The sequence below is a fragment of the Solea solea genome, chromosome 21 (genome assembly GCF_958295425.1).
Source record: "Solea solea chromosome 21, fSolSol10.1, whole genome shotgun sequence".
Taxonomy (NCBI): Eukaryota; Metazoa; Chordata; class Actinopteri; order Pleuronectiformes; family Soleidae; genus Solea; species Solea solea.
The window spans coordinates 19124704-19409129 of NC_081154.1; the positions used below are offsets into that span (position 1 = coordinate 19124704).

Consider the following 284426-nt stretch of genomic DNA (forward strand, 5'->3'; position numbering starts at 1 on the left):
TTTAAAATACTTTAGTTTTTAATTTCATCACATTTTACATTTGTTTCATAAATGTAACTGAGTTATATTTACACCAGTGCCTTATTTTATTTCATGTAAAAAAAAAAAAAACCTTTGTCACAGTTTGTTCATTGTAAATGTAAATAATGTTTATTACAAACCAAAAGTCTGTAACATCTTTGAATTTTGAATACAAAGCAGTTTTATTGGATAAAATGTCAGTTTATTTAAACTTAAGATACAATTTTAATTGCTCTTCTTTTAAAAAGGATAATTGCCACTTCATTCATTCAAAAATGTGACTTTCATTAGAATATTTTACAATAGTTGTGCTGTATGTAGAAGTATCAAGCTAGTTTTTTTTCAAATACAAATTTTACAGCTTTTAAGGACATTTAAAAACAAAAAGTAGTACAAACAATGTTTATTATCCATCTGAGGACAGAGAAGAGATAAAAAACATAAATATAAGTAAATTAATAAGAGTTTTAGAGGTTGTTTGTGCAGTTCGTTTACTTTGTGTTTCTGTTTTTATTAATTTTTCCTGACATGAAAATGAAACTCAGCTCATCTATAAATCAAGTTAAGAACCTCGAAAGCCTCCACATCTTCCGCCGCCGACTAAAAACACATTTCTTCCGACTCTACCTCGACTAAGACGATAACGACGACGACAAAAAAAAAAAAAAAAAAAAAAAAAAAAAAAAAAAAAAAAAAAAAAAAAAAAAATGTATCGCACTTATGACTAGCACTTCATAGTTTGATTTACTTGAAGCTCTTACTTACTTCTAGCACTTATTTGTACCCAAATGTTTAAATGCACTTATTGTAAGTCGCTTTGGATAAAAGCGTCTGCTAAATGACATGTAATGTAATGTAATGTAACCTATATATGTTTATTTTTACCTAAAATGTTGTTTAAATGTTAAACCAAACAATATATTATATATATTAATTATATTATATATTTAATTGTAGTCGCATATTAAGCTTTCGGGTTCGAACTCGCTTGTCATTGTTCATAGAGCAGTACCGGGATTGAACGGCAGGTGGCTTGTCATTGTTCATAGAGCAGTACCGGGATTGAACGGCAGGTGGCGGTGTTGGCGCTGGAGTTAACAAACACACACAGCAGAAGAAGATGCGAGCTCCTCTGTGTTTTTAGCATCGTATGATTAGTTCGGTGGGGTTTTTTCCTTCATATTTCGTTAGTTTAAAATTTAATTTACGACGTTTTTTCAACAAACATCGGCGGAGCAGAGTCACCGCCGCTGCTAGCCGCTTAGCATCGCTGCAAACAGCTTAGCTCCGCTCTTGTTTGTGCGAACCGGGGCAGCTAGGCTAACGCGTAAGCTAACGAACATTACGAAAATAAACTGTGGTCAAGTGAGCCGTCATTCGTCTTCGCGTGGTCAAGTGAGCCGTAATTCGTTTTTAAGTGCGCCATTGTAGTGGAACTTACGGTCGACTGAGAATGTCAGCGCTAGTTTGATACCGAGCGAGATCACTTCCGGTTTTCAAAATAAGACGTTACTAATACAAGTGCAAGCAATCGTGCTAATTTTAAGACATTGGGTCACATTGTCCAGAAGCTATTGAACTAAATATTTTCCCTAATTTATTTAGATTTTTACTGTACAATAACAACACATTGGCCCATAGGTTCTGACACAATTGATCTCAGGAGCATGCTGACTACTCCCTCACTCATTATCAAACAATTTTACTGTATAAATTGTGAGAAATTAATCCTCAAATGTCTCTTTTTTTCTCAGAATAAGGCAGAAAACTCCAATTTTACTGTACAATAAAATCACTTTGGCCCATAAGTTCTGACACTGGTTGGTACAGTTGACTTCAGGGTCATGCTGACTACTCCCTCACTCATTATCAAGCTATTTTACTGTATACATTTTGAGATATTTAAAATTAGGTTTTCACTTTACAATGTTCACTAAAAAATATGAATTCTTAGAAACATGTTTTCTTTTAACATTATTACACATATTTAAAAATGTTGGCTAACATCTTATTTGTAACCTTAGTAAGACCGTTTTTTTTTACATCTAATAAAAAAGTTTTATTAATGAAAGTAACGTAAAATGTTTTTCTAATTTTACCACATTTTATGTTTAAGTAATATCATTTTTGTAGGGTAAGTTACTTGTTTGTAAATCGCAACATTTTAACGTTTTTATAGTAACGTCACTATTTTAATTGTCTAAATATGTCGTTTTGTAACATTATGAAATGTTTGATTTTTTCTTTAGGAATATATGTGATATTTTGTAACATTACATTTTATAAATATATATATACATATAAATATGATGAAAGTAACTTTTGCAGCATTAAGTTTAACTTTTCAGTGTTTTATATAATGTATGATTTTTGTAGCATTAGGTATTTGTTTGTAATATTAAAACATCCCAAATTATCCTCGATAACACCAGTTACCATTAGTTCCACCTTAAAACTTTCCTCATTGTTTCGTTATCAGACATTCGACTATTTTCTCCATTAATTGATCGTTACATTTTTTTTGAAAAATATCGATCAGTGTTTGTCAAATGTGGAAATGATGTCTCAAACGTCTTGTTTTTATCCACAAACCAAAATTTATTCAGTTTTAATGATTTTTCTTTGTTTTATGGAGCAAAGAAACCAGAAAAGAAATGTTTTTTTATTATTCAAAACATTTTTAGTCGTCCATAAATAATCAAATAATAGTAGCAGCACAAACTTTAACACATATTTAACACAAACACAAAATCAGTTAATCTGTAAACGATTAATCTGCAATGACATTTTGAGGGTGTTAGAAACACAGATAGTTTGACACAGCGTCGCACGGTCAAGGTCAGTTTGTCTCACTCTCCCACACCAAACCCCATAGAGAAAATCAGCAATTATAACATCACAGCACACAGGAGTTGTTGATCCACTGCTGCCTCCATCACTAAGTTCAAATGTCGGATTTTGTCACTTTGGTACTTTGGGGACACAGCTCCTGTGTCCCCAAAACGATCTAAAATCACAGATTTTCTCTATGGGGTTTGGTGTGGTATGGAGTGGAGTATGTGGAGTGGTTTACAAACTTCAGTTTCCTGTCAAAAAAAACTAAAGTAAAGTAAAAAATAAAGTGTCAAACATAAGATAACTTAAGATAACAACTTAAGATATCATTGTTAGCTGTGGTTCCACTGGCATCATTTAAATCCAAGTCTAGAGATTTTTGGTTATTTTTTTCCCCATCTCTAATGTGTTCTAGGTTGACTTAAATTTAACATTCGTAATAATAAATGTCTTTTGTCTCCAGAGAATCTTCAGATGTCAAACACTGACATACAGAGGACACTTTCAGCATGAACTTCCAGGAAACAGTTGTCGACATCAGTAGCGTTTGACCATGATGCGTCTTTAAGATGAAGGACATGTCTTGTCACATGCGGGTTCACATTGGCGAGAGAGACTGTATCTCTGTCTCCACTGCAGCTGCTCCTTTACACACTAATGTAACCTGGTCACTCACACGAGGAAACACTCGACACAGATCTGTGAAAAACTGAGACAAAACAACACTTCACCAAAATTAAAATCTCCGGTGTATTCTGTAAGCTTTTGTATTTATTAAACAGTTTTTAAATTGTTTACTGTCATTGCTTTTACGTAACCAAAGGTTCCAGAGACAAACTAAACTTCCGTCTAATCATGTGTTAAATTCACTGCAATAAAATGTCAGTGTTGTTAACGATGGTAAAAGTTAAGATGTGATCAAAATAAAAAGTCGTACTTGTTAAAGTACAGTTGACAAAAAAGTCATACTTTTGGTATGTGGTCCCAAATTTGACAAAAAAGTCATATTATAACATATTGTCCAAAATCACCCAAAAAAGTCATAGTAAAGTATGTCGTCCAAAATCAGTCAAAAAATGTCGAAATTTGACAAAAAAAAGTGAAATTGTGTAAATTATAAAGTCATTAAAAACAGAACATAAAACGTATCATAAGACGTTTAAACATGAAATATCGTATAATAAGTCAAATGCACTGTTTAAAAGTTAAGAAAAATCATTGAAAATGAAAAAACATAGAATAAGATGTCAAAAACAGTATAATACGAAACCAAAATGTAAGATGTTTGTATAATCACATGTCAAAACATTTGTAAAAACCAGTATAATAAGAAAACTATTGTGTTTAAGTGTTTAAAACAAACAGTTTTTTAAAAACTGTATAATACTACATTAAGTATAAAGAGATTTCAAATTATTTTAAATGTAACACATGTTATAATAATGTCAACATTTTTAACAAAAGTCAAAAATAACACTACATAAGACACTGTCAAAACATCAGAAAAACATGTTTTTTATATTTGTATTTTTTCTCTGTTGCTAAATCAAATCCAGGCAGATTTTTTATGGACACATGATCAATGATTCATACACACAATCATTCAACATTAATAACAACAGAGAGGACGAGACATGTCCAAATAAAGACACAGGCAGTTCTGTCCCGGACACATTTACAGTGCACATACGGCTACACCACAGGGACAAACTACATTAGTGAGACTTTAGCTGAAAAGAAACTGAAGTTTGTAAACCACTCACTCCCACACCAAACTCCATCGAGAAAATCAGTGATTTTAACATCACAACACACAGGAGGTATTGATCCACTGCTGCCTCCATCCTTAACTTCAAATGTCTTATTTTGCCAATTCAGCATTTCATATCCTTTGTTCAGATTGACCTCAGTGACACAAAGTGACCACACGAGGCAGCAGTAGACCAGCAGCTCCTGTGACCCTGCGAGCTAAGGTCAATTATCTTAAATCTAAATCTTGTTCTTTATTAATCCCCTCAGGTTAAATTATTTCTCTGCATTTGACCCATCCTAGAATTAGAAGCAGTGGCTGCCACACTGAGTAGCGCCCGGGGAGCAATGGGGGTTGGGTACCTTGGTCAGGGGTACCCCAGCCCTTTTGACCTGGTGGGGACTTGAACCGGCGACAAGCCAAGTTCCCTTTCCACTTGGCCACAGGCTGCCCAACTATGGGGTTTGGTGTGGGAGAGTGAGTGGTTTACAAACTTCACTTTACTGTTGGAATAGTCCAGTTTGTTTTCTTTTAAACAGCCTGACAAAAGCAGGTTTAATAATCACATAACATCAATATAATGTTTATTTTTTCATCTAAATTGTCCCAATCCTGCATTGAACTGTATGACAGTATCTCAGAGCTTTTACTTTATTCTCGCCATCAGATGGAGATTCAGCTTTGATGAAAGCATGTTAAATAAAACATGCAGTGATTATTATTATCTACACAGAGGCTGGAGGAGAGAGGACACACAGGACACACTGTGAGATGGTATAAGATGTTTACTTTTACAACAAAAACACACAAACTGCATCTGATGTTACAGAATTGACTCCAGGTTGATTTTTACTTTACATTTAAATATTAATTATCTTATTGCAGCTTAAAACAAAGCTACATACAAATGAAAAACTGCCAACAAATACCCAAACATGCCGGCAAAACTGTAATACATGCAAACATACAGTTACAATAAGACTATGAAATGACAAAAATATGTATTTGATTGGTGGTTTCATGTGTCCAAAGTGGCCAAATAAAGTGTAATAAGTTGTTTTTTTACAGTGTTTGTGTTATATATATATATAGATATAGATTCTACACAACTGCTATCTTTGTAACTCTGTTTAAAAGGCAAAGGTCAGACTCGTTACTCGAAGTACAGATTAGCGGGGACGCTTTCCTCCAGCGGTGTGTCTGGATAAGTGAACACTTCGATGGTTTTCTGGAAAACAGAGCAAAAAAAATATAAAATAAAAACATTGTGTTACCATAAATAAAAACCATATCACAAACACAGACATTAAACCGCCGACGTCTCACCGCCTCGCTGCTCAGTGATTCCTCTCTGGGCGCCGTAAGCAGGAACTGGAAGAGATTGTATTTCTGGAACAAACTGCAAACAACGACGAGGAGAGAAACACGCACAGATGAGACAATTCGGCTACAAAGACGTGTGGTAAAAAATAGTAAACATAGATACATAAATATGATCTGTGACCTGGTTTTGAAGTAACTTGTGAGTTCTTTGGCATCTTCTACGTCCAGAAGCGGAGAAGAATCGTCCTCCATCGGGTTCTGGCAGGCGGGAGCTAACGCCTTAGCAAACTCCCCCAGGTTCTCCACCATACACATGTGTTTGTCTGCAAGAAAAGACAACGACAAAAGACATGTGCTTAAGACTTGGCTGGGTAGGTAACATGTTAAGCTATCAGAAAGGTCGGTAGCTAGCTAGGATCAGTAGGTAGAGAGGTTACTAGTTATACAGTTAGAGCAGTCGGTAGACAGTCAGTTAGTAGCAACAATGAAGAGCTATTCACCCCCTAGGAGGACAGATAGATTGCTAACTAACTAGGGTCAGTAGGTAAAAAGGTAGCTAGTTAGCTAGCTAGAGCAGTAGGTAGGTAGACAGGTTGGCAGATTGGCAGCCAGGTCACTTGGTAGGTAACCAGGTTGGGCGGTGGCTAAGTTGAAGGGCAGGTAAGTAGCTACATACAGTAGCTAGGCAGGTATGTAGGTGCTAGGTAGATAGCTGGGTATCTCAGTAAGCAGATGTTAGGTAGATTAGTAAGTAGGTAGGTAGACAGATTTGTTTCTTATTGGTAGATAATTAGTTAGTTATCTAGCTAGATCAGTAAGAAGCAACAAGGAGGAGCTACTAGGCCTCTATGAGAGCTAACTAGTTTGGGTCAGTAGGTAAATCAATAGCTTGTTAGCTAGCCATAGCAGTAAGTAAGTAGAGTATGTAGTTAGCTAGGTCAGTTGGTAGGTAGCTAAGTAGAATGTGGGAAGTTGGCTAGATATTGAAGTCAGTAGGCAGATAGGCAGATAGAAAGGTTTAAAATCATCATCATCATCATCATCATCATCCTCCGCTTATCCGGGGCCGGGTCGCGGGGCAGCAGTTTCAGCAAGGGACCCCAAACTTCCCTTTCCTGAGCCACATTGACTAGCTCCGACTGAGGGATCCCGAGGCATTCCCAGGCCAGAGTGGAGATGTAATCTCTCCACATTGTCCTAGGTCTACCCCTAGGCCTCCTCCCAGCTGGACGTGCCTGATACACCTCCCTTGGGAGGCGCCAAGGAGGCATCCTCACCAGATGCCCGAACCACCTCAACTCACCTTTCAATGTGAAGGAGCAGCGGTTCTACTCCGAGCTACCCCCAGATGACCGAGCTCCTCACCCTATCTCTAAGGGAAAAGCCAGCCACTCTCCTGAGGAATCCCAGTTCGGCCGCTTGTACCCGCGATCTCCTTCTTTCGGTCATGACCCAACCTTCATGACCATAGGTGAGGGTAGGAACGAAGATTGACCGGTAGATCGAGAGCTTTGCCTTCCGGCTCAGCTCCCTTTTCGTCACAACCGTGCGGTAAAGCAAATGCAGTACCGCACCAGCCACTCCGATTCTCCGGCCCATCTCCTGCTCCCTCGTCCCCTCACTCGTGAACAAGACCCCGAGATACTTGAACTCCTTCACCTGGGGCAAGGAGTCATTCCCTACCCGGCAATCCACATTTTAAGGCAATCCACATCCACCGGTGTCCACCACGATGTTCGAGGGTTACCGCCCCTTGAGGCACCTAAAGCCCTGGAGCCACAGCTCTCCACTACAGCTTTCACAATAGAGTCTTTGAACACTGCCCATTCAGGTTCAATGTCCCCAGCCTCCACAGGGATACAGGAAAAGCTCCGCCGGAGGTTAGAGTTGAAGTCCTCTCGGACGGCATCCTCCAGACGTTCCCAGTTCATCCGCACTACAAGTTTGGGTTCACCAGGTCTGTCCAGAGTCCTCCCCCATCCTCTGACCCAACTCACCACCAGATGGTGATCAGTTGACAGCTCTGCCCCTCTCTTCACCTGAGTGTCCAGAACATGCAGCCTCAGATCCGATGAAACGATCACAAAATCAATCATCGACCTTCGGCCAAGGACACTCTGGTACCAAGTTCAGTTATGAGCGTCCTTATGTTCGAACATGGTGTTTGTTATGGATAGTCCATGACTTGCACAGAAATCCAACAACAAACGACCACTCTGATTTAGATCAGGTAGGCCGTTCCTCCCAATCATGCCTCTCCAGGTTTCCCCATCGTTGCCTACGTGCGCGTTGAAATCTCCCAGCAGAACTATGGAGTCCCCCGACGGAGCCCCTTGCAGGACTCCATCTAGGGCCTCCAAGAAGGCCGGATACTCCGAGCTGCTGTTCGGTGCATAGTCACAAACAGCAGTCAGGGCTCCCCCCACCCTAAGGCGCAGGGAGGCGACCCTCTCGTCCACTGGGGTAAACTCCAACACAGCGGCGCTCAGCTCTCGGACCCGACCCCAGTCGGTCTCCCTGCAGGTGGTGGGTCCACAGGAGGACGATGAAGAGGCCACGGGACTTGTTCGGGCTGTGCCCGGCCGGGCCCCGTGGTAGACCCGGCCACCAGGCGTTCGCTCACGGGCCCTCCGTCTGGGCCTGGCTCCAGGCGGGTGCCCCGGGCTTCCTCCGGGCAGGGTCACTCTCGTCCTCTGTCGTTGTTTCATGGGGTCTTTGAACCTTTCTTCCTCAGGCCCCTCCCCTGAGACCAATTTGCCTTGGGAGACCCTTCCAGGAGCACTAGGCTCCAGACAACACAGCTCTCAGAATCACAGGGACACTCAAACCTCTCCACCACGATAAGGTGATGGTTCCTGGAGAGGTTTAAAATCAGTGGTTACATAAGTTAGTAGTTGGCTAGGAAAACTGGTAGGTAGTTAGCCTGGTAGATCAGTAAGTAGCTAACTACTAGGAGGAGCTAGCCGGAGAGCTAGGTCAGTGGGCAGGAAAGGTCGTCCGTCAGTTTGTAAACAGTAGGCAGATACTTTGGTCGTTAGCTAACTAGCTGGTCTGTAGTTAGCGGACCTCGTATGTTCTCCAGCAGCGTCTGTAGCAGAGCCACGGAGAACGATGTCTGCGTGGGACTGAAGTTTGATTCCTTTGCCCAACTGAAGACAGAGCTGTAGAAATCCAGCAGTGCGGCTTCTCTCATGCACGTGTCGGGATTCTGGAGGTCGAGGATCTGCTTCAGCTCCCTGCACCGTTCACACACACGCACACAGATTATCAGAGGGGAATAAAATGGTGTAAAATCATCATTTGCTTGTTTATATCGTGGATAAATAAAGGATTTAAACTCACGTCTCCAGCTCGTCTTTGTTGCACTGCTGCAGCTCCGCGACGCTTCGACACGGCGGTGATTCATAATTCCACTGAATAAACGTCGCCTCTTTCTAAACAACAACAACAGTCACTTCACAGTCACATGACCTCGTTTACGGTCATCATCATCATCATCATCACCTGGAGTTTTGCATCTTTTCCTTTCAGCTGCTTCTTTCTTTTATTACGTCCAGCTGCACCCGGCATTTTATTATAATAATAATAGAAACAATAGTTTCCTTTAAGAGCTCAAGTTATTAAAGTGCCACAAAAATTAAAGACAAACTGTTCTGTTACACTATTTATAAGGACAGTATAATAAAAGGAATTTAAAAACATGATAAAAAGACAAAAGGACGAAAGATAAAGACGACGTCGTCCTTTTATGTTGCTTTAACAAAAGGAAACAGCATGAAAAACTCTGCGTTTTCTGATCAAATCATTTGTAGATTTATGGGACCAAAGGCACTGGGATTAAACACAGATTATTATGAACAAATAATAGATTTTTTTTTAATATTTCTTGAATATTAAAAATGTAATCAAATTTGTATTTATTTCTGACATCGTTTTATGAGAATGAGTCAGCGTTCCCATGGCAACAAAACAGAAAATAAAACATTAGAATAAACTTAAAAAGACATTTAAAGAAAGAGACTTGGCATTTATTGATAATCTGTTTAGATGTTGATTATTTTCTTTATATTGCATTTTCAATTCATTTTTAAATAATGAATTTAACAGTTGTTTTTTGGATACCAAACGTGAAAATTATCGATGATTAAAACTTTAATCTTAAATTTAATCTTAAAATTTAAATAGATGATTAAAACTGTAAATGTTTAAAAAACTGAACAAAAATGAAATCTAATGTCAGAGAAGATTTAGCAGCAGAGGTGTCCGCCATTTTAGGTTCGTTTTTATTTATTAACGTTTGTTTTCAATCAAAACGTGACGAGGTCAAAGGAAACAGTGGTTAGTGTTTAGGATACGACTTAAGACGCTTCCACCGATGACACCGCGGCAGTCACGTGACGTCATCACACACACACGCACACACATATACACACACGTGTGATCGATTATTACCTGTTGATGTTCATCGTTTTTCACGTTCAGCTGCTCCTTCTTCTCACGCCGCGTCACTCCGCCCGCCATGTTTGTTGTCGGCGACTGTGGTTGTCATAGCAATGTGCTTTTATTTTGAAGGTATAATGATTTTTGATTCCGGGCTTTTATTTTTTAATGATCTCGTAATTAACATTATTTTGTAGCCTTACATACTGTGTTTGCCATAGCAACATGCTTTTATTTTGAAGGTATACTGATATTTGTTGTTATTTATCTCTTAATTAACACATTTATTGATTATATTTATTGATTATTCATGATCAGTTGTCTTTAGGAGACACTTTTTTTGTTATGTTCATTTACTTTTAAAACTACAGTGGCCTTCACAGACCAGAAAAGATGTGTTTTTTGCCTTTAATAATTATTTACCCTTTACTGGTGTTACTTGTGACCCTTAATGTAAAGTTAGAAACAAATGTTTAGTATCTGAACCTGAAAAACACAATTATTATTATTAGTTAAAACATGAATTAAGAGTAAGTAACTGTTTATTACAGAATTTACTAACTGTTAAATCATTTACCCTGATTGTTACCAAATACCTTTATTTATATTGCACTGTTCAAAAAACACAAAGGACATAATGTATTACATTTAAAAATAAAGTAATGAAAGAGCTTCATAGTCAGGTTTTTTTTTTTAAATATATGAGAAATGAAAATCAAAAAAACTATGTAATAAAGAGCAAAGCGAAAAGTATGTGTTCAAGACAAATAGAAGCAAATTATGAACACATGATCATGTGTTCATAATTTATGCTAATACATATTTTTTTCTTAAAATACTACTAAGAATTTCATCATTCACAAAAATGAAACCATGACTCAACCGTTTATCACAATAGATCTTTATTTATAGTGCAGTATTATAAAATGACAGTAGGAGGACAGGGAGACGATTAAAGCTGTTGCACCACTGGGACACAACGACACATCACATGACCACGGTCGTCTCCTGTGGTTGGATGATCACATCAAAGCTACGTCACACTGGGTAAAAAATGTGTTTTAACGTGCGACACGAGACGTTTAATGATCGTTTCTGTGGCGACAAAAACTGTTTAAATGAGCAGAATGTTCTGCGAAATATTGTGAATCGGAAGAGTTGTTTTTTTCCGAAAAGAAAAACATGATTAATAATAATAAAAGTTTGAGTTTAGTGACGGGTGTTTAATACCATCATTAGTGTTGTTTTAGATAGAGAACATTGCGAGTTGTGACGTTTTTCACTGATATTTTCTAAAATGGCGGCAAGCATCAGAGTTTTTATCCCCTTTTATATTCTATATAATATTTTGGCTAAATCCCTTTACTTACTTATTGGTACTCACTCGCTAGCTGGTGTAGCACATGGTGTTCCCATGAAAATGCTAATTCACAATGACAAAAACGCTCTCCGGCTGCTAACCAGCTAGCTGCCGAACCAGCTATTAGCTGCTGGGTGTAATTAAACTAGCTCAGTGTGATAGCGCCTTCCATTTACTGTATATCGGAAGCTGAAAGTCGGAACTGACAGTGACTTCACCTCCGAGTTGACCGTGTTCTAGGACATGGACACAAACATCTCAGGATAGTAATATTTAGCAGTACCATTTTTATGACGTGTGGAAATAAGACTTTCAACAACAAGACATCAAATATCAATTGAAGAATCAGTGTGGTGATTGAAACATTGTGAAAAGATCATTAAAAAGAGATCGTAAGTGTTTTGCTCTGCCTCCACGGGCAGCCTGACTATGTAGCTTTACCGTTAGCAAGTGAAGTAGTAAAACACGCGGTCTCATGAAAACTAAAGCGCTAACCTCTTCCCGTTTTTGGTTTTTGCTAAAACAGACTTGGAGTCGTAAATCTCATGTTGTTGTTTTTTCTGCGAAATTTCAGTCACAGTAAGAGCACGACTTAAGGGGAGGCTACATGAAATATGGGCTAATGGGTGCTAATTTTTCTCCAGTCATTTCTTTGCTAACATTAACTTCATAACGACGAGGAGTCAGAAACCCTCGTACCACTTCACGAGATAGACATTTTTACCTAATTTACTGAAACATAATCACGGTTTAAGGGGGGGGGGGGCTCTTTGACGTTGAAGTTTGCTGATGATTTTCAAAAAACCTGAGTAAGAGTTTGCTCGATGCTACGACGTTGTCTTGTCACAGTGAAAACTGGTGCGTGGTTTTGGCACTGCACAAAGCTTGTGCTCTTACTTTGTTAGCACATCACACTTTTTCTCTTTTGAATGGAGGTCATTTACATGTTAGTGCAACTTTAGTCAGACGGGAGTCTGTTTGGCAGCATTTACAAGACGTGTCTCTATAAAACAAATCCTCTTTATCAATATCATTAGTCATCGATTCTGCAAGGCTGGATCCATAACAAATATATATATATATATATATATATATATATATATATATATGTATATATATATATATATGTATATATATATATATACACATATATGTGTGTGTATATTTATATATATAGCGCAAACACACCACATGTGAATGAACCTACTCATGCACTGTTTCACACATAAAAACACACACATGCTCACACTGAGTCAAATCTGTGCAACTCAAATTTGAGATAAAAAAACAAATAAAGGGGCAATGAGTAGAAAAATAGCTAAATCAACCAGTAGGGGACAGCATTTGACAGATGATTTATACATGAGAAAGCACAACTAGGGATGCACAATATTATTAATATTCACCGATATTGGCTTTAAAATGTATTATCGGATATCGGCAAGCGCGGCAAGATCCCCTGACATGACTAAAACAATAGGCTGCCACCTCTTGGCTTCTATGCTAGCGCCCTCTACAGCTCTTTTTTCATACTTTTATAAACTTCTACATCTTGTTACATGAGTATGAAAAATATTGAAATATATCTGTAATCGTCTGAAGCACTCAAGATATATATCGGATAAATTGTGAAAAGTCAAATATCGTGCATCCCTAAGCGCGAGCCATGAATATTTGGTCTTTGTCTTGCATTAAAAAGTGGAAATGGAGGTGTGTCTTCTTTCCCAGTCTCACTTCATGCAAATGTTTTTGCTCAAAATCTAATAATTCAACTTTTGTGAAACTGGTTGTTGGAAAATTGAAAATACAAAGTCCTGCAAAATGCTGGTCCACTGCATCAGCGATACTACAATTTGTCACATTGATACTTTTTTTGGTCGTATTTCATTTGGATTTCTGACACTGGAACGTTCTATACGACAGCAAAGAACCACAATAAGTCGCCATTGTACAAAATTACTTACATATTTCTCTTTTAAAACTGATCAACCCGAGTATTTAAAGGAGCATTCAGTGACACTTCCTCTTTGCATAAGACTTCAGGTCCACATGGATCTTGGATAACTTTTTGGTTTGAGTCCAAACCTTTTACGTTTGCCCATCAAAGAATCAGTTTGTGTTTAAAGGACACATTTTTGGGTAACATCCCTACTGTGGGTGGAAAACTTGCAAACCTTGGACAAGGATAGTAGAGGTCTTATCAGGTCTTACCCTGTGAAGATCATCTTTGTATTTGACCTGCTTGTACATGAACTGTTGGAGGTTGAGTTCTTCACAGTTGCCCTTGCACTTACTGTTGCCAATTCGCAGTCACCTTTCTCTGACATGGTCAGGATCTTCTCGGGTCCACTTGGTTGTTACTGGAATCTATCTAACATGGACCTGAACCCTTATGAATCTAGGCTTGGTTTTTGGTCTGGACATGTGAAGACCACTTGGTGGAAGACTGTGTAGCATAGGATGCAGGTAGAACATACAAACTCGACAAAATTAAAGAAGGTAAGAACTTGTGGGGTCAACGGGATCTTTTTTGCTGAGATATAACTACCGAGGTTCTGCGCCCACAAAGCAAGCCATAAAACACTGACTGTAACTTTAAACTGCATGGAGTAAAGAATTTAGCCAGCGTTAATTAAACCTTTATATTTCTCATAAAACGGACTCAAAACACACAAAGATAATTTTGTCATTAAAGGTTCTGACAGGTCCTCAGGAAACAAGGCCCAGATGGAAGATCAACCTGGGGTTTAAGGGCAAAAGTTGTGAAAACCACTTAACACTAAAGAAGAACTTTGAGGGCTGCTGTAGAGACCGGGACATACAAGCATTAGAAAACTATACAGTGGTTTCATTTTTCCAACGGCCAGTCCGTACGTTTCTTGAGGCTTCCAAACCAAACAGGTTGTCTTCCTGCAGACTCCTGTTTCTACCAATGGTTCCTCGTAGATTGACGCCGCCGTGCCGCCGAGGCAGAGTGTTTCTCGGGAACCCTTTCTGCTCCGCACTGACACAGAGATCATCCTTTTCTTTGTCAGCTGTCTTTGATGCGCAGCTGTAAGCATCGCGGTCTTGGTGATACTGGAGATTGAAGGGATCAGGTTTGTCGCAGAAGCAGCTCATGGTGGAGGAAGGATCAGCTGAGCTGTACATGTGCCACTGGCAGGTGTGGACCCCATGAGAAGGCAAGAGGAGGCTGTGACTGGAACTGATGCTGTCATGCATGTTGTGTGCATGGCTGTGGCCGGAAGGCATTGAGTCTTGTGTGCTGTGGCAGGAGGTCTGGCGTTGTAAGGTGTGGCAGGAGGCCAGCTGTTTATCCAAGTGAGGGCTTGGGCAGGGAAGCTGGAGTTCTGGGTGTGGGCTGTTTGAGCCTTCGTGGTGGTGTGCAGGACTGTCCAGGTGGGAGCTTTGCATACTCCCATCCACACTGGTGGAAATCATTTGAGAGCGAAAGTCCTGGAGGCAAGGACGAGGGCGGTTGAAGGAGTGTGACTTTGTTCTGTTAATAAGGCAGCTCTGGAGAGGCAGAACGGGACGGGGGAGTTCGTCAGGCAGTGACTGTGGGCGTGGTGAGGGCATTGGGTCCGCGAGAGGCGAGACAGGACTCATCACAGCCACACAGCATGGACCCGTATGGTTGGGTGTGGGGCTTTGGGGAGATGGCGTCATTTTGTTGTAGGAACTCTGCAAAAGGTGAGGAGAGAGCTGCTTTCCTGAGTATGTGGAGTTCAGGTGGCAGTGAGGCTGGTGGACCAACTGCATCTGACTCTGTCCACTGACATCTCCATCCTCTGTTTTGGGCTTTGACGGGCAACAAGCCCACCAGCGGTGCCACACGTCGTCCCGTTTGGCACAGTGCTGGATCAGAAGAAATAGTCCTAGAGTGACACAAAAAGCCCCATACAGGCAGCTGAAGATCATATCCAGGAAATGCCCCAGTGAAACTGCCAGTCCTCCTAAAGCCCAGGTAGCTAAGAAGAGGAAAAGAGTGAAGGCTGTGGCACGGAGCTGAGATTTAAACGAGTGCTCATTGGCCAGCACTGAAACACCTGTAGAAAATGGAGGACAGTCCCCAACTGATCCTGAGGCTGCACCAGCATCTATGTGACAGTGATGGTTTGAGTCACTGGACGATAACTGCTGCTGCTCTTCGCTCAGAACGCGCAGTTCGTACTTCCTCTCCGGGTGGCGCTTCAGCTGGACGTAGGTACACAGGAAGTACACGGACATGACTAAGACCAGAAGAGCCATCGGGGCGTAGAAACCTCCCAGACTTGGTTCCCATGCCATCCAGCAACTGGAAAAGATGGACATAGAAACGTAAACAATGATTGCATTTGCATTTGTCATAGCTGTCGTTCAGAAACAACGTGTACTTACTACAGAGCACCGTCCCTGCTGCCATAGTTATCCAGACCAAGTGTGGCAGTAACGCCAACAATTATGAGAGGGATTCCATCACTGACCAGATAAAATCTGCAAAAAAAGGGAAAAATGTTAAATCATATAATCCGGATTTTAGCTGGACCTCGACGATGTAAAAAGCCTCAGGTCACTGATGGGCGGATCTGATTAGCAGAGCAGTGTCTGTCCTGGCTGATTACTTAGCAAGAGCTGCTTAAGTGGTGGTGTGGTGTCCAACATTTTTGGGTGCACTTTGTCAGCCAAAAAACATCACCAACGAGGATGTGAAGTGTTTGAGCTGAACACATGAACAAGATTTGGTTGGCTATCATCTGCTGGAATGGTGTTGGTGTGATGAGTTTACCCGAGGATGGTTGGTTTGCTGCTGCTCTGGGTCGGACCGTTCCTGTCCTGGGCCCGTAGCGGGTCTTTGGACACATCTTTGCAGATGTTTCTGGCAGTGAACATCAGCCACAGCATCGTCGACAAAGAAGCATAGTGCAGCACAATGCCAACCTGTAACATGGATTTAAAATTGTAAATAATGCCTGTACCAGTTTTGTGTCTCTATTTATAAAAAAGTATAACCTCTTGGTTCAAGTTAAAAAACAAAAAACAAAAACGTACAATCTGACACACAAATGGAAGGTTGATCTGATTGATGCCTCCAGCAAAAACTCCAAACGTGAGTCCCGTGTGAAAGAGGAAGTTGAGGAGGATGTGCCAGCCGTTCCTGCTGATGCGGATCACGCTGCAAACAGAGTCACACGTTAGTACGATGTCGGATCAACATACATGTACGTATTAAGTCAATGAATATGGTTTAATATAGATTAGGCCGTGGAAACAAATTTGGACAATAAAGGATATCTACTTACCTACCCATCTAGCAACTACCTACCTCCCTACCTACTATCTATCTACCTACCTACCTACCCATCTATTAACTACCAACCTACCTACCAATTATCTACCTACCTACTATATATTTACCTACCCATCTACCTACCTACCTATCTAGCAAACTACCAATTATCGACCTACCAACTATCTACTTAACTTACCTACCCATCTACCGATAACCCTTTGACATGTGACCATATTGTGGACAGACAGACTTTAAAAACGTGCAGTGACCCTTTGACAAACCTGTGGTGGACGATGTAGGTCATGATGGAGACGAGCAGACAGAGCAGCATGACTGCGGTGCAGGCGTAAACCACTGGATGCAGGTAATCTCCAGGGTACGGTGGGAAAGACAACACTCTCTTCAAATCCTGCACAACCACAAACAAACACACGGTTTAACGCTCACACTCCAGGGGGCGACATTACCACCTTTTACTCACTGTTTACTAAATCTGGTTTAAGTCACTCCTAGACTGAAATGGGATCCAGAACTTTTACGAGTCATTACAGTATGTACAATAACATACTTCTTTTTAGCCTGGGCCAACTACAGAGTCTTTCGATTTAGCCGAGGCTTAGCGCTCTGGCGTTAGCCAGGCGTCTCTCCCAGAAAGCTAAAGCAAGCACGTTTGTCGACACATTCGCTCTGCATACGTCATCCCGATCACTGGTTTGTCGGACTGTGTACAGAGGCTCTTGAAAGTTCTTAAAATACTGTAAGTGAGTACTCCATGGACAGGTGTTTAGCTCACGGTCAGGATTTCTGCAGAGGATATACCATTCTTATATGAAAAGGTTATTGGACATCACGTTAGCTATGACTTAGCTCTTTAGTTTGTTCTTCAGGGAAGTGGGTAGTGAGCGGATATAACCGCCCGCGATCACGCAACAAAAGCCGCATGAACCTGACAGAAGAGCCGCTGTTGGAGGTGGACTCCAGTCTGTTAATGTCTGTTATATCGAAAATGAAACTAACGTCACCGCAGTTTTCCTTTTGACTCGCTCTCACTTCTGGCATGTTGGTGTTGGTGCTCGCAGCTGCATTAATGAAAACATTAACACATGTACCACCCCCTGCTTGTCACATGACGTGGCTGCAGCTTTTCCAGCCACACGATTGGTTCAAAGCACCGTTTCCTTTCATTGTCATTGGCTGTTGTTGGGTTGTCTGTCAAAACGTGGAGTTCTATCGAGTGTGTCTTGTTTTTATTTATTGAGGAAAAGTTCTATCGCGATATACTGTATATCATTAGCGTATTATCGCTAAGAGGACTCTGGTTGCACAAGCCCCTCCCCTCCCTAAAAACCATAAGAGTAAAACTTTGATTTAGGTGAGAAAAGAGTTTTGTCGCCATGGTTATTTGAATGGCGCGCACACAAAACCGCATGTTTCGATACGAGTTTCGAGTAACTCCTCCTCCACTGCTCTAATAATAAAGCTGACATTATTGTGAATAAAGAGATGATTTGAGCTGAGAGTTGCTGAACTGTGAGTCAAACAAACACGAGCTCGGATGACTGAGCAGTGGACGACTCACTCCGAGAAGAAGAGGAGGAGGAATGAAATGACTCATATCTACAGTAGAAGTGATGTGTGTCTCCAGGACAGCTCAAACAGTCCACGTCTCCGTCTCTCTCGTCTTTGCATAATTCAAGCTGCAGAATCCTGTGGAGGCAGAAATCAGGAGTGAACCCGGGCTCAGGCTTCACCGCCGTTTCTGTGTGTGTGTGTGTTTGCGAGGCCTCGTATTTTCGAGACACTGTCATGTCCTTTCTCCTCTCATCTGCGTCTCCGCGGGACAGCAGGCTCCCTCATCACGTTCCACTGAACATCCCCGGCGATTGGACGGAGCATGACTGATTAAATCCTACTGCAGATCCTGTGAAATGTAATGAAATGGAAAAAAAAAAAATCCCCCCCACACAAACACACACACACTCACGAGGAAGCGGAGCTGTGTCTTTATCTCACATGAACGGCCGCGTACCATTTAGTTTTTATGTTTCTTTGACTCGTTTATGAAGAGGATTTGATTTTTTATGGCGTCACAGAGATAAAGTTTATTCAAATATCATCACATGTGATTTCTTCTGTGGATTTAACTCTACACTACGTTTGTTTCACCAGTTTGGATATTATTTATTCAACCGAGTACTATAAATAATATATATGTTTACTAACCCTAACCCTATTATATATGGTGACATGAGACGAGATCTGGTCTTAGACTTTCGTCAAATCATCATAAAATATTTGTGATGACTTTTCCTGTTTTTTTTAAACGATGTTGCATTGATAATCATCAAATTTATTATTTTTAATAAATGTGTAAAATACACTAAATATATATATATATATATATATACACAAATATGTATACATACATATATATATTAAAAAGTACAAAATTATATTTCGAAATTTAATTGTAAGCCAAATTTTTTGTGTTGTATCAGAATTGTACCATATTTAGAGTCGATGTCATTGTTTGGAACACAGTGAAAGTGGGATTTTAATCTGATTTCAAATGCATACGTAATCTGAATACGTCCACTTAAATAATTTGCGAGTGTGTTCACAAAATAATTGGATTACAATTAATCACATAATCTGATTAAGACGCCTGAATTCATCTAAATTATGCAAACAAAAAATACATAATATTTAATATAAAATATAGTCAGATTGCACCTACTGAAGTAATCTGATTTCACCCATCATAGTAATCTGATGCATTAGAATAATCTGATTATGTATACTAAAATAACTGAATTAGATAAACTCAACTAACCTGATTAAAACCACTGAATTAATCTGATTATGTTCATTAAAAATAAACATTGACTGATTGCACACGCTGAGGTAATCAGATTTTAACTGCCTCAGTAATCTGAATTCATCCAACAAGATAATCTAACTACAAACACCAAATGAATCTGAACACATCAGTAACCTGAAAACATTCCCCAGAATAATCTGATTATGTTCACAGAAACAGTCTGATTACACCTGCTGGTAGAGTAATCTGATTACATTCAAGTAGTCTGGTTACACCAACTGAAGTCATGTGACTGTTTCTAAATATTCTTAATATTTGGGATAAAATTGTTGCGACTTTACGAGAACTCGCTCTAATGTTGGTAAATTTTGATTTGAATCTGAGTTAACTTTATTTATTCTTGTTTACCTGAACGTTTTGTTGTCGACAGAGATTTTAAATATAAAAAATGGACAAAGTTTTTTTTTCGGTTGCAAAATGAACTAAAATGTTTTAATAATTTTGTAAAAAAGTAAGTTATTGTCAGAACTCGATAACGTGCTCCGGATAACATCTGTAACATTTGATTTGAATTCACTTTAACTTCTATTTATCGCAAATGGTTTATGGGTTTTTTTCTCTCTTAGCTTCAATGAAGCAAAAACACGATGTGCTCAAAATAAAAAACAACCAAGACAAACTTACCATGAGCTTTAGTGGAGTTACACTGCTGTCTGTCTCTCTGGTGCCCCCTGTTGACCCCGCTAACCCGCGCCCTGCAGAGGCTCCATGAAGAAAAGACGTGTTTTTTTTCAGTCGGATTAACAGGGATTTTTTTTTTTAAGGTTCCGGATGATCGGATCACAGGAGCCCGGTGCTCTGTGTTCAGTGCAGTGACGGCCAGACTCGGTGTCCCGGTGCCGCCTCCTCCTCCATCATCTTCCTCTTCATCATCAGTTCTCCAGCTGTGGGCGACAACGCACGTGCGTGGGCGGCGGGAAACATCACGGACTCTCACGGTTCGCGCGCGCGTGCGTGCTGACGCAGCAGCTCCTCCTCTGTGGATGAGTGGATGATGATGGATGGATGAGGATGAAGGAGCTCTCTCCTCCTCCTCCTCAGCTCCTCTGATCCGATCTCGTCCTCATCATCAGACTGACGACGAACCCGCCTGTGACGTTGAGAAAGTGGGCGGAGAAAAAAAACCGAGTCCACCGAGGGGAAGGGGGCGGAGCGTGTGTGAGGATGTGGCGGTAGCCATGGCAACGAATGTTGTGTTTAGATTTAAACAAACTTCACAATTCACTGATTCAAAAACTAAAGAATTTACTAACAATAAACCACACGTTTCAAATGTGTGGTCCGCGGCCCACATCCGGTCCATCACACAGTGGAATTCAGCCCCGCTAGATAATATTTAAATTTATCAAGTTAACGGTAACAGATATAAAAGTTAATGTGGACGTTGAAAATACAGAGCCGGAACCAGGGTGGGGGTAACGAGGGGGCTCAGGGCCCCCTTTGTGTATTATAAACAAACTAAAATTAAGAAATATCACGATTTCCAACTCAGGAACCCCAAGTTCTGACCTCCGACCACCGATGTAAATGGAACGAAACAAACACTAATTAGTTTTTTTTTATTTACTATTTGGCTAATGTGGCTAAGTTCACATTAAGGCTCACAAGAAGTATTAATAAAGTTAATTTATGCTTAACTATAGTTCAGTATTGTTTATTTACTGCTATTAAACACAGATGAAGTGTCACCTTTGCAGTGACTTTAATTAACTGTCAGTTTAACGATTATTAAGGACATTAACAGTCGCTTCTTTTCAGACCCTTGAATGAATGCCTTTAAACATTAATTAACTATTGAATAGAATAAAATGGACATTAATAAACTCATAAAAAACAATGCAGTTAAATTATGATAAGAGTTGCTCACAAAAACAAGAAATATAACTATTTTTTAACTATTTTTAAAAAGTGTATAAATACATGAAAAATGATAACAAACCTGAAAGAGACAGAGTTAAATGACATGGAAAAAGAGTTATATTTATATACATTTTTAGTTGCCAGGGGAACTCTGTAGCGCCTCACAGAGGTCAAAGTCTCAAACTGACAGAAAACTCCTTTTCAACATTCTTTCTGCTGAGTTTTTTGGGGTTAATCAGTTATACTATATGCAGATGACACATGCCGTTTATGTAAAGCGTTACCAAATATTTGTTATTATTATCATTATTATAAATATTAATGTCCTGCCCTTCCCAACACAGCGCCCTCCTTTTCTCCCTCTTCCACAGCCACAGGCCTGAACCTCTTCAGCAGCACATAAGTCAAACATCATTATGCAGATATTCCTGATGTGAACGTGACCTATTTTTCATCCTTGCAGACGTGAATTGTTTGTTTGTTCTGCTGCTCAAACGCTGTGTGTACCTGCTGACGTTGTCCACATCTTTATTTTTATATATCTATATCTAGATAGATGTCTATCTCTCTCTATATCTATATATGTATATACTGTATATATATGTCATTATTTGTAATATTTGTTTATTCACAAACGCCCTCTGCTGCTGCAAAACGAGTCACATTAATGTCTCGAATGTCTTTTTTGAAATATGTAGAAATAAAGCCAATAAACATGAATAAAGTGGTTAAAAATTTAAAATATTCAGGACAGATTTCTTCAGATATTTGCAGCTGAGATCTTTTCTGATGACACACAAAGAAAACTTATAAGACCTACCCCTATAGAAAAGTTTCTCATTTCACAAATAAGTCATGGAGATAGGAAAATAATTAGTAAATTATATAATATATTCTTATCAACAAATGTACATACATCTGAACATACAAGATTGAGATGGGAGGCGGAGATGAACAAAAACATATCACTTGACACTTGGAAGGAGATATGTACTGAAGCACACTTTGCTACAAACTCGAACACATGGAAGGAATTTAAGTGGAAAGTAGTTACCAGGTTCTTCAGAACACCAGCAATAACATCTAAGATGGGACCAGCACATGGTAGCTCATGTTGGAGGAACTGTGGCACTGAGAATGCTAATCACACCCATATATTCTGGCTGTGTCCCAAATTGAGCCTATTCTGGAAGGAAGTTTTTGATGCTCTCAGAGAGGTTTTCAAACGGGATATTCCACACACCCCCATAATAACATTATTGGGAGCGATTCCTGAGGGGTTAGAAGGAAGGGATGTGAAATATCTCTTAAACATCTTGCTTACAGCAGCATTAAAATGTATAACCATCAGATGGCTAAAGCCAGATCCTCCTACTTACAATGTATGGATCCAGAAAATATGGGACATTTACCAGATGGAGCAAATCACATATTCATTAAGACTTCAAAAACCTATTTTTATTAAACGATGGAAACCTGTCATAGCTCTGCTAATACAATAAGTTTGTAGCCTTAGACTCTTGATCAAGTATACACATCACACATCACCATCACATCATGTCATTTGATACCTAGAGTGGATTTTCTCCTTTTCATTTATGTATTTATTATTTTATTTATAAATTCCTTTAAATTATTATTAACAATATGGCCATTTTTTGTATTGTATTTTATTCCATAATTTATCTCCCTTTTTTTGTATTTATTTATTTATTTATTTTTATTTTTGTTTCTCTTCTTTCTTTCTCTCACTTTGGATTTATGTAATTGATTTTGTTTTATTTGATGTTTTGTTGCGCTGCTTTAAAAAAATTTATATAAAGGGGAATGAATATGTTGTGTTGTCAAAATAAATAAAAATTAAGTTCTAAAAAAAAAAAAGTAAAATATTCTACTAATATTTGCAAAAATACACTTAAAAAAACTTGAGTTGTTTAATCATGGATGTTTGGTGTGCAACATTAAAATGCTGCATTTTCAACAAATACAGTGCTCATGGAGGGAAAATGCTACTTCCTAATAAAAATGTTCATTAAAAAAGTATCTTAATTTCAATGCAGATTGTTGACAGGTTTTTTGTGTAAAAATGACCAAATACAGTTCATGAAAGTTTTTCAGTTGACAAATCTGAGGGTGACACTGAGGAAAAATACTAAATAGAGCAAAAAATGTGAATTATTAAATATCTGGGTCAATATTCACTCTATTTTCTTACACAATGACAGCAAAAAAGAAAAGAGTCACAGGTCCAACCTCCTGCACTATCTTGTCTTGTGCTGCCCTCATCTGGATCCTTTTGGTACTGACGTCAACATGAGGGAACTGACTTTGTAATTTCACCTATGTTATATTTAAATCTTGATCCTGGTTCCTCACAGAAGAACCTAAAATAAGAAAATAAATTTGATATCATAACATTATTCATGATCAGTTACAGCGTGGATTATCTTGTGACCAAAATTTGGAAAGATCACGTAAGAAAATTTGAGTCTCCTCTGAGGATAGAATCACTCAGAGTTGGAGGAAATGTCTGAGGTTACAGCTGCTTTCATGTGTTTGTGTTCAGAGATTTTAGAGATGGATTATTTAGGAATCAGGAGTCAGAAGGAGAAGAACTGCAGGGAGTGCAGTGTCTGCAACATTTTCAGTACAACAGAGATTCCTAAAAAGTTAACCTTGTTCTTCGTATTCTTGTAATATTACAATATTACATTTTTTTCTCAATACATTTTGTTTGTCAGATTTGTTTTCGCGTAATACATATTTTCTCATAATATACTTTTTTTCTCGCGATATAATTTTTTTCTCGTGATATAATTTTTTTTCTCGTAATATTTTTCTTGTAATACACATTTTTTTCTAATATAATTTTTTTTCTCATAATTGTACAAATCTTTTCTCGGAATATTATGTCTTAATAACACTGAGGTGAATCTGTCAGTATTTATAGCAAAATTTTAAATAAAAAAAAACAAAAACCCAAATGTGTAATTTCCATAATATGTACATTTATTTAGAGGAGAGTGAAGCACTAAGTTAAACAGAACGATACAGTACACGTTGTCAACCTGCCAAAGGACGTTAGAGGCACTTAGCATGTGAGGAAAGAGAGTGAACAGGTTACTGTACATCATGAGTTCATCATCATCCCGACAGATTTTCAAAATAAAACCCATGTAGTAGCAGAAACCACTTTAACAGTGAAGAAGAAACCGATAAAAACAGTGTTTACATTGTAAAACTGGAAATTCAACAGCATTCTTGTCTTGTTAATAATCATAAATCAAATGTGTGACACGTTTTCACCATTTTAGCATGATAGCATCACAACGCCGACATATATTTGTTTTGAAATAAATTTTAAATCACAAACTGAGTGACAATAGTTGCAATGTCTTCTTATTTCAAGTAAATGAGAGCAAAACGTTCACATTTAGCCCTTTGACATGATTGAATTTGATCCCAAAAAACTGTTTAAAAAGAAAAACATAAACCATGTGAATTATTTTACGTGGTAATCTTAAATCTGTTTTTAAAAAAAATCTGAATAAAATTGCCTCTTGATGAAGCTAAAGGGAACAAAACATGACTTCAATGGTAAAACTAGCTTAGTGGAGCGAGCTAGCTAGCCTAGCAAAGTTGGTTGAACATTGTGCGAATGACACCAGTTTTGCATATAATTATAAATATTAACATCAGCAAAGTCAGCATATAGCCTAGTTAGCAGCGTTAGCGGAGGAATCTAACATATTTCCACGTTCAGTGTGGTTGATTTAATTATTAATGTTTAACCCTTTAAAAACAGTTATTTTTGGGAAGATGACATTTTCTGCCGCGAGGACCAAATGTGTCAGGTTTTTGTGAGAGATGACAATTCTAAATTTTTCCTAAATCTTTTAAAGGTTAAGTCACCAAAGACGCGACAAAGTACTTCTCTGAAAGTGTCTTTTTTAAGTTAAACTATTTTTAAAAAAAAGACACTATGTAAACTGGTAGTAGTTAAACTAGTAAAATAGCACATTTCTGTTAAATGCGATATTAAATGAACAAAGTCTTTAGGAGCCAAGTGTGAACGTACTTTTGAATATTTTTTAACAGAGCCGCATAAGCAGCTACTAAGCTAGGCTAACCACAAGCTGGCTACAGCTCTGAATTTGAAGTGTATCGATGAGGTGAAAAGTAGGTCTGACTTGACTAGTAACTCACCAATATTTGAGATTTAAGGGATTAGTAATAGGACTATCATTAGAAAATGGTTCCAATTTGAAAGATTTTGATTAAACTTTGCTGACTGGAGGGTTTAATTTAGTCAAAAAAAACCAAAAAAAAAACGTGGACGTCACTGAGGTTAGAAAGACAGAACAAGGAGGCTGGTGTAATTAAAACACAAAAACGCATGGCTTGCATTTCTCAGTCACATTTGCATATTGAATGGAATAAAACATTCAGGTTCCCACAGTCGGATCATCATGAAAGACAATCTTGAAAATACAGAGGTAACACTTCTTGTTACCGCAAATACGTCAAACGTAAAAATAAATGTATGTACAGCACACGGAAGTGGACGGTAGGTGGATTTACAGTATATTAATGCGAGTGAAGGGGAAACGAACATGAGACGCGTTCAGTTATCACAATACAAAGTCTGTCGGGCGTGGAATACAACATCACTCTCTATTAACTAAAAATAACATCCCCTATGGTATTTGGGTGAACTATTTCACAAATGATACATTTTTTTGATGTTGAAAATGTGAGATTTTGGGTTGATCCAGCAAACCACTCACATTAAAAATAAAGACCTCTAGCTTAATGCTGCGAATATGTTTGAACCGAGAGTGAACGTAAACTCAAGGAGATTCGTATTTTCAACTTTGGCTCAAACTTCACACCAAAATGTTTTATCTAGCGAGACGTTGGCGAGGGAGTCGGTCTGCCAAGCATGCACACACAAAAAAAAATGTTGTGGTTGCGAATGGCGCGGTGCAAAACTCGCGTTCTAGCAATCGTGACATTGCTCAGCAAGTGGTGGTCCAAGTGGCTCATACTGCGATATTTCACAGTGGGTTTATTATTTACAGAGATTTGATGCGGGCAACAATTTCTTAGTGTACCTGTGTGTGTGTGTAGTGTACTGTTAAAGTTTTCCAAAACTGTTTTGTCATATTCATGAAGAAACCTTGTTTAAATTTGCCGTCATCGAGGTTCGTTTTCCGGCACTGTCCATACATTCTGCAATAAAGGTCGTTTCCACATCATCAATTTAGTGAACATCATCATCCATGACATAAAGTAAATAATGTTTTTAACCATTGATCATGTATTAATCTATGCGGTATAACACCAGATGCTAATAACCAAATGAAACTATTTTTGGCCAGATGTTGAGAAGGGCTGCGACTATTACTCGATTATAAGTCACTAATAATCAACTGTTTTGATAATCGATGAATTAGTTTTCAACATGTTCTATCATTTTTACGGACCAAACAAGTACTCTATTAAATCGAGAAAATAATCCGAGGTACATTCTGAAAACAAAATGGTTTATCGTAAAATTCAGAAATCTAAAAACAGATCCATGACTTGCGTGCCATTAACAAAACTTAGTTTTACTGAAATTGCATAGGGTGTATTATTATTATTAGGGTTCGAGCAACAAGGTTGCAAGAACCCTATTGAAATGCAAAAGATTATTATTATTATTATTATTATTATTATTCCTAAAAGTAAATCGCATTTTTGAGGCCTTTCCCATACCCCAAAACTCACAGATTTTTGTGACCGCATCAATCCTGGTGTAAATTTACGTCTGAAAGTCGTTCGGGGAAAATGCGTGGAAAATTGGAAGTGGGAGGGGCTAAAAAGTCACGCAAAAAACTTCTATTAGGTCAACTCATGTCGGGTTTAACGTATGTGAACGAAACTTGGTACACACGTTCATTAGGTGGGGACGGTCAAAAAAGTCGATGACGACTTTCCTGTGAAACCTACAGGAAGTCCGCCATCTTAGGTTGATTGGCGATTTTTGGGCGATTTTGGCGAATTCGCAGCAATGGTATTTGAACTAACTCCTCCTAGAGTTTTCGTGCGATCACCTTCAAACTTGGTGAGGTCCCTGTGGACCAGTTGAGGAGCTCACGGTATCAAAAGTTCTTTCAAATGTCGCATGGCGCACGAGATAGGGGGCGGCAAAGTTCGTGATGATTCTGATGTTTCGCATCAGAAAAACAAAACTCTTATAACTTTGCGATGGAAGGTCCGATCCGAACCAAACTTGCTATGATTGATGATGGGCCATGGCTGAAGACGTCTATGAAAAAACGGTGAAGTTTGAAAACAGCGCCTTCTTGTGGTGAAAGAAAATACACAAAAAAAAAGTTTTTTTACGATTTCGGGAATAACTTTTACACAGATAATCGTACCGCACTCAAAATTGGTGACAACAGTCAAAACACATGGTAGATGATGCGTGATCAATATGACGACAAATCGTTTAACGGTGTTGCCATGGCAACGACGCAAAGTCGGATTTTTGGGACAAAAAATCAAACTGCTACAACTTCGTGAATCCTGGTCCGATCTGAACCAAACTTGCTAGGATTGATGATAGTCCGGCCCTAAAGACGTCTATATGAAAATATTCAATTTCGAAAACAGCGCCCCCTGGTGACAGCAGACAATATGACAGCTTGTATTTCAATTATCTCCTCCTAGAGCTTTTGTGCGATCACCTTCAAACTTGGTGAGATCAATGTGGACGAGTTGAGCATCAAAAGTTATCAAAAGCTTTTTAAAATATTGTATGGCGTACGAGATAGGGGGCGCCAAAATCGGAGATAATAATAATTTTTCATAACAGACAATGAAACTCTTATAACTTTGCGATGGAAGATCTGATCCCAACCAAACTTGCTATAGTTGATGATGGTTAGTTGCTGAAGACGACTGTATAGCTGAAACGGTACATTTTGAAAACAGCGCCTCCTGGTGGTGGTAGAAAATTCTAAAAAAAGAAACTGTTACAACTTTGCCAATCCTGGTCTGATCTGAACCAAACTTGCAAGGATTGATGACAGTCCGGCCCTGAACACGTCTATATGAAAATATTCATTTTCAAATACAGCGCCCCCTGGTGACAGCAGACAGAATTACATTTATAGTTTTTGATGCTGCTCCAACAGGGATTGTTGTATCCACTTGAAACTTAGTATGTGGGACCCCAGACCCTTCCTCAACATGTCCGTAAAAGGTCACCTCCCTACAGGAAGTAGAACGCCCGAAACAGGAAGTAAAGTCTTACATAGTACGATTGACACGAAACTAGATATGTGAGTTACGGGACCTTCCCTGAATATGTTTACGGAGACGCCGTTGACCGAACAGGAAGTCGGCCATTTTAAACAGGAAGTGCCTTCTAACTTTGCCGTACATTGTCCGATCTGCACAAAACCTTATATGTGACACCAGGGACCTGTCCTGAGCATGTCGGTATAAGGTCACCTCCCTACAGGAAGTGGAACGCCCGAAACAGGAAGTAAAGTCTTACATTGTCCGATTGACACAAAACTAGATATGTGAGTTATGGGACCTTCCCTGAACATGTTTCCAGAGACGAACAGGAAGTTGGCCATTTTAAACAGGAAGTGCCCTCTAACTTTGCCGTACGTTGTCCGATTTGCACGAAACCTTATATGTGACACCAGGGACCTGTCCTGAGCATGTCTGCAAGAGATGACCTCCTAACAGGAAGTGGAATGTCCAAAACAGGAAGTAAACTCTAAGATTATCCGATCTGCACAAAACTTGATATGTAAGACAAGGGAAGTTCCCTGAACACGTTTACGGACACGCACTTGACCGAACAGGAAGTCTGCCATTTTAAACAGGAAGTGCCCTATAACTTTGCCATACGTTGCCTGATCCCCCCCGAAATTTGGATCGACATGCGTGGGGACGCCGTTGAAAATAACTAGTACTGAAAATAACTAGTACTGAAAATAACTAGTACCGCGCGCGGTGAATGAACGGGTGAGAGCGCGAGGCACGCGGGGAGCCGTGGCACACGGCGACCCGCGTGGGTCGGCTCGAACCCGTTCAGAACCGCGCGCGGTACTAGTTATTTTTATTATTATTATTATTCTTATTATTCCCCCAAATGAATTGCCTTTTTGAGGCCTTTCCCATACCCCAAAACTCACCAATTTTTGTGACCGCATCAATACTGGTGTAAATTTACGTCTGAAAAAGGTTCGGGGAATGTGCGTCGAAAATTGAATGTGGGAGGGGCCAATAAGTGCGGCGCCACCTGTCCAAATTCACCATGACCAACACAAATATCGCACATGCACGAAATTCGGTACACATGTGTAGTGGGTCAGGATGAAGAAAAAATTACATTATGACCATGATCCAAACCCAACAGGAAATCCGCCATCTTGGGTTGATTGGCGATTTTTTGGCGATTTTGGCGAATTCGCAGCAAAGGTATTTGAACTAACTCCTCCTAGAGTTTTCGTGCGATCACCTTCAAACTTGGTGAGGTCCCTGTGGACCAGTTGAGGAGCTCACGGTATCAAATGTTTTTTCAAATGTCGCACGGCGCACGAGATAGGGGGCGGCAAAGTTTGTGATGATTCTGATGTTTCGCATCAGAAAAAAAAAACTCTTATAACTTTGCGATGGAAGGTCCGATCCGAACCAAACTTGCTATGATTGATGATGGGCCATGGCTGAAGACGTCTATGAAAAAACGGTGAAGTTTGAAAACAGCGCCTCCTTGTGGTGAAAGAAAATACACCAAAAAAAAGTTTTTTTACGATTTCGGGAATAACTTTTACACAGATAATCGTACCGCACTCAAAATTGGTGACAACAGTCAAAACACATGGTAGATGATGCGTGATCAATATGACGACAAATCGTTTAACGGTGTTGCCATGGCAACGACGCAAAGTCGGATTTTTGGGACAAAAAATCAAACTGCTACAACTTCGCGAATCCTGGTCCGATCTGAACCAAACTTGCTAGGATTGATGATAGTCCGGCCCTAAAGACGTCTATATGAAAATATTCAATTTCGAAAACAGCGCCCCCTGGTGACAGTAGCCAATATGACAGCTTGTATTTCAATTATCTCCTCCTAGAGCTTTTGTGCGATCACCTTCAAACTTGGTGAGATCAATGTGGACGAGTTGAGCATCAAAAGTTATCAAAAGCTTTTTAAAATATTGTATGGCGTAGGAGATAGGGGGCGCCAAAATTGGAGATAATAATAATTTTTCTCAACAGACAATGAAACTCTTATAACTTCGCGATGGAAGATCTGATCCCAACCAAACTTGCTATAGTTGATGTTGGTTAGTTGCTGAAGACGACTATGTTGCTGAAATGGTACATTTTGAAAACAGCGCCTCCTGGTGGTGGTAGAAAATTCTAAAAAAACAAACTGTTACAACTTTGCCAATCCTGCTCCGATCTGAATCAAACTTGCTGGGATTGATGATAGTCCAGCCCTGAACACGTCTATATGAAAATATTCATTTTCAAATACAGCGCCCCCTGGTGACAGCAGACAGAATTACATTTATAGTTTTTGATGCTGCTCCAACAGGGATTGTTGTAGCCGCTTGAAACTTAGTATGTGGGACCCCAGGCCCTTCCTCAACATGTCCGTAAAAGGTCACCTCCCTACAGGAAGTGGAACGCCCGAAACAGGAAGTAAAGTCTTACATTGTCCGATTGACACGAAACTAGATATGTGAGTTATGGGACCTTCCCTGAACATGTTTCCGGAGACGAACAGGAAGTCGGCCATTTTAAACAGGAAGTGCCCTCTAACTTTGCCGTACGTTGTCCGATTTGCACAAAATCTTATATGTGACACCAGGGACCTGTCCTGAGCATGTCCGTAAAAGGTCACCTCCCTACAGGAAGTGGAATGCCCGAAACAGGAAGTAAACTCTAAGATTGTCCGATCTGAACAAAACTTGATATGTAAGACAAGGGAACTTCCCTGAACACGTTTACGGACGCGCATTTGACCGAACAGGAAGTCGGCCGTTTTAAACAGGAAGTGCCCTATCACTTTGCCATACGTTGCCGCGATCCCCCCCGAAATTTGGATCGACATGCACGGGGACGCCGCTGAAAATAACTAGTACTGAAAATAACTAGTACTGAAAATAACTAGTACTGAAAATAACTAGTACCGCGCGCGGTGAATGAACGGGTGAGAGCGCGAGGCACGCGGGGAGCCGTGGCACACGGCGACCCGCGTGGGTCGGCTCGAACCCGTTCAGAACCGCGCGCGGTACTAGTTATTATTATTATGGATCGATTCATTTCCCCAAGTATTTGCATTGAGTGGTGAAGTTTCCCTGTTTAAAAAGATACAGTATTTTCTACTTTACGTCACTGCCAGACTAAAAAACGCAATGAAAACCCTCTACCTCCAACAAAAGCGTGAAACAGGTTGACAAAAATCCTACTCAGCTACTCCTGATAAGTATAGTGTAAAATTGGTATCCTGTTAAATTAAAATGTACATTAAAAAGGAATCATTTGGACAGAATATTTTCCATTATCCCACAAGCACAAAAAAAAAAAAAAAAGTCGAAAGTCTACAAGTCCGGCTGTACAACAACGGCTTCCTGTCCTTATGTGCAGGATAATAAAATATACAAAAAGTCCCTTAAACTCAGCCAATGCTTCTTTTTTTTATATATCTATATATTTATTTCTGCGCAAAAATGACAAATCAAATTAATGTGAAATCACCTGAGAAATTTAATCCAACAACCTCTGCTGATGTTGTCCCTTCCCCTCTTTTAACCAGTGCTCTTACAACTCCTAATTACAGTGTACCATTTTCACAGTTCAATGTGACCTGTGCATGCATGCATGATTAAAAAAATCATGCTTGCAGTACATCATTTACAAGAATATGCACCTTTTGAAAAGATAAACTACAATTCACTTAAGAATTATGTACGGACGTGAACAAACGCTTAATGGAAAGTCATTAAAAAATATACAACTTCAACAATTTTGTTCGACCTCAAAAAGGACAGAATATTATAAAGTCATTTAAAAGGTATCGGAAAACTCTCAAAACAGTTTATTCCAGTCTCTAGTTGCCTCCATGAGGTGGCGCTGGCCGTGACCAATCCAGTCTTCTTGGTTGTTGAAGAGACGACCACAAAACCAGCAGTCAAACGCTGCAGACACTCGTCTGCAACCCGGTTCCACAACCTCATATTTTCTTCTGCTTTTTTTCCTTAACTTCATTTTCAGTATGAATCGTTCTCGGACAGAACTCTGAACTGACCGAGGTCTTGGATCATCGTTATGAGATGAAGCACCTTTGGTTGAGTAGTTCTTCCCTTGAGCACCAAGTTCAGCGAGAGCTTGGACAGTTTTCTGAGACAGAGAGACCTTAGTGACAAAGCCTTTGTGCCTGTTCACGACCTTCATGATACTGGCTACTTCAGGAATGTCAGCATCGGGATGATTGAGCACCACAACAGGTTGGTACCTACGAGGACATTTGATCTGCTGTAAAGAATTGAACGGGGTAAGCCGTAGTGTCCTTTCAACGTCTTTGGCGACAGGCTTCCACAACACAGGAGTGTCTTTGTCAGTTAGCGCTCGATTTGAGAACCTTCTTGCTTTATGTAAAGTTTCTGGAAGCTCATCAAATAACGCTTTCCTTCTCCTTTTCCTTTGGCTTGGGGGCCGGATTGGCCTTGGGGCTAAAACTGGCTTCTCTGCTTCACGCAATTGCACCTTTACATTCATCTGTGGGCTTGAAATGCAGGATTCTTTGTGCAGAGTATTTTGGATGGTGATCAATTTCTTGACTCCATTGGAGAAATTTGCATTTGTTTTGTTTGAAGCCACCAGAAAACACTGGGTCTGAGGTCTGGTGGCCAAAAACAAAGGTTGACCACTTGAGGTGGGGGCACCACTGGAAGGAGTAACAAATTTAATTAGGACTTTGTTTGCAGAACTTTCACTGGTTTGGCTACACTGAATCCCATCCTGGTTATTCAAAATTAGGCCAGATTTGGGTTGAGAAATGTAGCGAAGCAGGAATGCTTGTCGACCAGACTGCAGAGCACTGGATTTGTCTGCAGCACTCGCAGGCATGGCCAGAACTGGCCTGGAGTTTGCTGGGAGTTGTGTACTTGCTAGTCTGAGGGTATTACTGTTAGGGGTGTGGACAAATGGAACAGATTTCTGTACTAAGTAACAGGTAGGTTGTGTCTTCACTGATTTGTCCTTGGGTGTATTATGTGATGAGCTTGAAAGAAGTACAGGACCCTTTAAACTGGGACTTTGGATGAGATAGTGATTTGAGGAGGTACCTAAACCTGGTTGAACAGCAGAGAGAAGAGTTGTCGCTTTTTCAGCAGTCCCTGCCTTTGGTGTTGATACAGCTAACCTCCTACTGTTTGGAGATAAAGTTACACCAGTTTGGTTACTTGATCGTTCTGCACTTGGCGTCATGTACGATACGTTAATCTGAGGATGTGCCGAGTTAGTGATCAGCTTGAAACCTGGGGTTGCCTTGACCTGCACTGGCATGGCAAATCGATTCTCAGCAGTCCTCAGGAGAACTGGCTGCTTACCGTCTGGCAGTTGAAGAATTCGCAAAGTTGTTTTTGTTTGTTTCAAAGCATCGTTGCAAGCACCTGAGGTTTTTACTCTATCCTTATTAAGTTGTTGGGAAATTATTGTGTCTGAATGTTCTTCCACAAAACTGCCAAAGGAACTACTCTTTGTTTCTGGAGGTTTTTTGGATATGGGAATGCAATCCTCTTCTACTTTAATTATATTAAAGTCTTGGAGAACCGAGTCAAAATTTTCATCCTCAGTGAGAGGATCATCAACACTAGCTACACACTCATCAACCTCAATGTCACTCTCTGACATATTGTCCATATCGTCTGAATTTTTCCGAGGTGTCTCTCCTGAGATTGGTTCTCGAGACTCTGCCAAGCTAAACTGTGATGATTCGCATGTACTTTCTCTGTCGGCAGAGAGTTCAGACATACTGCCAAAGCTATGGTTAGTGTTAAGTGAAGAACAAAACGTTTCCTTGGAATAGTTGTGAAAGGTAAATACTTCTTGACTTGGTGAACATTGAGTGCAGGATTCAGAGCCTACTGCACTCTCTCTGTGGCTAGCTGAATTGGTTGGGGATGATTCTGATTGAAGTGGTGAATTTGACGACAATCTTTTAAAATGCTGCTGTCCGTTTTTATGATTAAACTCAGGTCTAAACCCATTAATCTTCCCTGGCGTGCTATGACAAAACTGGTCATCGCTGTGTTCGTCGGCTTCTGAGTCAGTCAATGGTAATGAAGCAGTATTTTTGTGGGCTAATGTAAATTGCACCGTTTCCTGGGTAACTCTCGAAAATGATGACGAACCAGTGACCTTACCAGTGCTGTTTATTTTAGAAAAACTGTGGCTGGTTGTAGCAGAATTAAAAGTAGCAGAGAGCAGGTTATTATCTGAAGTACTTCTCTCAGAGCCAGATGTTTGACTTGGGTGACTTTGGTCACCCAAATCTTCATTTGTCAAGAAATCTGCACAAGTTGAGGAAGGATAATTAGCTTGAGCCCCGTTATCAACTCTCTGTGTGGTGGTGTCAAGGTTGCAAACAGAAGTTTCTTCCTCCTCAATCTTGACCTTCACTGCCATAATATCGTCTTCCTCCAACTGTAAGCAAGACCCATTTCTTGGTGAGACAGCATGGGTGTTCAATGGTGAACTCTTACCATCAGTGCATTCCCCATTCTCAACTGAGCTTTTGCCATTATCTAACGCAGGTTTTGGTGCCACGTCCTCAAAAGAGGGGTTGTTCTGGATGGTTGAATCTTGTTTTACTGTTGGTATTACTTTGAGGACAAGGTGTTTTTTACCATCAACCATTTTGAAACCCATCACTTTGGTTGTGCAGTTGGGGGGAAGAGAGATTTTGTTCTTAACCATCAGAACCGTGAGCCCGTTGGGATTTTTGTGATTTGCAACATCAGAACCTGCTGAGTTGTCACCGTCCTGTAACATTAACGAGTGCTCTAAGTTATGAGCAACTTTACTCCAGTTGTTGTCCTTTTTAGTCCGATCCACATTATGGTGGGTCTCCTCGATGGAAAGCTCTGGTTTGATTAGCCGGCCATTTTGATTTGTTAAATTCCCAGAAAGGCAGTTCAGTTTTGTTATCCTCTGGGCCTCCTGTGAGTTACCACTCTTTTTCAGCAACTGTTTTAAGTTTGGAGATGCCTGAGTGCTGCCGTCTTCGAGGTTTTTTAATGAATTCCTTTTCTCAACGTACCGTTTGTGAACAGCTGCAGTGTGTTTCTTCAGAATCTCATTAAGTGCCGCACCAAATCCGCAGATCGGACAAGTGAAGGGAAACAGCCCCGAGTGAGCTTCCATGTGCGTCTCATGATCCTCTTCGTTCAAGCTGATGTGTCTGCACTCCGGACACTTCCAGTGAGTCTCGTTGTGATGATGGATGTGCTGGACAAATGTCCCGGCATCCATGGTCGTAAAGTCACACCAGTCACAGTTGAAATGTCCGTTTTGACTGTGACACATCATATAGTGTCTGGTAACCAAAAGAAGGGAGTACTTGACGTCGTCGTTGCAGAGCTCACATGTAACCAGAGTGTTTCTGTGCTCGATTCGGTGGCGCTGAAGAGTAGGAAACTTGTTTGTGACAAAGCCACACAGGTCACAAGGGTAAGTCGGAAGAGTCCCTTCATGGGCCACTTGAAAATGTTTGAGGAGGTCATTGGGGCTGTACGTGAGATCATCTTTACACACCAAACACCCGAAACTTAAAATCTTTCCAGAGAAAAACGCCCCCTGCTGATTTTTACAATGTCCTTTTCTGAGAGATTGTTTATCTTTCTTGATAGAACTCCCGTGTTCTTTATGGGACAATTCTTCTACATTATGGAAGAGCGACCCATCAGTCACTTCTCTGAAATGCTTATACACAAAGTCCTTTACCTCTCCGTCCTCTATTACGGATATACCACCATTTTTGGCAGAATCATGAGGTATTATGAGGTCTTCCTCCATAGTTGCAGATTTCTGAAAGAAAAGAAATAAGGTGATTTTATTTTTATTTTTAAATGTGGAATGACCCCAGTTTTTTTTTTTTGCAAACACTGAAAACAGAACGATCCATTACCAGTGGAGGGGGACTGCAGATGGGCACTGACACAAACACTTAAAGGAATCATGGTACTCACCTGTGTGGAACTCAAGGTATACATCTTATATATAAGATAAATTACATAAGTATATTTAGTTTGTTTAATAAAAATACAAGGTATAGACCTGTTTTAAAGGAAAGGTAACCTTAAATGCCTTCTGGCTCTTAATAAAAGGTGTAAAAACTACTTTATTAACTGGTACTTGTAGATAATTAAGGTTGTGATATTGGTATCAGACATTAAAGTAATTTAATTTAATTTAATTTAATTTAATTTAATTTAATTTAATTTAATTTCTTAATTAATCCAACAACCTCTGCTGATGTTGTCCTCGCCCCTCTTAACCAGTGCTCTTACAACTCCTAATTACAGTGTACCATTTTCACCATTTCCAGACTACTAAAGTTCCTATAGTGTTGGCCTTCAAACTCCATATTTTTCCAATTATATCTTCATGGTGCGTTTAATTTGTAGTCCTAAATTACAATTTCCAAAGTTCAGAGGGTGTTCCTTTGATTTGGAACACACCTTCAAGTCGGATTTCCAAACTCGGAAAGTCCGATTTACCTCACATGCCCCGAGAAGGGCTTCCAAAATGGCTGCCACTTCTGTCAACCGCTAAACCACTCAGCTACTTTAACCGTCAATCGTACTTCTGTCTTATTTGTTTTACAATAAATCCGTTGTACACGTCGTACTGTTCAATTATTTCCATGGACATGTTGCTACACCGTTTTTGGGTATAACATACTATGTAGAAAGTTGCTGGTATTGCTAGCAACGGCTAACATTGACTAGCGCGTTGTAAATGTAAATTTTCTTTATTATGTAAAATAAATAAATAGCTGTAGAGGGCGTCAAATTCTTCATGTCAGTGGATCTTGTCACATTTGCTGAAACAAAAATACTTTCATTTAAAAGCCAATAGTTGCTGACCCCAATGGTGTGCCGATAATATTGGGCATCCACAGTTTCTACAGAATGTTAAAGTTAAAACATGAACATATAGACATAAAATAAAGTAAATAAATATGGTTAAAGCAGATTTATACTGCTTTAACTTTATACTTTTAGGAATGACCATCACACTTGAAGGAAATGATGGTTTTGCTCAACAGAAATGAAGATAACATGGCAACTGAGAAATGTGTAGACAAAACAGAATCACTGTGCGTTCCTGTGTTTTCACTCGTCTTGGTATGTGCGCTGCCGCCTCACTGACTGCTCTGTTATCACTCTAATTTTGCATAAATATCAGATCACGACAAACGTGAATTAAGCAACAAATTGCTTTTGCAAGATATTAATACTGTTCTTATAGATTCTAATATCAAAACAAAGCCTAATTAATATGTTCTGTTAGGACAGCAAACAGACTTCAGTGTCACAAACAAAATTAGAAAAGGTTGGTGGTTAAAGTACATTTAAATGGCAGTTATTACCTGTATTCCTTTAGGAAAACATCAATACAGAAGCTTGTAGTGTTGCCACGGCACCTGTGAGACAGAAACACAAAGTTACCGCTTTGTTTTCATGTTGTAAAATTCAACTTTACATCTAAATATAAATATATCACAAAATGTTAAGTGATTAAAACACAGGCAGAGTTTCAAGCAAACCAGGTTTGTAAACACAAATAAAAGAATGCTTTGTGAACATAAGTTCACAATGCATAAAAACATGAGAGGAAGCAACATGGATGACTGTTAACGCCACCTAAAATTCTAAATATAAACCCACACTCTGTGAGAGGAAAGCTCCTAACCAGCGGTAATCTCAGCTTTGAGTTCCCAGAGCCTTCTTAACCTCACTGTACTGTAGTAAGTAACAGGACTGGACTCACTACTGCACCCTGAGGCTGGAGGACTAAGAAAAACAATCCAAAAGTCCAAAAGGTGGGTGTCAAATGCAAGCTAAAATGACAGAATTCATCTTGATCTGTGTAGATGTCGCTGAGATATACACATCTGAAATTGGACTTCCCATATAAAATTTAAATTGCCTCCTAATCCATAATCTGGGTTAAATCTGGATGAAATTTGGTCTGGGGGTGGAGTGGCTCAGTGGTTAAGACCGGTACCATGTGTGCGAAAGACATCATGGTTGCAATGGTCGCAAATTCGACTCCACCCCTGGCTGATTGTACTCAATTCCATTGTAAGTCGCTTTGGATAAAACTGTCTGCTAAATGACATGTAATGTAATGTCTGGTGGTAGAGTGTTTGGTCCTGCGTATACATACAAATTCCGTTCAAATCCAATGACTTTAGACAGAGATATACATCTTTTTAATATTTAGTATTATTTACAGTTTTGCCCATTTTAAGAGACTGGGATTTCTTGCAAATTTTACTTTTTTGTCACGTCATCAGTGGGAAGATTCTTATAAAAACTGATTGAGAACATAGTTGCATGATGACCTAACCATCACAGCAAAATAGAGATTGATCGGTCAAAAAAGTGAATACAGGAAGTAGCTAACAGGAGGACAAACTTAGAAAATAAAGCGACACGGATGAAAACAGAATCTCCTTGCTGGAGGAAATAACTCAGGACTGAGCCAAAATTAATTAACAACAAACAAACCCAATAATGTAGTTTATTTTTCTTACACAGCACATTAAATGTTCACCGCTCATATAATAATAATAATAATAATAATAATAATAATAATAATAATAATAAAAAGCATAATCAGGTAAAAATTGACGTAAAACTTTTAAGGCACCTGAACACAACTGGACTCATACATGTTCATACATGCAGTGTTTGCATCACACACTCAAGTGTGGAAATTTAGAGTGTCAAGATCACACACGCACGCACACACACACACACGCGCGCACACGCACACGCACACACGCAGAAAACCCTGGACTTTGTTCTGTAACATTTATTCAATCTTCACACTTGTTGATTGGTCTTACTCGGGTTACACTCATATCATATGCATTCATACCTTTGCACAAAACTGCACAATTGCACTAAATATTTATTGTTGTTTTGACACTATTCTGCTTCAGCTTTCACAAATGCATTAAGACCCTGAAACACAGACGTACAAAATTGGTGGAATTCCCCTTTAAGATCAGCTAGTTTGAAAACACACAGGGTACAGGGTTACCTATAATTTTACCTTCATCAACATCTTCACACAACTGCAACTAACTATTATTTTCATCACTGAAAATCATCAAAACCACATAACACCACACTTAGCAGCAACAACCAAAACACTCCAACTAATTTGTATATTCAGGCGACTGTAGAAACATGGCGGCACAAAATGACCGCCTCTGTAAAGTAAGTCCTAATTTGCAAAAAAAGCTACGAAAACAAAGCGATTTAGATTGTACACTAATTAATACATACTTATACATAGCATCTTCCCTTTCTGTCAATAAAATGTAAGTTTATTGACAGAAAGGGGAGATAAAAAACATTATTTTTTAAATTTTTCACATATTAATCACAATATTTTGGTGATGTAATGACCCTGTCGTCTGGCTGCGATGATGATAGAGGCAAAAAAAAAAAATTCCACAAAAGAACATTGGTGTCCTAAGTAAAAAAGAATTTGTACCATTAGCAATGTTTTACAACATCACAACATGGAGTCTTTTAGCATATCAGGAATGATGAATTGTGTTTAGTTGGCAAGACGCAATACTCTGGGTAGTTTGTCCATTCAGGCTACTGTAGAAAAATGGCGACACAAGATGGCCGCCTTTGGAGCAAGTTACCTTATTTACAAAAAAGCTTTACTCGAATGCTTGTGTACAATAATAAAAACATACTAATAAGAAGTACTTTACATTTCTGTCACCAACTAACATCTAAAAGATATATATATATATATATATATATATATATATATTTTCCCACACCAAGGCTGAGGTGATGACAGGAGGGAAAAGTTGACAAGAAACGACATTAAACACAGAAATACATGGTAACACCTGGACAAAACCATGTCACATCTTCATTTCATCACGTAGCTTCTACTTTTCTCCAAGTGGGTCGCTCCATTCGACAAAGAATGCGTTGTAAAAATGGTAGTTAGTAAAAATGTTTTGTAACATAAGTAATGGTTTATAACATTAGAACATTTCATATTTTAGCATACCAGGAGGGATTCATTGTTTGTTTGTTCGTTAGTTAGTCAGTGAAACTCATGTACTAACTGATTTGTCCATTCAGGCTACTGTACAAAAATGTAATTTACAAAAACACTTAACTCAAATGCTACAAACACCAAGCGATTTTGAGTGTACACTAAAAAAACCATACTTATAAGTAGTATCTTCCATTTCTGTCACTAACTAACATAAAAAACATTTTTTTCTTACATTTTTTGACATTAATCACAATATTTTGGTCAGAATATCAATGACAGGAAATGTCAACGTCCCACACCAAGGCTGAGGTGATGATGGGAGGGAAAAGTTGGCAAGAAACTACATTAAACACTGTAACACGGGGTAACACCTGAACAAAACCATGTCACATCCTCGTTTAATTACGTGGCTTTTACTTTTTCCCGAGTGGGTCGCTCCACGGGAGTAAGTTTGGGTGGAAAACGCGAGGGGAAGCAAAGGCTGCTGCATCAAATACACACTTCACAGCAGCAACAACAACAAAAACGCTCGGGACTGAAAACACTCCGTGGAATTTGTGTCAACTGCAGAGCTCGGTACACACGGGGACACAACATGTCTGACAACCCGTGCAGGACAAGTGAGGAGTTTTTAACAGGCAGTTATTTCACACCAAAAAAAAAAAAAATCAAGCCCCCCTTCTCCACACCCACGCCAAGCTATTCAAAGTTACGGAAAATGATCCTGTTCCTTACTATGAACTCGCTGGAAGTCGAGGCGGCGTCCCGTCCGAGTCCGACATCACGGAAACGAGGCAGAGGTTTAAGAACACACACTTACACACTCACACACACACACACAGTAGAAACATTCGCCTTCCTTCTCTCCTCTCTGTGGAACCACAGCGACGGCGGCCATGACACTTCATCCGGGTACTTCCGTGCTCTTGACGCTCGCGCAGCAGCGGATGAATATGTGTTGCTTCTTCCTTTCGTCAAAACCCAAACTAGTGCATTTTGAGGGCATTTTCCGTCACATAAACACAGTTAGGGCAGCTTTTCACAACACTGTGGTGTTATATACTGATTTACGACACATTCGTAGGAGTACGGCGGTGTTTTCGCGGCATGAACCCTACGTCATTACGTGTGTGTGTGTGTGTCTGTGTGTGCTGGGTGGAAGAAGGAGAAGAAACGATAATGGCGGTTGTTACGCCATTTCCAATCGAACGCGTCACTATGATTTGACTCTGTTGATCTCCGATGCTTGATTGTCTATTTCTTGACATACTTTAAACACTTTTAACTTTAAATAGTCACAATCGTCCCATCATCAGCCCCTCTCCCCTCTGTGTCTCTGACGTACACACACACACTCATTGAAGAGACAAACAATAATGGAGGATGTCAGGCTGTTACCTCGTCACCCAACATTATCAGTGCAATGACAACACGTCCGCCATGTTGGATTGTTAGTTTAGCCAAAACACACACCCATATATTCAGTGTTAAAAGAGCCGTTTTTGTCTTCTCCACCCAAATAAAAGCAATCTGGAGCTGTAAAAACCTATTTGATCCATAAAATGAAGATAACATCATGTATAAAGTTTTATTTATTTATCTATACATATATATATGTATGTATATATATATATATATATATATATATATACATATACATATACATATATACATATCTATGTATTACATATACATAATATATAAAAATGTTTTGTTGCATCTATGAAAAAGACAGGTAGGTGTTGATGGGTTCTGGCACATTTTTGATATTGCATTTTGTTTAGGGGAATACATCTTATTATTAAATGTGGAAAAGAAGAAATATGTTGTCCTGTTTGTGACTTTTGGGACGTTGAACATGCCGGGCAACACATGTACAGACATACATGGAGTCTGATTGACTGTCTGATGCTGAAACATGTTTTTGTCAAAATGTCAAAAAGAAAAAGAAAAAGAAAAATGATGTATTGTACAATGAAAATATGTATTCTGTGGGAAATGGGGGCGGGACTAGATAAGCTTTGGCTTCTCCCGCTTTCCCTTTCGGTTATGTGTATTGTGTGAACTACACTAAGATGATGTGTGATGAGTGATCTAACTGACATGACCGAAATAAACACAAAATAAATAAATAAATAAATGACCATAATGAGTCATCAGAGATTAAGGAAACATGTTCAACGTGGGTGGACATTTCCATAGCACCAAAAAGGAGGACACAAGACTACATAGGGTTGCCAAGCGTTCCATAAAATAAGGATTTGCTTTCCATATTTGAAAGATAAAAGGTGTGTTTTCCATAAACAGTGGTGAGATGTAACGGTAAAGTGGTGACAGGAGGATACTGCTAACTGCTCGGGTGAAAAACCCGCGTGGAAAAATATAATAAAATGATTATATCGATTTTTAAACTCATATTTGAGTTGATAGAAAGTTACATACATAGAAATACTGTGAAACTACATCTTTTACTTAACTGTGAAAGTGTGTAGTTTGTGGGGGTAATGTAGCTTATGTAAAAATGCAGTATATCAGGTACATATGAAGGTAATATGTAAACAGAATAACTGAGTAGAGAATAGGATTTTTATTTATTAATGAAATTAATAGTTTTAATGACACAACTATATAAACTGTTACTTGGGACACCAACTCAGGCTCTTCTCCATACATACAGTTCTAACACGACTCAGTATATTTGTCTTTTCCATCACTGATAGTACCTGGTACCTGGTGTTTTTTTAGTACCTGCACTGACGAGGTTCCAAGCAAGCTGAGCCGATACTAAAATGTGAAACTAGAACTGTATCATGGAAAAGCACTATAATACAGTACCCTTTCAACATTTGCCTATTTTTGTGTATTTCTTTCTTTAATACTAAAGTATGTTAGTAAACCTACAGATTCACTGAACCTCATTCCTATCCAAACAACACCAAAGACGCCACTTCGTAAGTCAACTGCCAAGTTTGAAGGCTGTCAATCGAACCGTTGGACAGTTGTGCGATTAACAGACAGACGTTCCTTGCATTTCACTCATAGAGCTACAGTATGTGACGTCACACAACCAAGGTAGCGCCCCCTCTGGCAGGAAATGACGCTGTTCACAGTTGACGTATAAACTTGTCTCTTCTGTTGTTTTCATCATAAAAGTGAAGAGGGTGGACAGATGTTGGGCCAAAACAGCCAGAGACAGAATAACGGGAGAACATTTTATCAGATCCCCACAGATCAAGAGAAATGATGGAGGAGAATCACTCCTATAAAACTAAGAAGATGATCCATGGGAACAAACACAAGCAACAGATGTTGTGGTTCTCATTATAAGGACGGATATATTCAGTCAAGTTTTGCGATATATTGGTCGATCTCTGAGTCAGGTGACGTCTGGAGCTCTGCAGATAGATCGTGACATTGTTCACCAGTGTGAGGCCCTGATGTTACTCCTTCCTTCCTTATCCTGGACATCGAGTTTGATCTTTAATCAGCACTGATGACATAGTTCACTAAAACAGTTCCAAACACTTCAGAATTTGTTTTCTTTATTTTACATAAATTACACGGTGACCACACCCTCATGCATCCTCTCCATGTACATGTTTACAGAAACATTTATTGCACAGTACAGCTCCTGTTGTCGAGTGTCATGCTAGCCAACAGAGGAGGATATCATTGACGGAGACACAAACATGTCCCGAGGTCATTTTAATTTTTTCCAAGTTATTATTTTACATGAATAAAGTCATTGATTCTTCAACAGAACTCAATCTGTAGATACACATCCGTCATTGCACACACACACACATACGCTTCCTATGGTATATCTGGTACAATATGGCATGTGATTAAAATACACTGAAAGTCTGCAGAATTGTCTTGCTCATAAAATGTGTCCCGTGTTTAATTATCTGCCAACACTTTTATCGGACAATAGAGTCACAAGCTACTCTGTGATAATGTGCGTGAGTCCATAGCGTGTAAGCTAAGCTATCAAGGTGACGACATGAAAGATTTACTGCATCATTCATGGATGTTGTTCAGGCGGCAGAGCACATCTCCGTCACTGAGTGTAGTTAAGTGCTGTTTATCAATGTTAATTCATTTGTCTGTTACAAACTGACCCAGATCTCCATGTATTTGATGTTAAAAATATTCACTCTCTCAAACCAACAATAACCACCGCCAGATTTTCACTAATATCACTCTAACCCTTGAAGCTCATGCCAATCTTAATCCTCAAAATACTGTACTAAACATAATCTATGGAATGACTGGCTGGCTTACCTGTCTTTGACTAACAAACCGGTTGACCTGCGATCACCCTGCCGGACTCTTTTACGACAAGCTAGAGAGGTGTACACCACTGAAACTAAGAGAGGATAGCTAAAAGTTAGCAAGTTAGCCATTCACTATTCATTCACACTAAAACATCTTCAGACATCAATGTGAGGACATTCAATAAAGTTCAACACTGTAACTTCAAGTGTCATGACCACCTTTAACTTCATTAGAAGCACAAGACTGAAAGAGCCACCAGTTTATGGCGGATTGAGATATGGTCAATCACAGGAGGACCATGTCATATCAAACCTGACGCGGAAATAGGTAGTGGAAAGTAGATCTGAGTTTTCCAACCAACATTTAAGCTGTCTATAACTGAAGCATGGGCCACACGGAGGGGTAGTGACTAGCAATGTTGCCTTACAGCAAAGAGACCCAGGTTCATGGCCTAATTCCAACCGAGGGCCTTTCAGCATGGAGTTTGCATATTCTCCTCATTTGTGCGTGGTTGTGAATGTGAGGGTGAATGGTTGTTCGTCTGTGTGTTGGCCCTGTGATTGACTGGTGACCCGTCCAGGGTGTGACCCGCCGTTTGCCCTGTTTCTGTGATTGGCTCCAGCCAGCGGCCCCCATAACCCCCTTGAGGAAGATAAAGTGGCAGAAAATGGCCGCTGTGAAAAGTAAAAATGCTGCTGAGTAAGTAAAACAAAAGCAGCATAGCATAATTGTTAAAGTGTTTAATATGGAACCACCGTGATGTTCCTGAAACCCAGAAATCACAATGAGTTAAGAGCCACACCAACAAGCTCAAGTTTCTAAAGTGACCCAGGAATACTGATGGTGAGGGTTAAGGGAATTCAATTTAAATTCAAGTTACAGTCAATATTAATAATAATATATAATACTGAGTCATGTCACATGACATGCTGAGCTTGTGGTGACTTTGTGAGATCACAATCAGGAGATAAAGTGCTCCTCAAACATCAAGGTCCTCTTGTTTGACTTGAACATTCTGCTGAAGGTTCTTCTGAGCTCACAGACAGTGAGTTCAGTGTGTTTTCCAGCTGATGTATAATGAATGTTAAAGATGTCCATGATTCCTGGAGCCTGACAGGTCTTCAGCAGGACTAGGACTGTGTTTGCAGCTAGAGAGAACAGCAACATAAGGCAACAAGAAAACAAACTGATCATCTGCAAATCAATAAATATTAAACAGGATGTCCAGAGAAGCCTCGGCCCCACACATGGTACACGATGTTCATGTTTGCATGGCATCTCTCCTGTCCATTGTCTTGTCTTTGACTCGCTGCTGGTGTCCACAAGTGGAAAATAATCACGACAAGTATCAGATCTTCATACCCAGCTTTGCTTTCTGTGGGAAGACAGGACACATCGCAGAGACAAAGGTCACAACGTGTCCAACATCAGTGACCTACTACTGGTACAAAAGATCTGTCTGGAATTGTTACAGATTTATTGTAGAAATCAATCTTAACTTTCATCATAGCCTTCTTGGAGGTATCACTGAATCAAATTAGATAAGAAGCGAAGGTCAACTCACGATGCCAGAGGCGTGTTTAGGTTTGACGCTGTAGGAAGCTTTTTCCTTGGCCTGACGGAAGCTCTCCTCTGCTGCCTTCAACCTGCAGACACATGGTGTTACTCAGAGAAGAACATGAAGAAATAAAGAAAGAACAGATGAACAAATGAACAGATGAACAGATGAACTTACCTCTCCTTGAGAATGGTTTTGTTCTCTTTCTTCCACTGGTCCTTGAAGTCTGAGGAGAACTCGTGCCACAGGCAGAAGAAGGTGTTTGGAGACACTTCCTTCTCTCCTGCCTTTGCCTTCACTGAGAAGAACACGGAGAGTTCCAGGAACCTGAAGACATAAGAAATGAAGAACACCCGTCAGCTTAATCTGACTGTGGAGACACATAACTCACCATAGGGGACAGTTTGAAGCCAGGAGTCAGAACTGAGGTAAGGATTAAAGTGGTTCCTGAGTGTTTGGGACATATCTCTGTCAGTCTCAAAGTTACTTCAAGACAAGCCATTGTTTCTTGCTAAGTGTGGTCTGGACACTCAAATCTGAGTGTCTTCAGTGCAAGTCTCCATCTGTTCCTGAAGGTCTTCGGGACATGTATTTGAGAATCATCGAACAAACAAGTCTCTGAATATCATCTTGGGACATCTGAATGTAATCAAGACAAGTCTCTGTGTGTTTTATCTCTCTCTGTCCTCAAGTGTCTTTAATGCAATTCAATGTCTCAGAGTGTCTTCAGTTCAAGTCTGCCAGAGTTAATGAGAAAGGTTTCCAAATGTCTTTGTCTATAGCAGAGGAAGCCAAATCTCTGGGTATCTTCATGACACATTGTTGTCCCTTTGAAATAAGACTGTCAGAACATGTCTCCAAGTGTCTTAGGGTAAACTTTACTTGTGTTAAGTACTAGTTAAGTAAAAGTCTCTACATTCTTATATGATATGACAGCGGTTGTTCTTACAGTTTGTGAGTGCTGCTGAGTTGAGTGTCCAGTGTCTCCAGTTCACTTTTAGCTAGAAAAGAAAAGGAAAATATCAAAATATTAGACGTCAAAACAAACAAACCTCCAGGAGTCCACACTTTCTCAGACCCCAGAGTCTGAGAGGACGTTACCTTGTGACAGGAACTCCTCCATTTGGTCCTTGAACGGCTGCAGATTTTCCTCATCTGAGACATTGCAAACCTTTTCCACCTCCGACGTACAAGCTGAGAAGATAACGCAGCCCAGTCAAAAATGTTCTTCAATTGTTTGTTACCTCTTTAGGACGTTTTTTTCTGTCATAAACACTGACCTTGTCAGAACCAGTAGTCCTCATGGAGACCAAAACCTGGTCCTAATGAGCCAGAACTTCATTTCTGAGGAACTGGTTACGTTTACGACGATTTGAATTGTGGTTATGGTTAAGGTTAGGGTTAGTCATTAACTGGTTATGGTTAAGGTTAGGGACAAGGCTTTGGGTAGGCTATCCAAATGATTGGATGTCAATGCAGAGAGTAGTTGTGTGAATGTGTGTCACCTCTGAGGTCCTTCCTGAGTCGTGTCAGATCTTTATGAAAGTCTTCAAACTTCATCTGTGAAGCCTGGAACAAGTCGTGAGGCTCAGGGAGTGGATACACACACGTCTCCCTGCCGGCGTCCTACACACACACACATGAATAAACGTGAGTAATCGGGACAATCGTCAATGATAAAAACAGAGGGAACTCGATGATCTCACCTCGTCAAAGTGTCTGAGGTAGTAGGCAACGACGTAAGACAGAAGACTTCTCATGCTGTCCTGTGCACGTAGACAAAAGACAGAATCAGTGTTGCCCACTACTTTCAGTGTTCGATGGTCGTGAGACAGGGTGACCTTTGAACTCACGCTGCTCTTGACGTCTTTCAGTTTGGGCAAGATATCGAGGCTGAAGCCGTCAGCTTGGCCTCTGGTTCGATTCCCACCGTTCATGAAGTTACCGAAGGCCAGAACCAGACCCAGGATCGTCTTCACCGTCTTACTGTCCTGTAAGGTCTGTGGAGGAGACGAGCGCGCGTCCGTCAGCGTCTGGGCTGTTTTACTGGTTTTACTGGTTTTTAACAAAAAGGTGTTTTTGGACTCACCTGACAAACTCTCTGCAGCGTGTCCAGTTTCCTGGTGATGGAGGACATGCACTCGGAGAAGCTGGACTGGAAGAGGATGCAGAAAACTCTGCTGGAGAAGTTTGGGATCACCGAGAGCTGAAAGAGGAACCTGCAGCAAGATCACGAACAGATCAGTAACAAAACAGATCATCAATAAAAGTATAATCATCATAAACATCCACATCTGACTCTTTAGTTCTCCTGGTTAGTGAAGAGAAACCACTCACTGCTCAGGTTTATCTAGAGGTTTGGTGTTGTCTTTGTCTTTAGACGACTTGATGTGTTTCTCGATCTTGTCCAGCTCCTCCTGCTGGGCTCTCTGAAAATAACACCAACAACAACTGTAATATATGGTAACAAATGTAAATTCAGTAAATTCAAGCAAAATTCTACGTGTGCGCTGCTCACATTTTCATACAGAGCCTGCAGAGTCTCCAGGTCCACGACAGTGTTGTCCAGATTCAGGATGGCTGAGAGACACAGAGACAAAAAAACGTCTTGTTAAAAGAAACACGATAAAATAACAGGAGTAATTCCCAGGTCAGTAAGTGAGTGCAAATTCACTAAATGAAAGTGTGGACCTGCCATCTCCAGAACCTTCTGGACAGTTGTCCTTCACACTTATTCCAGATTCACTTTAGCATTTATCTAAAAATGCGTTCCCGTCACACCTGATCATAATTACTGATCAAACCAAATGTCCACATGTGCAGGCATGAGACGCTCACTCACCGTGTTGGATGTCTTTCATGTCCAGATGCAGCGAGGACATGAGGATTCCCACGGCCTGAGAGCGCTTGTTGTTCAGGAGCTTCACGACCTTCAGAAACAGAGACACAGTCACAGTTTTTTACAGCACGTCCAAAAATACACAGCGATAAATGTGAGGCTTAGGAAGTACAATAGAGGGATTCAAAATCCACAGTAAACCAAATAAAATAAAAAACTATTTGTATATAATGTATTTTACAGGTTGTTTTTTACTGTCCTGACTCAGTGTGTCGTGTCACATGACTCCTGATTGGTCATAGTCGCTCAGGGTCAATCAACTTCCAGGTCACTGATCAACGTTATTGATCAGAGTGACAAAAGTCATCAAGTATGGATCTACTGAAAACAATGCAGCGTAAAGTGCTATAATCAAAGCTGACACTAGAGGGCACCGTTTATTTTCACAAGTTCTGTCCGAAAACTGGATAATGTTTCTTCAACCTTGCAATTTGTAGTAAATGATAATATTTCACCAGTCAATCAATTACATGATCAATAAATCAGATCTGTTTGCTTCTCAATCGTCTTTTCAAACCTCACATTTTTAATTTAAAAAAGGAATAATAGAAAGAAAGGATTGACACACGTTTAAAATCACAGACCTGTTTTGTCTTGGACTTGGTGATGGTGTCGGACAGCGGCTGCTTCTTCACCTTTACAGCAGTTTTTGAGAACAACTCCACAAACTCCTCAAAGTCCACGTCAGGTTCGTCGATGGTGTCCCACACCAACGAAGAAGAAGAAGAAATCTCCCTGAGGAATGAGAAGGAGGGCTTAGTACATGTGTCTGTAAAAGGTTTTGATTGGTGAGATCAGTTGCTTTGTTACTTTTTGGTGTGCAGCTGGATCCGGGTCCAGTAGAGCGGCTTCATGGGTCTGGGCGGCTCCACCACTGCCTTCCTGGGTGGTTTCTCCTGAGTCAAACCCAGAGCGTACAAGCCGAACGGCAGAGGAGGAGGCAGCGAGCCCAAATTACCAGGAAGAGCTGGAGGAACAAAGGTGACCCCTGGAGGAGGAGGTGGAGGAGGAGGACCACAACCTGGAGGAGGAGGAGGTGGTGGTGGTGGAGGAGGTGGGCCTCCAAGTCCTGGTAATGGAGGAGGAGGAGGAGGAGCTCCAAAGCCACCAGGGAGAGGTGGTGGAGGAGGAGGTGGGACAAGGCCTCCAGGAAGAGGAGGAGGAGGAGGTGGTGGTGGTGGAGGTGGAGCCGTGCCACCAGGGAGAGGAGGAGGAGGTGGTGGCGGTGGTGGGATAAGACCTCCAGGAAGAGGAGGAGGTGGAGGAGGAAGTGCTGAACCAGGTGGTAGAGGAGGTGGAGGAGGTACCACAGACTGTCCCGGATGAGGAGTTGCTGCTCCTCCTGGAGGTGGTGGCAGAGACGCAGAAGGAGGCGGCGGCTGCTGACACGAACACTGGAAGCCATGTTGAGTGGGCAGAGGCTGAGACCCGTCTACACCACCTGCTTCACTACAAGGCACTTTGAACTTAAAGCTGTCGTCCATGGGCGAGGTCTGCACAGACTTGGCCTCCAGGACGCCCACAGCAAGCTGAGCCTCCGTCTGCAGATGGGCGTCACACACCACCCTCAGCAGACCCTCCTCCCCTCCACACTCCCTATCTGTGGTGGAGGTGCTGGGTTTGGTAATGTCCAGCAGAGGGGGCTGTTGCTCCAGCTCTGCGATCTTCGTCCTGAGGTCCTCGATGGTCTGCTCCAGCTGCTGGATGACGTTTGCGTGTTTCTCCTTCAGCTTCGATGGCGGTTGGACACGTTCCTCCTGCAAAGGGGGAGGAGACAATAAGTGGACAGCAAGTGATGACCAAAAAAAGACAACCAGACAAGGTGATCAACAAACAATCAAACACATTTTTCTTTGGTCTCAGACACTGATTCTTATATGACCTCAATCTGACCTCACAACTCTGACAAATGAACGGATCCAACATGACTGAGATGTTTGGTCTCACAGCTGTGATGTGTGCCTTCAGCGACTTCACCGCTCTTCATCATTATCTGAGTCAACATTTGAGTTTCCCGACAAAACCAGGTCAGTGCAGCAGACGAATGGTCCTGAAGGGTTGAACTCTAAATGAGTCATGAATGTGTGATTATGAAGTGGAACATGCACTGAACCAATCAGAGCAGGTGATGTTTCTTTATAATGGTTCCTGACGGTGAGAAACAGTTTCATGCTGAATTTGGTACAAAATAATTCCATTATTTGAAAACGCTAGGAACAGGCAAAAGAAAAATGCTAATTTCCCATATGACTTTGTAAAGTGACTGACCTCTGAACTCTCTGAGGTCTCCTGCTGCTGCTGCTGCTGTAGTTGCATGGCGGGTGCTTGGTGCTCTGCTCAAAGACACATCAGCAGAAAACAACAATAACACAGACAGTTAAGACTGATGATGTCACTGCAGGAATGAAACAATCAGCTGAACGGCATTAAATTAAAAACTGCCATTTTCACATTTTCCCAGGTTTGTGTCGGTCGACAGGAAACAACAGAAACTCAAGCTGCTTCCTTTAACAATCAACCATGAATAATTGACAAACATTTCGGGTTTGTGGCAAAGCATTTAGTAGCATCTAGAGGTGAAGTTGCATATTGCAACCAACTGTATTTACTTTGTGAACAAACATGGCAAACATTTTTATAAAAGAAAACACAAAAGTTCATTTTCTGTTTTTCTGTTTAGATCTAACCTCAGTTCTACAAACTGCACCTTTAAACTTTATACATAAGGAACATATTGAATCTATATAGTGTTTTCTATCTGCAGAATTATGACGTACACCGATTTTAGAGGACAGTTCAGAATCCATAAACCATGACTTCGTCACTGACCTTGATTGTCCTCAACGAATGCTGAAGAACGACGACGGGAGAATCCAGATTCAGCAGACGACCGGAAAACAACAGAGCAAAGGTCAGAGACACAACCTGAGGTCAGGTGAGCGGTCTGATCGGGATCATGTGTGCGTGTCATTTACCAGGGTCTGCGGGTTTGAGTCCAGTCCTGGAGTCTGAACCGGGTTTGGTCTTCAGCTGTCCAAGAGGCTTCAGGTCCAGTAGGTCCAGTGATTGTGACGGCTGGTTAACGGCCGCCCACGTATACAACTGGTCATGCTGAGGAGAAAATGTTAAAATGAGGTATTAATACTTTAAAGAGATCATGAATGTTTTTATTTTTAAGTGTGGATGTAGGAGGCACCAACACTACACTGCAAAAATAGATGTTTGAGAAGGTAAAACTCGTTTCTGAGAAATTGTTCTAAAAGTTTTGTACTAAAAATAATATTTTAAGATTTTATAGGATATTAAAAATTACTTTATGCTTTAATTACTAGTTACAAGCTAGAATCACAGATTTCTCTATTCAAATATTAGAAAGTCAGCCGGGAAAAATAAAGGCTAATTTAATGACTTCTCTATTAAAATTGTTTTAAAGAACATTACAGTGTGAAAGTGCAGATTTACAAGGTAGTTATAAGAATTCTAGACAAGCAAATGTTGCTTTTATCTCATTGACAGATTATTATTCTTAAAACAAGAAACTTTATATGTTTTTACAGTGTAAATATGGTAAACGAACCCCTGCACTGGAACTAGCTTGATGTTCGATCTCACAACAAAATGGCTGCCAGCAGTGACACCAGGAAAAACAGGTTTTAGCCACTTAACAAAAGACTTAGCTCATAAAATCTATGTGTGTTTAAGTCTACGACGTCTTAAGAACACGTTTGTAAACCACTCACTCTCCCACACCAAACCCCATAGAGAAAATTAGTGATTTTAACATCACAGCACACAGGAGTTGTTGATCCACTGCTGCCTCCATCACTAAGTTCAAATGTCTTATTTTGTAAAATTCTTTGTTTGAAATCCTTTGTTAAGAATTACTTCAGTTACACAAAGTGACCACACGAGGCAGCAGTAGACCAGCAGCTCCTGTGTCAGCGTGAGCTAAAATCACTGATTTTCTCTCTGGACTCTGGTGTGGGAGAGTGAGTGGTTTACTCAGCCAAAACAGACAAGAACATGTGATTTAACTGAGAGATAACACATCAGACATATTCTACAGATATCATAGACTTATGTTGACATATATTTTATGAGGTGAGTTTTGTTCAAAATGAAGCTGATCCTTGTGTCTGAAATGGCAGCCATGTTTTCACTTGATATGTCTTGTGAGAAAACATCTGTGACTACTTACGTCAAACTTTGTTGCCGGCGCGGTGGTGATGTGGGGTGTGCTGCCGCCCAGCTGCTCTCTGAAGCAGTCGGTGAAGGGCAGCAGGAGACCCATGGCCAAGATCCTGGAGCAGAGCCTCTCTGCCTCCTCCGGCTCCTCCTGCTGCTGCTGCAGGAACAGCTTCTCCAGCAGGGTTCGCCCTGGACAAGAGAGGAACCACGCTGGTGTGACTTCATGTCAACCTGGATGGAGACAGACAAGTGGGGACCGCACTAAACTCACCTGTAAAGACATCCTGAAAGCCACAGGTGGACATCTGTCCACAGGAAGATCTTCTGGTGGCACATAAAGGCTGGCTGCCTCCACCTCTGTAGGTGTCCAGATACTCTCCGGAACCACGGGAGCCTTCTCCGTCGTCCTCTTTGCTCCTCCATCTCCTGTCCTGCTCCCCTGTCCAGTCGGCCGAGCGGCTGAGACGCCTGGTCAGACTCCGAGAGCGCTGCCGACGGACCTGCTGACCCTCCGCCATCGCCCTGTCAACAGTCACATTTCTAGCTGCATCATACGTCATCTGGTTGTTCTCTGTTGTTTTTTCTGCCTCACAGACTCACTGCTTTTTACATTTTTCATATAAGGAATGAAAATGGATTTTGACGAACCTCAAACCTTCACTTTTCTTCACAAACCACATGCTCAGTCATGTTGCTGTGCATCAGCTTCACTTATCCAACATCACTGGACAATCAGGAGCCTTTCAACAGACTCTGAGGGGTCCTACATCTCACTGAACTAAAACCAGACAGTACCATTTGGCCTTGTTGGGTTTTCTTTCTTGTAGCCAATCATAAAAGTTTTAAAGGTGTTTTTACAAATTAGCTTACTGTGTATTCCTGTGTGAGTTAGGGGCTAAGTGTTAGCTAGCTAGCTAGCTAGCATTATCCTCACCCTTAACCACAGTTAAACATGTTGTGGGACAATCATGGGACATGTTAGCTAGATAGCTGGCATTGTTGTCACCCTGAACACATGTTGTGGGACAGTCACTGGATGTGTCCTGGGTCTGTTGGGGGCTAGACTTAGCTAGCTAGCATTTTGTCATGCACTTAACTAAGGTTAGCTAGCTCACTTGCAATATCTTTGGTGTGGGAGAGTGAGTGGTTTACAACCTTCAGTTTCCTGTTGGAAAAGTCTGTCTAACAGTGAGATAAAGATGTGAACATGTTCTTAAAAACATCGTAGTCTTAAGATGATTCTTTTGTTCGGTGGTTAAAGCTGTTAAATATGTTTTTCACTGAGACTAAACCTTTAAATCAAAGCTAACATTCCCAGGTGTTGTCCCTCAGAATCAGTATCATGCAGCGGCACCACAGCTACCTGTGGAGGTGATGGTGGACTCTGCGTGGGGACACGGGGCTGTGGGATGGGGACAGGGCGGGGGAGTGTCCGGGGGAGCTGAGCTGTCTGGTGGTGGTCTTTATGTAGGAGGGGAAGATGGGAGGGTAGGGTTTCACCACAGGGCCAGGGGAGGTGGAGGATTGGGTGGACCTGAGGAGTCTTTTGGCAAGAGTGGGACTCTCCTGGGGAGTCGGTGGTGTGAAGCAGATGCTGCTCCTCCTCCTGCACTGCTGGGTGGAGGGGGAGGCACTGGTGCTGGCTGCCGAGTGGTTGTGGTCAGAACCAGCACTTAGGCAGTCCTCGAGGGACTCCACGCTCGTACCTGACCCCAAGTGAACCTCACCTTCCTCATAGAGGATTCTGGACCCGAGCCCGTTGGAGGCCTCGGTGCTGGTGTGGCGGCTATTAGCAGGTGGAGGACTGATATCCACGTCCACCACTGACTCCTGCTTCTCCTGCTCCTCCTGCTCCTCCTGCTCCTCCTGCTCTGCTTCTTGTTCCTCCCCCGGGTGTTCCACCGCAACAGCCAATGTGTCATCGGGGAAGCTGTTGCCACTGGTTGTCACGGCGACCGGGCTGACTGCTGCCCCTCCCACTGTAGCCATGGTGACGGCTATGTGAGGGGGCTGCTGTAGCGGAGTGTGCTCTTTTGTGCCAGTGGCGACACAAAGAGGGGTTTCTCTCTCACTCTGTCCCTGCCCGTTTAGCTCCAGATGCTCCGCCTCCTCCACCTCCTCCTCCTCCTTTTCCACCTCCTCCCTCCTCTCCTGCACCTCCGTGGAGAAGGGAGGGCATAGTGTTGGAGGTGCAGAGTCTGAAAGAGTTCCCGTCTCAAGGAATGACAGGGCGTCAGACGCCACCTCTAACTCCTGGGTCAGGTCGGGCACCTCAGGAGGATTAACTTTGATGACTCCATTGCTCTTCCTCCTCTTCTCCTCTCCTCCTCCCCCCCAGCTGACATCTTTCTCCCCCCCTCCCTGTGAGACCATTGCCCCCTGCTGCTGATGCTGCAGCCTGATCGCCAGCTGGATGTCAGCGAGCAGATCCTCGTGGTCGGCCGCCGAGTGGAAGCTGTAAATGTCCGTGTCTGACCCAGAGCTGCCTCCTTTGTGTCCTCCCTCCTCCATGGGTGAGGTGGCTGCTGTTGAGGTCTTCCTCTGCACCTCCTGTCTCGGCTCCTGTCTTCCTCCACCTCCATCTCCATCCTTACCTCCCGGCTGCTGCTGCTGCTTCTTCTTCTTCTTCTCAGGGAGAGCTGCCTCGGTGTCTGAGTGTCCGAGCTCGTCCGCGGACAGATCCGGTGTTTTTGTTGTGTCCAGTTCGTCATGTTGGGACGTGAGGACGTCCTCCCTCGAGCCCGTCACTGACGCGTCTCCTTTTCCTCTCAGGTTGTTCTTCCTCTTGCGGATGGAGAAGACGGACGACTTGGACTCTGGTTTGTTTTTCTTCTTGCCTGGTCCTGAGCCATGCACCCCTCCTCCTCCTCCTCCTCCTCCTCCACTGTTGCCTGCTCCTTTACCTCCATGCTTACCCTGGAGTTTCTTTCCTCCCTTTTTTGTCACCTCCCCTCCCTCTCTCCATCCTTCATCCAGTGAAGGGTAGCTTCCATTCCCCGATGCAGCGGCAGCTTTCTTGTGCTTTGCCTCCTGGTTGCCCATGTCGATGATGCTCCTCAGGTCATGCCTGTGGGAGATTTTCCTTTACGGGGGGGGGGGAGATATTTGTTGTTGCCGTCTTGGCCTGATCTGTGGACACACGTCTGGTGGAGGAGAAGGAGGAGGAGGAGGAGCTGCTGATGATGATGATGGTATTTTTTTCTTCCTCTGTTGTGCGAAGCTCTTCGTCGTTGTTTTCCGGTGACGAAAGCTGGCGTGGCTGTGATGTTGGCGCTGATGCAGGAGAGACATGCAGCTCCCTCCTCCCCTCCCTCTCTCCCTCTCTATTTCCCTGCCTTACCCTCCCCCTCTTCCTCCTCTCCATCTGCTGAACGGTGTGACGTAGACTCTCTCTGGAGCTCTGACAGCAAGGAAACTGGAGACAAATCCAGTCATTAAGATGCTGCCAGCTACCGACGGACTAAAGATGCTGCTGAACACTCACATGTTCTGCAGCTTTGTACACAAGCCTTCACTACATTTCCCATAATCCCCTTCACCACTTCCTGTTTGCTGAGTCTGAGTTTTCAAGCCATTAAAAGCAAACTCTCATGCTGAGAACGTCCGAACAACAAACCCTCACTTCAACAGCTTCATTATCAATCGCGCTCATTGATTTTTCACAGTCCCACCCCCCCGGAGTTAAGTAGCAGCTTTCAATTATGTCACGTGATCTTCTTCAGCAGACGAAATTGCTATGGAAACGTAGATGTGAGGACCAAATATCAGAGGCTGTTTTTTTTTGTTTTTTTTAACACTTGAGTGCGACACAAACGTGTTTTGGCTGAGTTGAGTTCACTGAAGTGTTTCTGAAGCTTCATCAGATTTTCAAGTATCTACAGTATTAAAACATGAGATTAAAGGTATTTTATTAGCTTAAAAGAGAGTTTTCTGTTACTTTGGCCTAATAACATTTCTCATTTTAGGTGCAAGGGGGTAACGAAATGAAACTCCGCTTCAAGGGTCAGGGATTGCTTCGTAGCTATCTTTGACTATAGACATTACATGTCATTTAGCAGATGCTTTTATCTAAAGCGACTTAAGTACAACCTGCCAGGGGTGGAGTTGAACTTGCAACCATGAAGTCTTTCACATACAGGGTACCAGTCTTAACCATTGAGCCACTCCACCAGACAAAGCAGAGACATGTCATGAGACGTTAGAGGACTATTGGTGGACCAGGAACGTTGGTGGACTAGTTTATGGTTCATACAATGCAGTGCAAACCAGTTTAGTTGAGGTTAGCGTCGCTACACAACATGCTAACTTCAGGAGTAGATATAGATAGACAGATAACTGGACTAGCTTTAGTTCATTTTCAACCTAACTCCAGCTTACCCCTGAAGATACAATGACCCGGATGTCTCAGGGCCTTCACAGACAACATGCTACCTTGCTAACATTGGCTAACACTGTTTTAGTTTTCAAATCTTCAAGGTTTAACTCCTTATAATGACTTTAATTTTCACCTAAAACGTCTAAAAAAGGCCATACTCATATGACTGGAGCTCGATGTGCTGACACATTGGGGCCACAGCTTGAAGTCCTACTTAGTCCCATTCATAGCTTCATTGTTTCATATGGGTTCAATCCATATGTTCAAACTAACTAAAGCTCCTCCTCCTGAAGATACAATGACCTGGACGATTGAGAACCATCACAGACAACATGCTAGCCAATGTTGTAAAAGTTTCTCAGATCGTCAACCTTTAAAGGGGACATATTATACCCTATTTCCCCCATTCAAATAGTTCCCTGGTGTCCTAATGAACATGTCAGTGACATGCTTTGGTCAAAATACCATAAGGATGAAGCATCATAGCAGTTCAATAACCCTGCTAAACCCGCCCCTTTCAGAACGCTCGGTTTTGTGCGTGGTCCCTTTACATGCAAATGAGACACAGGCAAACACACACCCACTTCTTCCAGGGGGTTTCTAATTTGTCCTCTTTACAGCGCTCACTCGCTCAGCTCCTGTTCCCTCTGCTCCATTCGTCTCCCCCTCCCTCCACTAGTTCTCTGACAATATCAACATGGCAGCGTGCTCGGAAAACAGCGAGAGTGCCGTCACAGGAAGAGACGTCCTACATAAGGATCGAGCCGAACAGTGCCGATCAGCGGTGCTGCACTCTCTGTGCAGCGGTGCTGCACTCTCTGTGAAAATCCGTTAAAAAGACATAGGGACAGCACCGCGGGGCGTGGCAAGCACGAGCTGCCTAAACTGCTGCTGTATGTGACTGTATCAGACTGAGTCTGTGCTCCGGTCATGGAGGACGTACTGAGCAAATATTTTTAATTAGGACATGTCGAAATGGTCAGTTATGAGCTCTATGTGACCTTTTCTTAACAATGTGTGTGTTTGTACGTCGGTGAAATACGTTCGCTGACTAAATACGCCGACCGCTGGCCGCAGTCTGATGTGAAGTGGTGCGAACACACAAACACACGTTTGCTGACTTTATCCGGCACATTAGCTTCATATATAAAATCCTCTGAGGCTGGAAGTTTGTGTAAAACACTGTGCTCCAACTGTGCAGCCACCAACAGCACACTTGTCCCCTCCGCGTTGACATAATACCGCTCTGCCTCCCTCGCCTGCACTCTCGCAGGGACAAGGTGGAGCTAAGGTGTAGCTCTCGAGGTAAACTCACTGGTGGGCGGTAACATTGGCGGTGAAATGCGCATGCTGCCGCAGCAGGGAATTCAACATCGAGTGTTATATCGCCTATACTTACACTAAGGGGGACCACGAAAACATGACTGAGTATTCTTTTTCCACACTTTGGCAACTGGTAGGGCCTCCAGAGTCCCAAATATAAGTATTGAAATGGTTAAAAAGTTGATTTTGCATAATATGTCCCCTTTAAGTCAGAGAAAAAAGAAAACATGCAGTTCACTTTGCAACCACTTGATGGCGACATTGCACTGTTAATCTGGTGACCACAATCCAGAGCAACAACAATGAAACTAAATCCCATATTATTATATTTATGCATTTTAATGTATTTATTAATTTAGTTTACAGTAAAAATAAAGATTTTATTTCTCGTCCGTTCATATAAACACGTGAAAATGTCTGCGACAGATCTGTGAACGTATCACAAACAGATACTTAAGACTTATTTAAATAATCGCTGACCTTGAACGCAACTGGCCCAGAATAAATCTTGTTTATATACAGTCCTGTTTGGTGGATTCTTTTCCCACAGAAAATAAAGACATGAATAATTACAGTTAGAAAACATTTTTGATCCATTTGGGAAAGTTTTGTTGCTCATTCAGAAGAAGAAAGTTTACTTGAAAGACTAATTTCTTGCAATATATCCACAATATGTTTCACTAAAACAAGTTGAACAAAACAACCTGCAAAATTACCATAAATATAAGTTAATTTTAATTTGGTGTACCTAATTAACTATATATATATAATAAGTGTATGACAAAGCAACATTTCAATTAAATTAACAATAAATACGATGATACTTTTAAAACACAAAAAGCTACAATGAGAACAAAATCTGTTCTAATTGAGCTGAGCTCGTCATCATCAGTATTCAAAATCAATGAAATGTGCGCTGTGTGCTTTTATTTTGACAATTCCACTAAACTCTTAATAACCTTAACAACAAATTCCACTTCCTTAAAACTGTCGTCCCATTTGATGCAGAATTTTAAATGAAAACTAATTGGGGTTGACACTCATAGGAGTGTCCAAAACAAAAATGGTTTGTCTTGTGCAATGAGTCAAATAGTCAGTTGTTATTGTTGATCGAGGTTTAAACTCTGACGACACAGAAATCTTCTCAAGGTGTAACTGTACGCTCAATTCTGACATTCTGTTTGGTACAGGATGTTCAGAACTTCAAATTTGTTGATCAAGAGATCTGTTTTTGAGTCGTACAATAACTGGAGGTTAGTGTTACAAGGTGAGACCAAACTTATCAGGGATCATCTTTTGGGGACCTTGAGTATCCACGACAAATTTGACAGACTCAAATTTAACTTGCAGCCACTCCAGATACAGTATCATGTACATACAATGAAGCCAACAGAAGTTTCTGAGAACACAGTTCCGTCCAACATTTCTTGTCTCCTACGAGATGTCCTCTACATTAGCTCCTTCTTTAGCTCCTTCTTCCGGAAAGCCACAGCCTTCTTCTCTTGAAAGTTGGGCTTGTTCTTCCTTTGATTCCAATGGCACAGCAGGATATCTCGGAAGGTTGTTCGGAAGGTCTTGTTACAGAGGGCGTAGCACATGGGGTTGACGGTGCTGTTCACGTAGCACAGCCAGTAGCCCAGCGCCCACAGGGTCTCAGGGATGCAGTCCTGACAGAACGTGTTGACCAACACCATGATGTTATACGGCAGCCATGTCGTGATAAAGGCAAACAGAATAGCGCTCAGCGTCCGCGCCGCTTTCTTCTCGTTTGCCTTTCTTTCGTTCTTGCGTTTATTGATTTCTGTCCGAGCCTTCAAGGCAAAGCGTTTGGCAATGGCGGCGTCTTTCATGGTGATCGGAGCAGGGGATTGGTCAGAAGATGGTGATGCGGAGGCAGCGTTTGGTTGTGATTTATTTTGACTTCTGATGGAAGACGATGTCTGTTCATCCTGGTTCCCCTTCACCTTCCCTGATTTCTTCTGGCTTTCTTGACAAACACACTCATTGTCATTAAAACTAGCGCAGCCGTTACACTCAGTCTCGCTCACCGTAGTTGTGTTGGTGTTGTCCGACCTCGCGGATGCACGGTGACCTGGCAGCAGCGATGAAAACTGAAAGCAAAGCGTTCCACACTTCCCTTTGAATCCAGTCGTGTTGCAGTGGTTGTCCTTGTTCTTGTTCTCTGAAGTCGTTGACTCGTAGCTGCTGGAACTTTGCAAGCTCATCTGGCGCAGTATGGCCAATGACTTCTTGGACGAAGCTTCTCCTGTCTCCTGATTCTTAGCCCGGCTTGGGCTGTTTCCTGACCCAGATCCTTTGAGACCTTGCACATCTTTAGCTCGCTTCTCTGTCTCTTGATAGATCTTCCAGAACAGGATTGCCATGATAGTTACTGGCAAGTAGAAAGCAGCGATCGCGGTGCAGAATGTAATGATGGGCTCAGACAAGAACTGGATGTAGCACTCGTTAGGTTGCACTGTCCGCTCACCTACTATGTACTGCCAGAACAGGATAGCTGGGGCCCACAGGATGAATGAGCTGGACCAGGCTAATCCAATCATGATCATGGCCCGCTTGGTGGTACGTTTGGCCCGGTAGGTCAAAGGTCTGGTCACAGAGAAATACCTAAAAAGACCCAAACATATGAAGTAAGTGTTTGGTACCAGTTACACAGTGAGTGGTCCGGCGTCTCATCCTGTCACCTGTCAAAGCTGATGACGAGCAGGTTCATGACGGAGGCATTACTCGCCACGTAGTCGACTGTGAGCCACAGATCACAGACCACCGGCCCCAGAGTCCACTGGTCCAGGATGATGTAGGTGGTGTAAAGGTTCATGGACAGAGTTCCGATGGTCAGGTCAGCGAATGCCAAGCTCAGGAGGTAGTAGTTGTTCACCGTCTTCAGAGCCTTGTTGACCTTGAACGACACCAACACGAGGATGTTTCCAACGACGGTGACAAGGGACAGGGACCCAGTGAGGAAGACGATTATGATGATCTGGAGAAGAAGAAGGACCAAAGAGGGCAGTGGTCATGGTGTGATATTAGCATAATATCCTTCAGTTGTTTAGATAATTGAAATATTTGAACCCTTTGAAACTGACTGTGCTGTATTATAAGTGGTCGTCACCTGCCACATGGCGTGTCCTCCCAACACGTCCATGTCTTCACCTGGAACAGTCAACGTCCTGTTTCCTGGAGAATCGCTAAAGTTTCCTCCTGGTCTCCAGATGTGACTGATGTTTTTCTGCCACTCAGCAGCACTGTGGGATGACATGGTGAAGTCCTGGACAGAAGTACCTGAATATATCAATAAGATGATGGTACTTTGATCCAAATGATCTCCACAGACTTTTGAATTTATACAGAACTTTCTTGACTTAATTAACAGTTTTTCCTTAAACCTTTAGTCATTTTTAATCACTATTTGTCATATTTATCAGTTTATTTTGGTTCCTTTCCTCCTTTCATATCCTTCTAAATTTTTTCCAATGCTTTAATTTGTTGTTCAACCCCTGGCTCCTCTGGTTCCTGGACAAAACACTTGCTCCAGACAGTTGTGCAGCAGCGAGTTAACGGGTGAGTGAACAGGTGAATGATAAAACTGTGGCGTAAAGCAGCTTTGAATGGTCATGAACACCAGAAAAGCGCTATATAAATACAAACCATCAACCATTTATTGATTGGAAAGATTCCGAAGTGTCAGCCACCACCTACAAGTGGGCCCTTTGCAAAATTAGGGAAAATGACTAAATTCTAAATTTAAATTCCGAATTCTGTGAGGTTTGCGACGCTCTGATACAGATGACGTTATTGTTGGTTCCAGCACCTATGGCCGCCGCAGACATATTGTGTCTCATGTTGTGGACGAGATCAGAGCTGGAGCTCAGGTTCATGACGACCGACCAACATCTGGAAGAAAAGCCAAAAAATAAAATGAACATGTGTAAAATTCATTCTTTCATATTTTGACTCTTTTCACTTTTTCACTTACAAATCGTGTCAAATCGGAGCAAAGTTTTCTGCTGCTGCACGTACACGTCATGTACTGTCATGTTTTTAAATGATTCATTAAATTAACTCACTGCTCGGCTGACTCTGGCATCGATTAGCACAGCCTGTAAAGATTTAGACTCTGTACTAAAACAGGCTGAACTAATTAAAACCAGAACCATCACATCTTCACTCTGAGGTTCAACGCTGAAGAACAGAAAAGTGTTATTTATCTTCAGTCTTCATTCAATCAACATTTAAACTGGGATTAAACAGGAAGTTTCTTAATCATGAACATAAAGACGGAATTACAGTTAAATATGAGCCGTGACATTTGTTCTTTTTGGTTAGTTTTATATCTGATTAACAAGTTGAGTCTGAACAAAAGATATTTTAGCTTTAATTAGTTTTCATTTTGGGAGAAAAATTTAAATATTAAAGTTCGCAAAATCCAATTTTCCTTAACATTTCAACTTTTAACTATCAACTCTTAATGGGCAAAATTTAGTTTAATTCTTTATTCTCTCTTGTTTTATTCTTGAAATCCTGGATAAATTTTTCAAATAATAATCGACCGTATATGGTCCTAAAAGTCGTCCGTATAAAAAAACAACCCATAATGAGATTATGGTTATTAAATGAAATGCAAACAGAGAAGCTGCTTCAGTGAAAACAGAACTTAAAAAAACCAAATAAAGAAAAATACACAATTAAAAGTTGAGTTCAGTTTAGTTTAGCTGTTTTTTAAATTCTCACCTTTATACAGATATTGTTTTTTAAAAAAGTCCAAATAAGGAAAGTGACAATTTTTTTCATGTATATTCAGTTTCTGCAAACAATGAAAGTGAAAGAATATGAACTGAATTTATATTTATAACATGTTTATTTATATGTTGCAGCTGCACGAGAGACGTTTTACAGTATTTTACTGATTTATGTGAACAAAAACAAAACAAAAAACCTCAGTTCAGTTGAAGCTCTGAGTTTTTAACACTACAAACTCGTCATTATTCACTAAGAATTAAAGAAAAGTGACTTTCAGTGAATTTAAGTTTCTGTTTGTGATGAAATAAACGTACTCACAGGTTTTTCTCTGACGCTGAATCTGATGTTGACGTTGATGTGAGGTTCAGATCTGCTGCAGGTTTGTTTCTCTCTCACAGTCTGACTCTGACTTTAAGCTCCGCCTTCAAACACTCACTCATTCATAACGCTGTGAAAAAAATAATCCCTCTGGTCTGTGGAGTGAAAACCAAATCAAAATAATAAAAAAAAAACTCTTTACTTGTTATTTTACTTGATGTTTATTTAAAATAATTCATTTGATCACATGACGGAATAACTGATGTACATTAAAATAAGAGCGGAGTTCGCAAACAATGACTGGAGAGTTTACGAATCAAATGACGATCAAATTTAATTTAAAAATCAATTCAAAATTGTTTAGCCAAAACAAAAAAATCGTAGCAGGTGAATTTTTTCCATTTCATGTTGGGATTGAACACTTTTATCGCAATAAAGCAGTTTAAAGCACGTACAGTAAGTTGTTTGTTTTAAATTATTGTTATAAATAAACTTAAAAATTTCATGTGATGGATTTAAAAATGCTAGCTAATCAAGCTAGCATTATCTAACTAGTTATTATGTTTTTATGATTTGTAAAATATGAGTGTTTTTTATCTTCTTGACTGAATTTAAAAATGCTCGCTAATACAAATACATGCCCTAGTGCCACAAGGGGGGGCTGCATCTTCATAGTTATTTTGACCTCAGGATAAATTACCCTGTATTCAAACGGTGTTGTTTACCGTGTTAGTGTTAGCGATAAAAAATATGAACTGATTAATTCCAGCAGTTCAATATCAAATAAGTTTGTAGTCACATTAGAGGATCCTGTTCTCCATGTCTGTGTTTGTTTTTTGCTTGATAACTCACTGTAAGTAGCTAAGTATGTAGACAAGCTAGCTAGCACGTTTTTACAATATAAGATTCTCGGTTTACACTTTAGCTAGCTTACGTTAGCGTGCCAGCACTTCTTCTCTATTGGAAATTTGGACAAAATCATAATTTTGAGGCTTTGTTTTGCAAATGGAAAGACTATGTTCTTTTCCGATGTTTCTACGATGTGTGTGTATGTAAAGGTGACACAGCAAAGAAACGTTCTCTTTTTCACAATTTAATAAAGTTTTTATTTCAAAATCATGCAAATCCATTCATTTCTCACAGACTCCGCCCCCTGCTTTTTTTTACATTCTCATCTCAGAAGTAGCATCGACTGACTGCGTGACTAACAGAACATGCCCCTCCCCCCACGTGGTAAATATGGAAAATATTGATTTTATTTATTTGTACATGAGCAGAAAACAACGCAGTGACGTTTCCATTATCGCAATGTTAAAAAAAACATCGGCATGACATCGGCATCGTAATGAGGCAATGCTATTTACATTAGTGACACACGCTAACGTCTGGTGTCGTTACGTATGTTCTCACCTAACGTTAAAGGTGCATTTAGCTCAAAACAAATTTACGTGAAAACATATTTTCACTGAATTTGTTTAACTGACAAAACACACGGTTTTACACAAAGTTAACGCAATGGTGCAGTTGTTGAAATATGTGAACTCATGAACACAATTAGCTTTAGCTTTAGCCTCAGGAGAGTCATCACCATTGCTGGTTATGTCAGATTTCGCACCTCATTCCCTTAACTCAAATTTTAAGACTCAAAAACGTTAAAATACAATAAACGTAGAAATTAGATATGAAGTACGCAAACTGCACCTTTAAGATTAAGTGACGAACAAACTCAAATGTAATTCCTTAACGTTAAAGTTCAAAATGTTCTATATTTTAAGTATTTAATGAAATAAATACATTTTATTTTCAATGTTTTGTTTTTGTTGATTTTAAAACAAAATATTGTACCCTTTTTTTAAATGATTATTATTATGGGATGCAGCAAAATTAATCTGAGGAGCCACAAAGTTTTCCCAACAACAGCGAAAAACACAACATCGCGGAAATCTGAATTCATATGAAAACGGTCGCGCCGTAAACAGTGAATGTGTGAAGTTGTGTTGATTTTAGATTTTATTTTATTTGTTTATTATATTTTAATTTAATTTCATTAAACCCGCGTAAATAAACATGCAGTGGCATCTTTTTTTATATAAGTTTTCATACAAAAAAGAGAAACTATTGCATCAGATTATTGAACAGAAAACATCTGAACAAACACACACACACACTCACTCACTCCCACACGCACGCACGCACACACACACACACTTCCTGTAACTGAGAAAAAACTTTGTTAAAACAAGAAAAAAAAACTACGTAAACTAGCGTCCAGTAATAATTATTCTTTAAATAGATTAAATTATTTAGTTGTTTTTTTTCTCCGTATTATCAACATTTGTTCATTTGTGCATTAATCCCGACTTGGATCGTACCCAGTCCGAGCTTTCTTTAAAGGTCCAATACGCAATATTTTTGAGGATTTTTTTGTCGGGGAAAAAAAATAAAGATGGTAAGTTCAAAAGGGGGTATCGTTTACCACTTTGATTTAAACTTGTCACAAGTAAAAACAAGACGGCTGGAAGTCGTACGAAGAATCCAGCTCAAGGCGGCTCTCTGGATTTCTGCAATAAAGAGCTCTGCGAGCCGGTGTCATAGCTAGCCCTTCTTTTGCATGAACTGGACGTTATTTTAAAATGATGAACACGTAAAAATGGCACAATTGCTTACCTGCATTAACAGTCACAATATTTTTTGTTTGGGTCTTGACATGCTAGCTCAAAGGCGTGGGTCCTAACTTTTTTTTTCATATTGGACCTTTAATTAAGGGGAAAAAAACTTTCGTCTTTAATCTTAGTTCTCTCGTGCCTGCGTGGTTTGATGTTCTGACAGTTAACGAGCTAACAGAAAACTTGCATTCTGAAGCAGACGATGAGGTTTCCGATCCTCAGCGTCGACTCTTAACTGCTGCGTCCTCGCACCAAGCTAACTGGGACAAAGTTCATCATAAAAATGGCGCCATGTAAGCATCGTAAAACGACGAACACTGGTTAACGAACTTATTATGCATCGCATCGGTGATCCCGCAAAGATAGAAGTTCTTGTCATTAGCTTCAGTCACCAGACAGCATCTGGCGCAATCTTCCAGCGTCCAATGTTGTGTCAAAAATGTCGGACAAATTAAATTAAGATGCGATTATTTCAACATACATTTTGCGTCGTTTGGAATACATGAGTGAAAATGTTACGTTTGTGAAAATGGCAAAGTCTGGACTAAATATGGGTCGGGAGAATCTTCCAGCGCCCTGATGTCGGACAAATTTACCTTTGCCGTATGTGCGGATAGAGGGCGGGGCATAAAAATTGCTATTCACTTCTGAAAGACGTCTTGACTCCTTGATTCATGCAATCGAACACAGCTAGCATTAACACTAGCCGCAAGAGTGGAGTAGCCGGGTTGTTTACGATCTGGCTTGTCCAGTCGTGCTAAATATACGACGCAAAAAAAAGGTTTATTACGTTATTATGTATGTTGTTTATTATTATTACACGACTGTTGGATCACATTGACTTTGATTTAGCTACGACTGAATATGTGTGTGTGTGTGTTTACCGAACCTACCGATCGCATCGCACTCGATTTAACAAACGTAACAGTAGTAATATTTATACTTTATTATTTCACCGCTCACTACATTCAGACGGCGGCCATTTTCCCTCTGCCATGGGGTGGAAAAGCCGCGATCAATAGAATAACGTCATTTTCCTCGAGTGTTATGTTCAACTGAAGCTATAGCTAGCGTTCCTGGCTCCGGCTCCTCCGACGTCATGCATAGCTCATTCTTGTCTTATTAAGGCACTGTTTCCTCCTCCACCCGTTTTCCTTCATCTTTCACCCGTTCATCTGTCGTCCTCCTTCGATGCTAAGCTAACGATCGCGCACAAATATTCCGGGTTTTTTTGCTGCTTTGGTATTGCTTTTTTTGTTTTTTGTGTGTTTTTGTCATGTGACTGACAAACGTACCGAGTTAGCCCTAGTTACGTAGCATTTGTGAAAGATAAAAAGTCCCACCCACGATATTAGCGTGCTACGCTACGATGGAACTGGACTTTGCTAGGACGTTAATCGTGGATTAAACCACTTTGTTTCAGGGGGAGATTTAATCCTTTATTCATTTGATCTTTAAAAACAACAGATAACGAAGGATTTCAGGTCACTCTCAGCTCGTTGGCAACTAAAATGTGTTGCTAACAAACAATCGTGGAGCTCAGATTGTGAGTGTGCATCGATTCAACTCTTGAGGCTGCGTTTCCGGTTTGATTATTATGTCGCAGAACCGTTGAATCAAGACGTCGCGTCTTCGTCTCAGTCCACGACCTTCATGTTCTCTTCAGGGTCAGATTTGTCGCAGAGCCGTCCACGCATCCGCTGCCTGAACCCACATGCAAACGTGCATTTTACACATTAAAAGTCCTAAAATGTCCTCCGCCTAACGTCCCTGTGTGTCCTTCAGGGAAGTGTCCTTGCTTCGTCGTGAATCCGCTCTCCTCCTTTGTCCGTTTTTTGTTTTTATTTTGCTTGATACTGTGAAAGAAGATAAAGCAAAGAAGTCAGAATCTATTGTACAGAATACTATCTGCGATTTTTCTCTGTACAACGTCTTAGAAGCATTCCGAACAAAGTGTGCTGGACGTGTTGGGGGACAGAGGCTGGACGGTCTGGATGAAGACGAGCTGGGATGAAGGCTGTTGAACCTGTTGTTTGGTAGAACAGGGAGTTTTATGAGGAAATGTTTGAGTGGGAAGCAGCAGGAAGGCGGAGTGACTCAGAAATCTGCTGCTCCACCAACGACAGATCAGTTGAGCTGATCCTCGTACTGTTTCCGGAAACAGTCGCCGGCGGGGAAGAATTCCCAGCAACGTTCCTGGTACATCTTCCATACGTAAGACTCCTGTAGAGACAGAGAGAAGAATCTGTTTGAATCGTCTGCTTCATACTTGATTTATATGCAGACGACACAAAACTTTAGATCTAAAGATCTTTGCACACCGAAAATAAGTGAAAAAACATGCACGGACATAAATTTCCGCTTACTTTTTGAACTATATTTGAATGATAAAGAGATTTTCTTTATCATTTTGATATGCGATTGACGCAGTGATGTAGTTTAAACAGAAGTCACGTAGCATTTATTTTCACCATCAGCCAAAGCATTGTTGCGTTTCCATCTCTGTGATGAAATGTCTGCAGAGGAGAAGCCGTCGTCCTGTGAAACCACCACAAGACGACGGCTTCTCCTCTGCAGACGTTTCCACAAGAGATAAAGTCGTCGCTGGCGAGAATGACGTGACGTCATTCGGAGAATCTCGGCACTGATTGGACGTCGTTCCCATCGCGTCACAAAATGATCCCGGGGCGCGACAGACGCAACTGGCGTGGAACGACACGGCAAATCTCGTCCGGTGTAAACACAGCATAAGAGTTCAGAAAAAAAGGTGGAAAAAAACACATTTTCTCTCACTTTTTTAATGATATTTGAATATTTTTTTAAAGCTAAAACATTTAATTTGGAGTTCTGACAAACTCAAGAGCTTTGTTACCTGTCCTGTGTGCTCTGTTTCATCTTTGTTGATGAGATACATCACAAAGAATCTGAAAAACACACAAAAGACAATAAACATGAACATACATGTACATAAAGACTTAATGTTAGAGAAAAATCACATTTAAACACCACATTTTTGATGTAGCTTTATGGCGTGTATCAGAGAAGAGTAAAGAGGATTCCCGAGGTTTTAATCAGCGTTGATTATTAACAAACAGCAGCAGGAACAAGCAGGTAAACAGTGTGTACTCACAGGTAATTAGCTAAATTGTGCTCCTGTAGCGTGTGCGTCTCAAAGCCGTGTGGGACCGTGTCGAAGTAATCGTTCCCGATTCCACAGATGAAACATTTGGTCTAAAGAAAAACCACACCCATACATTTACAGACAATACACACGTTTACGTTGAATCTTTCTCTATAAAAGTGTGTGTGAGTGTGTTTTCACCTCCATGTCCTCTTTCACTTGTTCCTGTTGATCTCTCAGTTCTCCAAACGCATCGATGATCAAGCCTACGATCGAGAAAAGCAACAATCGACTGTTTGTCCAAGTTTTAGATTCATTTATAGAGCAAAACTAAATAAAACACTGAAAATAAGTTCAAGTAACTCGAAAGAAAAGTTAAAGGGAAAAAAATCAACTGGATCCAAAAGAACTTTCCGGATCTGCATGGAACTTAACCTGTTTATCGATGTTGCTTGTATTTAAATTCCTGCCAAATAATCCCTAATCTAGATCACATCTGGATGAAACTCAGTCTGTTGGTAGAGAGTGTGATTCTGCACACACGTACCAAATACAGAGAAAAATTGCGATATTTTGACAGTTTTGCCCATTGTAAGAGAATGGGATTTTTTTGAAGATTTGGTCACATTTTGTGACGTCATCGTTGGGTCAATTCTCACCAAAATTGAATGGCAACATTCTTGGGTGATCACGCACCCATCACCAAAATACAGACTGATCAGATAAATGGCCGTGCATGTGGACGCTCACCCTGGATGATGGCCAGCAGGATGACGATGACAAAGAAGAAGAAGGTGATGTCAAAGATGATGCGGTAGATCTCATACTCGTCGCCCGCCGGGTCTTCGATCTGGTCGCCGATGCCTCCGCCAGCTCTGACGCCGACGTACATGTGGAACATGTAGCACTGTGTGGGGACAGGAAGTGACATCAACAGTGAGTTCAAAAATAAATACATAAATGCTTTTGTTCTGCGTCTGAAAATCTACTTATAATTCCGACAGATATCGTCATGTATCCCTATATGATTGTCAATGAATATATCGATGATCGCATAATCGTGATATTATTGGTAATAGAAATTGGTGATTCACATCCTTACTTTATGCTTTTTATTGACTGTATTTTCGGCAGAATTTCCAGACGGCAGTGAGGTAGAACCACGCAGTTTAATCGACAGGCCTCGTTGTATCTTGATATTTTTGGTATCATATCATGATTCCCACACACACACGGACCTATGAACGAGGTTCCTCACTGTTGCTGCTGCTGCTGCTGTTACTGAGCCACACCTCTGGTCCCTTAAAAGGAAACAGGAGAGCTCTTGTGGAATGTTATGGACGGCTGAATACAGAGGATTAGAGAGAGAGAGCGAGAGAGATAGAGTGTGTCCTGAAATTTCCGGTTGACAGAATGCCGCCCTCCTCCTCCTCCTCCTCCTCTGCTCTATCCATCATGGAGACCTTATATAGTATTTCTGTCTTTCTTTCTCTCAGCAGCAGCAGAATGATGTGACATATAAAGGATCAGTTATTGGTACACTCATCAGTCATATAAGACTCACTACTGTGACGTGCTGACCCTCCTAACGCTCATCAGATCATTTGTAGTTTCTGTCCACTCTGCGCCTCTGACACAGAACACGTTAAAACCTGCTGCTGACTGTCATGTAACTGAAGGACTAAAAAAAGCAGCGGACTCAGCTGGAGCGTGGTCAAAAGCCTGAGGGTGAAAACACTGTCGGTCTAAAAGCTCTGACCCACGACTTTGGCTCCATAAATGGAGCTGGACCCTGTGATGACGGTTTATTATGAGACAGAAGAGCAGAGAACCACAGCGACGACAGGAAATCACTGTAAAACTGACCTTATTATAATGAAACATGACAAATATTTTCAGATTTAACCTCTGTACGACTAAAATAAGTCACAATGCTCTGATGCGGAGACTTTTAGACACTAGACGCTCACTCTCCCTGCACCAAACCCCATAGATAAAATCAGTGATTTTAACACCACAGCACACAGGAGGTGTTGATCCACTGCTGCCTCCATTACTATGTTCTAATTTGATATTTTGTCATTTCGGCTTTTGAGAATCTTCATTCAGATTGACCTCAGTGACACAAAGTGACCACACGAGGCAGCAGTAGACCAGCAGTGAGCCTCCCGTGAGCTAAAATCGATGATTTTGTCTATGGGGTTTGGTGTGGGAGAGTGAGTGGTTTACACCTCAGGTTCATTGTTGGAAAAGTCTGTCTCACAGTGAGATAAAGATGTGAACATGTTCTCTAGATATCATAGACTTAAACTGATGTAGATTTTATAACGTTTTTATTTAAAATCAGTGTTTTTTTTCTCTCATTTCTCAGTTTTAGTGAAAAGGGGAACTTCTAAATTCACACCGGCTTTAAAACAAACAAACAAACACACACCATCTGCGTCTGCGAGGCCCTCGCATCACTCACCGTCAGCATGTCGTCACACTTCATGTCGGGCAGTTCTCCGTCTTCGCTCTTGTTGTAGAACTTCCTGAAGAAGTTGAAGGCCACGACCGTGTAGAGGTAAACGACCACGGCTAACAGGCCGACGGTCAACACCAGCTGCAGATGCAACAACACAACCTCAGACCTACAGACCAACCTTTTTCTGCCTCCACTGACAAACATGCTATTTGTTGACCTTTGACATTGTGCCACACAAACGTAAACAGTTCGTCTTTGAGTTCAAACGAATTCTCCTGAGACGTTCTGAAGAACAAAGACCAAAGATAATGAAGGGACATGAGAAACATGAGGTCACTGTGACCTTGCCCTTTGACTTTCAGCTACCAAATTCTACTCATCTCATGTTTGAGTCCAAGTGAACGTTTTTACCCAATTTGAGGAAATTCCCTCTCTGCGTTGTTGAGATTATAACATTGAGACAAACGCACTGACGTTTCTGGCCACAGTTGGCACCGGCGCTGTCGTCACATGTGTGTGTGTGTAGATTGTCACCTGTTTGCCGTTGTGCGTGACGGACGACAGGATGGTTCTGAGCGTCTTGAAGCCCATGGCGATGTCGAGCAGATGAGCAGCAAAGAAGAAGTTGTTGTAGTGGCCGAGGATGGACATGGTCATGTACCAGGCTAGATACAGGAAGGACTGCAACACAAGAAAACACATTCACATTAAAATCATGGATGTTTGAACAAAAACACCAAAAAATAACATACATTATCTGTGAAGACGACGCCCAGTTTCCAGATCTGGTATTTGACGTCGATGGAGTTCAAACTGTGGATAAAAGAGAGTTCATAACTAATTAATCTGTAGATTCTTTTCTTTGTTTGGTAGATAAAATGTCCCAACATGTTGATCAGTGTTTGCTAACTTGAGTATGTAGACTTCCCACACCAAACCCCAGAGAGAAAATCAGTGATTTTTGCTCTTGGGACACAGGAGCTGCTGGTCTACTGCTGCCTCGTGTGGTCACTTTGTGTCACTGAGTTCATTCTAAATATTTCAAATGCTGAATTCACTAAAATAAGACATTTGAAGTTAGTGATGGAGGCAGCAGTGGATCAACAACTGCTGTGTGCAGTCATGTTAAAATCATTGATTTTTGATTGATTGAGTGGTTTCCTGTTGGAAAAGTCTGTCTCACAGTGAGATAAAGACGTGGACATCACACACACACACACACACACACACACTCACACAGCAGCCAGTGAGCTGTCTCTCCTGGGTTTTCTCTTCTTGTGAGCGTCACTGAAGTCCAGCGCGGCCTTGTCCATCCCCAGCAGCTCGCTGATGCGGTCGTGTCCGTAGAACTCGCCATATTTGTCCATGACCTGAGGAGAAGCAGAACTTTAAACTCTGAGTGAGAGGAAATGATCATTCCTTTCCTTATTTCTTTTTACTCATCTCTTCAAGAACATTAAAGCGCTCTGAACCTGAATCTACATACTCTCTCATATAATAAAAGAATATTATATGAATCTCCAGCTGCTCTGAGATTAAAATATAAATAAATCAAAGGATGAACTCAGTGACTGATGTGATTTATTTATGATGTGAAGCACCGACACAGTCACACTCACCTTCCTCTTCACAAACTTGTCCCAGTAGTTGTTTGGGAAAGATCTAAAAGTGATAGAAAAAAACATGATTTTTTTTTAAAGATTTTCCTTCGCCGACGTCATTAAATCCTGACCTTTCACCTCAGAGAGCGTCTCTCTTCATCTAAGAGGCTTCTTCAGTGTCAGAACTGGTTAAATAATCACCATAAAACTCATTTGTATGTAAATGTGCAGAATCTGTGGCCGAGGAACCAAATTTAGGGGAGTCTCTTTGCTACTTGAGTAAAAATAGTTAGAAATGTTGTCGTATTCACAAATTTATTCGTATTCGTAAATTGGGTCGAGATCGTTCATCATCTGTTAAAAGGATGCTAACTCATTTCTCTGTGACAGCTAATGAGTTTGCAGATTGAGACGCGGGTACGTCAGATAAACAACATCACACATGAACTCACTGTGTGTTGATGACCAGTCTGTCCCACTGTCCTTTGATGTCGTCCTCAGACGGTTGTTCTGTGATGTAAAGACCGTCAAACTCCAGCTTCCTGGCCACTTCCTTCTCCCGCTTAAAGATCACCAGAGGCACCTGCATCACACACATACACACACACAGATGATACACACCGTACACAGCGCCCTCTGGTGGAGAATCGACCTCAGTTCCTCATACCTTCAGACAGTAGTATCCGATGATACAGAAGAAGGAGATGACCGTGTGCAGGATGGCCAGGATTCGTAACATGGGCTCCATGTACCCGCTGCTCTCCTCCAGGACAAACCTGACAGTCACGGGTTTGTGCGTCTCCCCCGTCTCCTCCACCACCTCCTTCTTCGCCTCCACCACATCTGCTCCTCCCAGTGGACTCCACTGAACACTGCTGCCGGGCTGGCTGCCGGTGAACGCTGTGTCTCTGTCCTCAACCACAGAGGAGGACGTGGACACCTGAGCAAAGGGACGAATGTTTAAAAAGTTAAAAAAAGAAGGGGGAGGCACAGAGTCTTGACGTTTGTTGTTATAACTACGAGACGTCATTTCACTTCCTCATGCCAAGTTCGCCAATGTTTTACGACAGATGTAGATTGACTACTGGAAAGGAAACTTGGCTTGGAAAGCGGAGGGTTGCTGGTTCCAGTCCCTGCCAGTTCAGGAGCTGGGATACCCGAGAGCTGAGCAAGGTGCCCAATCCCCATTGCTCATTGTGCATTGGACACTTAAAATTACGAAGGAGGGGCCACATTCACACATGCTTTCCAAACTCGTACTCAGAGTATGCTAGTGAAAAGCCAAAGTCAGGGGCTCTTATTCTGAAAGCCAGGCTGATAGGAAGATGGTGGCATTGATGGCAAGTATGAAGAAAACAAAGTCCGGTCGGCTGTTACATCCAAGGAGCCTAAAGCAAAATGCAAATAAACGCTAACATATTATCACTTTATTTGAAAATCTAAGCAGAGAATTCCTTCTCTTTAAGCTCCATGTTAGGTTCATAAAAAGCAGCTTTGAAAAAATTAACCAATCCAAAAGACTGTGAACTGCAATCTCTCTGCTTTTACGTATAATTACCTTATAGAATAAGAGGATGAAGTTGATTGCAAACGCAACAAACAGGGCCAACATCCTCATGTTGTAGAAGTTCCTGGCAAAGTAGTTCTGCAGAGACAAGAGCGAGAATCAGCAAAGAAACTTAGCAAACTAAATGCGTCTGGAAGCTTAGGTTAGTATCAGTGAGGACGTTTCATGTACCAGCAGTTTCCTCTGGTAGGCAATGATCTTCTTGAAGAACGCAGACTCCTGCAGATCTGGCTCGTCAGACTTTGACTTGTGAAGTCTCCTCACTTTTGGCTTCACTTTCTCGCTCTTTGGTTGTTTCTCTGGTTCCTCCTCGTGTTCCGCCCTGAAATCACAGTGGATTCATGACATTCATTTGTACTTCAAACGTCCTCATGACTCTACAGAAAAAACATGACGTGTACATACGCTGATGTTTTCTCGGGGTCACATTCGGGCTCTGGTACCGATTCCTTCTCCTCGGAGGAAGATCCTTTTGACTGGAACAGAAAAACAACATCAGACAAACCTGTTTCACCCTATGCCCTAGGATTTGGTTGAAATTGGTAATTAGCAAACAGTAGCTTTAAAAGGAGTTGCTCTTACCTGATGCCTGTGTCTGAGCTCAGGTGGCGGCGCTGTGGGTGTAGTTGGCGAGGTAACGGGGGAGTTGAGCAGTTCGGTCAGACTAGCGTTGGGGTTGTGGGGTGTGATCTTGTACTGGCCTCCCTCTCTTCTTAAGTCCAGGCCAAAGATGTCCGACAGTAGATCCGTCTCGCTGGTGTTGACGGCCAGATCGGCCAGGTCCTCTTTCGCCGAGCTGCGGTCAGACGGTCTCTTCTCCCTGTCCTCCCCTTCCCCTCGCACCTCGTCCTGGGTGGGGTCAGGCATGTTGGCGAGCAGCTCTGACACCTGTGGACCAACACAGTTCAGGTGTCTAGAAACACCTTTTTTAAAAAACGGTTTCATATTTGAAGGACCATGAATAAAAACCTTGATGGTCTTGGCGCCCTCTACCAGATTTCCGCCCATGAAGGTGTTGTAGAAGATTCGGCAGAATCCTCGGGCCACGCTGAAGGCCACATGGAGGAATCCCAGTAACACAGACCAGTATACGGACACCAGTGTGGTAACCATGTCCTTCACCGTCATATTCTTTATCTTCTTCATCTGCTTCTTCAGGCTCTTCATGGACAGCACCTGAAAAAACATCGTATCAGTAAGTCCATGAATCCAACATTTGTCTCAAATTTGAGAGGGTTCTCTCTACTCTTAAGGTTTTGTGATATTCTTACACGCTCATCTTTGAGTCCAAGTGAACATTCAATTGTACCAAATTTGAAGGTTATTGAGATCGAACGTGTTGTAAGGCAGCACTGGCCCAGATCTTTGACCTTCCACCACCAAATTTTGACGCCAAGTGAATGTTTGTACTAAATTCCCTGAAGAGGTTCCTGAGATATCATGTTCACAAGAACCAGACATACCGACAACCATTGAACATTATCTTGTTTGTTTTACCCTTTAAAACTAACTATTTCTGAAGTACTTCTTGACAAATCCACATTATCCATCCATCCAGGAGTTTTCCAGCATCTCCACGATGTGACCTCTCACCTTTATCAGCATCATGACGTTGTAGCGCAGAGCTAACAGAGCCATGCACACAGTGGTGACAGAGAAAAAGCCCAGGTCAGGATTCTCCTCGTCCAGTTTCTCCCGCTCGCTCTCCTCTTTCACCGCCGAGCGCTCGCCTGCGTCGGACATCTGCGCGGCCAGCTGCATTTCAAAGATGGTGTCCTCGCAGAAGTTCACAAACAGCTCCATCTTCTCCTTCTCCCCTCCCTCATTCACCACGTCAAAGATGAACTGACGCTTGGATTCTTTGACCTGTGGTAGAAGGTGGAAAATTGAAAAGGGAGTGGGGCAGACGTCACATTCAGGGACTTGTACCATGAACTGTCTTTACCTGAGGTTTCTCCCACTGCGTCCTACTGGACTCACTGATCTCAAAGTAAACCCGCTCAATGCGTTTGGCGCTGCCCATGATCTCAATCCGGCCCAGGTAGGGTTGGAAGTAGTTGAGGACACTCTCTGCCAGCTCCAAGAACGTCTGCAGACGAGTGTCATGAGGCATGTGCTCCGACAGGTTGGTCAGCAGAACCGCCACGTTAAAGCCAATATCCTGCCACCATTAAAATTCAAGATAAGACTCTGTCCTCATTTATAACCTTGGATTTTTAGTCCAAAAATAACTGCTTGGAGGCTAAGAATCGTTTACCTTAGCGGGTTCATGAAAGCGCTCCACAAATTCTTCATAGTCCACTAATTCATTCTCATCGGTCTCAGCACAGGAGAGCAGGAACTCGGTCTCTGACTGGGTGTAGTGTTTGTGGCTCTCCATGGCTTTGTGGAAGTCCCTCTTTGAGATGACACCTGTTGAAGGATTCGTACATCATCAAGGATTTATTATCACTTTTCCCCCAAAAACGCAAGGGTTCCAAAATGCCAAGGTTAGGGTTAGTGTGGATAACAATACAAAACTTTTGTGGATTCCCCTAAACTTCTCCCATTTGTACTGACCCAAAGACTACAACCCCATCAACAAGGGACCAGGCTAACCCTTCCAACAACACTGATGAAACCTGGATCTGTTCGGAAGATCCTTCTACAATAACAATGACCAATGATTTCAAGAGGTTTACCTTTCCCATCAGGATCGTACTCCTTGAAGGCATCAGAGGAGGTCAGATCTTTAAGCTTAAGGAACATGTCGAAGAACTTGAGGATCATCTCCACATTGTTGGACGACTCCACCAACATGTCCACCATCTGCTTCCCAATCGTCCCGTTCACCACGTTACCTAACAAAACAAAACAAAGTGCAATAGGCTCAAACACACATCTACAGAAGAACTAATGCCAGGAATGATCTCTACGCCAATGACACGGCTCGATGTCCTGACACAGTGGTGATGAAACCTGATGTGGAGGTTTAAACAAAGCTAACATGCTACCCTCTCTGTTAAGACATCCAAGATGATCCAAAGCCTTAGGTCATACTGGTCATTTTATAAAACACAGCGTGCATGCTAATTTGCTCATTGGCATGTCCATACCTTCCAGCATGGACAACAGCATGACCACCATGTCTTTCTGCAGATCCATCAGCTCCTTCAACAAATCGATCTGACTGGAGTCCTGAGGTGAAGACAGGTGAGACACTTTTACTTCACTTACACTAAAACTGTGAATGTTTAGGGAATAAAAACTGACACACTGATCTGAACTCACCTGAGACAGTTTCATCTGCATATGAGCGAAGACGTGGAGAAAACCAACCACGGCGTCCCACAGACGACTGTGAGCCAAACTCTGCTGGTTACCCGTGCACGGACCCTTCAACGTCACGAAGAGCAGACGTGGTCACATCCAACCAAGCAAATCAGCTGAGGTTTACTTTAACATCAATGTAAATGCCTGTTCTACTGACAAAGATTCACTTTGAATCACTTTAATTCTACATTTAATGACTCAAACTGTGGTAATATTAAAATGAATTGTACCTGGATGTACTCAGTGAGAGTGTTGAAAACCTGCTTGGCCACATTTATGGCCTTAGAGAAATTCCTCTGTCCCTGCTCGTCAATAACGTCCTTCCCAGAGTAATACCAGTAGAAATCACTGATGGACTCCTGGAGGAATAAGAAAATTTAGAAATAAGAAAGATTATTCAGACTTATTAATAGATAATAAGAATCATGATCTCTTGAGTCCCAATTTTGGAAAATCAATAAGGTTGTGGTGGTGAACGGCAGGAACTGACCTGTACTCTGAGGAGATAGTCGACAGTAGAGATGATGATGTTCACGGTCATGTTGTTTCCCGTTTGTGTCCTTAAGTAGTTCTGGAAGTCTAAAACAGGATATTAAAAAAAGTGAGGTTTGTTTTTTCCTGAAAATATACCTGCCTGCCAAACCCACTACAAACACAGAGAAAGGCAGGGTTTATGACCTATACCACATCCAGCCACCAGGAGGCAATGCAGAGGATTTAGCTTAACTTTTGGGAGCTATCATGTTGTTCCTTTTTAAATTACAAGTTTATAAGGTACAGTTGTGGTGTGTGTGATTCTGGTGTGTTCCATTTAGAACTGGGAGTGACATCACCTCTGATTTAACCACGTTCCAGTTGAGAAGTCGTAATCTCAGGCAAACCATTGCTGCTACCAGTTGATAACAACGCTCTACACGGTATTTTGCAAACAAAGGAGAGTGTAATGGCATGTCCACGGATAAAAATTTAATCACTGATTTGCTGTTAAGCAAATAAGATAGAAGTCCAAAGATTGTTTTGACTTCTCATGTAAGTGGCAGCCATCTTGGATTGCCAGAGTGTGCCAAAGATGTGAGGTTGATCCAACTTTCTGAGTTGGAAATTTGACTTGGGAATTTTCAACAACTCAAATGCACCATAAGGTTATGTAATAGCAATTCCAAGCTAGCTAACCTAAGCCTCTAACAGTCATGGCACGTGTATACCATTTGATTTTGGGGTAAAGGTTACAGCTAAGGTTAAGGGTAATGTTAACTAGCTAGCTAGCTAACCTTAGCTCCAAACAGTTGTGGAACATGTATAAAAGGCACAATTTTGTGTAGTGTAAAGCAGCTTTGAGTGATCATTAAGACTAAAAAAGTGCTATATAAATACAGACCATTTACCATTTGAGATTCACTGTGAGTACAATCATGTGGCGACCACCTGTTAGCGTGCCGTAGTCATTTAGCGCTTCACGTACATCAATCATTTTCCTATGTTATCGGACACAGACAACACAAGCACACACCTGAGTTGTGTCCTTCACAGAGCAGCTGCAGGAAGCGGAAAAGGTCACAGGTGAACTCATCATCCTGCATGACCTTCTCACCTGGCCAGAGAGAAGAAACACACACACACACAAACACACACACACAGCAGGACCCCATGCAGGCACACGTATGCACAAGCACATACATGGGTTTGCACAAACGTACACACCACAGCGAGAGCATGTGCAAACACACACACGCACACATACACACGTTCATGTGAACAGACACACAAACACATAAAGAAGTCAGAAGGACAAAGGGACAAGAAGACGGAGAGTGAAGAACTTTTAAAAAGATGGAGAAAATGTGAATCAATCCTCAGTTTATGCTGTCAGTCAGTGAAAACACTATTATCTTTCTCTCTCACACACACGCACACACAGACACACACCAACACACACATTTGGATGAGCAGTGGGCAGCCACGGCACTCAGTGGTGGACTGAGGTGCACTGGTCTTTAAACTGCAGCATTTTACAGTCGGCACTGGAGTCAGGCTCTTTAGTTTGAGACTGTTTTATGTGTTAGGAGGATATAAGAATATTTTAGGTTCACATTTCCATTGTGATTTCTGCACTTTCTTTAAAAAAAAGAAAACCCCAGAGGAAGTTAAATGGCCACTGCTCTGACTGGGGCTAAAATGCTGCTTTGTACCATGCAAAAGGAAACAAAGGTCAGAAGAGGGCAGATGAGACACTGCACAATAACTCTGTACAATCACAACATGAACATCAACAGAATACATCAATAAAAAATGTGATAACAGAGTGGACAGAGCTACAGGAGGAAAATCTGTAGGCTGCGAAACAAGACTGAAAGTGCACTTTTTCGCTTTCTGTATCTTAAAATCTTAAATTCAGTCCCCTGAACAAAAACAGGGCTGCCAAGGCTTCAAGACGACCTATGACCCTTATATTATACACCATCGGAAGCAGCATTTAAACCCTGGTTGCGTCTCAGTGGCACAATGAAGCTGCTTTAAAAGCGCCCATCCATCCCCAAGCAATCTTTCTCAAGTCATCCTATCCTGGATTACATTGTACGCAGATGACATAACGATTTATAGCAAAGGGGGCCAAATTTAAACAAATGGTCTTTAAAACCTGAAATATTTGCATTTACAGATGAAAATGTTACTATTAGTATAATGTAATTATAGGAGGTATACATAGTATACGGGTGTAACAGTATGAACATTTTATGTCATTTGTAGTCATTTCAGTACAGGCACTTTCAAGCTTGTTCCCTACAGAGTAATAGACTGTTGAAAAGTAAAGAGATCCATAGTATATTTTTTGTAATTGTAAAAAAAATTAAGTATAATATGTGAGATTTTCTAAAATTGACAGTTTCTTCTATATATGGTGTGATACAATAGACAATTGTGACTATTCTGTTAAAAAAGCTTTAGGTAAAGCAATACAGTGAATAGATGTGTTGATATACATAATATACAACCACAACTCCAACTTTAATAATCATGAATCATGAATTTAAAGAAGCCAAAACACCAAAATCAGAGACAAGGACATTAGGTTATTCTAATAACGCTTTGTCTCGGAAGGACAAGTTTGCTGTGTGTAGTGGACACAGCTGAGGGAGGAAGGCAGTTAGAAATGATTAGTTCACCGTCCTCCACTCACAGAGGAGACACTATAACGTCCTCCACTCACAGAGGAGACACTTTAATGTCCTCCACTCACAGAGGAGACACTATAACGTCCAAATGCTCACAGAGAAAACAGGAACAGATGACAAACAAAGTAGGGCTGCAATCTGTTTTCATGAGACATCTGACTAACTGCTTATGACCTTTATATAAGAAACTCTGTTCTTCAACTTCCGACAGAGTTAATATTTGAATGGGGGAAAAACTAAGGGTCTGACTTTTTCGTTTTATGTGCGGCACTTCCGTTATTTGTGGAAACACTCGAAACGGGAGGACGTGTGAGGACATTTTTCATCATTTTGTGCTGTTGCTTTATGTGGACGATTTTGAATGATGAATTAATCAAAGTAGGCAATACAAAGCGGTTTTAATTAGACATCAACTGTTACTTGGAAGACTTCCACTTCCTCATTATTGGATGATCTTCCATTCATCTGTCCACCTTCCATTACTATCCTCCACATGAGGGTCGTGGGGGGCTCTGCCAATCCCAGCTGACATAGGGCGAAAGGGCGGGTCACATCCTGGATAAATTGGTTTGGATTTTTTGTCTTGTCATGATGTTTTTGATCTCCACCACCCCCTGATGGAAACAGGTGGCTATGACTGATGCTACGTCCACATTACGACATTATACCTAATCCTGGTGTCTTACTTAGCTGCCTAAGCTAGCTTGTATAGCTAAATATTTGCTGCTAACTTTAGTGAAAACATGATCCTGATTAGCAGCTGTGACTAAGCTACTTTAGCTAACTTGGCTTATAAAGTTAATGTGTTGCTAAAGTGAGATCAACTTTGGTCCGTACGGCCCTTGGGTCTTTTCCATGATGACTATACTTGGTTTGGTACCAGGCACATCGTTTTCATTTACTTCATAGTACCTCCTCAACGGTCTTGCACGAAATAAGGGTGGAAAAGGGGTATACAAGGTCTATAAAACCCACACACTATACATTGTTTTTAAGTTCTCCTCATGATGATCCTCTCTCTGTTTTAGCTCTGTATTTGGTCTCCACCACCTCCTAATTTATGCTACGTCCACATTACAACATTATAAAACCGGTGCAGTCACTCCCTGATGGACATCCAAGATAACACAGGTTTTCAAGAACTTCCACCTTGGCTTCAGTTTCTAGACCTGAAGGACTAAGTCCATTTGCTGAGAACTACATTTTAAAATCTAAAGTCAGTGATGGAGTCTTCTATATTTTCATTATTGCAGCCCTAACATGGTGAGGTTGAGGAAGGCTGAGAACACAGATGGGACTTTACACTGCACGACAGAACACCATAACCATCTCCGTTACAGAGACGACGACAACAACAACAGCAAACAACAACCAGCTGACTTTGGGTGGATCACATGACTGAGGAGGGGGCGACAGGCGAGGGTTGGTGTGGGGTTAAATACTCCATATATGTAGTATTTGAAATGTGCCAGATACTGTGCAAATCCTGAGAGGGAGGCAAAGATAGCAGCTACAAACAACTATATGGTTTGTTCCAGAACAATCCATCATAGTATCCTCACTGTAGAAGACTGACGGGACACGATTTTATACCGAAACTCAGACCAACTACAAATCGAAGCAGGGAGCGACTTGTATTTGGTCTCGACTGGAAAAAGAAACAGAACGGAGGGAAGGAAGAAAGAAAAAAAAGACAAGGTTTGAAAAGGTCTAACACTCAGGACCTGGACAGAACTGGACACAACAAATGACCAACCGCAGTGAGCAAGAGAGAGAGGGAGGGAGGGAGGGAGGGAAAAGGGGGAAAGAGGGAAAGAGGCCAACCAACACACAAGAAAATGGCAGAAGGCATAATTACCACGCTCATGACTGATGACTGAGGAAGGGAGGAAAGTGCAGTAAAAAACAAAATGAGAAAAGGAAAACAGGGGAAGGAAAGTGAGAAAGGAAGGAAGAAAGAAAACGATTACATATAGGGAAAAAGAGCTGTAAGAACTCCGAGTTTAGTTTGGTCAACATTGAACAAAAAGTAAAAAAAAAAGAAAATCATAAAAGACTAAATAACAGAAAACGTGCACAGCTGTGCTAACGGCAGACGATCGTCCTGTGATTTAGTTCTTTTCATCATCAGCATATAAAGAGATCAGTCATAAGGATAAAAACACAGTTTTAGAAATGACTGGTTTAAGAAGAGTCGTAAAAACTGCATACATTTAAACAGGTAACCGGTAAAGCACGTGTATTTTTCATGTCTAACACTTGGTCGTGTGTGTGAACGGCTGATTTTAATCAAACAGAACAGGCGGAACCAAAGTGATGACGGGGTAAACGGGACAAAGCAAATGAAAGAATGATGAGAACCTTCATGTGTTTACACCACAGAGTCCAATCCAGATCTAGTTTAGGTTTAATCTAATTATTACATATCTATCACCTCTTTTTAAGCTTCACTGTGACAACATGTTCAATAGTTATTTGTGTGTCTTGATATAAACATAATGTGTCCCACCTGATCCCTCCTCTGTCACCATCCCCAGTCCTTCAGCTTTGTTCTGTCTCTCAAAGGCATTTAGATCCAGGACACTGAAACACAGACCAGTTAGAGGACAGTTTCAGGAGATGGATGAAAACAGCAACACAGTTTAACTAAAGCTGCTGTCATTTAGCTAATGTTTGGCTAACTTCCTGGAAGAAACAAACAAATCAGTGAAATCTGTGAGAATATAAAGCTGTTTATACATTTTTAGAGATTATAACTTAATAATGTGTTGCTAATGTTAGTTAAATGTTAGTCCTGTTTGCCTGCCTAGCCCCTTTAACTAACTTGGCTTGTAGAGCTAATATGATGCTAAAGTATCACTGGTCCTAATTCTACTATCTTACTTAGCTGCTAACTTTAGTGAAAACATGATCCTGATTAGCAGCTGTGACTAAGGTACTTTAGCTAACTTGGCTTGTAAAGTCAATGTGTTGCTGAAGTGAGATTGTCCTTAGTCCCGATCACAGTATCTTACTTACTAAGCTAACTTAGCTTGCATAACTGTAAATAGCAGTTAAACCATGGTCCTGATTAGCAACTGTGACTTAGCTAATTCAGCTAACTTGGCTTGTGTTGCTAAAGTAAGATAAATTTTGGTCCTGATAACAATAAATGTCCAAGTTGGTTTGAATAGCTAATAATGAGCTGCTAAAATGAGTCAAACTATAGCCCACATTAGCAGCTGTGACTAAGCTACTTTAGCTACATGGTTTGTAAAGATAGTAATGTTTTACTAACTAACGTTAGACAAAGCTTGGCCCTGATCGCCAGCTCTGACTTAGCTACCTTAGCTTGTAAAGCTAATCATGTGTTGCCAATGTAAGATAAACCTTGGTCCTGATAACAACTGTGACTTAACTACTTTGGATAACTTGGCTTGAAAAACTCATGTTCAACAAAAGCTTGGTCTTGAGCTCTGACTTAGCTGCCTTAGCTTGTAAAGCTAGTAGTGTTTAGACAACCTTAAAGACCATGACCACTAGCTCACTTAGCTACTTTTGCTAATTTAACCTGTAAAATGTGCTAGCCCCTGACCTGGCTAGTTTAGCTACTCCTGGGGTCTCCACAGGGACAGGTTGTTTTTCCTGTTGACGTGTGAATCAGTGTTTTAGAGACTTAATTTATATATGCACCACTTTCGTTAGCGGTGGTTTAATAATAAAAGTTTACCTGCATGACTGCATGAGACCAGCCAGGCTCTGAAAAAATCCTACGTCCTTCTTGTTTTTCAGATAATCCAACATTTTCTGTCAGAGACAAAGACAAAGCTGTTTTTTCTGTACAGATATACAGTCTTTAAAACATGACGACATGTCTGATGACGGAAAGTGAGCAACTGCTATGGCACCTGCTGTACGGTCGAGTTTCCGCCATTGAGGATTGCGATGCCCAGCTTCAGTGTGGACGCCACCATGGGACCCATCTCACCTGGAGCAAAAGCAACAAGAGAAGGACTTTAGTCCTTCACCGACCTAAATCATGTCATGAAGAAGAAGAAGAAGAACGATCTCTTTGAGGATGTGGACGAACCCTTGCTGGCGCTGATGGTCTGGAGAACCATCTCAGCGGCGCCGCGGTCGTGAAGCCGAGCCTGTTGATACAACAGCTTCTGCTTCTCCATCTCCTTCTCCTGCTCGTGAGAGACATTGGCACAAGACACCAGCATGAAGACAGAGACAGAGGGACGGCGCTTCTCAAAGACAAGGATCCTTCCGACTCAGGTCCTACAAAGACGAGGAAAGACTCCTTCCTGAAATTGGAGGATCCTTCCTTGACTTTGAGAAGTACACACTGATCGCTCACCTCAAAACTCTTCACTTCTCCATCTTCATCTTCTTCATCGTGGCAGCTCTGAATAATAATCAGAGAAACCATCATTAATCTTCATCATCATAATCATCATCACCATCGTCCATAAATGTTTTACCAGAGTCAGACGTTTGTACCTTCGCCATGATGTCGGCGTAAGCCATGTACAGAATATCTTCATCCAGTTTACTGCGACAGGAAGAACAATTCACACGTTAACAGAGTTGTAACAACTTTATTAGTATTTACAACATGTGTGGAATTGCTGCAATCCAACTGTATGTTGTTCTACGGCGGCCATTTTCTCAATTCTTCTTCTTTTCCCACCATTTTGGACAATTAGCTAATTCCACATACGATATTATTAGTTATATTTACGTAATTTCATATTTTTTTTAAAAATATTCAACATATTTGGCAAATTTTTTTCTCTCTATGGAAAATGGAAAATGTCCATTTAAAACTTACTAGTTCCACATACGTCAATGTAGAAACGTCAATGTGAAAATATTCAGCTCAACTAGGACATTATTACTTATTCCTTTTGCCTAATTTTGACTATTCCATATTTTTCAGACTATTCAAGGTATTTAACCAATTTTTCCTCTAATAAGATGAATGAAAAACCATAAACTTCAGCCTCTTACTAGTTCCACTTACTTCAATGTAGAAACTTCAATCAAACTTCGAAAGGTTCCTAAAAAGTAAGACTTTTTTTCCTTCTATTCAGTTCTTTCATGACCTTCAGTGATTTTTCACCGTTACAGTTTAAACTTCATGGATATTTCAAGAGTTTTACATTGGTGTGTGTTGGATGAAAGCGACAGTAAAGTAGAGGATGTTCAAGTCTTTGCCTTCAAATCCACAAATTTTAACTCTTCATACATGTTTTTCAGACAAATTTGACACCAACTCAACGCAGCATTTGTCAGATTTGTCTTCAGCTCGGACAGAAGGCTGCAGTCTCCTCAGAAACTGCCTTTTCTAGTTATATATATATATAATGTAATAATTGAGTGTAACACGACCCACCACTTCTCCGTGAGCGCTGTTCTGCTGAACAGCTGGATGAGCTGATGCAGTGGATCGATGTGCTTCACGCCCTCCTCGTCCTCAGGCGGCTCCTGTTCACCGGGTTTCTGACATGAACACGTGGTCACAGTCAGAGGAGGTGGAGTCAGCGGTTCACACTGACATTATTATAAATGCTGTACAATCCTGAATGAAAATGAACTCACAGCCAGGTCTTCGATGAGTTTATCTTCAAAGTAGTGCTCCTCTGCCTCGATCCAGGACTTGTCATAGCCCTGAATGAACAGGTTCACAGCTCGGTGCCTGGTGTGAGGAGAGAAAAGAAGAGGAAATGACATTTTCACTAATACATCAGACAGTCTATCATACTGTGTTTGCTCACGGGGACACAGGAGCTGCTGGTCTACTGCGCTCACAGCTGAGGCTACTCGTCAGTACCTGATACAAAAATCTGAACTGTCCCTTTAACACGTCAGTGTGACTCACCTGGGCAGGTTATAGAGCGGCGCCATCCTGAAGCAGGCCACCACTGCTCGCTTCCTCTGTTTGGACAGGAGTTTGTGCCACACTGCTTTTTTACTGCGCTGAGGGTGTTCCACCTGCACACACATACACGTTTGTATAGCATTAATAATGAGGACATTAATTGACATAATGCATTCCCTAGGGTAAAGTGCCTAATCCTAACCTTTATCCTAACCCTAAAAACAGGTCTGATGCTGAAACATGTTTTTTGTCAAAATGTCATACGAAAAAGAAAAGAAAAAAAAAAATTAGTATGATGAAATTATGTATTGTACGATGAATATATGTATTCTGTGGTTAATGGGAGCGGGACTAGATAAGCTTTTGCTTCTCCCGCTTTCCCTTTCGGTTATGTGTATTGTGTGAACTACACTAAGATGATGTGTGATGATGAGTGATCTAACTGACATGACCGAAATAAATAAACATACATTAACCCTAAAAACAGGTCTTAACCCTGAAAAAGACAGGGGTGTCAGAATGTGATGACCAGCCAAAATGTCCTCACGTCCTTAGGTATAATTAGTTTTTTGGTCCTTACAAAGATACCCATACAAGAACACACACACACACACACACACACACACACAGACCTGGTCGAGGTGGAAGAGGACGTGAGCGATGTCCAGGACTCGCTCCACAGTCTTCTCTGGGTCTGCGGCGGCGTCACAGTGATTAGGAAAGTCTCTGTACAGAGCCATCTGCCAACGGATCGCAGGGTCTTCTAGCTGCAAAACACAAACACCAACAGTTTTACATTTATATAAAGGTAGGATTTACTTCCATGTTTGTACAGAAGCCCAGAATGGACAAATCAAACGCTGTGGCTATATGAAGGGCATTCTTGTTTTGTTCCCTGAATGCCACTTTACTTTCTCCTTAGACACAGGAGTGTAAAGCAAAGGATGACTCAATGAGTTGCAATTCACAGTCACGACACTAGAGGCCACTAACTCCAATACCCTGGTCCTTTAAGTCATGTGTCACTGCCAAACAGTTCAAATAAAACTAAACATATAGCTGTTTTCTTACCTTTCCGTGTAAATGCAGATTGTTCCTGATGATGTCACGGACTTCGTCCTCCGTGTCTTTCTGTTCACACAACAAACATCAGCAACCCGGGTTTACAACACAATTCAGACCGCCACTTTATAGATGTTCAAAAAAACACGTTTATAAGGACACAGCGTATAATCTTAAGTATTAGCATAGCCAGCAAGTTAAGGGTCTTGCAGCATGTAGAGTAGAAGAGAACAAGCAAGCTTCAGGTTAAAAGGCAATTCGCTCCACCACTGATCCAACGCAAACCTGCCAACTCTGAACTCGTAAACGCCGAAAACCTGAACATCTCCCGACACTCGACGTGTCAGCTCTAAACGTTTTTAATCCCCTCGTGTTTTGTGTCATACCTGAGTGAAGCGGTTCTTGGCCAGCGTGATGAGCTCCTGTTCTCCGGGCGCGCACATGTTGAGTCCGACAGGCAGGAGGCGCTTCAGAGTTGCCACGATCAGACTCGTCTGCATCGAGTACCGATCCCCCTTCCTCTTCATCTTCTTCCGCTCCTGGTCGGAAACGATTCCCTGAGGGGAAGATTCGGGGCGTCGTCAGCGTCTCATGCACACGGAAACACAACTTTCCATGTACAAACTTTTCAAGAAATGTCTTCATACCAAAGATAATATGAAGCTAATAAACCAAACTAACTCCAAACACAAAAAGAAAACTGCAAACAAAGGAAACCCAAGAGCAAGAAAGAGGTGGCATTTTCAGATCATTTAACCCGTTTTCCAGAACTAGCATTTCAACACTCCCAGAACGCCGGGTGCCTTGCGGATAAAGATCGGAAACGATACCAAACTTTGTGCCGATTCTCCTGAACTCGATCTCATGTGTCGAGAACTCAAACGCAGACGTGAGGTGTGAGTGTTTTTGTCGTGTATCTGGATCCTTCCACGATCCTCGTACCTTTGACATCTTACACTTGGTGTCGGTGATGAGGAAAGACATGTTGTTGATCTCATTCTGGACCACAAAGTTTTGCTCCTCCCTCTTGAAGTTCTGTAGAAAGAGAAGGAAAAGCCGATTTTGAGAGAAAACATCGACAGTTATGTTAGGATTAGCCTGGATTATCTCCACAGTCTCACTCTGTGTCCAACCATTTCTGAGACCGACAACCCGAGTCCATCCTACTCTCAGAGCCTAGTGTGCAATCTTTCCTTCATCCATCCTTGCATTGTTTCCTTGGTTCCTTTCAACAGTGACTTTCTTACGTGAGACTTGGCCCAGAAGATGAAAACCTCGGCCACCATGCGGAACAGTTCCTCAGCCCCGGGGTTGGACTCTTTCAGCCACCGAGCCCTGACGACACATGAAGACCGTGTTCACACAAACACACAAACAAACAAACAAACAAACGGAAGTGGAGACATGAGTGTACCTGTTGTAGTCAACAAAGCGGATGAGGAGCGGGTAGAAGGCGTACAGGTCTCTGACCAGGACGGTGAACTGGTCCATGATGAGAAGCTCCGTCTCCGACATCTCGCCCCTCCCCTCGGCTTTGCTGTGCTCCTCGTCCATCAACACGACCGCGGCTTTCTGCAAAAAAAACACCAAAATGTGGATATCCGCTCGAAGTTTGGGGCTAAAGTTCAATTTCAAACCTTAAAAAACTGTTTGAGTTCAAAATATACAGCCTAGAAACACATCAGACCATCTGACGTAATAACAGAGTGTTCCAGCAGAGGGTGCTGTAAGCAATGACTGTCCTTAGATCCACTTTGGTCCATCAGAAAAATAAGAAATTAATGTTTTGATGTTTTCAGGTCAAATTAGACACAAACTAAAATGTCCTCCTGTCTGGAGAAGAAAGAAAAGTTTATTTTTACCGGAAATTAATTGTTAAACATTATTTTTGCCAAATTAAGATGAAAATGGGGTCAGACAACAAGACTTTTGGATGCTGTCGTCCATTTCCTGGGGAACGGATGACCGCATCCAAAATCTGGTCTCAGACCTTGATCAGTAGTGATTTTCGGGCCAGATTATCAAGTAGTGTGAAGATTTTTTCTTCTTTTATTTGAAGACAAAAAACTAATCTGAATTATTTTTGGTCATATTAAGTGGAAAATAGGGTCAGACAACAAGAATTTTGGTTGCTTTAGTCTTCGGTCACCCAAAGACTAGATAAATCTGGTCTCAAACCAAAATATACAGCCTAGAAGCACAATTACAGAATGGTCCAGTAGAGGGTGCTAAAAGCAAAGACTGGCTCTGGATCCATTTTGGTCCATCAGAAAAATAAGTGTCCTCCTGAGACACCGTGACACCACAGAATCTGAAAATCAGCGTGTTAACAAATCTGCTGACTCACCTGTTAGCTTAGCTGTTAGCTACACCCAAGGGATTCAAGTTTCAGGAACATTACTCGAATACTTGAAGACAGATTTTTCCCCAAAACAAAATTTACGCTATGATTTTGAGGGTTAGACAGTTACGAAAACTCACTTTTTTCAGTTTCTCCATCAGAGGCAGGAAATGAGTCTTGAGCAGCTGAGCGTTGGCCTTGCTGATGATTGGCTGAGAGAAAACTACGGTTGGGACAGAGATGAGAAAAAAGACGTAAGTGTCTGTCTGTCTGTCTCGCGCACGTGTCCTCTCGGGCTACGCTAACATCGCCCTGCAGTGTTACCGGCGAGTCTTTTCATCCATGCTCCCTCGTCGATGCCAAGGTTATTGTAGATGATCTTGAGGATGTTCCCCAGCAGAGAGTTCATGTGCTCGGACGTCACCGCGGTGCAGCAGCTGTCGCATGTGTCCACGTGGTTCTCGGGTCCGTGTTCCCACCAGTGAGACATGTAGCTGCACAACATGGGCAGCACCACCTGCAGGAAAATGCCAGAACACACAGGGGTGTTAGACGCTTAACGATTGAAGTGATGATTTTATATTCGTCTTCTTTAATACGTCGCACCTCCATGACATGAGGCATCTGAGTGTATCTCAAACCAGACTCTGCCAGCTCCATGATCTCCTCCAGGGACTTGTCCAGGTTTGGAATCACAGCACAGACTTCTCCGACGTGTCCCGGAAGACCGAGAGCTGGAGGCGGAGAGAGAGACAGGAGTGTTTTCCTGGATTAAATGAAATGAAGATGAACGTTAAACACTGAGGTCTACACACGTACAGCCTCTGTCTTTGGTTCCTTTGCTGTTGTAGATGGAGAAGCTGTTGAACTTGTTCATGTGAGGCTCCAGAAAGGCGACGGGGAACGCCGCAGAGAAGGCGGCGAGACACTTTCCTAACGCCGGCCGCTGTCTGGAGGAGACAAGAAAGGTGAGATTAGCAAGGATTTTTTCAGTTCCCCAAGAACTGGGCAATAAATCTGGTCTTGAACCTTGAGCGATAGTGACGTTTATCCCAGATTATTTTATAGTGTGAAGATTGTTTCTTCATTTATTGATTAGTAATTGTTAAATTCAATAATATACAGTATATGGATTATTTATGATTAAGAAAGAAATAGGCTCAGACTACAAGAATTTTGATTGCTTTAATCTTCAGTCCCCCATGAAATGGACGATAAATCTGGTCTTGATCCTTGATTGGTAGTGATGTTCGGCCCAGATTATCTTGTAGTGTGAAGATTGTTTCTTCTACTTTTATTGGTTAATAATTGTTAAAGAAATTAAAAATGTTAATTATTTCATCAAATTAAGATAAAAATAGGGTCCAACTACAATAATTTCTTCAGTCTCCAAAGAAAAATGGACGATAAATCTGGTCTTGATCCTTGATTGGTAGCGATGTTCAGCCCAGATTATCTTGTCATGTGAAGACCTTTTCTTCTTTTATTGGTTAATAATTGTTAAAAAAAATGAAAAATATAAATTATTTGGTCTTAAATAAGATGAAAATAGAGTCAAACTACAATCCTTTTTGGTTGCTTTGGTCTTCAGTCCTTCGGGAAACGGAAGACAACTGATACATTTGTGGAGGAAACATCTGGAGATGATCGTGGAAGCGAGGGTGAGCGTTGCATGTGAGCGACACCTTTCTACGTAGATGCTTTTGTTGGTTCCCAGTAAGTAAAGACTGTTGAGGATTCTGTAGCAGGACACCTGGACATCATCCACTGCAAGAAAAAAACACAAGTTTCATGAGACATTGACCTACTTTTTTCTCTCTTGACAAGGTGTTCACTTACGTATGAGGTCTTCTCCGAACATGTTCTGCCCGATGTGTTCGAACAGCGAGGACAGGACAGGCAGGAGGGCGAACGTGGTGTAGTTGATGATCTGGGTGACGCCTCTCGGCTGCTCTCGGCTGTGAGTGAACTGGCCGAGCTTCAGGTTCTCCTGTGTCTTCTCCAGATCCTCTGCCGCGCTGTCAAAGAACGAGCGCAGCGCCACCTTCACCGACTCCAGGCCGGTCTTCATCACCGTCCTGGAGAGTCAAGGATTCAAGGTCTAATGACCAGTGGAATCTAGAAGCTAAAGGTTTCTCTCTTCCGATTGAAATGTCTTTGGATTAATTTTTATGACCTAAATCACTGGGTCAGGACCCAAAGATTGGTCGCGGGAGAATTGTTTTGGGTCCCCAAGCAAATTTGCAGAATTTTCCCAATATCTTAGTTAAGATTTACATGTTTATTATTTTAAATAATTACCATAACCAGGTGAAACTTATATCAGGTGTTACAGATATGGTTGTAAATTAGTTGCTACATTATGTACAAATAGTTTGTCAAAGTTTGTCAAATTCTCCCTTTCAAGTTAAATAACTTGAACAATTAAGGTTGTTTGGTTGAGTTTATTCAACCTATGTGTGTGAATAACAAGAGTAAACCCAGATAATCCAGCCGCAGACAAGCGTTCTTGACAAATGCTAAACAAAAATTGACTGAACGCGTTAATAGACAAGAAACCAACACACTAGGGATGGAACGGTTTATGAAAACCGTCCGAACCGTTCGGTTCGACTGTCTGGGTTTGATGAGAGCCATACTAGCAAGCATCTCTCTGAAGCACTGACTGAAGCAGTGACATAATTTATTTTCCGAACAGTCAACATATACCGAACCGAACCGAAAACCGTGACCACAAAACCGTGAACTGAACCGAACCGTTGATTGTGTGAGTCGTTCAACCCATACAACACACCGATGGTAAACCTCACATAATGCAGCTTTAAATATCATAAATAATGGACACAGACGCGTATGAAGATCTTTCCTTACCTGGCGTCCAGACTTTGTCCCAGTATCTGCAGACAGTTGACGATAGACGTGGCGTTGTTACCTGGAAAAACAGAAGCAGTCACATGACACACACCACGGTCAGAGTCTGAGCTTCTACCAAAATCACATCCACGATGTTTGACTTGTGGCAAAAAAAATCCAAAGAAAAAAGAGAAGTTTCTTTAAAAATAGAACAGAACGTCATCTGCGTAACTGAGTATACACTGTAAACTCTTTATTTTCACAGTCTAATTAGATGGAAATGGTACATTGCATTAATATTTTAATAACATTATGATGAGAAATAATCAGTATAAAGACTTATTATTTTCCACTTTTACCAAGGTTAAATCTGCAGGTGAACCTTTACTTTGCGGTGAATTTCCACAGTGAGTTTTTGTCGTTGTTGGCGTCCTTGTGTTTAGTCGTTGTTTTGAAAATATTTAAATGAACAAACACAATGAATTAAATGTTAAAAATTTAAGTAAAAAAGTGGGGAGAGTCTAATTAGAGCAAGAAATATAGGGCTTTGACATTTTCTCCTCTCTTATGCAGATGATGTTCTGTTATTTTTTAAAGGCCAAATATCATGCACGCATGCGCTGTGTTGTTGTTGTTTTTTTCTTCCTCGTTAAGTATTAAGTTCATGAACAGATATTAAATATTCAAAACATATTAAAGAGGTAGCACATGCTTAAACAGCGGAGGATCATTTTGCCACTGTTGATGATGAAACCTAAGACTTTAGCTTTATTTATTCTCTCCGAAAAAAAGAGGTGACATTTTTATGCGTGTCATAACTCAGACATATTGGAATGAAATTGTCCGTGGATGTAGTTTAAGATTTGGCTGATGATCTGGATTTTGGATTTGTTCGTAGGGGCGTCACGATTCTTTGTTTTTTCTCTCTTTTAGCACAGACGTCATTTTCAGACTTGTCTAGTTTAGTCCAGGATCATTGAATTTATGTCATGATCATCTCTGTGTTGCTCTGAAGGTCCAGCAATCACTAAAGGTGACCTCTGACCTCCAACACCATGATCACACATGTAAGGAAACAGCTTTGTAGTAAAACATGACCTGCTGTGTGTTCCGTAGCGTGGTTCCAGTACGTTAATGAAATGTTTGAATCCCAGGTTTTCCACCTTTGCTCCATGCTCTTAATGTCGTTCACACACCGCGTTTTTCTAGTCAACGACGTTCTCGTTCAGTCGAGATTGTGACGCCCCTATGTGTGAAGGTCGTGAGGTGGAGAAGCAGCATTCGCACAACATCCAAGAGCATGAAGGACGAACCATCCTTACCAAACAAGGAAATCCTATGTCTGACAAGAACTCCCAGTTTGCAGAAAAGACTGAAACGATTCCAGGGAAAGAAGAAGAAGAAGAAGAAGAAGAAGAAGCAGCAGAAGAAAAAGAGGAGGAAGAAAATAAATAGATGTGAGATTTAATTCAATGAGACAGACTCAGTGGAAAAGCAGGAGGAACATGAAGGCAAACCCTCTGAACAATCAACAATCACATTCACCTTGTCACCATCTCCTTCTCCTTGTTAGAGGCATGGCCGCCGCTGCTGATAGGGTGAATTGCCGTGGACAGGAAGTACAGGCGGTGGTTTTTAAAGTATTGATCCACCAGCGGCAAAACCACCTGTGAGTTCAACAGAAAACACTTTATTTACAGCACGCTTTTATTTTTATTATTTATGTTATGATAACGCTTTTCCACGACCCAGTTCCAGCTCGACTCAGCACTTTTTTTTTGGTTTTTCCATCAGAACCGACACAAGAACCAAAGCAAACAATTCTGAATTGTAGAGCAGGTAAAAAGAAAAGAAAAGATCTACTTATAATTCCAAAATTTGTAATTCCAAATTCTACCTAAATAATTTCAAATTTTAGGGTTAGTAGAATTTGGAACTATAAGTAGATTTTTTAACTGATCTACTGACTGCTGTCGGACGTCAGGTACTGGAACTGTTGAGTGGAGATGACGTTCACAAACTGACCTTCCCAAAGAACTTGATCTGCTGCTCGTGAGGAACATTTTCTCCCTTCAGTCTCGGTCCTGCGTCTAAGCGACAGAACAGAAACAGAGATATGGTACATGTATGTATGTATGTATAGTACAGAGATCAGTCAACAGGAGAAACAGCTCTCACCAAACTCCATCATGTGCTGATGAGCCTGGTCCACATATGTGATGAGCTGCTGCAGGAACGTGTAGGCGAATCTCTTCTCGATAGCCGGAGTGTCCAGCTCCTGGGATTTCACTCCTCTGTGACACAGACACACACTGTCACTGAACACACTGTACGTCTGTATTTATGTCGACTTTGCTGCCTGTCGTAACGATTTAGATCCTGTGTGCTATGAAAGAAAAATGAATAAAAAGTAAATAACACTTGTTTTTGTCTGAAATGTACAGGACAACATCTTCTAAAACATGGAAACTGTACAAATATATGTAGAAAATACATACATTGACAAGGTTGAGGAGGTATTTCATCCACTAGAGGGCAGCACAACTAACCTCAATCAATATTATCAATGAACTGAGCACAAACAAAAAAATCAACCACAAAATCAAAAAATACACAAATTGCAAATAGAACGTCGATGTAATTATTAAAAGTGATTGTATTTTATTTGGGCGGGGCTTTGGAGCGACAGGAAGTAGACACAAGCTTGGAGTCACTGTTTCTCTAGTGTCTCTAGACGTTTGTTTACCTTCTATGAAAAGGTATTTGACATTTGTTTTCAATCATCGGCAAATACAAATGAATGGATGAATTTCAAAAAGATTTGAGTGCAGGCGATAAATATGAGCGTAGGAAGTTACTGAAGAAGAAGAAGAAGATGACTGAAGAATTCTACTGTAATGTAACATTTTATTTTGTTAAAGTAAATAAAATTTTAATAATTTATTCTCAAAACAAGAAAATATAAAAACTATGAGGGGAAAACGGCACTTTGAAACAAAAAAACTCCTTGAACCAACAAGTATCTTCAGCCTTAATAAGTAAATAAATTGATAAATACACTGAATTCAAATCAATGACACAATTACATATTTGAATTTTGTGCTGTGTGTTTTATGACCGTGTGGCTTCACCGCCCTCCTGTGGTTTCTGCTGGTTCTGCGTCAGATTGAAGACGTACCTGGACACGGTGTAACCGTTGATCTGCAGGAACTTGAGGATGTCTTGTGCCTTTTCTCGGTCTTTGGATTTCTCTTTGGCCGTCAGCGTGTCGTACGGAACCAGGAGCGGGTGATTTCCTCCACCTGGACAAAAATAGGACGTAAACTAGACAAGAACTTCACAAACGTGACCTCTTTCTGTATCTTCACAAACCTTTGGCTTCCAGCTCTGTTTTCTTCTTCCTGGCCCAGATGTTATGATAATTCTCTGCGAGCAGTTCGGCCATCGACTGAAACAAAAAACACCCGTGTGTAAGAAAGAGACAGAGACGTGTCTGATGATCCTGACGTCCGTGACCTTTTACCTGCATGTCTCTGGACAGCGTGACGTTGCTCATATCGATTGGTCGTGGGCTAAAGGCGGGATTTCCCTCAAAAGACAACTGCGGACGATAAAATCACTTAAATCCCTTTTTTCTGTTTATCCACACGAACATAAATCCATATTTAATGAGTGTGTGTTGTGTTGTTGTTGTGTTGTGTGTGTGAACCTGGCTGGCCTGTGATATGCGTCTGGACTTGTTGTGGAGACTAGCCGGGTCTCCGTCTCTGATCCTGTCGATGCTCCAGCCCCACGACAGCATGGTCTTAAGAGACTCTCTGACCGACCAGCAGTACGACTCCTTATCCTGCAAACGACACAAAGTCAGAATGTTCCGGGGTTATTTTAGGCCGCGAGCAGCTGCTCAATGTGAAAAATGAGGACAGGGATTTAAAAAAAGACCTAGATGTGTAGATTTATGCAGAATCACTGCCTCACAGTTCTAAACATCCATTTCTCCACCAAAAGAAATGGATTAAAATGGTCAGTTAAAGATTTAGAAACCAAGTAACATCCTGTGTTGATGAGTTCTGATAAGAGTTGACTGGTTTAAACCATATTTCACTGGAATTTGCTTGGGTTAGGAGCCAAAGTTTGGGATAATTCTGTGACCTAGAAACTGGGAGAGACATCACACCCGAGTTGGTGAGCCATTAATGAGCGACTCAAACGCTCTCCTAAAGGATCATGTTACCCCTCGTCTTCTCCGTCTGGTGGTGCCAACAATGCACAAGACAATGCAGACTTGTTCCACGCGTGGAATGAACAGAACACGGGGCGTCCCTGTCTACCTTCAAGAAGCTCTGGAAGACCCAGATCTTCCAAAAGCATCTTCTGTCCTATCACTGACCTTTTACCCCCTACCCTGCACTATCTTCTTCTAGTGGAGATCTTTCCAAGACTTCTTCTGTGTCGCTTATTCCTCTTTTGTAAGTCGCCTTGGATAAAAGTTTCTGCTAAATGCTAAAATGTTAAAAGTTACCTGGAATCAGGTTTGGGTTCGGGATGAAGCCGAGCCATTGTTAGCATAGCGGTCAATAACAACGCTCGACATCAAACAGAAACACGTCTATGGATAAATATGTCACAGTAATAATCTGTAACAAGTACGACAGAAGTGCGATTAACGGTAAATGTAGCTGTGTCAGGGTTGGTGAGGTTTCACCGACTCCTTCTGACATGAGATCAACAGGTAATGGGTACTTAGTTAGTTGGTTAGTAGGGTTAGGGGTGACTCAAGATATGATCCGCGATACCAATAATATCATTAATACGACCTATAATCGTCACAGGAAACAGAATTATACATCTACCGTGTGTAAAACCATTCATTTTGCGACCTGATCGTAAAGGTACACCGTCAAAATGCTGTCATTTTGAACGTACGGATGTAAAGTTCATGCTTAAACTGTTATTTCTAGTTTAACTGTTAGTGCCTATTGAAGCAGTACCCCTTTAAGTCCACCAGAGGGCGTAAGGCTTTTACAGGTCATCATTATAAAGTCTTTAAAACTTGATTTTTACTAAAAATAAAAAGTAAATACTTGACTTCAAAGACAAGTAAACGCTGCTGCGTGTCGCTCGTTACCTTCTCGCTCAGGCCTTTGTACGGCTTCAGTAGAGGGTGACATTTGCTGATGTCACACAGCTGCTCACCGTGCGACCAGCCGCTGGAAAACTGCAAAACACAGAACACAGAGGAGATGATTTAAAAGTGTCAAGTGTGTGTGTGTGTTTGTGTACGTGAACTCACCTTTTCGATGCACCACTTCTCGTGGTTGTGCTCGGCGTATCTGCTGATGATGTAGTCCAGCTTCTCAGGTACGGTCACGCTAACGACGTAAAGAAACAAAAAGAAAATGTCTCACGTCTCACTGTAAACCTCCTGAATTCTGAATTCAGTTGTTTTCTGTTGTGTTTCTGTGTGTGTGTGTGTGTGTGGTGTACTTGGTGGTGTCGGCCGGCTGAGGAGTGAAGTTTCCCTCCGAGTCCATGGACGACTGTTTCTCCATCATGGCCATGTAGTTGGACTCCATGTAGTCCGGAGGCAGAGCGCCCGCCACAGCGCTGAGACACGGCAACGCCAGCTTAAACAGCTCCTGGTCGTAACGCTGAGTCATGGTAGAAAACACACACACACACACACACAGTTAGCTTCAGGACATTCATGTTCCCACAGAAACCATTCATCTAAATGTATTTTACTCAAGAAAACAGCACAGAAACATTGATCCCCAGTGATCTGTGTGACAACACAAAAAAGACAGAAGTGCTAAAGACATTTTAGAGTATTCAACAAGTCGTCCAGCAGAGGGTGCTGTGAGTGTCAAATAAATAAATAATAAATCAAACAAACAAACTAAAAATCTCCTCCTTAGCATCAATCACGACAACAAAGCATATGAAAAACAATGTGAGGATGTTTTTCTGATTCTTCAACGGTGAGACTATCAAAATCACATGAGACTTGACCACGATAGACTGTTGATCACACAATCACACAATACAATCCCAGTCAAGTCTCATGGAATTTTGATAGTCTCACGGGATTTCAATACTCTCGGATAGGCTCGCAGGTGCGCAAACTCATGAGACTATCGAAAATCCCATGATTCTGTCACAGTCCAGTCTCACAGGATTTCATTAGTTTCACGTTATTTTGATAGTCTCGCTTGATTTCGATAGTCTCACATGATTTCGATAGTCTCGCGTGATTGCGATAGTCCTGGGTTGGCTCGCAGGTGCGCAAACTCACAATACTATCGAGATCCCGTGAGACGTGACCATGATGGTCTAGCGTGATTTTCAATAGTCTCAAAAATGTACGCGCCAGGAAATGGAAATACCATATACAGTATTATAAGATCTTCCAGATCTTCCAAATAAAATCCAGCCCTAGTTGTGGGTTTGAATCCTGGGACTCACCTTGTGCGACAGAGCGTCAAAAATCCCCCAGAACAGTTTCCTGGAGAGATGAAGTTCTTCATCTGACGCAGCTCCAAAGTTTCCCCAACCTCCGACCAGGCAGTAATACTTCCAACAGCGCTCGTAGTGATTGGTCAGCAGCTGGAGAAGGTCAACAGGACCAGTATGTTTGTTTGTTTTAGGTGAATTAGAAATGCTGATGCAGGGATCGTGTTGTTTGAATGACAACCGATCAAATAAATGACCAGTTACTCGTCCGTGTGACGTGTTTCTCACCTTCAGAGGCATCTTTGTGTGTTCATTGAGCAGAGGAACGTCGAACACCAGCCTCCTCAGCAGATGCTGCATCATGGAGGGTCTCAGCTTCCTGTACACGATCAACATGACACTCACTGACAGTGTGAACACACAGAGAAAGCCACCACTCACACGTTAGTCGCAGCCTTACCCACACACGGCCAGCAGGCACTCCTCGATGGCGTCCCTCTGGGCCTTGGTGAGGCAGCAGCCCTTGGACAGACGGTAAACCGTGTGCAGGAGGGAATCAATCAGCGAGGCGAACGGCTCCGTGCCGGCAAACAGCGGCGCACACTTGGTGAGAAGAGGCAGCACGGCCGTGCACAGGTACCTGTTGAGGGCCAGGGCCATGTCTGTGGCACTGAGAGCCACCTGACAACCACAGAGACAGAGACAGAGATCGAGTCTGTGATCAGGTTTGACTCTGTGGAAAAAAGTTACCTGTAAACGTTATATTTTATATCATTTTATATTTTACCATTTGTAAAGTGCCTGAAACTGTGCTACTGTAACACAGAACTATTGACCTACTGACCTACCATTTAACTATTGACCTACTGACCTACTCATCTAACTATTGACCTACTGACCTACCATTTAACTATTGACCTACTGACCTACTCATCTAACTATTGACCTACTGACCTACCCATCTATTTATTTTATTTATTTATTTATATGTTTATTTCGGTCATGTCAGTTAGATCAATCATCATCACACATCATCTTAGTGTAGTTCACACAATACACATAACCGAAAGGGAAAGTGGGAGAAGCAAAAGCTTATCTAGTCCCGCCCCCATTACCCACAGAATACATATTTTCATCGTACAATACATCATTTCATCATACTAATTTTTTTTTCTTTTCTTTTCTTTTTCTTATGACAGTTTGGAACCTGCACGTCTTGTTGAGAACACTGTCGATCGCATTCAGTGACTTGGATCAATTGATTCTCCGTAGTGGCTCGATTCACAGGGGCAGCTAAATACTTCTCACGTGTTGACATTTGTGCTAATCAATGTCAGCTATTGTTTGGGTACATTTGCTTCTTGTTTTTTTGGGGGTTTTTTTATGTTTGAGGTGAAACGATTCCATGTATTACTTTCTTAATTAGCTTCATGGCGAGGTCATCAACATCCGTGGATGTTTTTGCTATGCATTTGTTGACCAGGTGTCTAATCTCTCTGTCCTTCACTGGGGTGAGAAACATTGTGCTTGGGTTTCTGTCTCTGTCCTTATCAAAGTGGTCCCAGTGAAGGAGTGAGTCAGGAATGTTCTTCGCTAGATTCGGCCCCACATTGACAAAGAATTCATTAAATCTTTCTGCTATGATTTCCATGTTATCTTCCTTCGTGTTATTATCCTTGAAGTAGGGAGGTTTTGTGTTTTTGTTTTTGATCACATCATTTAGAATATCCCATAGTTTTTTAGTATAGTTCATGTTTTCTGCTAGCAGATTACTGTAGTATTCTTTCTTGCGATCATTTAGGATGCTATTTAGTTTGTTCCTATATCGTTTGTATCTCGTTTCTGACTGTTCCGTCCTTAATCTTATGTATTGTCTAAACAGGGTGTTTTCTTCTTGCAGGCATTTATCAATGTTCTTGTTAGCCATGGTTTCCCCTCCTTATTCTGATTTGCGTGTCTTTTCTTTACAGGACAGTGTAACTATTGACCTACTGACCTACCCATCTAACTATTGACCTACTGACCTACCCATCTAACTATTGACCTACCTAATGGCCTAGCCATATACCTACCATCCCACTTACCTACCTACCTACTGACCAACACATTAACTACCTACTGTCCTACCCATCTACCTACAAACCTAATGACCTACTCACCTATCTCCATTTGTACCCAATGACCTACCTGTTAGATGCTTACCTACTTACTGACCTACCGACCTACCTTGCAACCAATCCTGACCACATTTAACAAAGCTAATTAGTAAAGCTCTGATGTTCCGACACACATCTGCAGAAGTAGCTCTGGACATTTTCAAAACATGGATGAAAACCAGGAGGATCCCGGATGACATGAACATCCACACACAGGAACATGTATAAGATAATTCCTTTGAGCTCCGTGTTTGGTCTCCACCACAGATGGACTAGCTACACACACACACACACACAAACACACACACACACACACACACACACTTACGGTGTCCAGTGAGGCTGCAGCTCTCAGGTCTGGTAAGAATCCCACTTCCAGCAAGTGGAGCAGGAAATTCTGGTCTTCGATACCATAGACCCGGTCCAGGAACAGAACCATGGCTGCTTTATGGTCCGGACAAAACCCGGCGGACATGTCGGGCTCCACCACCATCCCATCTGTGAACACACACACAGTTTAATGACGGTGTTTTCATCTCTGATGGTGATCCAGTTCAGGTCCAGTTAAAGTCCAGGTGTGTGTGTGTGTTCACCTTTAGCCAGACTGGGCATGGAGAATGGAATACTGATGACTCCCACCAGGTCTTCAATGGGGATGAGGGACCGGAGGATGGCTCGGATACGGATCGCTTCACCTTTACCTGCGTGGATCAGCTGATGCGGAACAAAGCCGGTTATCATGGTGACCAAAATCCTGAGATCTGAAGTTGTGTGAATATGTGTGTGTGTGTGATACTTACGTGCATCTCTGGAGCACAGCGCCCCAACAGGTCAATGAGAGCAGCGTAGAAGGTCATGATGGCATTTCCCATGTGGATGGTGTCGTCCTCCTCTTCCTCCATGTCACTGCTACACACACACAAATGAACACTTGATTTATTTTATCTTTATTTTTAAACTTCAGATCTCACAACTACAAAAATGTAGTTTTCCCAAAATTCACTTTAACTACGACACACACCAGAAAAGGTTAGCGAGGTAAGCTGCGTAAGTTGACCCTGTATCACTTTGTGCTGTTTGTTTGTCACTTGTTATGGAAATCAAAGCCAGTAAAGCTGGTAAATATGAGACCGACTGTATTTTTGGGGAGGCTGCATATAAATCACGGTGTCGTCAGCATAGAGGTGAATATGTGTCGTCTCACATGGAGAAAACCACATGAGACTTAACAGAAAACGCAGAAAATACGATGACATATGTTCTGTTTTGTGTTCGCATAATATGAAATGTATTTAAGAATGAATGAATGAATGAATGTTTTATGAAATAAACGCACACAATACGAGGATTATTCCGATTTCTGCTCCTTTCAATTCATGTTGTTTCAGATTTGCTTTTTTATGTGATTGTATTTGCTCTGTTTGAGGAATAAAATATAAAATTAGATAATATAATAAGTGTCTCACAGTGTTTTGCTGCTCTCAGACGTTGGTGAAGGACCGTCCCTGGTCGAATCCTCCGAAATCTTAATAGCTTCCTTCATTGCCGCGAGCAACCCGTCGCCGCCTTCGCCACGAAGCGCGGGTCCGAAACATTCTGGCCGACGAATCAGAAGCCTCACCACGACGTTGGCGTTCTCCTCCACGCTTTCACCTGAATACGGAGCAGCAAATAAGTTTGTGACTAAATAAACAGATGCGGAAACAGACGTTTGACAGATTCTTAGTTTTTACCGTTGCAAAAGACGGCAAATCGCAGGAAGTCCAGGTAGCGTTCGCCCTCCACAGGATTCCAGCCGATGTCAGGGTATCCTTTACGTACCAGCATCACACAGCTCTGCAGACCACAGCCGGCCAGGTACTGAACCACCTGAGGAGACAGGAAAACACGTTCCATTTACTGCAAATTGAACTGGGACGCCAGTCGCTGAACCTCACCTTCTCCAGGTCGGGTTCTCTCAGAGCCAGAGCCAACTCATTGTTGTCCATGACTGATGCTGCCGCCACATCCAGAGGAGTAGAACCTCGCATGGATGGAGAAGCTACGGTAGAAGAGCGAGAATGAGGATTAGTCTCATATTCACCCTCTGATTTTATTTATCCAAAACCTTTGAAACAAGACCACTCAGAGAGCACAGAACACTGGCCCACTGGATCCAGAAGAACTTTCTGGATCTGTATAGAACTTCACCTGCTTAGAGCAACGACCATCTTACATAAACATGACAAAGTTCATCTTGATCTGTGAAGATGTCGCCATGTTAGATTTACATTGGTGCCAAATCTGACCTTCCTACTTATCGATCTACCTTTCCTACATACAACATGACTTACCAACTGACCTACCCACATACAACTACTGACCTACCCACATACAAGATGACTTACCGACTGATCTACCCAACCAAGGATTGACCTACCCACATACAACATGACTTACCAACTGACCTACCCATCCAACTACTGACCTACCCACATACAACATGACTTACCAACTGACCTACCCATCCAACTACTGACCTACCCACATACAACATGACTTACCAACTGACCTACCCAACCAACGATTGACCTACCCACATACAACATGACTTACCAACTGACCTACCCATTCAACGACTGACCTACCCACATACAACATGCCTTAACAACTGATCTACCCATCCAACGACAGACCTATTCACCCATCTACTGGTCTACCTAAACATATAGATAATGATCTACCCAGTGACCAAACTAACCACTTACCTACCCACCCACCTACTGACCTACCAATCTACCCACTGACTTTCCTTTCTACCTACAGACCTAACCACCTATCTATTGACCTACCCACCCACCTATCTAATAACCCACTGGCCTACCCACATATAATGATCTACCCACCTACCTACTGACCTACCAACCAAATTTAAATTGCTGCAAAATCCATAATTTGGATCAGATCCAGATGAAACTTAGTCTGATGGTAGAGAGTCTGATCCTTCATACACAAACCAAATGCCCTTCAAATCCGTGAGTTCTGACAGAGATTTATGAAGTAATGATTTGTCACAGTTTTACCCTTTAAAAGAGATTGGGAATTTTTGACAGTTTGAAGATGTTCAGTGACGTCATCAGTGGGTCGATTCTTGGCAAAAATGGAATGGGAACAAGCTTGGGTGATCACCTACCAGATTGATCTGTCAAAAACTGTAGACAGGAAGTTGCTAAAAGAGGGACAGACTTTCAAAATAAACCCACGTCGATGAAAACAGAAGCTCTCGCTCATGATCCACTTACCAAGGCCGACGCTGCTGTTCTCCAGCAGGTAGCTGAGATGGTCAAACATGGCCTTCTGGTTCTGACGGCTGATTCGGCAGAAGTAACAGAGAAAGCGACAACAGTTGGCCACCATTTTAGGGAACGTTATTTCCTGCAACAACAACGACACACAGACAAACACAGCATTTAAAGAGTCAGACAGTTTTTATTCCAGGTGAGGTCGAGCTGTAATTCTTCTTTCTTGCTGAATGAACCTTTGAGTCTCCTCCGCTGAGCACGTTGACCATGACCTCCATGACGGTCTCGTGCATCCCCAAAGCTCTCATCAGGTTCGGATGCTGGTAGAAGACTTTGTTGTTCATGATGTCTCTACAGGAGAGAAGCGACAGGGTCATTAAAAGGTCACTTTGACGACTAAATCCCTGCTGACGCTTGACGGTGTTTTGTTTGTTTAGTTAGAAACACGTTTTTCTGAGAGGACACAGAGTCAGAAAAGAAATTTTTATCATTTCAAAGAGACTTTCAGATGTGATTAAGACGGGTTTTAAAGACAGGAACAAAGACAGAAGACGTCTGTGTTTGAAAGTGTGATGGACGTGCGCATGCTCACCCCAGCCCTCGGATCATTAGCTTCTCCTCCTCTCTTCCCATGCGCACACTCAGCAGAGATCTGATCTGACCCAGAGCTGCCAGCAGGTGGATGGTGTCCTCGATGGAAACTGAATTTATGGTGTAGGTCTTGGGAAGAGCCCGGACCTGAACGGAGACAGAGACACACACACAAAACACATTTCACACATCCTAAGATACATGGATGACAGATGATGAATTTTTACGATGTCTTTACACGTCATACACTCCCGTTTGAACGCAGACAGTAATGAGATGACAGGAAACAGTTTAAATGGTCCACACAAAGGTGACTCAGCAGATTTACTTCCAAAGAAATCCTTTTTGTGCTTAAACCTTAACCCTTCCAAGGGTTCAACACTTTGTAAAACTTGACTGTTTGTGTCCTCCATTTTGTAAAATCACAGGTCTGACATGCGTGTGTTCACCTTGTGAACGTGTTTTTACTTTATATTAAATCAAAGAAGACTGACCAGTCCACCAATGCCGTCATACTGACGGTGCAGCAGGACAAACATGGCTCGGACCAGTTCTGGGTCCTCGATAACCGACTCCTGAGCCCAGCGGACCATCGTGTCTGAAATGAGCTGCTGCAGCGTACCTGCGCACGTGCACACACACACGCACACACACACACACACACACACACAGTCATCACACTGAGACACACTCAGAGAGACAGGAGCAGGACATGGACGTGGACTCACTGGGTTTCCGGTCTTTCTTCTCGTTGGACAGGTTGGCCATCTTCTTCTTCAGGTAGGACACCTTCTCCACCAGCGACAGGAGACGACCACGTATGGTGAAGTCACTGTCACTGTCCAACCCTCTGTCCTCGTCCAACTCTATACCTGACAGAAAGGACAACTCAGCGTTCACGGGAAAACACGTTGGAGGTCGAGCAAGTGACGGCGCGGGGGTTTTACGATCTTTGGAATCAGAACGTTTAATGATAATATTTGGTAGAATAAAATAAAAACTACAACTTCATTCTATCCATGTTATTTTAAACATATACATGTTTCCTCTCGCACATGAATGTCTTGTCATTTTGCATCCAACAGATGAAACTGTAGTCTGTGTTTGTTTGTGTTTTGCAGCAGAAACCAGTCGTTTACCACAGTGTCTCATCAGGTCCTCGTGGAAGTCCAGCAGCTGTTCTCGGATGTCCTCGGCACAGGGACACTCCTGCTTCTCCTCCTTGAAGTTCAGCAGCATGTTGATCTGCACAAACGGGAGCGAGTGTCTTTGTACGTCCTTTATTTGACCACAAACACTCATAATCGTCTTCTTCTTCTTCTTACCTGCTCCTGTGGCGGCGACCTGAACTCTTTGGTCTTCTTGGCGGTCAGCGCCGCCGACATGTTGAGCGCCAGCATCACCTCGTTGTAGCGGAAGCGCTGGTTCTCCTGGAGACTCGCCACAAAGTCATCGGAGAAGGCGACGACCGCCTCGATGCGGTGACGCACCTGACAGTCGCACAGGTACTGCAGCACGTGACACATCTACACACACACACACACACACACACAGAAACATGACATCCTTATGTTTGATATTCAAGGGACACACAACGTGTGTGTTTACGGAAGGTTCAACAACCAACTTCATCAAAGTAAGTCTAATTATTCAGTTATTTCAATATTTATGTTTGATGTAAAAGATTTAACATGATTCTTGTGTAGAACTTACAGTGAAAGGATTTAAACAGATCAAAAATACACAAAAACAGCCACAAAAACAGACAAAATCAAACAAACAAAAAAAATCTAAACCCACAAACACAATAATCAAACAAACTCATAAGCCCCGCCACTCACCTGAAGCTTCACAGGCTCCGGCAGCTTCATCTGTAACAATCCTTCTTTGGGCAGGCTCCTCCCCCCGTCCACGCCTCCCTCACTCTCCGCCTCCTTCTGCGTCACGTGACCGCCGTCCCGCCTCTCGGAGAAGACGAACGGCTCGATGAGCTGCAGGATGTTCTTCAGGTCTCCGTTCTGGAAAACGCCCATGATGAGCATGGTGTAGAAGAGCTTGATGAGCGGCACGAACAGGAACTCGGTGCTGCCCCCTATGGGATCCCGCACGTGCATGCTTCCCTCGCGCACCGCCTCCGTCAGCATCTCGATGGTCTTGACCTTCAGGATCTCTAAGGGAAACTCGGGGCTGTACTGGAAGCAGTCGCCTGAGCCGCCGTTGTTGTGGTTACGATACAACGAGCCGGCCCCGCAGACGAAGCTCGGCGACGAGAAGTGCATTCTGGGTCGCAGCGAGGTGCTGAGGCCGATGCCGGGCAGCCCGTGCTTCTTCTCGTCGTCGGGGAACAGCGTGATGCTCTTGGTTTCGTCCGTCATGGGCACAATGTACTCGTTGTTCATCATGAGGCGCGCCGTGGCGTAGCTGCTCAGGTGGATGTCGATCAGGGTGTCGTAGTAACCGGCGCGGAGCAAACCTGCGATAAACACGGCGATAAAGACGCCGACAAAGACGGGAAAATGTGAGGTCAAACGCGACCAACAAGCAGCGAGGTGGAGGTGGAGGTGGAGGTGGAGATGGAGATGGAGGTGGAGTCGGAGGTGGAGTTATTTGTCTCTGTATGTGTGTGTGTGTGTGTGTGTTACCTGGCATGTACTTATTCTCGATGGCCTGCAGCAGCTGTGCTTCGTCCACATGTGAACACAGAGCGTGAGCCACGCGGTTGTTTCCCAGCGCACAGATGGCAGAGTACAGCCTGAGGGTGTGGTAGTGGAACTTTAATAAGTCTCTGCGTTCGGACAATTCCAGGATGTCCATCGACCTGGAGGACAGAGACAGACACAGAGACATTAGGAACGAGATGTACTTCCAAAAAACGTCCAAACCTTTCTGTGTGAGGATTATGTTAGAGTAAGGGGGTTAGGGAATGCATTGTGTCTATGATGTGTCCTCACTAAGATATAAAAACAAGTTTCTGTGTGTGTGTGTGTGTGTGGCTTCTCCACCTGTTCTCCTCAGGTATGTGCAGGGACATGAACTGCAGAGGTCGTTTACACTCCACCAACCAGCCGTGTCTGTCGTTCACTCTGGACGCCGACACCTGGGAAAACAAACAAAAACAACAAAACACTGTTTAATGTTCAAAAACTATCTGAGGCGATGAGTTTAAAAACAGAGATTCAGTCAAAGACAGGTAAACACAGAGCAAACGTCACACGCGTGAGATGCAATGACTCTCCAGATCAGCAGGGGGCAGCAGTCATGTCAGAGAGTAAAAATAGGAAGACCTTTGAGAAACTGTTGCTAACACAAAAGATGTTGCATAAAGAGAAGTCGTTTTAAGTAAAAAAAAAAAAAAAAGGTTCTGGACCTGATATTTCCTGTGGACGTGTCCTTACAGTATTTTTATGGACAAATTGTCTTGGCTGCTCTCTGAGTAAAGTCAATGCTAACATTTGACATGGAATAACCCAGCCATCAAAAAACCTAACTCTTTAAACTGTCAACTCGTTTTATTTAAAGTCATAAACTCATTCTAACAACACAAGATGGCTGCTCTGAGCATAAATCTGTATTTTGTATTAATATACTAGCTTGCTAGTTAGCAAAAGCATGCTTTAATGCTAACATTAGCCAGCATATAACCAAACTATTTAAGTTCTGAGTTAAGTGGAACACACTTAACCCGGGAGTGATTAGAACTGTAGCTTCAGTTGTATGCTTGTTTTTAGCATTTCTGTTTTTCTTTTACTGAGGTAAAAGTCACTCAGCTAACAGCTAATAAGAGAGTTTACTCTTTCACTGATAGCAGACAACCTTTGTCACTGATTTAAAACGCTAAATACAACAGACAAACAGCAATGACAAGGCCTTCTGATGCTAATTTATGCTAATCAATAGCCCAGCAAGCATGCCACATCTTGAAGACACACAAAGCAGAGCTACAGTCGATACCTTGAGGAAGTGGTTGGGAACTCGACTCCATAAAACCGGTGTGAGGAACTGGACGTGGAGACGTGGAGGACACTGAGGGACGGAGTTCTTCCTCTCGCTCTTGAACAGACCGGCTGACAGAGGCATCACATTCTGACAGAGGACAGAAGACAGAAGACACACGGAGAGTATGAGAACAATTTTCACACTTCTCTTCCCTGGTAACGTCACAGAATGGTGTCTCTCTCTCTCTCTCTGACATGACACAGCAGGAATTTATGACGCTATTATCACCTGAACAGAGAGTGTGTGTGTGTCTCACCTTCATTCGCCCCAGTTCAAACTGGAAGACATTGGGGCTCGTGGCTTTGGCGAAGACGGCGGGAAACAGTTTAGTGCTGGGCTCCACCTGTGGACAGGAGAAAGTGCTGAGTCACTGTGAGCAGAGGACACAGGAGAGGACGTGAAGGAAACAAAGCGTTTACCTGATAATATGAGCTGAGTTCTTTGCCGTTCGCCGTGAACGTCAGAAGTCCGTTTGTCGTGTCCACCAAACATCCGATCTCTAAGCCGTTGTTGTTCCTCCCCTGACCGGGACTGCTGCTCTCTCCGGCCCACACCATGTAACAGTTACTGCGCTTAATACTGAGGACACACATACGCGCCACGTTACTGAGGACACATGGACGCACCACGTTACTGAGGACACATGGACGCACCACGTTACTGAGGACACACGAATGCACCATGTTACTGAGGACACATGGACACACCACGTTACTGAGGACACACGAATGCACCATGTTACTGAGGACACATGGACGCACCACGTTACTGAGGACACACGAATGCACCACGTTACTGAGGACACATGGACGCTCCACGTTACTGAGGACATACGAACGCACCACGTTACTGAGGACACACGAATGTACCACGTTACTGAGGACACAGTGACACACCACGTTACTGAGGACACACAAACGCACCACGTTACTGAGGACACAGTGACGCACCACGTTACAGAGAACACACACAAACGCAACACATAACAGAGGACACACGAATGCACCGCGTTACTGAGGACATACGGACACACCACGTTACTGAGGACACACAAATGCACCACGTTACTGAGGACACACAAACGCACCACGTTACTGAGGACACACATACGCACCACGTTACAGAGGACACACAAATGCACCACGTTACTGAGGACACACGGACGCACCACGTTACTGAGGACACATGGACGCACCACTTTACAGAGGACACACACAAACACACCACGTTACAGAGGACACACGCGAACGCACCGCGTTACTGAGGACACACGGACGCACCACGTTACTGAGGACACACAAAGTTACTGAGGACACACGAACACACCACGTTACTGAGGACACCTGAACGCACCACGTTACTGAGGACACCTAAACGCACCACGTTACTGAGGACACACCAAGTTACTAAGGACACACGAACGCACCACGTTACTGAGGACACACGAACGCACCGCGTTACTGAGGACACCTGAACGCACGTTACTGAGGACACACAAACGCACCATGTTACTGAGGACACACAAACGCACAACGTTACTGAAGACACACAAACGCACCACGTCACAAGGTTTAATGTCTTATAATTGAAATAAAAATGATTGACAGCTGAGACTGACATGTGATTGGTCAGGTGAGTGAATGGGTGGGGCCAGAACAAAATGACCTGAATTTGGTGCAGTTGGAGGACATGAGAACATGGAGACTAGTCGTCCGTCTCTCTTTACACTCGCTGGTTGTGACAGTTCATCAGTGAGAGGAAATAATAATAAAACAAGCTCAGTGGAGCCGTTTATGTGAGTCATCAATCACAACTTTGAACGGTCACAGTCGATCTCAGGATCTGACTCATCATAAAACATTAAAATATAAACTGCTGATTTGTTTTAATTTGAAAGTGACAGGAAGCTGCAATGCTAAGAATCAATGAGTCATCAAAAAGGACTACACACTGAGGATGAAGTATTTGGTATTTAGTATGGTATATATTATGACATCACACGTTGCGATCCAGAAACGCCTACTCACCTCTCATGAACTTTTCCCTTCTCGTCTCCCAGGGTCACGGTGACTGTGCGGACCTTGTGCAGCTCGAACCCCGTGTCGTACTGATGGAAGTCGGAGGTGACCCAGCCGACCCAGACGCTGCTCGGCTCCTGACCCGGAAAGATCCGCACGGAGTAGTAATACTGCACAGAAAAGGGGGCGGAACCAGTCCGAATTTAGCTGCTTCACGTTCACAACTGTATAAATAAATGAAAACATATTTAAAAAATGTATTTAACTCTATTTAATTAAATTTCAAAGTATAAATAATTATATATAAATAAACAGTTCAAGAGCTGAATATCGTGTTTACGACGCACTAACTTTTTAAACACGCTTGGCGTTGGTCATGGAACATTGTAAACTTTTGATTTGAACACGGAAATCCCAGGTTAGCTTATTAGCTTTTATGCAAACTTCGTGTGGAAAATTCAAGTCACAATACTTAAGTAACGATACAATATTATCGCAATATTTAAGTCACAATACGACACCATCAAGATACGATATTATTACGATATTTAAGTCATGATACCACAATATCACAATGTTTAGGTCACAATACGATATTATCACGAGACAATATCACGATATTTAAGTCACAATACGACACCATCACGATATGAAATTATTATGATATATAAGTCACAACAGCTCGAGTGACAGTGAGCACTTGGCACGATCAAGTGGACTTAAACATCATTGGATTATTTTTATGCTAATTCACAAATAGTTTATCGCCGCACGAAATATCCGTATCGTTTTTTTTACATGAAAATTTGGCGTTAACTTTGTAGCTAGCATACAGATGTAATGATGTTTTAATAATAACGTGTGTTTACGTGAGACTTCACCGTGGAGGCTTGAAACAGGAAGTCGTAGTCGTCTCTGTCGTCGGCCATCACTTCCTCCGACAGCCGTGCGGACGTCGGACAGCTGTTGTCCGGTTTGTTTCTCTTCAGTGTGAACCTGGTGGATCAGAGCTGGCGTTTTAGTTTCAAAACAAACGGGAAGAATTATAAAAATGTTCCTTAAAACAAGGAAATGCGACGTTCACCGTTGCTTCAGTTTGGACGGCTTCTCCTGGTTGTAATCCTTATGGTTGTTGAACTCGTCCCTATCGGGTCCGTTGGGTCCACTGGGACCATGAGGTGACTTCATCAGGACCTCGAAGTCTGAGACGGTCTCAAAGTCCTCCAGCTCCTGCGGCACAAACAGTCAAACTCTAGGTAGTAAAATGCTAACAATGTGGGATGGAGACTAGAGCTGAAACAATTAATCGATTCATCGATTATTAATCAATTGCTAAATTAATCGACAACTATAACAAAGAAATCCTTAAAAGTAAATCTTTTTGGTTTGTGGACAAAACAAGACATTTGAGAACATCATTTCCAGGTTTAACGAACCCCAATCAACATTTTTTAATATTTTATGGACTAAACGATTAATCGTGAAAATAATCTACAGATTAATCAATTCCGAAAATAATCATTAGTTGCAGCTCTAATGGAGACTCTCCATCTTAGGCTCCACCCACGAGATCAGCACAAACAGATGCAAATACTTCATACACAACAGCTGACCCGATGGTCCTTGAAAGGCTCCACCCATATTGACATGTATTTATCATGCAACTCTCAATATTTATCTAAATTGTGGTGTTCCGCAAGGCTAAATTTTAGGTGCCCCAACCTTTCACTTTTTTTGGGGGGGTTCTGTTTTGGGTCAGATTTACCCAAAACTGTTTTTATTTACATTTTACTGAAAGGTTATTATGGAATTATTGCGTCAAGAATGTTTTACCCTCTTTGGTGAGAAGAGGCCACTGTTAGGCCTGGACCTGGAGAAGGACTCGGAACACTCGATGGGCATGCTTAGTCTGTAGAAGGTGATGTCCGTGTGACTGTTCTGAGAGCCAAACGACCTCTGCGTGACCTTAAGGCATGGACACAGCTCCACCGTGCCATCGATCCTCACCACCTGAGGAGGAGGAGAAGAAACAGAGACATTTATTTTCCCCCTTGCTTCATAACTGTCTGCGCCGTTCCTGAACTTCCTCACCTCAATGTGCTGGTGATTCGGAGGAACCGGCACAAACTGAGGAAGCCTCTTGCTGAGCCACATGGTCACGTCGCGGTTCATGTTGACGGCGAATGGCTCATAGCCTTCCTGCAGGCCGCAGATGGTGAAGTACTTCAGCGTGCTGACGTCTTTCCCAAAGTTCATCCTCCCCACCTGACCCACGCCCAGACTGCACACCGGGATGAACCCTGTATGAGACGAAGGGAACAATGTCACTCCACAGGATCCAGAAGAACTTTCTGGATCTGTAGAGAACTTTACCTACTTATAGCTATTGCCATCTCTGTCAAAAACTATAGACATGAAGGACAAACTTACACATAAACAAATAGTGCTTGATATTCGATATAGACGTGAGAACAGTCCTGACCTTCACCAGCTTCAAAGTCCTTGAAGGCGAGTTCAGAGCCCGAGTCGTCCAGCAGCACTTCTCCGTTCAGCGTGAACATCATGGTGTGCTCGTTCAGATCCACCATGCACCCGACCACGTCGCCCGTCTGCCACGCCCGCCCAAAGTGCTCGTTACCCTGGTGCCATCGCTGGACCTAAACATGATCAAGGAAAACAAAAATACAGATATACTAAACTCGCACGAGTGTCACAAATTATGCTAATGCCAGAAGTCAGTGTACTTTGGCCGGAAGAGCAGCGACTAGTTTACATCATCAACCATGACTGGAGCAACCAAGGAGCAACTACCCTCGATCTTGGTTTTGTGGCCTACTCCTGAACCTTCTGGAGTAGGTTATTCTAACATTTTATCATGCTAAGCTCAAACAGATTACATCTACAAACATGAACAAAAACCCAGTCACCTTGAATCCATCAAAGACGAAGGCCTGGTCATCAGACCCCAGCTCCTGGTCTGGGAGGCAGCCTGGACTGGCCCAGCCCACCCTCATCTCTCCCGCCGTCAAGACCTGGAGAAGGTTTACAGCACATGAAGTCTGGATTTCAACAACAAAAGCTGAGAACAGGCCATTAAGACAACGTTAAGTTATAAATGTTATTTATAAATGTGTTAGAAAACGCGTTAACCATCCACCACCATCACATCGTCTCACCTCCAGCTCAAAATACCACTTCCCTGCGTTAACACAGTAGGTTTTCTCTGCTCTGAAGATGCGGAACCTCTCGGCGGAGATGTTGTTCAGGTCAGCCTGAGCTGCTGGATTAAAACCAAGTAAGGATTCATTAAAGGGGGCAATTTTAAAAAGTTTAAATAATAATTTACTTAAGAATCAAAAAATGTCACTGTACCATGGTCCTGGTCAGGAGCTTCAAGGTTGTAACCGTATCCCAGCAGAGTCCTGACGGCCTCACGGAGACTATCCTTGTTGGACTTCTTGGTCCTCTCGTCCAGCAGAATATACGGAACCAGACGGGGGTTCCTGCGATTCTTTACGTCCTGACGTGCGGCAGAAGACAGAAGACGACACAGAAATAATCAGTCGTTCTGTTCGGACAGTATAGCTACTTTTTCTACCACGTTTACAAATCCAACAACTGTCACAGGGTTCGTGGCTGAGGTTCAGAGTAGGGCGTTTATGTTTTTAGCTATCTATCTACATATCTAGCCAGCTTGTCCACCATATTTGTCCACACGTATAAAACGTAATTTTGTTACCTGCTGGATGCCGTAGGTCCAGCCCTGATGGATGCGGTCTCTCGCCCACACGTTGTGTGCGTTCTCAGCCAGTTTGTCCACCATGGCCTCCTGGGTGGAGGTCAGTTTGATGTGACCCAGGTCCAGAGGAGCAGGTTTGTAACCGCTGGACAACTCGTAGCTGCACAGACAGAGTCGTTACCACATAACCACACAGCTGCTCTGATGTCATCAATAATCTGTGACATTGTAACTGTGTCGTCGTCCGCTGAGGCGGCGACTTACGTCGGCGACAGTTTCATCCTCCTGACTTTCTCCACCGCGTGTTCGTCTGCGAGGCCGACATGGCAACCCAGAGCCAGGAGAGTCCTGGAACAGTATGAATACGTGTTTGTCACTTTATCTTTCTCTCTGTAGAGAGAATATTTTCCACTTTCCAGCTCAATTCTCCCACACCAAACCCCATAGAGAAAATCACTAATTTTACATCACAGCACACAGGAGTTGTTGATCCACTGCTGCCTCCATCACTAAGTTCAAATGTCTTATTTTAGTGTGTGCATTTGAAATATTTCATTTAGACTTAACTCAGTGACACAAAGTGACCACACGAGGCAGCAGTCGTCCAGCAGCACCTGTGTCCCCACAAGCTAAAATCATAGATTTTCTCTATGGGGTTTGGTGTGAGAGTGTGAGTGAGTGGTTTTACAAACTTCAGCTTCCTGTTGGAAAAGTCTGTCTCACAGTGAGATAAAGACATGGAACATGTTCTGAAGACATCACAGACTTAAACTGACCTGTGTTCACTGAGCATGAAACTGATAAACACTCACTTGAGAGTCTCCAGCGACATCTGCAGGTTGTAGCTCCGTTCCTGCTCAGGAAGCTTGGAGAACTCGACCAGACACGGGTGCTGCCGCTTGTTATCGTCTCGCACCTGAGACACAAACACAAACTCGAATCACTGCTGACTTTTACTTTTTCAGAAGAACAGAACTTAGAAGCTTCCTTCAGTTCCGAAGAACCCCCGAAGAAGGGTTTGTCAGTTCTTTAGTTCAGAAGAAAAGAACGCAGAGGCTTCTTCAGTTCTGAAGACTTTTAAAAGAAGGCTTCTTCTTGGTTCTGGATGAAAACATAACTCAACCAAGTCCAGACTACGACCTGGACGACTGAGAACCTTCACAGACATTTTCTCTAGGCGTTCTGAAGACAAAGGGTTCATTGAGGTCACAGTGACCTTTGACCGGATACTCACGGCACCATAAGTCCAGCCCAGTTCTATCTTGTTCATCACCCACAGTTCATGGATGTTTTCTGCCAGTTTCTCCCTGATCCTCTCCAGGTGAGGAGGCAACACGATCTACAGACACACAGAAAAACACCTTTAACACCTTTTTATCTACATTTATTCATGCGTGAAAGTGTTTGAATGTCTCTGTGTCTCCACCTGGCTGGTGTCCACAGGTGTGGGTGTGAACGCTGCCTGGCTCAGGGTGACCGTGGGTCCCAGCAGCTCTCTGGCTGCCGTCTGATCCTGACTCGCCTCCAGCTTCAGCTTGTCCCTGGGCAACACTGCCTCGTAGCAAGGCGCGTAACCCGGGGGAGGGAGGAACTTGAACTCGCCATGACGACCGCCAAGGAGGAAACGCACCCTGCACAGGTTCAAATGGTCAGTCAGCGTCACAAAGTCACTCATATTCAAGCTTTGTTTTGTGGGACTTTTTCATGTCAAACCACTGACTTGACTCCGGCAGAGAAGCTGACCACGGGGAAGAAGAGGCCTTCAGAGTTGAAGTTCTCAAACATGCCCTGGACCGGCTGTCCGTTGATCCTGAAGGAGATGCTGGGCACGCTGAGGTCCAGGCAGCAGCTAACCACGTCCTCTGACCGCAACACGTGATGATTCGGCGAGCTGACGGTCCGAGCGATGCAGCCTGAAGAGGTACGATGGAAGCAGAGTGAAGACAGAACTGAAGTTTGTAAACCACTCACTCTCCCACACCAAACTCCAGAGAGAAAATCAGTGATTTTAGCTGCGGGGACACAGGAGCTGCTGGTCAACTGCTGCCTCGTGTGGTCACTTTGTGTCACTGAGGTCAATCTGAAGAAAGGTTTTCAAAGGGCGAAGTGACAAAATAAGACATTTGAACATAGCGATGGAGGCAGCATTGGATCAACGACTCCTGTGTGCTGTGATGTTAAAATCACGGATTTTCTCTATGGGGTTTGGTGTGGGAGAGTGAGTGGTTAACAAAGTCTGTCTCACAGTGAGATAAAGACGTGAACACGTTCTTAAAGATATCGTAGCCTTAAAAAGTGTGACTCAGCACTTCTCACAGCTCACCTGACCACAGGTGAAGTCCGTCAAAGCCGTACGAGTAAAGGTCGTCGCCAACGCCATTGCCACCCCACCCCTCCCCGCCGCTGGGGTAGGGAGCGTAGCCGCTGGTGTTGGCCCAGCCCACTCTCAGGTGAGTGGACTCCGCTGTGACAAAGGGCAGCGCCTGGTCCACGATCATTTCATAGTACCACTTCCTGTACTGGGCGGAGCCTTCACTGACGCCCAGGAAGATGTTTGGACGCATGCTGTGGGAGGAGTTTTATTTAAATAATAAAATGTGTGTGTGTGTGTGTGTGTGTGTGTGTTATTGTGTGTGTTAGTGTGTGTGTGTGTGTGTGTGTTTGTGTTATTGTGTGCCTGTGTGTGTTAGTGTGTGTGTTTGTGTTATTGTGTGTGTGTGTGTGTGTGTTAGTGTGTGTGTGTTTGTGTTATTGTGTGACCGTGTGTGTTAGTGTGTGTGTGTTTGTGTTATTGTGTGCCTGTGTGTGTTAGTGTGTGTGTGTGTGTTTGTGTTATTGTGTGCCTGTGTGTGTTAGTGTGTGTGTTTGTGTTATTGTGTGTGTGTGTGTTAGTGTGTGTGTGTGTACCTGCTGACGTGGCTGACGAGCCGGGTCTGCAGCAGCAGGTCTCGTCCTGGCAGCAGATTGTCACAGATTAAGTTCTGGTTCGATCGAACGGCGACACCGTGACACACACACAGAGAACACAACACATCCAGGACCTGGAGACACACACACACACACACACATAAGTCACGCATTTATACATTATTAGATTAATAAATAAAGAAATAACATCAATAAAAACATCTGCTTTTACATTTTTATACATATACATGTATGTATACATTTATTCATGTATCTTTATGTTTATTCCTGTGTTTTCTACATTTATTCACTGATCTACATTTGTCTCTATAATTCTTTCTTTTCTTTATAAATTTTTTGCAGTGTAATATTTGACGATGATCATCTGTGTTCCAGTTGTAGACAGAAGTCGGAGTTTCCCGGATAAGTCGATTTCCAACTGGGAAAGATTCATTCCGACCTCCGACCTCCGATGTAAAACAGAACGCAGCGACGCACAGGAACTGGAGGAGGCTGAAGTGTGTGAGAACCTTGTGGTTGCGTCCGTGTTTGTCCAGCAGAGAGATGATGGACTTGATGTGTCCTTCTTTGATGATGTTCAGCGCTTCAGGACTTTCCACTAGCACACAGTGAAGAACCTCCAGGATCCCTGGATGAAATAACAAATATACACGTAAATAAACCCGACACAAGAGCTTCAACACCATCATCTTCCTTTTTGTCCTCAAGAGTCTCCAGACGAGCGTGACTGTCCCTCAGGGTCAGAAGAACCTACCAGAAGAAGCCTCCAGCCGCTCCAGTCTGCTGATGAGCCAGTCCAGAGACCCCGAGAACTGAGCACAGTTCTTCCTGTTTCCTCTGATCAGTGCAGCTGAGGAGAGGACAGAGAAGAGACTTGAGTGTCCTCTGTGTCCATCTGTGTCCACCTCCACATTTCATGGAGATGTTCTCAATCGTCCAGTTCTCCAAACATCACTGAATCAGCAGCAGCTGGACTACTCTCCAGTTGTCCCACTCCTGCTGCTGACTCAGCGGTGTTTGGAGTTTTTGGACGTGGTTGTCGGAGGAGGAGGAGGAGGAGGAATGAAACGCACCCAGCAGCTGATAGAGGGAGTTGAGGATGGAGCTCCAGGCTTCTCCTGCTTCTCGTCCCACGACCTCGGCGAAGTGAGCGGCGCTGCTGTAGACGTGGAGGCGGTCGATGCACTCCAGCACCAGGCTGATCATGCCCTGCAGGTACACACATCACACACAGGGGGCAGCACTGTCACCATGGCCCCGCCCACAACCCCTATATTCACCACATTCATTGCAATAAATCGTTAAAAAAAAAAAAAAAAATTTTAAAACTCTTATACTAAATTTATCGTACATTTGGTAAGAATTGTTTTGTTTTATTTATTCTTTATAGATTCTTAAAAATAAAAAGGGCGGAGCCTACTGTGCATACTCTACCTCCATTTTGTCCTTATTTGAAAGGTAATGTTTAACGTTTGATTGAGAAGTCATAAAAACTAACATTTTACTGAAAAATATTATAGTGTCTTGGGGGCGGAGTTTTGACCAAAGGGGCTGGACATAAAGGTCCTAATTTTATAGCTGATATCGTTAATGACCACAGGGCAAAAATATTACATTACATTACGTTACATTACGTCATTTAGCAGACGCTTTTATCCAAAGCGACTTACAATGGGTATGAGCACAATCAGCCAGGGGTGGAATCGAACTTGCGACCATTGCGACCAAATATGATTGCGATAATCCTAAGAATCCACTTTAAAACTCAGTGAAATCACATTATCGTACGTGATTTTTATTAGGATACATATCATGTCTCCGCCCCCTTCACACACACACATATACACACACACCTCCTCCTGAAACAGGTTCTGTCGGTTCTTCAGCGCTCTCAGTCGGTTCTGCTTGTCCTCGTGTTCCAGGTGATCTCCGGGTGGTTGGAAGTAGCCGATCAGGTCCTGCAGACTCAGGCTGACCGAGTCGATTGGCAGATCTAAGGTGGAGCCCCGCCCCTTTTTCCTCAGCGTGTCCAGACCCCTGAACGGAGAGAGGAGAAGAGGAACATGACATGAACTAACAGGTTAAAAACAGGAAACTCTCCCACACCAAAGCCCATAGAGAAAATCAGTGATTTTAGCTTGCAGGGACACAGTCGCTGCTGTTCCTCTGCTGCCTCGTGTGGTCACTTAACGTCACTGAGTTAAGTCTAAATGAAATATTTTAAATGCCGAATTCATTAAAATCAGACATTTGAACTTAGTGATGGAGGCAGCAGTGGATCAACAACTCCTGTGTGTGATGTTAAATCGATGATTTTCTCTATGGGGTTTGGTGTGGGAGAGTGAGTGGTTTACAAACTTCAGTTTCCTGTTGGAACTTTGTCTACGACTGAGATAAAGACGTGAACGTGTTCTTAAAGATGTCGTTAAGACGTAAACTGAGGTGAGTCTTTTGTTTTGAAGACTCTGGACTTGACTTCCGTGCAGCGTCTCTCTCTGTAAACACAGTGTGTTTTACAGTGTGAGTAATATTTGCTTCTGCAGTCTCCGATGTTTGCTCTGAGCACACGACTTTTCCTTATGTTCTTACAGCTCGTGTGTCCCCAGAGACGACGTCGTCTCACTGCACAGAAACATGAGCTCGGCTCTGGGAATGAATGGTTTGGAAAGAAAACTACAACATATATATATATATATATATATATATATATATATATATATATATATATATATATATATACTGTATATATATATATACAGCATAGTACTACGAACAAGACTTTTTTCCCCCTTAAAATCATAAAGTAATCCTCAAATCCACTGTGTTTTTAGCCTCTTTTTTTGTCTACAGTTTGTTTCAGGATGTTTAAAAGTGTTCTAACGCTGTGTGACAATGTCTTTTGCACTCTCAGGCCACCGTAGTCACTCACCTGATGAAGAGGTTGAACAGAAACACCGTGCTGCGAATGACTCTGGCCGTGCGACTCTCCTCGTGCTGCGAGCGCGACAGCGTCAGCCCGTCGTCCATGTGACCCTCGTGATGCATGATCGCCTGAAAAGCAGCAGCGGAGTTTATGTCCGAACACGATCGTCAAACATCACAACAAAAAAACATCAAAGATCGGAAACGTGTCCTGCCGCGCTACCTTCCTCTGGACTCCGCCCATGCGAGCACACTTGGCGTCGACCGTCTGGTACGTGAGCCACAGACACGTGTCCACGTGCTGGACGTAACACACCGAGTCGCCGTATTTGATGTCGGGGACGCCCATGCCGTCCACCTCCTTCTTCACGCCGGGGTCCAACTTTTCCTGGGTTAAAAAAAAAGAAGGAACTCAAAGACGTGAGTTTGTCTCCACCTGGTGGTCGTTTGTAGACACGACGTCACGCACATTTTCACGTAATGTTTTGCGCATAATTTTTGTCAAACAGATGGAAATTCAACACAAAAACGATCTCCAGTGTTAAAATGTTTTTTAAATCTTTCCATTTAACATTTTTTGCGAACAGTTGCATGAACGGATGATTCATTTACTTCAGTTCCGTCCCCATGGTGTTTTTAAACGTACAAGTAGCGCCACCTCGTGTAAATTCTGAAAAATTAGCATATTTTCTTTGTCTTTGTGTTTTTTCACCAAAACAACGGCATTTATGTCGTCACGGCAACGTCGTACCTTGGACGACCTGAAGCAGAAGGCCGTGGACTTGACGTCGGCTTTCTCCTTGTCCATCAGCAGCAGAGACTTGTCCTCGATGAGACTCAGGTACTTCCCCGTGGTCACGTGTCTCAGTCTGAACGGTTGACCCCAGCGGATGTGGCTCCCGCTCCACCTGGAGGTTTATGAGACACGCACCCCCTTCTGGTTAAACATAAAACAGCGTCATTGTCGTCCATGTTTGATGTTGCACTTACACGACCCGCAGTGTCTCCAGCCGCCACAGGGAGCGGGCGTGGCTAGAAACGGCTCCGCCCTCATAGTGAACCGTCCTGAGGGAACAAACATCAAAAAGTTTGGACTCTTTCCTCGAATATCTGTTCTTTTTCATGTATTACACGCTATTATTTCCACATTTGTCATTATTTCTATTATGTGCAAACATAAAACAAATACAGATCAACGGGGACAGTTCACATCTTTTAAAGTAAGCTAGCGTGAGGTATTAAGCAGTTACTTGAGGAAAAAACAAGATTTTAGCCACAACAGACTCCACGTCTTTATCAGGAAACAGTAAAACTCACGTTTGTAAACCACTCACTCTCCCACACCAAACCCAGAGAAAACCAGCGATTTTAGCTCGCGGGGACACAGGAGCTGATGGTCTACTGCTGCCTCGTGTGGTCACTTTGTGTCACTGAGTTAAGTCTAAATTAAATATTTTTAATGCCACATTCACAAAATAACTTTTGCATTTAAAAATCTTCATTCAGATTAAACGCAGTGACACAAAGTGACCACACGAGGCAGCAGTAGACCAGCAGCGACTGTGTCCCTGCGAGCTTAAATCACTATGGGAGAGTGAGTGGTTCATGTACTATTTTCATGTTTCTGTGACAGCGGCTAATGATCACCTCCTCTGCTCGTCTCCATGTTCTCCAGATGGAACGGTCAAACACTCGTCCATGTGGCCATGAAGGAGACGCAGGACGTCGCCACCTATGAGGAAACCTGCAGAGACAGACGTGGAGGAGGTAAGAGACAGATGAAGGGGTGAGGGGTGGACACATGATCTATAGACTCGAGAGAAAGTGTCACGTTTGTTCTCTTTTGTCACTAAAACATTCATGTGACACAATAAACCTCATTTCACAGGTTATTATTAGTAGTAGTTGGCAAAATTGACAAAATATGAAGCAACTCGTTGAAATACATTCACAAAAACCCTCTTTTTTATCATAATGTTGAACAAAATATGAAGTCAAATCTAGTTTGGGACAAAATGTGAATAATAAATAGGATTTTCAAAGAAAATGTACTATAAAATATCATTTACTGTGGCATTTTGAACAGCTTTGAGGTTTAAGGATTAACTGTTGTTTTTAAAGAAAAGTTTATACCTTGTGCGACTTCACTTCCAGAACAGATGGGGGCGACGCTCCACAGCGTCTGCTGGAACGCTGCGTCCACGTGGAGGCTGCTGTTGCCGTAGGAGAGATGCTGCGGGAACATGATTAACATGATTAACATGATTAACACGATAAAACACACGAGAGAATCTGATTATTTGATTAATATGAGATGAATATATGGGGGAAGTCACTGAGGTCGTTTGAGAAGCATTTAATCAGTAAAATCATTTATAAAACATTGTTTTAATGTTATAAAAACTGTAGTTTCTTGCACATTTCTTAGAATATTATGACATTGATTGACATTTTATTAGGATGCAATAATAATAATGATAAAAAAGACTGTGATATCTGTACAGGACACAAGAAAAAGAGATATTGAGCCATCTCTAGATCTCTCACACACACACACACACACACACACACACACAGCTGCGACTCACCAGGTATCTTTCAGAGGAGACACTGACCAGGATGAGATCATCTCCCACTCTGACCTTCTCTCCCTCTGAACGCTGCTTTGATGCTGGATGGATGGTCCACCAGCACGCCTCGCCTACACACACACACACACACAGACACACGCGCACACACACAAGCGCACACACACACGCACACACACACTCTCATAGCAACAGCATCGTCTCTGGTTCGTTCCTCTTCTTAAGAGGACGATGATTCAATGTGAGTCACAGAGTCTGACACAGTGTAGCCAATTTAGCCAGGTTAATATTAGTAACTAATAACTATTCAGTTTGACTTTGATTCATTTAGTGAAAAGATCATAACATCGATTTATAACGTTAAATTTGACTGTTTTTCACTCGCTCTCCCACACAAAACCCCATAGAGAAAATGAGTGATTTTAGCTGGCGGGGACACAGGAGCTGCTGGTCCACTGCTGCCTCGTGTGGTCACGTTGTGTGAGTTCATTCTAAATGAAATATGCAAATTCAAATGCCGAATTAACAAAATAAGACATTTGAAGTTAGTGATGGAGGCAGCAGTGGATCAACAACTCAAACTTCAGTTTCCTGTTGGAAAAGTCTGTCTCACAGTGAGATAAAGACGTGAACATGTTCTGAAGACATCGTAGACATCGTATATATATATATATATATACATACATATATATTATATATGTATATATATACATATATATGTATATATATATATACATATATATATATATATGTACATATATGTATATATATATATATATATATATATACATATATGTATATGTGTGGAGGATTCTGTTGAGTGGTTAGAGTATAAATGGACAGACAGAGTCAGACAGAGATCAGTACCTGTGGTGTCCTCCTGCAGTCCAACATCAAAAGCCAGTTTGTCTGTGGACGAGCGGGAGGTGGACAGACAGCAGAGGTACTGAACACAGACAGACAGACAGACAGACAATCGCACACGTCAGTGATCATTTTATTAGGAACACCACAAAAATACAGCATCACATCAGCTCAAGTAAAAAATACTGTGTGTGTGTGTGTACGAACCATTCCACTGTATGAGTGTCTCAGCAGGACAGCGTGTCCATACAGCAAGGTACGATGACCGCCACCCTGAGCCGTCTGAGAGAGAGAGAGAGGGAGGGAGAGAGGGAGAGGGAGAGAGCGAGAGAGAGGGGGAGGGAGAGAGAGAGAAGAGTTACAAATGAAAAGGAAAAACACACAAAGATTGAAACACAACAACAAAACAAACGTCATAAAAAACAGCAGAGACTGAAAATATTCAGAGACAGAAGAAGAGAGGAGGGGGTGGGGCCAGTGATGTCATTATGAATATATTAGTTTCTTAAAAGGTTCTTGATTCACAGAATCAATACATGAAAACTTCATCAGTGTGTTATTAAAAGCTGCTCTTTGGAAGATTTATAATCAATACATGGATCAATAACACAATAATACATAAGTGTAAGTATAACTCTACTTCCTGTTTTATTCTGAAATCACTGCAGACACTTCCTGTCACTTCATACTCGGTTTCCTCTTCACAACTCACCTGTTTCTGTTCACTTCCTGCCCCTGCTTTTATCTCCAGGAAACCACTTAAAACAATCTGTGCAGTTTACCTGTGTAGTCTTACTAGTGTAGTTTACCGGTGTAGTTTACCTGTGTAGTTACCTGCGTAGTTTACCGGCGTAGTTGTACAAGTGTAGTTTACCTGCGTTGTTTTACTAGTGTAGTTTACCTGTGTAGTTTTACTAGTGTAGTTTACCTGCGTAGTTTTACTAGTGTAGTTTTACTAGTGTAGTTTACCTGCGTAGTTTACCTGAGTAGTTTTACTAGTGTAGTTTACCTGCGTAGTTTTACCTGTGTAGTTTTACTAGTGTAGTTTTACCTGTGTAGTTTTACTAGTGTAGTTTACCTGCGTAGTTTTACTAGTGTAGTTTACCTGCGTAGTTTACCTGTGTAGTTTTACTAGTGTAGTTTACCTGCATAGTTTTACCTGTGTAGTTTTACTAGTGTAGTTTTACCTGTGTAGTTTTACTAGTGTAGTTTACCTGCGTAGTTTGACTAGTGTAGTTTACCTGCGTAGTTTTACTAGTGTAGTTTTACCTGTGTAGTTTTACTAGTGTAGTTTACCTGCTTAGTTTCACTAGTGTAGTTTTACATGTGTAGATTACCTGTGTAGTTTTACTAGTGTAGTTTACCTGCGTAGTTTTACTAGTGTAGTTTACCTGTGTAGTTTTACTAGTGTAGCTTACCTGTGTTGTTTTACCTGTGTATTTTACCTGTGTTGTTTTACTTGTGCAGTTTTACCTGTGTAGTTTAACTGTGTAATTTACCTGTGTAGTTTACCTGTGTAATTTACTGCATAGTTTTACTAGTGTAGTTTACCTGCGTAGTTTTACTAGTGTAGTTTACCTGTGTAATTTACCTGTGTAGTTTACCTGCGTAGTTTACCTGTGTAGTTTACCTGCGTAGTTCTACTAGTGTAGTTTAACTGTGTAATTTACCTGTGTAGTTTACCTGCGTAGTTCTACTAGTTTAGTTTTACCTGCGTAGTTTACCTGCGTAGTTTACCTGTGTAGTTTACCTGCGTAATTTATCTGTGTAATTTACCTGTGTAGTTTACCTGCGTAGTTCTACTAGTGTAGTTTAACTGTGTAATTTACCTGTGTAGTTTACCTGCGTAGTTCTACTAGTTTAGTTTTACCTGCGTAGTTTACCTGCGTAATTTATCTGTGTAATTTACCTGTGTAGTTTACCTGCGTAGTTATACTAGTTTAGTTTTACCTGTGTAGTTTACCTGCGTAGTTTACCTACGTAATTTATCTGTGTAATTTACCTGTGTAGTTAACCTGCGTAGTTTACCTGCATAGTTTACCTGCATAGTTTACCTGTGTAGTTCTACTAGTTTAGTTTTACCTGTGTAGTTTACCTGTGTAATTTACCTGCATAGTTTACCTGTCTAAATTACCTGTGTAGTTTACCTGTGCAGTTAATCGTTGTTTACTTTGTCTCTTTGCATGTTGTAGTTTTTCTTGTCTATGTTTACTTCCTGTTTCTCTCAGTCATCAGTTGTTGTGTTTGTGTCACAATGAGACTCAGTGAGGTCAGTGAACGCATCATCAGTGTTTTTACACTGAACACAACCACGCGTCCATTGCTGGACAGACACGCTGGAGCTCGACCAATCAGAGACGAGGACGCAGAGAAGCCACGGATCGCAGGAACCACTGAGTAAAACAAGAGGAAGTGATGTCATGTGTGGTGCGTTTCCTGTCTCCTGGGTTCTGTGTGAGCGGCTCCATGTTTGGCGATCTTCCTGTGATGATTTAAACCTGGTGACGCTCGCGTTGACCTCAGGGCGGAACAATGATGAGGACGCTTCTTAAAGCAGTAAACATGTATATTTATGTAGACGTGTGTGTGTGTGTGTGTGTGTGTGTGTGGGGCAGCTCTGCGTCTCCTCTAACTGCTACTGACACTGACTGTAAATGTCAACATGAGGACGAGAACAAAACGGTGACAAACACAGACGGCCAGTGGACGTGCACCTACCCAGATCTCCACATCTACATGCTGTGTGGACATGAGAGAGAGGAGGACAAAGTAAGTCACATTGTCATTTTTACAAATGACACATAAAAAAAGAAAGAAAAATAAACCCCCATGGCTCAGAGATGATAGATTTAACTTTCAACAATAGACTCAGCTGATAAAATCTACGTCAGATTAAGTCTACGACGTCTTAAGAACAAGTTTCACGTCTTTATCTCACTGTTCCACAGACTTTTCCTACAGGGAACGGAAGTTTGTAAACCACTCACTCTCCCACACCAAACCCCATAGAGAAAACCAGTGATTTTAGCTCGCGGGGACACAGGAGCTGCTGGTCCTCTGCTGCCTCGTGTGGTCACTTTGTGTCACTGAGTTAAGTCTAAATAATATATTTGAAATGCTGAATTCATTAAAATAAGACATTTGAAGTTAGTGATGGAGGCAGCAGTGGATCAACAACTCCTGTGTGCTGTGGTGTTAAAATCACTGATTTTCTCTATGGGGTTTGGTGTGGGAGAGTGAGTGGTTTACAAACTTCCGTTTCCTGTTGGAAAAGTCTGAGTAACAGTGAGATAAAGACGTGAAACATGTTCTTAAGACGTCGTAGACTTGAACTGCCGTAGCTTTTGTCAGGCGAGTCTTTTGTTAAGAGGCTAAAATCAGTTTTTGAGAGTAAATGGAGAAGAAGCATGTGAAGTTAGATGTTGTAACAACAGTCAGGAGATGTTCCTCAGTGTGTTCTGGATGTTTGTGGTGTCGATGTGGTGTGATGACATCAGAGGAAGTGAGGAACCATGTGACGTGTGTGTGTGTGTGTGTGTGTGCAGGCGACACACTCACCCCGTCAGCCTTCTCCTCAGTGTTGGCCAGCATCTCCTGAAGCGCTCGCACCGACAGCGACTGCTCCAGGACGAAGGTGCAGATGGAAAGATCTGGAGGCACATTCTGAAACAACGTGACACACACACACACACACACACACACACACACACACAGTTTTTAAACGGTTTCACACATTCGCCTCGTTACACACAGGAAGTCACTGCCTCCGTCAGCGCCTCGGTACCTTGGAGTTGGAGATGGACTCGAGGAAGCAGAGTCTGTTTCCGAAGCCTTCGGCAGCCAAACACAGTTTCTGTTGCTCCTTATGGATCGTTGCCGAGCACTGTAGCACCACCTCATCGTCCTACACACACACACACACCCACACACACATTATGCTAAGAGAGCTTCCTCGTCTTCTTCATCAAATCAGTAAAGGACAATTAAGAATCATTTCAGGTGAAATTAAGTGATATTTGAAGGGTTTTTTGAAGTGTGGTTGTCTGAGGTATTGACACAGTCAGAGCTGACTGCACTATGAGCGCCCCCTGCTGCTGAGAACCAGCATAAGAAAGGTAGGAATGTTCCCAAACAATGACAAGATCAGTTAATAAATGACTCATATAATAAAATCTAGTCTCAATTTAAGTCTACGATGTCTTAAGAACGGGGGGGGGGGGGCAACCTCACATGACCTGGGAGCCAATGAGCATCTAGTCTGGTCAAGCGGGGACTGACATAGAAATGGGCAATATAAGATATTGTAGGCCCCCGGGCCACCAGTTTGACACCCCTGCTGAAGAACATGTTTCACGTCTTTATCTCACTGTTACACAGACTTTCCCAACAGGAAACTTAAGTTTGTAAACCACTCACTCTCCCACACCAAACCCCACAGAGAAAATCAGTGATTTTAAAATCACACACACAGGAGTTGTTGTGTCACCTCTGGTGCTAGCTGCTAATGTTAGCATGCATCCCTAACAACTAATAATATAACTCAGCATTCATTTTTTTAATACCATATTAGCATATTAGCACATAAATCACCTACTTTGCAGCCTGAGACACTAAACTTCACTCTCAGAGAAAACAAAATGGCTCACTCTCCCACACCAAAGCCCATAGAGAAAATCAGCTGCTCTACTGCTGCCTCGTGTGGTCACTTTGTGTCACTGAGGTAAATCTGAAGGAAGGATTTCAAACGCCGAATTGACAAAATAAGACATTTGAACTTAGTGATGGAGGCAGCAGTGGATCCACAACTCCTGTGTGTGTGATGTTAAAATCCCTGATTTTCTCTGTGGGCTTTGGTGTGGGAGAGTGAGTTTGTTTCTCTTTGTGTCCCCGCTGTCAGCAGCCATGTTTTCACTCAGGGGAAACCTCTGTGTGTCACTACCTCATAAAACCACACTTCAGAAAACCCCGTACTGTCCCTTTAAAGTCGGACCTCACATCACATGACACAGTAAATACAATAACTCATAATTAATGACTGCTCCAACAAACTAATAAACCAAAGAGATTAGAGCAGAAAAGAGCTGAGCCACAGAGTTATTATTTACATTATCACACACACACACACACACACACACCAGACATTCTCTCCCTCTGTGTGTGTGTGTGTGTGTGTGTGCTGCAGTTTGAATTCCAGCCTTCTATGGAGAGAGGGAGGGAGAGAGAGAGAGAGAGAGAGACTAACAGAATCAATGGAAGAGAGTAGGACAGAGATGTTAATAAACATCTACACTTTCTCTGCAGTTCCTCTCACAACCACTAGAGGCAGACACAACAACAGCAGAGACGTCTCACCTATCTGTCCATCTGCTGAGAGTCACATGACGACAGACGCCTGTGTGACACCTCTGCTAACATCACATGTCATTTAGCAGACGCTTTTATCCAAAGCCACTTACAATGGAATTGAGTACAATCAGCCAGGGGTGGAGTCGAACTTGCGACTCCACCCCTTAAGACAGGGTACCGGTCTTAACCACTGAGCCACTCCACCCCACAGCTAGCTATTTTTTTTAAAGAGATAATAAAACAGATTCTGATATGAACACAGAAACACACAGACACACACAGACACACACACACACAGACACACACACACACACACACACACACACACACACACACGCTATCTGTCTTTGTCCTTAAAACCACATCTTAGCAGTCAAACAGCTTTTAGCTTTTTTTCTGCGAGGATCAGACAAAACAACCTCAGGTCCCCACACACACACACACACACACACACATACACACATGCACACATACACACACCAAACAGAGTCGTAAAATGAAAACACAGCATCTTACACAACAGCTTATTCAACAGCAGCAGAGGAAACATTAAATATGATGACCTGCCTGAAAACAGAGACACAAGAGACAGAGGACACACACAGAGACAGAGGACACACACAGAGACAGAGGACACACGAACAGAGACACAAGACAGAGAACACACACAGAGACAGAGGACACACAAACAGAGACACACACACAGAGACAGAGGACACATGAACAGAGACACAAAAGACAGACAACAAACAACGACGACAGAAGGGGACACAAGACACGGCGACACAAGATACAGGGACACAAACAGAGACAGAGGACACGAGACACAGACACACAAACAAGAGGACATACAAGACAGAGGACAACAAACAGGGGCCGAGAGGGACACAAGACACAGGGACACAAAGAGAGACAGAGGACATGAGAGACAAAATACAGAGGACAACAAACAACGACAGACAGGGGCCGAGGGGGACACAAGACACAGAGGAGACAAGACACAGGGGGGACACCAGAGACAGGGGGACACAAACAGAGACAAAGAAAAACAGAGTCAGAGGAGGACACAGGACACACATGAAGACAGAGACAGCAACACATCGACATGTGATCGATCAGAAACGCACACATAATCAATCACACAAACAGGTGTGTGTGTGTCTGTGTGTCAGTGTGTGTGTGTCTGTGTGTCAGTGTGTGTGTGAGAGACAGGGAGCTGCATTCAAGTATCCAGCTTTGTACAGCATCAGGGATTTTGGAAACGCACACACACACACACACACACACAGGCGCACGCGCACATGCACACACGCAGTGGGAGGAGGGTTTTTAAAGCTTGGCAGAGAGAGAGTGGGGGAGGGTGGGGGAGGGTGGGGGAGGGGCAGTGATGATGTAATGATGTGAGAGAAGCACAGGGAGAATCTTCACTGATCAAATATTGATCAGAAACTCAGTCACAGCGAAACATGACTCAGCACATTTCACAATCCATTCATTTCACCACGATGACGAGCGTTCATGAATAAAACGTCGTTATGTAAACGATTATCTTCAATAAAATAAGAAATAATTCATTTTCTTTAGAGTTGAACTCAGAGAACAAGGTTCTCAAAGACGGATGTTAGAAGAACCTGCTGCTGCAACGAGCTGTTCCACTCCAGACCACCAGGAGGCAGCAACACCACAACCAGACAAACACGACAGCACCTCAGAAAGATTCTGGGAAACATTCTGCGAAAGTTTCCTGTGATGACAGAGAGCAAAGTTCCTCCGTAAAAAGTACGAGAAAGACACCTCAGCTCACCACTGAGCCACGGGGGTGAGCTGAGGTGTCTATCAACTGGAAGGGTGTAGGTTCAATTCCTGGCTCTGCTCGTCTACATGTGTCCTTGAGCAAAGAAAACTGTAATGTAAAGCTCTATATAAATACAGACCATAATACCAACTCTTCTTCTTCTGATGTTATTTGTTAGTAACGAGTAACAAAGAGAGTATAAATAATAAAGCGAAAGTACAGATACGTGACACACACTCACCCGTAACCTGAATACAAAGAGTTTTCTGTTCTGGTTCAAACAGAAAAGTAGGATAAAGTTTATGTTTCTTTCTGACCCTGCGTCGCCGACATGTTCACACAGAGTATTATGGTCTGTGTGCAGCGTCTCATTCATCATGGCTGACTCCACCAGCACAACTATTTCTAGGAGACACACACACACACACACACACACACACACACACACACACACAGGTCAGTGCTGCAGTGCTGCTGCTGCTGCTGCTGCTGCTGCTTTTTCTTTTTTTAAGATAGTCTTCAGGTCCCTGAGGCCGAGCGTCGCCTCTGAAGACACAACCCAACTCTGCAAAGTCCAAACTTCATGTGAACTGACCCACATATGACTTTACTTGGATGTTAAACAGGTAACTCTCCCACACCAAACCTCATAGAGAAAAGCAGCGATTTTAGCTGGCGGGGGGGGGCGGGGACACTGCTGCCTCGTGTGGTCACTTTGTGTCACTGAGTTCAATCTGAACAAAAGACCTTTCCTGTCTCACAGTGAGATAAAGACGTGATAAAGATCATTTAAGACATCATAGATGTAAGCTGACATCGATTCTTAATAGATCAGTGGCTAAAATCTGTTTTTAACACACACACCAAACCCCATAGAGAAAATCAGTGATTTTAACATCACACACACAGGAGTTGTTGATCCACTGCTGCCTCCATCACTAAGTTCAAACGTCTTATTTTGTCAAAATCGGCTTTTAAAAATCTTCATTCAGATTTACTTCAGTGACACAAAGTGACCACACGAGGCAGCAGAGGACCAGCAGCTCCTGTGTCCCCGCAGCTAAAATCACTGATTTTCTCTATGGGGTTTGGTGTGGGAGAGTGAGTGTTTTTACAGTGATGTAAATTTTAAAGATAAACGGTCACAGCTGTGTTGTTGTCATCCTGATGATTCCACGATCATTATGGGATGAGTGTCATCGTAAAGACAGACACGGATCATAATCAAACATGTTTAAAAGCTCTTGTCTCCTCCTCTCCTTGTCTCCTCTCCTTGTCTCCTTCTCTCCTGTCCTCCTCTGCGCTGGAACATTCCGCTATGATCAATCAGATTACATAAGAGCACTGCAGTGAGAAGCAGCGAGGACGAGAGACGCACACAAGTGAGAGCTGCCTCTTCTGTGCAGACACACACACACACACACAGAGCATCAGGTGTGTGTGTGTGTGTGTGTGTGTGTCAACGTCAGGTTAAAAAAAACTGAAAACCAAGATTTGTTTTGCTTCACAGGAAAAAAACCTGAGCTAAAATATGAAAAAACCTGAAAATCAAACGTGTAAAATGTAAAAATGTGAACGATGTCGACACGACAACGAGTCACGATTTATCGCGAAAAAAAACCCCACACAATTCGTCAGTTTGAGTTAAAAATGTGATTTATGTAAAGAGCCACAAGGGGGAGCTGTTGTTGAGTTCAGGTTAATGCTGGAACTGTGACTCACAGCACGACCTCTGTTCATCTTTGAACCTGAGAAAGGTCAACTTCAAAGCACCTGACCTCCCACACACACACACACAGTGACACTGACACACGCACACACACAAACACATACAGTGACACTGACACTGACACACACACACAAACACACACAGTGACACTGACACTGACACACACACACAAACACACACAGTGACACTGACACTGATACACACACACACACAGTGACACTGACACACACACAGTTACACTGACACTGACACTGATACACACACACACACACAGTGACACTGACACTGACACACACACACAAACACACACAGTGGCACTGACACTGATACACACACACACAGTGACACTGACACTGACACACACACAGTTACACTGACACTGACACTGACACACACACAAACACACACAGTGACACTGACACTGACACACACACACAAACACACACAGTGACACTGACACTGATACACACACACACACACACACAGTGACACTGACACTGATACACACACACACAGTGACACTGACACTGACACACACACAGTTACACTGACACTGACACTGACACACACACGCAAACACACACAGTGACACTGACACTGACACACACACACAAACACACACAGTGACACTGACACTGATACACACACACACACACACAGTGACACTGACACTGATACACACACACACACACAGTGACACTGACACACACACACACAGTTACACTGACACTGACACACACACACACACACACAGTGACACTGACACTGACACACACACGCACACACACACACACACACACACACACACACACACACAGACCACTAAGTTGTGGTCATAAATTAATTTTTCCTCATCAATTATTTATCTCTGGTGAGTTTGAGTTTGTTGTTTAATAAAATCTGAGCAAGGAAGAGGAAGAGGAAGAGGAGGAGGAGGAGGAGGAGGAGGAGGAAGAACGAGGGCAACAATCACTGACACACACACACACACACACACGGTCTTGTACAGCATCCTTAGTGAGGACACTCAGACATAAAGCATTTCCTGATCTTAACCCTTAACCTCAACCCTGACCATGTGTCTGGCCTGTAGGTGGCGCTGTAACTCTGTGACTCTGTGACTCTGTGACTCTGTAACGCTGTGACTCTGTGACTCTGTGACACTGTGACACTGTGACTCTGTGACTCTGTGACTCTGTAACGCTGTGACTCTGTGACTCTGTGACTCTGTGACTCTGTGACTCTGTAACGCTGTGACTCTGTGACTCTGTGACTCTGTGACACTGTAACTCTGTGACTCTGTGACTCTGTGACTCTGTAACTCTCTGTGACTCTGTGACTCTGTCACTGTGACTCTGTGACTCTGTGACTCTGTCACTGTGACTCTGTGACTCTGTGACTCTGTGACTCTGTAACTCTGTGACACTGTGACTCTGTGACTCTGTGACTATGTGACTCTGTAACTCTGTGACTCTGTCACTGTGACTCTGTGACTCTGTGACTCTGTGACGCTGTGACTCTGTGACTCTGTAACTCTGTGACTCTGTGACTCTGTGACTCTGTGACTCTGTAACGCTGTGACTCTGTGACTCTGTAACGCTGTGACTCTGTGACTCTGTGACTCTGTGACACTGTGACTCTGTAACTCTGTGACTCTGTAACTCTGTGACTCTGTGACTCTGTAACTCTGTGACTCTGTAACTCTGTGACTCTGTGACTCTGTGACTCTGTGACTCTGTAACGCTGTGACTCTGTGACTCTGTGACTCTGTGACTCTGTAACTCTGTAACTCTGTGACTCTGTGACTCTGTAACTCTGTGACTCTGTGACTCTGTAACTCTCTGTAACTCTGTGACTCTGTGACTCTGTAACTCTGTGACTCTGTGACTCTGTAACTCTGTGACTCTGTGACTCTGTCACTGTGACTCTGTGACTCTGTAACTCTGTGACTCTGTGACTGTAACTCTGTGACTCTGTGACTCTGTGACTCTGCTACAGAAATACAGGAGAAACTGAGAAGACGACGATCACATGACAAAAAAGAAAGAAGAAAATCAGGACGAGTGAGGAAAAGAATTAAAGTTAACGTAAAGAGTTAAAGAAAAAAACACAAGAAGACACAGACAGAGGGACACAGAGGCACAGACAAGAGACAGAGAGAGACACAGAGACACAGAAACAGAGACACAGAAACAGACACACAGACAGAGACAGACACAGACACAGACACACACAGACACAGAAACAGAAACAGACACACAGAGACACAGACAGACACACAGAGACACAGACAGAGACAGAGACACACAGATAGATACACACACACAGACACAGAAACAGACACACAGAGACACAGAAACAGACACACAGACAGAGACACAGACAGACACACAGAAACAGACACACAGACAGAGACAGAGACACAGACACACCGAGACACAGACAGACACAGAGAAACAGACACACAGACAGAGACAGAGACAGACACAGAAACAGAAACAGAAACAGACACACAGAGACACAGACAGAGACAGAGACACACAGATAGATACACACACACAGACACAGAAACAGACACACAGAGACACAGAAACAGACACACCGAGACACAGACAGACACAGAGACACACAGATAGATACACACACACAGACACAGAAACAGACACACAGAGACACAGAAACAGACACACAGAGACACAGACAGACACACAGAGACACAGACAGAGACAGAGACACACAGATAGATACACACACACAGACACAGAAACAGACACACAGACACAGAAACAGACACACAGACAGAGACACAGAAACAGACACACAGACAGAGACACAGACAGACACACAGACAGAGACAGAGACACAGACACACAGAGACACAGACAGACACAGAGAAACAGACACAGAGAAATGAAATCTAACATGAAAACAAAATCTATTTTTGGATCCATTTTCCACAGTAAACTGTTTTTTTTTTTTTTTTTATCTCTCAGAACGACTTTTCTGTGTCCATCAAAAGACAAAATGAGACAAAAACACTTTGGACGATGATTCCCCTTAACTTGTTCTTGTGTAAACGTTTTCACCGGGAAAAACAAAACGTCAAAGTCTTCTCACAAAGTCAACGTCTGTTTCCACCTTTCCCTTAACTTTCACCTTAACTTTAACAAGTCTTCACCTTAAAATTTTTAAGGTGAATGACATTTTAAGTTACATCTGTTTTAAATAAAGTTTGTACTCGCGTGTGTGTGCTGTCGTTTACATCTGTTTTAAATAAAGTTTACACTTGTGTGTGTGTGCTGTCATTTACATCTTTTTTAAATAAAATGTACACATGTGTGCTGTCGTTTACATCTGTTTTAAATAAAGTTTACACTTGTGTGTGTGTGTGCTGTCGTTTACATCTGTTTTAAATAAAGTTTACACTACTGTGTGTGTGCTGTTGTTTACATCTGTTTTAAATAAAGTTTACACTAGTGTGTGTGTGCTGTCGTTTACATCTGTTATAAATAAAGTTTACACTAGTGTGTGTGTGCTGTTGTTTACATCTGTTTTCAATAAAATGTACACGTGTGCTGTCGTTTACATCTGTTTTAAATAAAGTTTACACTTGTGTGTGTGTGTGCTGTTGTTTACATCTGTTTTAAATAAAGTTTACACTCATGTTTAACAGCCTGAAAATATCTCTGTTTTATGATCCACGGAAAAAAGACGAGACCATGTGACATCAGAGGAAACGTCTGTCTCTCTGTCCCTCTGTCTGTCTCTCTGTCCTCAGGTCAAACATGGACTTTGACTTGTTTGTTGTAGTCTGGATTCTCAGGGGTCTCAAAACTGTTGTCTGCCACTAGGGGGCGGAGCCGCTCGAGTGAAAAATACTACTCATAGGAGCTTCAAATTGACAACAGAATTTCAAAATAAAGCCTCTGTGTTGACGTCGTCCTCTGCTTTAAAAGGTTTAAGTGAAGACAATAAAAAAACGTCACAGGACATTTTAACACTGCAGGTTTCTCTAAATATAGAATATATAATATAAAATATAACATCCCGTTACTTCACGACAAAGTCGCGAAAACAACAGGCACGCAAACGTGTGGACGACGAGTTAAGACAAGAGCGGTCATGTGACTGAGGACAGGAAGACAGGGCGAGAGTAACACACACACACGCACGCATGCATGCGCACACACGCACACAGGGTTGATAGATGGTCGGGGATTGTTCGTCTCTGAGAGAAAATAACATTTATAAAACGAGGAGGAAATCATTAAACTTTCATACGGTGTGTGTGTGTGAGTGTGTGTGAGTGTGTGTGAGAGTGTGTGTGTGTGTGTGAGTGTGTGAGAGTGTGTGAGTGCGTGTGATGTCTATGTTCAATTTTTTTTTGAAAGCCAAGAAGTGGGCTGAGTGCAGGGGGCGTGGCCTGGTGGCGCGAAAAAAGGGGGGGAAACGGGAGGAGTCTGGGACAATGAGCCTCACTCTGATTGGACAAGAGGGTGACGTGAAAGTCAATGGTCAAATCTCAATGCAGTAGCTGGTGTTTCACCAGAGGGGGCAGTAGATACGAGTTATATTACACTTATACACTGGTTTAGGACCAGTGGTCAGCAACTGGTGGCCCACGGTCCAAAACTGGCCCGCCAGCATTTTAATATCCGGCCCGCTAGATTAAATAAAATTAGCCTGTTAGCCTAACAGTCTCCAACTGTTCTGGAACAACATCGATCCATATTCACGTAAATCTTAAAATGTTGGGAAATCTTTTTTTGTGGGGACCCAAAAAAATCTCCCGTGACTCCCCTGTGGGTCCCCGTCCCAGTGTTTGGGAAGCACTGCTTTAAATAACCTTGTACATTTTACTGTGTGTGTGTTAATAAGAGTGTGTTGTGCTGTGTGGGACAGTCTCTGTGTCCTTACAAGGAGGACGCAGCGTCCCTGATGAATTTAGGACGAGGGTGAAGTGGCAGAATGAGGACGTGAAGACAAACAAAGAGACAAAGACACACAACAGAGTCACAGACTCACAGACTCACAATATCACAGACTCACAGTATCACAGACTCAGTATCACAGACTCACAGTATCACAGTATCACTGACTCACAGTATCACAGACTCACAGTATCATAGTATCACAGTATCACAGACTCACAGTATCATAGTATCACAGTACCACAGTATCACAGTATCACAGTATCACTGACTCACAGTATCACAGACTCACAGTATCAAGACTCACAGTATCACAGACTCACAATATCACAGACTCATTATCACAGACTCATTATCACAGACACACATTATCACAGACTCACAGTATCACAGACTCACAGTATCACAGACTCACAATATCACAGACTCAGTATCACAGACTCACAGACTCACAGTATCACAGACTCAAAGTATCACAGACTCACAGTATCACAGACTCACAGTATCACAGACTCAGTATCACAGACTCTCAGTATCACAGACTCACAGTATCACAGACTCACAATATCACAGACTCAGTATCACAGACTCACAGTATCACAGACTCAGTTTAACAGACTCACAGTATCACAGACTTACAGTATCACAGACTCAGTATCACAGACTCACAGTATCACAGACTCACAGTATCACAGACTCACAGTATCACACACTCACAGTATCACAGACTCAGTATCACAGACTCACAGGACGTAGTAGTTTTACGACAATTTCGTTTTTCGTTTTACTGCTAAATTATCACAAAGTATCAGTGTTAATATTTACATATTTCAGATTCCTAACCTCCACTCTTTCCAGTGTGCAATATCTGTATCGTCCCGATAATATCTATATCATGCCGATAATATATCTGTATCATGCCAACAATATCTATGTATTGCACCAATACTATCTATATTGTGTCGATAATATCTGTATCGTGCCGATAATATCTATATATATTGTGCCGATAATGTCTATATCATGCCAATAATATCTATATCATGCCGATAACATATCAGTATCGCGCTAATAATATCTATGTATTGCAACGATACAATCTATGTATTGCACCGATACTATCTGTATCGTGCCGATAATATCTGTATCGTGCCGATATCTATATATATTGTGCCGATAATGTCTATATCATGCCAATAATATCTATATCATGCCGATAACATATCGGTATCGCGCTAATAATATCTATGTATTGCACCGATACTATCTATGTATTGCACCGATACTATCTGTATCGTGCCGATAATATCTGTATCGTGCCGATATCTATATATATTGTGCCGATAATGTCTATATCATGCCAATAATATCTATATCATGCCGATAACATATCAGTATCGCGCTAATAATATCTATGTATTGCACCGATACTATCTATGTATTGCACCAATACTATCTATATTGTGTCGATAATATCTGTATCGTGCCGATAATATCTATATATATTGTGCCGATAATGTCTATATCATGCCAATAATATCTATATCATGCCGATAACATATCAGTATCGCGCTAATAATATCTATGTATTGCACCGATACTATCTATATCGTGCCGATATCTATATATATTGTGCCGATAATGTCTATATCATGCCAATAATATCTATGTATTGCACCGATACTATCTATATCGTGCCGATAATATCTGTATCGTGCCGATAATATCTATATATATTGTGCCAATAATATCTATGTATTGCACCGATACTATCTTTATCGTGCCGATAATATCTGTATCGTGCCGATAATATCTATATATATTGTGCCAATAATGTCTATATCATGCCAATAATATCTATGTATTGCACCGATACTATCTATATCACACCGATAATATCTGTATCGTGTATCTATATCTATAAGTCTACTGTTACACAGAAAAATGTGTGTGTGTGTGTGTGTGATGGGTTTGAGTGACAGGTCCCTCTAAATGTCCTGCAGTCCAAACACAGACATTTTCTCTGCTGTTTGTGCTGAGACATCAACACTGACCTGTTACTAACTATTGATCTGCATTCAGAGAGCACTTAACTCTGCTGCTGCTGCTGCAGGAGGAGGAGCAAGAGGAAGAGCAGAAGGAGGAGCAAGAGGAAAAACCCCTGATGATATAACCTGAAGACTGTGATTATAGATGATATAATGAAGATGCATATAAATAAATTAACTGATAATCAATAACTTTCACTCACATTATATTATATCATATATATATATATTTATATGTATATTCTATTCTATTGATCCTCAGTCTGTAAATGCACAGATTAACAACATTAATCTGTGTCGATGTGTTGAAAATGAATGAATGAATGAGGGTTGAACTGAAACACAGAGATTATTGATCTGAGGAAACGACCTGAAAACAACAGGAAGTACCAACAGAGATGAAATCACTGACCTGAGTCTGGACCTGACACTCACTCATTCATTCATTTTCCAGCCTCTATTAAAGTTTAATGCACCTTTAGAGCTCCAGACTACAATAAAATGATTATAATCTCAATCTGACTCTTGTTTTAAAAGAAACAAGAGTCATAGAATAGTTTTCTATTTTAAGACAAAATATGAATTAATGAATTAATCTGACAATGTGAAACAAAACAGTCTGATTCTTACTGTGTCAGTAATCTGTTCTCATCCAGCAAAGTAATCTGAATACATACACCAAAAAATAATCTGAATACATACACCAAAAAATAATCTGAATACATGCACTATAAATAATCTGAATACATACACCAAAAATAATCTGAATACATGCACTATAAATAATCTGAATACATGCACTATAAATAATCTGAATACATACACCAAAAATAATCTGAATACATGCACTATAAATAATCTGAATACATACACCAAAATAATCTGAATACATGCACTATAAATAATCTGAATACATACACCAAAAATAATCTGAATACATGCACCAAAAATAATCTGAATACATGCACTATAAATAATCTGAATACATGCACCAAAAATAATCTGAATACATGCACCAAAATATCTGAATTAGACAGGTTTTCTGTCGAGTCTTTCTTCACGACTCAAACTATATTTACATTATTATTACAAATTTAATAAAACTGATAATCCACGGTTCTCGTTCAAGTGAGAACAAAACCCAGTCCCGAACTTCACACAAACAACAGCTTTATTTACATGAGCGGAACGTCTTAATTCACGATAGAGTTAACGATAGATATGACGACAGAGTTGACGATAGATACAACGATAGATACAACGATAGAGTTGACGATAAATACGACGATAGAGTTAACGATAAATACGACGATAGAGTTCACATAGAGATCGCAATAGAGTTCACGATAGAGACCACGGTAGAGTTCATTTCCTGCCAACATGGCGGCGTAAACAAACTGAGTCACATGACGTCTGGAGTTCTGCTAAACCTTTTCAGTCTCGGTGATCACTGAAAACTCTCTCTGGACCAATAGACCCCTGCAGCCTCGTGCAGCCAGCAGGGGGAGCTGCACCTCCTCATGCTCCGAGACAAATGTCATCATGCCAAAAACGACACATGTATTTAAAAAACATCGTAGTGCAGGTAACCATGGTGACAGAAACACAACCTGAGGCCTGTTGTTTTGGTTTTTAGTTGTGACCTCACTAAGAACCCTGTACAAGAACGTGTGTGTTACCTCGTTAGGACCTTGTCAGGACCAGGAGTCCTCATGTAGACCAAAACCTGGTCCTATTGAGGCACGAGGAACCTCATTTCTGAGTAATTTAGGACTCAGTTTTGAATTGTGGTTATGGTTTAGTGTTAGTCATTAACTAGTTGTGGTTAAGGTTAGTGATAAATGTAAGTCAATGCAGAGTGCTGAGAAGAATAGCTACACAAACCCGTGTGTGTGTGTGTGTGTGTTAAAAAAGTAAATAGTCAGGCGAAGCAGTGAATTCACGTGCGATCATTCACGTGACTTTTGTTGTAGAGCAACAGCTCCTTTGATCATCACCGACTCATAACAATCACACACACACACTCAGTGACACACACACACACACACACACACGGTGTGAGGCTGCTGATTGAGGTGAAGCAGATGCAGCAGCAGCATCACGCTCTGCACCGCACTGCGCCCCGCATCCACCCAACACACACACACACACACAGTACAGCTCCACCATAGCGAGACAAAACCACAGCGACACACACACACACACACACACACGGAGAGACATTCACACCTTCATCACCATCATCATAATCAGAGTCACAACTGCAGGAGGAGATGACTGTGTGTGTGTGTGTGTGTGTGTGAATGCGGTAAACTCCCGCGCCCACACACACACGTACACAGACACGGGGACAGAAGCACAGAGGGACACTCACGGTCCTCAGGAACTGGACCTCGTCCTCTTCTCCTCCCTCCGCGGACATGGCTCCGTGTTTCTTTCACGATCGTGGATTCTGCTGTGGATCAAGTCTGAGTCTGTGTGAAGCACCACACACACACACACACACTCACGCACACACACCGCGCCGCTTCCCATTGGATGGCGCGTGCTGAAGGAGGGAGGAGCTGCACAGGTGTAATAGAGAGAGCGCGCGTGTGCGCCACATTACACCCGCCCTCTTTGATTTAATTTGTGTTAAAATTAAAATTGAGTTTCATGGCAGTTATTAATTGACACATAATAATAAAAATAAACATACATTTGTAAAATTATGCACGTTTCACTTATTTGAAGCAGAAATTAAAAAACGATATTATCTCTCAGTGCCAGACTATAGTAGCTTCATGGACCAGCAGGGGGCCACACCCACTACACTTGAACAACATTGATACAGTGGGTTTCTTTCCCATTGACATAGAGTGGGTTTCTTTCTCATTGAAGTAGAGTGGGTTTCTTTCCCATTGAATTAGAGTGGGTTTACTTCCCATTGACGTAGAGTGGGCTTCTTTTCCATTGACGTAGAGTGGGTTTCTTATCCATTGACGTAGTGGGTTTCTTTCCCATTAGGTTTACCATTTAAGTAGAGTGGGTTTCTTTCCCATTGATGTAGAGTGGGTTTTTTTCCCATTGAAGTAGAGTGGGTTTCTTTCCCATTGGGTTTCCCATTGAGGTAGAATGGGTTTTTACCCATTGAAGTAGAGTGGGTTTCTTTCCCATTGATGTAGAGTGGGCTTCTTTTCCAATGACGTAGAGTGGGTTTCTTATCCATTGACGTAGAGTGGGTTTCTTTCCCATTAGGTTTACCATTGAAGTAGAGTGGGTTTCTTTCCCATTGATGTAGAGTGGGGTTTTTTCCCATTGAAGTAGAGTGGGTTTCTTTCCCATTGGGTTTCCCATTGATGTAGAGTGGGTTTCTTTTTCATTGAAGGAGAGTGGGTTTCTTTCCCATTGAAGTAGAGTGGGTTTCTTTTCATTGAAGTAGAGTGGGTTTCTTTCCCATTGATGTAGAGTGGGCTTCTTTTCCAATGACGTAGAGTGGGTTTCTTATCCATTGACGTAGAGTGGGTTTCTTTCCCATTAGGTTTACCATTGAAGTAGAGTGGGTTTCTTTCCCATTGATGTAGAGTGGTTTTTTTCCCCATTGAAGTAGAGTGGGTTTCTTTCCCATTGGGTTTCCCATTGAGGTAGAATGGGTTTTTTCCCAATGAAGTAGAGTGGGTTTCTTTCCCATTGATGTAGAGTGGGTTTCTTTCCCATTTAAGTAGAATGGGGTTTTCCTGTAAATTTTCATTAAATTGTCCATGAAAAGTCAAAAATAAAACAATTTTAATCTTTAAAATGATTCTACAACAATGACCTCATGACCTCACCTGCAGTAGTTTCACTGTCCACCAGGGGACGACAACACATCACTGATGCATGTTGCACTTCATAAATGAGCTCGTACAATTTTTGCCGAATCATGTTTTGTTGGTCATTTCTTTTTAAAGAACAAACGAACATGACTACACTGTAAAAAATAAACTCATACCGTTTATATGCTGGTTATTCACCGTCTACACTGCATTTACATTGATTTTTATGATTATAATATTTAACAATACAAAATGAATAAGAAACCAAATAATAAAACAGCAGAAATAAACACACACTGTAAAAAAACAGACACAGAATTTCAACGTGTATTCAAACTATTTATTTTTTCATAAAACACTTTTGTTGTTAGTGTTTCACAGTCTCTGCAGCAGCAACGTTATTTACGTACTTTTTTACAAAAATAAAGTAAAACAAACGTTTTCTTAACACGTGAAACTCACTTAAGTCCTTTTAAGTTTTTGTTTTTTCTGTACGATCCAGAAAACGTCATGAATTAATCGTAGTTAACCGTGTGTTTGCGTTTTTTCTATGACGACAAAGACGAAAAACAATAAAACCGTAACAAAGAGACAAAACATTTTTTATGTAAACTTTCTCTTAGACAAATTTAAGGGTTTTTTTTTTAAAGACAAAAGAGACTTTATACATATTTACTTAGTGTTGTTGATATCAGGGATTATTTCTTAAATCAATGTCCTGATTTTAATCCAAATTTAACCTTTTGAGAATTTTTAACAAAAATCGCAAAAATTAGCTTTAGTCCTTACAATTCTCAGCGATGTCAATGCGTTAACTGTCGATAAAGTCTTAAGTGAAACGGTGGTTGCGCTTTCTTTCCCTTTTCTGTGACATGATTTTTAACAGATAATTAAAACATTTTCTCTACAGAAACGCGATAAAAATCAGAGGTAATTTCATCTACGAGGGATTTTATTTTTGTAATTGTTCGTAACATTTTGAAGTAGTAACTTTGTTATACAGTTTGTTTTTTTAACCGTAAAAGATATTTTTGGATTTTTTTCCAACTGATAAATGCAAAAAAAAGGCATTATGGGAGCAGCAAATAAATAACGTACAATGTTTACGAACCTCGTGACTCAAGCTACATCCACGCCAAGTTTTTATCTGAAAAATGACAAAAACTTACATTACGTAAGAAATTGATTTGAATGAGTCTTCGCAGTTTGTTTGCGTAGATTCAGAACTTTCCGAGAACCACGACAAAAACTGAAACGAAGCGTTAACGCAGCTTTAATCAAGTTCCGATAAAATCCATACAGGAAGTGAATGCAGGAAACCGCATCATTCTAACCCCGCCCACACTGAAATGAAACTGAGATGCTAGCTCGATTATTCGAACTTTGAAATTTTGCGGCTTAATAACGACGTGATTGTATTTTTTAACGTAAACACGACGTCATAGTGTTGACGCAGCTTAGAACGTAGTCCACCTAGTGGCAGAAGTTGAGAATTCTTGAAGATTTGTTTCAAATTTGAAATGAAAATGTAACTTTTGTGTTTGTTTTTGTCGTGATCAAACTCGCTCTGGGACGCGTTCACTCCTCGCTGTCGTAGCCCAGCACGGGCGCTAACCACCGCTGCGTCTCCTCCACACTCAGCGCTTTCCTCCGAGCGTAGTCCTCCACCTGCACACAGGAAGTGAAGAAGAAGAAGAAGAGGAAATCCAACTTAATCACCAACTCTTCTAAACCTGATGAGTTTTTTGCAAAATCTCTGTGACCCATCTGTGGGTCCTCGACCCAGACTTTGAGAACCGCTGGTTTCTATAACAGAAAAATAATTCTTAATTCTTTGTTTTTCGTCACCATTTTGTGGTTTTGGAGAGAATCTATCCACCATTTTCTGACATATTCATAAACCTAACCTAATGTTGATGCTTATAAACTAAGTGTTTGTATATTCTTTGAAATCGGCTAAATTTTTTCACTCAAAACTCACCAATCATGTTTTAATTTAAAGACTAAAATGTCCTGTTTCTGGTTTATTCTCAAAGTCGTTAAAAAATTTATTTTTCGAGTGGATTTGAAGAAAACATGTTTAAAAAGAAAGAAAAACCCTAAATGTATTATAAATGTATTGTTACCTGAATATTTCAACTGCAAACAAACATTTATAGTTTAGTTTTTAAGCTTCTTTAGGAGTCAAAATCCTCAACGTCAGGCAACAGTGACACCGTGTGGTGAGAGTGGACATTACAACATTTCTCACATTACATTTTCCTGCAGCAAACCTGTGATGACACTGGATTATAAAGAATTATAGATTATATGTGGGATATTTTACGTGTAAAGAAGAAAAACATTGTTTGTTTTTAAAGACGTAGTACGGAAGTTTGAAACCTGCTCTTTGGTGATTTTTCCCACAGCAAAGTACGAAGCCTGAGGATGAGAGAAGTAAAGTCCGGACACGGAGGCGGCCGGAGTCATGGCCAGGGATTCTGTCAGACTGATACCTGCGCGCGCGCACACACACACACACACACACACAGATCTGAAGTTATTACACGTACACAACATAAAAACATGGTTAAATATCAGTCTGTGCTCTCACCAGTCTTCTCCTGGACTCCGGCCAGACTCCACATGGTGGCCTTCTCAGTGTGGTCGGGCTGGCTCGGGTAACCCGCCGCAGGTCTGATTCCCTGGTACCGAACCCTGTGGAGGTCTGAGGTCTGCAGGACTTCGTCTGCGCTGTAGCCCCACAGCTCCTTACGCACGCGGGCGTGGAGCTCCTCAGCGAACGCCTGAAAAATAACACACAGATTAATCAATTAAATCTACATCAGATCACTCTCCCACACCAAACCCCAAAGAGAAAATAAGATGGCGGGGACACAGGAGCTGCTGGTCTACTGCTGCCTCGTGTGGTCACTTTGTGTCACTGAGTTAAGTTTAATTTAAATATTTCAAAAGCCAAAGTGACAAAACAAAACATTTGAACTTAGTGTGCTGTGATGTTAAAATCACTGATTTTCTCCATGAGGTTTGGTGTGGGAGAGTGAGTGGTTTACAAACTTCAGTTTCCTGTTGGAAAAGTCTGCGTAACAGTGAGATAAAGACGTGACACACGTTCTTAAGATATCGTAGACTTAAACTGACGTAGATTTTATTAGATGAGTCTTTTGTTAAGTGGTTAAAATCTGTTTGTAACACACCACACCAAACCCCATAGAGAAAATCAGGGATTTTAACATCACAGCACACAGGAGTTGTTGATCCACTGCTGCCTCCATCACTAAGTTCAAATGTCTTGTTTTGTTACTTCGGCTTTTGAAATATTTAATTTCGACTTAACTCAGTGACACAAAATGACCACACGAGGCAGCAGCAGACCAGCAGCTCCTGTGTCACCACAAGCTTAAATGATTGATTTTCTCTGTGGGGTTTGGTGTTGGAGAGTGAGTGGTTCACAAACTTCAGTTTCCTGTTGGAAAAGTCTGTATAACAGTGAGATAAAGACGTGAACGTGTTCTTAACATAATGCAGATTTCAGATAATGTAGCACAGGGGGCGCTCATGCTCAACCTCACTTCCAAAAAAAACCGAATGACTGTACCTCGGCCAGTCGGTCGGCCAGAGCTTTGACCATGATGCTGCTGTAATCGTCTCCCTGCTCCTGAAACTGCTGACTCAGCTCCTCGGCTCCAAACACGCCCACGGCGAACACGCCCACATAGTCATCCACGCCGCTGTCGACAGGCGCCACAAAGTCGGACACGCACAGGTACGGCTCTGAGCTGGAGCTGTCCTTCTCCACCTGCAGAACATGAACGCATCAGAAACACACGACATCATCACTTTACCAGGATGACATCACACACAGAAGAAGCTTGTGTGACCCTCACCTGCTGCCGTAGGCCGTGGAGCGTGGCGATGGGTTTGGTGTCTCGGTGCACCTTGACCTCGTCGTCTTTGTACACTCGGATGTCATCGCCGTCGCTCTGGGCACGCCAGAATCCCACCAGGCCCCGCCCCTTCAGACTGCTGCTGTCAATCATGTGGTTGAGCAGCTGCTGGGCGTCGTCGAAGACTCGGCGCGCTTCCGAACCTTCAGGAGACATCGATTATTTACGCTAAACCCGTGTGCTCACAACACACGGCTACACTCTCCACACCAAACCCCATAGAGAGAATCAGTGATTTTAGCTCACAGGGACACAGGAGCTGCTGGTCCTCTGCTGCCTCGTGTGGTCACTTAACGTCACTGAGTTAAGTCTAAATGAAATATTTCCAATACTGATTTCATTAAAATAAGACATTAGAACTTTGTGATGGAGGCGACAGTGGATCAACAACTCCTGTGTGTGTGTGATGTTAAAATCCCTGATTTTCTCTATGAGGTTTGGTGTGGGAGAGTGAGTGGTTTACAAACTTCCATTTCCTGTTGGAAAAGTCTGTCTAACGCTGAGATAAAGACGTGAACATATTTTTAAAGACATCGTAGACTGAGTCGAGTTGTGAAAAAAAGAAAGGTATGAGCAACGTGGCAGGATTTTTGACTCAGGGTTCAGAGTTCATACCAACAGTCTTGTCTTTGAAGATCTTGGGGTAACCTCTGTTGGGGTATTTCCCTCTCAGCTGCCACACGTCAAAGAAAGGCTTCCAGTCGATGAAGTCCAGCAGACTGTTCAGGTCATAGCACTCGAACACGCGTGTGCCGAGGAACTGAGGACGCACTGTCACGAACACACACACACACACACACACACACACACACACACACACACTCAGAGTCTCAGACATAAATGCATCTTTAAAGACTCAGACTGATTGATTACTCTGAGTGGACTCACCTGGTCTGGGCAGCGAGGACCAGTCTATTTTTAAAGCTTTGTCTCTGGCCTGAGAGAGTGACAGATAATGACGATCCTGAGGAGAACAGACCAACACGAAACGTGATTATTATCTTCAATGACAAAATGGCTGCCTGCTGTGATTCAAGCCATGTAACAAAAGTTTAAGTCTTAAAGGGGACATATTATACCCTATTTCTCCAAGTTAAACTAGTTCCCTGGTGTCCTAATGAACATGTCAGTGACATGCTTTGGTCAAAATACCATAAGGATGAAGCATCATAGCAGTTTAATAACCCTGCTAAACCCGCCCCTTTCAGAACGCTTGGTTTTCGTGCATGGCCCCTTTATATGCAAATGAGACACAGGCAAACACACGCCCACTTCTTCCAGGGGGTTTCTGATTTGTCCTCTTTACAGCGCTTTACAGCTCTATTCGTCTCCCCCTCCCTCCACTAGTTCTCTGACAATATCAACATGGCAGCGTGCGCAGAAAACGGCGAGAGTGCCGTCACAGGAAGAGACGTCCTACATAAGGATCGAGCCGAACACTGACCAACTGTAAATCAGTTAAAAACACTTAGGGACAGCACCACTGATCGCCAGCGGCGCACGGCGAGATGCATAAACTGCTGCTGATCAGCGGTGGCGAGGTCTCCGGAGCACAGTCAGTGCTGTCCCTATGTCTTTTTAACTGATTTTCACAGAGAGTGCAGCACCGCTGATCGCCAGCTGCTGTATGTGACTGTATCAGACTGAGTCTGTGCTCCGGTCATGGAGGACGTACTGAACAAATATGTTTAATTAGGACGTGTCAGAATGGTCAGTTATGAGCTCTATGTGACCTTTTCTTAACAATGTGTGTGTTTGTACGTCGGTGAAATACGGTCGCTGACTAAATACAGCGACCGCTGGCCGCAGTCTGATGTGAAGTGGTGCGAACACACGAACACACGTTTGCTGACTTTATCCGGCACATTAGCTTCATATATAAAATCCTCTGAGGCTGGAAGTTTGTGTAAAACACTGTGCTCCACTGTGCAGCCACCAACAGCACACTTGTCCCTCCGCGTTGACATAATACTGCTCTTCCTCCCTCGCCTGCACTCTCGCAGGGACAAGGTGGAGCTAAGGTGGAGCTAAGGTGGAGCTAAGGTGGAGCTCTCGAGGTAAACTTACTGGTGGGCGGTAACATTCGCGGTGAAATGCGCATGCTGCCGTCATAAGCGGAGGGAATTCAACATGGCGTGTTTTATCGCCTATACTTACACTAAGGGGAACCACGAAAACATGACTGAGTATTCTTTTTCCAAACTTTGGCGACTGGTAGGGCCTCCAGAGTCCCAAATATAAGTATTACAATGGTTAAAAAGTTGATTTTGCATAATATGTCCCCTTTAATGATGTCTCAAGAACACGTTCACGTCTTTATCTCACTGTCACACAGACTTCTGACTGCTGCCTCCGTCACTAACTTTAAATCTGTGTTAAATGTCTTATTTTGTGACTTCTGTGTTAAAAACCCTCGCTCGGATCGACATCAGTGACACAAAGTGACCACACGAGGCAGCAGCGGACCAGCAGTTCCTGTGTCCCCGCAAGCTGTTGGAAAGTCTGTCTAACAGTGAGATAAAGACGTGAGACGTGTTCTCAAAGACATCGTGGACTAGGAGGGAACGTGTCTCCCCCTGGTGGCCGTCATCTACCTTCAGAGAGTCGTAGTGATCCTGTCTGACGTCCTCGTACTCGTCCTTCAGGTCATCGAAGTACTCGTCCCTCGCTGCGTCGTCCAGCAGCTGAGAACACTGAGGCAGGAGGACGAGTGTTGGACTATTTTTAAAATCATATTTACGTGTTTATATTTGATTAGAAACTCACCACCACCACACTCCTGGACGCGTCCAGGACATGGACGGCGGGACAACTGTAGCGCGGCGCGATCTTCACCGCTGTGTGAGTCCTGTGGACACAACACAATCACGTCTCAAGTCAAATCTATCGTTTTAATTCCGTTTGTTTCAGTCTCTGCTGTCGTGTGTGCGGTTACTTTGACGTGGTGGCTCCTCCGATCAGCAGTGGCTTCGTCATCCCCAGCCTCTCCATCTCTTTGGCCACGTGGATCATCTCTTCCAGGGAGGGAGTGATGAGGCCGGACAGCCCGATGATGTCTGAGCACAGAGACACAGACAGACACACAGACGTCAGAGCTGCTGCTGTTGGACAGAGGGACAGGAGGACCGTGTCACGTCATCTCAGGTGGGACTGTACCTGCTCTGTGAGTGACGGCCGCTCTGAGGATCTGATCACAGGGAACCATCACACCCAGGTCGATCACTCTGGAAGAAAACACATGAAAATGAAAACGAAAAATGACAGAAAGAAAATATTCACATTTAAGAAGCTGAAAAATCAGAAATCTTGGTTTAATTATTAAAAAAAAACAATGAAAAATCAGGAAAAACCTATTTTAAATCATTAAAAAAACACCTCAAACTGATGAATCCATGATCAAATTAGCTGACAATTATCACTGTTATGTGTGTTGTGTGATTCAGTTTTACCTGAAGTTGTTACATCCCAGCACCACACCTACGATGTTCTTGCCGATATCGTGGACGTCTCCCTTCACCGTGGCCAGGACGATCGTCCCCTGGTACGGATCCTGTCCACGAGGACAGAAGAGGTCGGGAGAATAAGAGATTTTAGACGTTTCTCAAACTGCACGAAGAGTCTCTGAAAACACACGCGTGAAACGCTGAAATCACACGTTCACGTCAACTCTCACCATCTCCTCGGTCGACCCGGACAGCGCCATCATCTCCTCCCTCTCCTTCTCCATGAACGGGATAAGATGGCCCACCGCCTTCTTCATGACACGCGCTGACTTTATCACCTGCAGACACACGGCGGCGCCAGAGTTCAGAACCTGATTCTGTCATTTTTCAGCTTCTTAAACGTGAAGATTTTCTCCTCTTACCTGCGGCAGGAACATCTTGCCGGCTCCGAACAGATCTCCCACCACCTTCATGCCGTTCATGAGCGGACCCTCGATGATGTGAAGCGGTCGAGTGTAGCGGTCGACGTGAGCGCGACACTCTTCTACGTCCTCCACCACGTACTTCTCTATTCCCTGGAAAGACACAGGTTATTATTCACAGCTTGACTGACATCAAATTCAAGGACTGTTCAAGGCTACGGAACAGTAGGTGGCGCCGAACAAACGAGGGAAAGACTTCACCTAATGTCGACTTCATTTCATTCTTGCACAAAATGCAGGCCCATGGGTCATTGAAAGGGCCTGCATTTTGTGCATTTTGTGCATTTTGTGCATTTTGTGCATTGAAAGGGCCATTTTGAAAAACAAATTTCCCCAATATCAACTTCAATTAATTCTTGCACAAATTCAAGCACTCTGAAGGCCATTTTCAAAAACCTTCAAGGAAGGGCCTTGAATTTTATTCCCCAAACTTTCAAGGATTTCAAGGAGCCCTTTGTATTTAAAAATCAAACAATAAACATGAAAAAACCTTAAATATCTTTAAATTAGATTGTACCATTTACTTTACGATCAGCTAATCTGATTTAATCTGATCTAATCTGATGGTTTTACCTTGATGAGGGCGTACTCCAGCCTCTCCTCCACACTTCCCTCTCTCCACTCGTCCGTCTGAACCACCTTCTTCGCTCCTTTCACGTTGTTCTGTTCACATCAGGAGGAAATGGGCAACAAACTAAAGCAGCCTGGTGTGTGCGCGCGTGTGTGTGCGTGTGTGTGTGTGTGTGTGTGTGTGTGTGCGTGTGTGTGTGTGTGTATGTGTGTGTGTGTGTGTGTGTGTGTGTAACTGTACTTGTGCGTAGGTCAGCAGTTTATCCGTGGCCTCCGCGTCTCTGTTCCAGATCAGGTTCTCACACAGCAGCAGCAGCTCTTTGTCGATGTCGTCGTACACCGGCAGGTTCCCGGCGTTTACGATGCCCATGTCCATGCCGTCCTGAGGACGACATGAGTGTCTTTAAATTCACTCATTCACTCACACTCACTGCGATCTACCGGACAAACACATACACAGGTCGAAAACCGGCGGAATGACACGGCTAAAACCTTGTTTCATGTTACAGCAGTGTGAGCAGGGCTCACCTTGATGGCGTGGTAAAGGAACGCTCCATGCATCGCTTCTCTGATGGCCTCCATGCCTCTGAAGGCGAAGGACAAGTTGGACAGACCTCCGCTCACCCGGGCTCCAGGTAATGTCTCCTACACACACACACACACACACACACGTCCTCACTGTCCTCACAGAGACACGTTTGTTTGACAAACACGTTAAACATGATCTCCGTGGATCTCTGTGGTTCTTGGAGAGCTCACCTTGATGAGTTTGGTGGCTCTGATGAAGTTGACCGCATACTCGTTGTGCTCCTCCAGGCCCGTCCCGATGGTGAGGACATTGGGGTCAAAGATGATGTCGTTGGGGTCAAACCCAACCCTGCTGACCAGCAGCTTGTAGGCGCGACTGCAGATCTCCACTTTACGCTCAGTGTCCGTGGCCTGGAGGAGGACGGAGTGCTGAGTCAGCATGTACACGCACCTGTGTGTGTGTGTGTGTGTGTGTGTGTGTATGTGTCCTCACCTGTCCCTCCTCGTCGAAGGCCATGACAACCACGGCGGCGCCATAGCGCTTCACGGTGGTGGCGCGGCTCAGGAAGTCCTCCTCCCCTTCCTTCAGACTGATGCTGTTGACGATGCACTTGCCCTGACAGCACTTAAGCCCTGCCTCTATCACGGCGAAGTTGGACGAGTCGATGCACAGAGGGACCTGAGACACAGGCGGGGGGAGGGGGGTGTAAAGGTCAGAGGTCAAGAGTAAACGTGGATTTTATCACCAGTTTTATTGCATATATTGTAGGATTTTGCGTCTTTATGTAAACATTTCTTTACACATTTCATTTCTTCGTTTTTTCCTTTAAAGCCAAGCTTTACATTACGCAATTTTCAGCCAAACAATCAGGCGTTGCACCTCGCTGTCGATCACAACCGCCCACAATTTCACCCAAGAATTCCCTGTTTCGACTGTGTATTTAGCGACAATCTGAGATACATACACACACACATATATACATATATATATATATTTCATCCTGATGAACGTCTATAAATTGTGTCCAGTGTGAACACAGAATAAAAGTCGCGTCGCGTGAACTCGTTACCCGGGCGATGTCCGGCTCGGAGGCGACGTAGTTGCAGAAGCGGGTCATGGCCGCCGGCCCCTCCAGCATCCCCTCGTCCACGTTTATGTCCAGCACCTGAGCTCCCATCTCCACCTGAGTCTTCGCGATGCTCAGAGCTTCCTGAAAACACAAATCAAATCAGGGAACAGAGACAAACAGAGTCAATATTTTCAGTATATTTTCGTGTGTCATTTCTGTCTCACCTCGTAGTTTCCCGCCATGACCAACTTGGCAAACTTGCGAGACCCGGCGACGTTACACCGCTCACCGATGTTCACGAAGTTTGTGTACGGGCCAATTCTGAATGGCTCCAGACCTGCAAAACCAGAGAAAACGTCCGTCTGTTAATCACATGACTGTCCAGCAGTTCACCTGACAGTCTTCAAACTTGGCAGGTGACTCCCTCAGGACACCAGCAAAACCAGTGCAGACTTTCAAGTTGTTTGGATAAAAAACGTGAGAGATATCAATGGAAAAGCGACAGATATTTTGTCTGTTGCTACGATGTTTGCTCGGGGGGAAGGTAAATCGGTACAGTGAAATATCGCAATACTTTGCTTGGCAATATATCGACTTATATATCGTGATAATATTGTGTATCATGACTTAAATACCGCGATAATATTGTTTATCGTGACTTAAATATCGCGATGATATTGTGCATCGTGACTTAAAGGGGACATATTACGCAAAATCAACTTTTTAACCATTTTAATACTTATATTTGGGACTCTGGGGGCCCTACCAGTCACCAAAGTGTGGAAAAAGAATACTCCATCATGTTTTCGTGGTTCCCCTTAGTGTAAGTATAGGCGATAAAACACTCGATGTTGAATTCCCTGCGTTTATGACGTCAGCATGCGCATTTCACCGCGAATGTTACCGCCCCACCAGTAAGTTTACTTCGAGAGCTCCACCTTAGCTCCACCTTGTCCCTGCGAGAGTGCAGGCGAGGGAGGAAGAGCGGTATTATGTCAACGCAGAGGGACAAGTGTGCTGTTCGTGGCTGCACAGTGGAGCACAGTGTTTTACACAAACTTCCACAGAGGATTTGATATATGAAGCTAATGTGCCGGATAAAGTCAGCAAACGTGTGTTCGCACTAGACAGCGGTCGCCGTATTTAGTCAGGGGACGTATTTCACCGACGTACAAACACACACACGTTGTTAAGAAAAGGTCACATAGAGCTCATAACTGACCATTCTGACACGTCCTAATTAAAAATATTTGTTCAGTACGTCCTCCATGACCGGAGCACAGACTCAGTCTGATACAGTCACATATACAGCGGCGAGCGGCAGTTTATGCCGCTCGCCACTGGCGATCAGCGGTGCTGCACTCTCTGTGCAGAGGTGCTGCACTCTCTGTGCAGAGGTGCTGCACTCTCTGTGAAAATCAGCTGATCGCCACCGCTGATCGCCAGCGGCGAGCCGCCTAAACGGCCGCTGTATGCGACTGATCGCCAGCTCCGGTGCAGACCGGTGACTATGCTCCGGAGACCTCGCCACCGCGGCACCGCTGATCGCCACCGCGGCACCGCTGATCGCCACCGCGGCACCGCTGATCGCCAGCGGCGAGCCGCCTAAACGGCCGCTGTATGCGTTTAGGCAGCTCGCCGCTCGCCGCTGGCGATCAGCGGTGCCGCGGTGACGAGGTCTCCGGAGCATAGTCACCGGTCTGATACAGTAACATACAGCGCCAGCTTATGCAGCTCGTCGCGCGCCGCTGGCGATCAGTGGTGCTGTTCCTAAGTGTTTTTAACTGATTAACAGTTCGGCACTGTTCGGCTCGATCCTTATGTAGAACGTCTCTTCCTGTGACGGCACTCTGGCTGTTTTCTGCGCACGCTGCCATGTTGATATTGTCAGAGAACTAGTGGAGGGAGGGGGAGACGAATAGAGCTGTAAAGCGCTGTAACGAGGACAAATCAGAAACCCCCTGGAAGAAGTGGGTGTGTGTTTGCCTGTGTCTCATTTGCATGTAAAGGGACCAAGCACGAAAACCGAGCGTTCTGAAAGGGGCGGGCTTAGCAGGGTTATTGAACTGCTATGATGCTTCATCCTTATGGTATTTTGACCAAGGCATGTCACTGACATGTTCATTAGGACACCAGGGAACTATTTTAATGGGGGAAATAGGGTATAATATGTCCCCTTTAAATATCGTGATTGTGCCTATTGTGACTTGAATATCATGATATTGAATTGGGACTTAAATACCATAATATTGCATATAGGGACTTAAATATCGTGATAATATCGTATTGTGACTTAAATTTATCGCGTATCGTGACTTAATCGAAAGATGAATGGATGATGAAAATCCAGTGCTGGGTAGTTTCAGTACCTGCAAGCAGCATGTAGTCGTGATAGACGTCAGCAGCAGGAACTCTGGGCTTCAGGTGTTTCACTGCTTCAGATATCGCTCTTATGACGAAGAAGAAGAGGAGCAGAAACATATTTACATTTTTATCACTCATAATAAACTCCCAAACATGTTCATTTCAGTGTCAGATTAACGACAGCCACCTGATGTGAGCTGGAGTTGTTCCACAGCAGCCTCCCACTATGTTCACCAGTCCACTGCTCGCAAACTCCTGTGAACACATGAAAAAAACTACTTAAATTTCCCTTAAAAAAAAGAATGTTTTCTTTTAGAAAATAACTTATTGTTGAGTCTGTGTTTATGTCTTTTATTTTCATTAACAAACACAGAAACCTTACAAAGTCAAGGATAACATACAGTAAACATTTCTATAAAATTTCAAAAATATTAATATTTGATACGTATATTTCAGGCGGAAGTATTTTTAAAAGATGGAGTCATTTAAAGTGAGAAAAATATTAATATATAACATTTTTACAGCAGTTTTTGGGGAAGGTGACATTTTCTGCCGCTATGAACAAATGAGTAAGTTTTTTTAAAGGAACTCTTAAAAGTTAACAACATTAAAGAAATAAACAGTGGAGAACCTTTAAACTGGAGGCTGTGACCTGTGGAGTTTCATCATAACCTCCAAATGTGTTAGGAAGACCTGGAAAAACAGAAAATCCTAAATCATGCTTTTATTTTTTATTTTCTGTTGGTGCGATGTTCACGAGGAGTGGAGTGGGGAAATCGGTGATACATCACTTTTAAGACATAAGCATATCATATTTTGTAACTGATGTCACAAATAAACATTCAATGTTTTTGAGGATTAGCATAAAAAAATACGTTTCAGTCCACTAGATGGCGCCAGGTGCTCACTTTCACGAGAGCTGTTGTGTGAGTAACATGATTTGGCAGAGTCAGATATTACGTATCGTGATTTCAATATCGTGATGTTTAAATCACAGTGGGTGTTATATTTAGTGTGTGTGTGTGTGTGAGAGTTACCAGCGTTAGGATAACATATGATAAAAGCTGTGGTGTTCTGTCCGATGGCCTCGATGAACGGTCTCATCTCTGTCGCTCCTAAAGCACAGTTCAGACCGATACTGCGGGGACAGACACACAGACAGAGACTGACAGTGAAGACACTGTGGACACCGAGTTACGGTCACACCCAGTGTAGGTGTGGTCAGGTGTGAGGGGGCGGGGTCAGTGGACTCACCACAGAGGTTTAGCGTGTGACACACTCACGACAAAAGCCTCTCCAGTCTGACCAGACAGAGTCCGTCCACTGCGGTCAACAATCGTTCCCGAGATCTGGACCAAGAGACATCAGGATTATTTAACCTCATGATAGGTTTTTCTATTTTGGGATTAATTAAATATCCATTTATCTATCTGTTTATCTCATAATCTATCTTTCAGATAATCTCTATTTAAACCAAATGTTTGTAAATTAAAAGCTGGTAAACGTCATTTTAACATAATAATAAAAACCAAACGTACAAATATAGGTTTTCTTTCGTAGCTTTTTTCAAAGAGCAGCTCGATGGCGAACAAGGCAGCCTAGAGAAGAAAAACAACATGTCAATCACAGATCATCCGACTCATTTGATCATGGATTTAAACAAGGTTACCTTAGCATTAGCGGTGTCAAAGATGGTTTCTACCAGGAGGACGTCGGCTCCTCCGTCTAATAAACCTCTGACCTGCTCCGAGTACGACTCCACCAAGTCATCAAACGCTGAGGAGGAAACAAACGTCTTGTTTTATGGAGCAAAGAAACCAGAAAATATTCACATTTAAGGAGATGAAAAATCACACATCATTCATTAATGAATGAATGAATGAATGAGTGAATGAATCTTACTGATGTTCCTGAAGTCCGGTCTCTCCACAGACGGAGACACAGACAGGGTTTTGTTCGTGGGACCCACGGCTCCGGCCACGTACCGTTTACAACCTGATCACACACACACACACAGATTACAGTTTATATAACACACACACACAGATTACAGTTTATATTACACACACACACACACACAGATTACAGTTTATATTAAATACACAGATTACATCTGATATTACACACACACACAGATTACAGTTTATATTACACACACACACACACACGCAAATATTACAGTTTATATTACATACACAGATTACATCTGATATTACACACACACACACACAGATTACAGTTTATATTACACACACACACAGATTACAGTTTATATTACATACACAGATTACATCTGATATTACACACACACACAGATTACAGTTTATATTACACACACACAAAGATTACAGTTTATATTACACACACACAGATTACGGATTATATTACACACACACACACGTAATGTAACATGTAAAAATCCACTGCACCTGTTTGTTTGGTGAAATCGTCAGCAGCTCTTCTGGCCAACTCTGCACTGGCTCTGTTGAGACGATACGCCTGAAACACAAAAATGATGATATATCAAGAAAAGCATATGTTTAATGAGATTAAAGGTGCAGTGTGTGACGTTTTGTATGGTGTGGTAATCGTGTCAACACACTGGACCTTTAAATGTTGCGACATCATCGTACCATGTGCTCCAGTCCGTAGTCCGCCTGAGCGATGGACGTGCTGCTGAACGTGTTGGTCTCTATGATGTCAGCGCCGGCCTGCAGGTAATCCTGTCCATACACACACACACACACACACACACACACAGTTTACACAAACACAAACACAGTACCGACTTATTGAGTACTGATTCACCTAAAATTAATTTGTGCCACATTCCGATACCTGAATACAATTTTAGAAGTTTGGACTTCTGCAACTGTTTGGCACCTTAACCATTGGAAACAATGGAACCACAGACACCAGAACCAAAGGAACCATTAAGCACTAGAACCAATGGAACCATTAGGTACCAGAACCATTGGAACCAATGGAACCATAGACACCAGAACCATTGGAACCATTAAGCACTAGAACCAATGGAACCATTAGTAACTAGAACCATTGGAATTAATGGAACCATAGACACAAGAACCAATGGAAGCATAGACACCAGAACCATTGGAACCATTAAGCACTAGAACCAGTTGGAAATATTTGGCAACGCAACCATTGGATCCAATAGGACACATATGTCAGAGTCAAGGCCCGCGGGCCGGATCCGGCCCGTGAATGAGTTATCTCTGGCCCGCGGGATTATATTTAATTACTATTAAAACTGGCCCGCAGTATTATGTGCCCGCAACACCATAATACTACAAATCCCAAGATGCACTGCGAGTGCATTGGCGCGTACCGAGTGCCCGCAAGCGAGCGAGATCCCGCGTCTTCTCTTCATGAGCAGCAGCACAGTCACAGTGGAGGACTAAACATCGCCGTCAATTTTCATCTCCCTCTCCCCCAAAATGGCAAGGTAGAAGGTAGACGTTGAAAACGGGGTTTCAAGACAGGTGGGAGACAGAATAATGTTCACCGAAGTAAAAGGAAAGCCTGTGTGTCTTGTGTGTGGAGACAGCATGTCTGTTATGAAAGAATATAACTTAAGAAGGCAGTATGAAACATCAATGAAACACACGGACGCACAGAAAGACAAATCTTGCCTAAGAAATGAATGCAACTGTTTTAAACTTTTTCAAGTTTGCACTAACTTTTCTAATTTTATTATAAAAGACGGACATTGGTGAGGATCAGAGCAGCACACTGATTTGTTTTTAATGCATGCTGTTTCATTTTTGCATTTATCTTGCCATTGAGCTTTGAAGGAAAATTACATTTTGCTGTTTACCTGTTAAAAAAAAGAAGAAGAAAAAACGTTTTCAATTTGTTACTGAAAGAGCCTTGAGAAAATATTGCAACTGATTTTATTTATGTTTTGCTTAATTTAATTTGATTTAATTTAATTTAATTTAATTTAATTTAATTTAATTTAATTTAATTTAATGATTAATGTTAAGTGCAATATAGGCTGTGTTATTGGTATTGGTTCAATATGTGCAATAATTGCGAGTTTTAATAAACATTGAACCAGCCCGGCCCTCCACTTGTACCATTTTTTTTTTATTTTGGCCCCCCCGTGTATTTGACTTTGACATGACTGCATTAGGACTATTAGGCACAAGAGCTGTTGGAACCGAGAACTCCAGGTACCGGTGCTAAATCAAATGTAAACAGTACCCAAACAAACCACACACACACACACACACGTGTGTGTGTACGTACCTTGTGTATTTTATAAACGATATCGGGCTGTGTGATGCTGAGGAGGTCGTTGTTGCCCTTCAGAGAACGTGTGTGCTCTTTAAACTCTTCCCCCCTGAAATGCTCCTCCTCCAGTTTGTGCTGCTGGACCATGGTTCCCATGCCGCCGTCCAGGACCATGATCCTCTGCTGCAGCACCGACCGCAGCTCGGACTCCAGGGGACAAGTGCATCCTGTAGCCAGAGGGGGTGAATTGTTTAAAAACACGAGGACGCCACCTAGTGGCTGCTTCATAAACAGCCCAAGAAATTCCAAGTTCTGACTACAAATGGGATGCATCCTAACAGTAAACTGCTAAATTATGCACAATTCCCTCTTAACAAATCCTTCCCTCTTACAATGTATCCATTTGTTTTTGTCACTAAATCTCTTTGAGAAGTACAAATTAGCTTTTTGATTAAAATTCATCTAATTTTTTCAAAAAACACTGTTTTTCTTTGTCCCATGTCACAAAGAAAATCATTAAAACTAAACATTTTCTGCACCAAACTAATATAGGTAACTTTCAAATGTAATTTGACCAAAATGATATTGATTGATTTCATTACTTCCACGCGATTTTACTTTTAAAATATTATGCGGTTTAGTTGCTTTCTCTCGTTCTGCCAGAGGTGGAGCTCTCATCTCGCGAGCCTTGTCAATCTGAGATAAAGTTCGTTTGAAACAAACATAAAACGAGTGCTGGCGTTAAAAATACACAAACATACTTTGCTCGTGTGCTAACTACCAGTTATACTAGTAACCAGTTAACTATTTTCAGAGGACGGGTAAACCAATGAGGTAGTTAGCTGTTTAACTAGCACTTGTCCAAACACACACACACACGTGGTCTAAAGAGTGCTCAGTTTACGTTGAGGCTATATGCTAATTGCTAACACGGGGGGGTGGGCGTAAAATGCATGTACCTGCTTCAGATGAAAACTCGCGAAGGACATTCGTGGGAGCCATTCTGTGACACAGCAGCCGCGTGAACAGGCGTGCGCGCGGTGTGAAGATCAAACCTTTAATCCTGAAACTCAAACTTTGTTAAAAAATTCGTCTCAATCGGGGTTTTTTTTTCTTGCTCTTCTTCTTCGCCGGCGCTGACACCGACACTTCCGGTTGGAGACAGTCACAGTAAAAGTTTCACCTAAGAAAATGTTATTCGTGTCAAACCACGGAAAAAAGTTAAATCATCACGTATGATTCAACTTTCTGTCTGTATATATAACATTACTTCTGAGATTGAAGTCAGAATTCTGACTCTTTTTCTCAGAACTCTGTCTTTAACAAAAATTGAGAATTCTGACTAATCTCAGAAGTCTGTTTTCCCAAAATGTTTTCCATTTAGTCCTAATCGTCTTCCTTATATATTAATATAAACACATTATATATATACACACAGATGTATCTTTTTCGTTTAAAAAAATGGGGAAAATTATTGTATGTACTTTTGCAACCTTTTTGTCCCAATAAAAATAAAGCTTTACTGTAAAATTCACATTGATATAAAAATTAAATTACAAAACATCCTCAGCTTATAGAGCTGAACCCTGAGGTCCAATCATTGCCATTATAACAATGTTTTTATTCAAATAAAACTCAAACTTCAGATTCATTTTTCTTCAGAAAATCTTCATTTCAATACATAAAGAAAAAAATATTCTTAAAAAGATGATTCAGTCCAGACACAGAGTGTCAGTCGTCCTGTGGCGCCCCCTTCAGGCTGGACCTCTGCTTCTTCTGGTCTTTCTGGCCGATGGCGCGGTAAAGCTTCTTACGCGCTTCCTTCTGCCGCTGCAGTTTGGCTTCCTCATCTTTCTGCTTCTGCAGCAGGAAGTCCTTGTGTTTGCTGTGCTGCGCACTGTGCGCTTTCCTCTTCTTGTGGTTGTGGACGGTGCTCAGAGCGTGGAGCAGCGCTGCCACCTACGGGACAGGGAGGAGAAATGCAACAGAGCTGAAGCTCGAGGAGAAGAGTGAGTTCATGTTCGCCCAGACTAAAATACAACCCTGCAGTTTTCAAATTGAAAGTCTCAGTTTATGTTTGTCCGCACAACAATGCAACTCTTTTCAAAAATAAAGAAAACTGTTTGTTTATCCACACTAAAAAAAGACATCCCTGCAGTTTTCAAATTAAAAGACTCAGTTTCTAACCATTCATTCACACTTAAATGTCAGAGATTTTCAAAATAAAAGTCTCAGTTTCTGTTCATCCACACTAAGACACAAATCTACAGCTTTCAAAATAAAATTATTTCCAGTTCCCCTTCGTCCACACTAAAATTCATCCTCAGTTTTCAGAATAAAAGCTTCAGTTTCTGTTTATCCATACTAAAATACAACCCTACAGCTTTCAAAATAAACCCAGTAACTGTTTGTCCACACTTAAACACACACTCAGAATTTTCAACACATCCACACCAAAATATGACCTCACAATTTTCAAAATAAAAGTTTAATTTTCTGTTCATCCATGCTAAACGAAAGCCCTGCCGTTTTCAAAATAAAAGACTCAGTTCCTGTAGGTCCATGCTAAAATATAGCCCCTGCAGTTTTCAAATTAAATCTCAGTTTTTGTTCGTCCACACTTAAACACACACTCAACACATCTAAACTAAAGTACGACTTCACAGTTTTCAAAATAAAAGCTTAAGTCTCTGTTCATGGCGTCACAGGTTCACGTACCTTCCTCTCGTGAGGTTCTCTGATCACAGAAGGACGCTGCAGGTCTCTGGGCGTCTTCCCCTTCGGCTGCTGTTGTTTGAGTTTGCTCTTGAAGGGCAGGGCCTTCTGCAGCTCTTTGGGGATGTGGAGACGGTTGAAGTGTCTTTGAGCTCTGACGACGGGCTGAAAATAAAAAAAACATTTACACACGTCGTGTTCACAGTGAAGGACTTACACAGGAACTGCTCGTCAGATCCAGACTGAACCAGACCTTGTACAAGGAGTCGGTGTTGGGTTTGTTGCGGATTCCCAGCTCGTGTTTGAGCTGCCCCAGCGTCCTCATGCCCGACCATGTGTCCTTCTGTCCAGCAGGGAGCAGCAGAGAGGTCACCGGGTTGTAGAGCTGAGGGATGGCCACGGGAAACCAGGAGCGCAGGAACACAATGTCTGGACACACACACAATCACACAAACAAACCACTGTGACCTTGACCTTTGACCTCCAAAATCAAAACAGGTCATCCTTGAGTCCACATGAACTTTCATACACTTTAAAACACAACTGCACACTCTGTTTGTCCACACTACAATATTTTCAAAATAAAAGTCTCATTGTCTGACTGCTCTACAATCTACACTCATATACAACCTCAGAGATTTCAAAATAAAAGCCACAGTTTCTGTTCGTCCATACTAGAGAACAATCTTCAAGTTTTCAAAATAAAAGTCTAGACTAAAATACAACCTCAGAGATTTGAAAATACAAGCTGCAGTTTCTGTTTGTACACACTAGAGTGTAATCTTAGAGTTTTCAAAATAAAAGTCTCACCGCTCATGAGCAGTCTGTCTTCAAACGTGGCTCTGAAAGCTCCCGTTGGTGTCGACAAAGCCTTCTTGATCTGACCTCTGACCCCGGACACCGTGCGTAAAGAGGCACCTTCAAATTTAGCGACTTCCAGCACCGTGTTGAACATCCCCTGGAAACAGAAATAATAAAAAAAAACATGTTTGATATTTTTCATGAAATGCTTTTACTTTGACATGTCAGCCTGTACTTAACCGTTTCTTAAAACAAACTAAAGGTCGACAGGAAGTGAGGAGCAGATCAAACGCAGATTCTTTACCTTAACGAAACTCGTGTTCTTAAAGATCTTGTACGGATAACCGATGAGTTTCAGCTTCTTCACCACAGTCACAGATTTATCCAGATCCAGGATCACGCCGGTCGCTGCGATACGGAAATTAGCCTGAAGACAAGAAACAGATATATATACGTCATCAGTCGAGATGTCATCATCAACAACATAAGGATTATTACGATTTCAGAAAATTATACGTTAGATATTTGTATCATATTATTCTCAGGCTGTGTCCACAACAAAAGTACATCACATGACTTTCCACACATTGCGTGCCAGCCATGTGATGTAAACAGGAAGTAGATTATCTGCTCTGCACATGCTTTATAAAAGGAAATACTCTGAGCAAGAGACAGGAAGGGGGAAAAGTCAGAGATTTCTAAATAAATCCTCCTTTTGTCCACACTGAAACAGAACCTAACAGTTTCCAAATTAAAATGCTTTTTAATGCTTTTTTCCACACTAAAGTAGAGCTGCAACTAACGATTATTTTCATAATCGATTAATCTGTCGATTATTTTCTCGATTAATCGATTAATCTGTCGATTATTTTCTCGATTAATCGATTAATCGTTTGGTGTTCAGAATATCCGAAAACATTAAAAAATGTTGAACAGTGTTAATCAAACCTGGACATGATGATGTTCTCAAATGTCTTGTTTTGTCCACAAACCAAAATGATTGACTTTTAATGATTTCTTTGTTTTCCAGAGCAAAGAAATTAAGAAAATATTCATATTTAAGAAGCTTAAACAATCGGAAATCTTGTTTTAATCATGAAAAAAAGCTTCAAACCGATTATTCGATTATTAAAATAGTTGTCGATTAATTTAGTAATCGATTAATAATCGATTCATCGACTAATCGTTTCAGCTCTACACTAAAGACAACCTCGGAGTTTTCAAAATAAAACTCCCAGTTTCTGGTCATCCACACTACAACACAACTCAGCAAATTTCAAAATACCAGCTGTTGTCAAAAATAAAAGTATCTGGGAGTTTTATTTTGAAAACAAAGATGTTGCATTTTATTGTGGATGAACAGAAGTTTGTGTTTGTCCAAACTACAATCCAGCACTACATCAACACTAAAACGCAACATTGTAGTTTCCAAAATAAAAGTCTCCAGTTCTGTTTATCCACGGTAAGACACAACCATGCACTTTTCAAAATAAAAGCCTATTATTCACTACATCCACAATAAAAAAACATCCATGTAGTTTTCAAAATAAAAGCCTAATTTTCTCTTTAATCGTAAACCAAACAAAGAAACTCACTTTAACTCCTGCGACCGTCTGCAGAGCGAGGAACCCGGTGCCCTGCGGTGTGATCGGACCTTCAACGACACACAAATCATCATCAGCAACACAGTCAAAGATCAGTGATCAGGATTATTCCTGACACATGCATTATTACGTCATCTCACCCCAGATGGAGGCGCCGCAGTGCATGTGCTGCGGCGTGTACTTCAGCAGACGGTGGCGTCCGTTGTGGTCCTCGATGTGGTACAGCGGCATGGTCTGGAAGCGTCTCCAGCCCAGGGACAGGATGAGCGGGTCGCGCGTCTTCAGGATGCGATTGTACCAGCGGTGTTTCTTCAGTCGCAGCTGTGAACACGGCACTGAGTTAAAGTGGACGTAAAGTCTCGGCGGGGACGGGACAGACGTGAAAGCCTCGGCTCATACCTGCAGGTAGCCTACATTGCCTTCACTGGAGCTCAGACCGCCAAGGATGATGGGATAGTGAGGGTCGAAGTTGGTGACGAACTCGCAGGGGAGCGAGGAGATTTCTAATCTGACGTACATGCCTGGACGGAAGCCTTCGTACTGCACTCTGGTCTCGTCATCCACGTCCTCAAACTCCGCCCTGTTCAGCTGAAACACAAACATGTGGTAGAATTTTAAAAAAAAACATGCGACTGTGACAGTAAATAAACAACAAACATTTACAAACCTCGGCCTGTTTCTGCATCTCCTCCTTCAGGTCGTCAAAGTAAGTCGGGTCCTTGTCATCGTATTCGGCGTCGAATCGCTCCTTCAGGCGACGCTTCTTATCCAGACGCTTGTTCTTCTGAGTGACGTCGTCGTCCACCTTCACCAGAGTCTCCTCACCTTCATCATCACCCTCACACTCCTCCTCCTCACTGTCCTGCAGGGGTCAAGGTACACAAGACACAATGTTCCAAGAATCCTCACATCTGTCACTGAAAATATCACAGCAGCAGCATCAGCGTATAAAAGCAAACAATTTACATCAAGAATACGCTCTCTTAAGAGAATTTAAGGTTCCTAAAAATTCAATAAAGAATTCCTGTGTGGTGAAGTAATAATCCCAACAAAGATCAAAACAGTTGTGATACCCAAAGTTGTGTCCCTTGGTGGGTGTATAGAATAGCTCACTATTTGGCAGGCACATTATTTGGGAGGTAGTCTCTTGGTGGGTGTATACAATAGGTCACTATTTGGCAGGCACATTATTTGAGAGGTAGTCTCTTGGTGGGTGTATAGAATAGCTCACTATTAGGCAGGCACATTATTTGGGAGGTAGTCTCTTGGTGGGTGTATCGAATAGCTCACTATTTGGCAGGCACATTATTTGGGAGGCAGTCTTGTGGTGGATGTATAGAATAGCTCACTATGGCAGGCACATTATTTGGCAGGCAGTCTCTTGGTGGGTGTACAGAATAGTTTATTATTTTGTCAGTCAGTCTCTCCCACAGCAGATCTTCTGTCTCGTCTCCAAGCCATACATCACTGCTTTTTGACTCATATGTTATAATAATGTCAGTGATTCTTAAATAGTCTGATGACAGTGAAAATCAATGTTAAAGGGAAACAGGACGAACCTCGGCGCGATCCTTCTGTCCTGTTTGACCCTTGTGGACTTCTCCTGTTTCCAGATCTTCAAAGTCTCCGTACATCTCCTCTAAAAAAGAAGATTATTAAAAAAAAGATAGTTAACGTTAAATTAGCTTTCTAAAAAAAAAAGTCTCAGATGAAGTTTGTCCTCCTGTCTCACCGTCCTCCTTCAGCAGTGTGGCTGCGTCCTGTCCCTCCTCCCACTTCCCTGTGACGAAACAGTCTCTGATGGAGTTCATCGTCTGTTCATTCACAACAAAATAAAATCAGCTTTTATTTCAGTGTCTTTTTTGCTTTTTTGGTGTTTTTATTTTTGGGTGAAAAATATGAAGTCACCTCTTCCAGGTCCCAGTTGTGGGCGGAGTCAGCAGCAAAGCGCGAGGAGTCCACCGAGTTCGCCATAAAACGTTTGCTCTTCTGAGGTCGACTGACGCGAAACAGGCCGCCAAGCTCCTCCCCTTCCTCCTCCTCTGAGTCTCCCGCCCCCGCTGCTGAACGCACACGCTCAAATTATTAGGAACAACAACACAACGACAGCTGAAACTCTTTTAATATAACAGATAATAACTCACCAGAACCATAAACCAGTTTACGGAGGTTGGGGGCGGATTCTTGTTGCCGTAGAAACGCAGCAGACGCTTTCTGCTGCAGATCCTGCTTCCACCGCAGAGCTCCTGAGGACACAACAGTTTACTCTGACGTTACCGTTGTTGTCCAGTTGTTTTAATCTCAGTTCATTTGAAAAGAATTGAAATTAAATAAGTGAATGAATGAAGTCTCACATTAAGTGACCACTAAGAAAAATGAAAAGACCAAAACACAAGTCTGAGGATTTTCGGGTTTACTCCGTTGATTTCTCATGTTTTTTATTTTGTATGTAGATTTTTTATCAAATTCTAAAGATAAATAAATAAAAAGAAAAAAATTCAACAAACAATCTGGAATTCAGGAACATTTACGGTCAATTTTTTCAAATCTTTTTTCCCCTACATTTATATTTTACTAACATTTTTTTGTACAATCTGGTCAAAGATCAGTAGAATTGTTGCTCATTGTGTTTTTATTTGTCAGTGAGTTCAGGTGAATGTTTGAAATTGTGATGTCGCGAGTATCAATCATCACTTTGATCAGTTTTCTGGTTTCTTTTGCTCCGTAAAACAAATAAAGAATTAAAAGTGAATCTTTTCCAGGTTTGGGAAAAATTTTCTGAACCAAAAAAAACCCAAATAGATTCAGAAAGAAATCCAGTTGATGATTTTAAATCTAGTGAATTAAAAAGTGAATTAAAAAGTAAACAAACACTGTGTTTACCCTCATCTTCCTCCTCCTCCTCCTCTTCTTCTTCTTCTTCCTCACTGTCCATTTCTTCCTTCACCGCAGCTTCATCGCCTTCCTCCTCCTCATCGCTGTCCTCCTCAGAACAATGTCCAGAGTCTCCCGCTCTCTTCTCCTCCTCCTCTTCTTCCTCACTCATCTCCAGGTCGTCCTCGCTGTCGGCAAACGCCGGCACCTCGGCGACTCCCTCCTCCCTCGCTCCTCCCTCCTCCACTCTCTGTCTCTTCTCTGGCGGTGACACATGATCGCCGCCAGACTTGGCTCTCGCCTCTTTAAGAAACGCGGAGAGGTGATCACCATCGCCATTGTCTTCGTCCTCCTCCTCATTACTGGAGCCGTTATCATCATCATCATCATCATCATCGTCGTCATCTTCGTCATCTTCGTCTTCCTTCTCAGAGAAAACCACCGCCCTCCTCTCTCTCTGGGTATTCGGATCCCACACGCGTTTCTCGTGAAGACGTTCGTCCTCGCTAACGCACAAAAACACAGAACGACAAAATAACACAAATATTCACAGATAGAGCTCCGGACGTCACATGACTCGGTTATTTTACTGCGCCATGTTGGCGGGAAAAGTCCCTTAAAATCCACAGAACAAGAAATATATCACAGAACCCGACAGGCTGAATATATCGGACTCTTATACTGCCCCCCGCTGGTTTTTAACAGTATGGCAACATTAATCCAGACCAAAATTTCCACTTTCTGATCCAGTTTACTCAAATCCACTTCCAAAAACTCTTACAGTGTGTTCCATTTGTATCAGAACTCAAAAATTCCAACTCCGTAAATTCTAAGATGGAAGATAGTATGTAAAATAAAAAATAAATATAAAAGTATTTAAGTGAATTAGCTTTGGAGTCTGTAAATCCTTATCAGCAGTTAAGGGGAAACTCAAGGGAAACAACTTCAAACAATCTCTGTCTCTCACCTTGTCAAATGGAGTAAAAGGTTTTAGAATTGTCAAAATACAAATAAAGACTTTACCGACACGCAAGCGGAAAAACACAAAGATCATAATAAGTTAATTTTCCCTTAAGTTTCCCCTTAACTGTCTGACTCAACTCCTATTCACCGTCTTCACTTTGTATCAAAACAGCCACTGAAGAGACATGATGTCTGGTTGATATGCTAACAAACTGGCATTGATGTGGTCACGTGGCGTCAGCTAACAGAGCTCCGTGAGACACATTTAAATAACCGTTTCATCGCGTTAGCCTACCCTCTCTGCTCGTCGATGAGTGCCGGGTCCAGTGAGGCCGAGTCACTGAACAGCGACACTTTACTCGCCGCCATCTTTACGTCCAGTGTGGCGTGTGTGTCGATGAGGGACTTGACGAGTTCCGTGGTCGGACGCACTTCCTCCTGAAACAGATCGAGACGACTTCACTTCCCACTGCGCTCGACGATACGCCAGTAATCAGATTTAAACGGATCACGTGACATGAAATCACACACACCTGCTGCTGCTTGACATGGCTGGCAGGAAGGTCGATATACACGGCGTCTTTGTCGTACACGACTCCGCCCACGCCTGCCATGGGCGCGTAGAGCAGACGCTCCTTCTCGTTTAGCGCCCTCTTCTTCTGAGCGTCCGGCAGAGCACACGGGTCGGGCAGGAAGTTAACGTCCGCCACCTGGAAGTCACCAACGCCTGCAGAGAGGGAACAGTCACATGGTGGAAACACATGAATCTGCAGGATTTAAAGTGTTTGTGGTTCATGAGGCAACTGTGCCCCGTTTGCCTGATTTTAAACACTTAATGTGGCGAAGCTACAGAACATGTCCACGTCTTTATCTCACTGTGAGACAGACTTTTCCAACAGGAAACTCAGGTTTTGTAAACCACTCACTCTCCCACACCAAACCCCCATAATGAAAATCAGTGATTTAAGCTGCGGGGACACAGGAGCTGCTGGTCTACTGCTGCCTCGTGTGGTCACTTCGTGTCACTGAGTTAAGTCTTAATGAAATATTTCAAATGCCGAATTGACTAAAGTAAGAGATTTGAACTTAGTGATGGAGGCAGTAGAGGATCAACTCCTGTGTGTGTGATGTTAAAATCACTGATTTTCTCTATGGGGATTGGTGTGGGAGAGTGAGTGGTTTACAAAACTTCAGTTTCCTGTTGGAAAAGTCTGTCTCACAGTGAGATAAAGACGCGGACATAATGTGGGTGGACCTTATGTTAAGTCCCTAGTGGCGGCTGTGGCACAGTGCAGTCGGCTCTGACTGAGTCTCAAATAACCACAATTCATAAAAAACCCTTAATAATCCTTTTACTTGCACTAAATATGAACTCATGAATGATTTCTCGTTCACGTACCTGGTATGTGGACCTGGCCTTTGTTTTTCAGAAATGTCCCTCTCAGGTAGCCGTAGAGAGACACGGTGCGGTCACACTTGGAGTCAGTCCTCACCTTCTCGGGGTCCGTCAGGTCCTCCATGCTGTGTCGACGCAGAGATAAAAGTCAACACAGCCGGAAAATGGAAAACAACTGCCATCATGTGACTCCAGGGGTGCGGCGCGCGTCACGTGACACTCACCGGTCGACCAGCACGTAAGGGTGAGACGTCTGCCACACCAGAGGACGGAACTTCATGACGGAGATGAAGCGACCGAGGTTCTTCACCTCCTGCGTCTGGTATTCGCCGTAAACCATCCCAGAGAGGTAGAACAGCTTTGCTCCCTGACACAGTCAAACACAACAAATGCCGTTGTCATGGCAACACGCTCTGGAGGAGACAGTCTCAGCTGTCAACTGCGAGCATCAAATTTCCCAGGTTTACCTGATAAACTTCGGTCCAGAATCGATGTTTGAGGTTTTTCTTCGTCTTCCTTAGGGTCTTGTTGTTCTTGAACGAGTCCAGGTGCGTGAGAACGCCCATGATGCGCGGGAAGCCGTGCACCTGGCAGATGTTCAGGAACTCAAACGTCTCCATCTCGAAGCCAAAGCTGGCGTCAATCAACATCAAGACCTGGTGGCAGAAAGATCAGAAGAAGAAGAACTCACACCGGGTTCAGGTTACGACGGCTCACATGCGTGCCACGACTGTAAGAACGTACCAGGTCGGCAACTTTGGCGAGGTCGATCATGGTGTTGATGTCGTTGCTGCACTCCATGAACGTCAGGCGACGCTTCTTTCCTGAAGAAATGACAAAGTGTGTTTACTCAATAAAAGAAACATATCATTTATCACGAGGATTGTCGAGTCCTTGTTGCCCAACTCTCTTTAAACGGATGAATATTCATCTAAAAGCTAGAAGGTAAATGGTGGCGATCCCCAAGGAACAAGTTTAGGCCCCCTAAATTTTTAACTTAAAGGGGACATATTATGCAAAATCAACTTTTTAACCATTTCAATACTTATATTTGGGACTCTGGAGGCCCTACCAGTCGCCAAAGTGTGGAAAAAGAATACTCAGTCATGTTTTCGTGGTCCCCCTTAGTGTAAGTATAGGCGATAAAACACTTGATGTTGAATTCCCTCCGCTTATGACGGCAGCATGCGCATTTCACCGCGAATGTTACCGCCCACACGTAAGTGTCCACCTTAGCTCCACCTTGTCCCTGCGAGAGTGCAGGCGAGGGAGGAAGAGCGGTATTATGTCAGCGCGGAGGGACAAGTGTGCTGTTGGTGGCTGCACAGTGGAGCACAGTGTTTTACACAAACTTCCAGCCTCAGAGGATTTTATATATGAAGCTAATGTGCCGGATAAAGTCAGCAAATGTGTGTTCGTGTGTTCGCACCACTTCACATCAGACTGCGGCCAGCGGTCGCCGTATTTAGTCAGTGACCGCATTTCACCGACGTACAAACACACACATTTTTAAGAAAAGGTCACATAGAGCTCATAACTGACCATTCTGACACGTCCTAATTAAACATATTTGTTTAGTACGTCCTCCATGACCGGAGCACAGACTCAGTCTGATACAGTCACATACAGCAGCTGGCGATCAGCGGTGCTGCACTCTCTGTGCATCGGTGCTGCACTCTGTGAAAATCAGTTAAAAAGACATAGGGACAGCACTGACTGTGCTCCGGAGACCTCGCCAGAGGGGCGGTCTGCCTAAACTGCCGCTGTATGTGGCGATCAGCGGTGGCGATCAGAGGTGCTGTGCCTAAGTGTTTTTAACTGATTTACAGTTCGGCAGTGTTCGGCTCGATCCTTATGTAGGACGTCTCTTCCTGTGACGGCACTCTCGCTGTTTTCTGCGCACGCTGCCATGTTGATATTGTCAGAGAACTAGTGGAGGGAGGGGGAGAGGAATAGAGCTGTAAAGCGCTGTAAAGAGGACAAATCAGAAACGCCCTGGAAGAAGTGGGCGTGTGTTTGCCTGTGTCTCATTTGCATATAAAGGGACCATGCACGAAAACCGAGCGTTCTGAAAGGGGCGGGTTTAGCAGGGTTATTGAACTGCTATGGTGCTTCATCCTTATGGTATTTTGACCAAAGCATGTCACTGACATGTTCATTAGGACACCAGGGAACTATTTTAATGGGGGAAATAGGGTATAATATGTCCACTTTAACCATCTTTTAGACACTTATTTAGAGCGTAGGTCGTTGTTACCAATGTCAGAAAACTACTGAAGCGATTGGAATAAGCAGCTGCTTCACAGGACAGCCGATAGGAGGCGTCCTCCTTGTCTAAACTGGCCTGTGATTGGTCAAATTCTCCCGTCACAACCTGGGTCAGATTTCTCCAAGGCTAGAAATAAAGTCCAGGAGGAGAAGAAGTTTACTCATCTTTCACGTGACGGAATTACTGCTCAATATCAACAAATAATGGTTGGTGATCACATGACTATGACAGAAAAGATTCAAACTGATTTTCTCTGCAGCAGGTTTGTGTTTGTGTTTCAAGGCAATCTTGTTGGACAAACTCACCAGAGACGATGGTCACAGGTCCACATATGTCCCCGAGCTTCTGCCGTGTGAAGTTTTTGATCAGGCAGCGGATCAGCGTGCTCTTTCCCACCTTCGGCGGCCCAACGACGACGATCACGATCGGCGGCGGCTCCAGAGGCGCCCGGTCTACGTGAGGGATGTGATGTTTTTTCGTCTTTATGTCCTGAGCCCTGAAGACGACGGTACACGGGGGACACTTGTTTGAAATCACTTCCTACATTGTGCGTCAGAGGAGAACGATGAAAAAAGATGTCACTGACCTGTGGAAGGTCTTGGCCATGCGGACCGCGGACTGAACCGCAAACGCTTTGGGGTTGCGTTTGCGGCCATCCTCCTCCGTCGAGGCGCCGTGCTTCCTCAGCTTCTTCTTCTCCGCCTGAGGTCCACTGTGTTTTTGCTGATGCTTCTTCTGTTTCTTCACTTTCGCGTCCATCCTGTCGACTGCAGTGCAAGAACACAGGACATCAGAGGACATAAGACATGCGTGGTTATTTAAAGCTGCACACACGCTGTTTCTCTGAAAAGGTTCTGCTTCTCACAGGCGAAGTGGAAATACACTGTAAATACACTCAACTACTGTTTATGATCTGTATTACATGATCTTAAAATACACTTATTACCTTTCATTTCAGATAATATCGGCTTTATTTCTTTAAATGAAGGATATTTACGTGTGTTACAAAAAATCACATTGACTATAAATATGGTCAAATTCTGCTAGAACACAAATAATTAGGCCTTAAAGTAAAGGTTTATTAAGTGACTTCTTTTATTTTTAATATAATTTTGTCTGCACTGAAACACCAGGACTTCAGCAATGAAACACCGGGACTCTGGCACTGAGAACACCGGGACTTTAGCATTGAAACACCGGTACTTCAGCAGTCAAACACTGGGGCTTCAGCACTGAGAACACCGGGACTTTAGCATTGAAACACTGGTGCTTCAGCAATGAAACAACGGGGCTTCGTCCTCACGATTACCGGGCATCAGTTTGTGAAATCCCGCCTCATAACCGTGTCTGTCCGCAGCAACACAAACTATCTTCAGCCTGAACAACAACAACACAAACGCCACAGCTACACGAACCCGCCGCCATTTTGCAGTTCAACCGTTAAAAACACGTCGTTATAAAAAGAAGTGAATAATATGAAAATAATTAGTTTATTTACCTGAAACTGTAGCCGCTGTTTTCTTCTTCTCTCACGTGTGTAACGTGAACTGTGACACGGAAGTGTACCGAGGTGTCGCCCCGTAAAAAAAACTCGACAGGAAACCAATTTTTTTAAAAACGGTTCCACACGTTGCTTTTTTTCCTTTAAAATATCAACTTTATTTTCATAAAAAAGACATTTAAATACATCAACAAAACGCGAAAACACCGGTTAATTGGAAAACACAGTATAATTATTGGTATTTTTCCCTTCATTTGGTTTTGAGTCTATGACACAGATGTAAAGAGGAAAGAGAAAATAAAACGACACAAAACGTGGAATATTGTGATTTAACATGGAATCAATAATAAAAATAAAACTACTGTTCTTCCATGAGAAGCATTTGGTGTTTAAATCCTTAGAAAATAACTATTAAATACATTGATGATTAAACGTGAGGGACGCTGGAGGGCTTACAGCAGGGGCATTTCAAGGAACTTTAGGGCCCACAGGTAAAGGGCGACCTGGGGCCCCCACATCAAACTAAACTGGTACATGTTTTTATCCTAATTGCTCGTTATTTGTCTCTTTGTTCTTGGAGTTTTTAGGACAGTTAAAATCTGAAATGTTCATGTTTCTGCCCTTTTCTTCATCTTTTCCCTGATAAAACAAACACATAATACGAATAAAACAAAATGACAAATTAAACAAATGTTATTTACAGAAACACAAGAACAATGTTCAAAGCAAGAAAAATGATTATACAATTATTATTATTATACTAAATTATCATATAACGTCTTGGGAGAGAATCAGTTTTTAATGATGACAATGTTAATTATTTAATTATATACATGCATGACAATTATTTTAAGTTTTAAGAAAAAAAAAACAACCCAAAGGTCTGGAGAGACAACAACAACATGAGGTCTCTGTCTGACGCTGAAGTGGCGACAGTGACTCGTCAAGATTTTTTATTATAAACAAAATAAAACAAGTTTCACTGTATGTGTCACTGATTTGGAGTCGAAATAACGAGGATAAGATGACAAAAAACGAAGGAACCACAGCATCATTTATTCATCTGTGAATGAAAACTGGAAACTGGGGAAACAAAGTCTACACCAGCTGTTCCATGTCTTCAGGTAATCGTTCCTGTGTGTTAACTGCACATCGACCACCATCTTCTACCGCTTTATCCTCCACATCAGGGTCACGCCTCCATTCAGAAAAGTCCTTGTTCTGACCGGGTCATGAACCAAAGTGTTATTTGGTTCCTGGAAACTGGAACATGGCCGGCACCGCGGCCTCGTTGCTGTAGCAGCTGTGTTCCAGCTTTGTCGGTGAACACGCCAGCGCGGTGAGAGCGGGCGACGAGGGTGACGCAGAGGTGGAGCCTGCACTCGACAGCTGGAGCCTGCGCACGCAGCAGCCCGAGTCCCGCGCCAGCCGCAGCACGTCGCTGCGGAAGCGCACGCCCACCAGCGCGTAGAGCACGGGGTTGAGGCAGCAGCGCGCGTATGCCAGCGTGCAGGTGACATACTCCAGCAGGAGGCCGCAGAACTGGCCCGCTATCTTGCGGGACAGCACCGCGGTGTACGGCAGCTGGAACGCCACGAACACCAGCACCAGCGCCACCATCAGCTTCAGCGTGCGCTGGCGGCTCCAGCTCTTCCCTCGCCGGTGGGCGTGTCCCTCGCACAGCACTTTGCCGATCAACGAGTAGCTGGTGACCATGACGAGGAAGGACACGCAGACCACGGCGATGATGGCGGCGTTGGTGGCCATTTTCACCGCCCCGCTCTTGAGCATGCCGCAGTAATACTGCCCCGTTTCGCCGTCCGTGGGCTCGGACACGCCGGAGAAGAGGATCTCGGGGAGGCTGAGGAGAACCGCGATGACCCACACGCCAATGGCGGCCATCTTCCCGGCCCTGAGAATCTGACTCCGCAGCCTGAGCATGACCTGCGCCCGCGCCACCACCATGTAGCGGTCGACACTGATGCAGGCGAGCAGCAGCAGCCCGCTGTACGTGTTGATGGCGTAGCAGGCGCGTGTGACCTTGCAGAGCGGGACGGAGAAGATCCAGCCGAAGTGAGTGTCCGCGGCCTGCAGGGGGAGCGTGAGCAGCAGGAGGAGGTCGGCCAGTGCCAGGTGGAACAGGAAGACGTCCGTCACGGAGCGGAGCCGCAGGCGGCGGTAGTGCGCAAAGGTGGCGATGACCAGGGAGTTCCCGACCACGCCCAACACAAAGACAAGGCAGAAGAGGCAAGTCTGGAACATCTTGATGGTGAGCTCGTGCTCGCCGGCCTCGCACCAGTCAGACGACGCGTTGTAACCGTCGTATCCGTCGTACCCGTCGTAACCGGAGAAGTTGAGAAGTTCCAAATAGTTGCCCATCACTGTTGGAAGAAAAAATGGATGGTTAGCGACAATCCGACGACTGTAAAGTTTAATCGTCCTTTAACGGAAAATTTAACGGACAGTTTTTGGTTTGTTGAAGTGTAAATAAAATCTCAATTAAAGATCTCCATCAGTTTAAGTCTATGATGTCTACGTCACATGTTCACGTCTTTATCTCACTGTGACACAGACTTTTCCAACAGGAAACTGAAGTTTGTGAACCACTCACTCTCCTACACCAAACCCCATAGAGAAAATCAGTGATTTTAGCTCGCGGGGACACAGGAGCTGCTGGTCTACTGCTGCCTCGTGTGGTCACTTTGTGTCACTGAAGGAAATCTGAACAGAAGCCGAATTTAAAAGCCAAAGTGTGCCTAAGCCTCTCTGCAAGTGAGGTGGATGCAAATTAGATTATTTATATGATGACGTGCTAATATGGCATCAAAAAATAATGCTTATATTATAGTATTATAATTATATTATATTATAGTATTATAATTATAGTACAAGTTATTAGGAATGCATGCTAACATTAGCCACTAGCACCAGAGGTGACACAACAACTCCTGTGTGCTGTGATGTTAAAATCACTGATTTTCTCTGTGGGGTTTGGTGTGGGAGAGTGAGTGGTTCACAAACTTTAGTTTCCTGTTGCAAAAGTCTGTGTAACAGTGAGATAAAGTCGTGAACATGTTCTTAAGACATCGTTAAGACTTAATCGGACATAGATTTTATGAGTCTTTTGTTAAGTGATTAAAATCTTTTTTGTCAAATGTCTGGTTCTTGGAACAATGGCGACGAACAAAGTCACAGAACTGACAATGTTTTGACATCATTTTTGTGCCAATATCACAATTAATTCCACAGAATGCCATGAGACCACCTGCAGTCAGAAACCTGTGACAAGAGTCACAATAAGAGGAAACAGAGGCTCAGGCGTGTGGCGGCGTGGCTCAGTCTGAATCAGCGGCCATCACATTTGAGTCACCGTGCAGCAGTTTGCGTGACAACGGCACGCGGTCGTTGGCACAGAGGAAACCGTGGGCAGCTCCGAGGATGACAGATCAGTCAGAGGCGCGTGCCAACAGCTTTTAAAGAAAGTTCCCACAATCATTGATCACTGTGTTCAAATCAGGCTGCCTGCCTCCCTCACTCACTCACAGCGACTATGTTCGTGATTGAATCTGACTTTTTAATGAATTTGACTGCAGGGGAGATTCTCCTGAAGGTAAGTGTAACGACCGGAGAAACACAATGTATGTGTTTGTTTGTTTGTTTGTTTTTATGTTAAAACTGATTTCCCTTACAAACCAAATCTGATTCTCAGAAACTGGGGAAAAAAAGAAGGCATTTTTGACACTTTCAAAACTTTGTTAGGCCGACGGGTTTCATTTCAAAAAGTATGAACTTGAAATTTAGAAATGTTTTCATTAGTCATTTTTCATTAGTCATTTTAAAATCTATAATTTGACAAAGCAGAAATTCATAACTTGGACATTGGACAAACTTTTTTAACCCTTTATCCTCCACACGAGGGTCCATTTTTAAAAATTTTATAATTTAAAAGAATTATGTAATTTTGAAATTTTGACATTTGTAATTTCATGACTTAAAAATTCGACAGATTGTATGTTTATAAATTTGTAATGATATACTTTAGAAATTTGGCAAATTAGACACATGTAATTCTGTAATTTAAAAATTTATAAATGTATAATTTATGGTTTTGAAATTTGACAAATTAGATTTTTATAATTGTGCCATTTTATAATTTACAAATGTAACCAATGTTTTTATGTAATGTTACAATGTTGTAGTTTGAAAAGTTAGAATGTCAAAGTAGTGAAAAATAGGATTTTGAATCTTTTTTAAATTATTCTTTAAATTGAATAAACTTTAAGGCATTGATTTAGTTTGCCCACATTTTACATTTTGATGAGGTTGAAAACATGAACATAATGAAGTAAAACACTAAAATCAACCACATATTTGTCATGAAGCTGAAAGGGGAAACGTCTGACCATGTGTCAGACGTTTATGACACAAACTGAAATTTACCCACGTTTTTATTTTAATATTTATGAATAAATATCAGCTGGAGTTTGTATATTTTATACAAATTACAAACATGTAATTTATCAAATAATGTTTCAGTCACACATAGTATTGACATAAATATAGTTATAAGAAAAACTCATTTCACACTGCCCACATTCACAGAGTTTCACTCACAGTTTCTCACTCGATATTAAATCTACACATATTCATCCTGTCATATTTCACTCGTTTCCTTCCTCTCTTTTATTTAAATATCATGTGTAATGTGTAATATGTGTCAAAATGAAACTATATACTGTATATATATACATATATGTGTGTATAAATTTCACGGTTATTGATAATGATGAATTATTCTGTACGCTTTTGTGTAATGTATGCATTTGTAATTTTTAAATTTGACAAGTTTGATTTTTATAAATCTTTAATTTATAATTTACAAATGTGATTTTTACAACAAATGATCACTTTTTTCAAAAAGTAATTTTGCAAATTTGAATTTAAATAATTTGCATGTTTCTATATACTGTAAAAAACTATACAGTACAGTGAAAAGGATATATCTTCAACATGATATATATTAATCATATATATGTAATTTTGTGTTGCGATTTGTTTTCAAATTAAAACATGTGTGATCTTTTAGTCATCGACGACAAAACAAAAATCATTACAAATCTGCATTTGAATGTTTTTACACTTTCACGCCATAAAACTCTTTAAATGTACCAGGGTTTAAATGTTAAATTTTAACTTTAATTTGAGAAACATTTAAAGTTTCTTCACTAAAAATACAATAACAAAAAAAATGAAAGATGATAACATTTTCAGTCATTCCAAATTTTAAATTTGTTATTTTAGCTTTTTTTTTTTTTTTTACAAGTCGCTAAAGTTCTACATCAGCAGCTCACATAGTGGCTCTTTAATTTTGTAAGTGTGAAATAAAAAAACATTTAAAAAGTAGCTTTTTAAAGTTGATGTGCAACGTTTGCGCATGTGTGTGAGACATGTCGACGACTTCACTTCCTGCTGCTGCTGCTGCTGCTGCTGCTGCTCGCCACAGAATTTTATAAAATGTAAAGCTCAACCTTTTTTCAGTAAAATTTGGTGGGTTTTTTTTTTCAACAATTTTACACATAAATATAAACATATACATAATAAAACCCTAAAAATGTGTGATCTTTTAGTCATCGACGACAAAACAAAAATCATTACAAATCTGCATTTGAATGTTTTTACACTTTCACGCCATAAAACTCTTTAAATGTACCAGAGTTTAAATGTTAAATATTAACTTTAATTTGAGAAACATTTAAAGTTTCTTCACTAAAAATACAATAACAAAAAAATGAAAGAAGCAGCGCTGTCCTGAATAACAGAAATATTAGTATAGTGTCCAGATTTAATGAAATATAATGGTGGGCGTGGCCTCACCTGTGCTGTTGTTCCCGCTGCTCATGTCCTCGTCCTTGTGTCTCTCGTGTCTCTGAGGGACAAATGTGACAAAGCTGGCACTTTTAAAAGAGACGGCAGCGATGACCTTAGTGTGACTTCTGCACTTGTTTTTATCATGGGGTGTTTCTGAAACTGGCACACACACACACACACACACACACACACTCTGTGGTTATTCATGTTCTTCTTCTTCCTCTGTTTTGTTTTCATCTTGATCTCTGCCCACAGTCAAAATATGTTTATTCCTCATCTTCATCCTCATTTTTTCCCATATGTGTGTGTGTGGAGGTCAAAGGTCAGGCAGTCAGCTGAGTTGATTGATCACTGGTCTGTTTTTCTTCTAATTCCTGTTTTATTTAGATTTTTTGTTCTAGCATTTACTGTTTTTCCACTTCCTGTTTTATTTGTCAGGGGTGTTTCTAGAAACTTTAGGACCAGGTGTGTGTGTGTGTGTGTGTGTACTTTCTAAATATTAAGCATTCAACATCACGACGAGCATTCATCTTGTTGTTAGCATAGCCTCTAGAATGGCTGCTAACACCCCCTGCTAACGGCGAGCTTTTATTTTTTGTTGTTGTTTTTTTAAATCTTTGCGTTCCAGTTAAAAACAAAGGCATAAGCGTAAAAAAACAAACGTTTTCATAATCTGGATTTTCAGTGTAGATTATTTCTGGACGTCCTTTCCTTGTGTCGCTGTTCTCTTCTTTTCTTGTTTATTAAAATGCAAACCACAGCGTTTGTTTCAGTCGTTTTTTCACCGTGAGAAGAAATCGTTTCTCTGGTTTTGGTTTCGCTGACGACGATGACGACGACGCTGTGGTTTTTCTTCTTCACCTCCTCGTGTTTGTGTTTCTGGTCATTTTTCAAACACTTGTGAAACCAGCGACCTGCTGCTCAACCTGCCAACGGTCATGTCGTCACCGTGACGACGACGACGACTATGTGAAGTCACTGATTTATTCATTTCAAATTTTTCGCTGCTTAAAAGCAAAATCAACAAAACTTGAATTAAACTTTATTTAAAGATACAGTACGTTACATTATTAGTGACATCATTAAATTTAGAGAAGATTTAAAATGAAATTATCATGATACATTTCTTTAACTTGAGCAGAAATATCATAAAAAACATTTATTGCAATTTTTACGTTTTACCAAATTTTTTACTTATGGTTTCAGGATTTTAATAATCGAAAATGAATTTAGAGATTTAATATGAACAGTTTTATAAATTCTTCACATTATGACCTCAAACTGAACATTTTAATTAGGTTTGCTTCATTTTATTTTATGGTTTAGAAGTTCAATTCACACATTTTTAGCTCAAGTAAAAAAAGTCTACATTTTAAGTCAACTGATTTAATCATATAAAAAGTATTTATAAAATAAAAAATTAAATGAGACTAAATAAAAATGTTATCTGCAGCGAAGAGTTGTGAGAGAAATCACACAAAAAAACTTTATTTTTTGCAATTTCTGTTAAAAAAGCTCACTTTTCTTCTCATAATTACTGGACATACATGGATTTAAAATGACAAACGTTTTGAGATCTGGCAAAAGTTTGAATATACCTGGCATTTGTTTTATTCTTTATTTATTTTAGGTTGCCGTAATTATGGGAAACTTTTGAGAAACTTTAGTCAGATCTCACAAAAGTTTCCTGGAAGTAAACGGAGGAAACCTTTTTTCTTGGATCTTTCAAGTTTAACGACATTAAAAACAGCATTTTTTTTTTAGATCAGTATAATTATGGGAAACTTCTGCGAAGCTTTTGCCTGATGCCACAAAATGTTTGTGAAATTATGCAAAAGTTTTGTATTTTCGATCAGTTTTCTTCTCACAATTCCTGGACTTACGCAGATTTAAAATGAAAAACCTTTGAGATATGGCAAAGGTTTGAATATATCTGGCATCTTTTTCTTTAGATCAGTGTTATTATGGGAAACTTTTGAAAGACTTTTGTCAGATCCCACAAACGTTTTGCGAGATCTCGTAAAAGTTTCCTGGAAGTGAAGTACGCTGATCTAAAAATGCAAAACTTTACTTTGACAAACTTTTATCAGATCTCTGATAAAAGTTCTGCGAGATCATCAAAAAGTTCATTTCTGTTTTGTTTTTTTTGTGTCCTGTTAAGAGCCTGCGTACTTCTGACTTTAGTGTGATATTTTATCCAGAATGTGTCTTCATTGCTAACTTGTTAACTTTTGTGTCTGTAGCAGCAGCAGCAGCAGCAGCAGCAGCAGCAGCAGTTTCCTGAGTGAAGGAGGAAATCCTTAAAAAAAAAAACGTTTCCACAGTTTCTGAGGAGGAGGAGGAGGAGCAGGAAACTGATTACTGGTGTACCACCCTCACTCTCACCCTCTCACCATGGCAGCAGATATGAATCAGTGTTTATGTGAGCGAGGACATACCAGCGTTTCCGTAGCGATGAGATGATCAGTGAGTGACAGTTTGTCTGAAACTAAACCTGTACATACCATACATATATATACATACATATACATGTGTGTATATATATACATATAAATACCTATATGTACATATATTTATATCTTCTACTTCTTCTTTTCCTTTGGGCTGCTCCCTTCAGGGGTCGCCACAGCGAATCAACCTCCTCCATCTCCCCCTGTTCTCTGTATCCCCTCTCTCACACCAACTAACTTCATGTCCTCTTTCACTACATCCATAAACCTTCTCTTCGGTCTTCTCTGGACCTCCTGCCTGGCAGTGGCAACCCCAGCATCCTTCTACCAATATACTCACTATCCCTCCTCTGTACATGACCAAACCATCTCATTCTGGCCTCTCTGACCTTATCTCCAAAACATCTAACATGTGCTGTTCCTCTGATTGACTCATTCCTGATCCTATTCATCTTTGTCACTCCCAAAGAGAACCTCAACATCTTCATCTCTGCTACCTCCAGCTCTGCTTCCTGTCTTTTATATACATATACATATATATATATATATGTATTTATGTATATATATACATATATACGGTACTGTGCAGAGGTCTTAGTCCACCATTAGATTTGTTGTTTTAACAATGCTATAACGACAGTAGAGGATCATTATTTCTATTTCACTTTACTGGAACACATCCAGAAAATATGTATGCAGTTTTTTGTTATTTTTTTTTAAAAAAAGAAGAAGAAATTTCAGAGAAAAATAACAAAAACATCCTGCACAGGTGTATTTATTTATTTATTTATTTATTATTTCGGTCATGACATTTAGATCACTCATCACATAACATTGCAGTTCACACAATATACATAACCGAAAGGGCAAGCGGGAGAAGCAAAGCTTAACTAGTCCCGCCCCCATTATCATCATACATTTCATTTCCTTTTTTTTTTTTTTTTTTTTTTTTAATGACATTTTGACAAAGAAAACATGTTTCAGCATCCGGTAGCACTCAGAGATATAGTCTAGCTCTAGACAGTCAACTCAGACTCCATGTGTGTCTGTACATGTGTCCATGATGTTCCATCGCGCCGTTGCACCGTTTCCCACAGTGTCTACAAATTTCTGTCCCTGACCTTTGTCATACTTTCCTTCTGTGTCATTCTGTATCGATTAATAGTCATCTCTACATACTTCTTTTTAAATACACTCAGTTTTGCTGATTTTTTCATCCCCTCATCCAGATTGTTCCACTGTCTGACCCCCGTGACCGATACAGTAAAGGATTTTAATGTAGTTCTTACCCTTCTCTGCCTAAACCTCATGTTCCCTCTTAGATTGTGTCCCTCCCCTCTGTTCAGGAATAATGTCTGTAGATTGTGAGGGAGGTTTTTGTTGGCAGCCCTTTAAATCATCTGTACTGTGTGGTATTTTATTAAGTCATAGAATTTAAGTATTTTTGATTTGGTAAATAGTTGATTTGTATGTTCTCTGTAACTGGCATAATGTAGGATTCTCAAGGCTCTTTTTTGGAGTATAAACAGAGGATAAGTAGTGGTTTTGTAAGTGTGTCCCCAGACCTGTGTGGAGAGACTAGTGCGCAGTACAACAAGTACAGTGCCTTCTGGTTTAATAGTTTTTGTGCCCTCCAAAGTATGGACACACTCCGGGCCAGCTTGCTTTTTAACTGTTTGGTGTGTGGCTTCCAACTTAACATGTCATCAATAATCACTCCCAGCACTTTATACTCATTAACCCTTTCAATGTCCACTCCATTAACTTGTATGTTAATACTAGTCTTACAGCCTTTTTTCCCATACAGCATATATTTAGTTTTCTCTAAATTTAGAGATAGTTTATTTATATTAAACCACACATGTAGCTTGGCCATTTCATTATTGACTGTTTCCACTAATTGGTTTAGGTCTTCCCCCGAACAGAAAATATTAGTATCATCTGCAAATAATGTTAATTTCAGAATATTGGATACCTTGCATATGTCATTAATGTATAGTATAAACAGTTTGGGGCCCAGCACTGATCCCTGTGGGACCCCACAAATTATGTCCAAGCAAGTCGATGTGCAATCTCCCATCTTAACATATTGAGATCTGTTGTGAAGATAACTCTTGACCCATTCCAGTGCTATGCCTCTTATACCGTATCTCTCCAGTTTAGCTATCAAAATATCATGGTTGATGGTGTCAAATGCCTTTTTCAGGTCTATGAATATTCCTATTGAATGTCATTTTTGATCAATGGCGTCAGTAATGGTTTTCACAGACTCGTTAAAGCTAGCGCCGTCGAGTGGTTTCTTCTGAATCCATATTGGCTATGGTATAGCAGATTGTGTTTGTTAATGAAGTTGTCTAGCCTATCGTTAAATAGTTTCTCCAAAATTTTTGACAATTGTGGTAGTATTGAGACTGGTCTGTAATTAGTAAATTCATGTATGTCACCTTTCTTAAACAATGGCACTACTTTCGCCACTTTCATTTTGGTGGGAAATGTCCCAGTTTGAAATGACAGGTTGCAGATGTGTGTTAAGGGTGAAACGATTTCAACTATTACTTTCTTGATTATTGTTTTTGCTGCACATTTGTTGACCAGGTGTGTAATCTTTCTGTCCTTCACTGGGGTGAGAAACATCGTGCTGGGGTTTCTGTCTCTGTCCTTATCAAAGTGGTCCCAGTGAAGGAGTGAGTCAGGAATGTCCTTTGCCAAATTCGGCCCCACATTGACGAAAAATTCATTAAATCTTTCTGCTATGATTTCTTTGTTATCTTCCTTAGTGTCTTCCTTATGTTTGAGGAAAACATTTAAAAACTTTTAGAAGGTGTTTTTTTGTATATTGTATTAATTCCTCTAATGGGTGGAGAACTCTCTCTCTCTCTCTCTCTCTCGCTCTCTCTCTCTCTCCCTCCCTCTCTCTCCCCCTCCCTCCCTCTCTCTCTCTCCCTCGCTCTCTCTCTCTGGTCACAGCTCGTCCTGACGTCCGTCCACCATGATCGTCTCCCTGCTCCTCGTGTTTCTTATCACAGGTTCGTTGTTTAATGATTTATATTTGACCTTTCCTTTTTTTCTTTCTTTTAAAATCTTTAAAGTTGTTGTTTCTTTCTCTTCTTCAGGAATTTCCTCTTGTTTTTTTTCCCTCTTTGGTTTCCTGCAGTTTTCCATGTTTGTCCATTGTTCTCAGGGACAGGGACAGGGGCAGGGGCAGGGGCAAGGACAGAGACAGGGACAGAGACAGAGACAGAGACAGGGGCAGGGACAGGGACAGGGACAGAAAATAAAAACCTCCTGATGTTTGAGATTTGTTGTTGTTTTCATTTAAAAATCTGTCCACAGGTGTCGAAGAATCACAACAAACAAACAACACAGATGTGACTCAAGCGGAGACAAATCAAACGTCCACTTTGTTCACAGACGGTGAGACACTTTTCACTCAGTTTGTCTCTTTCTTCAAAAATAACTTTAAATCAACAACAACCAACGATCAAAACTCTTGTAGTTGTTAAGACAAAAATCTACTTAAAGTTCCAAAATCCTGAAAACATGTTAATCTTCAACATTTGTCAAAGGAACATTTATCCAAAATAATCTTAGTAAAGTGATATATTGAGTTAGAGGAAAAAAGTATTTCAAAAGTTAGTGAAACTTTTCAATAATTGAGAAATCAAATATCAAACATGGAAGATTTGGATTCAGTGAAATCAAAAGTGTTTTTTTGTTTTTGTTGCAGCATCAAATTTGACTGTGAGTTTGGAAACGAGTGAAATAGAAGCGAAGCTTCAGGACAACGAGACGTCTGTGATCACAGAGGACGAAGGTGACTTTCTCTGCTTCTTCATCTTCATCAGGAACAGGAAACGGTTTTATCAGTTTCCTGTCGCTGCCACTTTAACTCTGCAGCACAAACTAATGCTCGTTTGACTTTAGTTCTCGTTTCTTTATCTCTGTTTGTGCTTTAAAATTCATCCTGATTTGTTCAGATGTCACTGAGATACAAATATGTAATCTGTGTCGGATTAAAGTGATGAAATTTACTCTATCTGATCATGTTCACACCAAGATTATTTTAGTTAAAATAAAATAATAATAATAATAATAATAATAATAATGATAAAAAGTAGATATACTAGATATAAAAAAATCGAAAACTATTATATAACTTTTATCAAATTTCATTTCCAGTTGATAAGTTTTTTCATAATTTATATATCTTTTTAACATTTTTTATAATTTTTCGTGCCGTTGTTGTTCTTTCGTAAAATTGAACGGGAACGTACTTGGAAAGGAAGTTGCTAACAGACGGACAAACTTACAAAATAAAGCCACGCCCATGAAAGCCGAACCCCCTTGTTGGAGGTAAAAGAAATAGTACAAAAAACAACTTGTTTTCTAAACTTCCCTTGTTGCAAAATCTGTAATCTGAATAAATTCTGAATGAAACTTAGTCTGATGGTAGAGAGTCTGATCCTGCACCCACGTACCAAATTCCATTCAAATCCAATGAGTTCTGACAGAGATATGACAAGTTATTTTGACAGTTTTGCCCATTTTAAGAGAATGGGATTTCTTGAAAATGTGATCTTGTTTTGTGACGTCATCAGTGGGCGGATTCTCACCAAAATTGAATGCGAGCATACTTGGGTTCTTACAAAAATAAAGCCCCACCCATTAGAACAGAACCTTCGTAGCTGTTTCCCTGTGAGTTGATGTTTTGTTTCCTTTTCACTCCGCAGACGCCTTCATGGAGCAGCCGTTTACGACCAAACGCTGTCAGCACGACCTGCTGCTGTCGTACAGTCACATCTATTGTGAAGATCATTTTGACCATCAAATGTTGGAGCTCGGCTCAGAGAAGTGGTGTCACCTGGACAGTGTCACCGGGTACGACGTCCCTCCCGCTACTTCCTGTGTGTTAATCTCTTTAAGAAATAACGGTTGGGAAAAAAACCTCCCATGCAGTTCCCACTTCCACCAGAGTTTTTAGAAATTTAGTGGCATCTAGTGGTGAAGCTGCATATGACAACAAACTGAATGCACCGCCCCTTTTTGAAGTGAATAGAAAAACTAGAGGTAAATTAAGCCATTAACATGTCTAAACATTGATCAATATCATGATTGATTAGTTTTTTTTATGACTTCATTTAAGGCATTTTTGAATACATAAACAGAAATTCCCCGTATTCCCTCCTTTGGGCCAAGAGTAAGAGAAAAAAAAAAGAAAGAGGTCCAGAGATACTGCAGAAGCATGACATCATTGATTAGTTTGACCATTGTTTGTTTTATAAAAACAAAGTTAAGTTCGTTGAGCGTTGAACAATCAGAGGAGACATCTCTCATCATCATCATCATCGTCGTCGTCGTCATAAGCCCCGCCCCCATAGCCCTCACCCAGGCCTGTGCTGTGTTTAGGTTCAAAGAGGAAATAGTTAAAACCACAGCATTCTCAGGTTTAGTGACAAACACACAGATGTTCCAAAGCTTCTTTGGTCTCACAATCGTTACCTCGAGAAGCTGCAGCATCAGTTTCCTTCAATCAAGACCACACTCGTCCTAATTTTGCTCTTTTTTTGCTCAGAATCTGCACCAAAATCTCACGGGTTCTTCTTCCCTGGTGCTGCCCGTCCTCCTCCTCCTCCTCCTGCAAACCAGACTGATGAAGCAAAATAAACGAAGAAAGATTTTCTCAGATAGTGCTGTACAAATCACAAATAGCTGTTTGTTAGCTTAGCTTAGCTTAGCATCAAGTCTGGTATCAGGGGAAACTGCTTGTCATGTTCAAATTACCCCTAGCAGTGGGTTAGCTTAGCTTTGTGTCGAGACCGGAAATGGCCAGTGCTGTTCACATTACAACTTGCAGTTGGTTAGCATAGCTTTGTGCCAAGACTGGAAACAGCTAGTGCTTTTCAAATTACATGTAGCAGTTGGTTAGCTTAGCTGAGTATCATGTCTGGTAACAGGGGAAACTGCTTGTCATGTTCAAATTACCACTAGCTGTTGGTTAGCTTAGCTTTGTGTTGAGACCGGAAACGGCTAGTGCTGTTCACATTACAACTTGCAGTTGGTTAGCTTAGCTTTGTGCCAAGACTGGAAACAGCTAGTGCTTTTCAAATTACATGTAGCAGTTGGTTAGCTTAGCTGAGTATCATGTCTGGTAACAGGGGAAACTGCTAGTCATGTTCAAATTACCACTAGCTGTTGGTTAGCTTAGCTTTGTGTTGAGACCGGAAACGGCTAGTGCTGTTCACATTACAACTTGCAGTTGGTTAGCTTAGCTTTGTGCCAAGACTGGAAACAGCTAGTGCTTTTCAAATTACATGTAGCAGTTGGTTAGCTTAGCTGAGTATCATGTCTGGTAACAGGGAAAACTGCTAGTAATGTTCAAATTACCACTAGCTGTTGGTTAGCTTAGCTTAGTGTCAAGACTGGAAACGGCTAGTGCTGTTCACATTACAACTTGCAGTTGGTTAGCTTAGCTTAGTGTCAAGACTGGAAACATTGTTAAATATGTCTTTACTTACTGGCTGCTGTTAGCATCACATTTAAGAAGCTAAAAATCCCAGAGACACTGAGGACTGTCCAGTCCAGATGAAGTCACATGACTTAAAACAGTAAAACAGCTGATGTCACCATGTTTCAGCCAAAGTAGTGACGTTATGGATTGTGGCCCCTCCCCCTTTTGTTGCAGAGCGTACAGTGAGGTCACCACCTGCATGGAGAAGCTCACCGGCCTGGTCGACTGTTTCTATCCCAACACTTACACTCAGGACTTCTTCCTCTCCGTCCACGCACGCTACTTCAAGAACTGCGGCAAAGACGAGCTGGTGTTTGAGGACGCGCCTCACTGGGTGATGATGGTCCTCACGCTCATCCCCGTCAGTCTCATCCCCATCCTCGTCTGCCTGGTGATCTGGAAGAGTAAAGTCCAGGAGTGAGACCCGCGGCAAAAACCCGAAGCTGAACCTGTAAATAAAACAAAAATAAATCAAAGTTAAAAACTGGTTTTATACGTGTTTAAATGATTTTTGTAGATCATCACACTCATGTTTGTCTGCCAATCCTCAAACTACAACCAGCAGTTAGTTAGCTTAGCATCAAGACTGGAAACAGCTAGTGCGATTAAAACTACAAGTTGTTAGCTTAGCATCAAGACTGGAAACAGCTAGTGCTATTAAAACTAGAAGTTGGTTAGCTTAGCTTTGCATCAAGACTGGTGCTATTAAAATTACAACTAGCAGTTAGCTTAGCTGAGTAGATGTGGAGGAGCTACATTAGCACAAATAGCCACTGTCTCTGTATGCGAGCACACACACACACACACACACACACACACACACACACACACACACTCACTCATTCATTCAGTTTAGTTACTGTAAAAGAATGAGAGTATAATATACGAGTACAAACAAATCTTTATTTTATTTAATTTAAAGAAAATTTAAATTTTGCACTTAAAATGCTTCATTTGGAAGTTTTTTGTATAATTAATGTAGTTTTTTCTTTTACCTTTGGGGGCGCTACTGCGCCATTTTGAACCACTTTTTGCACATTTACACCTACAGTATTTTATCATTTTTTCTTTTTTTGCCAACTTCAGTTTTTTTGTGCCAATTTTCGTCAGTTTTTACCGTTTAGTGCCTGAAAAAATGCAATCTTATTGGTCCTCACAGTACTGTGTGTGTGTGTGAGAGAGAGTGAGCATTGTTTGTTATTTCTCAGCTGGTTCATCCCATCCTTCCCAGCGTAAGCGTTGATTCGCCCGCGTTTCACAGACGTGGGTGGGGTCTTTGTTTGTCGTTTGTCCTCGGACATTCGTGACATCACCTGGTCAAATGTCCGTGGACAGACAACAGACAGACAGACAGACAGGACACAGGAGGACAGAGGAGGACAGAGGAGGATGCTCGTGTGGGACTGGAGTTCCGTCAGAATCAGACCTTTTGTTGTCGTTGTATCATCTGCATACAGAGACAGTCTCATTGTTCTGAGTGTTTGATGTGGTTTTTACACCTTTTCTCTTCTCTGTCCTTTGTCTTTTCTTCTCCTCCTCTCATGTGGTTTCAAAGGTGTTTAAAGACAAGACCTAAAAACCTCCATCAATACCTGTTTTTTTTCACTGTTCGTGTCAGAGAAAAAACTCTGGCAGAGGGAGAAACAAAAACATCACAGGTTTATAAATTAAAATAAATAAATACTTCTATCTTATTTATAATTTATATATAATTTACTGTTTGCCTCTGTGTTACATTTTGACACATATTAGCACAGAGTCAATTTTAATGTTTGCTTTGTGTGTTGATGTCGTTTAATTCTGAGGTTTGGGAAGCAAGTGATGAAGTGATTTGTTGTGAAATGGTGATCAATGGTGGATCAATAATGGGAAAACAAAACTATTGTTAGCTGCTTAGCTCCTGGTTTAAAAATAAAGGACAGACTTCGACCACTCCTGCGTTTATTTACGAGACAGATTTATTTATTTGTACGTTTGTTCAAATCATTTGTAGAAACATGATATACTCATACATTATTTGGATTATTTTGTAAAAATTCATGTTAAATAATTCACAAAAAAGTAATTCAAACACATACTTTACAGTATTTTAGAGTTTTGTGTTTTTTCTCATTCTGTTATTAACGGAGCTTTAACTTCTCACAGTTATTGATTATAGAGCAGTTTTATCAGAGAGGTTATAGGTTAAAGTGTCAACTGTGAGATTAAATAAAGTTACATTACATTAATAAAAAGATATCAAACAAATAAATCAATGAAAAAAAACTAATTGTCAAATGTATGCACTCTGTTGAATATACTGGACTATAATAACACACTGCCCCCTACTGGTTCAGTCAAGGTTGAATAATAATCTGAGAATGTGTGAGTTTCCTTCTTTAACTTGCAGGAAACACACACACACACAATCAGTGCTCATTGTTCTGCGCGAGATAAACTGACATCAAACTCAAGAGACCGTTATTATCACACAGTGATAGAGTGTGAGAAGCAGCAGGGGATTATGGGATGTTAAAACACAACAACCCTCAGCTGCAGCTTCACTCACTCACTTCACCAGAATCACAGTGTCTTCTCTGAGAGGAACTCACTAACACCAAATATCCACTTTATATATGTTTATATACACACAACGCTGAAGAAGTGACGTCATCAAAGGTGAGTCCTGTTTGTTTATTTACATGCTTGTGATTTATATTAATGTGTGAACGGCTGGGACTTTTAAAACAAAGATTCTCAATTTGTTTTCTAGCTAAAAAACTAAAGTTAGTTAGCTTAGCTGAGTAGATGTGGAGGAGCCACAAATAGTCACTGTCTCTGTATGCGCACACACATTAGCACAAAACATTCATGCATTCTACATGGAATTTTTTTGGCACCAGAAAATCGTTGATTTCAGATTTGAAAAAGAAAATTAATGAAGATAGTTAAAAAAAGTGCTTTGAATGTAAAAGTACAAGAGTATTTAAAGAAAAGTGTAAAAGTACAAAAAGTTAGGTTTTTTTAAGTACAAAAGAGCATTTTTTTAGTACCTTTTATTTACACAACTGTAAAAGTTCAGAAAAATTGGCAATATGCTTAAGTATAATTTTTTTAAGTATAAAATAATTAGCAAAAAATGTAAAGAGAACACAAAACAGACCAAGTATTTTTGGAAAAAGTACAAATAGTATAGTATTTTATGACCAATAAATAATAAAATATGATAAACACTAAAAATGCTACATTAGGATTTTATTGTAAATTTAACGTAATTTTTTTCTATAAAAGTACTTTAACAAAAATGGTTAAGTGCAGAAAAACCTTTGTTTTGTTTTTTCTAAAGAAACCATTTAAAAAATGAGTTGTAAAAGTATAAAAAATTTAAAGTATAAAGGAATTAGCCAAAAAAAGTAAAAGAACGAAACATTTAAAAACTACAGAAAATTGTACAAAAAATGGTAAACATTTAAATTTTGCTGATTTTGTGTCGAAGCTTTTATGAGCGATCACTCAAATAAGACATTTATATTAAAATATGTTAAACAGTTATTGTAAATTTAACATAGTTTTTTCTGTTCAAAGTGAGGTTTGTTGCCTTCTAAAGTTTCCATGTTCTTTTTTATTGTGTCACAGAAACAATGGTTGGTCATCAGCGGTTTCCCTGGATTAATAATCCAACACGAGCAACAGCAGCAGCTTCAGCCAAGCAGGAACACGACGACGTGTGTGAGTCAAATATCCATGAAAACTCAGTAAAACTCAGTTTAATGCACACATGTGAAGCTTCTGTTAGTTATCATTTTTGTCTTGAAAGGTGAAAAGGTAAAGCAGCCATTTCTGTTTGTTATTTAAACATAACATACACATATATCTAAGTCTGTAAAATGCCAAAACTTTGATGACGTCACAGCTGAGAGGAGAGAAAAGCAAAATAAAATCTAACTACAGATAAAATGTTGATTATTATCTGATGAATCTGTTTGTTGTTTGGTTGTTTCAGCGTCACGTTTCCTCCGTAGCAGAAAAACACGCACCTGTCGGCGTCCGTGTCCGATGGTCGGACTCTCCGCGCTCTGTTTACTGCTATTCGTGATCTGCGCCGCACTCACTGTCCTGTGTGAGTACAAAAACACAAACAAAACACACTGATTTCAGATATTCAGAGGTGTGGAGCTAGCATACACTAACCTAGCATGAAAAGGTTTACGCAAGAGAATGCAGCTAGCACGCAGCTAGCACGCACAACTCCAGTGTTCACACTTGGTGTTAGAATCACTCTTCACGGGGCCGCGTCTGTAGTGATGTGTATACTCAGTCGGTCTGTTGTGGTGAAGAGGGTGAAGCCCTCGATTTACAGATAGATCTACGTTCCAACCCTCACCTATGGTCCTGAGCTTTGGGTTAATGGCCGAAAGAACAAGGCTCCAAATGTACAGCCTTAGAGCCTTAGAGATAAGGTGAGGAGCTCAGGCATCCGGGAGGAGCTCAGAGGAGCCACTAGGTAGTTCGGGTATCTGGTTAGGATGCCTCCCAGAAGCCTCCATGTCTTTCTGGGAGAAGACCTTGGGGCTGACCCCTCTGGCCTGGGAATGCTTGGGATCCCCCCAAGGGAGATGGTGGAAGTGCCGGGGGGAGAGGGCGGTCTGAGCTCCCTTGTTTAGGGTGCTACCTCTGCAAGCTTTAAGCAGCTAAAAATTTTAATCCGTGACTTGAACTTTCAGATGCTAACAGGTCAAACAGGAAACCGGACATGCAGAGACTCTTCCGCTACCAGAACATGAGCGACAGATTCCTCGCTCTCACCAAAGTAAACGTTGACCTGAAGACGGACAACGAGGTCTTGAAGGCGCAAAGTGTCCAAATCAACGAGCAGAACAGACTCCTCAACAGGACGTCCGCTGACCTCGAGTCCATGAATCTCGCTCTCACTTTGGAGAGCAGAGAGCTGGCGGAGCAAGTCGTCAATCTTACCTCTACGAACGCACAGTTCGAGGAAGAACGCGAGCAACTGGTGGTGTACTCGTATGAGCGGGAGGAGAAGATGGCGAACATGTCGCAGACCGTCGATCAGCTGCTGAGCTCCAACGCTTGGCTGCAGGAGGAGAACCAACGAGTGTCCGAGACAAGTGACTTACTGAGAGACGAGCTGCTCCGAGTGAGGGAGAAGAATCAGGAGCTGGAGGAGATCAGCGAAGGGTTTCAGAGAGAAATTCAAAATCTGACCGAGAAGATTAGAGCCTTTTCGAGGGACTGCGACGAGAAGTTGACTCAGCTTCAAGAACAAAAGCAGAACCTGAGCATGATGCAGATGAAAGACCAACAGGAGGCAGCAGAGAGAACCAGAAGCAAGATGAAGGAAGTGGACAAGATGGTGGCGGACATACTTTCAGCGAAGGAGGCGTACCGCGCTTTAGACCTTTACTGTCCTGTGGTTAACCAGAAAACGAAAGGTAAAATACATTTACTCAAGTCTACAATATCTTAAGAACATGTTCATGTCTTCATCTCACTGTTAGACAGACTTCACTTCACAGACCACTCACTCTCCCACACCAAAGCCCATAAAGAAAATTAGTGATTTTAACATCACAGCACACAGGAGTTGTTGCTGCCTTCATCACTAAGTTCAAATGTTTTATTTTGTCACTTCAGCTTTTAAAATCCTTTGTTCAGATTGACCTCAGTGACACAAAGTGACCACACGAGGCAGCAGTAGACCAGCAGCTCCTGTGTCCCACCAAGCTAAAATCACAGATTTTCTCTCAGGGGTTTGGTGTGGGCGATATCGTAGACTTCATATGGGGTGCCTTCTGTGGTTCCCACTTGCAGCCACATTTTTACTGGTGTGTCTTATGATGGACGGGGGGCTGCAGGGGGTGCACAGACCTCAGGAAGTACTATTTGCTTTTCTTCTTTTTTCTCAACAGAGCGTTTCTGTAAAAAATGCCACAACAGCTGGAAACAGTTTGAGACAAAGTGCTACTACTTCTCCTCTCGCACACTGGACTGGAGCTCTAGCAGGGCCTGGTGTCGGACACAAGGGGGCGACCTGGTCATCATTAACAGTGAACAAGAGCAGGTGGAGGACCATACAGTGACAACACTGAATTTAAATAAAAGAAGGAATATAATATATCCTGAAACTTTCTTTCTTGCTGTGTTTTTTTCAGAGGTTCATGTTCGACAGCGGTCGCACTCTGGAGCCGTCCGGTGCTCGGCTGTGGGTCGGTATGAGCGACGAACATCATGAGGGACAGTGGCACTGGGTGGATGGAAGCAAAGTCACCTCAGATGTGCAGTGAGTCTCAGCACAGACGCACTGACAAACTGCCTGTTTGAACGACAACAAGAAAAATCTATTTGTAAAGATCTGTACAAAAAAACAAAACACTAACAACATTTTTTTATAATGACTATGGAGCTCAACACAAAATGTCTGTGGGTCTGAAATTCACTAAAGGTTTGTATTTTTGTGATATTTAAAATGGTTGACTTCTGGTCTTATGACATGTCTATAATACACTGTAAATCAAATAGTTGCTATTTTTTAATGAACCCATTAGAACATAAAATAGCATTCCATGTTCCACTCCTCTCTGAGGACCAGTTGTCCTCTGTTTGACATGTCATTTTCCTGGTAATCCAGCAGGTGGTGGTGATGTACCATCAATGGCCAGTGGAAACCTTTAATTTAAGATTGTTACATTGATGTTGGGAGAAAAATTCATATGGATGGGACATTTTTGGCAGTAAATATTGGCAATATAATATTGCATATTTTCTTTTTAACATGAAAAATGGTGCGGGTGCCTTTGAAAACTGGCATTTAAAGTATTAAAATTCTTTAAAAAAATCATGATTAAAAAAAGAAAAAAAAAAGAAAAAGTAATAATCCAGTTTGATGTCGCTTAAAATTAGCAATGTGAAGATGGGAATATATATGCATATATATGTATATATATATATATATTTATATATATATATATATATGTGAATATATATATATATATGTAGACATATATATATACATGTATGTATATATATAGTTAAATAGCTGTTTTAGGTGAGTGCATCTTTGTACTTAAGGTGATGAGTGTAACTTTTTGTCGCAGGAGGGAAGAGATTTTTACTTGTCACTCTAACTCATTCTGCAGGTTTTGGCTGAGCAGAACCGGAGTCGGTGCTGAGCCCGATGACTGGAACCTGGACGACCCTCGAGGTGAAGACTGCGGACACATAGACGTCAGTGAAGACACACTCAAGTCCTGGATGGACGGATCCTGCCAGAGAACTTACAGATGGATCTGCGAAAAGAACATTTAGCTTTTCTCATATTTTGTCAGTTTCTACAACGACATAATGCCAACAGTGTACATTGAACATTTTAAATTTTTATTTAGTAAAGTTTGTACATTATACATTTTTCATTCTTCAATAAATCAACAGAAAATCGGGCAGTAGAGTATTGATCAGAGAGTATTCATATAATAAAAAAAAATGTGTTTTTGAAAACTAAAGAACATTTTAAGGAACAGTTTGTTTCTCTGGAAAGTTAACAACGTTGTGTGCAGATGTTTTGACATATGTCTATGTAAATATCAAATATATTCACCTTTTTTTAGATTTTGTAATTTTGTGTGTCAGAGAGTCAGTTTGGGGAAATATTATGTGATATATTCTCTTACCAGTGGGGCACTGTTCCACTAACCAGTGTTTTGTATAATGCTACTTTATTTCCATTTGTTTTGCTCACAAAAAACAGAAAATATATCGTGTTAATGATACAATTTATTGCTCTGCTGGTTCAATTTTGGCGCATTTCCACCGGCTCTACTCGCCTCGCCTCTCCATGGCACGGTTTAAGTAGCGTTTCCACTAGCCTATTACCTGGTACCAGGTACTATTTTTAGTACTTGCTCAGGCGAGGTTCCAAGCGTGCTTAAAAGCAGGTACTATGCCATGATTGGTCAGACTGCCGGCCGCTGAGTCCCGTCACAGGGAGAGACCTCCCACACACAAATCAAGCCGAACAGCGCCGAACTGTAGATCACTTAAAACTACTGAACAATCCTAACAATGTGGGTTAATCTCCAACAACTACCAGGGAAACCTCTATATTTAACAGGAGTCTTTTAAAGTGGAGTAGTGATCAGTGGCGATCAGCACTGCTGATCGAGAGCCACAGACCGCTGCCGCTGTAGTCTGTGGAGTAGGAGGCTGTACTCCGGAGACGTGTGGACAGAAATCAAGCCGAACAGTGCCGAATTGTAGATAAATTAACTACTTAACAATCATAAAAACGTGGGTTAATCTCCAACAACTACAGAAGTGTGGTGTAAAGTCACTAGTCACTCGTGTGTGTGTGTGTGTGGGTGGGTGTGTGTCGTGTATAAAACGAAGTCACCGCATAAAACAAGTCACCGCAGTTTCACTCAGCCGTGGAGTGATGACTCCGCCCACGTTAAGTAGGTACTTTTTTGTAGTGGAGATGCAACCTAATCGTGCCGTGTCGTGCCGAGGCGAGGCGAGTAGAGCCGATGGAAATGCGCCATTTGTGTTATGTGTCACGTTATGTGGAAACGTTGGGGTTTTTCTCAAGGAATATGAAAATGTACAATAAGTCGTAAAGAGGTACAGAATGTACACACTTGGCACCATGATTAATACCAAATATGTCCACAAGAGGTCTCCAAAAATGGCCTTTGATCCTCTCACTGTCGCAGTGTTTAAAGATGTTGAGTGTTGTCTCTGTCGACCAGTGGTTGGACTACAGTGTGTCTAGCTCTGTTTACCCAGTGGCGCTGTGAAGTACCGCACAGAAAACATATATATATGTTATCTATATATATATATATCGATACATTAGCAAACAAGCAGCTGACTGTATTATCAACAGTGTTCAGCACTAATTATTGGCAAGACTCCACCTACTTTCAGTAGTATCACTGGCTGAGTTGGTGCAGTGAGCATGTTCAATTTCAACAGTCCGAAAGGCAGGGGGCAGACCAAAGAATATCAGCAGTATTTTGAACTGTACAGTTTAGCTTAGCTGTAGCTTAACCCCGACCTCGTTTTTTTGCTTTTCCATTCGTGATAGTACCTGGTAATTGGTACTTTTTTCGCATCTGCTCTGACGAGGCTCCAAGCAAGCTAAGCTGACATTAAAATGTGACATCAACAGACTGCCAGCCTCTGAATGGTCAGAGAGTGTCGTCAGTGAAGAGTCGTGAGTGCGACGTAGTTAAAAAGACTTAAAAATCACTGAAAACGTGTGTTCATCTACAACATTTAGCAAGGGAAATGTGTAAAATGTCAATATTTAATAGAGGCGTCAGCACTGCTGAAAGTCGGCTATTGTGAGCCCAATCACAACCACGTTCAGTAGCTCCAGTCATGCAGGAAGTACTGAACGATTCTGTGAACAAATCTTTTTGATCAACTGTTTCTAATGATTCAGTTACACCCAAAATAACTGCTTTACAAGTCACTACCAGTTTACCCTGGTATGGTGACTCCACTCGTGTTACAGGAATGGAATCAAACTGTGTAGAGTTGAGCCGTGCCGTGCTACAACTGTGTCGTGGAAAAGCGACATAAGATATATGTCGGGAGTTCCTACTCCTGCTTTGTTTTTCTCCTCCAGCACATTCGAAAGCACATAAATCGTATGGAGCCCACAACAGTCACTGTTAGCAACAACAGAAATGCTACCAAGAAGCATACAACATCCAGAGAGTGATATGTGTACCAGGGCATCTTGTAAGACTCGGTGCGCAATTGTGCAGCGCCTTTGTGCCTCATTACAAATTCAGTCCAGAAAACCGCACTCTCTAAAGGATGCATCGGTTTGTCCCGATGCTGTTCAGAGAGACGCTTCATGTTGTTCCTGTACAAAGGATTCTGAAGAACGTCTTGTACTGATTCCAGGAAGTATTGGTGTGTGATTTTGGTGACATCCACCAGCTTGGCAGCACCTCGTGTTTCTAATCTCAGAAGGTTTTCGAACTGATCAAACAGTAGAGGAAGACCGATGATTGGAACGCCATGGTAGATGGCCTCATAGATCCCGTTTGTTCCACAATGGGACACAAAGGCTTTCATCTTTGGGTGGCCCAGGAGGTCATTCTGTGGCACCCAGTCCACCAGAAGAATGTTATTAGCCAGATTTTTGGGGCGCTCGCCGACATGCCTCCATATGACCTTCTGAGGAATTTGAGCAAAGGCAGTAGCGATTTCATTGGTAATTTCCATTGGCAGACCTTTAACCAGTGTGCCAAGAGACATCAGGATGAACCCATGCTCTCCTGAACTTTGAACAAACTCCTCCAGCTCGGGTGATAAAGGCTTAGGAGGTTTACACTGAAACCCACCAATGTAGACAATGTTTGGCATGGTGGGTCTGGGGAATTCAAAGACAAAATCCACCCTCATGAGCCAGATGTCTGCCCCTTGTAGGAGGTGATAGAAGTCCACATCTGGACCGAAGTACCTGTCCACCACTTGATCATAGTGAGGACGAAAGCAAAACCTGTAAATGCACATGTTGAAGATGCTGGTCACTACATTCACCGCTCTTTGCCCAAAGGTCATTTTATCCGACACAATATGTCCTGTAAGTGGGACATAGGACAACGGTGATGGAGCGACCGCAAAGTGCGCTTCTCCACTGAGGATCCATCTCACATTATAAATAGTTGGCAGCTTCAGCTCATGGGCAACCAGAACCCCTACAGGCAAGCCTGGGTCCGTGAGAACCACATCATATTGAGCATCACGAATCCTCTGCATTAGAGCCTTGTTCTCAAACATTTGCACCACCATGCCGCTGGCCTGCTGGTGAATCCCCGACAGCCTGGTCAGCATTTCCCACCCAAGTTTCACAACGCTGATAAAAGACCCCTCTCTCTTGTTTGCCAGTGTCTGTGTCAGCAGTTGAACAAAAAACTCCTCCTCTTCTAAGCTGATGGCCTCCGGCAGGGTGACAGTGATAGAGCGGTAATGTGGTGCACTCTCTTTGATGTACCAGCTAGTGGCAGTGCGGACCACGGTCACCTCATGGCCTCTGGCGTGGAGGCTCTGGATCATCAGGTTCATGTTGATCCAGTGGCTGCCATCCAATGGGAACACCAGGATCTTTCCACCCTGGACACCAGCACTCATGAGGATGGAGAGAGACACCACCAGAGTGAGAAGAGAAAGTCCTGGGATTCCTGAAAAACTCTGATGAGGATAAAACAAACTCATTTAGGATCAGGAACTGTAGACTTCACACAGCTAGCCTACTCCATAATACTTAATACTTTTTTCGTTTCATTCGGCTTCTCTGTCTCTAGGGTCTCAGGGGCCCTGTAGGGATGATCCATCCACATTTGGCAGCACTAAATTCCGCTGGATGTTCTTCTTAATACAACCCTACCATCTATCCAGGCTTGAGACCGGCACTAGGAGTTTACTCGATGTGACGCCTGTGGCTGGGCCCTTTCTAGGGGGTGCCACAACAGATGATCCAAATATTTGATTTGGCAGAGATTTTTACGCCGGATGTCCTTCCTGACGCAATCGTCCCATTTATTTATCTGGGCTTGGGACCGGCACTAGGGGTAAACTGGATGTCAACCCCAGGGGTCCAGTTAACAATGAGCAGTAGAATTAGGATACTTTTCTCTAGCTCTTGACCTGCCTTCTGATCGGACATGGACTGCACATTCATAAGTGGATACACCAACTTGTGGTAATAGTTGATATTACAGAAATAGGGCATATTGGCGCTAAACGTTCAAGTATTTGTTGTGTAGCGTAGCAGGATGAGACTATCGGGACATTTGTTGGTGGTTTGGGGGACGTTCTGATGCGCTTTTATGAAGAACCTTTCCTTCCCTAAATCTAACCAGATAATATTGTACATCCATGGTTCTCAAAACTGTGGTACGTGTATCGCCCATGGTACGCGAGCTCCCTATGGTGCTACTTTATATAAAAAGTCTGAAAACGACTGGTTCACATCAACTGCATTTACACCAAAAGCACTAAATCACTTAACCCCAAACCCTAACCCTCTCACCCACAAGTGGTGACAATGCAAAGGAGTTCATGCACACACTAACACAGCCTGGTGTTACCATGGTTTCTAATCTCTGCATTTGCATTAAACAGAAGCCTTTTCTTTAACACTTAGCTGAGTGCAAACACTCCCACAGGCGAGAGTCTGCACGTTTCTGCATGTTCACTGTCGAGGATAACCGAAAGAGGAATCATGTTTGCACACACACACACTCTCTGTTGAAGTTAGTGTCAGTGGAATGACAGGGTTAGGGTTTCGTGTTTTGTTTGTTGATTTCAGGGAAGAGAGAAGTGTTGTTACTCACTTTACATTCCTGTAACTGCAGAAACATCCTGAGACTTTTCTCTGAGGGCGAAAGAAGCCGAGAGTCTGGACTGAACAGAGAAGATTCCAAAATCCAAACCTGATTGTTGTGTTTCATAAGGAAGAGTAGGAGGAGAAGGAAACACATGTGGGAGGAGACACACACACACACACACACACACACACACAGTTTTGTCCAGCTATTCTTCTCAGGTCTCTGCATTGACATTCATTCATTTGAACAGTTGAAACAAAGCCTTATCCTAACCCTGACCTTAACCTAGCCACAATTCAACCACTGACTTCCTCATTCTAATTCTTGGTTTGAACTTCAGCAGTTCATCTTCACCATGTCACGTGACGGAGAACATTGAGTTGCTATCAAACAGGTGTATCTAATGCCCAGTGATTGTTCAGCAAAGTAGAGAGAGACATAAGAAGACACAGGTGACACACACACACACACACACACACACACACACTCGTTGTCGTTGTTGCCACTTGCTGTTTTATTGTCTCTGTAAATGAACAGTCAACACAGGAAGTGAAGTTAGTGAAGTGTGAAAACAGCAGACTCTGATGTCATGCTGAAACCACTTCTGCTTTGTGTGCTGATGAAGAAACACTGAGCTCTGTGTTTCAGCGCTGAATCATCAGAACCAGAATGTCTCGTCCTCTGGCTCTGCTCGTGGTCGTCCTCGTCTCCGTCTGTGGACACTGGCGATTGGCAGCCGCTGATGTTGGGGACTTCACTCCTTGCCTGCAGTTCTTCTACAGGTCCTGGCCTCCTAAAGGTCTGACGGGGACTCCAATCTGCCAACGTTACGACAACCAGTATCGGTTTGCCACGCTGTACAGTCGAGCGCGACGCTCTCCGTGGTTCTCAGCCTATGTGTACACGCTGCCACAGGGAAAGAGGCCCTTGTCGTTCTGGAAGTTTGAGCCACAGGTGAGGAAGTTCACTTCACTTTGTTTCTGCTGCGTTTGGCTGTTGACAAATGTTCTGCTGGATCTATACTCATTAATCCAACCATACTTTCAGTAGGCTAACACACTGGGCCTTAGGCCCTCAAATTGACAATTTGGATAACGTGTTGGGGTTAGTGTAGCCTAAGGAACCCTAGAAAGATGTTATTTGTGTGTTTTTAAAACATTAAAATATGGGGATGAATAACGTAGTTGCAAAATATTGGGATAGTCAGCCCCCTGAGCCCTTGGGCCCCTGAGCCTCGGCCCGGTTGGCCCATTCGATAATCCATCCTTGCTAAACAGCAGCTGAAGCGCTAGCCAATCAAATGACATTCGTGCAATAAACAGTTTATGGTACAAATGAAGCTGTTGGTCTCACCGTTGTTTTTGTTCGATTAAGTGCACCTGACAATCACTTAATTGCTCCTAACAACTCTTGCTGCAAAGTCCGCCGTGACAAAATCGACGCAGCTAACTTTTGCACTCCACCTCAAGAACCAGGAATTAGGCTCCACTTCCTGTCATGCTTCAAAGCCACGCAAATGTGAGTGCAGTGCTAACACTCCATCAGAAGTCGGATATTTTGTGGCCTGGTTCTCTAGACAACAGTCATAGAAAGATGTGCTGAGAAAACTAGCAACAACTTGACAGCTCAGCTAGCGAGCTAGCATTTTATTCAATGAAGAACAAACTAGCTAGTGCACACCCATTGTCCTGAAACGGGTAGTGCCGTCAACCTTAAGAATCTGAACCCCTGTTTTGACACCCCCTAGTGGCTATTTAATAAAATGTATTCCCAGCTTGGCCTCATTCAGGAAACTGGAAGACTGTGTTAGCGCTAAATTACAATCTGGTTCTTTTTTACACTCCCAGTTAGCTTACGCAGGAGCTGCTGGCAACATGATCCGGTTCCCCCCGGGCCCTCTGGACCAAAACGTGGTGGACAGCCAGGCGGTGGAGCCAGACTACATTAACTCCACCTACTCTCGTGGTCACATGAACCCGAGCCTTCACCACCGGACTCACGAGGACCGCACAGCCACTTTCACCCTCACCAACGTTGTCCCGCAGAAAGCTGGCTCCAACGATGGGCCCTGGGCAAAGCTGGAGCAGACCGTCAACAAGTCCCTCGCAGCCTTCTGTCTCGGACAGGCGTACGTCTTGACCGGCGCCATCCCGTACCGGAGCGAGGAGCACTGGCTGAAGAACCACCGTGTGGCTGTGCCAGAGTACATGTGGTCGGCCTACTGCTGCCCCAAATACAACAGCAGCCTTCCAGAAGAACTGAGGAACACCTTCCCGACTTACGCCGCCATTGGCCGCAACGACTGCAACAGCAGCGAGGAAATCGTACCCGTGAGTAAGACAACAAAGAAAGAGTTCAGGGGTTACGACGTGAGGCGGATGTCGCTGGAATCGCTTGAGATGTATCTGAGGGACAGACTCAGTGCCGTGGTCAGTGTGTTTTACGAGCGATGTTCTGGATCACACTGATCCTGCACAGAATGTAGAACAGGGTTTCTCAATCCTGGTCCTGGGGACTGACTGCCCTGCTCCAACACACCTGATTCAAATGGTCAGCTCATCATCCCAGAATTCTTTTTAAAACTGTTAATTCTGTGGTTGGTCCCCCACCCAGCCTGCCAGTTGAATCCTCCCCAGACAAATGTGAAGAATTTCATAATCACTTTGTTAACAAAATAGCGGAGATTCTGCAGAATTTTAACACCGACTTCAGACAGATGGTAGATGACTCCTGCCCACTCTCAACCTTAACCCACTTAAGTGAAATCTCTCTGTCTACCCTAGAACGTACTATTGCACTTGCAAAATCATCCACATGCCTTTCAGACTGCATTCCTATTTGGTTTTTAAAAGCTGTTTTCCAGACGGTTGGTCCAGACCTCTTAGCCATTATCAACTGCTCTTTGTCTACTGGTACTTTCCCCTCCTATTTTAAACATGGCACTGTTTACCCTCTTTTAAAGAAACCATCTCTAGATCCTTCTCTTTTATGTAATTTTAAACCAATCTCAAAGCTGCCTTTTTTATCCAAGATTTTAGAAAAAATAGTCCCCACTCAACTGATTTCTCATATGAATGACAATCATATTTTTGAAAAATTCCAATCTGGTTTCCACTCCTTTCATAATACTGAGACTGCACTGGTCAAGGTCGCCAATGAATTATTGCTTGCTGCCGACTCAGGCCTCTATTCAATATTAATTCTCCTTGACCTCAGCTCAGCTTTTGACACAGTGGACCATAATGTCTTAATCAGCCGTCTGAAAAATGATGTTGGTGTCAGTGATGTGGCTCTGGATTGGTTCATCTCCTGTCTGTCCATCAGGTCATTCTCTGTAAGGCTTGGAGAAGCCTCCTCTTCTTGTGCCCCTCTCTTCTGTGGGGTCCCTCAGGGGTCTATTTTGGGTCCCCTCCTATTCACTCTTTACATGTTACCCCTGGGGCAAATCATACACAGACACAATATTGATTTCCACTGTTATGCAGATGATACGCAGCTGTATGTCCCACTGCAGCCTGGTATAAGTGATGTTCCTTGTATTTTCTCCTGCCTTGCTGAGATAAAAAGTCGATGTCCGAATATTTTCTGCAGTTGAATGACTCCAAATCAGAAATTGTTATAATGAGTCCCTCTGGCCCCAAAACTAGTGACATTACTAGTCTCTCCTCTAGTCTGGGCGCCTTATCTGACAATGTTCATAAAGAAGCCCGCAATCTCGGTGTCATCTTTGACTCAGAATTATCTTTTGATACTCAGGTGACTGAAGTGGTGCAGTCATGCTTTGCCCAACTGAGACAGCTAATAAAGATCAGGTCATTCCTGTCCTCTGCAGACTTAGAAAAGGTCATCCATGCTTTTATCTCTTCCAGACTTGACTACTGTAACTGTACTGTAATACAAAATGCTGCTGCTAGGTTTTTAACACGTACTAAGAGATGTGACCACATTACTCCAATCCTTGCTGCTCTTCACTGGTTACCTGTGAGTTTTACAACTGATTTTAAGATTTAACTGCTTGTTTTTAAAGCCCTGAATGGTCAGGCTCCTGCCTATATTTGTGATCTGCTCACCTGAGATCCTCCAGCAGGGCCCTCCTAATGGTTCCAAAATCTCAACTTGTCACTAAAGGAGACCGGGCCTTTGCTGTTTGTGCCCCTCAGCTATGGAACTCCCTGTCTGGAGATCTCAGGCAGGCTAACTCAGTATCCTCTTTTAAATCCCTTCTTAAAACTCACTTTTATCCTATAGCTTTTTCTTAATTGTTGGTATTGTTGTAATTATTTAAATTATGTTATATGTTCTATCATTGTTTGGATATTTAACTCATTATGTTATCTGTTTTATTGTAAAGCACTTTGTTTTTGAAAAGTGCTATATAAATAAAGTTAATATTATTATTATTATCAGGAAGCACCGCAGAGGCCTGATAATGACCCGTTTATTTGATTCAGGTGTGTTAGAGAAGGGGAACATCCAGGGACAGTGGTTCACCAGGACCAGGAATGAGAAACCCTGTAGAAGATCCTGGTTAAAGCTGCAGTAGGCAACATATATTTGTCATTATAATCAATGAATCTAAAGAATTCTTAGAAACTATCTAATAAATCTGCTGTAAAGTTCTTTAAAACGTGGGGAAAAAAACCTGGAAAAAACGGGACAAAAATAACATATAAAGAAAGTTTGTCATGGAGGAAGTTTTTACTTGCACACCAATCTGTGACAGTGAATTTAACTTCTGAATTTAACACAAACCATTGTTTTAGCTTGATACTGGTAATTATACCTCAATGTGAGCTGTTATAATGAAAACGAGGCTAGATGGTTTGTCTTAAAATTAGATTATTTGTCTTGGGCTGGGCTTTTTTATGCTGCAAAGAAACTTAAAGAAATCTGAGAAAAATCGTATAAAAGAGAGTCAGAGTAAAGAGTAAAGGGGGGCCTCAAATTGAGCCTTGAGGAACTCCACAATTCATCTTTCACCGAAAAGAGAAGGAAGGACAATGAACATAAACAAAAAAATTGTCAGTATGGGCAAAGCTGTTACAATTGCCACAGGAGTTGTTGATCCAGTGCTGCTAAAATGTTCAAATGATTAAATTAAAAAACCTTGGTTTAGATTGACCTCAGTGACACAAAATGACCACACGAGGCAGCAGTAGACCAGCAGCTCCTGTGTCCCCGTGAGCTAAACTCACTGATTTTCTCTATAGGCTTTGGTGTGGGAGAGTGAGGGGTTTACATACGTCAGTTTCCTGTCAAAAATATCCGTCTAACAGTGAGAGAAACTGACCGAAATGTTCCTAAGAGTTCACATAGACTTAAGACTGATGTAGACTTCAAAGCAGAACTGAAACAACAACACGTACCTCACAGGAGAAAAAAGTCCAACTCTGATTGTTTTTGACTCAAATTGTAGCTAAGATTAAAATTTACACACCATGTGAAGGAAGAAGAAGAAGAAGAAAGATGCAACTCGAGTCACACTGAGTTTAAAAAACAATCACATTTGGCTCATGATCCACGTACCTCAATACTGCAATGCTGCTCCCACCAGCAGGTGGTGCCCTCGTGCAACATATACGCACATGTACAGTGACTGTAATGTCGTGTTTAATCTCTATATCACACTGTTGCTGTATTAAAGTGGGTGTAAAACAGATTTTTATAAATGTAAATTAGAATTCTTGTAATAATCCAGCAGGTCTTTTTTACAGATTAAATGTCATATATGCTTTTTTAGGTAATTCTTCTACGTTCATGTCATATTTAACATAAATTAATCTGTGTAAATGTTGTTGATCCTGTCATAAATTCAAAGTTTTTTTTTTTATTTACCACTGAAGATTTAGTCGTATGTTTAAAAACTACTTGTTATTTTTAGTTTTTTTTAACATTGTGTTTGACAAATAAACCAAAAAGTTACTAAATCATTCAATTTATTATTTATTTATGTATTCATTCATTCATTCTTTTATTTATTATAATGTCATTTATGGTCCTCCATACACTTTAAGGTTGTTTTTTTAATGTTTCTTACTTAAGTGTCCATGTATCTTCAGATATTTTTAAATCTGTGCAAATTATTTCAGTAAAAAACACAAAAATTTCAGAGTTTCTTTGTTAGAAATTCAGTAAATCTGTTAAATTTGAATGTGTTTAGTTTAAAAAGCTGCCATCACTGTTTCAAAGAGTCACAAACGGCACAGATGACTCACTCTGACACAGAAACCCGTTCTGCGAGTTGGACTCGACTTTTAAAGAAACCACTTTTTTTAAAGGTTCACAGCGATGAACGAGACTCGTGTTCTTTCACGTCAGGTGTTTGTTTTTATTGCATGAACAGATGGAACAGAGGGTTAAACACTCGCCGCTCAGTATTGCTGGTGCTGCGGCGGCGAGAAGAGCTTGTCCCACACCTCCACCTTCATGATGGCCCGGCCCATCGGGGACATGGTGGCCTTGATGTCCAGGCTGGAGCCCTCGAACGTGAGCCCGGAGCCTGTCCCCTCCTCGCGCTTGAACCCGTTCTGCTCCTTGTTGTTGTACATCTCCTTGTACAGAGCCTCGTTGCACTCCTTGCCCTGCGGGTAAATCCCCAATGCAATCCAGTTCTTGTAGATGTTGTAGTCGTAGGGGACGGAGAACATGATGGCCAGCGTCTCCCGGGCGCTGTTGCTATTCCTCTCGAACAGGTCGTAGGTCAGGACGCCCACCGCGCCCGAGGCCTTGGCACTGGCCTTGGTGAAGTTGCACACCTCGGTCTTCTGCGGGCGCACCGTGGGCTGGGGGGGGCTGTGGCAGTTGCCACTGTCGAGGTAAACCCTGATGTGAAGGGAAAACAAAGAAAGAAAAAACAACAGGGAAAGTTTTACAGTGTAAATATGGGGAAAAAAATGCAGTTTTCTGTGAAAAATCAACGACTGAATTTGTCTTTAAAGAGACAGTTTAAATCTACGATATCTTTAAAAACACGTTCATGTCTTTATCTCACTGTGAGAAGTTTTGTAAACCACTCACTCTCCCACACCAAACCCCATAGTGAAAATCAGTGATTTTAGCTTGCAGGGACACAGGAGCTGCTGGTCTACCGCTGCCTCGTGTGGTCACTTTGTGTCACTGATTTACATCATAACGAAGGATTTGAAATGCCGAACGGACAAAATAAGACATTTGAACTTCGTGATGGAGGATTGGAGTGGATCAATAACTCCTGTGTGCTGTCACCTGCTGTGATGTTAAAATCACTGATTTTCTCCATGGGGTTTGGTGTAGTGTGTTAAAAAACAGACTTTTGCCACCTAACAAAGGTTTAGCTAATAAAATCTACGTCAGTTTAAGTCTACAACACGTTAAGAACGTGTTCACGTCTTTATCTCACTGTTACACAGACTTTTCCAACAGGAAACTGAAGTCTGTAAACCATTCACTCTCCCACACCAAACCTCATAGAGAAAATCAGTGATTTTAACATCACACACACAGGAGTTGTTGATCCACTGCTGCCTCCGTCACTAAGTTCATGTCTTATTTTGTCACTTCGACATTAAAAAACCTTGGTTCAGATTGACCTCAGTGATGCAAAGTGACCACACGAGGCAGCAGTAGACCAGCAGCTCCTGTGTCAACGCGAGCTAAAATCAATGATTTTCTCTATGGGGTTTACATGTCATTACATGTCATTTAGCAGACGCTTTGGTGTGGGAGAGTGAGTGCTTTACAAACTTTGTACGTTTAACAGTGAAATAAAGACGTGAACGTGTTTTTAAGACATTGCAGACTTAAGTTTATTATTAAGTTGCTAAAGCTAAAGCCATGTATCTGCTGAGCCACAGGGGGGCGCTCACAGCACCACAGTCCCAGTGTTGACAGTGTTTCCAGTTACTCAAATAATTATACTTTAGAAAAACACTATGAACTGTGCCTTTAAAGTGTGTGTTGCACTCACTTGGGGTCCAGCAGACAGTAGTTGTTGGTGAGGTTGGTGATCTCGATCGTGATGTTTCTGCGGCTTTGCTGGTTGGCAGCGAGAGCCTCTGCTGTTTCACTCATGGTGTCGTTTGTCGGAGCTGCGGCGCAAGTTAAAGGAACAGTTAAAAGAGCACTTAAAGGAGCAGTTAAAGGAACAGTTAAGGGAACAGTTAAAGGAGCAGTTAAAAGAACAGTTAAAAGAACAGTTAAAGGAACAGTTAAAGGAGCAGTTAAAGGAACAGTTAAGGGAACAGTTAAAGGAGCAGTTAAAAGAACAGTTAAAAGAACAGTTAAAGGAACAGTTAAGGGAACAGTTACAGGAACAGTTACAGGAACAGTTACAGGAACAGTTAAAGGAGCAGTTAAAGGAACAGTTAAAGGAGCAGTTAAGGGAACAGTTAAGGGAACAGTTACAGGAACAGTTACAGGAACAGTTACAGGAACAGTTAAAGGAACAGTTAAAGGAGCCGTTAAAGGAGCAGTTAAAGGAACAGTTAAGGGAACAGTTACAGGAACAGTTAAAGGGACAGTTAAGGGAACAGTTACAGGAACAGTTACATGAACAGTTAAAGGAACAGTTACAGGAACAGTTACAGGAACAGTTAAAGGAACAGTTAAAGGAACAGTTACAGGAACAGTTAAAGGTAAAAAAGTGTGTTACCAGTGTGTGGACCTCAGGTTTGACTCTCACTTGGGCAGTGTCAGGTCTGAACACTGTCTTCACAAACTCGGTCCAGGTCTGGGAATGTGACACGCCCCCCACCCACACCTGTCTCCGCCCCCCCTCCCCCCTCCTGTGAGGCGTTCACACTCGGGGTATGTGAAGATTGCGATGATTGTGATGTTAGGGTGTAACCAACAACACAACTGCCATAACCTGTAGCTTTTTTCTGTCTCATCGGTCTGGTTTGTTCAGTTTTTCCTGCGACGCTGAGTCACACGGTGCTGTCTCGACTGTGGACACGCCCTCTGAATGTCGGAGAAAAACACGCCGTTTGTTGTAGTAATTTTACTCAAAGAAAAATAGACTTTTGGAGGCCGAGACGGAGACTCACCCTCTTTAAGTTTATTTTAGTTCAAGTCTACGACACGTTCACGTCTTTATTTCACTGTTAGACTTTTACAACAGGAAGCTGAAGTTTGTAAACCATTCACTCTCCCACACCAAAATCCATAGAGAAAACCAGTGATTATGGCTCACAGGGGACACAGGAGCTGCCCGTACACTGCTGCCTCGTGTGGTCACTTTGTGTCACTGAGGTAACGCCAAACAAAGGATTTCAATAATCCGAAGTGACAAAATAACAATCCTGAACTTAGTGATGGAGGCAGCAGTGGATCAACAACTCCTGTGTGTGATGTTAAAATCACTGAATTTCTCTATGGGGTTTGGTGTGGGAACGTGAGTGGTCCAGTTGACTTGTTCATGTTTGTAGTTTATCTTAAAAGTATCGTGTATATGTATGTGTCTTTATATACACACACATACATATATATATATACACACACACACACACACATTCCAGAAATGTACAATTGGATGTTAGAAATATGCAAAAAAGGTAACTTTTCAATAATATTTGCCGTCATTTTGTAGCAGGGATGTAAAGACATGGTCACGTCATCTTATTTTCTCACCTAAGTGTTAACATTTTTTCTTCTGAAAATGTTTTATTCATTTGCCAATTCTCTCTTTTTTTTCCCCCAAACAAAATTAAACAAAAGTCAAAGACAAAGAACTCATTGAATTATTTTTTATTGACTGACTGACAGATGGACGGACAGAAGCCTTTGTACAAACACATTCATCTGCCCATCTTGTCGTAGATCTCCAGTTTGACGATGGCCTTGCCCTCGTCGGACATGCAGCCCCTCACGTCCAGCATGCGGCCCGCGTACTTCACGCCGGAGCCGTCGGCCTTGTGACGCACGAAGTTGGTGAAGTCCTTGCCCTCGTACATGTCCTTGAACAGCTTCTTGTCGACGCCGTGCGTGTGCTCGAACACGCCCACGCCCAGCCAGTTCTGGTAGAAGTTGTAGTCGTAGGGCACGGAGAACATGACGGCCATCAGCTCGTTGCAGTGGCGGCTGCGCATGTCGAACAGCTCGTAGGTGAGGACGCCCACGGCGCCCGACGCCGTGTGGTCGTCCTTGGTGAAGGAGCACACCTCGGTCTTGTTGGTGCGCACGGTCGGCTGTGGAGGACTGAAGCTGAAGCCGCTCTCCATGTGAACTCTGGAGGAGGAGAAGAAGAATTAAGACTGCAGATACCACAGAGTAGAAATACTCAAAATCTACGATATCTACGTCACATGTTCACGTCCTTATCTCAGTGTTAGACTTTTCCAACAGGAAGCTGCTGGTCTACTGCTGCCTCGTGTGGTCACTTTGTGTCACTGAGGTAAATCTTAACTGAGGCTTTTTAATGCCAAACTGACAAAATAATACATTTTTATTTAGTAATGGAGGCAGCAGCAGACCAGCAGCTCCTGTGTCCTCACGAGCTAAAATCACTGATTTTCTCTATGAGGTTTGGTGTGGGTCAAAGTAACTCATAAACCATCCTGACTTTAAAAACATGTGAACTCTCCCTTTAAAGAATGAGAAGCAGAAGAACTGGATCTGTGGACCAGAAACTGGTCCTGTGACTGATGTTGTGCAACGACTCAGTGTGAGACTGTGTCACGCCCTTTTTAATCTGACGTGGTCGTCAGATTATTGTTCATCATGATCAATACATATAGAGAATTAAATTATTTGTTTGTTACAAGTATTGTTTTTAAATTTTATAATTTAAACCCACTATTCTCGTTATTCTCGTTGTGTTGCTGGCAACTGCATAGTCTTAATTTACCTTCTGGGATTAAATTTATTCAGTTATCTGTCTATAAATGGATAAATTAGAGACATTTAATTTGAGAGTCAATGTTTCACCAAAAATGTTTAGATTAAAAAAAAAAAATTACTGAAAGTATTTCAGTATTTGTGGAAATTCAGTTGACTATAAATAGATCTTAAAAATAAAAGTCTTTCTTTAAAGAGGATTTTAAGAATAAGAAAATATTTAAATGTAACTCTCACAAAATAATTAACTTCATTATAGTTTATTTTGAATGAACTTAATTAAGGTGCTTTTTTAAGTTTATAAACCATATTTGTTGTTCTTGTGTAAATGTACGCATAAAATAAAAGTGATGTTTTGATACTGAAAAAAAAAAAAAAGTTCATTTCTGCATTGCTGTTATTTATTTATATTTATTTGTTTGTTTCCCAAAGTTTCCATATAGTTAAAAAAAAAACCAATATATTCCGACACCAAATCACAATATAAATAATCACGAGAGTGAATCACGCTTCTGTCGCCTCATTTACGGCCACGTCTGTAACATCATGTAAAGTGATAACCGTTATTATTTGGAACTTAATTTAAAACAAAATATACTTGAAAATCTTCAATACATTTGTTCAGGGACCCAAAGTTTCTCTCCTGTGACACATCTGTGGGTCCCCGACCCAGACTTTAAGAACCCCTGCACTAAAACACAAAATTTTCACTTTAAAACAAACGTTAAAAAAAAAACAAAAAAACAGAAAAACCAGGGAATAAAACTCACGTATGCGTGTGTGTGTGTGCGTGTGCCTTACTTTGGGTTGATGAGGCAGTAGGTGGCGCTCACATTAGTGATCTCGATGGTGCAGTTACGGTTGGTGGTGAGGGTGAAGGAGTGCGACTCTGCATTCTCGGGCATGATGACGTCTGCTGGACGAGGCTGAGCGACTGTTCAGGGCTGACACCACAGAATATGACATTTATATAAATATGAAAATAAAAGTTTCCAGAGTCTCTGAAACAAAGGTGTAAAAATCACAAGTGTACTCACTGGAGTTTGTGTCACACGCAGGACGACAGAGCTTCCACTGACTGACAGTCCCGAGTCTGGTTTGAGAGCCAGTGCGTGGACACGCCCACTCTGCTACGCCCACTCGCCTTCACTGGGCGTGTCCTGAGATCTTTCTCAGTCAGGACACGCCTCCTGTCATCGGCGAAGGTGTGGCATCAGCGTCCTACAGGTTCAACACCTTATGGAAAAATACTCATCATCATCATCATCATCATCACCAGGCCTCAGGGTGGAGGAGAAATACCAGACTGTCTGTTCAGATTAAAAAAATAATCAGCAGCAACAAAAACAATAGAAGCAAAAACAGCGGCAGGAAAATCAGTAACAGAAGAAACAGTAGAAGCTAAAACAATAGAAGCAAAATCAGCAGCAGGAAAATTAGTAGCAGAAGAAACAGTAGAAGCTAAATCAGTAGAAGCTAAATCAGTAGCAGAAGAAACAGTAGAAGCTAAAACAATAGAAGCAAAATCAGCAGCAGGAAAATTAGTAGCAGAAGAAACAATAGAAGCTAAATCAGTAGAAGCTAAATCAGTAGCAGAAGAAACAGTAGAAGCTAAAACAATAGAAGCAAAATCAGCAGCAGGAAAATTAGTAGCAGAAGAAACAGTAGAAGCTAAATCAGTAGAAGCTAAATCAGTAGCAGAAGAAACAGTAGAAGCTAAAACAATAGAAGCAAAATCAGCAGCAGGAAAATTAGTAGCAGAAGAAACAGTAGAAGCTAAATCAGTAGAAGCTAAATCAGTAGCAGAAGAAACAGTAGAAGCTAAAACAATAGAAGCAAAATCAGCAGCAGGAAAATTAGTAGCAGAAGAAACAGTAGAAGCTAAATCAGTAGAAGCTAAATCAGTAGAAGCTAAATCAGTAGCAGAAGAAACAGTAGAAGCTAAAACAATAGAAGCAAAATCAGCAGCAGGAAAATTAGTAGCAGAAGAAACAGTAGAAGCTAAATCAGTAAAAGCTAAATCAGTAGCAGAAGAAACAGTAGAAGCTAAAACAATAGAAGCAAAATCAGCAGCAGGAAAATTAGTAGCAGAAGAAACAGTAGAAGCTAAATCAGTAGAAGCTAAATCAGTAGCAGAAGAAACAGTAGAAGCTAAAACAATAGAAGCAAAATCAGCAGCAGGAAAATTGGTAGCAGAAGAAACAGTAGAAGCTAAATCAGTAGAAGCTAAATCAGTAGCAGAAGAAACAGTAGAAGCTAAAACAATAGAAGCAAAATCAGCATCAGGAAAATTAGTAGCAGAAGAAACAGTAGAAGCTAAATCAGTAGAAGCTAAATCAGTAGCAGAAGAAACAGTAGAAGCTAAAACAATAGAAGCAAAATCAGCATCAGGAAAATTAGTAGCAGAAGAAACAGTAGAAGCTAAATCAGTAGAAGCTAAATCAGTAGAAGCTAAATCAGTAGCAGAAGAATCAGTCACACCCGTCACAGTTGAGATGAACTGAAAGAGTTCACACATTCACTCAATTCACGTCTGATGTTCACACAAAGGCCGTTTCTCAATATCCATACTTGTGCGTACTTGTGCGTACTTGTGTGTACTTGTGCGTACTTGTGTGTACTCGCGTACTCCCGTACTTGTGAAAACGTCATCAGCCTCAGTCCATGTGCTGTTCCAATTCTCAAGTAAGCGAACAGTGAGGACGGTTCTCAAACCCGGAAGTGTTCTCGCTCCGCCCATTTTTACCAAGTATGCATCGGAGGTGACTTAAGCGTACTTGCGATGGCCATGTATCCCAGAATACATTTTGGCGGAGCATAGCAGCAGATAATAGAAATATAAATCTGAGTCCCGGAACAAAGTTTTAACATCATTTGAGGCGAGAAATGAGTCATTCAGAATTCTAACATGTGGTTTGTGTATGAAGATATGAGGTATTTATAGTTTGGCAGAGGTGATAAGCTCCGCCTCTGCGGACGCTTGGCGCTCACTGTGCCCGGCACAGAGCAGCGTTACCTCGTCCTGTCCTGATGACATCATGATGTCGCTGTCATTAGATGCTCGGTGTGATCCATAGATTTGTTGTTGACGTGTTATTTTGGTTTTAATGGAAACGTTTTGACCTGACAGTTTGAAGGTTTGTATATTGTTAATGTTTTATTTATTTTAACTTTGAATTTTAGATTTATATTACATACATATACATATATATATATATATATTTAAATATAGATAGTATATATAGTAGTGTGTATATATATATATTTAAATATAGATAGTATATATATAGTAGTGTGTGTGCGTATATACAGTGGATATAAAAAGTCTACACACCCCTGCTCAAATTCCAGGTTTTTGTCATGTAAAACAATGACATCAAGATAAATCATTTCACAACTTTATCCACCTTTAATGTGACCTATAACCTGTACAAGGCAATTGAAAAACAAACAGAAATCTTTCAGGGAGGTGAAATAAAAATAAACAACTGAGATAATGTGGTTGCATAAGTGTGCACACCCTTTTATAACTGGGGATGCTGCTGTGTTCAGATTGAACCAATGACATTCAAACTCATGTTAAACTGGCGTCAGCACACACCTGTCACCAGTGAAAATGCCTCTGATCAACCCCAAATAAAGTTCAGCTGTTCTAGCAGACTTCTCCTGACATTTCTGTAGCCAGCGTCCAGCACAAGCCATGGTCTGCAGAGAGCTTCCAAAGCATCAGAGGGAGCTCATTATTCAAAGATATCAGTCAGGTGAAGGCTATAAAAGAATTCCAAGGAATTAAATATACCATGGAACACAGTGAAGACCGTCATCATCAAGTGGAGATGAATATAAAATATGGCACAACAGTGACATTATCAAAAACAGGACGTCCGTCCAAAATTGAAGATAAGACGAGAAGAAAACTAGTCAGGGAGGCTGTCAAGAGGCTGACAGCAAGACTGAAGGAGCTGCAGGACTGGCTGTGCAGTACATGTGACAACAATCTCCCGTCTTCTTCATATGTCTCGGCTATGGGTTAGGGTGGCAAGACGGAAGCCTTATCTTACAAAGAAAAACATCCAAGTCCGGCTTAATTTGGCAAAAAGACATCTGAAATCTCCCAAACACATGTGGGAAAATGTGTTATGGTCGGATGAAACCAAGGCTGAACTTTTTGGACATAATTCCAAAAGCTATATTTGGTGCAAAAACAACACTGCTCCTCATCAAAAGAACACCATACCTACAGTGAAGCACGGTGGTGGCAGCATCATGCCTTAGTCAGAGTGGAGGGAATTATGAACCGTTCCAAATACCAGTCAGTGTTGGCACAAAACCTTCGGCCTTCTGTTAGAAAGCTGAAGAAGAAGAAGAAGAGGAACTTCATCTTTCAGCACGACAATGACCCAAAGCACATCTAAATCAACAAAAGAATGGCTTCACCGGAATAAGATTGAGGCTTTGGAATGGTCCAGCCAGAGTCCAGACCTGAATCCCATCCAACATCTGTGGGGTGATCTTTAGAGGGCTGTTCACAGGAGATGCCCTCGCCATCTGTCAGGTTTGGAGCAGTTTTGCAAAGAAGAAGCTCCTACCCACAAAGACTGAGGGCTGTAATAAAAGCCAATGGTGCTGCAAGATACATATTATACCCTATTTCCCCCATTAAACTAGTTCCCTGGTGTCCTAATGAACATGTCAGTGACATGCTTTGGTCAAAATACCATAAGGATGAAGCATCATAGCAGTTCAATAACCCTGATAAACCCACCCCCTTTCAGAACGCTCGGTTTTGTGCATGGTCCCTTTATATGCAAATGAGACACAGGCAAACACACGCCCACTTCTTCCAGGGGGTTTCTGATTTGTCCTTGTTACTGCGCTCACTCGCTCAGCTCCTGTTCCCTCCGCTCCATTCCTCTCCCCCTCCCTCCACTAGTTCTCTGACAATATCAACATGGCAGCGAGAGTGTCGTCACAGGAAGAGACGTCCGACACAAGGATCAAGCCGAACACTGACCAACTGTAAATCAGTTAAAAACACTTAGGGACAGCACCGCTGATCACTGTATGTGACTGTATCAGACTGAGTCTGTGCTCCGGTCATGGAGGACGTACTGAACAAATATGTTTAATTAGGACGTGTCAGAATGGTCAGTTATGACCTCTATGTGACCTTTTCTTAACAATGTGTGTGTTTGTACGTCGGTGAAATACGGTCGCTGACTAAATACGGCGACCGCTGGCCGCAGTCTGATGCGAAGTGGTGCGAACACACGAACACACGTTTGCTGACTTTAGGTTTGCTAAAGTTTGCTGACGTTAAAATAATACCGCTCTTCCTCCCTCGCCTGCACTCTCGCATTTTATAGGGACAAGGTGGAGCTAAGGTGGAGCTAAGGTGGAGCTAAGGTGGAGCTAAGGTGGAGCTAAGGTGGAGCTAAGGTGGAGCTAAGGTGGAGCTAAGGTGGAGCTCTCAAAGTAAACTTACTGGTGGGTGGTAACATTCGTGGTGAAATGCGCATGCTGCCGTCATAAGCGCAGGGAATTCAACATGGCGTGTTTTATCGCCTATACTTACACTAAGGGGGACCACGAAAACATGACTGAGTATTCTTTTTCCACAAGTTGGCGACTGGTAGGGCCTCCAAAAGTCCCAAATATAAGTATTAAAATGGTTAAAAAGTAGATTTTGCATAATATGTCCCCTTTAAGGGTGTGCATATTTATGCAACCATGTTATAAACATATTAAGTTTTTTTATTTGATATTTTTCCCCTTTAAAGGTTTCAGTTTGTTTTTCAATTGCATTGTACAGGTTATAGGTCACATTAAAGGTGGAAGAAGTTGTGAAATTATTTGTCTTGATGTCATTTTTTTACATATATATATATATACATATACATATACATATATATACATACATATATACACATATATATATACACACACATATACATACATATATATACATACATATATATATACACATATATATATATACACACATACATATATATACATATATATACATACATATACATACATACATATATATATATATATATATATATATACATATACATACATACATATATACATACATACACACACATATACATATATATATATATATATATACCGCCACCTACTGACCCGGGGTGTGGGTCAAGCTCCGATCTCCCCTCCTACATTTCTACGTACATACATCCCAGATCGAGGTCCTTTCCCCTCATATTCTCCCGCACACTCCTACACTCTTCAGAAACTCGACTCAGCGCCTCCACCCTCACTTAGAATATCTTTCAGTTCAAATCCCTGCACCCCAACACCCCTCAACTTGTCCCTCATCACCCTCCTCTGCTCTTCATATGCCCTACACCCCAGCAGTACATGCTCCACTGATTCCTCCACCTCCCTACATCCCTCACACAACCCTGTTTGATGCCTCCCTCCCAGTTTCAATGTTTTATTAAGCGTCCCAGCCTCAACCTCATCCATACTATCTCCTCCCTCCTGCGGTCTCTCCTGACCCCCCGCCCCTTAACACTACGCTGCACCTGGTAAAAGTGTTGAGCCTTCAGTTCCTCATCCCACCAGAAGAGCCAACATTTCCACAGTGTACACACTCTGTCTATCCATTGTCCTCCTGTTGACACCCCTCACCGGAACAGCTACCCCAAACCCCGAAACCCCGATACCCCTGCATCTGGATCCGTGGAACCATCTGTGTAAACCCGGGTAAAATCTGAGACTAAATACTACACACAGGTGAAACTAACGAGACACAGGTGAACGACATCAGGGGCGGGGCCACACAATCAGGACAGGAAGTGAAACTCAACAAGGTGCACACACACACAGGAAGTAGTACAAAATAAAACAGGAAACCAGAATCAGAACTAAAAAGAAGTAAATAAAGATATCCTGAATAATCCAGAGGTCATGACAGCGACATAAAGAAAGAGACAACTGCACTCATTCACTCATTCACTCATCAACTGTCGCTTTGACTTTCTTTCATTTGTACAACTTCAGCGCCGTCTTGTGGACAGGATGATTATGACATAGGTTTGAGTTATTTCACATCACTTTATTTTGAAAAGACAGTGGACGACATGTTCCTGTAATGTTTATTCAAACATACATATGTACACAAATATATATGTATGTATATATAAAACTGTATGTGACGATAAATAAAGAGAAAATATTCATTTCATTTTAAGTAAAAATGGGATTTAAAGCGACTTTATTGTTAATGTTAGACATAAAATAAACACACACATGCACTTATATACATTTAAACAGATTAAACAGCTGGTTTAACGCTGTCAATCACACCGTAGTCCCACCCCCAAAGCTTCCCCTGCTTTCATCAACCCTAAAATGGACGTCCTGTGTGTATAGAAGAGATTAGAGATTAGAGATTAAGACCATTCACTCTTTAACTCATGAGAAGCAGAAGCATTTTGCGCCTCACTCACTCACAACTCTGTTCTAAAGTGAATTCACAGCTATCTGCCACCACCTACTGACAAAACCAGGGGATTACATGACACTATGAACAGCTCCTGCAAATAATCTGACGACAAACTGATGTAAATCCATCAGATTTTAATGCCTTGGTGCATTTTTAGGATCTATTTTCAGCTGCATTTGCTAAAGGGATAGTTCAGGGTTTTTTAAAGGTGGTTGTGACACAAAAATATCGACATCATTTTAAGTCGACGATATCTACGTCACATGTTCACGTCTTTATCTCACTGTGAGACAGACTTTTCCACCAGGAAACTGAAGTTTGTAAACCACTCACTCTCCCACACCAAACCCCATAGAGAAAACCAGTGATTTTAACATCACACACCCAGGAGTTGTTGATCCACTGCTGCCTCCATCACTAAGTTCAAATGTCTTATTTTATGGCATTTGAAATATTTCATTTAACCTTAACTCAGTGACGCAAAGTGACCACACGAGGCAGCAGAGGACCAGCAGCTCCTGTGTCCCCGCAGCTAAAATCCCCGATTTTCTCTATGAGGTTTGGTGTGGGAGAGTGAGTGGTTTACAAACTTCAGTTTCCTGTTGGAAAAGTCTGTCTCACAGTGAGATAAAGACGTGGACATCGTAGACTTAAACTGATGTAGATTGTGGTTGTGTCTCCATGTGTCAAAACTGAGAAAATAGATTTAAAAGCGACAGCAGCTTCACGTTCACTTCTGTGGGAGCGCGGCTCCGACCCTGAGGCCCGTCTTCTCCTCGATCCACTGCTTGTAGTTGGTCACTTTGGCGTAGACGCCGGGTCGCAACTCCTTGGCACAGCCGTCGCCCCAGCTGATGATCCCGAACTGGAAGAGCCTGCCGTCCAGCTCGCACACCAGAGGCCCTCCAGAGTCTCCCTGTGAGGACGGAGACAGAGAGGGGAAGTAAGCAGCAGCAGTGCTGTGGCAGCGGCGCGTCCTCCAGTCCAGACATGCACACATACTTCGCAGGCGTCCTGGCTCCAGTCGAGTTGCCCGGCACAAAACATGTTGTCAGTGATCAAGTTTTCATAATAGTCCTTGTGTCGACACACGTCGTCGGCGAAGACGTTCACCCAGGCTTCTCTGAGATACTGAGACTTATACCACAGACCTGCACACAGGAAGTCGTTAACATACACCCAGACTTTGTTTTATGGTTTGTAGGATAAAGTATAATCAGAGGTAATTATATTTACTTAACTGCTCTAATTCAGGGTATTAAAGGCTTTTAAGGTTCTTTAAGTGTTTCCCCCTTTGAAACACGACTTTGTTTTCCTTCACATTGTTGATGTTACATTAAAGGGATAGTTTGGGTTTACTGATGTGTGCTTGATATGAGACACTGACACAGACTCAACACTATGAGCTGACAGCTGTTAGCGGTGCTAAGAACCTGCAGGAGAGAGTCTGCGAAAAAAACACCTTTTAGCAACTTAACAAAAGACTCAGCAAATAAAACCTACGTCAGGTTAAGTCTATGATGTCTGCATCATATGTTTACGTCTTTATCTCACTGTTCCACAGACTTTTCCAACAGGAAGCTGAAGTTTGTAAACCACTCACTCTCCCACACCAAAGCCCATAGAGAAAATCAGAGATTTTAGCTCACAGGGGACACAGGCGATACTCTACTGCTGCCTCGTGTGGTCACTTTGTGTCACTGAGGTAAATGTGAACAAAATATTTGAAATGCCGAACTGATGAAATAAGACATTTGAACTTAGTGATGGAGGCAGCAGAAGACCAGCAGCTCCTGTGTCCCCGTGAGCTAAAATCCTTGATTTTCTCTATGGGGTTTGGTGTGGGAGAGTGAGTGGTTTACAAACTTCTGTTTCCTGTTGGAAAAGTCTGTCTAACTGTGACATAAAGACGTGAACGTGTGACGTAGATATCGTAGACTTAAGCTGACGTAGATTTTAGTTGCTGAACCTTGTATGGACACATTGATATCAGTATTTCATAACAGTCAACAATCTGGCAGGAAGTGGATGAAGCCATTTCCTGTCGTCTTCACAGGAAGTTCCTCACCCTGTTTCTCTTTCCCGTATCCTGCGATCTCACAGGTGACGCCGGGTTGGATGATCTGCTGAGGCGATGGCAGACACACAATCTTCACCGATTTACTCTCCGCTGCACATTTACCTCGTCTGGGCTTCAGCTTCATCAGGGCTGAGAGAGGATGAGAAGACAGGTTTAGTTACAGCGCCCCCTGAAGTTGTAATTCCACGTAATCAACTCGTGTCAATTCAAGATGGCCGCTCTGAGCGTAGCATAGCATAGCTCATGGGCTTCTGTCAACATGTTGCTTTACTCATTTTATGTATAAATGTCATGTGTTTACCTTGCTACTAAGCTGACTTTACCTAGCTGTAGCGCTAAAATGAATCACTGCTATACGACCTGTGAAATTGTGTGGAAACTTGATGCTAAGCTGTTTTTATGTGTAAATTAATGTATTGATCATATAGACCAAATTAGCATGCTAGTTAGCAAACCTATTTCACTAAAATTAACCACCATTATTCTTCATATGAAATTCTGTGAAAACTATTTTTTGTTTATAAGATTATGTGTTTGTCATATGGACGAGATTAGCTTGCTAGTTGGCAAACTATATCACTATCACCAGCTGCTGGACTAGATTAGCTAGAACACTAACATTAATCACTATTTGAGGGTTTCGTACCCACGTCGTTGTTAAAGTTGCCCTCACTGTTGTCGTAGTCCTCGTGGACGATGATTTTCTCCACCCTGAAGTTCTGCTCCACAGTCCGGTCCGTCTCGTTGAGAGCGTTCTTCCCCAGGGTCACAGAGAAACGCCGCGGTTTGTCGTGGGAGCTGAAACACAAGCTCACACAAATCAGTTCCAAATCTCTTTCAGCGCGTTACCTCGTTACAGCGATGACCTCACTTCCTACCCTTGAGGGAAGCAGTGAGCGGCCGTGAGGACCCAGCAGGCGGAGATCAGACTCCCGCCACAGCGGAAAACCTTCTCCTTGGATTTGCTGCGCACAAATATGGCAGCGATCCACGGGTGAGATTCCACCGTGGAAACTTTTCCACCAACGATCTTCAGAAGCTTCTGTCTGCTGCGCTGACCACATGTCCACTCTGCAGCTGTGGGATTAAAGCAAAGACATAACAATGGCAGGCAAACACATGGGAACGGGATGTGGTAACTTTAACGAGATGCCAAGAATCAGGAGCAGGTGGTGTTGTGTTGAAATAACACAAGGATAGCACTAACTCTAACCACTGGTTCCACATGGTTCCTTCAATGACATGAGAAGTTCTAGCTCCACTCGGCTCATTATTACCTGGTACCTGGTGCTTTCTTTAGTTCCTGCTCTAACGAGGTTCAGCTGAGCTGATACTAAAATGTGACATCAACAGACTGCCGGCCACTTCTGCTTTAGCATCACTAGCTAATATCACCTATTCAGGTGCGTGTGAGACTCACCTGGCTGTGGCTCGGTCGGTGCAGGTAAAGGCGGAGCTGGAAGAACGAGACCAGAGAAGAGTTTTACTTTCAAACACCATCAGCACAAAGTCTGGATACAACTTTCTCTGAAGAAGAAGAGGAAATAAATGTTTACGTGAGTCTGAGCCGCAGCGCGGGATAGTGCAGTACTCCCTCACCAGCTGCTGGTTCCTCCACACGTAACACCACGGACGCCGTTGGTAGAAAAGGTTTCTGTGAGAAAAACAAACATAAAACACTTAAAAATAACCTTTAAAAAGATGGAGGAAAAACACAGGAAGAGAATGTTTGTTTCACGTAGCATAGCATAGCTAGCTAGCTACAGCAACTAAATTCCAACACCAATGAGCAATGAGGTCCATAAATATCTACAAAATTGGCAAATCATTGTTAAGTTCTGTGGAAACGTATCAGATGGACTTGATTAGCTTGCTAGTTAGCAAAATTTGCTATAATGCTAACATTACCCATTGTTAACCAATTTGTGAAGGCTGTGAAAACTTGACCTACACTGTTTTTATGTGTTAAATTATGTATTTATCATATAGACTAGATTAGCTTGCCAGTTAGCAAACCTAACGATAATGCTAACATTAATAACTGTTCTCTTACTGGTGAAGTTGTGTGGAAACTTGTTGCTACACTGTTTTTATGTACTGAAACAAGCTAAAATGTATGAAATGGACCATGTTAGCTTGCTAGTTTAGAAAATTAGCTATAATGCTAACATTACCCATCGTTAACCAAATTGTGAATGCTGTGAAAATTTCTTTCTACGCTGCTTTTATGTGTAAAATAACACATTTAACATATGGACTTCATTAGCTTGCCAGTTAGCAAAACTATAATTCTAACATCAACCACTGTTATTATGTTGACCCAAAACAAATCTGTGTGAATGTTTCCCATGTTTTTAATCAGAGATTATAATCTGAGATTACCTGCAGTAGTTGTGTCTCCCTGCGTTGACGTCTGAGGACAGGTAACGCTCCCTGATGTCGGTGTCCCATGTCTCACAGGTCAGTCCACTCTCTGATTTAGACTCTGAGCCTCTGTAGTAGAGGCCGACGCCCTCGTAGCACTGACCTCCTTTCACTGAGCAGACAGCGAGGGATTTTATTTTGTTTATTTCAAATCAAAAATGTGGAATGTAGAATGTAAATAAAATCAGGTTTGAATGTCAGAACTCACCTGTTTCACAGCGGCTTCCCTCAAACCCATCAGCACACAAACAGAACATGTGTTCACCGCTCGTCAACGACGGAACTGATGAACCTCCGTGAAGACAGAGTCCATCTGACGACATAACATCGCACATGTTTAACACAGCCAGGGGCGCAACAAGAGACTTCAGGGGCCAAACTACCAGAAAACACGAAGACTCACGTAATAAAATCTATGATATCTACGTCACATGTTCATGTCTTCATCTCACTGTTACACAGACTTTTCCAACAGGAAGCTGAAGTTTGTAAACCACTCACTCTCCCACACCAAACCTCATAGAGAAAATCATCGATTTAAGCTCGCAGGGACACAGGAGCTGCTGGTCTACTGCTGCCTCGTGTGGTCACTTTGTGTCACTGAGTTAAGTCTTAATGAAATATTTTAAATGCTGAATTCATTAAAATCAGACATTTGAACTTAGTGATGGAGCCAGAAGTGGATCAGCAACATCACTATGCTGTGATGTTAAAATCACTGATTTTCTCTATGGACTTTTGTGTGAGAGTGTGAGCAGTTTGCAAACTTTATTTTACAGCCAACAAAGTGTTTCAAACACTGTGAGATGGACTGTCAAATTTAGTTGTAGGATAACATTATTCTAGCACACTGACACACTAACATAATTACGCTCCGTTAAAGCTCCGGGGGCCCTGGGGCTATTTGTAAACCACCGCCACCAAACGTCCAGGAGCAAAATTGCAAAGTTTCTTACCTGAATTTTCAAAGGAGGAGGAGAATGAAGACGATGAGGACCAAGACGACGAGGAAGAAGAAGAGGAAGAGAAATGTGAACGTTTTACCCTCCCATTGTTCCCGAGCATGGCCTGAAATTAAAGAGCATGAGATGAATTCATACGAAAAGAAGACGAGCAAAATGAGAAAGTTAAAAATGTCCTTAACTGTCTCCGCTGTCGTCAGAGCGACCAGCGTCCACATGAAGACTCCTGCACTCGTCATGTCTCCTCACTGTGGACTGACTCTGTCTGCATGAGCGTGCATGTAGACGAGCTGAGGAGGAGGAGGAGGAGGAGGAGGCGTGATTGGATGAGCTTTGGTATTTGATTTTTTTAATGTGAGTGAATCCTTGTTTGTGAGTGAGTGAATGACTCACAGGTGTGAACACACACACAGGAATCCTGTGGTTTTTATATCAGCTGTCAAATCCTGCATTTGTTTGAATCCTGATCATCTGCTCATTAAACGTCCAGTCTGTAAGATTTACGAGGACAAACTTTGGGTCCTGATCTGTTACAAAAAAAAACACGGAGTTTGACCACTTCCTGTTCCTGCTAATGTTCTACGACAGTTACAGAACAACGACTAAAACTAAACATTCAGATTATTAATGTTAGCATTAATGCTAGGTTTGCAAACTAGCAAGCTAATCAGGTTCATTTAATATGTTTCCACGGAATTTAGAAATGCTAACGCTAATAAACACAACTCAACAAAAGAACTCAGTCTGGTGTTGGAATTGAGTTGCTGTAGCTAGCAAGCTAAGCTAAGTTAACGTGAAACAAAACATTCTGTTCTTGTATGTACGTCGCCCCGTACTGGCTGCTCAACTAAGCAGCTGTATTTACACGTAAAAAAACACACCTAAACTAAAATGACCATAAATGTAATAAAACATGTGTCCATGTGGGCGGAGCCTTTCAGATTTGTCACGTGTCGCAAATGTGGAGTGGGAGGAGCTTAGGAGAGCGGAGAACCCCCAAATGTAAGTATGTTTTCGCATTTTACTATTGTCTGTTTTTTTCAGTGTTCTCGCGTACTGCAGCTTTAAACCCTGTGTGTGTGTGTGTGTGTGTGTTTAAATCTGTGGGATTATGATTTCCACACTGCGACGCGTCTGAGGGCATCAACCTAACCTCACATCACCGTGACAACGTGACCGCGTGTTGAGAAACTAACAGAGACATAAATGTTTACAGGAAAACGAAGTTTAGAAAACGCTGAGTCAGCGTTTGTGAGGAAAACAACATTGTCATTTATGTTCAGTTTTATATTTATATTTTTAATCTCAGCAGAACTTTGTTTATCGTGAAGGTGAATCTGATTCTGGCTCTGGCTCTGGTTCTGGTTCTGGCTCTGGCTCTGGTTATGGACGAGTTCAAACACAAAGTGATGCAATGACAATAAAAATACAAGTCAAAATATTAAAAATATGAAGACAACATTCTGATATTAACATCATAATCTTATCTCAGAATTCAGACTTTCTTTGCTTTAATCTGAGAATTTTGACTTTTTTTTACTTTATTCTGAGAATTCTGACTTTTTTTTACTTTAATCTGAGAATTCTGACTTTTTTTTTACTTTAATCTGAGAATTCTGACTTTTTGTTTTGCAGAATTATGGCTTTAATCTTTAAAATATGACCTTTGTTTTAATCCCCGTTTTTATTTTGTATAAATGAAGTTTGACTCAGTTATAGCTTATAAAACTAAACAAACACACTTAAATTTAAGTCTTATTTAAGTGTTTCACGCCTGTCCTTTACTCAGGGCAGGTGCGAATCTAAACGTTACTGCTTGGATCCACTGGGTGTCGCTGTTGTTCCATTTATATAAAACCTTTATTCACTTTGGTGAAAAATGAATAAAAACGAGTGAAAAAATGTTGAATAAACATAAAAAACAAACAAACTTTTTTTTAAAACTTCAATGACGAAGATGATGATGTTTTTTTATACGTAAGTGACGTAAATAATTGACGTAAACGTGTCAATTATTATGTACGTAAATATGTACATAAGGAACCCGGAAGTGGCTTCACCTGGATCCTGCTTCTCTCCACGGTGCGTTTAAGGACCGTCGGTCTATTTTTTTAATTTACACAAAAATGACAGAAAAAACGTATTTTATTATTTTAATGTAACGTCTTTGTTTGATATTTAGAAGCTGTTCTTTACATGATGTTATTAGTGATTTAAGTACCTTCCTTAAATTTAAATTAAGTTTAGCATTATTTTAAGTTTTTATTGTTTAATCTGATTTGATTTAGGACCAGAATCCACCTGGGGTTATTTTGTGAGTTTGCTTGTTTTTTGACAATAATAAACTCACACAAAATTACAATTTATTACACTTTAAAAAGTAGTTGTTTATATCCTTCTTTTAATGTTTCATTTAACGTTATTTGATGTCTCATATCTTTTTTAATCTTCTATCTAAATTATTGTTGTTGTTCGTTTAAATTAAAAGATTCATTTTGCAGCATAAATTCTATATAAATGTAAACTTTTTCTCTATTTTATATGAAATATGATCATAAATGTCTTTATTTTTCTCAAAAAGTCAGACTTTTTTCACCTGTCCTGCCGCCTACTGGCCAAACTAGACACTAAACAGACAAATGAAGTGTGTATCTAAGAATAATCCTGACTATTTCACGTCGTTTTTTGTCATTAAACTCGGTGTTTTTTCCGAGCGTCCGTGAACGCAGCGTGAGTGGAGGAGATGATGATCAGTGTTGACGCGGTTCCACAGAGAGAGGGACACACAGGGACAGACAGGACAGACAGGGACAGAGGGACAAACATGGGAAACACCGACTCTAAACTGCACTTCAGGAAAGCTGTTATCCAACTCACCACCAAAACTCAGGTAAACTGTCATTTATCGTTTTTAAAACCCGTTTTATTTTGAAAATCCTCCAGTGTTTTGATAATTACGTGTTCAGTTTGTGGAGATAAAAGTTCCAGCTGGCAGCACCTGCTTCACCTGAAGCTTCAGTTTCTGCTTCATCACGAGAAAAACACGACAATCTTTTCACTTTGAACGATTTTCACTCTAAGTTTTTATTATTTCCTCATATTTTTACATTTTTCTTGCACTTTAAAAAGCTGCTGATAAACAAATATTTAACCGTTTGTGGTTTATTTTTCCGCCAAATTTGCATTTAAACGACTTAATTTTAATTACTAGGTGAATTTGAGGTGGAACTAAACAGTTACGTTATTGTTGTTTCTCTAAAGAACTTAAAAGAGTGTAAAAAATAACATATTTACAGTTTGATGTTAGTTATCAGTGAATTAATTGGCTAAAGGAATTGTTTTAATGTGTTTTCTTGGATAAAATTATGAATTTTCAAAGGAAAACTAAAGTTTGGAGGCTTTTTTTAACTTAACATTCTTTTAATTATTATTTTCTTGTATATTTTCGATTAGTTGACACATTTCTCTGTGTTAAAGAAAGAAGATTTAAGAACTCATGAAGGAAAATCATGATCTTATTTCCTGCTGCGGCTAAAATCCCTTATAAATCCCTTTAAATCTGTAAACATCGCTTCTTTTCACACATTTATAATAATGTGAGAAAACCTTAAAGTCACCTGCCAGGTTTAATGCAAATTTAAGTTATTTTAAAAGCCATATTGTGTGTATTTAACATATTTAAATGTTATTTTGTGAAAATAAACCACAAACAGTCAAATGTTTGTATTATTATTTTGTTATATATTTTTAGTTTCACTGTTTTCTACGACTCGATCTACGTCGATGATTATTTGTGCATATTTCGTGGTTAATTACAGTAAATATGCAATTTTTTTGAGTTTGGAGTTGATTTGGAAACAAACTGATGCTCCAAAATCTCTTGAAACGCCCCTGCAGACCGCAGATGTTTTGCATCATGGGTAATTAAAATATAGTTTTTGTTCGTCATCTTATTCTTGTTCCTCTTTAGCAAGAATTTCAATGTGAAAATCTTTGAAAACCCCCCACAAATTGTACCTTTTAAACTGCGTCTTTAAACCGGGAATGTCGTGATTTGATGTTTCTGAGTGTTTCACGGAACCGTGATGAAGAGAACTGTGAACATTTTTTGAAATTGATCGCTGGTGTTCATGCGCCGCAGCCCGTGGAAGCCACAGACGACTCGTTCTGGGATCAGTTCTGGGCCGAGACGTCCACCAGCGTCCACGATGTCTTCGCTCTGGTGCCGGCGGCCGAGATTAGAGCCGTGAGGGAGGAGTCTCCGTCCAACCTGGCAACCCTCTGCTACAAGGTGACACACACACACACACACACACACACACAGTGCAGGAAGTCGTTGAGTGTTTCCAGGACAAGAGCAGGAATGCTGCTGCTGCTGTTTGTTGTTCCCACACTTTAAGTGTTAAACTCAGTGAAGGTTAAAGGTCGCGCACGTTAAAACTGTGGGACTCTATTTTTTAGACGCAGAAAACGAGGAAAATGTCCAAAAACAAAAAAATCCTGAAATCAGATTTCTGTCTGAGGTCAAGTCTACAACACGTTGAAGGTTGTTTGGTGATGAATCTCGTGACTATTGTCTGTTTTTTCCAGTGATTTCGCGTACTGCAGCTTTAACCCTGTGTGTGTGTGTGTTTAAATCTGTGGGATTATGATTTCCACATTGCGACGCGTCTGAGGGCATCAACCTGACCTCACATCACCGCAGTACGTGAAATCAGTGGAAAAAACAGACAATAGTCGCGTGACTATAAAACAACGGTGTTACCACAGCAACGGTGCTTGCAAAAATTACCAAACAAAAACAGTCCTGAGAGTCGACGGAACGTCAACAAACAATCGTCAACAACAGCAGACTTTTGAGTCGGTCACAGGATAAACCTGTGCTCAACAGCGCCCTCTACAACATTTAAAATAAACAAACGGATTCACCTACACACGTTTATCAAGATATGATCAAGAAAAAAAAGTCTCTTGGGCCTTTCACTTGAACACAACTGGAAGGCGGCCATTTTGGATCAAATTGCAATTTTTGGGGCCAATTTTGGTGATTTTGCACATGTGTTTGAATGAACTACTTCTACAAGAGATTTACCCTCGACAAGATACGGATTAAAAGTCACCAAAAGATTTTCTTCGTGTCACACGATTACGGTCGCTAGGGGGCGTCAACGTTGTGGTTATTTCTGCAAACTCACCAAAAAATATCAAACTTTGCAACTTTTGCAAAACAAAAACAACTGTTTTGTTTTGAAAGTAAAACAAAACAGTAGTGGGCCTAAATTTTAGCCTTGGGGAACACCACGATATAATTTTATGAGCATTAACGAGCCTAAAAGAAAGTAATGTAAACATTGATGCAGCACTTCCAGGTTTTAGTCCTGAAGTTACAGAAGTCGGCTTTTAAAAGTAGGGGGCCTACAGTAGAGCCTTGTGGAACACCACGATTCAACTGTGTGTGTTTGTGTCCTCAGGCAGTGGAGAGGTTGGTCCAGGGCGCAGACTCAGGATGTCCGTCAGACAAAGAACGTCAGGTCGTCCTCAACTGCACTCGTCTTCTCACACGGATCCTGCCGCACATCTTCGAGGACGCAGACTGGAGAGGATTCTTCTGGTCCACTGTTCCCGGTGCGGGCAGAGCCCGGGTACGTACCATCCTGACAGGAAGTGGAAAAAAACACAGCTCTTATTCTGTTGAATGTTGGAAAAGTCTGTCTAGCAGTGAGATAAAGACATAAAGTCAACATGTTCTTAAAGATATCGTAGACTTGAGTGAGTGTCGATTTTATTTGGAACACTCCCTGCACCAAACCCCATGGAGAAAATCAGTGATTTTAACATCACACACAGGAGTTGTTGATCCACTGCTGCCTCCATCACTAAGTTCAGATGTCTTATTTTGTCAATTGACACAAAGTGACACAAAGTGACCACACGAGACAGCAGTAGACCAGCAGCTCCTGTGTTTCCACGAGCTAAAATTGCTGGTTTTCTCAATGGGGTTTGGTGTGGGAGAGTGAGTGGTTTACACACTTCAGTTTCCTGTTGGAAAAGTCTGTCTCACTGTGAGATAAAGACGTGGAAAACGTTCTTAAAGATATCATAGACTTAAACTGACGTAGATTTTAGAGTCTTTTGTTAAGTGGTGAAAATCCATGTTTTTCCTTGTGTCTCTGCTAAGACTGAGATAAAACTACACTTAAAAAAACAACCTCTGAGAATCTTTGGTTTAAAGCTTTAGCTCAGGTTTAAAGTGATGCTCTGATTTTTAGAGTGTGAGCTGTTGATGTTGTCGAGGTCACTGTCCGACCACCATCACCCTCCTCATCCTCCTGATGCTTCTCTGGTTACCTGGTCTGCAGGGGACTAAACACTGCCCATATTGTGTGTGTGTGTGTGTGTGTGTGTGTGTTGAGTGTGTGTGTGTGTGTAGGATTGGATGTCGTGTAATTAAAGTGTGTGACTGAGCTGCAGCAGCAGGAACAATCTGATGGTTTGTTTGTGACTCTGTTCAGTTTTAACGTCAACTTATGAATTAATTAATCAATTAATAAATTCATTCATTCATGATTCATAGATCACGGGATGTGTCCAGTAAATCCATCCGTTTCCTTCTCCTCTTACTGTATTTTAACGTGCGATAATTGCTTTGTGTCTCTCGTCCTGCAGCATTTGGACGAGGACGAGGACGCTGAAGCTCGGCCTCTGGCTGAGTCGCTGCTGCTGGCCGTCACCGACCTTCTCTTCTGTCCAGATTTCACCGTCCAGAGCGACAAGAGGAGTGGCCAGGTGAGTCCACAGTTCACTCTGTCATTAAAGCTGCAGTAGGCGGCACACGATTGACGTCACTGACCATTTTGAATTAAACATGAGCAAATTCTGGTTTTCGGTCTTATAGGGAGACTTATGTAGACCAATGACAGAGCAGTTTAGAGAGAGGGGGAAGGTGTCACCATATGGTGCAGCCACTGCGTGGCGATGTAGAGTTTAACACTAAAAATAATAAAAAAACATTTTCATTGTGTCTGTCCAGATAAAAAAAATGGTTTACAAAGGTAGGGGGCCTATATTTGAGCCCTGAGGAACACCACGATTCAATTAATTTGGTGTTAAACACAATTGAACATGTGATAATGTGGGTGGAGCCTTTCAGAAATGGAAAAAATTGCCTTGATATGTTTGCGTCTGTTGTTTGCATCTGTTAGCATTGCAAATGCAAATATCATCTTAACATTTACCTTTGTATATGCCAGTGGTGTCAGTTTAAAAATAGTAGGGGATCTACATTAAAGCTTTGGGGAACACTACGATTCAATTTACAACTTTTAAATATATTTAAAAATATGAATATTCATCAGTTTAAAAGAGATTATAATCCCAACATACATGTGTTAAATGTGGGAGGAGCCTTGTATAAATGTAGAGTTTGCCTCAAGAAATTTGTCACATTTGAAACGTGTGCATTTACATTTTATTAATTTTTCTTAGCCCTGAAGCTACAGCTATGTTGGTTTAAAAAAAGTAGGAGATCTACATTAGAGCCTTGGGAAACACCATGTTTTAATGTATATCTTTTCGATTAATATTTGGAGGAGGTGTGGGCGGAGCCTGTCAGAAATAGAAGGACGCCTCCAGGAATTTGTCTCATGTGAAACGTGTGCATCTGTTAGCAATGCTAATACAAACATGAACTTAGCATTTGTCTTTTGTTTTTAGCCCTAAACCAACATCAGTGTTGTTTTTTTTTAAAAGTAGGGGATCTACAGTTGAACCTGGTGGGACACCGGGATTTAATGTACAGCTTTTAGATGAATATTCATCAGTTTAAAAAAGTTTGTCTGGAATGATCTGTCGTGTTTGAAGCATGTGCATCTGCGTGTGCTCAGCTGAGCCTCCATCCCATAACTTTGCTATTTAACAACCTGGAGACGAGACCTGAAAATGTCAAAGTGTTTCGCTGTTTCTTTCCATGTGAAAAAACCACTTCAAACATGAAGTTAGTGTTTACGTTCTTTTAGCCCTGAAGCTACAACAGTGAAACTGCTGCTGTTTGTCTAAAGTGTCTGTTACTTCTCGGCCCCCGCGGTGGTGCAGCGGGCCGTCACCTCCTTCACTCGACCTCGTTGTCACAGGCAGTCGCTCCAGTTAATGAGTGACTCGGCCGGAGACGGACAGAGGGACAGACGGAGGCGTGGCCGTGTTTGTTAACTGGGCTGATGGAGTCGTGTTGAGCAAACACGTTTAAAGACGTGGTGGAAAAGTCACCACCTGTTGTTGTTGTTGTTTAGTCGTCACAGCGGATTTGAGCCTCTTAAAGAAGTCTCTCACTTCACTTTTGCACCTTCTTTAAAACTCAAATATATTTGAGGTTCAATAAGATTGATTTTAATGACCAGTGCCATTTTTTGAGAAATGAAGTCAAATTTTTGGCCCATACTTTTTCTCCATCTAATAAACTAGAACTCATAAATGATAACAAATAATACAAAACTTCGGTAAAACTAACGTTCTGTCTCTCCAATCTCACATTTGTTTACTATTTATAAAAATATAATGTATAAACTAAATACAAATACATGAAATAGGTCATTAAATACTAATAAAGTAAAGTTTTTAATTTTTTTGAAAAATTAGCTGATTAATTAAAAAAACTAATCGAGCAATAACAATGTTTTAAAAGTTGTAAATAAATATCAGCCACATGGCGGTGCTGTAATCAAGACTTAAATGTACATTGTATATTGTTGAAAATAGAATAGAATTTAGGCCCAACAAATTGGGTTTCTGGTCCAGATCAGGAAAAGACATCGGGAATATGTTTGGATTTTAGTAAGTTCATATGCTAGGAAGCATTTTTTTAGTCAAACCCGTAGTGGGCGCCAAAAACATAACAATAATAATAAGAATAATAATAATAATAGTAATAATAATAAAAGAGTCTGAACTGTTGTGATGTAACTTTGTTTACGTGTTAATATCTGAAGAATTTTCACACATAAACACGATGAAGAGCGTGTGAATTTAACGTTGGTTCTGTTACGTAGTTTTTTGCGATCAATAGTTTTGGTTGATTTGATTAATTTTAACAATGAAACAACCGTAAACTATTTAATTAAACAACAGATATTTTATTCATTCACCAGCACATACTGACACCATTCTTCACCCGTGTGTGTGTCCATGCTTGTGTGTGTCCGTGTCCTTCACGTCCCTCGTGTCAAATCTATTCATAAAGCTGAACTTATCTGCACTGAGGTGTCGCACTCAGATTATTGTCACACATAGAGAACACGGTTCCTTTAGTGAGTCAAAGCAAAACAAAACTACACCATCTACATCGATATATACTGTTTATATTTATATATACAGTATATATGTATATATGAACAGTATATACAACATGTGTGAATGTAATTATGAGCATACACTGTAAAAAAAAGAAAAGAAAAAACAGCCAGATTAGAATGACAATGTTCTTGTTTTAAGATCAAATGTTTCAGCTCTGTTTTATATGACGAGGAAAGAAAATGAAGAATGTCCTTCATGTCCTCACTTGTGTCTCTGCTGCAGGACACAGTGGAGGACGTCCACTCCATAGACAGCTGTGAGTACATCTGGGAGTCCGGGGTCGGCTTCGCTCAGTCGCCTCCTCTGAACTACGTCTATGACCTGAACAGGTGAGATTTGTGGGCGGCGCCTAGTTCATTAGTTAAAGCCTCGTCTTTACTTTTGCAGATGAACGATATGATCCACGCGATGTAGATGTTTTCATGTGTACATTCATGTGGACACAAGCAGGACCTTCTTTATCTGTGAAGGTTCTCCATCGTCCAGGTTTTCTTCAGTAGTTCACTGGAAACTGGACTTAGTTAAGTTAGGTTTAAAGATACTTTACCTCTCAGCAAAGAGCCTTCTTCAGTTCTTCTGAACTTCTGAATTCTTCTAAAGAACTTATTAGGAACTGAAGAAACTTTCTTCAGTTCTAAAGAACTAAAGTGAAGAAGGCCTCTCGGGGTCTGTAGAACTTCTAAAGAGATCCAAAGGGTTCTGAAGAACTTCTAAAGAAGTGAAGAAACTTTCTTTATTTCTGAAGAACTTTGTTTGGGGACCCAGAAATAATCTTCCACGACCCATCTTTGGGTCCCTGACCCAGTCTTTGGGAACCACTGATCTACAGTCTAGAGTCTGAAACCATCACAGCAGAACAACAAAACATCACTGTCTTATTGGGCCACGATGGCAGTCAAAGCAGATCTGCTGGACCACACAGTAGTTACTTCAGACAGTCTGATGCACTTCAAGGTTATTTCGAACTTGAACAGGTTTTTATGGTTCCACAAGTCCAAATGGAAATCAAAATTTTGGATAAAATGTGACCTTTGAGGCGGTACAGGTTTGATATTTCGATGTTTGCTGGTGTTTCTTCAGGACGGAGCTCCTGAAGCTGCTCCTCACCTGTTTCTCTGAGGCCATATACCTGCCTCCGTTCACTGACGCCAAAAACCTCAACCCCTGGGTCTCCTTCTTCTGCTCCATGGAAAACCGGTAACACGTTGATCTAGTGGCCGTTACACGCCGTCACGCGTGACTTCTCCGTGTGGAAACCTGACCACTTATCTTCGCAGACACGCCCTCCCTCTGTTCACCTCCCTCCTCAACGTGGTCTGTGCCTACGACCCCGTCGGCTACGGCTTCCCCTATAACCACCTGCTGTTCTCTGACCACCGGGAGCAGCTGGTGGAGCAGGCGGTCCAGATCCTCATCGTCACCCTGGAACACGAAGGCGGTTCGGCTGCCGGCACCGCCGTCCAGGTGCTGGACGCCACTGCAGCTGTGTCCACGGCGGAGGTGAAGCAGAATCCATGAGTTTAGAAATGTTACTTTAAATGAAAACACTGATACTGATCCGGTTTTTGTTGTTTTCAGTCCGTTGGACCTGACAACCTCTTTGTGAACTATCTCTCTAGGATCCACAGAGAAGAGGTAAGCTGAGACGGAACCCTGAGCAGACTCCCGTCCTCCCACGTCTCACAGTGTGTCTTTGTCTCTTTGTTCGTCAGGACCTCAGCTTTATTCTGAAAGGACTGGCTCGGCTGCTCAACAACCCGCTGCTGCAGACATACCTACCCCGGTCCACGAAGAAGATCCAGTTCCACCAGGAGCTGCTTATCCTCTTCTGGAAGTTCTGTGACTTCAACAAGGTGCGTTCATGGAACTAAAGAGTAAATTACAGCAGAAACAAACATTTAAAACATGAATCCCAAAGAAACGGTTGGTAAAAATGTATTCAGGGGCCCAAAAAAAATCTCCTGTGACCCATCTGCGGGTCCCAACCCACACTTTGGGAGCCGTTTCCACAGTATACAGTAATGCTATTGAACCTGTTGATATATTTAGTCAGTTTTGAGTTTCATCATATTTGTTTACATACTTCACTCTGAATGTTTAATGTGATTTTCGCCCCCTGGTGGCCGGTCAAGCATTTCAATCATTGGTGTTTTGGCTGAACTTTTTTGGACCCAATGACCCACTGTTAAAAAATGTCTACTATCGTCACGCACGGTCCAATTTTCCAATTCAGAAAGTGCGTCCGTACAGTTTTCACTAAAGAATCATTTTAGCATTTTTAGAATACTTTTATATTTGCATTAGAGAATTCATTTATAAAAATGTAAGTTTTTCAGTGAAATTACTTTTTTTTTTTGTTTTGAAGAAATTCCTCTTCTTCGTGTTGAAGAGCAGCGACGTGTTGGACGTGTTGGTTCCTGTCCTGTTCTACCTGAACGACGCCAGAGCGGATCAGTGTGAGTCACGTGAACGTTTGTGTTTGAAGATTATAAATCAGCTTTGATTAAAAGTCTGTTTCTGTGTCTGCAGCTCGCGTTGGTCTCATGCACATCGGCGTCTTCGTCCTCCTGCTGCTGAGCGGCGAGAGGAACTTTGGCGTCCGCCTGAACAAAGCGTACACGCTGCGCGTTCCGATGGACATTCCCGTTTTCAGCGGAAACCACGCCGACCTGCTTATCGTGGTCAGAAATTAATGTCAGAAACTCAATATTACCCTTGCATTTTCTAATAAAAATAATTATTATTTATGACATTTTCATGTTCAGATCTTCCATAAGATAATTACCAGTGGACACCAGCGTCTCCAGCCGCTCTTTGACTGCCTGCTCACCGTCATCGTCAACAGTGAGTATGGAACTGCCGCCTTCTGGTGGCTGAACGGGAGAAGTACAGTATATTTAACAGTTTCACCTGCATGTAAAAAACAGGATTTTGATGACCTCTGGCCGGGTCTCTGACCTCACGTGCGAAGTTTAGAGCAGATTTGTCGATGTACGGCAGAGTTACAGGTCACTTCCTGTTTTGTGGCAAAATGGTCAAAATGTGTCAAAATTCTGTTGTTTGCTGTGGCCACGCCCTTTTGAATTCGCAAGACCTGTTCGTAACTTTTCATCTTCGATGTGTCCAGAACCAATTGATGCTGTTTTTTTCATGTTGGTCTGACTTATGTTCTCATACAAGTTCATTCTTTTACAAAAAACGCACAGATTAAAAGCCAAATTCAAAATGGCCGACTTCCTGTTGAGTTGGCGTCATGGTCCCAATTGACTTTTTTGTTGGTCTTGACCTGTTATATGTTTTCACCAAGTTTCGTGTAATTAGGTGTAACTTGTTTCATGCGTTATGCATAATGAACACATGAACTTCACAGTGACTCCCTCCACCCTCCCACAGTTTCACCGTATCTGAAGAGCTTGTCCATGGTCGCGGCCAACAAGCTGCTGCACCTACTGGAGGCCTTCTCCACGCCGTGGTTCCTGTTCTCGTCTCCTCAGAACCATCACCTGGTCTTCTTCCTGCTCGAGGTCTTCAACAACCTCATCCAGTATCAGTTTGACGGTGAGAACATTGAAACATCTACGATGTATAAAACCTCTCCTCTGATTCTGACCTGGAAATCTTCACCCTTTCACTAACAGGAAACTACAACCTGGTTTACGCCGTCATCCGTAAGAGGAACGTCTTCCACCATCTCGCCAACCTGCCGTCCGACGGGACATCCATTCAGAAGGCGCTGCAGAAAACCAGGAAGTCAAAGATGAGCCGGAGCAGCTCCACAGAGAACGAGTCCATGCCGGGTTCTAGACCGGCCGAACCTGCCGAGCCCGGGAAACTCAAAACCAGTTTAGAAGCAACGCCAGGTCTGAAGTTTATTTAGTTTTCAGGCGTCAATGGTTGTGTTTAGCTACAGCTACAGCTAATGCTAATGCTAATGCTAATGCTAATGCTAGTGCTAATGCTAATGCTAATTTTTCATTTTTCATTTTTCATTTTTCATTTTTAAATTCAGAAAAAAAAACAATTTTTTTCTGAAATGAGACATTTTTTCCAGGAGAAGTGTAGTAAAGTGACATAAATTTAATAACTTACTCGCTGAGCTTATGCTCCGCCCTCTCTCTGTCTCTCTCTCTCTCTCTTTGCTCATTGTCACTTGCTAGCTTGAGTTATAATCGTAGCTGGTTTAGCATCGCAGGTTTTCAAAGATTTTCGTCAGAAATCTGTAAATGTGTGTTTCTCGTGGCCTGACTTTAATGAACCAATAGAAAGCAGCTGTTTGCCAATGCTAAGCTAAGTTAGCTTGCTGTTAATTCATCATTTAGTCTTTATTTGTTCAAAGATTTTCCTGAAAATTCATGTTCAGTCTTTTTTCCGCAGGAATCGACACGATAACAGAAAAGACGCAAGTGAGCGAGAATGGCCTCCTGGTGGTCGTCCCTCACTCTGCGGCCGTGGACGTCGGCGCAGTGGGCGGAGCCAACGACACAGAGTCCAACTCGGAGCGAGACCCCGAGGTGGGCGGGGCCAACAAACACCATGACACCACTGTCGCTGTTTTTAAACCTGTCTGATTTTAAACGATCGTTTGTTTATAAACAGTTTTTTATATTTGTTTATGAACAGGTTTTTATGTTTGTTTATAAACAGGTTTTTTATGTTTGTTTATAAACAGGTTTGTCTCACAGACTCAGAGTCGTGCAGGAGTCAGATGTCGAGCGTGTCGTCGTCAGCGACGACGTGCAGCGCGAGCTCAAACTGGGTGACATCGTGGAAAGCTAAACTTCCTCTGCAGACGATCATGCGGCTGCTGCAGGTGTTAGTGCCTCAAGTAGAGAAGATTTGCATCGACAAGTGAGGAATTCAATTATTACAAATGTTTGGTTTTGTATACAAAAAAAAAATTGTTTGAAAAGTGTGTGTGTGTGTGTGTGTGTGGAGCAGAGTGCTAGCATGCTAATGCTCTTTATTTTTTATTTATTTTTTTTCTAATAATTTATTTGAAATAAGTCCCTGGGGGACTTTTTTATAGGAAATATAAGTGGACGTTTACGGTCAGTGCCCAATTTAAATCTCATTTAATAATCATTTATTAATCAGAAGCTCATGTTCATGTTGTTGTCGCCCCCTATCACTGTTCATCAGTCACTTTTGCAGATTTTCTGAATGAATGAGACTTATTTTCTTCATTTCTGTCAGGTTTTTTTTTCTTTTTTCTTTTTTTTTCTATGGGAATAGTAATTATGATCCTTCATGTGAAGAAGGTGATTATTAAAATCAAACTCTTATTAAAGGTGACATCGAATGCTTGTTTCACACATATATGTTAGTTATGGAGGTCTACTTACATATATTAACTTGTTTTAATGGTCACATATATGTTAGTTATGGAGGTCTACTTACATATATTAACTTGTTTTCATGGTCACATATGTTAGTTATGGAGGTCTACCTACATATATTAACTTGTTTTCATGGTCACATATATGTTAGTCATGGAGGTCTACTTACATATATTAACTTGTTTCCATGGTCACATATATATATGTTAGTTATGGAGGTCTACTTACATATATTAACTTGTTTTCATGGTCACATATATGTTAGTCATGGAGGTCTACTTACATATATTAACTTGTTTTCATGGTCACATATATGTTAGTTATGGAGGTCTACTTACATATATTAACTTGTTTTCATGGTCACGTATATGTTAGTTATGGAGGTCTACTTACATATATTAACTTGTTTTCATGGTCACGTATATGTTAGTCATGGAGGTCTACTTACATGTATTAACTTGTTTTCATGGTCACATATGTTAGTTATGGAGGTCTACTTACATATATTAACTTGTTTTCATGGTCACGTATATGTTAGTTATGGAGGTCTACTTACATATATTAACTTGTTTTCATGGTCACATATATGTTAGTCATGGAGGTCTACTTACATATATTAACTTGTTTTCATGGTCACATATATGTTAGTTATGGAGGTCTACTTACATATATTAACTTGTTTTCATGGTCACATATATGTTAGTTATGGAGGTCTACTTACATATATTAACTTGTTTTCATGGTCACATATATGTTAGTTATGGAGGTCTACTTACATATATTAACTTGTTTTCATGGTCACGTATATGTGAGTTATGGAGGTCTACTTACATATATTAACTTGTTTTCATGGTCACGTATATGTTAGGTATGGAGGTCTACTTACATGTATTAACTTGTTTTCATGGTCACATATATATGTTAGTTATGGAGGTCTACTTACATATATTAACTTGTTTTCATGGTCACATATATGTGAGTTATGGAGGTCTACTTACATATATTAACTTGTTTTCATGGTCGCACATATGTTAGTTATGGAGGTCTACTTACATATATTAACTTGTTTTCATGGTCACATATATGTGAGTTATGGAGGTCTACTTACATATATTAACTTGTTTTCATGGTCACATATATGTGAGTTATGGAGGTCTACTTACATATATTAACTTGTTTTCATGGTCGCACATATGTTAGTTATGGAGGTCTACTTACATATATTAACTTGTTTTCATGGTCACATATATGTGAGTTATGGAGGTCTACTTACATATATTAACTTGTTTTCATGGTCACGTATATGTTAGTTATGGAGGTCTACTTACATATATTAACTTGTTTTCATGGTCACGTATATGTTAGTTATGGAGGTCTACTTACATATATTAACTTGTTTTCATGGTCACATATATGTTAGTTATGGAGGTCTACTTACATATATTAACTTGTTTTCATGGTCACGTATATGTTAGTTATGGAGGTCTACTTACATATATTAACTTGTTTCATGGTCACATATATGTTAGTTATGGAGGTCTACTTACATATATAAACTTGTTTTCATGGTCACATATATATGTTAGTTATGGAGGTCTACTTACATATATTAACTTGTTTTCATAGTCACATATATGTTAGTTATGGAGGTCTACTTACATATATTAACTTGTTTTCATGGTCACGTATATGTTAGTTATGGAGGTCTACTTACATATATTAACTTGTTTTCATGGTCACATATATGTTAGTTATGGAGGTCTACTTACATATATAAACTTGTTTTCATGGTCACATATATATGTTAGTTATGGAGGTCTACTTACATATATTAACTTGTTTTCATAGTCACATATATGTTAGTTATGGAGGTCTACTTACATATATTAACTTGTTTTCATGGTCACGTATATGTTAGTTATGGAGATCTACTCACATATATTAACTTGTTTTCATGGTCACATATATGTTAGTTATGGAGGTCTACTTACATATATTAACTTGTTTTCATGGTCACATATGTTAGTTATGGAGGTCTACTTACATATATTAACTTGTTTTCATGGTCACACATATGTTAGTTATGGAGGTCTACTTACATATATTAACTTGTTTTCATGGTCACATATATGTTAGTTATGGAGGTCTACTTACATATATAAACTTGTTTTCATGGTCACATATATATGTTAGTTATGGAGGTCTACTTACATATATTAACTTGTTTTCATAGTCACATATATGTTAGTTATGGAGGTCTACTTACATATATTAACTTGTTTTCATGGTCACGTATATGTTAGTTATGGAGGTCTACTTACATATATTAACTTGTTTTCATGGTCACATATATGTTAGTTATGGAGGTCTACTTACATATATAAACTTGTTTTCATGGTCACATATATATGTTAGTTATGGAGGTCTACTTACATATATTAACTTGTTTTCATAGTCACATATATGTTAGTTATGGAGGTCTACTTACATATATTAACTTGTTTTCATGGTCACGTATATGTTAGTTATGGAGATCTACTTACATATATTAACTTGTTTTCATGGTCACATATATGTTAGTTATGGAGGTCTACTTACATATATTAACTTGTTTTCATGGTCACATATATGTTAGTTATGTGGTCTACTTACATATATTAACTTGTTTTCATAGTCACATATATGTTAGTTATGGAGGTCTACTTACATATATTAACTTGTTTTCATGGTCACATACATGTTAGTTATGGAGGTCTACTTACATATATTAACTTGTTTTCATGGTCACATATGTTAGTTATGGAGGTCTACTTACATATATTAACTTGTTTTCATGGTCACATATATGTTAGTTATGGAGGTCTACTTACATATATTAACTTGTTTTCATGGTCACGTATATGTTAGTTATGGAGATCTACTCACATATATTAACTTGTTTTCATGGTCACATATATGTTAGTTATGGAGGTCTACTTACATATATTAACTTGTTTTCATGGTCACATATGTTAATATATGTAAGTAGACCTCCATAACTAACATATATGTGACCATGAAAACAAGTTAATATATGTAAGTAGACCTCCATAACTAACATATATGTGACCATGAAAACAAGTTAATATATGTAAGTAGACCTCCATAACTAACATATATGTGACCATGAAAACAAGTTAATATATGTAAGTAGACCTCCATAACTAACACATATGTGACCATGAAAACAAGTTAATATATGTAAGTAGACCTCCATGACTAACATATATGTGACCATGAAAACAAGTTAATATATGTAAGTAGACCTCAATAACTAACATATATGTGACCATGAAAACAAGTTAATATATGTAAGTAGACCTCCATAACTAACATATATGTGACCATGAAAACAAGTTAATATATGTAAGTAGACCTCCATAACTAACATATATGTGACCATGAAAACAAGTTAATATATGTAAGTAGACCTCCATAACTAACATATATGTGACGGTGAGACGGAAGGTGAGAGTGTGGCCTGAGGGATCTATGTCTGCACTGCAGGACTGCTTTGAATGCACTGACTGGGACATGTTCAGAGAGGCTGCAACAGACAGTCAACATACAGATGTGGAGGAGTATGCTGCATCTGTGACCGGCTACATTCAGTGGTTCATGGAGGAGGTCACAGTAGAAAAGACAATAGTCACACGGGCCAACCAGAAACCTTGGATGACTAAGGAGGTGCGCACAAGACTGAGGGAGCGTAATGCTGCCTTCAAATCCGGTGAAGCGGAGGCACTCAGAACAGCGAGGGCCAATCTGAGCCGGGCCATCAAGGCAGCAAAACGCGCCCACAGCCAGAAGGTCCAAGGTTTCTTCCATGACCCCAGCAACTCCAGACAACTGTGGCAGGGCATCAAGACCGTCACAGACTACAAAGCCACACCCCCACCCTGCCGAGACGACATCAGCTTCCTCAATGAGCTCAACAACTTCTTTGGGAGATTTGAAGCTCTTAACAACACCCCCGCGAGGAAAGCCACCCCCCACCTCGATGAACATGCACTCAGGCTCGAAACTACTGCTGTACGGAGAGCCCTGAGAAAAGTTAACGCACGGAAAGCATCTGGCCCTGATAACATCCCAGGACGGCTGATCAAGGAGTGCGCAGACCAGCTGGCCTGCGTGCTCACAGACATCTTCAACACGTCACTGATCCAGGCTGTTGTCCCCCCGTGCTTTAAGTCTGCGATGATCATCCCAGTGCCCAAGAAACCGACCATCACATGCCTTAATGACTTTCGCCCTGTTGCACTAACAACGACCATCATGAAGTGCTTCGAGCGGGTGGTTAAGGACCACATCATTTCCATACTGCCTCCATCATACGACCCGCTCCAGTTTGCGTACCAACCTAACCGCTCCACTGAGGACGCCATCTCCACTGCTCTCCATCTGAGCCTGGAGCACCTGGAGGATAAGAACACCCACGTGCGGATGCTGTTTCTGGACTTCAGCTCAGCATTCAACACGATTATCCCCCAGGACCTGGTACACAAACTGGGCCCGCTGGGCCTCAACACCCCCCTGTGCAACTGGCTGCTGGACTTCCTCACAGACAGAACCCAGTCTGTCCGTGTGGGTAACAATACCTCAAATGTCATCTCCCTGAGCACCGGTTCCCCACAGGGCTGCGTCCTGAGTCCCCTGTTGTTCACCCTGATGACCCACGACTGTCGTCCCAGGTACAACACCAACCACATATGCGGACGACACAACAGTTGTGGGCCTCATTCAGGACAACAACGAACTGGCCTACAGAGAGGAAGTGCGACATCTGGTGGACTGGTGCAGGGTGAACAACCTGCTCCTGAATGTTGACAAGACAAAAGAAATCATCGTCGACTTCAGGAGATCCCGTCCCAGCCACACACCACTTCTCATCAATGGCACAGCGGTGGAGGTCGTCAGCAGTACCAAGTTCCTGGGAGTTCACATCACAGACAACCTCAGCTGGTCACTTCACACCACGTCCCTGGTGAAGAAAGCCCAGCAGCGCCTACACTTCCTGCGACGGATGAGAAGGGTGTCTCTCCCCCCTCCCATCCTCTCCACCTTCTACAGAGGGACCATCGAGAGCCTGCTGACCAGTGGCATCTCCGTCTGGTCTGGGAGCTGCAAGGCCTCCGACTGGAAGTCTCTGCAGAGGGTGGTGAGATCAGCGGAGAGGATCATTGGGACTCCACTCCCACCCATCTAGGACATTGCACACCAGCGCTGCCTTACAAGGGCTCACCAGATCCTCACCGACCACACCCACCCCCACCATGGACTGTTCTCCCTGTTGGCGTCTGGCAGGAGGTTCCGCAGCATCCGCTGCAGAACAAACAGACTCAAAAATAGTTACATTCCGATGGCCATCAGACTACTAAATTCCAAATAAGGAATTTGGAATTTGTTCCACGATCTGTGCAATATTTACCTGCTATCTGTTTTGCTGCTCACAGGTTTCATTCCTGTTTTTGTTGTATTTTTGCACTTTATATATATATATAATACAAAAACATTTATTTATTTCTTTACTATTCACAGTACACAATAATCTACCTCGTCAATGCTATGTGTTGGTTTTTTTATCTGCTTGCCAAGCAACGTAATTTCGTTGCCAGTTTTCACTGCTGTGTTCTCTGTGCAATGACAATAAAAGGAAGTCTAAAGTCTAACCATGAAAACAAGTTAATATATGTAAGTAGACCTCCATAACTAACATATATGTGACCATGAAAACAAGTTAATATATGTAAGTAGACCTCCATAACTAACATATATGTGACCATGAAAACAAGTTAATATATGTAAGTAGACCTCCATAACTAACATATATGTGACCATGAAAACAAGTTAATACATGTAAGTAGACCTCCATACCTAACATATACGTGACCATGAAAACAAGTTAATATATGTAAGTAGACCTCCATAACTAACATATGTGTGACCATGAAAACAAGTTAATATATGTAAGTAGACCTCCATAACTAACATATGTGACCATGAAAACAAGTTAATATATGTAAGTAGACCTCCATAACTAACATATATGTGACCATGAAAACAAGTTAATATATGTGAGTAGATCTCCATAACTAACATATACGTGACCATGAAAACAAGTTAATATATGTAAGTAGACCTCCATAACTAACATATATGTGACCATGAAAACAAGTTAATATATGTAAGTAGACCTCCATAACTAACATATGTGACCATGAAAACAAGTTAATATATGTAAGTAGACCTCCATAACTAACATATATATGACCATGAAAACAAGTTAATATATGTAAGTAGACCTCCATAACTGACATATATGTGACCGTGAAAACAAGTTAATATATGTAATATATGTTAGTTATGGAGGTCTACTTACATATATTAACTTGTTTTCACGGTCACATGTATGTTAGTTATGTGGTCTACTTACATATATTAACTTGTTTTCATGGTCACATATATGTTAGTTATGGAGGTCTACTTACATATATTAACTTGTTTTCATGGTCACGTATATGTTAGTCATGGAGGTCTACTTACATATATTAACTTGTTTTCATGGTCACATATATGTTAGTCATGGAGGTCTACTTACATATATTAACTTGTTTTCATGGTCACATATGTGTTAGTTATGGAGGTCTACTTACATATATTAACTTGTTTTCATGGTCACATATATGTTAGTTATGGAGGTCTACTTACATATATTAACTTGTTTTCATGGTCACATATATGTTAGTTATGGAGGTCTACTTACATATATTAACTTGTTTTCATGGTCACATATGTGTTAGTCATGGAGGTCTACTTACATATATTAACTTGTTTTCATGGTCACATATGTGTTAGTTATGGAGGTCTATTTACATATATTAACTTGTTTTCATGGTCACATATATGTTAGTTATGGAGGTCTACTTACATATATTAACTTGTTTTCATGGTCACATATATGTTAGTTATGGAGGTCTACTTACATATATTAACTTGTTTTCATGGTCACATATATGTTAGTCATGGAGGTCTACTTACATATATTAACTTGTTTTCATGGTCACATATATGTTAGTCATGGAGGTCTACTTACATATATTAACTTGTTTTCATGGTCACGTATATGTGAGTTATGGAGGTCTTCTTACATATATTAACTTGTTTTCATGGTCACGTATATGTTAGGTATGGAGGTCTACTTACATGTATTAACTTGTTTTCATGGTCACATATATATGTTAGTTATGGAGGTCTACTTACATATATTCACTTGTTTTCATGGTCACATATATGTTAGTTATGGAGGTCTACTTACATATATTAACTTGTTTTCATGGTCACATATATGTTAGTTATGGAGGTCTACTTACATATATTAACTTGTTTTCATAGTCACATATATGTTAGTCATGGAGGTCTACTTACATATATTAACTTGTTTTCATAGTCACATATATGTTAGTTATGGAGGTCTACTTACATATATTAACTTGTTTTCATGGTCACATATATGTTAGTTATGGAGGTCTACTTACATATATTAACTTGTTTTCATGGTCACATATATGTTAGTTATGGAGGTCTACTTACATATATTAACTTGTTTTCATAGTCACATATATGTTAGTTATGGAGGTCTACTTACATATATTAACTTGTTTTCATGGTCACATATATGTGAGTTATGGAGGTCTACTTACATATATTAACTTGTTTTCATGGTCACATATATGTTAGTTATGGAGGTCTACTTAGATATATTAACTTGTTTTCATGGTCACATATATGTTAGTTATGGAGGTCTACTTACATATATTAACTTGTTTTCATGGTCACATATATGTTAGTTATGGAGGTCTACTTACATATATTAACTTGTTTTCATGGTCACATATATGTTAGTTATGGAGGTCTACTTACATATATTAACTTGTTTTCATGGTAACATATATGTTAGTTATGGGGGTCTACTTACATATATTAACTTGTTTTCATGGTCACATATATGTTAGTTATGGAGGTCTACTTACATATATTAACTTGTTTTCATGGTTAAAAACCTCCTAATCGCTGCAAACGAGCCGATCAAAATATCTCCTCACTGACGCCCTCGTCAGCCGCGCTGTTTCAGACCAAAACCACACCCCCAGAACGTGGACTGTGTTGTGATTGGCCAGCCAACGAGAGCTTTCCTACTGTCCTGTGATTGGCCAGGTACCTGGAAGTGACGTAATAGATAGGCCAGCTCTCAGATACACAGCTCCCCCTCTGGCACGGTGGATGCTCTGCATCTCAGCAGCTACAACGAGAGTAGTTCTTCTTCTTCTGCGGTTGAATGTACGCAACCGGATGTGCCCGGACTAGTGCCGCACCAGGAGGCGCTACGGTGGTGAGAGGAGTGGTGAGGATTCTGATGACGACATCAAATTAAGGAAGTGCCGATCCGCTTCGCAGAGCCCAGGAAAACAATGAAACACTATTTTCTCAGCAGTGGCTGAACTGTTTGTTCTGAAACTTTAGGGTTTCATAAACGAAGTAATGACGCAGATACACACACAAACGCAGCGTTAATTGGAGCTTCCGGTCTATGCGGGCTTTAAGTCTAAGTCAGTTACCACGGTGACGTACAGGCACGTACAGTCCTTGAATCTGCAGACGTTTACGTTCGTCAGAGATGAATTTGTATTTTATTTTTATAATTCCATCATTTCCTCTGCAGGGGTTTGACCGACGAGTCAGAAATCCTGAAGTTCCTTCAGCACGGCACGCTGGTCGGCCTCCTGCCGATCCCTCACCCCATCCTCATCAGGAAGTACCAGGCTAACGCCGGCACGGCCGCGTGGTTCCGCACGTACATGTGGGGAGTCATTTATCTGCGGTACGACAAAAAAATTACATCGAAACGTACATTTGTCCATTTTCTTGTGTATTATTTGTTTTTAATTCTCCAATTCTCTGTTTCCATAGCAACGTGGATCCTCCAATCTGGTACGACACGGACATCAGGCTGTTTGAGATCCAGAGGATTTAAAGATTCTCGTGTCTTTATTTAAAGAACAAGCGGCGGCCGTCTTTGTTTCATTTTAAATGAATTACTGCAAGTTTTTTCTTTTTGCCACAAAAATGCTGGATTTATTTGAGTTGAAGCAGAAAAAAACTTTTTTATTTTTACACATTTTCAGGACTTTTTCCTTCATCGTCGTCGCACATGTTATAAATCACTGGAAAAGACTTTGATTCACATCAAACACAAACATGGACTGAAATAAGAGACTGAAAACATCAGAACATCCTTTTTTTGTTCTCGCTGAAACATGAACGTGTGAATATGGTTCATGTTACATTCTTCAGAATTAAAAACAGATTCTATTCATTAAATAAACATCCTGGTGCCAGTGATTCTTTACTTTTTAGCACAAGACAAACGCGAGTTCAGTGTCAAAATTAGACAGTTTACGTCCTTGTTTTCTATTTATTTTAATATTATTATTATTATTATTATTATTATTAATAATATTGTCTGACAACAAAACTTATGATCAGATTTACCTAACGTGTAAATTCTGCTGTTTTTAAGCTGCTCTCAGCGTTCAGCGCTGTCTCTCTTTAATGAACTTTTGGCTAAACTCATGTAATTTCATTGTTTTCTTGTGTTACTGAGCAAAATCCATCCACGTGTTTGAATCTGTTTCAATAACATCTGTCACTGATGTTTTTTTGTTAGTAGACATTTGGCTAACTTTGAGCTAACTTCCTGTCGATTGCTAACTTCTCAATGTAAATGACAACTTTCATCATTTTCTTATTTTAATAAACAAATTCAGTTATGTGTTAAAACGTTTCAGCAACATTGGACTTTAAAAAAAATGCTGTTGACGTGATGTGGAGCAACCTTTTGCTGTTGCTGAGTTTTAAAAGAAGAAAAAGAAGAATTTCCACATTGAAACTTTCCGTCAGTGATGCCGTGTCTTTAGCTAACTTCTGGCAAACATTCTGTTCATTGCTAAGTTTACAAATTTAAAGATAAAAGCTTTTCTTATTTTTGACAACTGACTTAAAAGATGCTGTCACTGATGTCGGTTTATAAGCCTAACTTTGGCTAACTTTAAGCTAACCTCCTGTTTTCAAATGAAAATGATAGCTTTAAAGACACAGGTGTCATCATTTCATCGTTTTCTTATTTAAATAAACAAATTCAGTTACGTGTTAAACAGTTTCAGTGAAGTCTGACTTGGTGACGTTATGTTGAGCAACTTTTTAAGGTTTAGCTAACCTTCTGTCTGTTGCTGATTTTTCAAAGCATCAGCAGAAGAATAAGAATTTTCACATTGAAACTTTCCGTCAGTGATGCCGTGTCTTTAGCTAACTTTGGGCTAACATCCTGTCCATTGCTAAGTTTACAAATTTAAAGATTTTCTTATAAAATGTTCTTAATTTTAGCAACTGACTTAAAAATTCTGTCACTGCTGTCGGTTTATTAGCTGACGTTTGGCTAACTTCCTGTCATTTGCTTTTTTGTTTTTTGAAGCAGCGGCAGAATTATTTTCAAAATGTGAAATTGTCGTCTTTTGCTAACTTGCAGCGACCTTGGGTTCCGTGAAAGGCGCTCTATAAGTCTAAGTTATTATTGTTATTATTATTAACTTCCTGTCAGTTGTTCACAATTTCAAAAGAAAACTTTTTAGATACAAGTGGCATAAATTTCATGATTTTATAATAATAATAATAAACAAATTTAGTGACATGTTTAACTGTTTCAGTGAAATCTGAAATGCTGTGAGTGATGTCATTTTGACCAACTTTTTGCTAACTTTTTGCTAACTTCCTGTCCATTACTGTTTTTTTTCCATTTTAAAGATAAAACTGCCATCATTTAGTTATTTTTCTAACATATCAAAGCCGCTGGCAGTGATTTTGCTTTATGAGCCAGCTGAAACGACACCTTTCACACCGAGCTAACAAACCATGGAGACAGCGCAGCGTAGCGAGTCCACGGCTCACACGTGTGTGTGTGTGTGATGATGTTTCTGTGTTTGGTTTTAACTCTCTTTTATTCTCCGTTTCTCTGTCACGCAGAGATCAGCAGCTCCATCAAAGCTCCCACTGAGTGCATCCTGTAGAAGACGCTGAGCGGCTGACCCAGATTCACCAGGACAAACCACACGCTGAAGCCAAAGAACTGCTTCCCCACGCCGTTCTCAAACTGAGGGTGAGCGCCAAAGGCAGGAATGATCCACAGCTGCAGGGGGAGGAGGAGGAGGAGGAGGAGGAGGAGGAGGAGACAGACTGTCAGGTGAGTTCAGCAAACACAGCGTGACAGTTTGGTCTTCGTCGTCTCACCATTATATTTGACAGGATGAGAAAAGCACAGATTTCCTGTGTTGCTGTTTTGTGCCAGGACTTCTTCCCGTCATGACCAGCAGGGGGAGCCGACGCCACGGTGACTTCCAGCAGTGACACGTTCACCTTCTTCTCCTCCTCTGGTGTCGGCGCAGTGACCTTTTTCTTCAGCTGAGGGAAAAGTTTATCATCAAACAAATCTTCCACGCCCGTTTACTTTAAGGCAAAGTTCATGTTTTGTTTTAAATGTGTTTGCATGACTCATTAAATCTGTGTCAGATGAAGTCTACGATATTTTAATAATATGTGTGACACAGTTAGACAGACTTTTCTGACTAAAACTGAGGTTTGATAACTGCTCATTCACACCAAACCTCATAGAGAAAATCAGTGATTTTAGCTGCTGGGGACACAGGAGCTGCTGGTCCTCTGCTGCCTCGTGTGGTCACTTTGTGTCACTGAGGTAAATCTAAAGTAAGGATTTTAAATGCCAAATTTTAAAGTTTTTTTTTAAGTGATGGAGGCAGCAGTGGATCAACAACTCCTGTGTGTGTGATGTTAAAATCACTGATTTTCTCTCTGAGGTTTGGTGTGGGAGAGTGAGTGGTTTACAAACTTCAGTTAGGATATCGCAGATTTAAGACGGCATAGATTTTATTCGGTGAATACTAACCTTAAATATGTTCCTGCTCTTCTTCTTGGCGAGCAGGTCCGGGTGCCGGTGAAGGCCTTCGATGATGAAGATGTTCTGCAGCACCAGCTCCAGGAGGCTGAGGATGGAGTAGGACAGGTCCAGGTCTCCCAGAAGACCGCTGGTCCCCAGAGCCAGGGCCGCCACCAGGGAGAAGTAGGAGAGGGCGAGCTGGCCCAGAGCGGCGGCCACCAGGAGGAGCACGTCCAGGCTGCGGGCGGGGTTGTGTCCGCCCTCGTGGGCCCTCCTCTCCAGCCTGTGGACCACCATCCCGGCCAGCGAGCACAGGGACATGATGGGCATGACGGCTAAGTGGTAGCCGTAGAAGACGAGGAAGGCGGTGGGGCGGAGCTGCTGCTGGCTCACCCACACCTGGTAGAGAATGAAGACGGTCACTCCGGCGAGCAGGACCAGGGCGCCGAGCACCAGGCCGTAGATGATGCCGCCGTGGTACACGATGCGAAGGGTCAGCTTGTGAGCGGCGTGGTGACCCGGGCTCACCCTGCGGCCCACGTTCTTCCACATCACGTAGACCATGCATCCCGCCATCAGGTAATACTCGATGTTGAAGGGGTAGAGGATCTCGAAGCCCTTCCTGAAGATGAGGCAGGTGGCGCTGGCGCTGCACCGACACAACGTGGCGTTATCTGACACACGAAGAAGAAGAAGGTTCATTTATCTCTGAGGAGTCTTTGGCCGTTTCTCAATATCCATACTTGTGCGTACTTGTGTGTACTTGTGCGTACTTGTGTGTACTTGCGTACTCCCGTACTTGTGAAAACGTCATCAGCCTCAGTCCAAGTGCTGTTCCAATTCTCAAGTAAGCGAACAGCGAGGACGGTTCTCAAACCCGGAAGTGTTCTCGCTCTGCCCATTTTTACCAAGTATGCATCAGAGGTGACTTAAGCGTACTTGGGATGGCCATGTATCCCAGAATACATTTTGGCGTAGCATAGCAGCAGATAATAGAAATATAAATCTGAAATAAATATTTTTCTGTGTCCTGGAACAAAGTTTTAACATCATTTGAGGCGAGAAATGAGTCATTTAGAATCCAAACATGTGGTTTGTGTATGAAGATATGACGTATTTATAGTTTGGCGGAGGTGATAAGCTCCGCCTCTGCGGACGCTCGGCGCTCACTGTGCCCGGCACAGAGCAGCGTTACCTCGGCCTGTCCTGATGACATCATGATGTCGCTGTCATTAGATGCTCGGTGTGATCCATAGATTTGTTGTTGACGTGTTATTTTGTTTTTAATGGAAACGTTTTAACCTGACAGTTTGAAAGTTTGTATATTATTAATGTTTTATTTATTTTAACTTTGAATGTTAGATTTATATAAAAGTCGCACAGTCATTGTATCTGTATTTAAATATAATATTAGATATGTAGAGTAGTATATATTTGTACACGTCATGTATATATATATACTGTATATATATATATGTATATATATATATATATATTATATATATATATATACATATATACTGCTCTACAATGCTGTAATATATCTATTTTTCACATTGTATTATTTGTATTGTATATTTTAATAGAAATAAATTAATAAATGAAGTTAAATATTTAAAATGTAAAAATAATAACAATATATATGCATTTATTAAAAGTATTTCATATGTTCATTTATCAACACCGTAGGTGGCGGTAATGAGGCTGCAGCACTTGGCACCAGCCACCATTCAAACAGCAGAACAATACATACATACTTGTTTACTTGAGTATTGAGAAACAACCCATACTTGTGTACTCCTGTACTTGTCAAGTATATACTCCCAGCGTACTTCTCAAGTATATACTTCCCAAGTAAGCAAGTACATACTTGTTTACTTGAGTATTGAGAAACGGCCTTTATCTCACTGTGAGACAGACTTTTCCAACAGGAAACTGAAGTGTGTAAACCACTCACTCTCTCGCACCAGTGATTTAAGCTTGCGGGGACACAGGAGCTGCTGGTCCTCGCTGCCTCGTGTGGTCACTTCGTGTCACTGAGTTAAGTCGCAATTAAATATTTCAAATGCTGAATTCATTCAAATAAGACATTAGAACTTAGTGATGGAGGTGACAGTGGATCAACAACTCCTGTGTGTGTGATGTTAAAATCACTGATTTTCTCTATGAGGTTTGGTGTGGGAGAGTGAGTGGTTTACACACTTCACTTTCCTGTTGGAAAAGTCTGTGTCACAGTGAGATAAAGACGTGACAGACTTGAGTTAAAAACACCTGTGAGCTCTTGGTCGTCCTCAGCTCTGTCCCCGTTGCTGAACCTCAGTCCGTCCTCCTTCTCTAACTCGATCTCCTCGTGGATGGTGTCCTCGGTGACGGCGCTCAGCCACAGCAGCAGGTCCGTGGACAACACGACCATCAGCCCCGACCTGCGTCCAGCATGTAAACATCAAACAAATCATGAATTTGCACAGATACACACACACACACACCTGAGGCCGGGAAATATGACCATTTTCCACTTTAAATCCAAACCTCATGTAAATGAGTTTTAAATGTCAGTGAACATGTGGAGGGAGAGAGAGAGGGGGAGAGAGGGGGAGAGAGAGAGAGGCACCTGGTGATGATCTTGTGTTTGTGGACACAGTCTTTACAGTGAGCCCACAGTAAATACGTCTGCAGGAAAAACAAGAAAAAGCACTTTTTAGCCACTTGACAAATGACTCCGCTAATAAAATCACTGAGTTTGTAACTGAACTATAAATCTATGTCAGTCTTTATCTCACTGTGACACAGACTCTTCCAACAGGAAACCACTCACTCTCCCACACCAAACCTCACAGAGAAAACCAGGAGCTGCTGCTCCTCTGCTGCCTCGTGTGGTCACTTTGTGTCACTGAGTTAAGTCTAAATAATATATTTGAAATGTTGAATTCATTAAAATAAGACATTTGAAGTTAGTGATGGAGGCAGCAGTGGATCAACGACTCCTGTGTGTGTGACGTTAAAATCACTGATTTTCTCTGTGGGGTTTGGTGTGGGAGAGTGAGTGGTTTACACACTTCAGTTTCCTGTTGGAAAAGTCTGTGTCACAGTGAGATAAAGACGTGAACGTGTTCTTAAGATGTCGTAGATTTTATGAGGCTAATAATCAGTTTATTTCACGTGAATTCTCTGTTTCTCTGGAAAAAGTGAAGTGATTAATTATTATTAAAAGACAGTTCCGTGATGTATTCGCTCGTGTTTATGTTTAGTTTTGTTTTCGCACTGAAACATGAAGCAAACCGATACTGGCGCAGGTGAAGGTTCACGCTGTCGCGTCATTGTTCGACTTTTGATTGATGTGTTTCACACTAACGTTACGTCACTGACGCTGCGTTCCGTCGGTGTTCCGTCGACCACCGAGCTCTGGGATGCAGGAATCACACCGTGTTCCACGTGTTTGTTTCACATAGAAATGACGCGTGGAGGCGGTGTTTACCTGCAGCACGAGGAACGGAGCCTCCGTGAACACGGAGAGGAGTCTGGCGGCGGGCTGACACTCCCTCACGCTGATCAAATAACCCATCCTGCAGACGAAGAGCAGCGCGCTGAACGCTGCGAACACGAGCAGCGCCACTGACGCGGAGGAAAGACACGTTCAAACATCCACGAGGAAAAACTGTGGAAATGTTGAGGAAAAAACTGTGACTCACAGACGACGGCGATCCCACCGGCGTGGTGGTCCTTGTGTGGACTGGTACCAGGCTGGTTCCTGGCCCACAGCAGGTACCACAGCATCCAGATCAGGCTGACCCCCATCAGCAGGAGCATGAACACCTGAGGCTCCTGGTGCTTCAGAGCGTCCGGGTTGAAAACCTGCCCGGCGACCAGAGCTGCTCCCAGCAGGAGAACGTTCAAGCCCAGCAGACCCGAGATCAGGCGCCGGCCACTGGGGACCCAGACCAGCACCGGGTCCAGCTCCTGGTCCTGGCTGTGGTGGTCTGCTGGTTTCTCCGTGGTGGTGGCATCTGTGTCTCCAGGATCAGGATCCGGATCCATCTTCTCTTCCCTGGTAAACATTCAGCCTCTCACTTCATCTCTGACATGTGAAGGCATGAATGTGAGCGTTCCTCCGGACCCGCCCTCCTCTCACAGGTGTGGCAGAGTGCCAGAGCTTTAGAACCAACAAACCCTGTTGACTTTTGCCACACAAATAAAAGTTTCTTTCTCACTCTGCACCTTCACTTTTCTTAATCCACGTCTTTTACTCTGAAGGTCTGTCTCTGCTGAGCTCTCAGCCCGCTTCGTGTCACTGTTTGTGTTCGTTCTACACCAGGAACTGACTTCTATAAATGAGTAACTCACGTTTATCAAATGCTTCAAAGGAGCAGCTCATAAACTCTGCAGTCAGGGCTGATTAGCAGCTGTTAGTCATCATTTCTGTCTCTTACTTTCACTCTCAATCAAACTTTTTTTTATTCATTTTGGTACAAACGACTTCCAGTAAAACCAGTTTTTCTTATTCTGCAGAACAAAGAACTCGGAGCAGACAAATGAAAACCACTTACTGTTTCTGCGATGCGGCTCGTTTCAAAGACGACGGCGAAAACACCAGACGACAGAATCGCGATTGCTTTATAAACCAACGCGTGTGTTTATTTTTCATAAATGTGACGGGAAACGCACATGTGTTTGCTTTAATCAGGAAAATGAAGGATTTTATGTTCACAGTCATTTCCTCACCAAACATAATCAACGTGTCAATAACTGTCCATAAAACAACTAGATATATATAAATCAATAAAATGTCAAAATTAATATCCAAGATTTATATCTGCAGTTACACCTCAGAGCCACACGAGGGACTTTGTTCATTTTCCACCACATTTCTGCTTTAATAATGCATGACTCAGCAGATTTAGCCAAATAAATGGGTGCGCTTAGCTTAGCTTCAGAACAGATCACAGTTAAAGTTAGCATAACTGTCACCCAAGTAAGCTAGCATAACGACGGACATGAACAGACCGCAGCTTTGTTTAAGAACAAACGTTTAATTTTGCCATAGATGCTTACCTTAGCCTGACCATAGCTGCTAACCTTAGCCTGACCATAGCTGCTAACCATAACCCAATCTTGGCTGCTAACCTTAGCCTGACCATAGCTGCTAACCCTGCAGTTTAAATTAGCCAGACTTTACTACCTGGTTTGGTGCTTACTTATATCCTAAACATAAGGAGTAAACATTTATAATCATCACTTTAAAAGTTACATAGTTGTTTTTGGTGCCTATTTGTTTCCCAGATATATTAGTGTGTGTGTGTGTGTGTGTGTGTGTGAATGGGTGAATAAGAGGCATTAACTTAAAGCACTTTGTAGAAAGGGGGCCAGACGGTGGTGTAGTGGTTAGCACTCTCGCCTCGAGCCCCGGTTGGAACAAGGGCCTTTCTGCATGGAGTTTGCATGGTCTCCCCGTGTGTCCGTGGGTTCTCTCCGGGTACTCCGGCTTCCTCCCACAGTCCAAAAACATGCAATGTGGGGATAGGTAAATTGGACACTCCAAATTGACCATAGGAGTGAGTGTGAGAGTGAATGGTTGTTTGTCTCCATGTGTGTGTGTATGGCCCTGCGATGGACTGGTGAACTGTCCAGGGTGTACCCCGCCTATCGCCCGATGTAGCTGAGATTGGCACAGCACCCCCGCGACCCTCTGGTGGAGGATAAAGCGGTAGATGATGACTGACTGACTTTGTAGAAAGATGCTTTATGAAGTTCAGTCCATTTCCTTTTATTAGTTTATGGGCAGATCTGCCACATCCAATATGGCGGACGCGCTGACATACCGCAGCAACGGAACAACCTGCTCAATGAGGCGTCTACGTATATATGTTTATTTTTGCCGCTAACGCCAAGCTACATGCTAAGCTATAATGGTAAATATCAGGTGACAATCTGAAATGGAAGTAGTTTGTATTATTTTTGTTGTTTTTTATTTGTTTTTTTAATCAATCAAAACAAGATATTCTTTTTTTTTTTTTTAAATATATACATTTATTATTTCAGGATTCTTCGAACGTGTTTAATAATATATATTCCGTAATTGTTCAATGGTTTGTTTAGATCTGAGTCAGCTGAACTAATCTCATAGGGGGCGGGACCATTGCTATTACAGCCCCGCCTCTCTGAAAACCAGCACGCCTCGTTTTGTCACCTAGCAACCAGCTCTGTCCTCGCGCTCTCCAGCATCAGCGTTAGCAGCAGCAGTCGTCGTGGTGTTGTCTGTCCGCTCCGGACGCGCTGCGTCCCGGGCTGAAAAGTTGGCGAAACACCGGGGAGAAGAACGACACAACCGTAGACGCTGCATGAGAGCGGCCTCAGAGTGAACCGGAGCCGGGGCTGCGGAGGCAGGAGCCGCCGCCGCCGCCATGAACGACAGGTACCACCGGGCTGCCAGCGACGGTTATCTGGACGTGTTGAGGGAGGCGACACGGAAGGAGCTGAACGCCCCGGATGAAGATGGCATGACACCGACGCTGTGGGCCGCGTACCACGGTAACCTGGAGGCGCTGCGGCTCATCGTGGGGAGAGGGTGAGTCCTGAGACCCGGGGAGACCCGGGGAGACTGATAACCTCTTAATTAACATCCGAACTCCACCGATGAATCACTTTGACCGATTATTCAGGCTGATATTTTCACTCTCAGTTGTTATTATTTATTAAACGTTAATTTATTATACATTTCGACAAACTTCACATTTTCTGTTCTCACTAAAACTTTTTTCAACCAAAATGTAATCTTTTTATTGGGGTTTTCAAACATACGATAATACTTAATAAATTATTTTATGTAAAAAATGCTTTAGTATTTTTAATGACCTATTTTATTTATTTAACATTTAATAACGTAAATATTGACTCCTGTCACTGATCTAATCAGAGCTGCAGCAGAACAGTCGTTTACATCACAGTACATACATTTTAACTGCCTCATTATAGAGAAAGGTCACACACACACACACACACACACACACACACACACACACAGGTTTGTGCAGCTATTCTTTTCAGGATTCTGCGTTGACTTCCATTCATTTAAACAGACTAAACAAAGCCTCATCACTAACCTTAACCATAACCAGTTAATGACTAACACTAACTTTAACCATAACCACAATTCAAGATCTTAGTCCTAAACTTAACCAGGTCCTCAGAATTTAGATTCTGTCTCATTAGGACCAGGTTTTGGTCTCCAAGTCTACGATATCTACGTCACATGTTCACGTCTTTATCGCACTGTGACTTTTCTAACAGGAAACTGAAGTTTGTAAACCACTCACTCTCTCACACCAAACCCCATAGAGAAAATCAGTGATTTTAGCATCACAGGAGCTGGTGTAGTGTTTACTGCCTGGTCACTGTCACAGCATCCAGTAACTCACACTGCTGCTGCTGACAGGTTTATAAGGCGAACAGTAATGTGAAGAGCTGCTGAAAGGTCATGGTGATGTGATGGAGAGTTCTTCTTCTTTGTCTTTGTTCCCCCTTTTAAAACTCTGTGGACATTTTCATAGCGTCACAATGACAAATGGGTTTTATGGTACAATACCAAAACAACCTTTGTTTAATTTGTCACTTTAACCGGAAACTGAAGTTTGTGAACCACTCACTCTCCCACACCAAACCCCATAGAGAAAATCAGTGATTTTAGTTCATGGGGACACAGGAGCTGCTGGTCTGCTGCTGCCTCTTGTGGTCACTTTGTGTCACTGAGGTCAATCTGAACAAAGGATTTCAAAAGCCAAAATGACAACATAAGACATTAGAACTCAGTGATGGAGGCAGCAGAGGATCCACAGTTCCTGTGTCCCTGCGAGCTAAAATCACTGATTTTCTCTATGAGGTTTGGTGTGGGAGAGTGAGTGGTTCACAAACTTCAGTTTCCTGTTGGAAAAGTCTGTGTAACAGTGAGATAAAGACGTGAACACGTTCTAAAGATATCTTTAGAGTCTTTTGTTCAGTGGTTAAACTCAGTTTTTCTTTTTCAGATCATAAGGTATATTCTTCCACCCTATATTTCTTACATGATCTTGCTAATGTAAACCTCTCATATCTTAATGTGTTGTTAGCACACTCTGCCAGAGTGTGGCGCTACAGAGACACGACCTGACATTAGGCTGATGAAGACGATGACCCTTTGCTGTGGTGTCAGTGTATGTGTGTGGGATAAATAATGCAGAGTCACCTCTGTCATGTTTAACCTGCAGCATTTTAATTATTGATCAGGACTTAGTCATGTGGGTGGAGAGAGTAAACAGGAGGAGCAGGAGGAGTTTACTACAAACAACACAGTTTATATCATCACTCAGTCAGACTTTATTTATAAAGCACTTTTAACAAATATCAAAACAGTAAAATATTAATAGCAATTAAATCTTTGCCAGTTAAGTGTGCAATTTAAGATTATACTTACCACTTTTTCTCACCATTTGAGCATTATTTATGAAAGAAAACTGATGTTTTTGTCACTTTGTAAACCACTCACTCTCCCACACCAAACCACATGGAGAAAATCAGTGATTTTAACATCACAGCACACAGGAGTTGTTGATCCACTGCTGCCTCCATCACTCAGTTCAGAAGTCTTATTTTGTGACTTCGGCATTTGAAATCATTCGTTGAGGTTGACCTCAGTGACACAAAGTGACCACACGAGGCAGCAGGAGACCAACAGCTCCTGTGTCCCCACAAGCTAAAATCACTGATTTTCTCTATGGGGTTTGGTGTGGGAGAGTGAGTGGTTTACAAACTTCAGTTTCCTGTTAAAAGTCTGTCTAACAGTGAGATAAAGACGTGAACATGTTATTAAGATGTCATAGACTTAAACTGGTCTTGATTTTATGAGAAATCTGTTTTTCCAGCACACCAGACCAAGATAATCACACTGCCCACTGTGGAAAATACAGTAAGGATATAAACTAGTTTGCTTTAGAAGGTGGTAAATCACCAGTCATCAGTTTTTATTATCCCCCTATGGAAAATTTGATTGTAGCAAGGACACATCATCATAAAAGACAAAGTACATAAAAGAAAACGCTGTACGGACAGATGATGAAATCTGTGTAAACAGTCAAGATAAATATATTCAAATAATGATACAAAAAACAGGTAACAGGGGGTTAGGGATATGTAAAAAATTCACAAGATCAAGTGTTAACTACAGTAAAGTGCATCGGCTAATATTGGCAAAAACCCTATGGCTACATCCACGCTGTTGCTCCTCAAGCAGAAATTTTGATGTTTTCTAATGAAGACGCAGTTTCCTGCATCCACTTCCTGAAATAATTGGACTGAGGTCTGGTTTGTAATGATTAGCGACTAAAATCCCTTGAATAATCAAAGGTTTCGACTCAAATATTGTGGCAATCCAACATGGCGTCTTGTTCCCTCCTCCTCCAGAGGCGATCCGGACAGGTGCGACATCTGGGGGAACACGCCGCTCCACCTGGCGGCTGCCAACGGCCACCACAACTGCCTGTCGTTCCTGGTGGCATTTGGTACCAACGTGTGGTGTCTGGACAATGACTACCACACTCCGCTGGACATGGCCGCCACCAAGGGCCACATGGACTGCGTTCGCTACTTGGACTCCATTGCTGCAAAGCAGATCACCCTTAACCCGAAGCTGGTCGGCAAACTCAAGGACCGCGCCTTCCGCGCCGCAGAGCGACGGATCAAGGACTGTGCGAAGCTGCAGAGGAGGCACCGAGAGCGCATGGAGAGGAAGTTCATGAAGGATTCTGCAGCATTGGACAACCTGGATGCTATTAGCTTTTCTAGCTACACAAGTGGCAGCACGCTGAGTCGCAAGTTCAACACCGTCACCTCCAACATGCCATACTCACAGGTACATCCTCTTTGACTTCTTCTAGACAATCCTTTGAACTCAAGTTAAGAGAATTTGTGTTGATTGTCTGTGAAGGTTCTCCTTCATCCAGGTAGTTGTCATCTTCAGTCATTCGCTGTAGGGTGGACTGGACTTGCTTGAGTTCAGTTAAAGACGTTTTAGAGGCTTCTTCTAAAGATACTTCAGTTTTAAAGTTCCTACTCAGCTGGTAAAGAACCGTAGTCATGGCTAAACTGAAAGCTTTGGCTCACTTAAAGAAGACAAATGTTGACAGGAGGATTGTTAGATTTGTTAGTTTAGTTCATGATGAATGCAGCTGGAAATTTTTTGGGTCAGACATGTTCACAGTAGAGATGTTCCGATACCATTTTTTCCCTCCCGATACCGATTCCGATACTTGTGCTGTGGGTATCGGCCGATAACGAGTACCGATACCGATACCAGTGTGTTATAAAAAAATATATATCATACTACGCCTGCATGACTGTGATATGATTATCATCACCAAATCCTTTACCGTATCAGTCACGGGTGTCAGACAGTGGAATAATCTGGATGAGGAGATGAAAAAATCAGCAAAACGGAGTTTATTTAAAAAGAAGTATGTAGAGATGACCATTAATAGATACAGAATGACCCAGGAGGAAAGTATGACAAAGGTTAGAGACAGAAATCTGTAGACACCGTGTGGATACGGCAGTGGAAGCTAATGTAACCAAACAACAGCTGACATACATGGAGTCTGATTGACTTTCTCGAGCTAGACTGCATCTCTGATTGCTACCTGATGCTGAAACATGTTTTTGTCAAAATGTCATAAGAAAAAGAAAAATGATGTATTGTATGATGAAAATATGTATTCTGTGGGTAATGGGGATGGGACTAGATAAGCTTTTGCTTCTCCGGCTTTCCCTTTTGGTTATGTGTATTGTGTAAACTACACTAAGATGATGTGTGATGATGAGTGATCTAACTGACATGACCAAAATAAACATACGTATATATATATATGTATGTATATATATATATATATATGTATGTATATATATATATATATATATGTATATATGTATATATATATATATATATATATATATATATATATATAAATACATAAATTAATAAATCATTGGTGGTAAGGTTTGGCTCAGGTTAAACCCTCTGTAAAACATGAATGAATACAGCAAATGGACATCATTTATTTTTACCAGTGAAATGTTATTTCGTTTTTCAGCTTGTACGTTTGTTTTCACTCTGGTCCAAACACCGCGGCACTGGCAGAGCTTCACGTTTCCATGACGACTGACCGGGAAAGGACGCGCGTGACATCATTTTTACTCGACTCCAGATTGTTAAAATGAGTCTCTGAAGTAACGCTAAACTTTAAAAACAGAGGCATACATACGCAGGACACAGGTACGCTGGTTAGTTGTAGCGCTGCTCTTTTCATTTAATAAACGGGCCGCTCCAGTTTGACTGTAGACGCGCTAACGGAGCTAGCGCAGCTAACGGAGCTAACTGGTAAATATTGCCAAACCGCCGACATGATGAGCTAACGTTAGCTCCTTGTCTACAGGTGTCGGGTGATCAGTTCTTCTTCACACCTCTAAAACAGCACAGCGCAACTGTTTCAAGAGCGGCGAAGAAGAACCGCGTCAGAGCTAACGGAGCTCTATTAAATAACGTGGTATCGGATCGGTGCATGGACTCCAGTACTCGCCGATACCGATACCCACATTTTCGGCAGTATCGGAGGCATTTCCGATACCGGTATCGGAATCGGAACAACTCTAGTTCACAGTAGCGGTTGAATATCTGGAACATCCAGGTGAGGGGTGGAGCCTGTGTGAATCACACAAGAGCCACAACGTTCGTCCACTCACTCGTTGTGAACTGTCCACGACATTTCCTGCTGTGTCATCAAACAGGCTCACCTTGATATTAACCAAAGATTTGACTGAGGGAGTGGGGAGTAGACGTTTCAGAGAAGGTTCTTCTTTGGTCAATCTCTGGATAATCTGTCTGGATTTAAGGGCAGTTATGAAAGCAGCTCGAGGGTTAGTTGCCATGCAGTTGACATGCAGTAGCAGGAAAGTGAGGGTACACCCTGGACAGAATGGCCAAAAAAGAGGGTCCAATTAACCTCTGCATGTTTTTGAATGTGGGAGGAAACCAGAGAACCCACAGGAAACCCTATGTACACATGGGTAGAACATGCAAACTCCACAGAGAAAGGTCCTCAGTAGACGAGGTAGTAGGTTCGAGAGAACCTGGGTCTCTTTGCTGTACGGCAACAATGCTTCCTCTGAGAACCTCACTAATTCCTACCTTCTACATTTCTTCTTTCTTTCCCAGGCCACTCTCCACTCCACAGCCAAGGGCAAGGCCAAGATTCAGAAGAAGCTGGAAAAGAAGAAGCAGGTTGATGGAACGTTCAAGATCTATGAGGAGGGGAGGAAAAGTGTGCGCTCGCTGTCCGGCCTGCAGCTCGGCAACGATGTCATGTTCCTCAAACAGGGCACCTACGCCGACCCCAAGGAGAAGTCACGCCTCAACATACGTTACATGTTCCCCCGTGACGATGATGATGATGCAGACACCATCTCCCGTGCCATGAGCGACCCAGGCCTCCATGAAGCTGCGTTCTCAGAGATCAGCGCCGACTCTGGTCGGGATTCCCTGTTCAACCGTCCTGGTCTTGGCACCATGGTCTTTAGGAGGAACTATTTGAGTCGGGGTATGTTTGGAATCGGGGCACAGGATGAAGGGAGTGTTGCAGGGAGTGATCCTGTGGGCCGGGCGCCCAATGTCCGTCTACGTGGACACCTGCCTCGCCCCCCTCTCAGTGTTGATGGGGACAGTATTGGCAGTGCGTTGAGCCTACAAGAGAGAGACCTGCATGAGTTGCCTTGGGAAGAGACGGACATCGGACTGGATGAGGACCAGGATCCAGAGAACAGTCCTCTGGAGACCTTCTTGGCCTCGCAGAGCCTCAGTGAGTTCATGACGATCTTCAGGAGAGAGAAGATCGACCTGGCTGCTCTGCTGCTTTGTTCGGATCAGGACTTGTCCAGTGTTCACATCCCTTTAGGACCCAGGAAGAAACTGCTGGACGCCTGTAAGAGACGCCTGGACACTTTAGACGAACCAGAGGCCATTGAAGACACTGAGCTTTGACAGTCAGCAAGGACAAATCCATATTTCCGTTTATTAGTAAATTAGCGTGGAAGGGTTTTACTCGACATCTTGGAAACACAGGTCTACATTTTGTGAGATTATTATCCACTGTAGCTTCTGAATACTCGACATCTGGATCAAATGTCCAGTGTGAGTTCACCTAATTTCACCTAATCAGCCACAGTGTCTAGTTGTTCAAGAAGCTTAATCTAGATTAAAATGGTCCAGTTTTGGAAATTCTAAGTTTTGACATCTAGGATCACGAAATCCATCATACTTTTGTTTTTGATTGGATTGGATCACCCTCATCCAGATGGTTAAGATTACTAAAGAACTGGATTACCAGGACACTCATTTTGAGCCATCGCTTACTTTTCAAAAGATTATTGGCAGTTTTGATAATCCACAGCTAAATATCAATTATTAAAACTTTAAAATTCTATTGTCATTTTGTTCCTGTAATCCAGTGACAATCTGCTTGGATCAGGATAATCCTAATTTGGTTGCATCAAAGTTCTCCAAACCTCACACAAAAAACAACAACAAATACTGAAGTTTGATCCCATTCAATCACTTATCAATGTGTTTTAATCCCATTACTGGGCTTTGATGATACCTGTGTGTGTGTGTGTGAGAACGGCTGAGTTTATTTGACTGACTGAACAGCACCATCTTGTGGCATTTTTGTCATATGACAAGGTAGGATTTTAGAGCTAAAGGTCATTTTAGAAGCATGCCATAATCACAACTGGATATATATATTCTATTATCAAATCGGTGAATGAATCTATACGTCTTTGTTTTACAGTTTCACGACTCTACATAACTTAAAAATATGTTGTTTTACAGTGCAGCACAAACGCTGTTGCAGCAGTTGAAACACAGGGGGCAGTGTTACAGTGTTACTGTGAGGTTCTGAGTGTTGACTGAAACACTGTTATCTGGTTTCACTCCGGCTGTTTGAGGGTGAGGCTGAGCATGAATGTACATTTTATTTTGTTTTTGTAATATTTATGAGAAGAAAATGTATCTGCAAACGTAACTGTCTTAACTTTTTTAATAAAATAAAGTGAAATGATTTGTTTTTAAATTTACTTTGACATAAAAGACAATGTTACTTTACAAAAAACCTGTTAGCATTGTTAGCATAAATCCAACTTGTTCCTACAACTATGTTTGTCCAATCATGGAAACATGATAGCATTGAAGCATGTCAGTGATATGTGCTAAAATTCAGAGATTAATGCTAAAATTAGCAAATTGAAAAGTAAACTTGAAAACAACTAGTATGGAAACATGATAGCATTGAAGTATGTTGGTGCTACATGCTAAAATTCAATGATATATTTTTCAGTTAGCATGTTATAAGTAAAATTCAGTAATGTATAGTAAAACTTGCATGTTTTAAAAGTAAAGTTATGTGATATATGCTAAGATTAGCATGTTTAAAAGTAAAATTCGGTGATGTATGCTTAAATTAGCACGTTTAATAGTACAATTCAGTAATGTACATTAAAATCAACATGTTTAAAAGTAAACACCAGTGATACATGCTAAAACTAGCATGTTTAAAAGTAATCATCAGTGTGTAAAAGTAAACATCAGTGATATATGCTAAAACTAGCATGTTTAAAAGTGCATGTGTTTACCAGGTCATGTCATGTTTGTGCAGACATGAAACATGATAGCGTTGGTCGGTGTTGGTGCTGGTTTTTATTTGCAGCGCTACGACTCGTGCGTGAACGCTGTATTAAGTGTCCGCTGTTCCTAATAAAGTGAGTGTGTAGTGACGGCGTACGTGTTTGTCAGTTACATTCCTGAACAGCAGCATCTTTGACCTCAGTGAGGAGCCACTGTTAATCCACTGCTCAGGCCTTTTCTCTCCCTCTGCTTTCCCAGGACGTTTGCCAAGGTTACAGTGATGGAGGGAGGGAGGGAAAAAGGGAGGAGGGAGGGACACAAAGAAACACGAGGGGAAGGAGAAGGACATGCAGAATTTATGAGACACCAGAGAAGAGGAGGGAGGAGTTTAATCGGAGCTGCTGCGAGAAGACGAAACATCTTCCAAAGCATTCCTCTGCTGCTGGAGCGAAAGAGGAGTCAGCTGACGAGAGGAGGGTCCAGGGGGCGGGGCTTCCGTGACAATTACTCCATGCTAACGAGCACTTTGGTAACACTGAGCTGAACCTTTGGACTTTAGTGTCAGAGCTGAGCCGGAGCTGAGGAGGAACTGAGCTGGAGACATGGAGAATGTTCCAGAGGAGCGGAGGATGAGGAGGAGGGAGGAGATGATGGTGAAGAGTGGAGGTGGAGGTGAGGAGGTGGACAAGGAGACGCTGATGATGGAGCTGACGAAGCTGGTGCAGGAGATGGTGAGAGAGAGCAGCTGGTGGGAGAAGAGAGGAATCGACTGCAGCATCCTGACTGCAGCTTTCCTGTGTCTGCCGCCAGGTAACACACACACACACACACACACACACACAGCTCAGGGTCAAAGGTCACCGCTCTCTAACATCCTGGATCTGGGATTTTAACAGTAAAAAAGAACATCAAACAAAGATGTTCTTGTTTACTTTGTTTGTCCTCGTAAAACTTCCACTCATTAAACCGATTCTGCTCTGAAAATCAAAACTTCAAAATAAAACACAAACTGAAATAAGTCACATGATTAGGAAATGTACAGCAGAACAGATAATAACAACAAGTCAAGATGATAAATATTCAAATAAAAACATACACAAAGTATACAAAAATACAAAACTAATAGTAAATGCTGAAATTAGCACCCTGAAAAGTAAAATACCACAAAGATAAGCTATGATTAGCATGTTGAAAAGTACATTTCTGTTTTAAAGTGTTTATTATGTCATGTTTGTGCAGACAACTAGTGAGGGTCTTGCTTTACGTGTGCCGCCATATTGTCTCAAGATCAGCCAGATTGCATGTTTTTTTTCAACATGTAACTGTCCAACGCTTCATTTAACTTGTCAGGTGACTTAATGACGGCACCAGTGAGTGGAGTTGCGACTTTGACGTTGTTTGGATAATAAACGCAAGAGATATCTGTAGAAATGCAGATGTATCGCTAAACAAGCCTCTTCTGTCCCCCTCCCCTCATTGTTATTATTATTACATCAATATTCTAATCTGTTTTTATGTTTGATGTCAAAATGAAACGAAAAATACACAAAAATCAGCCCCTAATTCTCACATCTGTCAGAACATTCCCCTCTCTCTCACACACACACACACACACACACACACACAGGGATAAGGTGACGCTGCAGTTATTATAACTTCATGCTGTGGCCAAGAAAAGAAAACTTCTGCTCAACTCAAATGTTCTGCTGCTGCTGTCACAACATTTACCGTCTCCATGGTAACCGTGGATCTGGGTCACTGCTGCTCAGTAACTGACCTCGGTCAGGGCAGAGGTTCATTGTCCCTGATGTCACTCCACCAGTGGACGTGACATGAGTGAGCTTCAGTAATCTCTGTAATACAGAAATCCAGATTTGTAATCCAAACTGTAATCCAGAAATCCGGAATTGTAATCCAGACTCTGTAATCCAGTTGCTGTAATCCAGAAATATAGATTTGTAATCCAAACCGTAATCCAGAAATCCGGATTTGTAAACCAGTCTATATAATCCAGTCTCTGTAATACAGACTCTGTTGTACAGACTCTGTTATACAGACTCTGTAATCCAGTCTCTGTAATCCAGATTTGTAATACAGTCTCTGTAATCCACACTCTGCAATCCAGTAATCCGGACTCTGTAATTGAATCTGTAATTCAGTAATCCAGATTAGTAATCTAGACTCTGCAGAGCTGCTGTTAAACACTGGGTGAGTAGGTAGGTAGTTGGTTGGGTAGCTCACATCGTCACAAACAAAGCTATTTTGGTTGGAATTCCAAGAAAATTTCCGTGTTGTAAGTAGAAATGGAATGTAAGCGTTAGTCATTACGTTTACAGTTTAATGAGCTAAGATCGTAGTCTGCCTAAGACGGACAAACAAGTCTGGGTTCACACATACAGAGTTTACTAATTGGCTGTGTACGTGTTTACATGCAGGAGTATTCGGACTACGAATCACGTGATCCAGGTTTGGATTTTAGTGAGACTAACATGTTTACATGACATTAAGAAAAATTAATGATTGTCTTAGTCTTTGACTAAAATCAGACCTTGAACAGGAATGTAAACACTGTGAGTGTGTGGTTTAGCTTCATGAGCAGCAGCAGCAGCAGTAACAGCAGCATCAGTAACAGCAGCAGCAGCAACAGCAGTAACAGTAACATCAGTAGCAGCAGCAGCAGCAGCAGCAGCAGCTTCACTCTCTGAGCTTTATTACACTCATCAACTCAAACTAGGCTACTTTGAAATTGGAGTTGTGTTGTATTTTGTTGAGTTGAGACGAGAATGCGAGACTTAAAACCTGGACTGAAATGGTCTCATGAATGTTTTGGTGTCACGTCATCACTGACTCTTCGCTGACTCATGGTTAAAGATCTGTGTTTGTGTGCTTTAATGTAAATAAATAAAAACAGCAGAACACAGTGATGTCATCATGTCAGACTCAGAGGGATCACGTGTCATTCGTTCACCTGATCTTCATCACTGAGCTGCTGCTGTGATGAAGTGAATGCTCTCATGGTCTCTGGGTCTGATACTTAAGACCAGAATCTAAATTTACTGATCTATTTACATTTACTGGATGACTAGACGGATGGAAGGATTAGACAGATAGGCAGACAGACAGACAGACAGACAGACAGGTAGATAGCTAAGGTAGGTGGATAAGTAGGTAAGTGGGTAGATGGGTTAGTTAATAGGTATATAGATGGGTAGGTTGGTAGTTATCCTGTAAAAGTGTGATGTCACTGCAGATAAGGGACAAAAACACTAAAGATAAAAAAGAGATGAATGCATGAACGTGTTATTTCTGCTGCTCACAGCCTTCCTGCTGCTGTCCTCCTCTCACATCCTGGGGTTCTCTGCCGGTTGGATCTTGATGGCCGTGGCTCACGCCGTCATCACCATCAAAGGGACACATTTGGCGAGTCACGGGGCACTGAGCGAGTCGCAGACCTGGTCCAGGTTCTGGGCCGTCTTCTTCATCGAGGTAATGAATGAATGAATGAATACATTAATGTAAATGTCCAGAAGAACTTTATGGATCTGTATAGAACGTTACCTTTACCTGTTCAAATGGACTTTCTTTGTTAAATTTAAATGGCCGCCAAATCCATAATCTGGATTAGATCCAGATGATGACGTATGATGGTAGTGTCTGGTCTGCTTACACGTACCAAATTTTGTTGAAATCCAACGTGTTTTGCCACAGATATGATTTGTTATTTATTGTAAGTGAAAGGGATTTTTATGTTTTGTGAGAAGATTCTTAGCGACATGTTTATGTGATCACCTCTGATCCGTCAGAAAAGTGTAGACAGGACGTTGCTTACAGAAGGACAAGATTACAGATTAATCTGTAATCTTGGTTATGAGGTAAATAAAAACAAATCATTTGTTGTCGCCACATTTACGACCCAGTATTTACAAGAGTGGACGTGTGGCCAAGAATCAGGATATTAAATGATAACGTTTAATCACGACAGCGAGCGTCAGGTCGTGTTGAACTTTAGAGCCTGTGTATTTAGTTATGAAGGATTTACTGAACGCTCATTAGCTCCTTTGATAAACAACAACTGTTAGCTTTAGCCTGTTGTTAGTTTTAGCCTGTTGTTAGCTTTAGCCTGTTGTTAGTTTTAGCCTGTTGTTAGCTTTAGTCTGTTGTTAGCTTTAGCCTGTTGTTAGCTTTCGTCTGCTGTTAGCTTTCGTCTGCTGTTAGCTTTAGCCTGTTGTTAGCTTTAGTCTGTTGTTAGCTGCTGAAGCAAAACAGGGGAAAACATGCTTCCTGCCACCTACTGCCAAAATGGCATTATTTTGATTGTGTGATGTCAGCTTCATTTTCAGTGGGTGTTTAATGTTGTGTTTGAACGTGTGTCCGTGTAGATCTGCGGCTCGTTCTCTGCGCGGGTTGGTGTGCAGGGTCACATAAAGATGCATCACGCTTACACTAACGTGGTCGGACTGGGCGACTCCAGCGTGTGGAAGGTTCCGTTCCTGCCTCGCAGCGTCTACCTGTTCATCGCCCCGCTCACCGTTCCACTCATCACTCCATTAGTGGCACTCGGTACGACAGATGAACATCACTGACCTCCACTGACCTCCACCAATCTCCACTGACCTTCACTGACCTCCACGGGCCTCCATGAACCTTCACTGACCTTCACTGACCTCCACTGACCTTCACTGACCTCCACACGCAGACCTTCATATCCTGCTCTACTTCCTGTGTGACCTCTCACTGTATTTTATCTTTAAGAAAATCCTTGAAAACTCTTAAAAACAAATCAACTTTAAATAAAATACAGATGGAAACTTTTTTTTTACAGTGAAAGTTTTTACAGTACAGCTCTGTCACTCTCAGGTGAGGCTTTTATTTTGAAGTTAACTCTGACTCCCTGTGTTTGCAGCTCACATTAGAGGTCAGTCTTTCATGGTAATTTCCAGAACCGTCCTCATGGTGGCGCTGGGTTTGTTGTCTCAGTTCTGGCTCCTGGTCCACGTCTCTGGATTCCGGTCTCCTGTCACGGCCTTGTTGTGTATGTTCACCTGCAGAGCGGCGTTCTCTGTGCCGTACATACACGTCAACATTTTCCAGGTAAGAAAAAACCCTTAGCAACAGCATGTCCTTAATATAGAAAAAACACCTTTTTTATTTCATCACATTTAAAATCCTAAGTTAAGTTTGTGGCAGAAAAGAAAAAGAAGAGACAAATTTATGTTAACTGGTGTTTAAACCATTAACTTAACTGCTAACAATTACCGTAGCTACTAACACTTATGGCGCGTTTCCACTGGCTCGCCTCGCCTCGCCACGGCACGGTTTAAGTAGCGTTTCCACTAGCCTAGTACCTGGTACCAGGGACTATTTTTAGTACCTTAGAGGTTCCAAGCGTGCTTAAAAGCAGGTACTATGCGATGATTGGTCAGACTGCCGGCCTCTGAGTCCCGTCACAGGAAGAGACGTCCCACACACAAATCAAGCCGAACAGCGCCGAACTGTAGATCACTTAACTACTACTTAACTACTTAACAATCCTAACAATGTGGGTTAATCACCTACAACTACCAGGGAAACCTCTATATTTAACAGGAGTATTTTAAAGTGGAGTCGAGTATTTAGGGACAGCGCAGCTGATCGCGAGCCACAGACTGCTGCCGCTGTAGTCTGTGGAGTAGGAGGCTGTACTCCGGAGACGTGTGGACAGAAATCAAGCCAAACAGTGCCGAATTGTAGATACATTAACTACTTAACAATCCTAAAAACGTGGGTTAATCTCCAACTACAGACGTGTGGTGTAAAGTCACTAGTCACTCGTGTGTGTGTGGGTGTGTGTCACGTATAAAACGAAGTCACCGCATAAAACAAGTCACCGCAGTTTCACTCAGCCGTGCAGTGACGACTCCGCCCACTTTTTTGTAGTGGAGATGCAACCTAATCGTGCCGTGTAGTGCCGAGGCGAGGCGAGTAGAGCCGGTGGAAATGCGCCATTAGACTTAGTCGCTAACCCTAACCTCAGCTACTAACCCTTACCTTTGCTACTAAATCTGACCTTAGCTGCTAACCCTAACTTCAGCTAATAACCTTAGCCACTAACTCTGACTGTAGCTGCTAACTCTGACCTTAGCTGCTAACCCTTACCGTAGCTGCTAACTCTGACCTTAGCTGCTCTCACCATAGCTGCTAACCCTTACCGTAGCTGCTTACTCTGACCTTAGCTGCTAACTGTGACCTTAACTGCTAACCCTTACTTTAGCCACTAACTGACCTTAGCTGCTAACTCTCTTCTTTACCTTCGATTGTTGTTGTTTTTCGTGTTTGTTACATTTCATGTTGTCTTGGTTTCATGTTGAAGAAAAGCTCTTTGTTCAGGGGAAAATTATCATAAATTAAACAGGAAAATTCAGCACATTTTCAGGGACCCAAACAAAACTCCTACGGCCCATGTGTGGGTCCTGACCCAGCGTTTCAACCACTGTTGAGTGCAGCTTTGTGTTCTCGTGACTTCAGTGAATTAAAGGGATCAAAAGAGAACAACCCGTGCCTGATTTCCCACAATCCCACAGGTCATTGTTCATTGTTCTGATCAAAGTGTGTGAAGGTGGATTATGAGACGACACAGGTCAAAGGTTTGTTCGCTGTGGGGGGGGGGGGGTCAGACTCAGAACCTGGTCCTTGTGTTGTTCTTGGCCGCTGCCCCATGTGAACCAAACAACCTGATTCTGTTGTAACCTGTAACCTGTGGTTCAGTTCAGTCTGGTTGTTTTCTTGTAGTTTTAACACGAGTCCAAAACAAATATTTATTTTTAAGGTCGTGAAATTTATTTTGGCTGAGACAGTGATAACAAAGGGTCCTGTGACCCTGTTACCAGAACATTCTGAGAATATTATGTTTTTATCAGGAAGTTTTCTTTAGTTTTCCTGAATGTTCTAAGATAACGTTCACTAAGAAGGATCTAAAATGTCAAGTGAACATTTTAATTTTAATGTCAAGTCAACATCAAAGATAATATTCTCCAAAAAACATTGTTCAAAGTTTCAGTGGCCAAGATAAGGGTCCTAACACTAGCAGCTAAGGTCATAGTTAGCGGCAAAGTGAAGGGTGCCAGGGTGTGTAGGTGAAACCAGCTGCTGGGGCTGTTGATTTAAAATGTTCTAGGGAGCTATTTTGCCATGTGTAGTCCTGGGACCCACATCAGACCTGCAGGTGCTACTGTTGAGGAGTTGTCACAATTTACTTTCGGCCTTAAGTGTCCTTTGTCCATTTTCTAGTGAACATCCAAATTTGCCCCGTTTTCTAGGTCGGACTTTTCCGATCGAAATGGTTCTTTGTTTTTGGACGAGTCATCAGAAAGTGTCGCTGCCCCCTAATGTCGAAATGAAACAAAAATTGATAAAAGTCCGTGTCGTTGGCAGCATATCGGCCTCCCCATGTTCTTGCCGACCCATCGACCCAAGCGGATCTACCAGATGAGCCACGGCGTCCTGAACTTACCCAGAAACCCTCTGCTGGACTGGATCTTTGGACACTCGCTCATCAACTGTCACGTGGAGCATCATCTCTTCCCCTTCCTGTCTGACAACATGTGTTTGAAGGTACTGCTAAGGTCCACTAATGCACCCCCTAGTGGTTTCTCCATGAGTAATCGTTTCCTGGATTAAGGACAGTAGGTTCGGTTGTCCCCTGACGTGACTCTGTGTCTCTTCGTTGTTTCCAGGTGAAACCCGTCGTGTCCAAGTTCCTGAGCGAGAAGCAGCTTCCGTACCAGGAGGACGCGTACCTGTCCCGCCTGAGCGTCTTCTTTCACAGGTACCAGGAGCTGATGGTGTTTGCTCCTCCCATCACAGAGCTGGTGGGGGTGCAGTGATACTAAAGCCTGCTAATGCTAATGACTGCTAATGCTAAGGACCGCCGGTACAAAAGCACAAGCTTCTGTGATTAAAGACGTTTCTGCTGATTCACCACAACTTCCAAGGTTTGAACTCTTGTCTGCACTCACACCAAACACAAACCATTTTCTCCTCACGTTACTCCGGGGGCAGCTAATGTCTGAGTGGAACAGAATTGGGCTTGTAATCAAAGGGTTACTGGTTTGAATCCCCTGGTGTAGCCCTGGGCAAGGTACCCAATCTCCACTGCTCATTGATAATTGGACACAAGGGGGCCACATCAAGGGTTCTCTTAGTGCCGGGTTAATGTGCAGATCAAACACTGTGGCGCCCCCTAGAGATGGAGACGCTGTCAAACATTAGGTCATAGTTTCCACATCCGTGTGTCTGCAGAGGTCTGAATGGTGCGTTTTCTGTCATATGTAAAATAATACATCCTGATATATACAAGTTATGTGGAAGCCACAAGGCAGCGCTGGTTGGTAGAATAAAGTTATTGCTAAAACCTTACAACAGGTCTGTCGTGCTTGCTCCTCAATAACATAACAAAACATGGTGTCAGAAGTAACGGACTATAAGACGATAAACGATTTTTCAACCATGGAAGGACTTAAGCCACCTGCTGGACTTGATCTACTGCACGGGAACCTGTCGGTAAAACTGGAGGAGATTTCGACAAAGGTTTGAGCTGTATTTAGCAGCGACTGGAGGCGCTAGCAAGTCAGCTAAGGTACAGTCTTCACTATTTCTTCATGTTGCCGGAGAAGAGGCAGTTGAAGTGTATAATACCTTCACATATGAAGCAGACGACGATAGACATAAATTGCCGATAATACTGGACAAAATCGAGGAATACTGTAACCCAAAAAAGAACGCTACGTATGAACGCTACAAGTTCTTCACGTGTGTGCAAGGGGACATGTCTATTAGCCAGTATGTTACGGAGCTAAAGCTAAGGGCAAAATCATGTGAATTTGGACAGTTGAAAGAATCCCTTATCAGAGATCGGGTTGTCTGTGGAATCACGTCTGATACAATGAGAGAGAGACTGCTTAGGGAAGTGGACATTACTCTCGAAAAGGCTATGCAGCTGTGCCTAGTGTCGGAAACGACTAAAGCACAAATTAAACAAATGCATGACGAGGGTCATAGTGCACAAGCTTCTGCACGTGAAAGCAAGCATGTAGATGCAGTAAAACTTAAGCGTGAGAAAGAGAAAGCAAGCACATTTGATTGTAAACGATGTGGAATTGAGCATGCAGCACGCAAATGTCCTGCTTATGGCAAACAGTGCAAGAACTGCGAGAAAATGAACCATTTTGCCAATATGTGTGGATCGAGGAAAGTGCACCCAGTTGTCGAGGATGACGTCACGGATCACCAAGCAGGTCTGTTCGTGGGTATAGTTAATGCAAAGACACAGACAGATGAATGGACTGTTAAACTAAAGTTGGAGCACAAACATGTTAAATTCAAGCTTGATACAGGTGCTCATGCCAGTGTCATTCCTTACAGTCTACTGCGAAGGAGAAGAAAAAAGAACATACTCAGACCAACAGATGTGAAACTCTCAACATACACTGGAGACAAAATACCTGTGAAAGGAAAGTGCAACTGGACAGTAAAATACAAAAAGAAAGCATTTGTTCTGGAATTCATTGTCGTACAAACAGATTCCAAACCAATACTCGGAATTCAGGCATGTGAACAAATGGGGCTCATCAAGAGAGTGATGACACTGAATAAAGGTGATAAAATGGATATCTTCAAGGAGTTTGCTGATGTGTTTGAGGGCATAGGTTGCCTGGAGGGAGAACACACCATTCAAATTGATGCAAGTGTGACACCAAGAGTCCATCCACCTCGGAAAATTCCTGTCACTTTGAGAGAAAAGCTTAGAACAGAGCTGAACAGAATGGAAAAAAAAGAAAGTGATTACAAAGATAGAAGAGCCCACCCAGTGGGTCAACCCTACAATTGTAGATTGTAGTACACAATCTACTCATTGTGGACTACTTTTCCAAGTTCATTGAGGTTGAGTGGTTGAAGTCAGACACGAGAAGTGCAAAAGTCATCACCCATCTAAAGTCACAATTCGGAGGATATCGGAGCGTCACCAGCCCAGCTGTTAATGGGTCGACGTTTGAGAACAAGACTTCCGATGACATCACAGATGTTGACTCCTCAAATGGTAACCACTACAGTTCAGACAATGCTAGAAACAAGAGAAAATAAACAGAAGGAATATTTTGATCAAGGATGCAAAGCACTTCAGAAACTTCAGGTTGGCCAAAATGTCAGAATATGGCAAGATGGAGTATGGAATACACCAGCCCAGATCTTATGTTGTACAGACACCTGATGGACCTGATGCAATCAAAGGAACAAAGTAACACACCGAAGGAAATGGACAACCAAAATGTGGCTCAACAAAATGTCCGTGACAGCACAGAGGACAAACATGACGTGGACACTCAAAACAAAACAACAACCAGAGATGTCAGTCCTACAAAGCTTCTGGTCTCCCTGGTACAACATCAAGTGGACGAAGGATCTCAAAGCCAAAACGACTTGTTGAGGAGTGATAGATCTATAAACTGTTTTTTTCAAGTTTGAATGTTTTTTTATAGTTTATAAATAAAAAAATGGAAAGACATGCTGAAATTAATGTGAAATAAGTTAGTTTGCATTAATGTGTTTTGAAGCCAGAGAAATGTTATGGCATGGTAAACAGTGTTTTTTCCCACTGGACTTTGCACTAACTTAAGCTCCTTGTGTTTAAAAACCCCATAAATAAATTAAAAAAAGGAAGATGTCATGATATGTAAAATAATACATCCTGATATATACATGTTATGTGGTTGGTAGAATAAAGGGTCTGTCGTGTTTGCTCCTCAATAACATAACAAAACATTTTCAACAACACATGGACTGCTAAATATTTCTTTACAGGCGTCAAAGGTAACGCCGTGTGTTTAGTTTGTGGTTCACAAGTCTGTGTTTAAGGATTACAATCTCAATCGCTACCACGTGACCAAACACGAAGAGAAATACAAGAACTTATCTGATGAAGAGCGCGCAAAGGAGTCGGAGATACCTATAACGAAGACAACGTTAACAACGAGGTCCGTGGTTCTTTTCTTCTACAAGTGTCTCGATTTAAGTTCAGGAGTTATCATTATCTCCCTCCATGTTTATTATCTTATTATTTAACCAGCGCAGCGCCGTGTGATTACAGTGTTGTTAACCGTTCCTACTTTATCTCCTGACCGAGCTCCGGGAACGCAGGGGAGATCTATCTCCTCCAGGGCCGGAGGTGGCGTTCTTTTCCGGGGTTAACTCCCGAGACTTTTACTCCACAGTTGTACGTGGTGGCACACAAATGACAGGCCGCTTTTTGTTGAAGAGAATCTGGCTTTATTAGCTGATTACACGGTAACATTCAAAGCTCTCTCTATCTGTCTCCACCATTCATCCACCGGCACACGCATGACGTGTTTGTATGCTGCCCAATTTACACCAAAACTTTTTTTTTTTTAGATAAAAGTGATCAAATTAAATTCAAATTCATTCAAATTTGGCTCGGCCCTCAATGATATTTTTTGTTTCTCATGTGGCCCCTTGTGTAGATGAATTGCCCACCCCTGCACGAGAGTCTGCTTATTTTGTATTTTTTTTAGAATTTGCGTTGCCTGACGACACAAATATTTTACTTTGCGTCCGGTGTGAATGAAGACGTACAAACTGCCAGGTTTTTTTCGACCAGTGAAGAGAATGAATGAATGAATGGATGAATGGTGTCTCTCCTGAAATGATTAAATCGACTGAATCAATGGTTCAAACAAACAAAAGCCTGATTAGCTTTGACGAGTGGTCGCAGTTAAAGCCGCAGTCGCAGATTCAGATCAAACTTGAGTCTCAGGATTCATGGTTTCACAACGTTGTTGTTACATGAATAAAACTCTTTAAGAGTTATTTTAGTTATAACGTCCAGTCTTCACATTATTTTATAGATTCCAAATATTTGTCTTTATATTAAAGTTTTATCATTTCTCTGTTTTTTTGTTCGTTTTTTTGTCGGTTCACCTTATTTTTGTTTTTATCGGAAATGACTCTCACATTTCTGAAAGACTTGTCCTCAGTGGGATGAAATATGCGTCTTCACCACTAGATGTCACCGAATCCCTAAACACTGGATTATTATTTCACACTTTACAATGCTCTTACAAAATGTAAGCAATTTTTTAACTGTGAATTTGTTAATAATACAATTAAATATAAATGTGATAATAGATGTTAAGATGTCTCTGATTGGCTGATCACATGATCCAGTACATCTGCTCCTGCATCGTAATAATAATAATAATAACAATAATAATAATAATAATAATAATGATCATTTACAGATTAAAACTGTAAACTTCTCCTGTTTATTCAGTTCTGCCGATATCAAAACTTAAAACAGACGTGAGAACGTTTTGTCTTTAGTCAAATTTGACAGATAACAGATGTTCTGATTATAAAATATTAAAAATAAATGGAAATAGTTCATATTAATTAATAAGATTTTGTTCATTAAAATCAATTATAGTTATAATGTATGACTCAGCATACAACAAAATATAATCAATAAAACAAAGTGAAACTGAAATAAAATGGCTTTCTATTTTTGAGCTTTCAATTGGAGAAAATAATATAAAATAAAACATTTTACAGAGAAGTAAAATTCATGTGTTCACACAGCTGAAGTCACATGTGATGAATCACATGACCACAGATGTAACAAATGTCACCCGTGAAGAAGAAAACGTTGTTTGTTCTGCTCTGAATCTGCCAAACACTGACTCACTGTTTTATGAGAACAAACAAACGGCAGAAAAAGAAGAAGAACAAGAACAAGAACAACAAGAAGAAGAGGAAGAGGAAGAGAAGTGGTCACATGTTGGAGGGGAAACTCTGTAAAGAGACTGAAACTTCCTGAAGATCCTCGACATCAGAGCAACAAAACAAAAGCTTCATGATCAGTGTCGGAATGTAACGCTACACCTCCCTGCTCCACAGAGGAGGCTCCGCCCTTCAGAGCAGGGAGTGTCTGTGTGTGTGTGCGTGTGTGTGTGTGTGTGTGTGTGTGTGCTGAAGGGGGCGGACACCATCATGTGGACTGAAACTCTGAAACTAAGTTCACATCATCTAAGGTGTGGCTTCTCTAGACTCTTCACTCTCTGATCCAGGAACTGACAGCAGGAGCAGCAGCAGCAGCAGCAGCAGGAGCAGCAGCAGCAGGAGCAGCAGCAGCAGCAGCAGCAGCAGGAGCAGCAGTAACAGCAGGAGCAGGAGCAGACATGGAAGACACAGAAGCTCCAGCCACCTCGTCCTCCACCACCTCGTCGTCTACCACCCCGTCCTCTACCACCCCGTCCTCCACCACCCCGTCCTCCACCACCTCGTCCTCCACCACCCTGTCCTCCACCACCCCGTCCTCCACGTGTACTCCAGCGTCTCCTCCTCCTCCGCAGCTGACATGCTGTGTCTGCTCCGGTGACCTGAGCGTTGACGCCGCCTCGGCCTCCTGTGGTCACGGCGTCTGCAGCTCCTGCCTCCAGGACAAGAGTCAAGTTTGTCCAAAGTGTCTCCAGAGTCCGGACGAGCCTGAACCTGCTGAATCTCAGGTGATCCACGGTAGCGAGGAGCAGAGTCCAGACTCAGAGGAGACCAAAGTCCAGGAGCCCGAGGAGAAGAAGGAGGACGAGGACGTGAAGGTTGAAGAACCTCTGGGTCCTAATGACGTGGTGTGCGACTCCTGCATCGAGAGCCCGTGCAGGGCTCTCAAGTCCTGCCTCACCTGCCTGGTGTCGTACTGCGAGGCCCACCTGAGACCTCACCTGGAGAACCCCAAGTTCCAGAACCACCGGCTGGTGGAGCCGCTGCAGGACATCGAGAGGAGAACCTGCGAGAGCCACAAGTGGCCGCTGGAGATCTTCTGCTGCGCCGACGGCTGCTGCGTGTGTCAGGACTGCGTGAAGGAGGAACACCGCGGCCACACCACACTTCCTGTGGTGGAGGCCAGGAAGCAGATCGAGGTGAAGTATCTGCTCTTTTGACCTTTGACCTCAACATCAACTCACCACTGATTGATTTGTTTGTCTGTCGAAAAGTTTCCATGAGTGCTCTGAAAAAACTGCCTCATGACAACCAAAGAATCTGCTTTAAGGAAAATTCAGACTGTAATTTCCCTTAAAATTATCTCTTTCTTGATTAAACGTTAATAATTTTTTGTTATTATCATAATTATTATTATTCTAATCTTTATTTAACCAAGAATAAAAACTCCTTCAGATTTAAAGTCTCAAACAACAACACAAACAGGTTATTCTGGTCTAAAACACCTTAATGTGATACTTAAGTCAAAGTGTCTTACCAGAGAATCTAAGTCACTTTTTACAAAATGACTTACTTAAGGTATTTGACATTTAATGTGATTAAGTATGAAAAATCCTTTTCTGAGTTTGAGAAGTAAAAGGTTGTGGGTTAAATTCCCGGACACTTAACCTCACGTCTCAACTCTTCTTTTTTATTTTGTTTTGTCGTAACGAGGAACAAACACAGTTACGTGAAATAAAAATAAAACGTGGTTAGATATACAAATAAAGTAAAGTAGAGATACGTGACTTAAGTAATACGTACTTTGTTACGTTATAACGCTTCAGATACGACAGTATATACAGAAAACATCAAATAAGACACAAAAAAGTACTTAAGATACACATACAAACTACTTATAATATACACAAAACTACTTAAAATATGCATAAAAATTACTTAAAATAAAACACACTCGGCAGATTATTCAGTAAAATCAATAAAGTACATCGAGACAAAAACATGTAAAGTTATACTTTATACGTCACGTTGTCACCCTGTCACATTACAGATGTCAAAGCTTAAAAAAGCCGTAGTATCTTATTAAGACAAAGTTAGATGGGGTTTTTTCTAGAGCAAAACTTGGTCGTCCAGATTTGATTTTTTGATTTCAGACAGAAACAAGGTTTATTGAAATCCGTGGAGATTAAATCTGTTTGAAACGACTGAAAACGATCAACGTTGTCGAGTTTGAACGCGTCAAAGACACTTTTTACACAGCGGTTTCAAACCAAACGCAGTAAATCACTGATTCACCTGATATCGTACAAACTGTGCGACCACAAACGATCAAATACAAACTGTGCGACCACAAACGATCAAATACTAACGTCAATCACATTTTTGACAGTGGATTAAAAACAGCGCAGTGTCGTCTGCGTATCGTTTGATCTTCATGAACCGTCAACAGTCAAAAAGTCAAAGATTCCACATTAGTCTCAGATTAGACCACAGATTATGTGTCTTTTATTTCATCCACAGCCCATTTAAGGGTTTTGTG

The 284426-nt window shown here is 41.8% G+C and overlaps 22 protein-coding genes across 45 annotated transcripts in view; 8 read left to right on the forward strand and 14 right to left on the reverse strand.

Annotated features, from left to right (window-relative positions):
* Window positions 1-5695: 5695 nt before the first annotated feature.
* Window positions 5696-10467, reverse strand: cabcoco1 (ciliary associated calcium binding coiled-coil 1). 2 transcript variants are annotated; one of them, XM_058621323.1, is made up of 6 exons: window positions 10382-10467; window positions 9272-9363; window positions 8996-9165; window positions 6111-6252; window positions 5933-6005; window positions 5696-5834 (listed from the first exon to the last, which is right to left on the reverse strand). In XM_058621323.1, the coding sequence occupies exons 1-6, from the start codon at window positions 10448-10450 to the stop codon at window positions 5760-5762; spliced, it is 621 nt and encodes a 206-aa protein (XP_058477306.1). In that variant the 5' UTR covers window positions 10451-10467; the 3' UTR covers window positions 5696-5759. The 2 variants fall into 2 exon arrangements, with proteins under 2 accessions (XP_058477306.1, XP_058477308.1); XM_058621325.1 differs by lacking the exon at window positions 10382-10467 and adding an exon at window positions 9434-9612.
* Window positions 10468-12855: 2388 nt separating this feature from the next.
* On the reverse strand, window positions 12856-20869 carry adgra1a (adhesion G protein-coupled receptor A1a). Its single transcript, XM_058620172.1, has 6 exons — window positions 20507-20869; window positions 17283-17410; window positions 16761-16884; window positions 16498-16649; window positions 16110-16205; window positions 12856-16026 (listed from the first exon to the last, which is right to left on the reverse strand). The coding sequence occupies exons 1-6, from the start codon at window positions 20507-20509 to the stop codon at window positions 14565-14567; spliced, it is 1965 nt and encodes a 654-aa protein (XP_058476155.1). The 5' UTR covers window positions 20510-20869; the 3' UTR covers window positions 12856-14564.
* An 11643-nt stretch (window positions 20870-32512) lies between these two features.
* si:ch211-214e3.5 (zinc finger protein 518A) lies at window positions 32513-42379 on the reverse strand. 2 transcript variants are annotated; one of them, XM_058621519.1, is made up of 3 exons: window positions 41831-42378; window positions 38421-38474; window positions 32513-36853 (listed from the first exon to the last, which is right to left on the reverse strand). In XM_058621519.1, exon 3 carries the CDS (start codon window positions 36839-36841, stop codon window positions 32852-32854), a length of 3990 nt encoding a protein of 1329 aa, XP_058477502.1. In that variant the 5' UTR covers window positions 36842-36853; window positions 38421-38474; window positions 41831-42378; the 3' UTR covers window positions 32513-32851. The 2 variants fall into 2 exon arrangements, with proteins under 2 accessions (XP_058477502.1, XP_058477503.1); XM_058621520.1 differs by lacking the exon at window positions 38421-38474 and having other exon boundaries at window positions 41831-42379.
* A 3719-nt stretch (window positions 42380-46098) lies between these two features.
* Window positions 46099-57809, reverse strand: fmn2b (formin 2b). Of its 2 annotated transcripts, XM_058620975.1 has the most exons (20): window positions 55382-57807; window positions 54290-54540; window positions 54029-54207; window positions 52806-52941; window positions 52660-52680; window positions 52099-52163; window positions 50641-51587; window positions 50415-50565; window positions 49774-49861; window positions 49450-49511; window positions 49269-49360; window positions 49021-49150; window positions 48785-48931; window positions 48638-48697; window positions 48437-48557; window positions 48033-48125; window positions 47881-47932; window positions 47109-47258; window positions 46938-47019; window positions 46099-46748 (listed from the first exon to the last, which is right to left on the reverse strand). In XM_058620975.1, exons 1-20 carry the CDS (start codon window positions 57058-57060, stop codon window positions 46722-46724), a joined length of 4533 nt encoding a protein of 1510 aa, XP_058476958.1. In that variant the 5' UTR covers window positions 57061-57807; the 3' UTR covers window positions 46099-46721. The 2 variants fall into 2 exon arrangements, with proteins under 2 accessions (XP_058476958.1, XP_058476959.1); XM_058620976.1 differs by lacking the exon at window positions 52660-52680 and having other exon boundaries at window positions 55382-57809.
* A 3043-nt stretch (window positions 57810-60852) lies between these two features.
* Window positions 60853-63312, reverse strand: chrm3b (cholinergic receptor, muscarinic 3b). The gene is made up of 3 exons (XM_058620999.1): window positions 62847-63312; window positions 62419-62714; window positions 60853-62341 (listed from the first exon to the last, which is right to left on the reverse strand). Exons 1-3 carry the CDS (start codon window positions 62991-62993, stop codon window positions 61165-61167), a joined length of 1620 nt encoding a protein of 539 aa, XP_058476982.1. The 5' UTR covers window positions 62994-63312; the 3' UTR covers window positions 60853-61164.
* Window positions 63313-65881: 2569 nt separating this feature from the next.
* On the reverse strand, window positions 65882-144677 carry ryr2a (ryanodine receptor 2a (cardiac)). Of its 19 annotated transcripts, XM_058620969.1 has the most exons (116): window positions 144578-144677; window positions 130139-130258; window positions 129913-130017; window positions 129073-129093; window positions 126562-126636; window positions 126358-126436; window positions 125491-125603; window positions 125036-125135; window positions 124550-124646; window positions 123893-123967; window positions 123654-123810; window positions 123126-123290; window positions 122910-123031; window positions 121834-122017; window positions 121054-121189; window positions 120735-120830; window positions 120490-120608; window positions 119960-120093; window positions 119376-119617; window positions 118773-118965; window positions 118479-118683; window positions 118287-118391; window positions 117865-117968; window positions 117317-117400; window positions 117053-117212; window positions 116686-116833; window positions 116490-116593; window positions 116241-116345; window positions 115796-115970; window positions 115405-115613; window positions 115147-115323; window positions 114398-114543; window positions 114195-114309; window positions 113323-113483; window positions 111715-111874; window positions 111552-111638; window positions 111251-111382; window positions 110302-110396; window positions 109942-110117; window positions 109141-109772; window positions 108625-108825; window positions 108439-108544; window positions 108028-108171; window positions 107794-107921; window positions 107301-107446; window positions 106945-107059; window positions 106709-106841; window positions 105365-105468; window positions 105161-105296; window positions 104894-105080; window positions 104228-104336; window positions 104021-104141; window positions 103756-103925; window positions 101732-101952; window positions 101560-101650; window positions 101284-101424; window positions 100306-100469; window positions 100112-100190; window positions 99947-100036; window positions 98528-98665; window positions 98342-98419; window positions 98191-98266; window positions 97997-98120; window positions 96997-97112; window positions 96844-96908; window positions 96364-96485; window positions 96141-96190; window positions 94837-94897; window positions 93805-94043; window positions 93651-93732; window positions 92785-92915; window positions 92572-92699; window positions 92290-92482; window positions 92106-92188; window positions 91039-91196; window positions 90872-90959; window positions 90567-90659; window positions 90011-90181; window positions 89634-89693; window positions 89195-89329; window positions 88563-88675; window positions 88283-88379; window positions 88077-88183; window positions 87182-87233; window positions 87039-87086; window positions 86766-86865; window positions 86584-86663; window positions 86406-86482; window positions 85206-85279; window positions 84555-84572; window positions 81034-81114; window positions 80014-80102; window positions 79754-79882; window positions 79482-79586; window positions 79307-79388; window positions 78893-79051; window positions 78469-78623; window positions 78157-78372; window positions 77805-78077; window positions 77181-77387; window positions 76794-77099; window positions 76617-76687; window positions 76383-76533; window positions 76203-76289; window positions 75312-75584; window positions 75097-75227; window positions 74663-74705; window positions 74280-74413; window positions 73796-73856; window positions 73578-73724; window positions 73047-73181; window positions 71330-71486; window positions 70781-70845; window positions 70589-70689; window positions 70331-70382; window positions 65882-69681 (listed from the first exon to the last, which is right to left on the reverse strand). In XM_058620969.1, exons 1-116 carry the CDS (start codon window positions 144623-144625, stop codon window positions 69586-69588), a joined length of 14910 nt encoding a protein of 4969 aa, XP_058476952.1. In that variant the 5' UTR covers window positions 144626-144677; the 3' UTR covers window positions 65882-69585. The 19 variants fall into 19 exon arrangements, with proteins under 19 accessions (XP_058476952.1, XP_058476957.1, XP_058476950.1 ...); XM_058620974.1 differs by lacking the exon at window positions 129073-129093 and having other exon boundaries at window positions 114183-114309; window positions 116490-116590; XM_058620967.1 differs by lacking the exon at window positions 129073-129093 and having other exon boundaries at window positions 108028-108165.
* A 1646-nt stretch (window positions 144678-146323) lies between these two features.
* On the reverse strand, window positions 146324-163820 carry mtr (5-methyltetrahydrofolate-homocysteine methyltransferase). The gene is made up of 33 exons (XM_058620977.1): window positions 163618-163820; window positions 162674-162885; window positions 161035-161124; window positions 160831-160900; window positions 160304-160396; window positions 160071-160177; window positions 159940-159999; window positions 159656-159750; window positions 159439-159539; window positions 159033-159094; window positions 158589-158656; window positions 158407-158486; window positions 156262-156374; window positions 156038-156178; window positions 155461-155646; window positions 155199-155378; window positions 154968-155084; window positions 154681-154821; window positions 154443-154532; window positions 153810-153962; window positions 153618-153725; window positions 153394-153494; window positions 153101-153168; window positions 152880-153000; window positions 152711-152792; window positions 152539-152637; window positions 150833-150908; window positions 150560-150715; window positions 149885-150087; window positions 149596-149796; window positions 148591-148783; window positions 148380-148492; window positions 146324-147665 (listed from the first exon to the last, which is right to left on the reverse strand). Exons 1-33 carry the CDS (start codon window positions 163658-163660, stop codon window positions 147576-147578), a joined length of 3813 nt encoding a protein of 1270 aa, XP_058476960.1. The 5' UTR covers window positions 163661-163820; the 3' UTR covers window positions 146324-147575.
* A 438-nt stretch (window positions 163821-164258) lies between these two features.
* bms1 (BMS1 ribosome biogenesis factor) lies at window positions 164259-176872 on the reverse strand. Of its 3 annotated transcripts, none has more exons than XM_058620980.1 (23): window positions 176779-176872; window positions 175867-176047; window positions 175586-175776; window positions 173756-173835; window positions 173479-173667; window positions 173236-173378; window positions 173015-173136; window positions 172149-172342; window positions 171911-172053; window positions 170662-171158; window positions 169923-170021; window positions 169687-169841; window positions 169511-169592; window positions 169338-169417; window positions 168446-168640; window positions 168178-168366; window positions 167919-168099; window positions 167770-167828; window positions 166479-166601; window positions 166184-166331; window positions 165627-165802; window positions 165377-165538; window positions 164259-164617 (listed from the first exon to the last, which is right to left on the reverse strand). In XM_058620980.1, the coding sequence occupies exons 2-23, from the start codon at window positions 176037-176039 to the stop codon at window positions 164390-164392; spliced, it is 3609 nt and encodes a 1202-aa protein (XP_058476963.1). In that variant the 5' UTR covers window positions 176040-176047; window positions 176779-176872; the 3' UTR covers window positions 164259-164389. The 3 variants fall into 3 exon arrangements, with proteins under 3 accessions (XP_058476963.1, XP_058476962.1, XP_058476961.1); XM_058620979.1 differs by having other exon boundaries at window positions 169687-169838; window positions 169923-170024; XM_058620978.1 differs by having other exon boundaries at window positions 169923-170024.
* Window positions 176873-177992: 1120 nt separating this feature from the next.
* On the reverse strand, window positions 177993-179160 carry ccr10 (chemokine (C-C motif) receptor 10). The gene has a single exon (XM_058621648.1). The coding sequence runs from the start codon at window positions 179158-179160 to the stop codon at window positions 178027-178029; it is 1134 nt and encodes a 377-aa protein (XP_058477631.1). The 3' UTR covers window positions 177993-178026.
* Window positions 179161-188044: 8884 nt separating this feature from the next.
* On the forward strand, window positions 188045-192095 carry LOC131448491 (receptor activity-modifying protein 1-like). The gene is made up of 5 exons (XM_058621013.1): window positions 188045-188125; window positions 188433-188513; window positions 188827-188913; window positions 189830-189977; window positions 191782-192095. The coding sequence occupies exons 1-5, from the start codon at window positions 188089-188091 to the stop codon at window positions 192026-192028; spliced, it is 600 nt and encodes a 199-aa protein (XP_058476996.1). The 5' UTR covers window positions 188045-188088; the 3' UTR covers window positions 192029-192095.
* Window positions 192096-194096: 2001 nt separating this feature from the next.
* On the forward strand, window positions 194097-199043 carry LOC131448482 (asialoglycoprotein receptor 1-like). The gene is made up of 7 exons (XM_058621004.1): window positions 194097-194265; window positions 195223-195315; window positions 195590-195706; window positions 196311-197039; window positions 197517-197668; window positions 197760-197887; window positions 198744-199043. Exons 2-7 carry the CDS (start codon window positions 195228-195230, stop codon window positions 198910-198912), a joined length of 1383 nt encoding a protein of 460 aa, XP_058476987.1. The 5' UTR covers window positions 194097-194265; window positions 195223-195227; the 3' UTR covers window positions 198913-199043.
* A 23-nt stretch (window positions 199044-199066) lies between these two features.
* On the reverse strand, window positions 199067-204063 carry LOC131448477 (UDP-glucuronosyltransferase 2A3-like). The gene is made up of 2 exons (XM_058620998.1): window positions 203955-204063; window positions 199067-202809 (listed from the first exon to the last, which is right to left on the reverse strand). Exons 1-2 carry the CDS (start codon window positions 203979-203981, stop codon window positions 201205-201207), a joined length of 1632 nt encoding a protein of 543 aa, XP_058476981.1. The 5' UTR covers window positions 203982-204063; the 3' UTR covers window positions 199067-201204.
* On the forward strand, window positions 203973-209782 carry LOC131448488 (endonuclease domain-containing 1 protein-like). Its single transcript, XM_058621010.1, has 2 exons — window positions 203973-204902; window positions 205796-209782. Exons 1-2 carry the CDS (start codon window positions 204618-204620, stop codon window positions 206414-206416), a joined length of 906 nt encoding a protein of 301 aa, XP_058476993.1. The 5' UTR covers window positions 203973-204617; the 3' UTR covers window positions 206417-209782.
* Window positions 209783-210252: 470 nt separating this feature from the next.
* Window positions 210253-212668, reverse strand: LOC131448492 (DELTA-actitoxin-Afr1e-like). Its single transcript, XM_058621014.1, has 3 exons — window positions 212578-212668; window positions 211894-212014; window positions 210253-210770 (listed from the first exon to the last, which is right to left on the reverse strand). Exons 2-3 carry the CDS (start codon window positions 211995-211997, stop codon window positions 210320-210322), a joined length of 555 nt encoding a protein of 184 aa, XP_058476997.1. The 5' UTR covers window positions 211998-212014; window positions 212578-212668; the 3' UTR covers window positions 210253-210319.
* LOC131448861 (probable inactive protein kinase DDB_G0270444) lies at window positions 212006-212716 on the forward strand (the record flags this gene model as incomplete). The annotated part of the gene is made up of 1 exon (XM_058621649.1): window positions 212006-212716. A coding segment is annotated over one exon (711 nt), but the record flags the coding sequence as incomplete, so codon positions are not given.
* Window positions 212717-213656: 940 nt separating this feature from the next.
* On the reverse strand, window positions 213657-215923 carry LOC131448493 (DELTA-stichotoxin-Hmg2b-like). Its single transcript, XM_058621015.1, has 3 exons — window positions 215798-215923; window positions 215562-215704; window positions 213657-214151 (listed from the first exon to the last, which is right to left on the reverse strand). Exons 2-3 carry the CDS (start codon window positions 215663-215665, stop codon window positions 213722-213724), a joined length of 534 nt encoding a protein of 177 aa, XP_058476998.1. The 5' UTR covers window positions 215666-215704; window positions 215798-215923; the 3' UTR covers window positions 213657-213721.
* A 6048-nt stretch (window positions 215924-221971) lies between these two features.
* Window positions 221972-227966, reverse strand: plaub (plasminogen activator, urokinase b). The gene is made up of 11 exons (XM_058621003.1): window positions 227886-227966; window positions 227698-227809; window positions 226950-227054; window positions 226700-226853; window positions 225874-225971; window positions 225738-225773; window positions 225196-225394; window positions 224964-225115; window positions 224306-224446; window positions 223240-223388; window positions 221972-223153 (listed from the first exon to the last, which is right to left on the reverse strand). Exons 1-11 carry the CDS (start codon window positions 227940-227942, stop codon window positions 222968-222970), a joined length of 1389 nt encoding a protein of 462 aa, XP_058476986.1. The 5' UTR covers window positions 227943-227966; the 3' UTR covers window positions 221972-222967.
* Window positions 227967-230469: 2503 nt separating this feature from the next.
* On the forward strand, window positions 230470-251630 carry hid1b (HID1 domain containing b). The gene is made up of 18 exons (XM_058620981.1): window positions 230470-230593; window positions 231845-231994; window positions 233175-233345; window positions 234370-234489; window positions 237271-237377; window positions 238129-238245; window positions 238326-238548; window positions 238627-238683; window positions 238761-238901; window positions 239414-239504; window positions 239578-239729; window positions 239814-239892; window positions 240442-240606; window positions 240687-240908; window positions 241423-241559; window positions 241718-241896; window positions 251143-251301; window positions 251391-251630. The coding sequence occupies exons 1-18, from the start codon at window positions 230528-230530 to the stop codon at window positions 251452-251454; spliced, it is 2400 nt and encodes a 799-aa protein (XP_058476964.1). The 5' UTR covers window positions 230470-230527; the 3' UTR covers window positions 251455-251630.
* A 935-nt stretch (window positions 251631-252565) lies between these two features.
* On the reverse strand, window positions 252566-258462 carry LOC131448862 (proton channel OTOP3-like). The gene is made up of 7 exons (XM_058621650.1): window positions 258117-258462; window positions 257903-258039; window positions 257039-257097; window positions 256699-256850; window positions 254437-255101; window positions 253764-253934; window positions 252566-253662 (listed from the first exon to the last, which is right to left on the reverse strand). Exons 1-7 carry the CDS (start codon window positions 258460-258462, stop codon window positions 253492-253494), a joined length of 1701 nt encoding a protein of 566 aa, XP_058477633.1. The 3' UTR covers window positions 252566-253491.
* A 2051-nt stretch (window positions 258463-260513) lies between these two features.
* On the forward strand, window positions 260514-268559 carry LOC131448480 (pre-mRNA splicing regulator USH1G-like). Its single transcript, XM_058621002.1, has 3 exons — window positions 260514-260989; window positions 263857-264304; window positions 266660-268559. Exons 1-3 carry the CDS (start codon window positions 260826-260828, stop codon window positions 267479-267481), a joined length of 1434 nt encoding a protein of 477 aa, XP_058476985.1. The 5' UTR covers window positions 260514-260825; the 3' UTR covers window positions 267482-268559.
* A 917-nt stretch (window positions 268560-269476) lies between these two features.
* fads6 (fatty acid desaturase 6) lies at window positions 269477-277519 on the forward strand. Its single transcript, XM_058621007.1, has 6 exons — window positions 269477-269932; window positions 272442-272608; window positions 273502-273682; window positions 274026-274213; window positions 276533-276712; window positions 276835-277519. The coding sequence occupies exons 1-6, from the start codon at window positions 269725-269727 to the stop codon at window positions 276982-276984; spliced, it is 1074 nt and encodes a 357-aa protein (XP_058476990.1). The 5' UTR covers window positions 269477-269724; the 3' UTR covers window positions 276985-277519.
* Window positions 277520-281811: 4292 nt separating this feature from the next.
* The window catches only part of trim16 (tripartite motif containing 16), a 7448-nt gene continuing 4833 nt past the window's right edge, over window positions 281812-284426 (forward strand). Inside the window, exon 1 of the mRNA XM_058620996.1 lies at window positions 281812-283086. Coding sequence (XP_058476979.1) covers window positions 282349-283086 — 738 coding nt within the window. The 5' untranslated portion in view covers window positions 281812-282348. The remainder of the gene's footprint in view (window positions 283087-284426) is intronic.

What these genes read in the sequence shown, in the direction of transcription:
- cabcoco1 (XM_058621323.1), bottom strand. Translation starts at nt 10,450, where the DNA reads ATGGCGGGCGGAGTGACGCGGCGTGAGAAGAAGGAGCAGCTGAACGTG. An exon ending in AAAACGATGAACATCAACAG is followed by an intron (nt 9,364 to 10,381) that starts GTAATAATCGAT and finishes GTTGTTGTTTAG; the next exon opens with AAAGAGGCGACGTTTATTCA. An exon ending in AATCACTGAGCAGCGAGGCG is followed by an intron (nt 5,835 to 5,932) that starts GTGAGACGTCGG and finishes TCTGTTTTCCAG; the next exon opens with AAAACCATCGAAGTGTTCAC.
- adgra1a (XM_058620172.1), bottom strand. An exon ending in TTCCATTTGTGTGTCAGATT is followed by an intron (nt 16,650 to 16,760) that starts GTACGTTTTTGT and finishes TCCATGTTACAG; the next exon opens with GTTGGCATTGTGCTGCACTA. An exon ending in AGCAGGGACGGTGCTCTGTA is followed by an intron (nt 16,027 to 16,109) that starts GTAAGTACACGT and finishes CATCTTTTCCAG; the next exon opens with TTGCTGGATGGCATGGGAAC.
- si:ch211-214e3.5 (XM_058621520.1), bottom strand. Translation starts at nt 36,841, where the DNA reads ATGGAGGAAGACCTCATAATACCTCATGATTCTGCCAAAAATGGTGGT.
- fmn2b (XM_058620975.1), bottom strand. Translation starts at nt 57,060, where the DNA reads ATGGGCAACCAGGAGGCAAAGCACAAGAAAGCTGCCGCTGCATCGGGG. An exon ending in CTTTCAGGATGTCTTTACAG is followed by an intron (nt 54,208 to 54,289) that starts GTGAGTTTAGTG and finishes TCTCTTGTCCAG; the next exon opens with GGCGAACCCTGCTGGAGAAG. An exon ending in CCTCTAGATAAACCTGAGCA is followed by an intron (nt 49,151 to 49,268) that starts GTGAGTGGTTTC and finishes ATCTTGCTGCAG; the next exon opens with GTTCCTCTTTCAGCTCTCGG.
- chrm3b (XM_058620999.1), bottom strand. Translation starts at nt 62,993, where the DNA reads ATGTCATCCCACAGTGCTGCTGAGTGGCAGAAAAACATCAGTCACATC. An exon ending in GAGGACACGCCATGTGGCAG is followed by an intron (nt 62,715 to 62,846) that starts GTGACGACCACT and finishes CTTCTTCTCCAG; the next exon opens with ATCATCATAATCGTCTTCCT. An exon ending in CTCGTCATCAGCTTTGACAG is followed by an intron (nt 62,342 to 62,418) that starts GTGACAGGATGA and finishes GGGTCTTTTTAG; the next exon opens with GTATTTCTCTGTGACCAGAC.
- ryr2a (XM_058620954.1), bottom strand. Translation starts at nt 144,625, where the DNA reads ATGTCCGCGGAGGGAGGAGAAGAGGACGAGGTCCAGTTCCTGAGGACC. An exon ending in GCCTCTTCTCACCAAAGAGG is followed by an intron (nt 114,544 to 115,146) that starts GTAAAACATTCT and finishes TTTGTGCCGCAG; the next exon opens with GAGCTGGAGGACTTTGAGAC. An exon ending in GACAGCTCACTGGCTGCTGT is followed by an intron (nt 73,857 to 74,279) that starts GTGAGTGTGTGT and finishes TTTTATCCACAG; the next exon opens with TTTGAACTCCATCGACGTCA.
- mtr (XM_058620977.1), bottom strand. Translation starts at nt 163,660, where the DNA reads ATGGCTCCCACGAATGTCCTTCGCGAGTTTTCATCTGAAGCAG. An exon ending in TCATGGCGGGAAACTACGAG is followed by an intron (nt 156,179 to 156,261) that starts GTGAGACAGAAA and finishes TTGTGTTTTCAG; the next exon opens with GAAGCTCTGAGCATCGCGAA. An exon ending in GGCCGTCACTCACAGAGCAG is followed by an intron (nt 153,001 to 153,100) that starts GTACAGTCCCAC and finishes CTCTGTGCTCAG; the next exon opens with ACATCATCGGGCTGTCCGGC.
- bms1 (XM_058620978.1), bottom strand. Translation starts at nt 176,039, where the DNA reads ATGGACGCGAAAGTGAAGAAACAGAAGAAGCATCAGCAAAAACACAGT. An exon ending in GACAGAAGGATCGCGCCGAG is followed by an intron (nt 168,641 to 169,337) that starts GTTCGTCCTGTT and finishes TGACCCCTGCAG; the next exon opens with GACAGTGAGGAGGAGGAGTG. An exon ending in AGAACACGAGTTTCGTTAAG is followed by an intron (nt 166,332 to 166,478) that starts GTAAAGAATCTG and finishes TTCTGTTTCCAG; the next exon opens with GGGATGTTCAACACGGTGCT.
- ccr10 (XM_058621648.1), bottom strand. Translation starts at nt 179,160, where the DNA reads ATGGGCAACTATTTGGAACTTCTCAACTTCTCCGGTTACGACGGGTAC.
- LOC131448491 (XM_058621013.1), top strand. Translation starts at nt 188,089, where the DNA reads ATGATCGTCTCCCTGCTCCTCGTGTTTCTTATCACAG. An exon ending in CCTCGTGTTTCTTATCACAG is followed by an intron (nt 188,126 to 188,432) that starts GTTCGTTGTTTA and finishes ATCTGTCCACAG; the next exon opens with GTGTCGAAGAATCACAACAA. An exon ending in TGTGATCACAGAGGACGAAG is followed by an intron (nt 188,914 to 189,829) that starts GTGACTTTCTCT and finishes TTCACTCCGCAG; the next exon opens with ACGCCTTCATGGAGCAGCCG.
- LOC131448482 (XM_058621004.1), top strand. Translation starts at nt 195,228, where the DNA reads ATGGTTGGTCATCAGCGGTTTCCCTGGATTAATAATCCAACACGAGCA. An exon ending in TTAACAGTGAACAAGAGCAG is followed by an intron (nt 197,669 to 197,759) that starts GTGGAGGACCAT and finishes TGTTTTTTTCAG; the next exon opens with AGGTTCATGTTCGACAGCGG. An exon ending in AAAGTCACCTCAGATGTGCA is followed by an intron (nt 197,888 to 198,743) that starts GTGAGTCTCAGC and finishes CTCATTCTGCAG; the next exon opens with GTTTTGGCTGAGCAGAACCG.
- LOC131448477 (XM_058620998.1), bottom strand. Translation starts at nt 203,981, where the DNA reads ATGTTTCTGCAGTTACAGGAATGTAAA. An exon ending in TGCAGTTACAGGAATGTAAA is followed by an intron (nt 202,810 to 203,954) that starts GTGAGTAACAAC and finishes TATCCTCATCAG; the next exon opens with AGTTTTTCAGGAATCCCAGG.
- LOC131448488 (XM_058621010.1), top strand. Translation starts at nt 204,618, where the DNA reads ATGTCTCGTCCTCTGGCTCTGCTCGTGGTCGTCCTCGTCTCCGTCTGT. An exon ending in TCTGGAAGTTTGAGCCACAG is followed by an intron (nt 204,903 to 205,795) that starts GTGAGGAAGTTC and finishes TTACACTCCCAG; the next exon opens with TTAGCTTACGCAGGAGCTGC.
- LOC131448492 (XM_058621014.1), bottom strand. Translation starts at nt 211,997, where the DNA reads ATGAGTGAAACAGCAGAGGCTCTCGCTGCCAACCAGCAAAGCCGCAGA. An exon ending in TACTGTCTGCTGGACCCCAA is followed by an intron (nt 210,771 to 211,893) that starts GTGAGTGCAACA and finishes CCTTCACATCAG; the next exon opens with GGTTTACCTCGACAGTGGCA.
- LOC131448493 (XM_058621015.1), bottom strand. Translation starts at nt 215,665, where the DNA reads ATGCCCGAGAATGCAGAGTCGCACTCCTTCACCCTCACCACCAACCGT. An exon ending in TACTGCCTCATCAACCCAAA is followed by an intron (nt 214,152 to 215,561) that starts GTAAGGCACACG and finishes CTCCTCCTCCAG; the next exon opens with AGTTCACATGGAGAGCGGCT.
- plaub (XM_058621003.1), bottom strand. Translation starts at nt 227,942, where the DNA reads ATGACGAGTGCAGGAGTCTTCATGTGGACGCTGGTCGCTCTGACGACA. An exon ending in GGGAAGCCGCTGTGAAACAG is followed by an intron (nt 226,854 to 226,949) that starts GTGAGTTCTGAC and finishes CTGTCTGCTCAG; the next exon opens with TGAAAGGAGGTCAGTGCTAC. An exon ending in CAACTTTAACAACGACGTGG is followed by an intron (nt 224,447 to 224,963) that starts GTACGAAACCCT and finishes ATCCTCTCTCAG; the next exon opens with CCCTGATGAAGCTGAAGCCC.
- hid1b (XM_058620981.1), top strand. Translation starts at nt 230,528, where the DNA reads ATGGGAAACACCGACTCTAAACTGCACTTCAGGAAAGCTGTTATCCAA. An exon ending in AGTTCTGTGACTTCAACAAG is followed by an intron (nt 238,902 to 239,413) that starts GTGCGTTCATGG and finishes TTTGTTTTGAAG; the next exon opens with AAATTCCTCTTCTTCGTGTT. An exon ending in CAGTTTAGAAGCAACGCCAG is followed by an intron (nt 240,909 to 241,422) that starts GTCTGAAGTTTA and finishes TTTTTTCCGCAG; the next exon opens with GAATCGACACGATAACAGAA.
- LOC131448862 (XM_058621650.1), bottom strand. Translation starts at nt 258,462, where the DNA reads ATGGATCCGGATCCTGATCCTGGAGACACAGATGCCACCACCACGGAG. An exon ending in CTCCGTTCCTCGTGCTGCAG is followed by an intron (nt 257,098 to 257,902) that starts GTAAACACCGCC and finishes TTTTTCCTGCAG; the next exon opens with ACGTATTTACTGTGGGCTCA. An exon ending in AGAGCAGGAACATATTTAAG is followed by an intron (nt 253,935 to 254,436) that starts GTTAGTATTCAC and finishes CTTTTCCCTCAG; the next exon opens with CTGAAGAAAAAGGTCACTGC.
- LOC131448480 (XM_058621002.1), top strand. Translation starts at nt 260,826, where the DNA reads ATGAACGACAGGTACCACCGGGCTGCCAGCGACGGTTATCTGGACGTG. An exon ending in CGGCTCATCGTGGGGAGAGG is followed by an intron (nt 260,990 to 263,856) that starts GTGAGTCCTGAG and finishes CTCCTCCTCCAG; the next exon opens with AGGCGATCCGGACAGGTGCG. An exon ending in CCAACATGCCATACTCACAG is followed by an intron (nt 264,305 to 266,659) that starts GTACATCCTCTT and finishes TTTCTTTCCCAG; the next exon opens with GCCACTCTCCACTCCACAGC.
- fads6 (XM_058621007.1), top strand. Translation starts at nt 269,725, where the DNA reads ATGGAGAATGTTCCAGAGGAGCGGAGGATGAGGAGGAGGGAGGAGATG. An exon ending in CACTCCATTAGTGGCACTCG is followed by an intron (nt 273,683 to 274,025) that starts GTACGACAGATG and finishes CTGTGTTTGCAG; the next exon opens with CTCACATTAGAGGTCAGTCT. An exon ending in CTGACAACATGTGTTTGAAG is followed by an intron (nt 276,713 to 276,834) that starts GTACTGCTAAGG and finishes CGTTGTTTCCAG; the next exon opens with GTGAAACCCGTCGTGTCCAA.